The sequence below is a fragment of the Castor canadensis genome, chromosome 15, assembly GCF_047511655.1.
Source record: "Castor canadensis chromosome 15, mCasCan1.hap1v2, whole genome shotgun sequence".
NCBI lineage: Eukaryota > Metazoa > Chordata > Mammalia > Rodentia > Castoridae > Castor > Castor canadensis.
Window position 1 is genome coordinate 61,617,326 of NC_133400.1, and position 288,358 is coordinate 61,905,683.

Below are 288,358 nucleotides of genomic sequence, written 5' to 3' on the forward strand. Positions count from 1 at the left end.
TCAGATTCCTTCATCGCCAACAATGGTGTTTCTCAAATCACCCACCAGAGATCCTCTGCAACTGGCCTGCCTTAGAGGCCTGTGACAACCCTGATTCCTGAGCCTCAACCAGTCTTATCAAACTGCCACCTCCACTGGTCCTAGATAGGTGAACGACCCACATGCACCTCAGCAATTCATGTGTTGGAACTTTCTGCCTCATTGATACCCAGGCCGTTCTCATCTTGGCTCTTGCCTCTTTGACTTCATTTCCTTTCCTGTTTCCTGACTATAGTCCCATCCTTCGGAGTGCTACATGCCTGTATTTTACCATATGTGGCTCACTTCCACGATTTTGCTTATTAGGTCTCTGCGCAGAATATCATCTGGTTCCTGCCCTTCACCCCATCCTCCCTTTGCCCGGTTAACTCCTTTGTCTAAGATTAAGCTCACGTCTCCTCTCTTGCGACAGTACTTATTTTTCTGCCCTTCCATCCCTCTTCTCTCTCACATTTTGTCCTTTGTGTTCAGAGGGTTAGATTTTCTATTAAACATGTGCATGCATATCTCTATTATTGATTGCTTTTACTACCTGGTCTTCTAATTCCTAACCTGTGTACCCATTTGTCCATCTATAATGTGAACACACTGAAGTCAAGGACTATGTGCTTGTTAACTCACTGGCCTCTGTTTCAACACAGGTCAGACATATGGTGGGCATCAGTAAATGTTTCTTCCATAATGATTTTGTTTTTTGGTGGTAGTACTGGGGCTTGAACTCAGGACCTCACACTTGCTAGGCAGGCGCTCTACAACTGAGCTACTTCACGAGCTCTTCCATAAATGAAATAAACACACCTGTTTTACCTACCTTTGTTAATGGCTTCTTGGCTTCAGAAATGAGAAACTATAAAGAGGACAAACAGGCAGAGGCACAGAGTGGATCAGAGAGCAAGGAGAAGGTGGATGTGAGGCTGATAGTTAAGTGTTAAGGGTGAGGAGGAAGGGAAGATACTCATGCAAGGCGAACAGGGTGGTCATGGCATTAGTAGAGGGAGATGATGATTTCCAACCAGAGACAGCAGAAAAGAAGGTAGAGGAGACGTTGGAGCTAAGCGATTTCTGAAATGATTCTGTAGCTGCATGTTTCTAGGGGGTGAGTGTACTTCTGTGTAACACATTACCAAAAACAAAGCTTTAAAACACCCATTTTTAGAGAACTGTTCTGTAGGTCAGAAGTTCAGATGTGGCATGGGTGAGTTCTCTGCCCAGGGTCTCTCACAGGCTAAAGGTGAAGTATCAGTTGGGCTTACTGCCAATCTCACCTGGAGCCCTGGGTCTTCTCTCAAACTCATGTGGCTGGTGACAGAACTCAGGACTGTGCAGTTGTAGGACCGAGGTCGTTGCTTTCTTGTTGTCAGTGGGGCTATCCTCAGCTTTGAGAGGCCACTTGCATTCCTTGCCATATGGCTGCCTCTACTATCCAAGTCAGTCTCCCACACATCAAGTGACTTTCACACTAGGTATTGCTTTCTTCAGGAAAAGCCTGACCTCTTTTAAGGTGTTACCTGATTGGGCTAGGATAATCTACTTAATTGAATCTGCAAAATTCCTTCATAGGGATGGATAGTTAAGTGTTAGGGTAGGTTAGTGTAGCTAGGTTAGCATTTGGCTGAATAGGTGGGAGGTAGTGTATGTGGCAAGGGGATCCTGAGGGTCATCCTGGAATTCTTCCATCATGGTCTAGGACAGGGAGTAGTGAAGGGAGACTGTGAACATTCTGGTTGGGAAGGTGAGTTCAAATTTAGATATGAGGTAAAAAGTTAGAGAAAAATTCTCTATAAAATAATTTGTGTATCAGAACATCTCCTGCCAGCCTACTTTGCAAGGGTTCCCCGCCCCCCTAGGAATATGAAATTATTGATGGAAAAAATAAGTTGCTAAAGGGAATGTATCTTTAGAGAGTATGGGGTGAAAGGAATTATACTTTACGAAAACATTTTGCTCAGTTCAGCTATCTGTAAGACCTAAAGAATATCCTATAACTCATAATGGGTTATAAAATGTGCCTCAAAATTGGGGGGCAGGTTTTTATTCTCTAATTCTTATGAGAACCTGGCCCCAAGTTTTCATTACAGTGGTATTTCTACCTCATGGGAGGAAATGATAGTCTGTTGGAAAAAGGCCTTGTATGTTGGCTTCAACTGAAGAAAAGTTACAAGGTAATTTTCCTTCTTCCTCAAAACCTATCCATAAGTCTAAAACATCAACTCCATAGAGCAGCACTACACAGGCTATCAAATGGTTATGTTTTATCTGGTTAAGTAAATTTCCACGATTGCTCCCACCTGACCACGAATTATTCAGATGCCATGCATCTCAGACAGGAGAGAGGAAACCAGGATAGTTAAACATTTTCTAGATTCATCTTGCAAAGGTGGGGAGACAGGGATGGATAAACTTAAAGGCAGATAATCAGAATGCAATCAACCAGTGCTAATGGATTGAGGTGCTGGGGAGCACCAAGGATGGAATGAGGCTCAAAATCCAGCCAGAGAATGGATCCTGTGACATTTTCATGACAGGATTGGGTTGTTTTGTCTCATTTTACTCTGTAGATATCTGATTCCATTGGAAATGAGGATCTAGAATTCTAAAACCGCTCAGGTTTTTAATTTGTCTTTGAGACCTTTGTCCTTTGAGGGAGGGGGCGAGGACCGGGGGGGGGGGGGGGAGAAATGACCCAAACAATGGAAGCACATATGAATATATGAATTTAAAAAAAGAGAATTTATGTATATTTTAAAACAACTTTGAGGTCAAATTTAAGTACAAGAAACTGCACAATAGTTAAAAGTGTGTAATCTGATCAATTTTGACAAGCAGATATATCTTTGAAGTCATTACCATAATTAAAAAAGCAAACATCGATTCCTATAAAGATTTCTTCATGTTCCTTTCTGCCCACCTCCTCCCATATACCCAATCACTGATCTGCTGTCATTGAAGATTACTTGGAATTTTCTATAAACAGAACTATATAGTGTGTTCTCTTTTCTTGGTTTCTTTCATTCCACATAATGATTCTTAGATTCATCCATATTGTTGCATATTTTATTAGTTTACACCCTTTTAGTGTGGAGTTCTATCCCATTGTACGGTTATGCCATAGTTTTGTTTTTTTTTCCATTTGGGACTATTACAAATGCTAATGTGGACATTTGTGTACAGGACTTTATGTGACCATATTCTTCCATGTCCCTGGTAAATATGGATGCTTAAGAAAATGCAATATCGTTTTCCAAATGTCTTCCCTCCAACAATATATGAGAGTTCTAATTGATTCATATCCTTGCCAAACCTTGGCATGGTCAAGTCCTCTAAATTTTAATCAACCTAATAGCTGTGTAGTGGGGTCTCGTTGTGGCTTCCCTATCGATGAATGAAGTTGAGCATCTTCCTACACGCTAATGAGACATTTGTGTATTTTCTTCTGTGAAGTGTCTGTTCATATATTTTGCCCATTTTTTATTATTTAAGACTTGGAAGGGATTTAAGCAAGAGAGCATCAGAATCAAATTTCTGTTTTAGAAAAATCCACATGTAGGAAATATTAAGGGTGAATCATACCAGGGTGAAACTGCAGAAGAGTCAACTGGAGGACATTAGAATAGGTCCAAGTGGATTAGGTCCAGGAGAGATCAGATAGTGGTGGTGGGTTGAGACAGCACTGAGAGAGAAGTGTCAAGTGCTGGTACCATTTTTTTTTTTTTGCATGTGGTAGTTAATCAAGAGAGAGAAAATCTCATTTTGTTGAGTATGAGAATCTAGAGTTCAAGAAAAATGAAACTACCAAATACCATTGCTATGGTTTGAATATTTGTCTCTTTGGACACCCACGATGAAGTTTAATTGCTTTTGTATAGTACTGGGAAGGGGGTGGGACAATGCACTGGGTAGCGAGCATGGCACTGAGTGTACCACGGTGAGGGAGGGTGCAAACATGCCACATTGAACACTCACACTCCACCAGTGGCACTGCCATTCATGACATGACGTCCCACATGGTGAAAAGCCCTTGGTGAAGTTATGAAAATAATGAAGTATAATCTTCCTTTGATTTATGTAGTAGTGAATTCCTGGAAAATTCAGTGTATATAATAGCCTTGCCAAAATAGTACTCATGTTATTTTTTCCCAAGTTGTTTTAGCCAATGTCTTTTTGTTTTCCTTAGAAAAGTTTATAAAGTGACAAATTTTCCTATGCTCAGTTTCACAGTTTCAGTCATATTTAACAGATCCTGATAGTGTCATTGTTACCTTCTGGATAATCTATCATTTCATTTCTATTTCCTTAATGATCAGAATATATTAAAATTGAAAAAATATTTCTAGCTTTTTGTTATTCATTTCTTTGGACCATAGCCAGAAAGTGTAATCTGAAGTAAATATTTTGGAATGTAATTAGTTTTTCCTTGTGGTCAACTTTAGGATTGTTTTCTGTAAATGTTCCATAGAGCTCTTGAGTAGAAAGTATAATCTCAGTTTTTAGGACAAAACATTCTTCTCATGGTTATGAGTTCAGCCTGAGGAATTACGGTATTCAGACCCTCTACAACCATTTTTCTTCAGTGTGTCTGGGACATGTATTAGGGATTATCACATAAAATGTGGCTTTGCTGATTGTTTCTCAAGTTTTTGCTTTATGCTGTCAATGTTCTTCCTTCTTTTGCCTTTAACCAAAGTCCTTTAACCAAAGGACTTTCTAGCCAGGTATGGTGGTGCACACCTGAAATACTTGGGAAGCAGAGACTGGAAGGCTCAAGGACAGCTCATGCAAAAAGTTAGTGAGAACCCATGTCAATCAGTAAGCTGGGTATGGTGGTATGAGCCTGCAATCACAGCTACATGTAGATAATGGTCTAGGGCTGGCCTGGGCAAAAACACAAAACCCTATCTGAGAAATAACTAAGAGCTTAAAAAATTGAGTGTGTGGTATGAAGCCTTGAGTTCAAAACTAGGATACCGCCAAAAAAAAAGTCCTTTTGATCCAATTAGTGAGTGCCGAGTTCAGTTGTGATTTTATTGTGCTTTCTATTTGCTTCGTATTATTTCTAGTTGTATTACTTGAAATCTTTCTCCTCTGGAAGTATGTGTTGGTTTCATTTCTTGATGTTCAATTAAAAAGTTGCCTCATACTACATGAATTTATGACATTTAAATTTGTTTTAAGGGACACATGTGGTCTTGTGTATGGCTTCTCATTTTATAGATTCTCTTTTTGATTCTTCTTTGTATTTACTTTGAGTTCCACAGGTGATTATTTCCAAACTATTAAGAAATAGTTATTTAATTAATATTTAAATAGATCTGTATTTTTTCCCTCTTTCTTCCATTCTCAGTTATTTTGGTATCTTCTTGACAGCAACATTTTGATGTTACTACTATGTAGTTTTCCTTAACATTTACAGCAATTACATTGTTTTAAACCAATTGTTAAATTTATATCTATACAATTTTTCTGTTTAAGTGGACTCAACAGTCACAATTTATATACTACTAAGTAGCAAATTACCTGGCACAGAACCAAGGCTCAAAAATAGAAATTTTTTAATAGTCTTATAACCCAAATCAGATTAAGCAATTAAATAGGTGTTATTTTGCTCAAAATGGTAGGCTCAGCTGTTTGGTCAGACTTTTAATTTATAAGATATTTTGAGTGACTGATGAAATTAGAACACAATCATGTTTTCTAAATCCCAAACCAACTTTCTGTAAACTGAATTTTGAGGCTAAATTCTTATCCATATTGTACTCAGAAGATTGGCCTTTATCATCCTCTACTTTAGGGTCAGAATTGTATTCTGGCTTCAGAGTCCAAACTTTAAACTGATACATCATACAATCTTTCTGTGAAAACAATTGGCCTGAGGCGAATTGGCTTAACTGTTACAGCAAGGCCAGTATTAATTTTTTTACATAAAACTGAATTGCAGACATGGCAAGATGAAAGGGAATGCACTTCATATCATAGGGAATTTGTCTTACCATGAGAAATAGTACAATACAATAGAACATAATAATACAACAAAACAGAATATTCAAGTGTAAAAAAATTTCCAAACACATATATTGTTTGAAGATACTTTATTAAGATAAAAGGTTTTCCACTGTCTTTATCTATAAATCCTTCCTCTTCCAAAAGAAAATAAATAATAAACTCTGTATCTTTAGGAAGCTTTTAACAACATACTTTTGTAAATCTGAGTTTACATGTTTGACAATTTTAAGTTAGCACAATTTAGATACATTCAATCATTATACAACGCCAGGAATGTCAGCCTTAAAGATATCAAGAGTTTTCATCTTGGTCAATAAAATCATGGTAAGGATTGTACTTCAATTTCACCTTTTTATTTTTAACCAACTGTAATTAGAAGTTGGAATGGGAGCACAGAATTCCCTTCTTGGTCTTGGATTTTAAATATATAGACGTGAGAAATTAACCACTCGTCTTCTCTCAAATACTGGCTGACGCTCCATCTTGGGAGCAGGCTTCTGTAAGTGAGGAGCATAGTGCTTTGGGGGAGACAGGGACAGGGTGAACGAAGTACAGGATCAAGAGCTTTTTTATATAGTTACCAACAAGACCTTGGATTGGCATCTCTTATTAAAATTTACTCACATCTCTTCTTAATCACCAAGAAACATTACTTATAAGGCTATGTACACCACCTGATTTCTCAAATTGCTTTTCATTATTTTAAAAATATTGTTCTGCTCTGGTCTAAAAGGGGAGAAAGGTCTGGACAGTTATATTTTTATAACATCCCCATCACCACCACTACCTAGAATTCAGTTTTTAACTACCTCATACTATCTCTATCCCCCAAATAAAAATTGAGGCAATAATCTGCAAATGAAGACAAAATATCAATGTAGATATTCAGAGTAAAGAATACGGCTGCCTAAATTATTAATTGGATTTCATATATTATTGTACATTTCTAACTTGTGTTGTTTCAGGATGTCTTGCTTTATGGGAAATTTTAGTCAATGTTCAAAGAACAGAATAGTCCACTCAAACTAACTATTAAGACTTGTACTTCTCTTAGACCAGCCATACAACTTTAACATATGGCTTCAGATTTGGTAACCATGCTCCTCACTTTTTTGCTTTGAATTGAATGGCCTGCTATTTAATTAATAACTCACTTGTATTATGTTAGTCTGATTATCTGGCTATTCTGGTATGAATCTGTATCAAGGCCACTGGAGTAGTTAGTATCTGTCTCTCTTTCTAATATGTAATTTGACGTATTTGAAGAAAATCCAGCGATGAATGCTACCAAATGTGTAGTGCACAAAACACATGTGTAGGTCTATATGTGTAAAGGTCAGATATTTACATGGAATGTTGACCTTGATTTATAAAGTACCATTTTAAATTATGATATCTTTACATATAATCAATTTTATGAATTGCCCCATTTGTTAAAAAAATATGCCTTTCAAAATATCTCATAAATATATAAAATTTCACTATATTCTATTTTTCCTTAAAGATGATATTTAAACTTTTTACAAAGCAACAAAAAGTAATTTTTTGGATGAAAGTCACAGATGCAATGATTTTCAATCAGCAGGATCTTAATGCATTCAAGAACAACAGGACATGTTCTCTTATAGAACCTGTGGACATCTGCAGGATTTTGAACTATATCATTAATTCACTTGGTGAAGATTAGTAGTACTGAAAAAAACTGAGCAACACCATCTACATATTTACAACGTAAGAGTCCTTCTCACACTTATTTAACAATGGCAGGATTAGGATGGTGTCTGCCAGTGTTAAGAATCATCGTGACAAAGAATTTAACATCATGTAGGAAGTTTTATAAAACACATTTTAGCACAATTTAAATGTATAGTGATCAACTGCACAAATTGGAAAAATGATCACATTTTCATTAACTGAATTGTTAGCATGTAAAATGTGTTTTAGAATAATAGTCAAATTTTTATGATTTACTGAGTAAACCTAAAACAAACTAAAAACAAAAACTCTTTATGGTGACACCAGAAATGTCTTCTGAGGATTTACAAAGGAATATGTCCTTTGTCATCATTTCTTGCTCTCAGACACTACCATTCTTACTACCACCATTGGGAATGGTTTTTAGTTACATTTATAATAATTTTTTCTTTTCTTTCTTTCTTTTTTTATGGCATTGGGGCATGAACTCAGGGCCTCACGCTTGCTAGGCAAGTGCTTTACCTCTTGAGCCAATCCTCCAGCCCTTATAGTAATTTTTAAAAGCCTATTTTCCAAGCTGGTGTGGCATATGCCTGTAATTTCAGCTACTTGGGAAGCTGAGGCAGAAGAACTGTGAGTTTGAGGCCAGCCTGGATAACATATTGACATCCTCATCTCAAAAAAACAGTCTATTTTCCCTTATAAAATATTTGTTGGGTTACTGATACATATCTACAAGAACGTCTCAAGCTGTAATACGAAGCCCACTTACTTAAGGTAAATTCAGAGTTTTGCTCAGAATATAGTACTGTGCAAATTTTGATTTTTAGATTTTACAGTCATATACTGTATTTTAAATAAGACTGTAAAAAGATATAAACAAAACTGGCATTCAGTTTTTACCAAGATTGTACATTTATGACAGTGATACAGATTTAAAAAACCCTCTACCAAGAAAATGGCAAATGATTCAATCATGCACTCTATAAAAAAGACAATTATGGAAATTTCCCTTAGTTATGAATGTAACCAGCTCACTGGTACCCAATGGGTATCAGTCTCTAATTTGTCAAAAGTTGTTTTTAGCTCGTTAAATGCCACAGTGAGATCATCATTTATTATAATTTTGTCAAAAAGATGACCATATTGACTTTCCATTATCTGTGCAGATTTAATCATTTCTTGAAAGTCTTCTTCCTACAAATAAAATGATTTAAAAAATTGGTCAAGCAGGCAATTATCTCACTTCATATCAATGCAAAACATCCTGCAATGGATTTACCTAAAACTGTCTGTATTCAGCCTCTCACCTCAGCCAGAAATAAAAGTTACCTTCTTTAACCATGACTTTTTCACAAACCCCAACTTCTAATAATTTCTGATTTACTTGTGATTAAACTCCTGAGAAGATTCAAAACCATTCTTAGCTGCATTTCAGGATAATCAGTCACTAACTAATCTTTACATGAATGTGTAAGTATTAAAATACTGAAAAGTACTGTGTACAGGTTGCATTATTTATGCTTGCTCATAGAGAGGCATTTATAACACACATGACATTTTTAAGGTTGGATAGCATTGTAAAAGGATAGTTAACACGTTTTTCCTGTGGCTCACTAAGTGGTTCAAGAGTCCTTCATGGCTATGTTTTTAATGGTAAGTATTTTGGTTGGCTATCAAATTTAAGATTATAAAAGTGATACATGGATGAGTAAGGCAATCCTTTATTACAATTACCAAGAAACCTTTAAATTTATATATATATATATATATATATATATATATATATAATTTATCTGAAATATCTGAAGTAATCATAATATTCTGAAATAATTCCAGAATCTGCATTTCAATGTCACATATGATTTTACAACACAAAATTTAAGTTTAGCATTAATCAAGAGCCTTGACTACCATATGATAGCATCTCCTCAGTATAGATAAATACTGTCAGTATTTTAGAGAAAAGATCAAATACTGGGAAACAAAAACAAGCCTTGGCTGGGCACCAGTAGCTCATGCCTGTAATCCTAGCTACTGAGGAGGAAGAGATCAGGAGGATCGCAGTTTGAAGCCAGCTGGGGCAAATAGTTCACAAGACCATATCTTGAAAAAAACCCATCACAAAGAAGGGCTGGGGGAGTGGCTCTAGGTGTAGGCCCTGAGTTCAAGCCCCAGTACGGAAAAAAAAAAAAACAAAAACAAAACCCCAAAACCAAAAAACAAACAAAAACAAAACAAGACCTGTATTTAGTAACTAAAATGAACAGTTTATAGGTTAATACAGACTAAAGCTAAACTCTTGACATTTAGCATCTTCATTTATTTTTGATGCAAGGGTAGAATACATTATTTTAAGAATGAAAACAAAAACAATTTTACAAAGCTTTGTCAGAGGCCATAATAGCCACAAATATATCTTCATTATGTCTAATAACACACATAGGAAATATAAATACTACTGTTGAATATTGTTCAATATTAGTTCTGTGCCCAAAATGTTTTTTTTTACTGTGATAAATATGATTGCTGATACTAGAAGGCAAATTATTGCAGTTTTATTTAGATCATTAATGATAAATAGTAACTGATTTTGGTATTTTTAAATTTTAAAAATAAGGTTAATTTAGAATGAAAACTAAGTGGCCTAGAAAAACTTATCATGTACACATAAAAAAAAAATAAACCAAAATAATTTCTTTTTCTGCAGTGCTGTGGATGGAACCCAGGGCTTGTGCACCTGCTAGGCAAGTGCTCTACTACTCAGCTGCATCCTTGGTCCTGCAAACTGGTTTTGAGTCAAGTTAATGTGAAGATCCATCCAAAGAAGCATGAAAACAAACTATAGTGCAATCATTAAAAATATATATACCAAAATATACTTCTACCTCTTACAAATCTTTGATCATGACTTCATCTTTAATAGTTTGAGTCTCCACAGCTGCACAGATGCTTTACATAGTGCTCAGGTATTATCATCAAGCATCATCACACTTACTGTAAAGGGTTTGGCTGCCCCTTGGTCATCTCTGCTGGAAATAATTTTTGCATTCTTTCTTGTCTCTCTTAAACGCTCTATTGATGGAGGTTTTATAAATATCACATAGGGCTTAAATTCCAGTGTCCTTAAATGCTTCACTGTCTATAAAGAAGAAAAGAGTTTCCTTGTATTTCTTCTTAGCCATAAATTATTGAATTTTCTGCCTAAAAAGAAACATCCTTAAAATTATCCTGTACTTAAGATCAGTAGGTCTTTCAATATATTATTTTTCAATCAATTCACAGTTACAGGTGATAAATAGCCCTAAAAAAAAGATACAGAATATAACTTATATATTTAAAAATGCTTTGAGATACACCATCATTAATGTTGAACACAAGTGACAAAAACACCATGAGACTGTTTTTTAAATCAAATGCCACAAAGATGCGATGTGGTAAATAACCACCTGTGCTGAGTCTCCTGGCCATCTTGGTAAGCAGGGTTCTTTTCTTTCATTCTGCCCTTCATAGGGCCCTCACAGGTAGCCCCTGCTCTCTATGAATAACTGCTAGCATTCCCTCTTCAAGTGTCTTATTTTATTTACACTTATATACTCTCTGCTTCTTGGGACTCATCTACAGTTTAGGATGAGTGACTGAGCTAAGGGGCGTCTAAGTGTCTATGTCAGAACTTCTCCACTACAAGGTTATGGTATGTGTGGGCATGATAGACTGACAGAGAGGGGTGGTATGGAGGGGAACAGAGGCACAGAGGAGGCACTGGAGTGAAGGTAGATACTAAGAGGGCATTTGGAAGTGACAGACCATCCCACCCCCTGCTGGTGCCTGGCTGGAATCAGTTTCTTGCTGAAACTCACGACTCTCAAGATCCAGATTCTGCCTGCCTAAGAGGTGTGAAGGCTTCTGCAGTGGTTATGACAAATGGAAGCTGAGCACCCAGGGTGCTGCTATTAGTGGAGGGAGAATTTGTGTCCCCTGGAGGACCAGGGCAATACTGTGGATTGGGTATCAGTAGAAGGATAAGTGCTTTGGCAAGCAATTGGATGCTTCATCCACTGGCATTCTCAGCCCAGAACGTTCACTTGAGTTTCCAGGGTGATGTTTCCAGGGTGATGAGTGAAGTCTGCCTGAAAGCTGCTATAGGGAGCTGTACAATTTCTGGTAAATGCCCAGCAGCTCTAGTGAAGTTTTGGGCTTTTAGGACATGTATAGGATCAAAATCAAAGAAAAAGGACTGAGAACCAAAATGTTCACTGATAAATTATAAACACAGTAATACATAACTCAAAACATTATGCATGCAACATTGTAATGCATTTTTAAAATGTGAAATACATACATAAATCTAAGAGTGTCACTGAACCTGAATGCATACAAACAAAAGTTACACATGGATCTGGGTACTTTGGTCACTCCGTTTTTTCTAATACCCTCAGCAAATATGTCTCAAATTGCATTTAAATGAACAGACTTTAGATAAACCTCACACGAAATATGATAGATTACATGGGTCATAAGGTCCTGAACAGCTCACTGTTTTACTTACATGAGGTTGAACGTCCAACAAACAAACCTTGTTTTTAGCTAGGACAGAACGAACTGAATCAATACTTGTGCCATAGTAGTTGTTTTTGTATTCGCCATATTCAATGAACCTGTGGAAAATTAAAGTTGTATCAGAATCATTTGTGAATAAAAAAATACAGGTAGCAAGAAATAATTCATAGGTAAAAAGATATTTTTGCTGAACATGTAATTTTTTTTAATGTGTTTAATAAAATAAACAGGGCCAAGTTCTTCAGCAAATGTCAATTTTGAAAAATCGTCTACATTTTCAATCAGCAACACTTGCTTGTGTTACACTTAAACAGAAAAGTACTTTGGTCCAGCAGAACTCTAATGTTTTCCATCACCCCTTTTTCAGAACTAATGCAATGCAATAAAACAGTGGACAAGCCAAACAATAGAAACTACTGGAATTTCACTGCACACTACAGAGTAACCACGCTCGGCTTCAGAACTATAGGAGCTGGGTGGTGGCTAATGGAACCAGGGCAGTGATTATGTGCTATAAAAACACAATCACTTCACCAAACGTGAGGAAAGTGTTTCGATGTTTCAGTAAAATCCCTCAGTCCTGCATTAAAACACACATTGCTTTTGATATCCTGAAGTACTCATGCTTAAATAAATGGAAAAGCTGGGAGTGGGGCCTCTTAGAGCTAGACAGTAAATGCAAGGTGGTTAACTTTATTTCAGTTTTTTGAAGTGCCAATGTAAGAATGAGATGTGTAGTATGAAAGAGACTGTGGGACCAGGAAAACATTACATTGTTATCCACTATTTTTAAAAATAAAATTCTACCCACGTTACATGTTGAGATTTAATTAGTGGCTGGAAAGAGGTCACATTACAGCACTAACAACCTTCCCAAATGTCACAAAATATTTCCCATGTGTTTAGTTTAAAATAAATGGAGCAGGCTCTAGATTGGTTAAAAAAAAGTGACAACTGGTAACATCTATCAATTACTATCACATTTTTATGGGTTTCAAATATCACTGTGATTAATTCAATTGTATTTCAAATAGTAGGGAACCCTAAGTTATTGAAAACTTGGTATACAGGCACATACTTAAAAACAAGTTATATCAAAATTCTAAAAAATTTCCACATACTTGTTATTTTGTACATCGGTCTCGAATAAATGCTTAGAAATGAAAATATACTCAACACCATCGCTCTCCTGGCTTCTTTTTGCTCTGGTGGTATCTGTGATTTGATTAAAAAAAATGAGTTTAGAAAAAGCCTACATTAGCTGCCTTAAAGAAAATCTTTAAAAGAAACCATCAAGTGTATTTAAAGTCATTTTCTGCACAGGATTTAAAAACCTATAAAAAGCAAATTATCTAATAAAATATAGTAAAGTGTCATAAATTAAGATTTTCCAGATACTAAAACTTAAACGTGGATTAAAAATTCAATTGCAATGTGTGTCTGTGCTAGTATACATTATTTTAAGACTCTTTAATAAGATAATTAAATAAATAAATGTTTTAAAGCTTTCAGGAAAACTTCTTTCTTTTGCAATTAATGTTTTTATTATCTTTGCTTTTTGACCTTCATTCACTGAGTTCTGCTGTCTACCAGGTTATAAGGTAAACTCTGATATTATTTTATTATCTTCCTTACACAGGAGAAACAGTATATCATCAATGTTTGTCCAGGGCCTTTATATGTTGGTCACTACTCCAATGTAATTATCTAAGCAGTATCTTCTTAGAATTACTACTGAACTTGCAACCTTCCAATAATTTTGTCTAATTGTTTTTAGCAGACAATGTATGATTAATTACAAGCAACAAGACACAAGGCTTTCTAGTATTGATATGGCAAGTGTAAACTTGTTATAGCCCACCCTTCTTTCTGATTACAAATAGAATCTCTGGACCCCAAACAATTTTGTAAGCACCTTGAAAATAAATAAAACAGAGAGATTATGGAAGGGAATGAACCTGTATGGACCTTACACATGCTAGAAGCCCTAATACTTTGATGAAAAGAATGGGGGTGGGGAGGAAGCCCTTGCTGGTTGTACAGTGTGGAGGGAATCCAGAAGGGGAGAAAGCAGAGAAGGAAATACTTGAATTCTATGTATGAACCGACCTTAATCTAAGAATAACTCCTGCCCTTATCCATGCAGTTCAGATTCAAACCAGCATAGTCGGATTCATTTAAGAACTGAACTGTGATTAGAATATACAAGTCTCAGTCTAACCCTGGAATAATGGAAGTAGTGTACCCCCCAAATCAATGCAGGAAAGGCTTAGAGAACTGAGCTGAGACTTGAACACAAAGTCTCAGACTAATCCTTCAGTCAGGACAGATCCAAACCAACACAGCAAAGGTAAATGACATAGATCTTAGGGTCTAAATATAACATAGTTGATTACCTGCTAAAATAAATACATACCATTGACATTCTCCACAATTTTATAACAGGACCTGGAATTAATATAAAATAGCATTCACAGTATCTAAAATGTAATCCAAAATTATATAACACAAAAGAATCAAGAAAAGATGATCAATTCTCAAGGGAAAACAGATGGAAACCTGAGTGACCTGGAAATTAAGATGATCACAGACTTTAAAACAACTACTGTAACTGTGCTTCATAAGGATAACACACCCAAACTGACTGGTTACATGAATTCTTAGGAAAGAGACAGAATCCATAAAAGAAGAACTAAGTAGAAATTTTAGAATTGAAAAGATTCAATCACTACATGGGCTCAGTAGCAGAATAAAGATGATAGAGAAAGGAGCCAGTGACCTTGATGACAGGTAATAAAAATTACATAATGTGAACAAAGAGAAAAAGAGACAGAAAAAAATATAAATAGAACTCCAAGGACCTGGATGAAAATGTTGAAATGCCTGGCATATACATAATTGGGGTACCAGAAGGCGAGGAAAAAGAGATTGGGGCAGAAAACATGTATTTGAGGAAATAACCCTAAGCTTCTAAAATTTGGTGGAAGACATAAACTTAAAGCTTTCAGAAGTTAAGCAGATCCCAAGCAGGGAAAATTCAGAAAGAAAAGCCTTAGATATTATAACGGAATTATTAAAAATAAATTAAATAAAAAACCTAAAAATAGCTAGCAAACATATAGTACACATAAGGGAATAATGATGGGGGACATGGCTCAAGTGGTAGGGCACTGGCCTAGAATGCATGAGGTCATGGGTTCAATCTCTATCACTGAGAAAAAACCAAAAAACCAAAACAAACAAAAACCATGATAAACCCAGGGAGGGAAGGGAAGAATAAATGGAGAAGGATTACTCAATGGATATGGACATTCTTCTGGGAGGTGTGATTGTATAACATTGTTAGTGTAATAAATGCTTGGATTTAAAATGGAAAATAAAACATGATAAAGGAATAATGATTTAAATTATCACAGATTTCTTTTCTCCAATCACAGAAACAAGAAATCCATGAAATAATATCTTTTCTGAGAGAAAAGAGCTATCAACCAAAATATCTTTTAAGAATAAAAGTAAAGTAAAGACCTTCTCAGATGAGGAAAAACAGAACATCAGCAGACTGTGCTAAAAAAGAAATAATGTTATTTAGGATGAAGAGAAATGATAAAAAAGAAACTTGTGTCTTCAGGAATGAAGAAAGAACAGATAGTTGAGCAAATATAATAGACTACTTTTATCCTCTTAAATTCATTGCAATATATATATAACTCTTTTAAAGTAAAAGTTACATTGTTTGATAGAGTATTCAATGTATGCAAATATAATATACTCAATGACTACAACACATAGATTAAGGTAGGTGTCAAGGAACTAACATAGTTGCAAAGCTGCTATATTTTATGTAAAATGGCAAAATTAACTCTAGATTGTGAATGGTAGGACATGCATATTGTAATCTTCAGAGCAACTAGTAAAAAATTAATGTAAAGACTCATAAACCAGACAGTCAATAGGTAAAGTGGGATACTAAAACACATTCAGCTAATCCACAAAAGACAAAAAAAGAAAATACAGAAGAAACAAACAGAAAACAAATAGAATTGTTGCTTAAATCCATTGGCATAATTCAATAAATACTTATGATTTATCTGTCCTAATTAAAAGGAAGATATTTATAGAATGTGTTAAAGAGCAAGACTCTAGTATGTCTGCTTACAAGTCTATAAGAAAAATACATCACATAAGAAGACACAGATACACTGAAAGTAAATAGATAGAAAAAGATATACCATGTAAACAGCAAGCACGAGAAGACTGCAAAATAGTTAATGGCCTTGGAAAAAGATCTGGTAGTTTCTTTAAAAAATTTAAAACTATACCCTGGCTATTCTTACTTGCCCAAGAGAAACAAAACATGTGTCCATTGAAAGTTTACACATAAACTTATCTTAATTACTTTATCTTATAGTAGCTAAAAATGGGGATGATAGAGGAACCTCTAAACATCCATTAACTGGTAAACAGACAAACTGTGGTATTTCTCTACCAAGGAATGCTACTAAAGAAATACTGATCCATGAAACAACAAGGGTGAATCTCAAACTCACACTGGCTGGAAAAGAATGAACATAGAGAAAAATAGGTACAACTTGAATAATTCAAAGTAAAGTACTGATGATTCCAAATAAACCACAGGGATAGAATATAGACCAGTAGTTCCCTGGGGTCAGTCATACAGGGAAAAATACAATTTTTTTGAGGAGATGGAAATGTTCATTATATTTACCATGATAATGGTTTCACATGTGTATACAGGTGTTAAAACTGATCTAATTGTACATTTTAAATATGTGCAGTTTATATGTCTCAATTATATTTTAATAATGCTATAAAATGTGAAGTGGGAAAAATAACCTAATACTAAAAGGAATGAATTTTTAAAGCCCAAATAATTTAAATTATATCCCAAATGTTAGTTCCTTTTTATTGAGTTATCAAGTTTAATATGATGCTCAGATTTCCTGAAACAGTGTTTTATACTTGTTCCACTTGTGGATCACGGAGAGGTAGTGATATTCTTTACAGAAAATCACATCCTTTCCAGGAACAGGGTAAAATACTGATAAATTTTCATCTATCATTAAAACTAAGAATAAATTTCACAGCAGAAAAATATTCTGTTGAGCATATAAAATAATACACATCCAAGAATATGAATGTTACTAAAATTAGTATGATGCCCTGTTTTTGAAATAGGGCTAAATTCACTTATTACTTAATCATGCCTATTGTTGATGGTTGGAGGTATTCCTTTGGCAAACAGTAGACTTAGGAAAAAAGTCTTGTTGGAAATCAAAATTGAGAATTTTCTACATTGATATGTTTGTCACGAGCAAAGAAAAGTTTGTCTTTATTCAACTGTAAAAGCAGGACACTTACTAAAAATTTACCCTTCTATAGAAGGGATCATTGTCCTGACACATGAAGTCTCCCTTGAGGGTTAAGATATTTTTAGAACTACATCAACAGGTAATTGAGGGAGATACTTATGATGTTGTTGAACATGTCTGAAAGGTAACATGTCTACTATCAAAGTGTCTGTGTATCATAACCAACCTGTATTAGCCAGGTCTTACGTTATTTCACTGATGAAGAATTTTTAGTGTCTTAATTTTAATCTATAAGTTCAGTAAGGAGGAATCCTGAGCAAGGGAACTGAACTTGCCTAGGAGAAGATTACAAGATGTAACACACTTTATTCTTTTGCAGTATTGGGGATGGAATTTAGGGCCTGTACATGTTAGGTGAATGCTCTACTACTGAGCTACATTCCCCATCCATGGAATATTATGTTTGGAAAACTCAAGTGAGGCATCCTTTAGACAAAGAAGTGTTATAGAATTTTGGTACTCTGAGATCTATGAGAACACAAAATCTGTGATATAGGCCTTTACGAGAAACCATGTGTGTGCATAACTAAGACTGCCCAAGGTCCAGCTATACAGATTTTGGAATCCACTAAATATTTACTACCTATAACAATAACTCTTGTTAACTATTTTTCAGTCATTAAGCCCAAGAATTACATTTACTGGATTTAGCATTCCTGTAAATACAGGAATGTTGTATGACATTTTTTATCATGGACCTCATATTCAGCAGCAGTCCTAGAAGATTATAGTTTAGTGATGTTATAGCCAACCTAGTTTATGTACATTTAAGTGATGAAACTGCCTAACAATGCATTTCATGGGCCATAACATATCATTAAAGGGTGTGCAACTGTGCTTTTTTTAAAAAGTGAAATAATTACAGATTCAGAAGTAGTTTTAAAAATAGTACATGGATGTCCCACGTCACCATCACTCAATTTTCTCTGATAGGACTCATATAACTATTGCACTTTATCAAAAACCAGAAAGTCAACACCAGCAAATTACAATTACCTAAACTACTACTAAGTGTTTCTTTTTAACATTAAATGACACACCGACAGACATATTCACATGTAAGTTATATATCTACCTGATGAATTCTCAGATTGACATGACCATGTAACCAGCACTCTTAAGAGGAAGCAGGGCACTGCCAGCATTCAGGAGTTACTGCTTGAGTTCCTTTCTAGCCAACCTCTTCACAAAGTTTCTAGCAGCACACATTACTGTTGCTTTTACTGTACTCATACAAATGGAGTCATAATGCATGTTCTCTTGTGTGCCTGCCGCCTCTTCTGCACATGCTGTTTGTGGGTTTCATTCATATTGTGAGCAGCTGCAGATCATTCATCCTCACTGCATTCTAGTGTCCATGTGAAGACATACCATAAATTTACTTATCTATTCTACTATTGAAGGGCATTTGGATAGATTTCAGCTTGGGGTTCTTATGAATAAATGTTTCAAAGCATATCTGAGTCTGTCTTTTGCTGAATGTACATACACACTTCTGTTGGGTATAAATCTGGGAGTGGAATTGCTGGGTAATATGGTCATATGTGTTTACGCACACCATATGTGTTGAGTTCATTTTCACTCCCATCACCAATGTGCAAGAGTTCCACTGCTCCACAACTCTCACTCTATCTGTTTTGGTGGATATTTAATATATGTTTCAGAAAGGAGAATTACAGAATTAGATCTCAAACAGAATACTAGCATAATCAAAACAGGAATTTTTCTCTAATATTCCAGAGTCTGCTCAAAGAATTTTACAAAGCAAGACAAAATTTCTCTTAAAATATATTTTTCTTGAATTAACTAAAACAACCTGAATTGATTACTGTGGTTGTATTTTCCAAACATGTCTGACATTATGAATCACTTGGGATGCTTGCTATGAATATACACTCTTGTGGGCATATCTTTCCATCAGAATGTGAGGGGGTTCTTATCAGGCAAGTCTGGAAAACATTGTTATATAGGGATCTTTTAAAAGTAACACATTTAAAACTGAGTCTGAACGGAAAATAACTATTCTGAGGATTTCTTTGAAGAGTGCAAGCCTCAGAACCTTCCTGGATATTGTCAACTTCTACACTAACTTCAGAGGCAAATATTATCTTAATGGCTGGATTAGGTGAGGCCAAAGTGCCTTGTTCTTGGATCTTCAAGAACACCAAAACCATCATAGCAGGTTAATTTGATGGATAACCTTACTGATATTTATTATCTTCAAAAGCAATCAGTTTTTACTGCTCACTGAGCAACAATAAAGAGAGTGCAGTTTGAAGAGATTGCTAGTGTTACACAGGAGAAAGAACAAAAGAAGTGAGGTCATAAAACCTAGCTTCAAATCCAAGTGCAACTACCACCTATGGAACTCTGAGTAAGACAAAGTACCTGTTCTACCTGTTTCCTTCTCTGTGCCCATCTTCTATAGTTGCTAGGGGAGCTTACATAAATTAAGACACTAAGGAAATGAGCAGGCAGTAAGAAATTATTAATTTGTTTTCTTCACTGAAATCTGTTTTTTATACCTTCTAGGTTTCTTCTATAACAGCTCACCTGCCAGCTTACCAATTGTTTTTGCAACTTTTTCTAATTACCTATGTAAGAGAAGTAAATCAAAGGAAAAAACAAAAAGAAGTGGTCTAATTCCACATTTTCCTTTACTTTCATCTCCCTTGGTGGAAACCAGCAGCCCTGTTACTTATGGCTGAAAATGATTATAAACAATAATTTGGAAAAATGTAGTAACAAGAAGTAACTTGAGGTAATAGAAAACTATAATTTTAAAATAAAGTTGAACTCTTCCAAAACTAGAGAACATTGCTAAGAGCAATATACAAATGATTTTTTTAACTGTACTAAAACCACTTGAAAAAGCCAACATTTCAATTTAGCCTTTTAGAGGGCTTTCTTAACATCAACATATTAAGTAGTCAAATGGCATTTATTCTGGAGATTAAAATGTTTCAAGCATTGTATTTCATTTGTAAAAAATGCCTATGAAAACCATTTTTAAAAATAGATCTAATTCTGTGTACTGAAAAGAAGCCTACCATATTTGGTCTATGTGGCCATGAAAAGCCCATTTAACACTATCTGCCAATGACTACACATAAAAGGCAATTAAGACAGGTTCATGTTATAAGAAAGCTCCCTCAACACTTTCTGGTTTGGTCCTTTTAATCATAAAATTGGTGAAAAACTCTGGAATACATTAGCACTTATTTAAGGAAATAGAATAGTGAGACTTAGATAAAAATTTGTAAACAATAAGTTGATGTCATGTGTGAATTAAAAATCATCATGAAAATCTAAAAGTAGGAATCTGCAATTAATAAATATTCTACCAAAAACCTGTGTGATCAGGGTAAATCCCTTAGCCTCTGGTGCTCAGTTTTCTCCTCTGTAAAATGTGAATTGCATCACTGCATAGTACACAGCGTTGATGGGAGGTTTAGAGGGTGAATGCTGAGCACAGAACTCGGCACCATGGTGCTCTGTAAGTGTTTAGAAATCGTTACTGTGTAGTTATAGCAACACAAAACTCACGAGGCACTGTCACTCCATAGTGCTGTGTGTCACTGATCAGCAGCTTCCGCTTCAGTTCATTCAGCCCAACTCCTACAGGACCTGAAAAGCAGCATAACAGAAATTCATTACCAAACAAACACCATCTAACATATCTACAATTGCCATGAATCTGTAAGTCAGACCCAGAACATGGACCCTTCTTGCATTTCAAGTAAAGAGGTTATTGCTAGTTAAGTTGTACATAAGAAAAAGTTACACATAGGACCTTTTGTTACCTTTTTACTTTTAAAGTTTAAATGCCTACGTTTCCCTCAAAAAGGTCAGAAATGCTTTAAATGAAACATACTTAAGGATATCTGAGTATATTGCTAAGCAATGGTATTCACAAGAGCCTAAATACATGAGTACGTATAACACTGGACTCACAGCCCAGACAGTGATCTCTGCAATTTTAACTATTTTTAGGTCTCAATAAGAGAAAATCTTTATATATATAACATAGAGTATAACTATGTTATAGTTGTACTAAGAGTACAACTGACTTTATTTTGAATGCAAAATCACTTATGCATTGTAAATTTACAAATCCATGGTCACATTTATTTTTATGGAGATCTTCTCCTACACTATAAGCAACTGAAAACTCGTATAAACAGCATATGTACTGAACATTTATACTGAGCAAGACATACAGTGAATGCTGTGAATAATAAAAAATGATAAATTCTGCATTCAAAGAAAGTGACTGGCTGAACTAGATAATGAGGCAAATAGGAGTCTGAAATCAAAAGTTGGAAGGGCACAAGCCTCAAAAAGCTAGCATTCCCTTTGCATCTCAAAGCTTCTCACAGCTCTGCCAACTGGGGTCCCTTAAAGGTTGTGTAGTGCAGTGGGAAGAATACAGGCTGCAGGGTCAGCCCACCTGAGCTAGATGCCCACCTGTTCCCTCTATCACTCCCTCTCCTGTGATATTGGACAAGGTGAACCCACTGAGCTTGATCGGATGCCACTGTCATTTTAGGGAGGAATGGATAAGAAATCCTGTACAGTGACTAGCACACAGCCCAGGCACTTAACTGTTCATTCCCTTGCCCACCTATTCTTCTAGGTATCATTGTTTGGGGACAGTTAACTAGTGGGAGGTAAGAGGGAAAAAGAGAGGAGTGGGGTGGGCGCTCTGGGTGGAGGGAAGAATGTGAGTAAAGATGAAGAGGTGGGCATTGGGGACTGTGCCTTCTTCCTCTACTGCAATATCTTGCCCCATAACCCTTGCATAAAAACAGCTGTCTCCCTGGAGGTCATTCACTACCACCTGCCACATTTCCTCACACTGTTCTCAGGTACCTTTTCTCTGGCAAGTTCCCTTTATTCTCCAATGCTCCATGAATCCTATGGATATACTTAAGTGGAGTTCATTGCTAATATAACTTATTAACACATATAAGTTCCCCTCTCCAAACAATATGCTGCTCTAACAATGATATGTGGAAGATAGATACAATGTACTTTGATCATATTCTTCCTCTCCTTGCCCTCTCTTTTTCTCCTCCTACCTCCCACTAGTTGACTGTCCACAAAAGTCAGCCTTTTATGTTCGTGTCTTTTTTTTCTTTAGATATAGATTCTGTGTATGAGAGAAAACATGCAGCTTGTGTCTTTTTTAGTCTGGTTATTTTGCTTAACATAATTATCTCCAGTTTCACCCATTTTCTTGGCAATGACACAATTCCATTCTTCATTATGGCTGAATAATATTCTGTAGCATACATATGCCACATTTTCTTTACCCATTCATCTGTTGATGGCTCCTAGGCTGATTCCATTACTTTGCTATTGTGAATAATGCTACAATAACCATGAGTGGAAACTACTTATAATTAACATTTGGATTTAAAAGATCAAAAGTGATTCTGTACAAGGAAAATGAGAGCCCAAAAGTACAGGGAGACATTAGAATAAACATTTGGATAGAAACCACAGACCCAAGTTTAGTAGACAATGATGAAGAAGGAGGGAAGCGACCTTAATGGAAACAAGATGCCAAGTCAAGACTATCAAAGAGAAGACCATAATACACATGATGGGGTTTGACCTTTAAGAGTGGTGTGAAAACACTACCTAGGGAGATGGGACAGGGCTTCAGTATCACTAAAGGTTCTCTCTTATCTAGAAGCCCTACCACGTTGAGTCATCTTTTCAGTTTCTGAATGTTTACTGCAGCATCTGGAAGTCACATATCAGATCTTTGTTCCACAGAAATGTCAAGTTGACAGTTTTGGCTCCTCAGGCATTTTGACATGAAAAACAAAATGCCCTGAGGAATGTCCATGATGTTCCCTACTGGGCAGTACTGCCCCTGTCAAGAACCACAGCTCTCTGACTTTAACACCCCATTTCTGTCCTCTGGACTGGGCACACCTGGACTCTGCCTTCACTAGGAGCTGTTTCACTCCTAGTATGGAATTGATCTCTGATCCTTTTAGATCTCCCACTTAGCTATTCCTCCCACATCTATGATCATATAGACCTCCATGGCATTGATTACTTTCCTTTTATCCATCTGCTTTTCATATCTTCACTTTTATGGGCCATACTGTCTTCCACTATTTTGCTAACATTTTCAACTCTTTTATGCTTGGTACTTTTATTACATTTGCCAGGAAAACTTCCCACCTAAGGTCACTTGAATGGTACACCCACATCTGAGTATAGGAAGCCACAGAAGCATAGACAGCAGTGTTACCATACATTCATGTCTCCACACGTGACCTAGGAGCTCATATGCTTTAGAAATTATTCGACCTTTCCCTCATCAGTTGTATTTCTGAGATCTCCATGGTGGCAATTTCAATCCTTCATTGTCTGTACTCACCCATGGTCACTTCTCTCTTACATATTACTGCAATTACCTGCCAGAGGCTGCCATTTTAATTCCTTGGTGAGTACCTCCCAGGCTTGAGTATAGACAATGGAAAAAGATTGCCATTACCATTATGGGTATCTCAGAAATACATCTGATAAGGAGAACATGGAATAAATGCTGGAGTGTGTGGATCTCCTGGGTCACATATTGGTTACCCTTCTCAGAAAGGAAGTCCTCAATAAATAGCTGCTGAATGAACAAGTAAAACCTGAAGGTCACCATCACCACCTCCACCACTTTAGAGAAAGAACACAGTACTCAAAGTCTGCAAATGTCTTCCCATTCTAATTTCCCATCAGTTCCCCTCATTCTTCCTCTACTGTGTTCTGAATCAAATGCAAGTTCTTTGACAGGTTCATGTAGATTTCACGCTGTGAGCTATACTTGGAGCTCTAATCTTCATTCTGGCCCTCCTTCCTTTGCCTACACTTCGGCTGCATCCAACTTCTGCTTCCAGAAACACAGCAGTGTTAAGTGTTGTTCATTTGCCTTGATTCTCTAGCAGACTGCGGGGTCTGTGAAAACAGAGATGTTGTCCACATTGCTCACCTACTACTTTCATAGCTGGCAAATTATAGTCACTCATTAGTTAAGCATTCTACCACCAAGTTACATCCCTAGCCCCAAGACTACTTATCTAAATTACACTCAATAAGTATGTTATTATGGAGGTAAAACTGTTTGTTGAATGGACTAAATGAGTGGGAGTTAAGTTTAAAAAGCATCTAGCACACCTATATATGATGGTAAATGCTCAAGGTCACTAAGAAAAGTTGCTGGTGATCACACTTGAACTTGTCTCTCTTTACCTTAAGATTAGGAAAAGCAGAAGGGAGGGTAATGAATCTACTCTAGATAAAATGAATTTAATGAAAAAAAAATCTAGCTCCCTACAAGTCAGACAAAGACTATAATGCACTGGAAAGGGCAGCACTGGGATTCCTTTGTGAATCTATTCACGTCAAGGTCAAACCTGAGGCTGAAGGAAAAAATGAGATCTCCAAAGAAGAGGAAAATGACAAGCATTTACTGATTGTCTACAATCTGCGAGGCACAACACAGGGACTTATGTAGCTTATCTATTGAGAAGGTACAAAAACTATTGAGCAAATTCTAAAACTTAGAACTTAAAACGGGTATATAAAAAATGAGGAAAACAGATGACATTACAATGGAACTCCATTGTATGTACCTTCTACATTTAGATGAAGCAAAGCTACTTATATAAGCTCAAAAGGCAAAAGAATTACTAAAACATAGAGGGTCCTGGCCTTCCATGTGCCTCAATGGCCATAGGACTACAGTGGTGTTAATGGAATATTCTATAAGTTGTCACACCTCTGGAGTGCTTCCCAGAGTGTAGGATACTTTTCTTCGTTGCTAGCATTTTCTTTACATTTTTAAATCTCATCTACTACCTAAGTTAAAAAAAATCCTATGATATCTTCGAACTCTGGAGGAAAAAACTGGATATATCTGAATGAGTGGGAGAAAGTAGGTCATCTCCAGTGCAATAACCTTCCATTTTGACCAGCTTCACTTTGGCCCTATGTAATAACTGTACAATGAGCTTACAAATGAGCTCAGGTCACCGTACACTCATGGAGTATATATTCATTTATGCCAAGAATGGCCAGAGGAAACTATTTTATTTGAAAAAATTTTCCTAGACTAGGCTATTCTAGATCACCATCTTCAGAGGTAAAAGTATCTTGAGACACATATAAAAAAACCTCGAATATTTTTGAAGAATGACATAATTTCAATCATTCTTATTATAAAACTGCCCACTGAGCCTACAAATAGCATTTTCTCTGTGGGATCTTGGATCAATTCTCTCACATCCATGCTGCTGAAAGTTCAACAATTTCTTTTTTACTTTAAAAGATACAACTAAGGGATGGGTATAGTGATCCCAACTACGTGGGAGGTGGAGATAGGAAGATCATGGTTCAAGGCCAGATAGGGCAGAAGTAGTGGACCTGACCATAAAAACAAGTTGAGTGTGGTAGTACATGCCTGCAAGCCCAGCTATTAGGGGGGTGTAGGTGGGAGAATCATGTCAGACGCTGGTCCTGGTGAAAAAGCACAAGACTCTACCTGAAAAATAAACTAAAAGCAAAAGGGACTGTGGCTCAAGTGGCAGAGCATTTGCCTAGCAACAAGCACAAGAGCTTGAGTGTAAACTCCAGAACTGTCAAAAAAGCAAAAAACAACAAAAAACTCAGATCACATTCCATTCCTGTGTCCTTCTATGGCTATCATTACATGTAAAGTTGTCTGTTTTGTATTTAGGTTACAAAATCTGTTTACACAGCAGCTAATTTAGGGATGTAAGCAGAGGCTCATTGAAACATATGCCTGCACAATAATATGGATTCATTTGGGCCTTCAGCATAATGATTTTTATCACAACTGCTAAAATGCATTTATATGCACACAGACAAATACATTACTTTATAGCTTGTTTTTAACTATGTACACTAATGATAAAGCGAGGTCAAGGAGAGAATCTACACAGTACATTTAAGATCAAACAAACTTTGGCATGATGAGGAGAAGGACAAGGGGAGGTCTTTCGCGTGGCAGGTATGTGCTACAGGGTTTACTAATCCTCCATTAATCCCCGAAAGAAAGGTATTCTTATCCTCATTTCACAGATGAGAAAACTGAGACAATGAAAGGTTAGGTAATTTTCTGAAGGTCACACATCTGGGATGGGGCTTAGATGGTATTCAAAAGCATGTCTACCTGACTCAAAAGTATGAATTTTTTCTACACTACCTATGACCTTATCAAAAGAATGTCATAAAACATGAGTTTGCATGTCAATAGCTACACTGGCTATGCTTGAACTGTGACTTCATTGACTCTGGTTCTGTCCTTGTGGAACTGCCACAGGCCACAAGTGTCACAAGTCAGATCTGCTGATCTCAAAACTCTGAGAAGGCTAAAACAAATTTAACTAATAAAGGCTAAACAACATTAATTGTCAACCAGGCCCGGGCAACAGACACTGGGGGCATATCTGTTTATATTCTTTATTCAGAACTAAGGAAAAAAATTAAACACAGTGAGATATGCAAATACAGCCCAAAACACACATTAAAAATGATCTTTGAGTTTATTAATTTGGAATTTGGGTAGTGAACTGAAGTTGATGTGCTTGCTTATTAGCTTTGAAGAGAAAATAAAACTACGGTCAGAGTCAAACCAGAAATATATCTAAGTATCTGCTTTATTTAAAAACACTTCATAAGAATTTACAAAATCCTGTTAGAAAGGAAGAAGAAAGTCATTTGCATTGGTCCTCCTTAGAAGTTTTTAGAAAAACATGTCAATTGGGTAATCAAGATAATTAGGAAAGTATACTATTTTAAATTACTTTGAAATTTAATTAGTGTGTTGTGTGATTTTATGCTGTTGTGTTTTAATGTTTTTAGAGAAAGGAATATAGCTCATTTAAAATGTCAAAAAATTGATGATAACAAGGTTCTTTCTTTCCCTTTCTCCATTTTTTCTGTTAGTGAGATCAGCTCTTGCCACATGGCCCAGGATGGTCTTGAACTTAAGATCCTCCTGCCTCAGTTTCCTAAGTTCTGGAGGTATAGGTACATGCCACCAAAGCTGGCTGAAGATTTCTATTAAAAAAACTTTACATTTAAGAAAATGGCTCTGTTAACTATGTGCAAAGGTTCATTTTTATCTTAAAAAGAAATGTTAAAAAATTCATATGCAAATTCTCAGATTTCAATGCTACGGAAGGATCATTCAGACAAATATGATGACTCTTCCTCAAACGACCGCAAGTCAGCTGACATTACTGTCTCATGACCCATAGAATTAGGAGAGGTTGAGTGTCCTTACTGTTCTGTTTCAGATTGTTAACATTTTATTACACAAATATTTATGATTAAGTGCTTTTCATTTGTTATTTTTATGAAGGGTTTTCAAGATAGGATCTCAAGAACTATTTGCCTGGGCTGGCTTTGAACCCCAATCCTCCTGATCTCTGCCTCCTGAGTAGCTAGGATTATAGGCATGAGCCACCAGTGCCTGGCTTTGTTTTGGAAACAGGGTCTTGCTATGTAGTTCAGGCTGGCCTGGAACTCAAAATCCTCCCGACTCAGCTTCCTGATGGCTGGGGTAAACAGCCATGCACTACAATGCCCAGCTTAAGTGCTTATCATTGGTAGCAAATGTTTACATAGATATTTTTATTATGATGCTAGCATGGTACACTTTAAAAATTAATTCACAGTCGATGCAGTTTTCATCCTGTAAATATGGTCCCCCAAAAGATTTTCTTTCTGAATCTGTAGAAGATATATACAACCAAGAACCCCCAAAACTAAATGAGTATAGATAGCATTGAGGTAATAAAACCAGTGCTTGGAGTAGCACTTTAAAACTGTTGTAGATAAATAGTAAGAAGGCCACAGCATAGTGCTCTTTACCTCTTTAAGGTCATGCCTGTGGCATTGCACATTAGAATTTCAAACATCTACTTATTTATGTGTTAATGAAGACTCTGAATGACTTACTAGAACAATAATAATGTGTTATTATTGTGAAAATAATTTTATTAAAATCAATGAAATATGGTGTGCATGTGACACATACATACATACATATGTATGTATATAAGACACGAGCTGGGAATGTTGGCATACATCTGTAATCTCAACTACTTGGAAAGCAGGAGCAGGAGCATTGTGAGTTTGAGGCTAGCCTGGGTAAAGTTAAGGAGACCCTATCTCAAAACCAAAATACAAACAAAAGGTCTGGGCATGCGGTTCAAGTGGTGGAGCACTTGCCTAGCATGCACAAGGCCCAGGTTCATCACTAATATTGAAAAAAAAAAAGTAAAATAAAATGACACATAATGTCCAAAATCATAATTTTGTTTGTAAGTATCTGGCATATAGTTTAAGTACAGTATTTTTTAAGAATGATGAATATCAAATTGAATTTAGTAATTTAAATGTCAATGATAGTACCTTACACATGAATGGACAGTGGTGCTAGAGATCATAATGTTAATAATCTAGTAGGAAAGTAACTTCAGAAAGAGAGAGACAGATAGGCAGACATTAGCCAAATTAATTTAACACACTGTATATTCATTAGCGCATTAATGAATTCCATCCATATTTGGAAATCCCGTATGCCCAATATTTGGATTTATGTACAATATTAAGTGGAATATCAGAGGGACATTTGCTGCTCTGACCAAATATTACTTGTGTACTCTGTTGATCTTTGAACATCTTGACACACACATAAAATGGCACATTACAAAAAGAGCTACTGACATGGATACAGTTTTTATTATATGTTCACCTCCAGTGTACCTGTGTTGCTCAACATGAAAATTCTTCCACATTTCCCTGCAGACATTTTTATAGTATTGGCCAGACTTGTTAGTCTTACTATCCAGATAAAAATATCAGAAATCCTGGAATCTGCAATAAATATTCTAACTGCTTTCTACCTGAAAAACACACTTACTCAATTTGATGTACTGCAAGATAAATTCAGTGAAATCTCTAGGCATCCTTTGGATCAGACACGTGTTGTAAAGTCTACTGATTATACTGCAGAGCTACTATTTTTTGCTATAGACATAAAACAAAACAATCATGCTATTATATTTGACCCACAATCACACAATGATTACATTAGTGGGTAGCTGGATTTTTGTGTTTTGGAATGACACAAAATCTGTTCATAAAACTAAACTTAAAATTCCTTTGGAATCAAAGTATATAAAAAGTAGATCTACTTAGCAATTCATGACAAGCCCTGATAAGAGTCAGATTTCCTTTCCTATGCTTTCACATGGGAGAAAAATATTATTAATGAAGCATCATTTGTAAAAAGAGAAAACAGCAAAGCAAAGAAAATAAAAAGTGGAAAGCTTGCTGAAGGAGCACCATTTCCTCCAAAGCAGCTCTCTGCCCTAGACTGACTTAAGAACTTGTCTGGCCTTTGCTCAGCTCTTACACAATAACTTCCTTCCTTCTGCATCTGCTCAGAATTCAGCCATTCAGTGGGGTTACCATGATCCTGGCTAAAAGTCCATCATGCTGTGTCCCTAAGGCTCCTTCCCTCAGCCTGTTATCCTGTTACTTTCCTCTAAAATCTTTACCATCCTCTAACAGCTATATGCCTGGCTCTATCATTTATCATGAATTTATTATGACTATATTTTTGGTTTATTCTCTCTCATTGGAATGTAAACAACATGGATTGTTCACTAATAAATCCATGTGCTCAGAAAAATGCCTGGTAGTCTGTACTCCATAAAAATCAGCTCAACGAATAGAACTGTGATTTATGCCCAGGAATTAAGCCTAATTCTAAATATTTAAGATAGACCAAGGGTATAAAAAGACAACTGTGATTCTAATAAAGATCATATTTGCCTCTTCTATATGGATTATAATTTTAAACCCATCACACACTCATAAATTTGATCCTAACTCTTGGTTTTATGGTTATCTATATAAAATCCTCTGGAGCAGACTAATTCCTACAAGTCTTCAATCAAAACTCAACAAAAGCAATGGAAATTCTAGGACACATTAGCATTCAGTCAGTTTTGAGAGCATTCTTTCTTCTCTGCTTTGGAGACTTTGTATTTTGTCATTGCTTTATGGAAAAATAATGACATTTATATAAATGTCTATTTATTCAAACTTCCTCTGCAAAGCAGTCTTCAGGGCAGCATATAAGGTCAGCACAAAGGAGGACAGAATAGTACTTAATGCTTAAATTGCAAATGTGAAATATACAGGAAGATTTATTATTAGTTTCCTCATGCCTCATAACCAGACAGAACAAGTCACAAATTGTCTGAATATCCACAAGATGAGTTCTTCTCTTATTTTGGCTTAAGCCATGAAATGTGTTTTAGTGGTATTTTTAAACATGAAAGCTTTCTTCAGCTCCCTCTCCCTAGCCTGCTACACATTATTTGACTTTATTACTCTACTTTGAAAAAAAGTCAGGTTTCATCAAAGATAAAACTTGTCATGAAGAGAAATGTAGCAAAATGCCTGGCATTTGGCTTAATACTTTTTAAATACTTTTAAATGCAAAAAGGAGTTCAACAGAACTGTCATGGACATATTTAGTGGTTCAGGAATAATACATTCACAAAATGAAAGAAAAATTAAATATTTTTGATCAAAGCTCAAAGTCCTCTGTTGCTATTTTTTTGTTGTTGTTATGGTAACAACTTGGTCTATCCTTTTTCTTGAATGTTAGATCCAAGAATAAAAATTATGTGGTATCATGGAAATAATAGAGAAAATAATACTCTGTATTTCCCCCACCACATTTACCTAACAGTTTCAAGGCCAGTATCGTTACTGCCAATGGCTTTGACAAGCCTGGGTAAAGATGATTAGGCTGGGGGAGGGCCACAATGCTTACAGTGTTTCTATCCTTCTACACACATTGTAGGAGCCAAGGAAATGTTTCCTAAGTATATATATGTTCTCACAATCATGAATAGTAAACAGTTAACTCAGAAGCAATCTAGAATTTGTAAAATGTGTATGACTACTTCTTTCAGATGATAAATTGCTAAGTAAGTGTTCTAAACACTTAGGCTCAAAATCAGCAGGCTCTTAGTCATATTTGAACATTTTATGTTTATCTTACCAGTATTTTTAGATAAAATATGAGGACCTTTTTTTTTTTTGTGGCAGTACTGGGGTTTGAACTCAGGGTCTCACACTTATTTTAGACAGGTGCTCCACCACTTAAGCCACAATGTCAACCCTGGTTTTTTTGTTTGTTTGTTTTATTGTTTTGAGTATTTTCAAGATAGGGTCTTGTGAACTGTTTTTCTGGGCTGGGCTGGCTTTGAACTGCGATTCTCCTAATATCCTCCTCTTAAGTGGCTAGGATTACAGGCACTAGTCACCAGTGCCCGCTTATGAGGACTTCTTTTTTTGAGAATCTTTTATGAAAATCTTACTAGATGCCAGGAATTGGTCTAAGTCTTTGCAAAGATTATTCTGTGTAATCCTCAAAACAAACCTAAAAAGTTCATATTATTTTCATTTTCTAGATGAAACAGCTAAAGGCCCAGAGAGAATATGGATGATGCAGATGTCACAGGAAGTGCAGAACAGAACTGGAGCACTGCCTGAATGGCCCAGTGGCTGGTTTCTTACCTTCTACAGTAACTTGCAGTACCCAAGCATGTGACATGGGGATTTCTCCAGGCAACAAAGTCACAACCTCTGACTCATCAAAGGTGCCATTTATAGAAACAGAAAAGTTTCTATATGTAGCAATGACTACATAGAAGAATGGATAACCGGAAATGCTTCTGGAGGATAGGTACATAAGGTTATCAACAGATTCCACTGGGGAATGTCATTCTGCACAGAAGGCCATAGAGCAACAAGGAATGAAAGGTCAGATGCTAATGTTCAGTAAGTGACACCAGGAACTGAGTTTTCCAAGCCTCAACCTGTACAGGCATTCTGATTTTGGCAGGTTTACAAATCCTTCCTTAAGTTGAAACAGTACTAAGAAGTTTTTGTTAACATGTGAATGACATTTTCCTTTTCTACTCTTAGACACATGATATATTTTATTCCCTTGTGTAGAAATCTATATATAATCTGATATGGCAAAAAGAATAAGATTCATATTCCTTACTAAATGTGCTTAGTTATAATGTAATCATTAGTAACTTAAGGAAAACAGTGTTGTACCAGCAATTGCTCCCAAATGGTGAAATAGAGAGTTAGGGCCAAAAAAGTTTCAAATTAAAGTTATTTTTCCTGTAGGACTTTCATAATAAAGGCTAAAAATCCTAACAAATCTGTTGACCAAAACAGACAAATCAAACCCAAAATGTCACTGACAAATGCTAAACAGTGAATTTGGACAAAACCCAGTTTTTAACCATCATTATAACACAAAGGCAAGAAACTGAAGTGTGATGCCAAGAGGAGGAAGCCAAGATCATTCTCAGGTGGTTCACAATCGCCAACCAGTGCAGGAAGTGGCCACTGAGCCCACAGAGACAGAGTGACACAGTGTTTGCTGCACTCCATTCTGACAAAATGGACATTGTAATCAATGGGGCCAGCACCACCAGTATTTCTGGAAACTTGCTAGTAACATGGACTGTCTCAGAAACCTGGGAACTGCAAGTTCACAAGTTTCCCAGGTGACTGGAGTGCATGTTCAAGCATGAGAAGCCCTGGCCTGGGGTGGGAAGGATTGGAGCTCCTCTCCCTGTGTATTCTCTAAGACTGCCTCTATCTGTGGCTACCAGAAATTTAGAAGAGGCAGTTTCTGCACCCTGATGACAGAATAAATAATTTCACCAATCAAAGAACCTTCCCTGGTGTCTGGGAAAATTACTCCAAGACACATGCAGAAAAAGTGAACAGATTTGAGAGGGAAAGACCATGAAAACCAACCTAGAATACTTCAGTTGGCTGGTGAATTTTAAAGAAAGGGAGAGCAAAACAGTAATTATATGGACAATGAAGGCCATGCCTGGACAGTGTACAGAATGAACTCGAAGGAGAAGAGAGAGGAGAGTCCAGCAAGCTAGCTAAACTGACCTGGGGGTTACGTGGAGATATATGACTCAGGGCAGGATTTAGGTACATGAGGGATGCTTTTGGTAAGTGCCAATCTAAAACTTGCACAAAATGAGAAGGTGGTATTTGTCAGGAAAAAGCAAAGCAAAGAAAAGTAAGATATTTAAATCTACGACAGAAGGTTAGCATGGCCTTGATTTAGTAGATGGGAAGCCATATTCCATGGTGAGATGGGACAGAGGTCTCCAGCTGCTTGGGACTGACTCAGATCCACAGCTTATTGACTGTGGGATACTGGTCAAGTTATTTCTCTCTGTTCTGTAGTTTCTCCACCTGTGAAATGAATATATAAAAGTGTTTGCCATGCAGTCATGATGAGGACTGACACAAAAGTATACATACAACTTTCATCTATTGTTATTGCATGCCACCTGAAAAATAAATGGAAACTTAAAATCTGAGGTGCAACTCTTAGAAAGGAATGAGGAGCAGCAGGGGATGGAGAAACATTACAGTCAGAATTTAGCATCAGAGAAACCTGTGAAGTAGAAAAATGTAGTCAAATGCAAGATTTTGGGTGTTATTGAAGTAATTCAATTAACTATTTACTGAAGGCCCAGAAAGCTCCACAGACCGAGGAAACACGAGTGGGGCCAGGCACACATGCAACATGAGCAGTCACTGGCTGCACCACTGGGCATCTCTAGGAGTATTTAGAGGTCAACCTCCTGTTCTCAGAGGACAGATCCTCTGAGAATCGAGGATCAGAAAATGAAGGCATGTGAGCAAGGGACAGGGAAAGAACAGTTACTAGAAGGGAGTTGATGTCACAGGTTTAAAGAAATAAAAAAACCTTTTAACATCCTGCTCGGAAAGCAAAAACACAGGGAGAAGAAGGAAGGGTCGTGTCTGCTAGAGTGGTGGGGCACCTCTCATATTCAGTTCAAACTCAGGTACCAGAAACCCAGAGACTGAAGGGTAAAGAGGAAATGGGGCAACCAAATTGCATATAATTGAATTAATCAGTTTGCTCAAGCTTTGAGCCAGGAGTTTTAGTTCAATGACTATAGATCTAGACAACCAGCACTGGATGGAGCAGAAGCCAACAAACCTCAGGTCACCGTGATCTCTAGCTGACAATGCAATGTTTGGTGTATAGTTCTGGGAGCACAGTTTTACTTCTAAAGCTGGGATGGTGCTGTGATATGCTTCTGCTCCAAGGAACCTATGAAACTGTGACTAGGAAATGTGGAAGCTAGGGTTCCACTCCCCAGTCCTAAGGAGGCTGGCTCCTGCATAAAATACAGGGTGACAGTCTTTCATGATTATGCCTTGTACACATGTGGCAGCACCCTCAGTTCCCTGGAAGTAAGAGAACACAAGAGATCACAATGTCATGCCGTTGTTGCCTTCTTATTATGGGCTGAGTACAGGCCACAGGATTGGAAGAGACACTGCTGAGACTGGTGCTGACAGGGAGGATGCAGAGTAGAGACCATGGGGTAGACAAGCAGAAGTCTCAAGTAGCTTCAGTGAGGGACCCAAGGATTTGCTCATGCCCACCAGGCTCTGTGTGAGCCTCTCACACAGTCCTGAAGCAGGACTGGAGGCTCTACATAAACACCACACCTATGGAAACATTGCTGGGTGTGGCTTGGGAGGGTTTGGTGCACTGCTAAGAAAGGAAACTTTGAATTTCCTTTGAAGTATGTGAACACATATTTCTAAACAATGCAAACTGTATTCCTATTGGATGAGACTAACGGTCACTTTGGTGCCATCAGATGTGAGAAACAAAATCACCTTCCACGACGACCCCTTCATCTGCTTGAATAGACGTGCTGTAATGGCCTCACAGGTCTTACTTGGGGTCATTTCTTAGCTTTCCATTTACTTTCATCCCCGTAGCTGTCACCATGAGTTTATTAAGGAAGAACTGACAAGCGACATCATAGTCCTTTATTTCAAACCTTGCTAAAATCATAGGGTTTGGTCCTGGCTGGTGATGTACCTCTTACATTTTTAAAGAAACATAGCCAAGTTAGGGTAGAGCAACACAGGTTGTGACTGACTGAGTTCATAATGGTTGGACAAGACAGACTGTAGAATGTGACTCTGAGTCCAAGCAACCCACGTTTGTGGGAACACCCACATGTGCTTATTAACTGATTTAAAGTAGTTTGTGAACTGACTTGCTAGCTTAGTCTATGTCATAAAAAGCGTATACCACAGCTATTGCATCAAAATGAGCTAGAAAAAAAAACTTGCACTGCATTCACAAATACTCATTTCTATTACCCAGGCACCCTTACACATTCCGTGAGCCGCAGCGTGCCTGCTGTCCCCTCTCCAGCAAAGGTAGCCCCAACCTGCCACAGCCATTCTTCAGAGCCAACTTTGGTCTCTGAAGGAGATGAATGTCCAAGTGACTGAAGATGTCATTTTGGAGGCTAAGCAAAGAGAATTCAAGACAAGATGAATTTTGCCTTGAAAGCTTCAACTAAAATGCACTTTGAAGTTAAATCCTTCCTGTTTCACTTATTTCCTCAGACTCATGTACAAAACGAGCACTCACCAACCAAGACAACCAGTCTGTATTTCTCATTGGTCTGTCGCCGGTAGGGGGTCACCTCTTCATATGTGGGCACATCTGCCGTGTCATATTGGTCACTCTTCTTACACTCATACATGGACTTGTTTGTTTTTTTATCTTTTCTGCTAAGGCGGAAACTTCTTCTAAAACCAGCTGCAAATTAAAAAAATACACTTTAGTAATAACTAAAAATGAATCCCCTCCCCAAAACAAAAAAAATTAAAAATCCCTCAAGGTTGGCTAGGGATGTAGCTCAGGGCAGAGTAAGTGCTGAGCACATGCAAGGACCTGGATTCCTTTCCCAGCACCAGAAGAAAATGAGACAAAACTCCCCAAAGTTGGGTTGAATTTTATGCTTTTAGGAAAAGGAAAAATCAAAAACAGTAATTTATAAGAGAATCATCTAACATTTACTTATGTACTTATAATAACAAATTTTATTTGGTTCTAATTCATAGAGCTCTTTTCGGAAATCACTAAATAGGCAACTGTTAAAAAAAAAAAAAGCCAAGTAAAAAATCACAAAGATAATTTATCATGAACTGACTAGTGAACACATTTGTTAAGTAAAAGTTAAAAATACTATAAACACATTTCAAATAAAAATGATAAATTTTGTCAGTCATAAATATTAAAAAAAATTTTTTTGAGACAGAGTCTTGCTATGTAGCTAGCACAGGCTGGCCTTGAACTCCCAATCCTCCTGCCTCAGCCTCCCCAGTGCTGGGATTACAGGTGTGTACCACCATGCCTGGCAATAAATAGTAAAAAAGTATTATATTGTAAGCATAACCAAAAAACATACCAGTAGCACAGATAGCATCTATTGTGAAATAAATAAAAAACAAAACAAAATTAGGGACAGCAGTCTGGAGCACAATAGCTCATGTCTTTAATCCCAGCTACTTGTGAGGTGGAGAATGGGAAGATCTCACTCCAAGGCCAGCCCAGGCAAAAGTTAGCATGACTCCATCTCAACAAAGCAAGTTGGGTATGATGGTGTATGCTTGTAATCCCAGTTACCTGGGAGGCATATGTAAGCCCTGAGGCTAGGTGTGGTGGTGCACTACTGTAATTCCAGCTACTTGGGAGGTGGAGATCTGGAAAACTGCAGTTAGGGGCAGCCTGGGCAAAAAGTTAGTGAGACCCTATCTCAATAAATAAACTGGGTGTGGAGATGAATCCAACTTCATGGGAGGTGATAAGGAGGATTATGGTCCAGACTGGCCCCAGGCGAAAAGAGAGACTCTATCCAAAAAATAACAGAAGCAAAAAGGGCTGGGGGTGTGGCTCAAGTAGTAAAGTATCTGACCAGGAAGCATGAGGTGAAGTTCAAACCCCAGTGAGACACACACACACACACACACACACATTCTTGCACACACAAATACAGAAAACATAGTGTTAAATGTGCCTACACATGAACCAAGCCAATTAAACAAGACTGGGTTGGTTCTGAGCAATTTTTCTTTTCTTTTTTTTCTTTTTTTTTTGGAATAAATGACCAAGTGTCCAATAGAAACTTTATGCTTTCATGCTCTGAAAAATAAAATGAAGAAATAAGTTTACCTCAGCTATGCAATCTTATCTATAGGCCACATAGTATTTTACAATTATGTAAATTTAATAATTTTTTAAACTTTTAGGTACACTTCATGTCTATTCAAGAGACTTCTCCAGTGCACTACCACCATTTTATAGATAGGCCTAAAAGTTCAGGCTGAAGTTCCTTTTCCCAGTCACAGCCGTTACTCCGCTTGCCTGTCATGCTGCGTCATTGTTTTAGTTTTACTTCTTTTCTAGATAAGTGACAATTATTATACAAATCATTCAAGAATTCAGTAAGATGTGCGATCAGTTATGTACCTAAGCAACCTCGATACTCCTTCAAAATCCAGACTTGAAGTGGAGACAAAACATTATCTCTCTCTCTCTCTCTCTATATATATATATGTATATATTCTATATCAGTTCTATAGTACAAATAAAGTGCAAATACACTATAAATGTATAAATACATCCTTTTGGAAAGAATACTGAAGTCGGGCATGGCAGTGCACACACAGCACTGGGAAGGCCACAGGAAAAGTTTCAGGTTACTCTGTTCCTCTTATTTCCTAGGATACAGGGGAGTTTCATGGGAAGCTGGAGAACAGTCCCTTTTTTGTCCCCATCTTCATAACAGGGCACCAGGAGGAGCCCAGATGCTGCGACTCCCCTGCCCTGCTGGTCCTCAGACAAAGGTATTTGTCTAACTTGCTCATCCTGGCCCTGCCCCAACTCTATCACCTGTGATTTCTGGCCCAGATTAGAGTCTAGGACAACTGGACTTCTGAGCCACTCAAAAGGATACATTAGTTATTGTAACTAGAAAAGTTTGGATGCTGGTGGTCCATTGTGTTCTTATTTCAGGTTCCTATGTCTTTTGCCCCCTGAGAGACAATAACAGGATAAGCATGTGGAACCTCAAGTTCCTTCATGAGTTTTCCTTGTATGGAGTGAAGATTTTCCTTAAATCAGCACAAACCTTGAGCACAGGATGGATCTAACTACAAGATAAATGCCCAATTCAAAGCAAATAATGTCCAAAAGTAAAAATCTGAACAATTTCTGATCAGCAAATCACAGCTAAGTCCTGAGTTTCAGAGCAAGTATTTATCTAACAGGTCCTTACAATTCAACTGTAATTTTAAGTTTCATCATAAATAGTAGTGAGAGAGTGTGGGAAAAAGAGAAGGTCAACAGATTTCTAAACTGAGGTAAAGACGTCAAAAGATGGGAACCAAGTTCCAAAGGATGGTTTGGTGATGCTAGCTGTGCAGTTTGATACAAGCACAGAATAGGTGCTTGTTAAGTTCACTAAATTTAATTTAAAAAGGCAGCAATGAAAAACCCTACTACCACACCTTCTTAATGTAAATTTCAACAAGGCAAGCATGGCACATTTGGTATTTTCACAAGAGTTAAAATTCTAAAGGCAGACAAAGGACCAAACATGGCATAAGGTAATGCCATAGAGCTGGAAGTTATCCCTGCCAGGCACGATGTCTCAGGTCACTGTCACTCCTGCAGTCAGACCTACAAGCTTTTCAGTAGCAACAACCAATCTAGTGGAATTCAGAGGAATTATGAAACTTCAGTGCCTTGACCAAAGTACAGGGGCAGAGGCCATCAGACAGCCACAGAGGTCACAGGTTGTTAAGGAGCACAGGTGGGCAGGCCTGGGCCAGCAGTGAGCTCTGCAGCTGAATCTTAGAGACTTTCAGAAGTCTTCTCTAAGGCTCATCTTCTTCAGTTTAGAATGCAGAAAACAGTAACCTCCAAAGTATTACTAAGGACTAAATTATCAAATTAGTACTATAAAGAACTGAAGTGTTAAAGAACAGCAACTGGTCCAGTTCCTGGCAGACAATAAATGCTTCTATGTATTAGCTACAGAGTCGCACTCCAGATGACTGCAGCTTTCTCAAAGCACCCTGCAGGCAAAACCATGCATTCCCTGCATCCTCACAGCACAGATTCTAGCAAGAAAGTGAAAAAAAAACCCAGGGACTCATGAATTAGTTTTAAATTGACTAATATTATAAAAGAGACAAAATATTTAAATTAAAGCCAACTTTCAATACATTAAGCAAGGCTGGGGAGGTGGGTGTGTGGGAGAGTGTTGCTAGCATGTGCAAGGACCTGGGTTCTAACCCCAGCGTTACTTAAAAGTGCCTAAAGTATCTTACCAAGTACTGAGGCATTTTAAAGAAATACAACAGAAAGGTTGAGCATTTTTTAACTATTCTTTTACTTTTTAAAAATTTTCTTTCTAGGAATGCATGCTATTTTTGCTACCATACTTTAACGAGCAGGCTTCTTTTCTGTACATGTATTCATATGCATATATACCTGTATATATAAATACATACAACCTATAAATATACACACACACATGCATACACAAACTTAAGAAGAGTAAGAAAACAAGAAAGGAAAAAACCTAGAACAACCAATAACATGGCAAGAATAAGGGATGCAACAAAAGGTATTTGTAATTATTTTTCAGACAAAAAAAAACCCCAAAACAAAAACCAAGGTTATTTTCCTAGAATCCTCCTTGGGTGGCCAGAGGTGGCAGTACACTTGGCATGCCCTTCCATGTATGGAGCCTATAATTTTCAACCTGAAGGAAAATAATGAGAGACCTGTCAGTGCACCTTGGATTAAAGCTACAATTAGAGCAGACTAAATTCTCTGATCAGAAAATGGATTAATCATTTCTGGCCTTATGGTCTAATTTAGTTCTTTTATTAAAAGAAGTCCAGGCCGGATGCTGGTGGCTCACACCTGTAATCCTAGCTACTCAGGAGGCAGAGATCAGGAGGATGGCAGTTTGAAGCCAGCCTGGGCAAAGAGTTCCTTGAGACCTTATCTCAAAAGAAACCCTTCACAAAAAAGTTGGTGGTGGGTAGGCACTGGTTGAGTGGATCAAGGTGGAGGCCCTGAGTCTACCAGGCTGGAGATGTAGAGTACCTTTCTAGCATGCACTAGGCCCCAAGTTCAATCCGCAGCACAAAAACAAAAACAAAAACACAAAAAGCCATTTTTCTTTGAGTGTGTTAGCAAATATCTGTAATCCCAGCATTTGGAAAGTTGAGATAAGGGGGTCACAGGTTTGAGGCCACCCTGGGCTACAAAGTGAGTCCATGTTTCAAATAAAAGGGGGGCTGAATGGTGTGGGGATGGAAGCCCAGAAAGTGTGAACTTAAATGGAAGTAAACAGAGGGTCTTTTTAGATATCTGTGAATAAATAACAGAGGATCTATTTATTTCAGTTTGTTTTTAGTCATGGCAAGGGCCGCCTTTGAAAAAGGAGGGGAAAAGGCACACTGACAAGGAATTTAAGGTAAGGGAACAGTTTTATATGTTTTTTATACTTCACATTTTTGTAATTTATAATTGGCTCATTATTTTTATGGACAGTGAGTTACCTACAGCTCCCAGAGATTCCTGTTTCTGAACAGCAAGCTTATTTCAACACAACAGGGCTGAGTTCTGAATAGACCTGCAGATGCAAGGCAACCCCTGATCACAAGGAGATATTGCTTTTCTAGTATTTTCCAGGAGATACAATTTATGGCTTGCTAATTTATTATTTAATTGTACAGCTTTACTTAAAGTAAAAAATCTTAACTACCAAGGGGCACCACCAATTAAAGCTGCTTGTTATTTAAAGAGTTCAATAAATATCTCTGTTCATAACTAGACTGATGTCACTGATGACTTCATGAGGACAGATTGCTGGAAGCTAGAGAGACCTTGTCCAAATGCTTCCCAAATCAGTTAATGACAATGTCTATTCTTAAGTTGCCCATTTCACCATTCTTGTGTAAAAGAACTTCTAATTTCTTTAAGTTCTTTTAAGAACTTTAGAAAGTGGAAAACTATCTGCCATTGTTGTTGAAACTGGCAGTACAGTTGGACATTGTCATGTTTACATGTTTCTCATTTCTTCTGTAAACAATTGTTTAATATATATTGATCATGTTTTGATCAGGGTATTCATAAATACATATACACACATATATGTTAATAACATCATGATCCTTTTGTCCTAAGTTTTCAATTTTCCTTTTAACTAATCACAAAGAAGTTTAAAATGGTTGTGTCTTTGAATCTGTAAGCTTTATTTCCTTTTGATTTCTCCCAATATTTTAATGACTTTCCTATCTTTAGGTCTGATAAATATTCACCTATATTTTCTTAATTTTAAAAAATAGGTTGTATGACTTTATACTTAATTTGTTTTATGCCATCTGGAATTACTCAGAGGTAATCATGAGATCAAGCCTGTGAAGTGTAGTATTTTTCCAAATAATTAACCAATGGTCCCAGAAATACTAAATAATCCCTTTACCACTTTAGGATGATAAATATGTACTGAAGTATCAGATTGTTGATTATGTCATAGCAGAAAAGGTGATTCTTGGTGGGAGTTTAGTTCAATCTCTTGTTATAATACCAGTACTCCCAAACAGCTGTAATGGTGGGAACAGTTGATATTTATTGAGAACTTTCTAGGTGACTGGGAGGTTCCATTCAAAGAGTGTTATGTAGTAGCAATGGCACGAGGTAGGTATAAAAATCCAGGTGCCTAAACAGACCTTCTAGTATAATAAAAAGACTGCCAGTGATTTAGTTTAAATATTGTATGATGAAACAAAGTTAAGAAGTTTGGCTAAATGCATAACAGAAAAGATGATGAGCCTCCTGCTACTTTATAAAATAATTTAATAGGAAAAAACTGTTAAAGGGTATCAGTTTACTTTAGTGACTGAAATACATGTGTTTTTTCTACTAGAAGATTTTTTTTAAATATAATTAAATGTTTTTATACGCTTTCATATTGAAGATGATATATAAAATATAAATACATATGTGTATATAAACACACACACACACACACACACACACACACACACATGAGATAGTGTCACTGGGCTCAAGAAGATCCCAATCTCTCAGGGGGCAGAATCTAAGGTGCTTTCACAACATAGGGCTTTAATGGAAGCTTAGCTGTTTTGCAAATATTTTAATGTCAGATTTGATTTTGAATTTTCTCTTAAATAAAAACATTAAACTTGGTCAGTTGTGATATGGTTATTTTCAAAACTATGTCATTACACTGCTTTTGCATAACACATTAGTCAAAATAGTATTCTAATGCTTACATATGTAATTTAAGAACCATTTGTTATTAGAATAAGCTTCAATATTGTAAACAAATATACCTAACTACCTATAATTTCAAATGTCAGTGTCATTTTTAATAGCAAAAAACTTGGGAGCAATCAAAGTATTTATATTTAATATAAATACTTAAATTATGAAACAACTTCTTTAAGAAATGGGGTTTACAACCATTGAAATTAAAAAACTTATGCACCTTAGAAGTGCATTTGACATAATAATAAATGGAAAACTGGATAGGAAAGAAAAATTATATGTAGTACTATGAGTTTTATGTTTCTTTTAATAGAAGTATTGGTATACATACACAAATATAGAAGAAAATAAATTTTTTTTAAATGGCTGTATTAGGTCGGGGGGCTATGGGCAATTATTTTGCTATATTTTCAAACTCTCTATGTTATAAAATTGTACAATTTGAAACAAAAAGAAACACAGAGTTCATAACATATGAACAATAAAGCAAATAAAATTCAATATAGGTACATGTATTTGTGTAGTTATATCAGCATATGACATGAAATGCATTCAGTTTCTCAGAGGCAGATTCTAATCTTCTATATTTTGAAGTGACTATGGTTAAAAAAAAACCCACAAATTTTCTATGTTCATGATAGTTAGGAGTTGCCAATAAATTCAAATATAATGAAAGCAGAGAAAGTAAAAGTAATGGAAAACCTATAAAAAAATCAGAATATATTATAAGAACTAAAGATCAAAAAAGATAGAGAACCAGCAATCTCACCTGTAAAGTGAGAGTGAAAAAGAAAAAAGTCCTTAGTTTTGGAAACTTAAACCTAAGCTAATAAAACTGATGTGAAATCTTTTATTATAAAATCATAAATTGCAACATTTTGGTTCCCACAAATAAGTAACTTTAGTGTAAATTTATAAGGTAAATACGTACAATTTTATGATTTTACCTTTTCATAGAATTATGATTTCTAAGATTGGCATTTCAGTAAAATGCACAATCATTTCGTGAATAAACATATCCATGAACACAAAAGGCCCTCAAACAGAGCGAACACCATGAGCACCAAAGCCTTAGAAACTTTCTGTTAACTCACAGAAAATAAACACTGAACCATTACATTAGCACCTGCAATGCTTCAAATGGGACAGTTTCAATATCTGATTACATTTCTTTTACATCACCAACCTGGTCTAATAACATCAGATCTTAAGCGTTGCTAATGCTCAAATGAGCTTTTAATAGGTTTAGACTTCATAGATGTTTATAGCGTGGGAAAAGAAGTCAGTGAAACTCTCCTGAATCATAGCAGAGCAAATATGGGTCACAGGCACATCAAAATTTAGAGAGTTACAGAAGCATCCACTCTAAACTTTCTACTTTATAAAGGAAGATTTTATTTGATGCAGACACGGTCAAGAAAACTGCTAAATTTCCAAAGGGAGATAAATATAAACATTTAAATTCTTTCTTATCATTTGACATTCACTGAAATGTGGACCTCAAATTTTTAAAATTGGGAGTACTGCCAAAAATTGTATGAACAATATTTTTTGCATCTTAAATATTAGAACAATTTGACCAAGCATATATTTCTGTGGTATCTTAATTAGCAAGAAAAGCAAATTTTGCCATAAAGGAACTTTTAAAGATGAATTAAAAAAAAAGTGCAGATGTTAAAAAACTAAGCAGCTAGAAATTGCTATAAAAAGTTAGGTTCCTGACCACAAAACAGTGACATTTCCATGAAATGAACATTTTGAATATAATGTTAAGGGTATTATCACAATGCAAATCATTCCAGGTATGAAAAACTTTGTAGTAACATGAATTTAGTACAAAATCATTATGGAAATGATACCTCATAATGTGCTAATCAAAATTATCTGAAAGACAATGAAGGGTAACTAAAAACCTCTGGGAGGAGGAGGTTTAACCTGTGAAGAAAACACCAGTACAAACCTGTGAAGTCAATGAGATCGAAGAGCCTAGATTCATCTTACAATGTTAGAAAGGAAATCCCCAAAGAAACATGAACAGTATCATAGTCATATTAATGAGCATTACCTAGGCTAGTTTTGCATTAAGTGGGGGAAAAGACTTCGGGACAGATTAACAGAAAATTCACCTTTGGAATGTTATAGGTTCAAGGCGCTCTACTGAAGAAATGTTCAAATCCATAAATACCCTTGAATCTTTCAGCTTACTCCAATAAAAACAGAATCTGAAAAGAATCTGATAAAACTAACAGAAGATATCAATGTGTAATTTCCAAGGAAAAATTGCTTATATATATATCTTAAAAGGTATTCCTGATGCCCCTGATAGTTTATTTTTAAAGCACAGAAAAGCATTACTATAATAAAAACAGAAAAACTCCACAAGAATTTAATTTTCTGCCAGACAGCTAGTAAAGGAATGAGTTCTTATTTACACTTTCAAAAATATGAGAATATACAGTACACATGTATAAAACTGCATACAAAAGTACAGTTCTGAAGAGGGGGAAAATTGGATTACAATTTTTTTTTTAGGTTTAGTTCATCCATGCAACCTAAAATTCTCTAAGCAGGATGGTTTCTGTCAGAAAAAAAATTTCCAAGTAGTATTCCAGACATGTTGAGATTATACAGAGTCCTATTTTATTCAAGAAAGAACCTATACCACTTTTGAAAGAATGTTTCTAAATATTCTCTTTGTAAAAATTCTGTTTTGAAAAATATTAAGGCAGTATACTTAGACACAGCTGTATTCACCTATTTAACATTCTTTAGCAAATGCTTGGGTACTGGATTAAAGGGGAATTTCTGCTAGATCTATTAAACCAGCAGTGTACCTTGTTGAGAGTCTACAGGGCCTAAACACAGGAGAAGGGAGAGAAGTAAGAAACAGCATTAGGGAAAACACAGAGAAGCAGAGATGCGCAAATAATAACTTTTAAAAGAAATAACAGCCAATGAACAGTTTTGCTTTCATTTAACTTTAGGCTAAACACTTAAGTTAAACAGAAAGAACAGTCTTAGCATCTGTAAGTCCTAAGACTGACCTTGTTTTTAAAGAATGCATGAAGTACTCCAGCAAGGACAGAGTGGAGAAAAACTGATTTTTCAGGAAAACATTTACAAGAAAAAATATGCTAGAACACAGATGCTTGATAAGCAGCGTTTTGTGAGTTGATTAGGGCAAATCTTCTCTAATGAATTAACCAGAGGAAAACATTCTATAATTCTCACCAGTGTTTAAAAAAAAAAGTAATAATTCTTCATATGGATTATTTTGTAGATAAAAGAGAGAAAATTTTTAAAGCCATTCTACTACTAAAAAGCAATTATACTTTGGAAGCCAAAACACACACACACACACCAAAAGTCCATAAACCTTCATACCATCTGCCAAAGCTAAGTAAAATTTTCATGCACTTATAGGAAGATATGAATTAGTCCTAATAATTCATATATACATGTAGGGCATACTATATATATTATACTTATAATATATATACTCTGTATCTATGAATGACAATCTTTGTATTTAGACTGCTCTGAGAGGGATTCAAAGTTAAACCATTTAATTTTCTGCAGTTCATATTTACAGCATACTATTAATTTACCTTTGTGTTATTATAAGATTTTATGCAGACTGCATACAACTTATATTGTCCATTCATGGAGCTTTTACTTTCCGTCCAATAAAATAGGCAAATGTTTTTTATTGATAAATATTCTGACTTGTAAGAAATGAGCTTTGGACACATCAGTAAAAATGATATCACTGTGCATGTCCATGTCAGTGAAGCCTTAGGAAAGATGGTTTCAAGGTACAATTATTATAAAAACTGACATCCATATTTTGGAGTATTGTAACGTTACTTTTTTTTTTTAAGCAGTACTTGGGTTTGAGTTCAGGGCCTTGCACTTGCTAGGAAGGCGCTCTACCACTTAAGCCACGTCCCCACCCATAATGTTACTTCTTTCAAAAGGGTCAACTTAGAACATTTTGATGTGGAATCTGTTTTTCAAAAAATGTAATGTATAATCAGGTTAAGGGCAATTTATATGCTGATTTTGACTTGATTTTTTACATACTTCAAAGAAACTAGAAATAATCAAATGTCTTCACTGAACTGTTGGCTTGATTTAGATCATAGTGGTCATAGCAGGTCCACTGTAGGATTCAAGGAATATTGTACTGGACTGGGGTCATGGCTCAAGTGGGAGAACAGCTGCCTAGCAAGTTTGAGCCACAGAGTACAACCCTAGTAACACACACATACACAGGAACATTGTTCTAAAGATATTCTGCAGGGTAGATCACTTTTCATTTTTACAAGGCATGGAAGTGGGTAACAGGCAAAGGTAAGGTCCTTAAATAAGCCACAGCCTCAGAAATTCTTTGATGTTATTCTTAGAGAAGGTCCCACAAGAACACCAAATTTCTAGGCATTCTGTGTTTCCAGAGCTGCCTTAGGACCAGATAAGCGAGCCTTGTGCCAGGATGGATATGGACCCATCCTGTACACATGGATGTTTTTAACACTAGTGGAACTACAATGTATCTGGGAAAGTGGCAGTGTCCACTGGGGCTGGATGTTTCCCAGAATACTACAGTCCTTTATATGATCTGTGTTAAGTGACTAAAATGTTACAATTCCATTCCATCTTGTTAACCTGTATAGTGGTAATCCTCTCCTCAGAACCCCTTATCTTACACAGTGGAAAAGCCAAAGTCTGCCCCTCCTCACCACAATCATACTGTTTCCTGTCTAAAGTCAATTCCTATCACTCTCCCTCTTATTTTCTCTGCTCAGGCCACACGGGTCCCCTTACTGATGCTCAGGTGCAGACATCCTGTCTCAGGGTCATGGAACATGCTTGTCCCACTATTTGAAAAGCTTATTACCTTCAGGATTTTGCTCAAACATGCCCTTCTTGAAAAACAGAGATAATCAAATCGGGCTATAATAATACAAACATGGAGATGCCACAAAGAAACTCCCTGTGTAGCTATCTTAAACAACCAAAAATGTTATTTTTTTCTTCTTCTTTTCTTATACAAAACAGGAAGGTGGAACAGGTCCTGCCTAGGGGAGTTGTACCAGTGGGAGGGGGCAGCAGGTAGGAAAATGGTGAAGGAGGGTGAATATGGTGCAAATACTGTGTATACATGTATGTAAATAGAAAAATTATATCTGTTGAGTCTATTCCATGCATGGTGGGGGAGGAGAGCACAAAGGAAAATAGTGGAAGGGTGCATTCAAGTACAATATATTTGATATGTTGTAAGAACTTCTGTAAATGTCACAATGTGTCCCCACTCAGCACAACAATAAAAACAAACAAAAAATGCCCTCTCATGGAGAAGCCTCTTCAACTAGCCTATTTAAATCTGAAAGCTCATCATTCCAGTCCTGGAACTTATCTTCTTAGCACTTATTACCAGCATATAATTTGTGATCAAAGGCATTATATAATTTATAATCAAAGTCATTATATAATTTATCTCCCTCCACTCTATTTAGTATCTACCTACCCCCAAATATGGCAGTGCTAGGAAAGAAGCATATTTACTTTGATCTGTTGGTACTCCAGTGTCCAGAATAGTATATAAAACATAACAGGCATTCAACTAGCTTCTTAAAATCCAGGAATAGAATTATAAGAAAGTTATATTCTAGAAGTATCAGAAGCAAGTGCTTATCAGCTCTAAAGTGGTCATCTTTTGAGAGAGGACATGGGATGGGAAGGAAAAGGGTAGCGATCTTGCCCTTGGTTTCCAGGCTTGAAAAAGATTATTTGACCTTTAAAACAATTTATTTAAGACAGCCATATGAAACTGCTGACATTCTGTTGGTTTGTCACCAAGAAAACAGCAATTTTATATGCTTCAACCTAATGCATATAGCCCATTGATAAAAATAAAAAATTTTAAATTTCAGTAATTTTGTGGTGGAAGAATACAAAAGACAATTCAGAAGACAAAAATGAAATAACTCACAAATATAACTTTTTTTTTCTTTTTGCAGTACTGGTGTTTGAACTAAAGGCTTTGAGTCTTTTGCTTGCCAGGTAAGTACTCTACTACTTGAGCCACATCCTCAGCCCTTTTTGCTTTAGTTATTTTTCAAATAATTAAATTTTTTGCCCAGGCCTGCTTCTGACTTCAGTGCTCCGATCTCTGCTTCCCAAGTAGCTGGGATTACACAAATCCAGCAATGTTTAAAAGTCAAATACTTATATTTTGCACTATAACACAGAAAAGAGTAAAACACAACCAAAAGACCAGAAGAAAACATCAGCCACAGAAAAATAGTTAATATTCACAACACAGAAAAGGCTCATTACATTAAAAGGAGGATGATAAAGAACCCAACAGAAAAAAGGATGAAGATATGGTTAGTCAAGGCAAAAAAGTGTATTTACAGGTGTCCGTTAAATGTATACTTTTACCATAAAACAGTTTTGCAATTTTTGTTAGCATGTTGTATATGAGACTTAAAAAAACACTTAAGATCTGTAGTCATTTTGGCTTTTGCGAGAAAATGAAATTCCACAAGACAGTCAGTTTGCTCAATCTATTTATCACAAAGTACCTCTTAAACAAAATAAAATAAAACCAAGAGACTATGACCAAACTTGTTTATTTACTAAAAAACCAACTTCAATTTTGTGGTCATTGGTTGATGTGTTTCCTTAAAGGAAGAAACTTTAGTCAGAAACAGTGTTATTTTTGTATACTATTATGTCACTGTTGAAGGGCACATCTTTTTCAAACAAAGCTTCCCAGTGTATGACCCTTTTGTGGTGATTTCTTGCTGCACAAACATTGAAACAAGTATTTAGATCAGAAAGAAATGGTATCATGATGCAATGTCCTGATGCTTGCTGTGGTTTGGATGTGAACATCCCCCAAAGGCCCATGTGTTCCAAGCTCGTTCACCAGAGTGGCTCTATTGAAAGGCGGTGGAAACCATAAAAGTGAGGTCTACTGGGATAAAATTAAGTCATTTTCTACATGCCCTCAAAGGAATCCTGGTCTCTTCCTCCTTCTTTCATTCTTGGCCATGAGGTGAATGGTTTTGCCACACATAGCCACCATTATGTGCTGCCACAGGTCTCAAAGCAACAGGGCCAATTGATCATGGACTGACCTTTCAATGTTGCAATTCAAAATAAACCCTTTCTCCTCTTATTGCAGGTATTTATTACACTGGTAGAAAGCTTACTAACACAATGCACACGTATTAAGTCACATTGGCCATACTTTCTCCTTCGCCACAGTCAAGTACAGAAAGAGAATTATTGTTTCTAAGACCAGAAGTTGAGTGGAGTGAATTGCTGCACTCTCTAATCATGACTTGCAAACCCAGATAGGTAGAAAAATCTTAAGGTGCATTCTGCCAAAATATGTTTTTACAACATTCAGTCCTTGAAGCAGTATGTTGCCTAATGTGTTTTGGAAATTCTCTGGTTATTTTTACTTCCCATAGCTCGGATTATTGGTACAGTGGCTGGGAGAATGAGAACTGATATCTTGTTTCAAAACTGGAAAGGCAAAGAGCGGTGGCTACTGTGTTACAGAGCTTGTGTCCCTCCCACTAAAGAAGTCAGCTGGAACTCAGTTCTAGCTAATTATTTATGAAGACCTATCAAATCTCCTGTTTTGCCAAAGGAGATAGAAATTGTTATATGAAGTTTCTCAATCTGTAGGCCTAACCTAAATATATTTTATTCTAAACACAGCCTACAGATCATCCTGAGCTCCCAGTTTGATATGAATTATTATATGACTCATGATATTCCCATTCTACCAGAAGGTCCCATTTTCATCTGCAATTCGGTGATGTAAAATGATCTTGTGGAGCACAATGCTGACTGCCTTTTCACATCAGTAATTCTATCAGGGTATCTGCATGATCTACTTCATCAGCTAATGCCAAATTCTTGCATTTAAAGTACTCTTGTAGTCTTTAACTCCATTGGTCTCTTCTTAGCTGTGTTTTGTGCTGCCAATTATTTCCTATTTCAGACATTCAATCCTTTACCATAGGCTCCATCATCTCTGCCTAAAAGATGATCTTAATATATTTTCTCAATAAAACATTCCTATTTTCAACTATAAAAGTTGTCTGGAACTCAATTACTACCTTTCATTGTCTACTTTCTTACTACTTGACACTTTGCAATTTGGCTTCCAGTAAAATTGCTCCTCAGACACTATCAGTGTTCCATGTTGTCAGAGCCAATAGCATTTTATCAGAGCTAATTTTCTGTGCACTCTTAAAGAAATCCATAATGCTGATCACCTCCTTGCTTTTGGACTTTAATTCATATCTACTGATTAAACACTGATTTTTATAATTCCTAAATGCTGAAAGAGAGACAAAGATTAAAAACCCATATTCTGTTCTTTGGATACAGTTTTATGCAAACAGTAATGCTGAGTACAAAAATCACCTGTAAATTACTTAACCTGAGGTATAAGATCTCACAATATTCAGTAACCAAACTTAATTTCAAGCACTATCATCTACATACCACCCAAACTTAAATATACCTTGTACTCTGCAACATTTACTTTTTTTCAAGTCCTTGCACCCACCTTTGCCCCCTGCTGCTAACTAGAGTTCCATGTAGCCTTGGCACCAGCTCTGATGTCCTGTGTTGAGGACTGAGTCTCTGCTTGCCTTGGACTAAAAGAACCATCTCCTTCTCCAAATCCCAGCATTTTATGTGACACTCATCAGAAATGATATTGTGTCAAAAGTATGCACTTCATAGCATACAAGCTCTCAGGCTGCTTCCTCCCACACTGACTCTGATTGGTCAGGAGACTTGTTTGGATCAAGGGACTTTAGGGTGGAAAACACTCACAGACTGGCAATTGCTTTCTCTTGCTGCTGTCTGGAACTCTGAGGCCCCTGTATAAGCAGCTCACTGGAGGTTGAAAGAGCATGTGAAATAGAAACAAGTTCATCCAGCCAAGCAACCCCAAACCAACCAGACCCCAGTCAAGCCACCAGACAGCAAAGAGCTACCAAGCTGACCCAGACCAGAAGAACCACGGAGCTGACCACAGAGTCATGAAAATGAATGTTTGCCATTTTTGGCTGTTAAAGATGCTAGGGATGTAAGGGGAGGTGTTGATCAATATACAGAGTATCTGGCACATTGCATTGTTCTGAAATGAGAAACAATCAATGAAAGCTTATCCTCTTTCTGATCATACAATTCTTAGTATATTTTCCGTACCCCAGAAATGGGGATTTCTGTATTCTGCACAGGGTTTCTGGTTGTTTTATAAAATGAATATCCAGAGGGCAGCATGTTGTAGAAGACAGAAAGCAGGAATTGTGTTTTTACAGATGTGGGTTTGAATCCAGGATGCGTTATTTACTATCTTTCAGTTCTTAGGTGAATACTGTAAATTTTCTGGATCATAACTTGATTTGTGTAAAATAGATATAAAACCACCAACCTCAGAGCATTGGAGACAATATATATTAAATATCAAAAACATAATCTTGCACATTTCTTTAGTAACCAGGAGATATTAGCACCATGAACATAAATAATCTTAAGCAGCTGATCTTTGAAACTGTTTCTACTCTTTTCTATTGGAAGCACAGAACTTGTCAGTATGCCTAAACATGCAAGGGTGAGAAAAGGGTGGAAGTGACTGAAATGTAGATGAAGATAATTTTGATGCTTTTAATGACTTCTATATATCTTTGAGTTTGTTCACAACATCTTGCCATTTCCAAACTAGAATGCTTTTCTTCAATACAGATTATAAATATAAGACTTTCTTATGTTTGAGGCTGTTTAGTCAATGGTTATTTACAGGGTTATAGGAATAACAAATCCCAAGAAAAACATAACCAAGAAGTTACTTAAGGAAAAAAGTTATCCAGAAGGTTTGAATAATTCACTGTTAACCCAGTAATTTAGAAGAGTCCAGATATTGTTAGCTGAGTAAAATTATTTAGCACCATTAGGGTATCTTTTCATCCTGTATCAAAAAACTATGTAATGATTTATAAATCTATAGTGTCTGGTAAGCTTCTTGAATACTAACCTAAGCATACTATGCAGTCCTCTGTGTCCAGCCCATTGAGCCTGTTTAATACAAAGGTCCATGCTATTCCCACTGAATACTAAAGCATGCTAATACAAATATGCTAATTTAAGATAAAATAATGATTTTGACATAAGCAACAGAAAGAACAAAATCTTCTTCCATGACCAATGCTCACCTATATAGGTTCCACTGTTGTTACCAGCATACTCAGCATCCTCTGCATGGAGTGTAAAAGCATACAGAACAAAAGCCAAGAAATAAAGCACAACAGTTAGAAGCCCAGCCACAGACGCAAAAAATAAGTCACTTAAAACAATCACGGGAAGCACAGCATAGAACAGCCCTTACAGTGCCACTCTTAAACATAAAACGTTTTGTTTTATATTTAAGTTTTAATATTTTGAAACATCATGCAGGTTTTTTTTCAACCTTCTTCAGAGGTTCCTAATGCAGTTCCAAGAAAATTATATTAAAAAAATTGCCTGAAATGTTTATGCTTTCACAGTTAGGAGAATGATAGCACTTGATTCCCAAGGTAAATATACTCTTGGAAATCAGGCTCTTTGCTAACATATTTAGTATAACATATATTTTGGCTCACTGGATTAGACAAAAGGTTAAATCAAAATAGATCCTTTCTATTGATAGGGAGTGATTCCATGTTGGTAGGGAATAAAAGGATAATATGTCTATTTTCATTTTTTATTTAAAGAACAGATAAAAACATTTTAAAGCAAATATGCTATTATTTCTAAGAATGAAATGGATACTGGGCTATGCATAACTTGAAACCCTAATGTATGCATTATTTAGTATTTTGGGCCTCTAAATGCACAAAAATATATCCCTACAATAGCATAGGATATGTAAAAATCAAATAGTTGAGAGGGACTAAGGTTGTAGCTCAGTGGTAGAGCACTTGCCTAGTATGCATGAGGCCCTGGGTTCAATTCCAAGCGCCACAAATCTGTTAGAATATATGAACAACAATGCTTTCTTGATTCACCTTTATTTGACACTACTGGCAGAGATACAAGCATATTGTGCTTTTTGAGATTACATTCTATATTTCTTTTACAAGAAGCAAATAAAATAAAAGACTTTCCAAAACAAAGTCCAAATACTATTTTTGGTGCTGAAATGTCATGATGTAAGTTTGGAGGTACAATCAATTCTCTTTCATAAATTGCTTGATATACCTGAGTAAAACCTATACTATGTGTACTAAATTAAATTACTATCCAGGGAAACTTTTGTACATGTACCTTTAATTTCCTCTGAGAAGCACAAAGAAAACAAGAAAGGAAATGGTTAAATGAACAGAAAATGGAATTAAAGTATGAAGAACTTGTATCCAAGAAAAAAAAAATCTACCTACCATACTCAACTGTTTCCTCATCTTAGAAAAGCCAAAGGAAAAAACAAACATTTTAAATATTTCAAAATTATTAGTGAATAAATAGAAATTTAGCCTGCACTGCAGTCTTGGTCTACAAAGAATATATATACTTTAATTAAAAAAAAAGTCTTCATATCACTTATTAAACAATCAAATGGGGAAAAATAATCAGAAAAAAATTTTCACATTTTTAAAGATAATACCTTGAATAAAGGAATTTTATTTATTTTAATAACTTGGTTTTATTTGTAAATTAATCTGTTCAAGATATTGAAAAAATTTCAAAAAGAAGAAAACAATCAAAAGACAAAAAGATTTTAGAAACAACAAATTTTGCCCTTAAGATGTCGAAATCTTCTGTAAATCTGTAAATAATTGACAATGGTAAGTTATTACACATATCAAATGAGTCAGGTAGAACCCTTTATTTTCATTCTGTCTGTATTATTCGAAGAAAAGTATTTAAAAAAGGAATCCTAAACAGTTTTCACATTACTAATAAGGCAACTTAAAAGTGAAGTTTGACTAGGAGACATACCATGAGGGAAGGCTGGAGAAAGTACTGGCAGTATATCAGAAGCAAAACCTAACCTTGAGTCCAAGTAGAACCAGCATGACCTTACAGAGCAAATAGGAGTGATCAGAATAGCTCTCTTTTTGTTTATCTCCCAAAGCTACAAGACGGCAATCAGAGAGAATGCTTCTGAGTAAGTGTATACCCCTGCATGTTTACTTTTCAGAAAGCTGTAGGACTTCTAACTGTGTTGGCTCTACTTGGCCAGTACTAGCAAATGTGACGAGCAAGTCATTGCTCATCAAGCTCATGCTGCAAGTGTATTTGTGCTTATTTCCTAATACCTCTGGAATGTCCAGTGCTTCAAAACAATGATCAGAAAACACAGAATAAACTAAGCGATGTAGGTTAGCCTGCCCAGCTATCTAGGAATGATGGGATTAATGAAAGCAGTGCTTAAGACTGATCACTGTGAAGTCTCACTCTGCTATGAAGGTGGTTTTTAAACATGCTATGTATTTTTGACATGAATAATAGAATAAATTGAATACTGAACACTTGATTAAAGACTCAGAGTTATGGTAACCAGATGATGGAGGCCATGTCACAAAAATAATCAAAACACCAAAAACCAACCCACAATAAAAACAAGCATTAATTCACATTACATATAGTATATGTACATTTCCTATTGTAATAAAAGGTAATGAATATGCTGTATAAATTCACAAAAGACTATTTCGTCTTATAATTCTTAAGAAGAAAGTGAATGATGTTTTTAGCATGGTAAAACTCTGTATGTACATTTAATAGTAAGTTCATGCTTAATGGAAATCCAGATGGAAAATAGGAATAGATTCCCTGAGAAATAGATTTCCTTAGAATTAACAAGTTTTCAAAAAGAGAAAAAACAAACAATTGATCTCAGAAGAGGGCTAGGAAAACTGCATGATTCTTACTATGTGTAAGGCATTGTTCTAGGCACATTAAGTGCATAAAGTTACTTAATTCTCCAGCTATCTATGAGACCAGGACTATTATTCCCATTTTACAGATAGGAAAGCACTTGTTGAGCAGGAAATGGAGGGATGTGGGCCCAGGCAGTCTGGAAAACTGACTGTTTAACCACAACTTCAAATTATCACACCAAAACCATTTTGTGGTAACTCAAGCATTGAGCTAGAAAATACAATCAGGGGAGAAGTCAGGAATATAAGGTTGCTTACCAGGCCTCCTATCTACTCCATTACCTCCCAACATTTCTTCTTCATGCTCTTTCCTCACAGCTTCACCATTCCAACTATGTTTTTCCTGACAGGAGAGGCTGGAGAGGGCCCTCTCTTGCCACCAATGTTATTAGAAGTGCATGCCTACTAGCTTCCAGTTCCAAAGAGGAGGACAGGAAAGTTATAAAACCAGAGGAGAGGCCAAGAAGGACACGAATAGATAAACTTGCTGTCTTCAGAGAACGGACGGGAAAGGCTGTCATGGGAGAATATGGTGAACTCTACACAACTGGGCAGCAGCAGATTCTTCGTTCTGATGGCCGTAACTCGTAAGTGTGGCACATGTGATACTCTCAAGAAGTAGAACAATCAAGTCTACACTGGCGCAGTACTATTAACACAGGCACGGTGAAATCTGATTTCCTAAATCTCTCTTCACACTCCTGCAAGACTCTAAAAGTCTTGAGATAATCCATGACCACACAGAACCCTAGCCACTAATCAATTCTTGCTTCCTTCATGGCACTGGGTCCCCATGACAAATATCTAAGAGGTGATATGGCTTAGAACCCATCAAAAACTAGAAGAATTCACCCTGAGAGTGTTTCAGAAACATCACCATATGGTGGAAATATTATGTATTCATGCATGAAAATGGAAAAGGAGACTTGCTGAAACTATTATAAGAAAGTGGGAAGGGGGAAAAGGAGAAAGATGGGAGTAGTGAATCTAAGATATACTGTAAGCACTTTTGAAAACATCACAATGTACCCCTGTTACAACTAAAATATGCTAACAGAAAATGGAGACTTTTACAAGTCATCATCAGACTTGTAAAGAGAACTGATTATCAAGTAAGCAATAACATCTCAACCACCTAATAATATGACTAGTTAGATATGAAATTTATATCTTAGTTCATCTGCACCTCTTTTCACACAAACTCTGAACTTTAGAATCTTCCAAACACTACCAGTAAGTAGTAGGGTGCCTGTAATTTGAATTTGGAATGTCCCCTCAAGGTCCAGAGTCAACCTATGGGAAATGGTAGAAACTTTAAGAGCAGCCTAGTTGTGGGAGGTTTTCTGGTCATTGGGCATGTGCCCTTGAACATCCTAACCATGACATGAACAGCTTTGTTCCACGGTAAATTCCCCATCATGACATTCTGCCTTATCATGGGCCCAAAAACAAAGAGGACAACAGATCATGTACTGGAGCCTCTATAACTGTGAGCCAAAATAAACCTTTTCTCTGTATAAGGTGATTTATCTCATATGTTTGTGAAAGAAATGGAAAGTTGACTAGGTGAGAGAATACTAATAGGTTATTTTTTAAAACTCCATGTGCATCTGTTCACAACAAAAGTCCACTAATAGTAAGAAAATATCTGACAAAGTTTTAGACATACCAACATAATTTTAACAACATATGCCATCTCCTTGCTTCTGAATTAACTTTATGTGTGAAAATACTAAACAAACACTAATGAAGATACCAGAAAGGAGTGTACTTAACTGGAAAAGCATTATTACAACAACCTGTAGAGTTCTGTCATGCTATCCTTGAATGTGTGGCCTTGTACATATTGGTACCATACACAGTGAATTCGTTGCTTTACTCAATGTCCTTTTTTTAGAGATTGAGATCCTCAATCCACAATGTGCTTTTTTGTTGAATGAACAAGGTTACTCCTTGTTTTAATGGACACTCTCTGTTTGTATTTAAATGCTTTCTTTTTTATCTATATGCTAACAGCCACAATTGGTTAAAACAAATTAAAAAATAAAATATTTTGTTTTTATGGTCTAAGCCTTAAAAATGACAAAAATATGTGCATTCTTGCTTCTCTTATGACAAGAATTTTGTAAGAGCTATTTTGTTACAGAAACTTTCAAATTAATATTATTCAAACTGCTGTCTTAGAAATACCCAGGTATTTATACTTTGATAACTAAAAAAGGAAATTAAGCACTGAAAATAAAATCATACTTGAATATTCTGCTGTAAAATATAATGTGTAAGCAGGAGTCTTTTCTCTATCCTTTCTGAAGGACTTAAATACCAAATTTAAATATAAATTACATGTTTCTGAAGTTAAATTAATATTCATGCAAGCAGGAAAGTAATTTTTAACTTACATATTTATATTTCAATAGAAAAAGAACAAACAATATCTCAAAGAAATTCCTATTTCTTCTTTAAAGGTTAGGATGGTATTACATGCTTTATATATACAACTACTACAAAAATAGTTACTTTCAACACAAGAAATGCAAGTTGCAAAGTTCCTATCATGAAAAACTAGTCCTACATGCTACTTGAGACGCAAGACTTGCTTTTAGCCATTTCCAGAACACTTAAGCTGCCTCTTTTATATAGTAATCCAAGAGCTAGTCATATCAAAGGAAATCTATCAGATATCTAGTCTGTTCTGTGTTACCCACATGAATATATTATATGGGAGCCCTATCAGGTGATGGAGGGAAGGAAAACACATTTCTATTACAAATCTTTTGTTGGATAAGCAGTTTTTTCAAAAAACAGGAGGAGGGAGAAGAGGGGCTGAGTCCCTATGTCAAGTTTCAAAGGTTTAAGAATATTTTCATTATAAAGGTTCTTATATTAGTTTTCAGGAATGTTTAGTTTTAAGAAGCAAGTTAGTTTGTTTGAGAAGTCCGTTTTCTGGATATGTATCAGATATGCCAGATTCTTTTTTTTTTTTTTGGTGGCACTGGGATTTGAACTCAGGGCCTCACACTTGCTAAGGAGGCACTCTGCCACTTAAGCCTCTCCATCAGCCCTTATGCAAGATTCTTAAGGGGAGAGAACAGCAAGCATTAAAGATGGATACCACTTACTTAAGAGTTTTACATTAAGGATGCTACTTTCCAGAGATCATTGTTATCATGACTCCTGAATCCATTTACCTTGGAGCCAGGAACCAGAGCTCTTGCACAAATATAAATGCATAAATGACAAGATTAGAACTCCCCATTCCTTTTTGCCTTCTATGTTGATATTAACTGAACCTTTATAATTTCAGAATCATTGTCCATGAACTTTTCACCATGAAAACACCAGTTATAATGATACACTTATGAATCAAATAAACAGCAAAATCATAGTCAGATAAGCAATCATGCAGTACCAAAAGGTAATTGGCTAATGTGATCATATATTGTTACATGACTAAATTCATACTTCAAATCCAGTGCTTATAGTACCTTCCTAGGTCTCAAATATACTTGCAAAATCTAATGCTGAAAATATTTGCCACTGTATTTTTTCATAACGTTATAAAGACCAACCTGAAAGAATTATTCTGTCAGAAATTTAACATTTAATTTAACATTATAGGCATTGTGATGCAAGCCTGTAATTCTAGTACTCAGAAGGATGAGGCAGAAGTTTCCCTAGTTTGAAGCTAGCCTGGGCTATAAAATGAGACCTTGTCTCCAAAACCAAAACCAAACAAACAAACAAACAAAATTAACCTTAAGTCAGAAACTATTCTAAAACCCTATTTTATGAATTAATATTCAAGGTCATATAACTGATTTTATACCAACTTTCTTCATACTACTATACTATAAATTAGCAAAGGGCACAGTAACATGAACTTCCTACTCAAAAACTCTAAGAGACAAATGTTGAAATTTAAAAAAGTAGTGGGTTAGGAGGCCTTGACAAGCACAGCCATACATAAACAATGTGACCAAATATGTGTTTTTAAATGTCATTAAAAATATTCAGTACCGCCATACTGATTTCTGTATAACTTTGTAATTTCTGAGAAAATATTCATAAAAATTTAAACAGAATTTCAATTCTATGACTTTCCTTTTTTTTTTTTTTTTTGTTTTTTTTTTTTTAAATCTTCTTTCAGTACTGGGGATTGAACCCAGGGCCTCATGCTTACTAGGCAAGTGCTCTGCCGCTTGAGCCATACTCCCAGTCCTCAATTCTATGACAATAAAAGCACTGGTTTTGTACAATTTTCACAGGAATGTACTGTCTCTGAACAAAGCCATATTTACTAGATACTGATGATTTATTTGGATATACTGGCAAGATTTATTTAAAACTAAATAACATCTTTATCTGAGAAGAAATAATATACCTCTCAATGAATCAAAATTAAGTTTAAAAAGAGAGAAAAAGAGAAAAGACAAGAAATAAAGGAAGATAAAACTAGCAAGCCTGCCCTGCCTCCCTTTCATCTTCCCTCCTATCCTCCTTCTCTCTCTCTCTCTCTCTCTCTGTCTCTCTGTCTCTCTGTCTCTCTCTCTGTAGTTACATCCCTAGCCATAATTTCTGTAAGAGCCAGAAAAAGGGAGAAAAAAAATTTAAATGAGGACATTTCAGCAAGAAAAATCCTGGAATATTTTTCAGATTCAAATATTGAAGTATTAACATAAAAAAGAAATTATGCAAACAATGAACAAAAATATGCCATTACAATTAACACCTCTACACACATATACACACACATACACACTCACACACACCCTCTCATGGTCAAACGAACACACAACTACAATGAGACTAGTTGGGGAGAACTATTGAAAATAGTCTATCCCTTCTTTATAATTTTTACAGAAACATATACACAATTGCTAAAAGTTTTAAACAAATAAAAATTCATACTATATTACACTACAAATTTCTAAGTAGCTATGATTCATACAAAGTTGAATATGGATTCAGATTTGAACACAGGCACATTTCGTATTTTTCAGCGACATGTCTTATTGCACAGGTACCAAGTATATTACAATTGTGCAAGTTAATAATCAAACACCCCTCAAAGAGCAAGTCAGGTGGATGTCTCAAAGTTCCTTTCAGATGGAGGAGTTGCCAATGAAGTCTCCATACTTAGAAACAATGCAACATTAAACTTTACCCCTTCTGGTGTCTTAGAATGCCACAGGCATCTTGGTAAGTGCTTTTTCCTTCTGCCCAGACTTAATGTAGCAAGAACAGGCAGGCTTTTGAATCAGTGTTCCACTTAAGTATTTGCTTGCTGTGCGACATATACTTGACTGCAGTTTGGCTCTCTCACTATGTAACTCCTGAGCTATAAGCTTCTACAAACTGACAGAAATAACAGGAGATGTGAAAATGCAACAATACTAAAAACAGATGTTGATGTAAAATTCCAGGACCATTTATTTGTTCATTGTGCTTTTTAATGTATGATTTTTATGCTACAAGAAAAGAATTTCAAAAAACAAAACAAAACAAAAAATCTCTTGAAATACCTAGAACCATGAGACATTTCAGGGAGAAGAAGTAGAAATTTATGAGATGGAGACTTGAGAGGGTGGGAAGGAGAGAAGTAAAGCTGAGAGAAAGGTCAGCTGAAAGAAAAAAGCTCTTAAAAATCCACACTATGTTTTTCAGTAGTTCTACACCACCCTTTTTCTTACTTTCATTTTTCTTCAATTTAGTCTGGTGATAACTCCAACCAGACAGGATAAAGGTCAGTTACTATGATTTATGGCTAAAAAAGTAATTAAGAAGCACAGCTGTTCTTAGGCACAAATGTTTTCGTGCCCAGAAAAGTAGTGAATGTTTTTTGTTCCTTATCTTTCCCAAGAAATGTCTTACCCAACTTCCTGGCTTTAGAGAAAGAAAAAATTTGATTTCTAGGTTACATTTATTAAAAAACTAAATATAGAAATCAAAGAGAGTAGTAGTTACTAGTTATTTTCAAGAGAGTGAGTCCTACTACACTTCAAAGGATTCATAATAATATTCCTACTGTGAATATCTTATATGCTTGGCTCCTGAGAAACGATGATCTAAAAGCTATTGCAAGATAATGTGACCCCTTTGTCTGGGAGCACCTGCTTTAATAGTCAAAAATAAACAACCGGATTCCATTACTCTACATTCTTACGAACAAACTTACATGATTTCCTGTTGGAAACTTTCAGGGGCTGAACTAGTATTTCTGATCGTCTCAGCGCCAATCTCCTGAGGGAAGAAAAGGTCAATATGCCTATTAATTTTCAGGTTCAAGGTTAACACAACACCAAAATATTAAAAATCTTCAGAAAAAACTTGAACATGTGGAGAAAAAGAACACAATGTAATCTGTTCAAATGAAGAAATAAATCCTCTACTTTCAAATTTCTGTAAGTTATCTCCCCTTCTCCAGAAATGACTATTCTTTTTTGTTCCCTCACCTTTCACCCCAACATGGATTCCAATATTAATGTGCTAATTCCATTCACTTCACAACAAAAGCTTAAGATGAGCTGGTACTATCGTGTTGTTTTTGGTCATTTTTCACGCATAGTTAGACAAAACAGAAATCTAAACCCAAGGGATAATGAATTCTAAGGCAGGGTTTTAAAGCTCATTTTATCAGAACCATGCTGGAATGATAATTTTGCAGAGAACAAAAGGTCAGTTGAAGAAAGGCCAGTGATCTGTGCCACTAGCTCACCTTTCCTGGAAGTGCTTTGAGGGAATCAGGCCTGCTCTGGGGTTGGCATCACCTTCATGCTTTGCTTGCCACCACGTTGCATCATCTTGGCTCATAATCTGAAGAATATCTCCCTTCTTGAAGGAAAGCCCAGCTTCCTTACATGGAATTGCCTTATCCTCCTTCGGATCGTAGTCAAAAAGAGCTTTGATAAACATCTGGAAGATTTCATTGAAGAAGAATACATATAAAAAATAAATGTGGAATGACCTACATTCTTGCAACTTAGATTTTAGAAATAATTTTAAAAAATAGAATCTTAAGATATATTTGTGGTGACAAAGTGGATGCATATTAAATCAAATAAGAACATTACTTCTCCCCAATGCACAAAAACATTTTTAAGCAATTTAATTACCTTGCCTTCTTTAGATGGTGTCTCCTCTTTGATGCTGGGAATAATTTTAAATGTAATTGCTCCCTGAGACTGAGCCTAGTATCAGGTGAAAGAAAAAGTCATTAGAAAACTGGGAGCCAAAGCCAAGTAAGGTAAAACAGATAGCAAGCCAAATGCATCTAAGAATTTACAAGCTTACTTGGAAGATGACTACTCTTACAACAAACTGAGAAAACCATTTTCTGTAGAAAATCTGGTAATGTAAGAACACTCTAAAATTTCTCAAATAAGTTAAAAACCATTAACCACTAAATCCACTTTTACTTCCTGTGCACTTTTAAGGTGTCAGTGAATATATTACCATCCATGTCAACTTACTTCAAAATAGAAACACAAAATATGAACAGTGACTTAAATAAAGACATTGTTAAATGACTTGAATAGATAAGGCACAAAGATGAGTCTATTACATAAAAGATCTATACTGTCAGTATTACAGTTGTAAATACAGGATTCATTTAGTGGCAATGCCCATCAGAAAAAACAATAAACAACATTCATGTCTGCTGCATTTTGGTTAGAGAGGAAAATATCAAATATAATAGATTCATTAAAAGATGAAAAAGACTGTTTATTCTAGCAAAAATAAACAACAGCACCCCTCCCCCAATCCTTTGCTGACTATCTCAGCAAGGGCATGTCTCTCTTTGAATATATTTTCAACTTGTCTCTCTCTTTTTAGCATTGATCACAGCCACAATTATTTGTGCAACTATTTCTTAATATGTTACTCCTGCAAATTGTAAGCTCCATAAAAAGCACTAAATACCTGGCACATATTTAAAAGAGATGAAGAGATGAGAGTGGGAGGCAGGAAACGGGAATAGGAAATAGGAAAGTGAGTCAAATGGATAGAGAAGGAAAGAAGTATGCAGGGATGGAAAGGGCAAGAAGAAGAAGCCATCTCTCTGAGGCTCACTATGAGAAGTGAGCTGGAAAACCAGGATTCCATTAAGGGGGGAGAGATGACACCAACATGTGCTGTCTGTCAATCCCCACAGTGTAACTGCTGCCACCAATTTCAATTTACCAGCCTACAGTTTTTGATCACTCAGTTGAGAAATGTCAGAGTCAGCTCTAGCAAGCCATAAAGAATGTAGTTCCAGCTCAACACAGACTAAAATAAAATGGGGTTTTAATTATACAAATAACACAATTTATAAAGAACTAATTTATTTTGAAATGGCAATACTGTTGTTCTTGCTTATCATAAAAGTAATTTACAAATCTTAAGAATTCACCTAATACTAAACTGCATAAAGAGAAAGCAATTTTCCTTGTTATTGTTGTGTGTATGTATCAAGTGGAGGAAAAGCCCTTAGAACAGTGTTATTTATTAAGGCATCAATTAATGTTAGTAAGTATTGCTACTGTTATTAAGTCATTTAGTCTATCACCCATTGTGACTGCTGTCCAGTAATCCATTATATGGATGAATGATTATTTGGACAATCTATCCTTCTTGGTAAGTTTCCAAATATTTATAAAATTTTGCTTATATATTTGCCAAGTTGTTACCTTAGTGTTAATTTCCAAAAATTGAATTTCTTCACTCAAACACATGCACATTTAAAACCTTGATAGCTTCAAATGGCCATGTCAAAAAGTCCTAATAATTTATCCCATTATCAAAAGCTCATAAACAAATCTAGTTCCCCATACCGTGGCCAACTCTAGGCATTAAGAAGCTTTGATTATATTTTAGCTTACAAGTGATATTATTTTGATTTTTGTTAGCATATATTACTTGTACAAAGAGGTTTCATTATAGTGTTTCCATACATGCATATAATGTATTTTGATCATGCTAACTCCTTCTACTATTCTTTCTTATTCACCCTCTCACTGCCCCCTCTTTTTTTATATTTAATGGGTTTCATTATGACATTTTCACGTGTGTATATAATGTATTCAGATCATATTCAACCCCTCATCAACTTTTCCTTTCCCCCTCTTCTCTCTTACTGGTTCCCACCCAAACAGGTTTCTGTTCCATCTGCATCATATTAGTAGATATATATAGAGAGAGATTCCACATGAGAAAAATATCCTATCTGTCTTTCTCAGTCTGGCTTCTTTTGCTTAACATGATGCTCTCCAGTTCCACCCATTTTCCTGCAAATGACATAACTTCATTTTTCTTCATGTCTGAACAATATCCCACTGCATGTATATATATAATATTTTCTTTATTCACTCATTGGTTGATGGGTAGCTAGGCTAATTCCACAGCCTGGCTACTATGAATAGTGCTGCAATAAACACAGGTGTGGAGGTATCTCCATTGTATTCCTTCACATATATGTCCAGGAGTATCATAGCAAGATCATAAGGTAGTTCTATTGTTACTTTTTTGAGGAATCTCAATACTGATTTCATAGTGGGTATACTAATTTGCATTCCCATCAACAGTGGTAAGGTTCCTTTTTCCATTCTGCATCATTTGCTGTTTTCTTTCATTTTGTAGGCGGTCTGTGCATTCTGGAAATTGTTTCCTTTGATGTACATAAGCTTTTAAATTTAATGCGATTCAATTTGTCAATTCTTGCTCATATTTCCTGAATGACTAGAGTCCTCTAATCAGAAAGTTGTTGCCTGTATCTTCGAGTGTTTTCAAAGTCTCAGATATAACATTAAGTTCTTTCATCCATTTTTAATTGATTTTTGTACAGGATGAGAGATAGAAATATAGTCTCAGACTTCTACATGTAAATATCTAGTATTTCTAGCGCATTTGTTGAAGAGGCTGTCTTTTCGCCAACATATGTTTTTGGCACCTTTAATGAAGATCAGATGTCTGTAGCTGTGTGGGTTTATTTCTGGATGTTCTGTTTTACTAAGTTAGTCTATGCATCTGTTTTTTTATGTCAGGTATTGTGTTAACTCTAGCATTGTTCTTTTTGCTTAGGATTGCTTTGGCTATTTGGGATCTTTTGTACTTCTAAATTAATTTTAGTATTATTTTCTCTATTTTTGTAAAGAATGTCAGTGGAATTTAGAGAGGGACTGCTTTGAATTAGAAAGCTTTTAAATACCAAGTAATCCAATATTTTTCAGACACCACATTTTCTATTGCAAATTATACATGAATAATACTGATTTTTGTTTTTCTTCTTGATTTTTATGATCTTAATATATTAAAAAACCAACTATAATGAAAATATTTTCCTATAATATCACTTGTCTTTTAAGCTCATTTATGGCATCTTTTCTTCTACACAGAAACTTTTGACTTCTAGTGGATAAATATGTTATTTTTCTATTTGAAACAGGGTTTAAAAAAAGGCCTTTCCATACCCTGTAATTATAAAAACTGCAGATTATATTTTATTGTATAAATTTTTGTGATCCTTGACCCTTAAATATTTAATTTAATGGGAATTTTATTTTGTGTGTGGTGTAAAATGGGGACTGTTCTTGTTTTCTTAAACAGAATTATCAATTAATCCAATAACATTTATGAAATGGTTCCATCACCTTCCCACTGATTAAAAATGCCCCATCTTTTTTTCCTCTTTGGCACAGAGAAGGAGTTGGCAGAGGCTCACTAATGGGGTATGATGAAGAGTGGGGGCTCACTGTGTAAGTAGGGGGTGACTGGGGAGATGAATGAATGAGACACATGACTCTTTAGGACAGCAATTTCCTTGGACGTTTTGTCACATAGCCTACTATCATGTCCAAGAGATCCTATAAATACCCTCTTTTAAAGTAAAATTTACTTTCTGAACTGATACAAAAAAATACAGAAACTGTACATATTTAGAGGGACCTTACAGTATTTCAATATGTCTACATTGTACAGTATTTAAACCAGGATAAACATGTATCTCCTCAAACATTTATCATTTCTTTATAGTCTCTTCAAATTTCGTCTAGCTTTATGAAATAAGCAGTACATCATTATTCTCTATAGTCACCCTACTATGCAATAGCCCACCAGAACTTCTTATTCCTATCATTCTAAGTAAGCACTGAAGAAGCTCTACCACCCCTCCCTCTCCTCTCCAATGCCACAAAGCTATCTTAAGTGTTTTGAGACACTCAAGTCTCTCTTTCATGCTATTGATTTACATTTTCAGACATAAAAGGTCTGAATCTCCAGTTTGTCCTTACAAATGAACTTAAGAATTAACATTGCTTAGCCTAAAACAACTTCATTCAAGTTTTGGATTTCATAACACACCTAAATTAGTATGATTATATGCCAAGAACTCATAGCCTGCTGTATGGGTCTGTCAAGGAGAAGAGAAAGATAAATGCTATCAACAACAGTGAGTGAGATGCCATCATTAGTACCCACTTTGGACAGGGTGAGTCCTGTCCTCAAACTCTACCTGCATCATCTCATTTAATCCTCAAGACACATTAGTAAGGTAGTTCCTCTCCTTATTTTTATTCTGTGAATGAAAACCACAGGGCACATCTGACTAAAGTATTTCACAGTGAAAAACTGGGACTAGGCCCTGAGCCATGGGAGCCAGAATTTGAATTCTAGACTGCTAAATTCAAATCCTTTACATTTCAAACCAAATCTGAAGAGCTGGAAATACAGTGATTCAATTTTATTTTCTTTGCAATTTTAAAGAAATTTTTAAGTTTATAGCTTACCAAAATCTGTATTATTTCCTCAGGCTTCTTATCCTCCACAGGTATCCCATTCACTTCCCTAAGTTCATCCCCAACGTGAATAAGACCTGAGGAATATAAGTTTGGGAAATCAGCAGTGTAACACACAAAAAGGCACCATTTCCACAATTAAAGCATCGTTATTTTCCTTATCAGACTTAAGGATTGATAAGGAGACCTGGAACCTTCCTAGACTTCAGATTCTGGGCCTGTAACAACTAGTGTTAGCACTAGTGGCTCACGCCTGCAATCCTAGCTACTCAGGAAGCAGAGATCAGTAGGATCGCTGTTTGAAACCAGCCCAAGCAAATAGTTCATGAGACCCTGTCTTGAAAAAACGCATCACAAAAAGAAAACAAGGGGTGGTGGCGTGGGCTCAAGGTGTAGATCCTGAGTTCAAGCCCCAGTACTGCAAAACACAAAACAAAACGAAAAAACAACATAATAATGCTAGCAAAACATAGCAGTATCTTGTCATTGTCAAGAAATGCATATTACTGATACCTTATAAATTTTAGACATGTTAAAAGCTGCATGCCATTGAAACAGGTCTTAAAACTACTTTGGAAGCCATGTACACTGAGAATAAAGAGTAAGATTTATCTTTCATTCCTTTCTATAGGTTTCTGTAGATCAACACAGAGAAAAATACTTTATTACTTGTTTTTCTATATTACATCAAAAGCTTGTTCTCCTTTTAACTATATATTGGAATGGTTGCTCACAAAACCTGGCACAACTTGCCCGACTTACCACTTCTATCTGCAGCTCCTCCTCTCATGATTCGAGCCACAATGATTGCCCCAGTGTGTTCATCCTTTTTAATGGTTGCTCCCTTTCAAAAGAAAAAAAGGCATTTTTGGGCAGATGAGTGCACTGGGTTGTCGAAAAGGGGATGTGGAAATAAGGACATTCATCTGGAAAATGTGAAAAGAACAGCTATGAGGCAGGCAGAACAGACACCATGCCAAATATTTTACAAAAGTACTCATGATGGACAGAAAACTCGGGTTCTGCACAAAAGTTCCTGAAATCTTTAATGACTTCAAGACTGTGGAAATAGTGATGGTTATGTGAATAGGCAAAAGATTATACAATAAATGAGAGCTAAAATCCAGGTGATTTGGTTTCAGTTCAATGATCTTTCTGTTATACTAAGCCACCACAGTAAAAGAACCTGGCAATAGTAATAAAGAAAAAGAAAAAATTAAAACCCAGAAATTAAAATGTACTTGTTGCTAAAGTAAATGAATGGAAGAAGGATATGTTACTACATGATTTTAATGAACTCAGTTGTATTTAGTACAAAACGAACTTATGTTTTCACATAAAATTGGGAAATAATCTCAAGAAGAGTCCAAACATTAGTCACTTACAGATAGGCAAAGGCAAATTAACTGAGTGTTGCTTTGTAAGAATAATAGGCACAAATAGTTATTTTGAAAGCTTTTTCATGACTTTTCTCCAAGAAACTGGTATTGCTAAAAACATGTACTTTAAGTGGTGGCAGAAGTCATCCTAAAGAAGTGGGATTTTTCTAAAGTTTGTTAGTAAGCACACGTATATCATTAAAGAGTAAATAACAGTATTAATCCACTTGTAATAGGAATAATTTATATACAATAGCTATCAGATATGTACCTAATAATGGTAGGGCTAGGCATGATGGTGCACTCTATAATTCCAGCTACTCAAGAGGTAGAGGTAGGAGGATCATGGTTAGAGGCCAACTTGGACAGTTAGTACCAAGTTAGATCCTATCTAAAAAACAAACTAAAAAAGAAAAAAGACTATGAGGTGGCTCAAGTGGTACAGTACTTGTCTGCCTAGGAAGTATGAGGGCCTGAGTTCAATCTCTAGTATTGCAAAAAAAAAAAAAAAAAAAAAAACCCGAAAGGTAAAACTCAAACTCTTAACTAATAAGATGTTTCTGTGGCATTTTTTCTCATCATCTATGCATGTACTCAAGTCGAAGACTTGAATGAGCATTTCTCCATGGTCATAAACTATACCCATCAATTACTGCTATTTTCTGCTTTTATTTAAATAAATAACTTACAGCTGCATGACCGGAGTTATAAAGTTGCTGATATAACTAATCAGTTTGATTATATCAACTTTCATTCCTTAATGTGTCTCAAACTTTCCATGAAAGTATGCCAAATGGCAGAAGAGTCTAGTAATCCAACTTTACTTATCCACTTTATAGATGAGAAATTGAATGCCTAAGATCAGATAACTGCAATGAGGTGGAGTCGGGACTCACCTCAGGCAATCTGACAGATGATCTTAATTATGACTCAGCATTGCTTACATTTTTTTTCCTTGAACTTTTTTGTTTATGAATGCTTTTCATCTATAAGTCCTTTGCAGGAGTATTTCTCTAAGGTACTTTCCCTGCATTTATGTGGAGCTCATATTTCAATGTCAAGTGGGCATTGAAGGGTTCTAAGGCTATGAAGCTACACGGTGGACCTCTTAAAACACTTGTTCTATGGGAACCAAGCTGCCATGTAAGAAATGATGACTACTGCCATGCTGCGAGGAAGCCTAACCTAGTCAAGGAGAGATGCCACAAGGAGAAAAAGAGGCTTCACCAGCGCCCAGCTTTCCAGTTTTCAGTCCAGCATCAGTTGTGTGAATGACAGAGGCCTCTGATGATCCTGGCCTCAGCCACTATCTGACTGTGCACTAAGGGATTCTGAATGGGAGTCTCCCAGCTAAGCCAATCATCCCCCAAAACTTGTGAGAGACAATCATATATTACCATTTTAGCCACAGTATTTGGGGATGGTTTGGAACACAGAATTACAGAACTGGAACATCCATTTCTCTGAGCTATGATGCTGCTGCTTTCCAGTGCAGAGCCCAATGTGCTGTGCTTAATGCTACTCCCCCTGACTTATTCACAGATTCAATGAAATTAACAAATGTGTTGCCAATGAAGTCAATAAATTGAGAATTCACTATGTGCCAGACACTCTTTTAAGGGCTTATAATAAATACACTGGTGAACAGAACAAAAATTTCTGCCTACTCATGGAAGTACAATCTAAGAGGTGAGATGGACAATAAATAAGAAATGAAATAACTAAATGTATTATATACTATGTTAGAAGGTAGTAAGCACTGCAGAGGTAGGGGGGCAGGGCAGAATAAGAGAGGTTAGGCTGCTAGGGCAGGTGGAGAGAAGACAATGTGAAGACACAAGTCTCACTGAGAAGATGTTACTTAAGAAAGTCTGGAAAGAGATGAGGGTATGAGCCAAGGGAAAGAAAATAAGAAACAGCAGGTGCAAAGGTGTTGTGGGGGGGCTTGTGAGTGGGATGCTGAAGGAACAGCAAAGAGTATGGCTGGAGCAAAGTAAAAGAAGAGAAGCGGCAGGAGACAAAAATCAGAAGAAAGCAGGGAACTAGATTGTGCAGTAGTGTAGACCACTGTGAGGAGCTGGGTTTTACTTGAGGAAAAAGGGAGAACACCCAGGGCCATGACACAAACTAGAAGGATCTACTGTGCTCAGAGTGAACAGAGGTGAAGGCTAAAGCAGTGAGATTAATAGGGGGCTACTGCAACAATTCCAAGAAGAGATGATGGTGCCTTGTGACATCAGGTGCTCTGGACACATTACTGGTAGAGCCAGAAGGATTTCCCCATAGACTAGCTATGAGAAGAAAGAGAAGAATTAATGATTGAGTTTGTTGGCTGGGTAACTGCAAGGACAGAACTGTCATCAACTGAAAGGGGGAAGACTATAGGTGGGAAAGATTTAGGGACAAATACAGGCAGTGTATTTTTAACATATGATAGCTAAGATTTCTATCAGGCATCCAAATGGAGATACTGAATAGACACACAGATATGCAAATTTAAAGATCAGGACAAAGGTATGGAAAAGAAATAGTCTAGTACCTAGATTTTTTTTAATGCCATGGGTAGGAAATCACTTGTGGAATGTGTAAAGAACACAAACTTCTAAGGGTTAAAAGCCTACTTATTTTGGTTGTTAATCCTTCTTAGCTTATACTCAGTAACAAACTGGCAACACAATTGTGGATTATTTTATACTCTTCCTTTAATTTCTTTTTATAGTTAAAGGATGTTATAGTGAGCCCAAATAAAACTCTTGAGACATCTGAAGGGCTAGCCAGGAAGTAAGGAATATAAATGTTGCTGATGACTCCTCTAAATGACAGCTCACCAAAAACTACTGCCCCTGGGAAAACTATGACTGATCGAAGCTGTTATTACTAATGAATTACTGGACTCATTCATCATTAGTGTAAGTATTTCTACGACCTTTCCAAGAGGTTGAATTTGTGAAATCAACAAAAAACATTTCTTATTGACAGACAAACAGTATCTTAAGAATTAGTCACTTTATTTGGTGGGCCCTGAGATAGCTTCCCCTACATCCAACAGTGAACACCATCAATTCTGACTTACTATGTATGTTTCCATAAAAAAAAAAAAAAATCAGGAGGTACTTAGGTTGCCATTTCAGAGTTATAACTGTGGATGAAAAGCATGTTTTTATAAGATTAAATAATCAACCAAGAATACAGGGAGGCCTAGTATGTTCATGGATAAGCTTCAAAGACTCAGTAAAATCTCTTTCAACAATATGCAATTTCATTTGTATATTTTTCTGGGTAAGAGAATCCAATGCATTTATCAATATATTTAAGGTACTCTTAATGAAGAGGGTGAAGGAGGGCAAATACAGTGGATATACTTTGTATTTTGTATGAAAATGGAACAATGAAATCTGTTGAAGTTGTTCTAAGAAGGGATGGAAGGGGGATGGGAGGAGAATGATGGAGTGGGTGAATCTAATTTAGATATATTGCAAGCATATATGTAAATGTCACAAAGTACGCCCTCCTGTACAAGTATTATATGCTAATAAGAATGAGAAAATAAAAACTATCAAAAAGAAAATGGTATAAAGATACAATAAAGTGTAGGAAAAAACAGCTGGAAAGACATAAGTTTAGATGCTAGTTTTATCACTCACTATCTGTGATATTTTGAGTAAGCTGCTTCAGTTCTATGAATATCAGTTTTCCAGACTACAAAATAGAAAAAAAGTACACCAACTGTAAGGATTAAATATATGTAAAGTACTTGACATGGTGCTGGTAAATGTTGTATTATCAACCACTATTTGCTTTAAGAACACAAAGGTGTTTTAATTAGGACAAATCAGACACGACACATTTAAAATCAACTGCTAGACTATGTATTTTAATTATTTTTAAGGTAGTTTGATGAAAATACGGATTTCCCCATGTTAGTTTGCTATTGCTGCTGTAACAAATCACCATAAATTCAGTGATTTAAAACAATACCAATTTATAACCTTACAGTCCTGGAGGTCAGAAAGTCAAATGGGTCTTACAGGGCTAAACGCAAGAATACAGAAGGGCTGCAAACCTTCTGAAGACTCGAGAGGAAAATCCAGTCCTTGCTAGCCTTCTGCATTCCTTGGCTCATCACCATATCCATCACTCCAACCTGTACTTCCACAATCACATTTCCTTTTCTGACTCTGACCCTACTGCCTTCCTTGTTTACTTCTCCAAGAGCCCTCTGATTACATGGGGCCAACTGGATAATCCAGAACAACCTCTCCACCTGGAGATCCTTCACTAAATCAGGAAAAGTCCTGCCATATACAGTAACATATTCACAGGTTCTCAGGAGTAGGGCAGGACACCTTTGGTAGCAAGCGGTGTGTCATCCCACCTACCATAGACCCCTGGACATAGTTCAAATAAATTCTGGTGCTAAAAAAAATGGCTACATTTACATTTTGAAATATCAGAGAGCTGAATAACTATCTCTTTATTATTTTAAAATAATAAACTTCAGAATAGTCAAAGCAATTTTTAATTTGCACCATTTACTCTCCAATCAGTCATAGTTGGTGCATGTTACATTTTCTCTTATAAATGTCAATAGGTCATATTTTTGAAATTATTGCAATTAATAACTAACAGAATGCCTGTTATTTTATTTGGCTTCATGTGAAATGTTTTTGTTCTTTTGACATGAATGTTCCATCTACATTAAAAGTCTGAAGACACAGAGGAAGCATATTTTAAAAATAGGAATAAATGGTACACATGCATTCAAGTTGGCCTCACCAGAATATTTATTCATATCTGAACATAAAATGGACAGCAATCTCACCAATGGTTCTCTATTCTTGACCAGACGGATTATTTTTACAGAGTCTTCTTCATCATCAATATCATCAGGCATAGGAGGCAGTACAGGATCATAATTCTTTTGAGCCACAGTATCATGTACAGAAAGCAAAGCCTACAAAATTCAAAAATTGGTAAAACCATTAACCAAATGTGAAACCCCAAACATATCAAAGTATAAGTAAAATCAAAATCATGTTATCACATTTTCACATACTAATGATAATACAGTGACTAATTGAAAAGGTTCCTCTGCAAACTGGGTGGGAAACAGTCCTTCTGAACCATGGGCAGCTTTACACTACTTGAGCCACTCTGCCAGTCCTTTGGGCAGCTTTACTTAGTTGCACCTCCACCTTCCATGCCAGTGGTGTACAAGAAGAATCAATACACAATTCCTCTAATGTTTGTATGCTCTGAGTTACCGCAATAAGGGGGGCAGTTGGGAACAAAGGTGTGGGGGGGTGACAGACACACTTAGGTGGAGAAAATAAGGCTATTGATGATAGCCTGAGAATACAGATATAGTTATGTATTTTTGTATTTTTAAATATTAATATTTTTCTCATACCAGCAGAAAATAGAACTGATCAATGCCATTGATTCTTTTGTTTTCCCACTTTAATTTTTGTGTAATGGGTGTGTGTAAAAGTACTAAAGTATTTATAGATGTGAGTGACATTGATATATTGACATGGAATCTTGCATGTCTTGCATCTTTTAAGATGTTCAACTAACTTGTTCCCAAACCAACACCAGAAGCCAAGAAATCATGTTAAATGTGGTGTATATATATGCAATGGAGTTTTACTCAGCCATAAGGAATAATGACATACGGTTTGAAGGTAAGTGGATGCAATTGGAGGACATAATGTTAAGTGAAGTAAGCCACGATCAGAAACTCAAAGGTCTCATATAGAAGATAGATTCAAAAGATAAGCATATATTCAAAACCAAGCATGATAATACACAAACTCAGATGTAGAACATGATTGTAATAGTAGAGCTATTCTATGGAACTTGGGGAAAGAGGGAAAGGAAAAGAGAATGATAGAGTACCAGTAATACCGTAAAACATAAGATGTGAAGGTAGAGGATATAAGGATGTGTATTGAAAGTTGTTGCAAAATGGGGGGGTGGGAGGAAAAGGGGTAAGGAAGAGTAATGGAAGAGGTTGAATGGACCAAAGTAAAGTATACCCACAGTGGGCATATATTGAGAAATTCCTTTGAACATCAACTTAAATGTTAATAACGAAAGACAGGACTGTAAAACTGGTACAATGTGTGTGTGTGTGGATGGGTATACTAGTGGGAGGGGGGAGGGTAAATGAAAGCGATTAACGTGAGGGTATATGGTTGATGGACTTCATATACCTATATGAAATGGAACAAAGAAACCCTCTTGCAATTGCTTTAAGTGAGGCTGGGAGGAGGTTGAGGGGGAGAGTTGATGGGGGTGATACAACTAATGTACAATACAAGTCTAATCAGAATTGTCACTATGAATCTCCCCCTTGCCCCATATAACAAACATGCCATAATACAAATTTTTTTTTAAAAAAATAAGTCATCTTTTAAACCTCTCCTCTCATCTACACTCTTAACATTCAATCCATATTCTGTTAAGTTTATTTCCAAACAGTTCTAAAATGCACTTCCATTTTCCTCCTCTAAATCAGATTAGCAAACCACACCACCTGCTTTTTTTTTTTTTGACTTCAAATACCTTTTTTTTTTTATTGTTTTATTATTCATATGTGCATTCAAGGCTTGGGTCATTTCTCCCCCCTGCCCCCACCCCCTCACTTACCACCCACTCCGCCCACTCCCTCTCCTCCCACCCCCTCAATACCCAGCAGAAACTATTTTGCCCTTATCTCTAATTTTGTTGAAGAGAGAGTATAAGCAATAATAGGAAGGAACAAGTGTTTTTGCTGGTTGAGATAAGGATAGCTATACAGGGAGTTGACTCACATTAATTTCCTGTGTGTGTGTGTTCATACTTGTTCGCTTATGTATTATCTATATGTATTGTCTATGGTTACTGCCATGCTACAATGTCAGGCTGAGTGACTGGGACAGACACTGTTTACATAACAAGTGGCAGACCCCTAGTGATCTAACTGTACCATTATTTTTTTTCCTGGAGCATTGCAATACCTTTGATATGGTGCAGCTTCATTCATCTTTGGTTCACTTTCAAATCGATGATTCACAGTGTAGACAGAGTAATTATTTGATAACCTGAATCATATAACTGGCCTGCTAATAACCCTTATATGGCTGCCCATAGATCTTGGGATGAAGACTGATCAAACTCTAGCATGTCCTTAGTCTTAGAGACCTTTTCAATCTTTTACCCTTTCTTCTTCATTTGTCTTACATAATTTTTTCTCAAAGAGGCCTAGCCAAATCATCCAATATAAAAGTGGGTCTCCCTGGTGTTTTTGGTACCACTTAATGAATGAACATATTCAGAACAGACACAATTTTTTTTCAAATACTTTTGATCAGAGGCTGATTGAATATGCAGGTATAGAACCCATGCATATGGAAGGAAAAGTTTATACAGAAAAGTTTAAGTCACAATGTACATAGGCTAATAAATTTTCAAAATGACTATGCTGTAACACAAAATGAGCGAGCCCCATAATTCCTTTTCCTAGGCTTTACTTTGTTTATACTTTCAAAGCTGATACTCTTGCATCTATTTGAAAATTACAGAAGTAGAGATCAAGGGTAAATTCATTTTTTCACTGAAACAGTCAGATTCACACATGTGTGACTGATGGCAGTAATGATTTACTTTCATTGTTGCATAGTTTTCCAGTACATGAATATTTCAGCTTCTTTATCCACTCCCATGATGTCTTTGAGGGACATTTAGGTTGTTTTAGTTCTTGACTATTGCAAATAATGCTGCTATAAGTCTTTTGATGCATACTCATAAAAAATTATATGTATATGTATAAATTTTGCCTAAGTATAATTAAGAATGGAATGTCTAGGTCATTATCGTAAGAATATTGGACAGTAGTAAAAAGAGACAATTTTTCAATTATAGCATCATATTCTACTTGCATCATATCCCCAGGTGTTACACTATTAGTTTAAACTTGGTCATTTTGTGTGCACAGTGGTATCTTCTGTGGTTAAAATTCTCAATTTTCTTACAATTCATGAAATTTAAAACCTTTTAAAGCTAAGTGTGGTAGTACACACCTGTAATCCCAGAACTCAGGAGGCAAAGGCAAGAGGATTAGGAGTTTGAGGACAGACTGGGCAACATAGCAAGACCCTGTGTCAAAAAAAACAACAAGAAAGAAAACCATTTTCATTCATTTGGCATTTGTATATATGCTTTCAAAGGTAACTCTGTGAGATTCTTGTAAATTTTCTATTGTACCCATTTCTTTCTTACTGATTTGTAAGAGTTCTTTATAATATACTGAATATAAGTCATTGTCAGTTACATTTGCTACAAACATATTAGCTCATTCTATATAGCCTGTCTTTTCACTTTTATTAACTGTTTTTTAATCAAGTGATCCTAATTTTAACAAGTACAGTTAGTGTATTTTTCTTTTATAGTTTTTTTTTATCCAACAAAAGTTTGTTTCAAGAGGAAAGAATGAATAGCATCAAGACAACATAGCACATATGGGAGATATGGGAATAGGTAGAAAACCCAAAACATGAAAGTGCTGATGTCCCCACTCCAGAGGAACTAATACAGAAACCTTAAAGTGACAGAGGTTAACATGAGAAGGGGATCAGGAACCAGTGTACAGATCAGTTAGAGATGAATCAACTTGGGTTGTAACACATTTGTACATGAAAGCAATGCTAGGAAATCTTTCTGTATATCTATCCTTTACTCAAGTAGCAAAAATGCTTTGTCTTCCTTATTATGTTTATGTCTTCTCTTCAACAAAATTAGAGATAAGGGCAGAACATGTTCTGCCTGGAAGTGAGTGGGGAGAAGAGGGTGGGGGGGAGGAAGTGAGGGGAGGGGAGAGAAATGACCCAAACAATGTATGCACATGTGAATAAATGAATAATAAAATTTTTTTTAAAAGATAACATATTTGAAGAGATAATGGTTGAAACTTTTTGAGAATTAATGAGAAGCAGACTCGGAAGATTCAAGAAGCTCAATTTAAGAAACAGAAAAAATAAATCCATACTTAGATACATCATAGTGAAACTGTAGTATGCCAAAGGCAAAGAGAAGATCTTAAAAATATTCAAAGAGAAAAGGACTCAAAAAAGAAAGACAGCTGACCTCTCGGCAGCAGCAACAGGAACTGGAAACTAGTTAAAATTCTTTTCAAATGTTTTGAAAAAGGTAAGTACTAGTCCCAATTGTCTCCAGCAAAAATATCATTCAAGAATAAGAATGAGGGACAAGATGAAATTACAGGGACCCACTAGAGAAAACTTTTAAAACTGGCTACTGACACATTAGTGTTTGAAGATGATGGATGTCAGTCAAGGAAAGGCAGTGATACTGAGAAAGGAGACAAATGATGGGAGTTCTGTGCAGGACTTAGCTTACATACAGCACAGAGGGCTTGCAGGTTATGCTGGGGGAGAAGGAATCCAGGCAGGACCCTGTGATCTCTTTGAATTAAAAAAAAAAATAGAGCTGGGAAACTGGAGAGATCAAGGAAGTAAAGTTTTCAGGGAAGTCTATGGGACAGGAGAGAGCTGTGCAGACATGATACTCTAGAGAGCTATAGGAGAATCCCCTTGGGTCCTGAGCCAAAGTCCTTACTCATGGTATGTGTAAGAAAAACCTACCAGAGGGATTAATATTCAGAATACACTGGTATATATACATACATACATATATATATATATATATATATATTTAAGAGCAAATCCATATAATCTGATAAAATTAGGAAAATAATCTGAATAGACATTTCTCAAAAGAAGACATACAAATAGCAACCAAGTATATGAGAAATGATAATCATGGGAAAATGCACATCAAAATTGTATCTGGTAGAATGGCTATCATCAAAGATTTTAAAATAATAAATACTAAAGTCTTAACATTGTTGATAGGACTATAAATTATTAATAGCCATTATGGAAAACAGTATAGAGGTTCCTCAAAATTCTAAAAATGGCACTCCTGCAATGCTCCAGCAATTCCTCTAGTGGGTATACATCCAAAGGAAATGAAGTCGTACACCAAAGAACAGATCTCACAGAAGGAGAGAGCAGAAGAACAAATGCCAAAGGCTGGAGGGGAGCTGGTTGATGGAATGAAAATACTGTTGGATAGAAGGATTAAGTTTCAGTGCTCTACAGAATTCATAGGTAGGGTGGCTATAGTAAATTATTGTGTATTTAGAAATCACTAAGGGACATGAGTTTGCCTTCCTAACACAAAGAAATAGTAACATGTTAAGAGGTGACTGACGTGAATTATTCCAATTTGAACACTTCACATTGCACATATATGTATGAAATATTTTACTGTACCCTGTGAATATGTACAGTTATGTGCCAATCAAAAAAAAAACAAAACAAAACACTACCAAGAAGGATGAGAGCAGTGGTTTGTGTGTGTGTGTGTGTGTGTGTGTGTGTGTGTGTGTGTGTTTTCTCCAGGACTGGGATCTGAACTAGGACCTTGCACTTACTAGGCAGGCACTTTACCATTTGAGCCATGCCCAAAGCCCTTTTTTGCTTTAGGCTGTTGTTCAGACAGGGTCTTGTGCTTTTTGTTAGGGCCTGTCTTGGACCTTGATCCTTCCACCTTCACCTCTCACATAGCTGGGATTGCAGGTGTGCACCATCATGCACATTTGTTGAGATTGGGGTTTAACATTTTTGCCAGGGCTGGCCTCGAACCAAGATTCTTCCAATCTCTGCCTCCCAAGTAGCTAGGATTATAGGTGTGCATCATTACATCCAATCTAAAGAGCAGTGGTTTTAATAGAGGATAATTTTAGTCCCTAGGGCCCATTGGTAATGTTCAGAGGCATTTTGGGGTCACAATTCTGTCACAATTTGGGGGATACCACTGCCATCTACTGCACAGAGGTCAGGGATGCTCCTAAATACCTGATAACACACACAACACTCTTTCCCCATCCACCCAGAAAGCAATTATCCAGCCCCAAATGTCAGCAGTTCTGAGCTGAGAAAGTCCTGAGTTTGGGTGAGACATGACTTTCTCCCAGGGCTCATGTGCTGGTGTAGTGGTATTGCGTGGTGGTGGAGCCCTTCAAAGGGTGGGACTGGTGGGAGCTAAGTAGGTCACTAGAGGCATCATCCTTGGAACAGGTTAATCCCAATCCTGAAAAGGGCACTGGCTTGGAGGGAGTGGCTGATGTGGACTGCAGCCCCCCGGCACAGTCAGCCAGTCTGCACATCCGCCCTGTAGGAACTCGGCCAAGGGAACTTTCACCAGAGGCAAAAAACACGGCACTGCCAGTCTTGGATTTTCAGCCTCTGAAATTCTGAGCTAAATAAACCTGTTTTCTTTGTAAGTATTTTGCTACAGCAAGAGAAAACAGACTAACACATCCTGCATTCAGGGAACAATCCTTGAAGCTCACACAAACCAGGAATAGTTCCTACTCTCACCAGTGAGTGGGAACTCCTCATGATTCCTAAGGCATTGAGAAGAGTTGCCAGATGGACACTGCCTCAACAGTGCAAAAATAATCCAAGATTAATGCTATTGTCTCTACTAACAAAGCTTAAAAGCAGGCCTCTGAGGGGTCAAAAATGCTTCCAGTAAATTAACTGTGTGACCAAAAGAATGCTCAAGAATATTATCTACACAAATATAAAAATGCTCAGCATCAACCAGTGGAAAACTCACAATGACTGGTGGTCAATCAAAAAGCACCAGCATGCAAAGCAAGCAGGAAACACTACTCATAAGGAAGAAAACACAATAAAGCAGTAGAACCAAGCCCTTAAATCACGCAATGACAGAACTGGAGAAAAGCAAACCGTGAAATTACACAGATAGTAGACAGGAAATGAAATGTGACCACTATAACCACATTCTAAATGTTCAAAACATATAGAAAAAATACTGAACATGATATATGAAATATATAAAGTCAGGCATGGAGGTGTATACCTGTAATCTCAGCTACTCAGGAGGTAGAGATAGGCAGATAGCAGGTTGAGGTCACCCCAGGCAAAAAATTAGCATGAGACCCTATCTGAAAATGAAAAACAGAAAAAAGAAAAAGGACTGGGGGCTTGGCCAATATAAACTATCCAAGATAAAGTGTGAAGAGAAAAATACTAAAAAATTATGAACAGGACATTAGTGAGCTGTGGGACAACATTAAATGGCCTAATCTACATATAATTGACATCTCTGAGGAAAGGGGAGATGATGAAAATATTTCAAAAAATATCACAGAAAACAGTACAAATTTGATGAAAAATGCAAACCCTAATTTAATGTTCAAGAAATTCAAGTACCCAAACACAAGAAATAAAAAATAAAACCAAGTTACTTCAAACCTGTGGGAAAATCTTTAGATCACTGAAAGAGAAAAAAACCTCCACATTGCATATAAAAGAACAAAGATCAAATATAACAGCATACTTTTCACCAGAAACAAGGTAATTCTCCAGATAATATAGCAACCTTTTCTGTAGGTGTGGTGTTGGGAATTGAACCCAGGACATTGTGCATGCTGGACAAGAGCTCTACCACTAAGCTACATCCCCAGTCCAGGTGACATCTTTGAAATATTTGAAAAAATACTGGGTAGTATTCTAGACCCAGTAAAAATATCATTTAGCAAAGAAGATTGTTTCATGGAAATAAATAGTTTTAAAAGACATGCAGAGAAATAAAGAATTCATCACCAGCAGACGTGCATTGCAAAAAATGTTAAAGGAAGTCTTTTAGACAGCACATGAGAGGTCCTGAAGGGGAATGAAAGCCCCAGAAAGGTCCACTATCTGGATGTTTATGGCAACCAAAGTAAAACAGAGACAGCTAACGAAAGTATTTTAAAACAATGCAATTATCACAACTGCAATATTCTAGGCAATATTAGGAACATCAACTATGTATCTTTCCTCCTTAGTTTTGGATGCATTTCCATGCCTGGATTCAAAAATAATTTTATTGATTTCAAGTTCTTCATTTTAATAGTTTTGCTTTACAAATATTTCTGATTAGCAACATTTTTATTTTGGACAATAAAAAGTCATTTTGTATCTCATTTTCTCATTTTAACTGTGGTGATTTTTTCTTCATTATACATGTTTTCCTTCCAAAAGGCAATACTCAAATGAAAATTGTGTTTCCATATGCCATAACCACTAATCACAACTGATGGGTTTACCTGTAGCTCAGAAGCAAATGCAGGAAATTGAACACTAGGCCTTGTAACTTGTCAGGCTCACAAGCTCTCCCTGACTTAGACACCTTGAAGTCAACTCTACCTTCTAAGAATCTGTCAAGCCCACAGAATTAAGTGTCCACCTCATAAGGATGAGTAACACTGATTCATTCCTCCAGCAGGAAGCTTAACTTTTTCCTTCAATATGCTTTAATGAAGCCTCATCCATCCTGCATGCTCAGGCAGTGAGTAATTTCTGGGAAGTGAATGTTTTGGGAAGCTGAGAAAATTACGACAAATCTTTTCATTTTATTGCCTTTAAAAAATCTACCAGATTTTGCATGACTTCCTGAATTATAATACTACATTCTAGAGATGGTATCACTTCACTATTTTATCAAAATGAGCCCCAGCATCATGACTCATACTGGTTAATTTGTCTTTACTCTAGTAATTGGAGGCCAACAAGTAGTTCTTATTCTTAAGTGACTGTGTTTGCTTCCCCTAGAAACAAAATCTCTGTATAGAGCAACATCCCTCCATCAGTGCTCTTCCATCAATGTCCCTAAATGCCACCAATGTCATGGCTTTTGTCCACTGCATCACTATGACAATCATCTGGCTACTCACTACCTTTCTCCTTTCCTATCACTTATTGTTGCTTTTATACTTCATTGCTCTTCCTAGACTTTAAAAAATTAACACTAAGATCAAATTTGTAGATATTATTGATTAGTAAGAATAATTTATTGTTACATCAAATCACACTGGCTATAATCCTTAAAAGTCTCAGTTCTCAAGGAGGCTATTGTTATAAAACGACAAATCATTTCTTAATTATTAAAGACTTGAGGACATCAAGTTATAGGAGAAAAGTGTCAGTACTCTTCAGCAGCAAAGATTACTAAAGAGGGAAATGAACAGGATCACAACTTCATAATATCATGAGTTAAAGTGCAATGGCCATACAAATGTACTGAATTATCTTATATGAAGAGATATAAAGGATTACAAGCCAACCCTTTAATAGTTTCCATTGACTTTCAATATACTGGAATCCCCTGTGTTGCAAGCACAGTGCTATTACCCAAGACAAAGATAAAAGGAACCATCCCATGCATCAGTAAGAGAGACATACTCGAATTCTTTGGTGAACACAGAACACGCACAAACACACACACACACAAACTTATGAAAAGTCAGGTTTAGTTTCTACATGCAAGTTTTTGAGCTTTGGTTTTCCTAATATTTGAAAGAGTTAATATTAGTACATAATAGGGTTTCATAATTATTAAAGGGACAATGCAAGGAGGTGTTTGGCTAATGCCTTCTCCATAATAAAAACTTAGTTATTATAATTAATTTTGATGATTATCTTTTTTCTGCAACACTCATTTTGGTTGTTTTAATTTTGTATACATACTTGTAAAGGTCATGTGTAAATATAACAAAAATTTTTCCTTTTTTCTTGAGAATGTTTTTAGTTAGTACCTATCAGTTGTACAAAGGGGTTTCCTTAGAGTATTTCCATACATATATATTCTACACTTTGATCAAATTCACCTCTTTATTACTCTTAGCAAAGTATTATTTTTATATAGGTATGTTACATTTATAAAAACTGATCAAACACAAACATCTATAAAAAACTGCACATAAAGTTAACAAACTGTGTAACTACAATCAGTATTGATCAAACTAGAAATTAACAATCGTTTAAATACCAAAAATAAAATCCAAACAACCCAGCAACTTTAAGTAAGTCAAGATATATTTTCTGGGGGAAAATAATGAAATAATCCTAAAGAGGCTGAAAACCAGATTAAATCCATACGTGACTAAAATGAAATTGAAAGATGGTCCCAAATATCCCCCGCTGATGGTACTAGGACCAAATGGCTATATAAAAATGATGTGCTAGTTTTTATGCCATTTATACCATTCCTGCATAAAGAAAACATGAAAATATTTTCAATTTCTTGTCATTTGAGAGACAGGGTCCTATCCCCAAACTCTTGTGATCAAAGGACTCTCCTGCCTCAGCCTCCAAGTAGCTGCGACTACAAGTGTGTACCATTATGCTTAACTTTGGTTTCTTTTTCAAAGGTGTAAAAAGCCAACTGCAAAACCTAACCAGAAAGTATAAAAACACAGCAGCTCAACTTTAGCCTCAGGGTAATTTTTAAAGAATACCTAAATAGTATATTAGCAAATCATGCATACAGCATATAAAAACATATTTATCTAACAGTATAAATGTTTTGCCAGTATAAGCCCACGTACATTATTATTTTGTTGTAATTTTTTTTTTTTTTTGGTGCTGCCAGGGTTTGAACTTAGGACCTCATGCTTGCTAGGCAGATACTTTACCACCTGAGCCACTCCACTAACCCCTATTGTTTTCTTAACAATTGCAAAAATCTTGTATGATTGCCTCAGTAAGTACCAGAAAGCACTGGACAAAACATATTCCTAATTTATAAAAAGAAAAAAGGTGAGAACTTTATGGAGAATTCTATCAGAAAACATCAGCAAGCATCACATTTCACAGAGAACAGAAGTGTCTCCATAGAAGGACAGAAAAACAAAAAGATATCTTTTATCATCATATTTTGAACTTTTTTTCTTTCAGGTAATTATTAAGGCACTAAAGGAAAGAAAGAAACCTACAAATATTACGAGGAAAAGAGAAAATACTCTTGTCAATGATGACACCTTTACTATACAACCACGACATATTTATTTTAAAATGTCGGAAAAATCATACTATACATGGAAAAAATCAATTTATACATATGTATACACACAGAGACATAGGACAGATCTGGTAGGAAACGTCAATATTTACATACAGAACAACATTCGACCTAAACAAGTGAGTAAATGGCCATATTCCTTTATTGAAAAACTCAACTGAATCCCAGTGGGATTTCCGGTAACATGAAAAAAGGATTTGAAATTTTTTTATGGATGAATACATTTACAGACAATGATACGAATTTAGCCTTAGTGGGTTTCATAACATACATAAAGCTATAACAACTAAAACCTTCAGATAACTGGATTAATCAAACAAGGGTTAAAAAGAGGTTCAGATACATAATGAAGATATTTTAAAGCAAGAAATTATCTATTTTTAATAAAGCAAACTTAGAAACATGCCTTATATCATATACCAAATTTTTGTATAGATAAATGATTTCAAATTTTGGGATATGAAATTTTTAAAAAGCCAAATAAAAACATGGAAGGTGATTTTCATAAAGTTTTTATGGGCACAGGAGGTCAGTCCTTTAAGCTAACTCAATACAGAAGTCATAAAGGAAACAAAAGTACATATTCTATGAGCATGAAACATACAACTAAAAGTAAAATAAAAACAAGGAGTAATTTAATGGTTTATTTTATATATATATATACTACTCCAATTCACTAAGAAAAATACAGCCAGGTACAGTGGCTCATGTCCGTAATCCTAACTACTTGGGACGCTGACATGGGGAGGATCATGGTTTGAGGCCAGATCAGGGAAAAAAAATTCACAAGATCTCATCACAACCAATAACTTGGCATGGTGGCAGTTATGTTAGGAAGCAGAGTTAGGAGGATCACAGTCTAGGCCAGCCTGAGCAAAAAGCAAGACCCTGGTCTCAAAAATATCCAGCACAAAAAGGGCTGGTGGACAGTCTCATGTGGCAGAGTGTCTGCCTAGCAAGCATGGTGCCCTGAGTTAAAACACCTGTACCACCAAAAAAGAAAAATACAAATACAAAAATCTCATTGATCACCACGCAATGTTCACATAGTACTTACTGAAAGCTTGTTACATGCCCAGAACATACTACCCCCACCTCATGTAGCTAATTTTCTAGTGGCAATAAACTTGTAAAGCTACAAAGAACAGTAACTGAACAAGACACATGTGATTAACTGAATAGTAATTACAGCTGCAGAGAGAAACAGACCTCTCATGCACTACTGCACTACACACTGAAAGAACGACTTAAGAACTAGTAATAACAAAAAATTTATGTGCTGAAAATTATGCCCAACAAGTTACTGACTTAATAAAAATACACTTTGATCTAACATTCCACAAAAGTCCATAATGTACAAAAGATGTGCAAAATAGTGCTTTTTTAAATAATAGAGAAGAAGAAAGGACAGGTCCACCTCTAAGGATAAATTAAACAGATAATTATGTTGATCAAAAAAGCCCAGAACATATCAAAATGTTAAAATCAACCTGATAGTAGCAAATGCTACAATACCTGTTATATGAAAAATGTACATTTAGATTGACACACAGGAAGTTAATTACAGCCAACTAAGAGCAATCAGCTCTAAATGTATACATTTATATACACAATTTCACAGAAGCAATTAGAGGTCCTTAGCATATCAAAAGATACTCATCTTCTCTAATAAGCAATGAAGACAGAGGATTCTGTTTTTCTCTATTCTTTGATTTAGAAGAACAGTTATAATTAGCTTTTGTTTTTATGAAGTTAGCTTGTAAAGGGTAAAATTAAAGTGAAAGTAACAGACCCTCATATCTAAGGACAATTGTCATAAATCATTTATCTAAAGTATTCCTTCTAACAACATTCATAGATTTTTTTTTTAACAAAAAAAAAAAAAAAACCCTTTTCTCTATGGGTCTATGTGGGAGTGGGACTATGTGTCTATGTCTCTCTGTCTCGGAACTTGTAAGTACTTCTCTATCCTGTGATCATCTAACTGTTTTTGTGCACATATGTATTTTCTTTTTGTGGGCTAGGTATCAAACCCAAGGTGTCACACATGCTAGGCAAGTATTCTTCCACTGAGGTGCAGTCCAGCCCTGCTAATATTTTTATGGTTTTATTTTTTACACTGAAATCCTTAATCTACTTAAAATTCACACGGTGGTTTTGCCAACACTACATGTTGAAGTTATCCCTCAGAACAAGCCATGCCCCCTTCCTTTCTCAAGGCCACAATCATGGTCCTCTAGAATTATTTCCATAGACTCCCAATGGCCTTCCCCATTCAGCTTCCTTTCCTCCCACCCTCCACCACTGCTCTGTATTCTACTTATGGAAGGATCGTGTCCTATCCTTTCAATGGCTTTCCACTGCACTCATGATTAAGTCCATACCTTCTAATATGCTCACTAGTGTGGTCATATCATTCATCACTGAAATAAGGGAGGAGCTGAAAATGAAAGAAAGCTTATTAATAATAATGCTGGAACTACAGATTATGCTGGGAAAGCCCTAACCAAAGATTCAACTGACCAGCTCCAAACTCTACCCCTTCTTCTGACACAGGCTAATGGTCCAGTGATAATGAACTTACTTTGCATTCTCAAACTTTAAAAGTTTTTCCCTTTGTAAGTCTTCACATGCTATCACTTCACCCAAAACATTTGTTCTTCACATTCAACATCCCCTTCTGCATACCTCAAACTCAATCTCTAGGTCTCAACTTATATGCCACTTCCTCTGTAGCTTTCCTTGAATACCTCACCCAAACCAAACTCGGAGTCAGCATCATTTCTGTATGTACCACATCATTTCCAAATGTTCCCTTTACCCAGTATTTCTTCATCAATCTCTTTTCTACAAGTTATACTCACAATAGGGATTAAACAAGTAAGAATGAATGATTGAATGAAGATCTAGCTCGGGTGACATTTGCAAATTACCAAAGAAAAGTTCTAAAACTTTTAAAGAAGATTTGGCAGATATGTGGAATACATGCATTACCTTCCTCTAGTGACCATATATTTGATTGTATATATTGAAGTATGTCTGAAAAAAGTCATATTACTTTGGAGTTGCATCTGGGTCTCTTTTCAGTACTGTGAATTAAGTATTTAAAATAGAACATCAGTCTAAAAACTAAATAATTTATTTTATCCTCTTAAAAGTAAAGGTAATATTCAAATTAATAACCAAGATTACACTGCTTTAAGAAGTACAGTGCCTGTCTAGCAAATGAAGCCCTGAGTTAAAACCCTAGTACCACCAAAGAAAAAGCGTGGGTGAGAGAAAAGCAAATATTTTATAGTTTATTCTCAGGACAATAAAAAGTAACTGATATATTCTGAAATACTCTAAAATTTAAAGGAATTACCTATAGAAGAGACAAAGTGATGGTAGTTAATATAAAAGATTTCAAGGACAGCAAAGTTAAATAAGTCAAAAACAAAAGATAGTCAGAGGTTGCTCACACCTGTAACTTCTGCTACTAACGGAGGTGGAGATAAGAGGATGGTGGTCAGATGCTGGCCTGGCAAAAGTGTGAGAATGTATCTGAAAAACAAACTAAAACAAAAAGGGCCTGAGAGTACAGTTCAACTGGTAGAGTGTTTGCCTAGCAAGTGTGAGACCCTGAGTTCAAAACCCCAAAACTACCAAAAAACTCCCAAAAAATCCCAAACCAAAACAACAATAAAAATTAACAAACAAAAAACCAGGAAGATACTTTCTTCCCAAGACTAGCTAATCATATATTGCCACTGCCAACTGAAGCATCATGCATCTGGAATTTCATCCACTTTCTACACATATTTCTTGAATATACACCTGTCATGCTAACTTCCCACCCATTGTTCTACTATGCTGCTATATAGATATAAAAATAAATCATCCATCTAAGATATTTTCCACATAATAAATTTAACTATTTAATTATTATAATCTCAAATGGATAGTGATAATACCTTATAGGGTATCTCCCTCTACAGCCAAATATCACTTTTCATCTGGTATAATTTTTTATTAGGTATTTCATTTCAAACACTGGTGAGCAGAATAATAAAATATCTTTTGTCTGAAATATTCTCTAATTTCTCATATTCTTGAACCAAGATAATCTCAGAAAGGAATTCCATAAGCTTCTCACAGCACACCTCACACTGCGCTGGTTGACATTAACTTGTTACATGCAGTCTAACACCAGATGAAGAAATCTTCAGAGCCTTATCTAAAAATCTTGTTGGAGCTTCTAATCTTACGGCATACTTGGTCCTTAATATCAAGAAGGAGGTGGGCAGGGGAGAATTGACGTCTGTCCACCAATACTTTACAGGCAATTTCCACTGGAAAACTGCTCTGTTCTACAAAATAGAATGATATTTTGAAACATGAATTGGTAAGAAGGACAGAAAATAGGAGATGGAAAGGGAAAGAAGAACAGAAATACTGAAATAATCTCACAGAAAAATAGATATATTTGTCAAATACACTGAAATGCCATGAACAGGCCAAGTGACGTAAACACAACTAGAAGGCCTTATGTTCTGTACTCTTACGTCACTGAAAAGGAAAATAACCTGAAGCTGCATTATATTTGCCAACTCAAATTCTAATTGAAGTACTGTGTAGTTTATCACATTATAATTTAGAAAATACTCTATAATTTAGAAAAAAATTGCTTTTTCTTAACAGGATTTAGGCTATTAACATACTGTGCACTATTTGAAAGCAAAAGTACTTGAAAACTGATGCTTGTAACAGTTCATCGGATGGCTCTGAAAGTGGTCTTGTAGAAGGTATTTATGACAGGTGTAACTTGTCCTCACCTTCACGTTGGGTTTTGACAGTAGTTTCAACAGCTCTCTGATCTCACTGCTTAATGGCTTGTTCTGAAGCTCTTCAGCCAGCTGCAAGAGAAATTACATCAACATAAGTTTCATTTAGCAGGAACACTATGAAGTGTGGTGTGTCACAACTTAAAATCTATTTTGCTCAAGATTATTACTTTCCAGTGTTATGGGAGAAGTGAACATGGAAGGAACTAGACCAGCAATCAGTGCTCTTCTTTTTAGGCCTATTGTAGATGAGATACAAGCCCTGGCTCGGGGCTAAGTAGAACTGGAGTAATCTTATCATCCAGATCACCTTCTGATTTATTGCAGGGAGGGCATATCCCAGCACTTCATCTGCATGAATGAACGGTCTTTTGCATGCAGACAAAGGACTATTTGTAAAAAGGACTGGATCAAACTTTAACACCATACAAAAAAAGACAAGGAGCTTCTGAATGAGGTGGTGAAATCCGCAGGGTTTCCAAAAACCCACAGTAGCTGTGCTGTTTAGAACTGGGGTAAAAAAGAACTAGAATGGTCTTAATAAGAGTAAATGACCTGAAACTTTTACTATATTTACTTACACAGACTGAGAAGTCTGTTAAATATAAACCAAGTTAATCATAAACCCATAATTGTTAGAAAATTACTCAGGTACCAGAAATGCTGACTGTACTTTATTATAATGATCAAGAATTCCCATTTGCTGCCTCTATCTAAAGAAAAGATTGAAACTTTTAACTGCCTCATGCTCTCCATTAAGAGACTTTGAATGTTCTCACCACAAATAAATGATTCATTACAAAGTGTGTGTGTGTGTGTGTGTGTGTGCATACATAAATTAGAATCATACAGTATCCCACCAATGTATACAATCATTACTCCCAGTAAATAATAAAATAAAAATTAAAAGATATTCCTATTAAAATTTCTATGCAATTTTAGGCTATAGGAAGGGTCACAGAATAGTTATAAGAAGAAAAGCAAGACTCAAACAGGAATAAAGATTAGAATTATGAATTACGCAGTGTATAATTCAAAATATGTAAGTCCATTTTTATTTAAGAACCCTCTTAAATCATTACATGAAAATTCCATTTGCCTCTACTGATCCTACCAAACAGAAAATTAATGGTTTATTTCTCTACTGGAACCAAAGGACTTTTTCTTTAAGAGAAAGTAAAATCAGAGAAAATGGAAAGATTAATTAATTACATTAAAAAATCGCTTTTACTTTTTCAAGGTAACATGTTAACAGAATGTTTAACTTACAAAGACACAAAAGGCTCTTCATATTCTTTATAGTTACCTACTATAAATACATTTAACATTTAAATACATTGTTTTGATGAAATTTTGAAGTTTATCATAATTATTTTTTTCTTTTCTTTTTTATTTATTTATTTTTGGCACTAGAGATCGAACCCAGGACCTCACACATGCTAGGTAAGCAATCTACTACTGAATGAATCTCCTGGTTTACATTCTAATTTTTTTTAAAAACAATATTGTTGTATTATGCTTGGGGGTTAGTTACAATGGTTTTTACATAAATGTTTCACAAAACCCTCAATACTAACCATTTGAAAACTGGGTTTTAAGCCTATTTTAAATGATAACTGCAGCTTACTCATGGAACTGTATTTACACCTTTATTTGCCTTAATTTCAAAGATTTTGGTTCTATAATGAGAAACAAGCTTTCTCATTAAACATGCTTTGAGGAATGCTTGGAATATCTGTAGATAAAAATATAAGGAACATGATTGTAGATAAAGCAAATAGCACACAACTTGGATATTCATTTCATATGCTTTACTTTGTACATTAAAATGTAAAATGCAATCAAAGAAAATCAACTTCTAAAGAGGGCTAATTTTTCTCATATTATGGTATGGCCCTAACATTTTACTAAACCAAATTGCAGTGTGCTTTATGACAATGAAGGAAAAAATTAAAAAGCGACAAATAAATTCCAGGGTATCTTACCACATACTAAGCACATTTCTCACTAGCTGAGTGTCCTTATAGTTTATCCAGGTGTGCTCTCAATTCATCCGAGTCCGAGAGTTAACAGCAGGAATCAGCAAGTCAGTTCCCCTCCCCCAGGCTTAAAATAAAATTATAGCTACAGGAAATTAAGTACTCCATCAATGCCAACTGCTTCTAAAATTTACTTTTTGGTTATGAAGGTAATTTGGAAAGGTCTAATATCCATAAATCATTACTATGCTTCACAATCCATTTTAAAAACAATATTGTCTTTTTATGTATTTCGTATGTCTCATTCCCATCCTAGTACCTGTCATTTTTTAGTACTGTCAGCAATATAACTATCCCATTTGTCTTTATTTCTCCAAAACATTCCCCTTGTCTGTGACTTTCACAGAACACTAATAACCTGACAGCTTCTCCCTCTCCAGTTGGAAGCTTAAATTTCTGTTACGTAGTTACCAAGGCATAACAGGCGGGCAGCTACATGCACAAACTTCAGAACAAGAAAGTGGATGAAAATCAACATAACATCAGTATAAGATGGGCGATGACAGGGCTTTTGGAAACATTTGTAACTTCTGGTTTCTACACAGGGCATTGCACACATCTGTGCAGTAGGACAGCTCAGCCTCGCCAAGCATGCAGCAGACACGTGCACTCAGAAAGGCAAACTTACGTCATCAGCCAAGGCTGCAGCGCCACGGAGAATGGGCAGCGGACTCTGCTTCTCATAGTAGTGGAGTTTTTCATGAATCTGGAAGAAAATGAAAGGAATGTGAGCTTACCTGTTAGCAAACAATCTCAGACATTTCAGTATTTTTATAATTGTGAAGAGAATCAGTTCTCTTGATCAGTCTAAAATGTCTAAAGTCTCATGTTTAAATAAACCTACAGATGATACACACGATTACTACGATCTGGTGTTTATTATGTGGACTCAAATGATAGAAGCATCTCTATCAGAGAGAACCCAAGTAAAAACTAAATCTTTGTTTTTCCTCCTGAATAAACAAGTTAGGTTTCTAAAATCTGTAATTTCTAAAAATATATTGCTTCAATTTCTTCAAGTATCACTGCAGTTTATACTCCCACTAAAGCATAAATTAGGAATAAAGCAAAGCAATAGGCCATCAGCCACATTCTGATGGGTAGATCTGTGGCAGCCGCCCCAAGGGAAGAGGCTGGTGCTCCTCACTTGGGTACAAGTCCAGAAGAGCTTACTAAGTGCTGATCCTCTTACTGTTCATTTTTCTCAAATGCCAACTTCTGCCTCCAACTCAAATTGCCAAGAAACAAAGGGATTTCTCATAACAAGTGACATTTCTCACAACTATTTAGCTTAAATAAAATTGTTTTCTCATATTATGAAATAAGTAAATTATGTTAACAAATAAAAATAATTGGTCTTTCACTTCCCATCATCATGACCCAGGAAACATAAAGGTAAGAATCTATTTTAATCCAATGCAAGACTATCTGAGTTCCTAAAATCTCATAGTTAAGAAGTGAAAGATACTAAGAAGTTAAGAAGTGAAAGACCCTTTGACAAATGCCTAACTATCAATACCAGGTTTAAGCTAGTTAAGCTTTTACAAAGGCGTCTTTAACACTTTATACTTGAAAACTCACTTTAACCCTTGTTTACCATTAAAGAAAACTGTCCCCACTATATATGGAAATCAGCTGTACTCAGAATTTTCTATTCTAATAGGTATCAAATACTATACTCCGTATTCAAAGCTACCCAAACTCTCCTGTAAAATTCTGGAAGACAGATTTTATTTTGATTATCTAGACGCTATTGCTAAAAGAGGATTGATTCTACTCCTTTTTGTTGACCTAGTATGTAACGACAGTAATGATACTACCAGGATGACAGTATCATCTTTACATAATTCCTTGGAACCTTTACACACTTATCTCATCTGAGTAATAAATTCTGTAAATGTAAACTATAAAATGAGTAAGGTTTGATTTAAGAAACTCTGAAAGTATGATTTTAAACAAAACCCAGACATTCCAAAAGCTGAATTAATTTTTTCAATAATTAAGTGGTCACCTCAACATATACAGTGATAGAACACTGAACTTACCCGGTTATAAAACTCATCTATTAAGCAGGAGGCATAGGTAGGAGGACCTTGGTCCTTGCCCAGCATGGGCAACAAACATGATAACCTATCTGATAAAAAACTAAAGCACAAAGTGGCTGGGGCCGAGGATCAAGTGGTGGAGCACTTGATCCTCAAGTGCAAGGCCCTGCTTTATCGCAGTTACTTGTCTAATGTCGGCCCCTTAAGTGTGTAACAGGGTAGTAATACCAGTGACCACAGTCTTTAAAGAGTTTATTATTTTCATTCCTTAGTCCTCATAAGAACATGAGAAGTAGATAACATGATTTCTTTTACAGATAAACAGATACCTAGGAGTTAGATAACTTGCTGCGTTTCCACAAACAGTAAACGTCAGAGACGGGTTTCCAAGATGGAGCCATCTGGCTCCACATCAGAACTCTTTAATCACTACTTTGTTGCCTCTCGAATGACCACCTCACCTGTGAGTGATTATGACCTGGGTTGGCCTTGAACTTGCAATCCTCCTGCCTCCATCTCCCCAATAGCTAGGATTACAGACAAAGGCCACAGTGCCCAGTCTGTACCCAGTTCTTAGAAGAAAGTTCCAGCTACTTTCATTTACATGCCTCCTGAAACATGTTCAATTTAACTAAGGGAATTTGGTACCAATAATCTAATTGTAGTTATACACACATCAGAACTATTTAAAATAAAACTCCAGTAATCAAAGTTAGTAGCTAATTACAATGCAATCTTTTGTTCTAAATCTCTCAATGACGTGCAGAGGTATTTAAACTGAAAAAAGCCCACCACCCTTTTCAGAATTATAGCATATTAAATAAACCAAAACAGTAATACTCTTCTTGGTTTCTAAGTACAAAAAAAATACTGAAAATAACTCCTTAAATCTCTACTATACTAGTAGAACAAAATCTAGAATGAGCACTTGCAGGTGTACACACACCCTAACTTCTTTCTTTTTTTTTTTTTTTTTACTATTGTTGTGCTAGGTAGGGGTACTCTGGAGAATTTACAAAGGTTCTTACAATGTATCAAATATTTGGTACTTGCAATCACCCCCTCCACTGCTCTCTTTCATCCCCATTCCCCAATTCCTGGAACAGTTTCAGCAGGTATCATTTTTGCATTTACATACATGTGTATATATTATTTTCACCCTATTCATCCTCCTACCCCTTTCCCTGCCACCTCCCCTGCTCCACGCCCCCTACCAAACACCCCCAACCCCCATCTTCCCTGCCTCTGGGCAGAACATGCTCCAGCTCTCTGTTCTCTGATTTTTGTAGAAGAAAAAGCATAAAATAAGAAAAACATGGGATTTTTGCTAGTTTGAGATAAAGATAGCTATAGAGGGAGATTCTTGTGCTATTTCCATGCATGTATGTATTACAACCCATATTGGTTCATCTCTATCAGTCCTCTTCACTACTCCCTACTCCCCCTTCCCATAGTGGCCTCAGCCAGTTTAAGATTACTATATTCGTTTCTATACAGTGAGCACATTAACTACATTCAAGTTTTTGGTTTCCTTTCCTTGTCTTATTCTGTGTGTGCATAGTCTCCCCTTAGTGTGACCCACGTCCAGGAATATAGCTGCATTTGTTTTAGGTCTATAATTCACACATGAGAGGGAACACGTGATTTTGGGCCTTCTGAGCCTAACTTCACTTAAGGTGATGTTCTCCAGTTCTATCCATTTACCTGCAAATCACAAAATTTCATTTTTCTTTGTGGCTGAGTAAAATTACATTGTGTACAAATACCACATTTTCTTAATCAATTTGTCAGTAATAGGTCCTCGTGGCTGTTTCCATCATTTAGCTGTTGTAAATAGTGCTGCAGTAACCATGGGTGTGCAGGTGCCTTTGTATAACCTGACTCACATTCCTTTGGGAATGTGGTATTGCTGGATCATATGGCAGATCTACTGTTAATTTTTTAAGGAGTCTCCATATTGTTTTCCATAGTGGTTGTACTAGCTTATATTACCAAGAGCAGTGTACAAGAGTTCCTTTTTCTCTGAATCCTTGCCAACATTTGTTGTTGCTGGTGTTCTTGATGAGGTGGAATCTTAAGAGTGGTTTTGATTTGCACTTCCTTTATGGCCAGGAATGGTGAGCATTTATTCATGGTTTATTTTTTATAGCAATTTGGACTTCTTTAAAAAGTTCTGTTTAGTTCATTTCTTTATTGGGTCATTGATTTTTTGGGGGGAGTTTAGTTTTTGAGCTCCCTGTATATTCTGGTTATCAGTCCCTTGTCTGATATATAGCTAGCAAAAATTTTTCTCCTTACTCTGTGGGTGGCCTCTTTAATTTAGAGACCACTTCTTTTGTTGTGCAGAAGCTTTTTAATTTCATGTAGTCCCATTTGTCGATCCTTTCTCTTAGTTGCTGAGACACTTGAGTTCTACTGAGGAAGTCCTTGCTTATGCCCAGTCCCTGCTCTTTCCTGTACTATCTTTCTGCTTTTTTTGTTTTTGTTTTGTTGTTTGTTTTTTGAGACAGGGTCCCCTTATGTAGCCCAGGCTGGCCTCAAATTTGTGATCTTCTTGCCTCAGTCTCCTGAGTGCTGAGATTACAGGCTATTTATTAAGATAGTCCAGCTATTTTATTTAAGAAGTGGATGCGGGGGGTGGGGGAATTTTGATTATTGAAAAAAAACACCTATGGGCCACAATCACAACCAAGAAGAACTGGAAATTACACAGTATGTCATGTAGGAATTTAAAAATATAACAGTAATGGTTGGACCCACTTTTTAAAAAATAATTTGATCTTTCTCCAAAAAGAAAAAAATTGGCAGTCAAGAGAAAATGAGGACCATAAAGAGTAAAGGAAATTTAACCCCTCTCCTCCAAAGAAAAGAACAAAATAATAGGGCAGAGGCAGCAGTACAGTGCAAATTGGAAACATTCCCCTTTCTAATTTGATGACCTTAATCTTGAGGCCTGGTTAAAAGCCCAGTACCACCAAAAAAAGGGGTGGGGGAAGAGCACCAGAAGTTTCCATGTTTATTTTTAGTTTAGTCACAGTACACTGTTCTTAACAAACAAATGGAGAGGGCAGTGCTGGGATCCAACCCAGGGCTTTGAAGATGCTAGGCAAGAAATCTGGCAAGCAGTCTATCATAGAGCTACATGTCCAACTCACCTTTAACAAGCTCTGAAACGTAGGTCTGGGGTTGTGATTCAGTGGTAGAGACCTTGCTAGCATGTGCAAGACCTTGGGTTCCATTCCCAGTACACACACAAATCCAATGTTTTAATTGTTAATGTTCCATTTATCAAACACCTTAAACACTTAGAAATAAAGAAAATAAGCTGAGTATGGTGACATATGCCTGTAACCCCCTCTTCTTGGGAGAGTAAGGCAGGAGGATTAATAGTTTGAGGCCAGCCTAAGAAACATAGCAAGATTCCAGTTCAAAACAAAATTTTAACTAAAAATAGAATAAAATAATAAGGAAAATATAATAGCTGCATACCCAGTATTAAGCTCAAACAGATACTAACTAGATATCTGAGCTTCAGATAGCTTATGAAATACACCCCAAGAGAGATGGTTAACGACCCACTTTTTCATCCCTTCCTTCTCTCTCTTTTCCAAGAGAAACAATTATGCTAAAACTACTGGATATATGTCATATACATTTTGATATTTTAAGCATATATCTTTAATAAATATATGATGTTATTTGTTATTTTGGGGTACATTAATGGCACTGTTTCCTTTCAATATTATATTAATATACCTAGGTTGGTAAATACAGATTGCTCTGATTCATTCATATTAATTAAGTGTTCATTAGTTGGTAATCATATTAACAGGGTATACATATCCATTCTTTGACTGAAGACAGTATAGTTGTTCTATTCTTCTGCAAATGAACATTGTTTTACAAGACTCCTACACTGGGACAGGTGCCTACAGGTGTTCAAGTGTTTCCTATTTCCCCACACTCTTGCCAACACTTAGGTTTTCAGACCTTCTGCCCGTCAGATGCCTATACAATGATTTTAATTAACATCTTCTCAGTCTATGACTTGTCCTTTCATAATAGTTTGTGAGATGGGAGCAGATATCTGTTCTCCATCCTCAATTGTATGCTTTCATGGTAGGAGAATTGCACCTGGATATGGCCACCCAGTCAAAGCCTACATTTCCGGTAATAGATATCCTTTTTTCCTTCTTCTTTTCTTTCTGTAGCTTGGTTAAAATATGTGACTGATTGTCTGGCATGCAAGGTTTGGTGTAAGTTCTAAGGCTAACTTTTAAAGGCTAAGTCTGATAGAGGTTATTACAAGGTTATTAGGAGGTAGCAAGGGTGCCACATGGAAAGAACGTGGGTCTCCAAATTTCCTTCTGGAGGAGTCGGAGCTGGCATATTCCCCAAAGGTTACTGAGTAGGTACATATTGTATACATGTATTGAAATATCACATGGTATGAATATGGATAATTATCACATGTTAATAACAGATGTTTAAGGACAAGGAAATCTTAACCTGATTTGGTCATTACACATTGTGTGTGTGTGTGTGTATGTATATATATATATATACATACACACACACACACATATACACATGTACACACATATATACATATATAGTTATGACACTATAACCCATAAGTTTGTATAGCTACAATAGAAATACATTTAAAAAAAACTTCTATTTACCTAAACTATTACATTCTTTGGAGCATTGTCAATTATTTATTTTATCTTAAATAATACAGTGGCCCTGGGCAAGCAGAAGTTATTTTATTTTTTATTAGCGTATTACTGTTGTATTGGGGTTACACTGTGACATTTACAAACATTCTTACAATATATGATACCTGAATTCACTCCTCCATCAATTCTCCTTTATCCCCCCACCCCCCTATTCCTGGAATAGTTTCAACAGGTCTCATTTTTCCATTTTCTTACATGTATACATAATATTTCCACTACATTTAGCCTCCTTCACCCTTTCCCCACATCCTCTCCCTTCCCACTGGTACCAACTTCCAGATAGGACCTGCTACTATCTTCCTGTTCTCTGTTTTTGAAAAGACATTTTGGTTTGTTTAAGATAGCTATATGAGGAGTTTCACTGTGACATTTCCATGTATATATGTATCATAACATGAATTGGTTCATTCCATCTATTTGTCTCCTTTCAAACTTGATCAGCATCTTATGGTGATTTCAACAGCTTTAAAAATTCTATATTCTTTCTTAAACAGAAAATAAATCAACAATATTCACCTTCTTAACTTCCTTCTTTTACCCTCTGTCTTCCGTTAGTGACCTCCTCTTAGCATAAACTGTTTTTCACAATATTGCTTGTATTTGTATTGTATCTATCCCCACATATGAGAGAAAACATGCAGTCTTCTCTTTCTGAATCTGGCTTACTTCATTTAACAGATGTCCTCCAATTGCCTCCATTTACCTTCAAGCCACATGGTAATTAATAGAAGTTGTTACTTAATGTAGTCAAATATATTTAGCATTTTCCTTATGGTTGCACATTTGTTTCTAAGAAAATGTTCTTTATCCTAATGTCAGAAAGAGATTCTCCTGTGACTTCATAACTTGGGATCCATGAGTCTATGGATTTGAAAAGCCTGCTGTGGAGGAAAACACTGTACCTGCTCAGGATGCAGAGTTCAGCACTGTGTGTAGATATTCAATTCATTTTTCCATAATGCTGCCCAACTTCTGAAACAGCCATGCTACACCTCGAACTGTCACTCGAACACTTCAAATGAGCAAATTCACTTTTACCTTGCTTTTAGGACATCATTTACTTTTGGGGAGGCAGAATTTCACAAAATTAAGAACAGGGAAAGAGTGAATCACAGAATGTGATTTTCCACATCAACTGAGCTGTGTATACAGCATGTGAGAATTTAAACTTTTTGAAATTTATTATGAGTTTTAAAAATTTTATTTTTTTATCACACTTGGTCAAAACCACATGCAATAAATCTGTTAATAAGCTGGGCTTACTGTATTATAGTTTTACTTTGCATACAAGCTTTCAACTTGGACCCGTTTTTGTGTGTGTGTGTGTGTTTGTGTGTGTGGTATTGGTTTGAACTCAGAGCGTTGCTCTTGCTAGGTAGGTGCCCCATCACTTGAGCCATTCTGCCAGACTGAGTTTTAACATTATTTCAACTCCCACATAAATAAGCAAGGTGAAATGTACCTTTAGTACCAACTACTTGGGAGCCTCAGGCATGAGGACTGCTTCAGCCTAGGTGTTCAAGGCCAGCTTGGACAACATAATGAAATAAAACAAATTTTAAAACTACAAACAAAGCTGGTATAATGGTACACAGCTGTAATCCTAGCATTCAGGAGGCAGAGACAGAAGATTCACATGTTCAAGCGCAGCTTGGGCTACATAGTAAAAGCCTGTCTCATCACCCACTCCTACCCCTAACTCTCCTGCGGGGGGGGGGGGGGGGAGTAAAACTCCCATGTACAAATGGCTGTCTGGGCTCTCTGTGCTGACCCATCTCTCACTAAGCCAACACCATTAGTATTTTTGTATATTCACTCTGGATATCTGATAAGGCAAAGCTTGTTAGGCCTTTATTCTCCAACATGTCAGAAATGGGTTTTAGGATCAGCCTGCCAGATACCTATATTCCATGCAAAACCAAGTTGGGGTGTCCTAGTCTCATTACCTCTCTACATTCTGGGAATTGTCTTCAAATCGATGTTCTAGTTCACATTTTTCTCTTAAACTGTGTCTAATCTCTGAGGAACTTATCCACAGAAAGACTTTTTTTCTTTTTAATGATTACAGTTTTTTATTCCTGAGGTTCAAACATGGCTCTGTTTTGAACATTTCTGTTCCCTATTTCCAGTACAGTTTTTGCCTTCAAATGATCAAGGGTTTCTTTTATGTCTTATATCATTTTTAGCATGCTTGTTAATAAAGGAATAAGACTGCTCTATTACAATAAAGTGTTTAGGCTTTGACCTTGTTGCTTGCTCTGCCTGTTGTGGCAGAAGGCAAACTGGTTTTTCCAAATGTTTTGTAATTTGGGGTTGTAAGTATATCCTCTACTGAACTTCCTATAAGGAGGTCTTGGATAATGATAAATCCTTTCAAAAATATTCTTTATTTACTTCTGAGGGTTGACTGTGAGAACTCCCCAGCCACTTTTCTACTTTCACAGTATAGAACTCTTGGACTTGTGGATAAAAACCTCAAATCCCAAGCTAAGAGCCAAACAGTAAATGAACACAAACTGTTAAAGCAGACTTTCTTTTGTTACTACCTAATCCAAGGAAGAGACAGACCTGCTTCTTTGACATTTCCCTAACAGGGACAGTGCTTCTCATCTTCCCCTCCACTAACTGAGTAGCCACAGGAAGTAGCCATTCTATGCATGTCTTAGTACCAACGCTCCATCTTTACCAGCCCACGTTTCAAAACAGTGCTCACTCCCTCCTGGTCTTAAACAGCTTCCAGAACAGAATTTAGTTTACCCTTTATTTCTAAAACGAGGAGATTTCCTTTACTTTCTTTTAAGCTTTGCAAAGCATTTAAAAGAATGTTTGCAAATACTAAGAAGTTGCACACTAACTACTGCTGTTTTGATAATAGCTATAGGGAAGCCATGGTACAGAATCCATGGTACAGAATCCATTTACTTTCAAAAATTTCTGACATGGCAGAAAACCTTTTTTAGTTAATAAATAAAAAATCATTAATAATCTAAAAATTTTTTTAAATGAAGGAATGTTTGCAATTATCCAGTTTCTAGGTGCTTACTGTAGAAACTAAAAGGTTAGGTTGCTTATTTAACATCAATTAATAAATAAACTTTGGTGGGTATTTCTATCTAACCTTATGCATTTTTTTTTTACAGTGCCTATATGGAACCCAGGGCTTTGAACATGTTAGGCAAGTGTTCTACCACTGAACTATACCTCCAGCACGATACATTTTTTTAATGCCTTTTCTCCCATTGCATTTTCCTTAAGCTGAGAATAATATCTCATCTAACTTGGAATTACTTTTTCAAGTTATAAGAGAGATCCACATAGTGCTTTTGTCCTTAGGACTTCTGAATTACATAGTTTGTGAATGCAGTCGTGTTCATAAGCATAGTCAAAAAGCAAAGGAATGAGGCTGTACCTTCTCAAGTATACAGCCAGAAGTAAACAATAATAATAGTAAAACCTTTCTATGACAGTCCCTGGAGCCACTTGTAAATTGCTTCAATTGAGGCCAGAGTGTCTGCAACATCTCAATGCAGATGTGAATAACATAAGGAAATGGCTGCAAAGTACTGTGAAATATCAGCACCAAAAACAGTTCTTAGGCTTAAGTGAAATTATTAAAAAGCACAGGGTGCTGGTGGCTCACTCATGCAATCCTAGCTACTTGGGAGGTTAAGATTGAGAGGATCAGAGTTCAAAGTCACCCCCTCCTCAAAAAAGTCCTCAAGACCCCATCTCAATGGAGTTTAAAAAAAAGTGAGTATAGTGGTGCACCTGTCATCCCAACTATGGTGGGAAGCTTAAAATAGGAGGATCACAATCCAGGCTGGCCTTGGCCAAGAGTGAGACCCTATCTCCAAAATAACCAGAGGCTGGAGATGTGGCTCAAGTGGTAAAACACTCACCTAGCAAATGTGAAGCCCTGAGTTAAGCCCCCTGTACTGCAAATAAAATAAATTACTAAAAAGCAATAAATAGGTCAATCAATTTCTTCAGGTTGTTTGAAAATGTAGTGTTTTGTTGGAAATCTCTTCTCAGAACATTTCCACAGATCAGATTCCCTCAGCACCAGTATAATATTCTAGAGAAGGTAGCCAAAGCATACCTTGGAATGCTTTATTGACTCAACAATAACAATACAAAAACTGAAACAGAATTATCCAATCCAGAAATATTTCACCTCTTTCATACACATACGCTTTATGGGACACTAACCAAACTGGCCACTTTTAAAAATCTTTATTTCAACAATCACTAAAGAACTGGGAACTGTTAAATTTTATATCAGGGTGATGGTGAATGATATTACAAATGGTGTCATAGAACTTGGAAAGGTTTCAATATATAAATAGAGAATGATTATATGCTTGTTTGTAGTTTACATATTAACAAACATACAATGCAATTATAGCTTTAAAATCACGTTGTTTAGCAACAAAAGATGAAATGAACTGCCTTGACCAGAGGCAATTTGTATATTTAGGTCCTTCAGGCTAGGAGAGTTCGTGGGTGGCTTTCAGCTAGTCCATGATTTCCTAGAAATTGTGCAATTTGTTTGCATGTATTTTCCTAAGAAAGTATTCCAAAATGCAGATGGATGATGCATGCTAAAAGGCTTGGAATTTATCCAGTAAAACAATAACAAAACCATTAAAGGAGATGTATAACTTGGTTTGTGCAAACTCCATTTTCCTTGCACAGACTGGAGGAGAGGGAGGAGGTAGGTAAGAGTGGAAACAGGGACACAGTTGACAAGACATTTCCCTAGTGGTCAGAAGTGCCAAAGGAACTTGTCTCTGCTCAGTGGTTCCTTTCGAGGTTCCTCACCCTTCATTTCTTTTTTCCAGAAGCCTCCATCTTCTCTCAGTAGCCATCATGGCTGCCTTTATCCCGGAGCTGCCATGAAATAAACGGGACTCTTCTTGGATGCCCCAAGATCAGCACATAGGCCCCCTGCATTTTAGGGATTTTCTACTAGTCACAAGGGGAAAGGCAAAGGACAAAGGACAAGAAACATGAAGAATTTTAAATATTTTTCTGTAATTTACTGATGGCTGTCAAATACAGCTGAGTTTAAATCCCTGTTCTACCCCTTACTTGCCTTTAGGCAACCTATTCCTAAAACTTAATTTCCTTGTATATATATCAGGATAATAAAGTACTTCCCATAGATTTATTGGGAGAATTAAATAAGGTAACCATTAGAAGAGTTTCTTGCTACCCCTGGAAAACAGAAAACAACCAATAAATGGTAGTTGATGTCCCAATTCCCCTTCCACGCCCACACTGGTATTCCACATAAGTAACATACTAGAAAGACCTAAAGATAAAAATCAAATCAGAGTTGGGAAAAAAGCAAGATGGTGACCAGAGGGAGGAAGCAGAAAGCGTGCTGCCTAAAATAAAATCTTGGAGAGACGCTGGAGATACACCTTACAGGAAAAACCACCAAGAAGAGCCAAACTCTGACTCCTCCACACCCCCAGCCTGCACATAGCATCCCCACTCCACATTAAACAGAGAAACCAGGAGGGTTCCGGTGCCGCTAGACGCCAGCTTCTACTGGCTTGAGAGACGCAGACCACCAGGTGAGCTAAGCGGCACATGGTACTCCCACAGACAACACTGGGCCAGATAGCATAGCCCCCTGGACAGACTGACCCCCACCTAGGGAAAAAAAGAGAAAAAAACCTGAATAATAAGCAACAACAACAAAAGACACATAGCAAAGAGGGCAGGGCACCCTGAGTGCCAAGAGGAGAGGAGGGGGAATCCCTCACAGAACTGTAAATAAACAAGACTGCCGGAGAAGGCAGGAGTGGCCGCACTACCCAGCAACCAGAAGCGGGAAAGCTTTCAAAAGTGGCGGAGTGAGGAAAACTCTACTGGACAGGGGGGAAGGGACACTCCCCATGTGAACTGTAAATAAACAAGCCGGCCAGAGAAGGCGGGAGTGGAGGGACCCACCCAGAAACCAGGAGTAGGAAAGCTTGTAAAAGTGCCGGTGTGAGGAAAACTCCACTGGAGAGGGGGAAAGGGACACTCCTCAAGTGAACTGTAAAAAAACAAGCTGCCAGAGAGGGCAGGTGTAGCGCCACCTCCCCCAGTGTGCTTTGAAAGGGGAAAGCTTGTAACAGTGGCGGTCCCGCCCAGGAGAACTCTAAATAAACAACGCCTGGGGGGCTAGGTGAGTGTTAAGCTCACTGCTGAGATCTAGAATCAATAAAGCCTCCAGCAATAGCTGATTGACAGCAGCAGGCAGGTGACCCACAGCCTAAGATAGACATTCACAGAACTGTCTCCACACCCCTTTTTTTTCCCTCTTCCTTTGATGAGACAACAACTGAACTATACCTGCATGCTGAAAGACTTACTGAAACTGTATTGCATTTGAACTTGGGAAACTTTGTTGTGCTTTGTTTTTTTTTCTCCTTTGATGAGACAAGGACAGAAATACTTCTGAGACACCATCTCCAGGACTGGAGGCTGAGGGACTAACACCAAAATTATAAAGACTGAAACTTTATTGCATTTGAACTTGGGGATTTTTTTTTTATCTGCTCTCTGTTTCTCTAATGCCTATTTACCTTACTGTTGATTACTACACTCTCTCTCCCTGTTTATTTCTTTGACACTGGTTTCCTTTGTTTGGTTTGTTTTTTTATTTGTTTGTTTTATAGTTTTTCCCTTTTCTTTACCTTCTTTGCTTTCCCTCTCCTCTCACCCTGTCATTCTAAATATCACCATTGTTACTATTACAAGCTAGAGAATACTTAATTACACACAGTACAGGGACAGTAACAACACCAAGGGCAATGATGGGAAGACGGAAAAAACAGGGAAACCAGTTTCCCTCCAGCAAAAAATTAGTACAGGAACCAGAGGGAAATGAAGAAAACAGATATTCAGATCCAGACTCCAACAAAAAAAGATAAACTATTCCAAAGAACCCACTGAAGCCAACAAGAACAATCTGAAAGAAGAAATCCTGCAAGTAATCAATGAGAATTTTATAGAGATGATACTGGATATATCAAACAAAATGTACAGGAAACACTCAAGAAATTCCAAGACAACAAAAATAGAGAATTTGAGAAAGCACAAGAACAAATAAAAGAAACCACAGAAGCACTGTGCAAGCACAAAAGTGAAACAAAGAACACGATTAATAGAGATAAATGAACTCAGGACAAAAATAGACAACATAAAAGAGGAAAAAACTCAGGAAAACCTCAGAAAATACACAACATAAAAGAGAAAGAAACTCAGGAAACCTCAGAAAAAAAACAAAACAGAATTGCAAAGCAAAATGGAAGGCCAATCCAGCAGAATATAAAAAGCAGAAGACAGAATCTCAGAACTCAAAGATATTATGGTAATTAAAGGAAAAACCAAAGAACTATTAGTTAAACAACTCAACACTTGTGAAATGAATATTCAAGAACTCACTGACTCCATCAAAAGACCAAATCTGAGAATCATGGGCATTGAAGTAGGAGAAGAGGTGCAAGCAAAGGGAATGAGTAATATATTCAACAAAATACAGAAAATTTCCCAAATCTAGGGAAATCTATGCCCATACAGAGGCAAGAGGCCTCCAGAACACCAAACAGTCCAGACCAAAATGGAACTACCCCACAGCATATTATCATTAAAACAAAAAGTACAGAGACTCGAGAAAGAACACTGAAGGCTGTAAGAGAGAAAAAACAAGTAACATACAAAGGTAAACCCATTAAAATCAAAGCAGACTTCTCAACAGAAACATTAAAAGCAAGAAGAGCTTGGGATGAGATCTTCCGGGCACTGAATGAAAACAACTTCAACCCTGGGATACTCTACCCAGCAAAACTATCATTCAAAATAGATGGAGCAATAAGGTCTTCCATGACAAGCAGAAACTAAAACAATATATGACCACAAAGTCACCACTACAAAAATTTCTTCAAGAGATTCTGCACATAGAAAGTGAAACTCAACATAACCATGAAAGGACAGGCAGCATCAAACTACAGGAAAAGAAAAAGCAAAAAAGTAGAGAGTAACATCGATTTAGCTACACACAATCAAACCCTCAAACAACTAAGACAACTAACTAAAAGGAATCACCACATACCTATCAGTACTAACACTTAATGTTAATGGACTTAATTTCCACATCAAAAGGCACCGTTTGACGAACTGGATTAAAAAGGAAGATCCAACAATTTGTTGCTTACAGGAGACCCATCCCACTGACAGAAATAAGCATAGGCTTAGGATGAAAGGCTGGAAGAAGATTTACCAAGCCAGTGACCACCGAAAACAGGCAAGAGTAGCAATACTTATCTCGAACAAAGTAGACTTCAAACATACAATGATCAAATGAGATAAAGATGGACATTCCACACTAATAAAAGGGGAAATAGACCAAAAGGAAATAATAATTATCAACCTATATGCACCAAATGTCAACCACCCAATTTCATCAAACATACCCTGAAAGTCCTAAAAGCATATATTAACTCCAACACAGTGGTTGTGGGAGACTTTAACACCCCATTATCATCAATAGATAGGTCATCCAAACAAAAAATCAATAAAGAAACTGAAGATTTAAAATATACCATAGACCAAATGGACTTACTTGATGTCTACAGAACATTTCATCCAACTTCTACACAATATACATTCTTTTCAGCACTGACAGAACCTTCTCCAAAATAGATCATATCCTAGGGCACAAAGCAAGCCTCAGCAAATATAACAAAACAGAAATTATACCATGCATACTATCTGATCAAAATGCAATAAAACTAGAACTCAACAACAAAAGGACAAAAAACATGCAAACAGCTGGACATTGAATAACTCGTTCCTTAATGAACAATGGGTCATTGATGAAATAAAAGAGGGAATTTAAAAGTTCCTGGAAGTCAATGAACATGAAAACAGAACCTACCGGAACCTATGGGACACAGCTAAGGCAGTCCTGAGCAGAAAGTTTATAGCCATGAGTGCATATGTTAAAAAGACTGAAAGATCCCAAATCAATGACCTAATGACACATCTCATACTCAAAGAAAAACAAGAACAAGCAAATCCCAAAACAAATAAATAGGAGACAAATAATAAAAATAAGAGCTGAAATCAACAAAATAGAAACCAAAAAACCATACAAAGAATTAATGAAACAAAAAGTTGGTTCTTTGAAAAAATAAACAAGATCAACAGACCCCTGGAGAGAAAAAACCCAAAATAGTAGAATCAGGAATGCAAAAAGGGAGAAAACAACAAACACAATGGAAGTCCAGGAAATCATCAGAGACTACTTTGAGAACCTATATTCTAATAAATTTGAAAATCTTAAAGAAATGGACAGAGTTCTACATACATATGGTCATCCAAAACTGGATCATTCAGGTGAGGATATTAATCACCTGAATAGATCTATAACACAAAATGAAATTGAAGCAGCAATCAAGTGTCTCCCCAAAAAGAAAAGTCCAGGACCTGATGGATTCTCTGCTGAATTCTATCAGACTTTTAAAGAATTAAAACCATCCTTCCTTAAACTGTTCCACGAAATAGAAAGGGAAGGAAAACTTCCTAACACATTTTATGGAGCCAGTATTACACTTATCCCAAAACCAGGAAAAGACACTTCCAAAAAGGAGAACTATAGGCCAATCTCCTTAATGAACATTGATGCAAAAATCCTCAACAAAATAATGGCAAACCGAATTCAACAACACATCAAAAAGATTTTTCACCATGACCAAGTAGGCTTCATCCCAGGGATGCAGGGGTGGTTCAACATACGAAAATCAATAAATGTAATAAACCACATTAACAGAAGCAAAGACAAAAACCACTTGATCATCTCAATAGATGCAGAAAAAGCCTTTGATAAGATCCAACATCATTTCATGATAAAAGCTCTAAGAAAACTAGGGATAGAAGGAAAGTACCTCGACATTATAAAAGCTATATATGACAAACCTACAGCCAGCATTATACTTAATGGAGAAAAACAGAAACCATTCTCTGTAAAATCAGGACCCAGACAAGGATGCCCGCTATCTCCACTCCTATTCAACATAGTACTGGAATTCCTAGCCAGAGCAATTAGGCAAGAAGAAGGAATAAAAGGAATACAAATAGGTAAAGAAACTGTCAAAATATCCCTATTTGCAGACAATATGATCCTATACCTTAAAGACCCAAAAACTACTCAGAAGCTCCTAGATACCATCAATAGCTATAGCAAGGTAGCAGGATATAAAATCAACATAGAAAAATCATTACCATGTCTATACACTAATAATGAACAAACTGAAAAAGAATATATGAAAATAATTCCACTTACAGTAGCCTCAAAAAAAATCAAATACCTAGTTGGAAACCTAACAAAGGATGTCAACGACCTCTACAAGGAAAACTGTACACTTCTGAAGAAAGAGATTGAGGAAGACTATAGAAAGTGGAGAGATCTCCCATGCTCATGGATTGGTAGAATCAACATAGTAAAAATGTCTACACTCCCAAAAGTAGTCTACATGTTTAATTCAATTCCCATCAAAATCCAATGACATTCATTAAAGAGATTGGAAAATCTACCTTTAAATTTATATGGAAACACAGAGGCCATGAATAGACAAGGCAATACTCAGTCAAAAAAACAATGCTGAAGGTATCAGGATACCTGACTTCAAACTATATTACAAAGCAATAACAGTAAAAACAGCATGGTACTGGCACAAAAACAGACATGAAGACCAGTGGAACAGAATAGAGGACCCAGATATGAAGCCACACAACCATAACCAACTTGTCTTTGACAAAGGCGCTAAAAATATATGATGGAGAAAAAGCAGTCTCTTCAACAAAAACTGTTGGGAAAACTGGTTAGCTGTCTGCAAAAAACTAAACTAGTTCTATGTATATCACCCTATACCAATATTAACTCAAAATGGATCAAGGATCTTAATATCAGACCCCAAACTCTAAAGTTGGTACAGGAAAGAGTAGGAAATACTCTGGAATTAGTAGGTATAGGTAAGAACTTTCTCAGTGGAACCCCAGCAGCTCAGCAACTAAGAGATAGCATAGATAAATGGGACTTTTAAAACTAAAAAGCTTCTGCTCAAAAAAAGAAATGGTCTCTAAACTGAAGAGAACACCCACAGAGTGGGAGAAAATATTTGTCAGCTACACATCAGACAAAGGACTGATAACCAGAATATATAGGGAACTTAAAAAACTAAATTCTCCCAAAACTAATGAACCAATAAAGAAATGGGCAAGTAAACTAAACAGAACTTTCTCAAAAGAAGAAATTCAAATGGCCAAAAAACACATGAAAAAATGCTCACCATCTCTAGCAATAAAGGAAATGCAAATTAAAACCACACTAAGATTCCACCTCACCCCTGTTAGAATAGCCATCATCAGCAACACCACCAACAACAGGTGTTGGCGAGGATGTGGGGAAAAAGGAACCCTCTTACACTGTTGGTGGGAATGTAAACTAGTACAACCACTCTGGAAGAAAATTGGGAGGCTACTTAAAAAGCTAGACATCGATCTACCATTTGATCCAGCAATACCACTCTTGGGGATATACCCAAAAGACTGTGACACAGGTTACTCCAGAGGCACCTGCACACCCATGTTTATTGTGGCACTATTCACAATAGCCAAGTTATGGAAACAGCCAAGATGCCCCACTACTGACAATTGGATCAAGAAAATGTGGTATCTATACACAATGGTATGCAGCCATGAAGAAGAATGAAATGTTATCATTTGTTGGAAAATGATGGAATTGGAGAACATCATTCTGAGTGAAGTTAGCCTGACCCAAAAGACCAAAAATCGTATGTTCTCCCTCATATGTGGACATTAGATCAAGGGCAAACACAACAAGGGGATTAGACTTTGATCTCATGATAAAAGCGAGCGCACACAAGGAAGATATGAGGATAGGTAAGACACCTAAAAAATTTGCTAGCATTTGTTGCCCTCAATGCAGAGAAACTGAAGCAGATACCTTAAAAGCAACTGAGGCCAATAGGAAAAGGGGACCAGGAACTAGAGAAAAGGTTAGATCAAGAAGAATTAACCTAGAAGGTAACACACAGGCACAGGAAATTAATGTGAGTCAACTCCCTGTATAGCTATCCTTATCTCAACTAGACAAAACCCTTGTTCCTTTCTATTATTGCTTATACTCTCTCTTCAACAAAATTAGAGATAAGGGCAAAATAGTTTCTCCCAGGTATCGAGGGGGTGGGGGCAGGGGGCAGAAATGACCCAAGCATTGTATGCATATATGAATAATAAAAAAATAAATTAAGAAAAAATCTAGACATTGATCTACCATATAATCCAGCACACAGGTTACTCCAGATGCACACGCATGTTTATTGTAGCACTATTCACAATAGCCAAGGTATAGAAACAGTCAAGATGCCCGACTACTGACGGATGGATTAAGAAAATGTGGTATTTATACACAATGGAATTTTATGCAGCCATGAAGAAGAATGAAATGTTATCATTCACAGGTAAATGGATGCAATTGGAGAAAATGATTCTGAGTGAGGTTAGCCTGGCCCAAAAGACCAAAAATCATATGTTCTCCCTCATATGTGGACATCAGATCAAGGGCAAACAGAACAAGGGGATTGGACTTTGATCACATGATAAAAGCAAGAGCACATAAGGGAGGTATGAAGATAGGTAAGACACCCAAAAACCTAGATAGCATTTGTTGCCCTCAATGCAGAGAAAATAATGCAGATACTTTAAAGCAACAAAGGCATAGGAGAAGGGAACCAGGAACTAGAGAAAAGGTTAGTTTGAGAAGAATCAATTTAGAATGTAACACATATGTACAGGAAAGCAATGCAAGTCAACTCCCTGCTATCACTTTGCATATTACAACTCCCTGTGGGAGTCTGGAATTGCCCACAATTTCAAATTCTGTTGAAAACTGATGAGGAAACACATAATTTTGGGATGAGCTAGCATCTGGTTAGTTAATGTGGATTGCATTTCAATGTGACTATATAGAAAATGAGTATGGGACAGCAACCAACCTTCATTCACAATGGAAATGCCCAGCAATTATAAATTAGCTATCACTTCCTTACATAAGCCTTTCAAGGGCTTGCCACTACACTGGAGATTAACAGTAGGTTTGCCAATGCACTTAAGAAATTCAGCCTAGTCCTGGGGTCCAACATAGACACAGAATCTGCAAGACTCTATCTCAAGTCACAGTAGCCCATGTCCTCACCACAGAGGCCTATACTAGGTCCTCAAGTCTACAGGGTCCCTTCTCCCTCAAAGTCTTCTCTCTGTCTACAATGCTCCTGAGTCTCATGGTATAGGGAAGTGTGCGTAAATTCATCTCCGAGACAAAGCCCAAATATCACTTACATCATTCCTACCCAATCAAAGTAATTTCTTTCAAAATTATTAGTTCTGGTATCTCCCTATTCTTTTTTGCTTATCACCCCTATAAGACTTTGTATTTATCTCTTTATACCTATTCCCACAGGCAATGAAATTCACAGCTGAGGGACAATGACCACTATGTCCTTAGCTGATACTCCAGTGCATAACATAAAAAGGATGACCATAGGTTATTATTAGTCAGTGATGAATGAATAGAAAATCCTATGACACTGAGCAGCTGCTAGTACTTTGGTGTTTGCACCTCAGAGAACAGTGCAATTTCTTTCTTCTTGCCCCTAAACCGATGACGAGTACACAAAGCTGAAGGAAAAGAATAAAATCATACATTCTATGGAAAACTTTGAGCAACTGGGAAAATACACTTCTTTGAAGCTTAAGAGATGGTTGAAATGTAACTATCAATTATCTTCATCATCTTATCTATCACTTTCCAGTATGTATGTATGTGTCCCAGTAAGTAGGTATGTTTGTGTGTGTATATGTTTATGACTAAAGAAGGAAAACTGTCATTGAAATAGGAAAAAAGAAAATTAGGAGATAAGAATGCATGACCTACAGCCTACAAAGGGGCATGGCAATGAGGTAAGTCTCAAAGAGGATCCCTCATGGAGAATCAGAGTCCAGATAGAAGACAGGAAATCAGTTCCTCTACTGCCTGATTTGCCTTTAGTGGTTATCGCATCAAGAGGAGAAGAGAAAGGAGGAGAAATGGCAGAATAAAGATAGGGAACATTAAAGCAAGACTATTTCTTGGCCTAACAATGATTCAGGAGGTTCCTTCAGGTCACATGGGTCCCACAGAAGGCAGCTGGGCTTGAACCATTTTCCTAATGATCCACCCAACTGCACTGTAAAGTCATGTTGGCTTATGCAGAGGGAAGAAATTCTACCCTACCATTTCCCCTTTGTTCCTTCTCCCAGCCCCAACACACCGGAAGAGTGGGGTTGCTCTCAGTGTCAACCATCTCCTGAGGAGTGTTGAGAGGTGCACGATGAAAGAACTCACTTCGTCTCACTTCCACCTCATGTCCCCTACCCCTGGCTGCCAGAACAGAAGGAGAAAGGTAACAATTAAGTTATATGCAGACAAAGGAAGTAATAAACCGGTCTTCTAATAACTGTGAACATCTTAGAAGCTATAGACTTTGTCAGAAATTTTGTTAAGAGACAGAAAATTTTGTTTCAGTGTAACACATCTTGGTGAAGTGATTAGAGAAAATTAAAATTCACTCTTATTTGTTGAGTTACTCAATTTACTGACAAGAACATTACAGAACAACAGTTCTTAAACTTTTTTACTCTCATATCCCCTTTGGTCTCTTAAAATTCAGTGAAAACCCAGAATTCTTATGTGCTTTTCATCTATAAAAAGAGCTATAGTATTAAAATTAAAACCAAGAAAAAAAATCTGAATTTATTAATCTATTTAAAAGCATGATAAAATATCATACTTTTGAAAAATATATTCTCCAAAATTAAAAAATAAATTTTACTTATTTTAACATAAAATTTAAAAAATTCCAGAAGAAAATAAAAATTTCATAGGAGTTGCAGTTTTACAAATTGAAAAATATCTTTCTTTTCTTGCTAAATATCTCTTCTTTGCCAAAGAAACAAACAAACAAAACCCAGCTGAATTCTGCCATCTGCTTCTATATTCAACTTGGCGTATGTTGAGTTGGCTGAAGTACATGGACAAAATCAGGCCTCACAGAGACTTGTAGGTAAAAGGAGAAATATTTCAGAAACCTTTTTAGTTTGTTGCAGGTATTCACTTACAGCGCAGCAGAGCTGTATAGGCAGTAATTTCTCAGCAGTGAGATGCACTATGGACTCTGTAGCAGTATCAACAAGCCTTCCACACTGCATACTGCATGGTCAGTGCTCACTGCATTCTACATGACTCTTGCACAAGCATGATGTTCATGCATTAGTCATCCAGAAACAACTGATTCACTGAATACTATAGACTTTTAAAATTTTATGATACAACAACCGCAACATAATCACATTTGTTAATACCACCACGAAAAAGCCATTATGTACTGGGTAGGTGGCAACCTCATGGAGCACCAGATGTCAGCCTTTCTCATAATTGTAATATTTGCTTGGACTCTCAAATTTTATCATTGACCACAACCTGGCTTGCTATTATCTGCAATCACTTGAAAAAAAAAATGTCCTCTAAATACTACTCAATCAGAATACATGATACATCAGAAACCTAGTTTCCAAAGGTATCCCATGAAGAAAGCAGGACGTGTAGCTAACAAGTCACACAAATCCACAACTGCTTCTCCCCAGGATAACCAGAAAGTCAATTTGCAGTGCAGTGTTCTCTGATTACTTTCCCTGTCTTCTATATCAAAAAGACTTGATAATAAATAGATATGTACTCAACAGCGAAGATTAAATGCAGCTAACAATTTCTACTGCTTCTTCAACACATTATTTAAAACTGGTTCCTGTTCTTTAGTGTGAGCGCATGGGAGTAAGAACACCCTGACCCAATAACAAGTACCATTTGAAGTCCTGGCCTTGATTTGTATGATGGCAACCACAGCGTGTAATCCATGGCTGCTTTTTTTAACCATAGATGCAAATGTCAATCCAGTGAAAGAAGCAATAGCATCAAAATATTGCCATGAAATTAGTTTTGATCCCATAGACCCCAGAAACAGTCTCAGGGACTCTCAGGGATCCACAAATCACACCTTGAGAACCACCATGATACACAACCTCTGAATATATGAATGTGACAGGCATGAATGTCAGGAAAGGAAATCTAACATTTCTTTGTGGCTATACAACTCATAAGACATTACATGCCTCTCAGTCTCTCAGGAGTATTGATCCTTTTTTTTTTTTTTAAATCTGATACATTTTCTTTAGAACCTGCTATTTTTACCTGAAGCCACAGGTCGGGACTTGTGCTGTACATCACTCTCAGAACCAGGTTGTTCTGAGGTTGGAAAAGTGGTGACAGAAGCCTTAAGGAAAAAGACTGTGCACTCACACTTAAGGAAAAAGACTAGTTCACTCACACAAACACAGAACAGGTTTTAGGCTTTCAAGAAACCCCTTTACCCAATCCCTAATGTCTCATTATTCATGTCTTTTTCAAAGTTCTGCCTCCAATGCCTTGCTTGAACTGTGAAGACATTTACACTTACACAATTTATGACACTGACCTAGACTGAGTGCCTCTGGCATCAGCCCAGCACTGCTATTATCATCTTTTATTTATTGCACCACATCAAAACTGTCCTCTCTTTCAACATATTGATGTAAGTTTTCAATGGTGTATTTTAACTTTCATATATACTTTATGTTTGAAACGGCTGCTCAATTTTTTTGCTTTGTATAACAACACAAAATGTCATTTGCTTGCACTGTTCCCATCATAGCTGGGATATTTTAATGCACTCATATACTGAGTGTACCTCAAAAAAGGAATGGCACTCTCCTCCACCACTCTAGGTTTTATAAAAACCACAGTTACCATTCTTCTCTTATTCCTAGCAGAGTTACCTAAAATGTTTACCTTCCTATGAAAAACATTTTTCACAGTGAATTCATTTTAACATGAAATCAAAGCCACTATTATACATGAAGTTTTGCAGACATAAAAAAATTGAATACACTTTTTAGTCAGAAAGAAACAAAGCCTGAAATACCTTTGTGCATGAGAAGATCTTGTACCAAAACAAATTTTCCTTCTACCTGCCATTCTATATCTATACATCCTAAGTGTTCTAAAGTGTAAGTTAAGAATACATGCAATTTATTTGTAATAAAAAATGAAACCTCAATTGTACAAGAAAATTATTTTCCAACTTTTTATTCTATTAAGTCCTTAAAATAATATGGGTGCATGTTAAAATTTGATTCACAGAAATGAAACTGTGAAATTATTAAGTCTTTCTACAATCTCATGGTTCACACCAAAAAGGCACATCAAATTTGATTATTTTCAAATGGCAGAAGGCTAACACGGTGCTGTTGATACAGTTTTTGGCACCAGAATCCAAGTTACAATTCACAAAGCAACTCTATCAAGCTTTGGGATTTAATCTATCAAATTCTATGACTGAAATCAAGCTGAGATTTCTTCCCAGATCAATTAAAACAGAGCATTGTTTAATACTAAGACCTTTCTGAAACAAGTTTTGGTCCCAGGAATGTAACAACAGCTCTGAATAAGAACAGTTTTTACATTACATGTGGAAATATCAACAACTCACCAAAGGAGGGAAGCCTTACCTTAAAAGCATAGGTGAAGGTCTACTTTTCAAATGGTAAGTTAAACCCACAATGTATCACCTTTCCAACTCAGAATCCCACTGAAATAACTAAATAAGATGTATGTTTTTGTAAACGTGCAGTAATAAGCAAGAAAAACGCCACTCAGAGATCAAAAAATACTGGCACGATTCTTGAAACTACAAAGATAAGATGGTAGAAGAAGCCTAGCTGAATCATCATATTCTATACTATGTGCTTAGATGGTGGATAAGCATAGCCATCAGACATGACAAAAATCCCAAGTGCAGAGAAGCAGAGATTCAGAGAGTGGAGGAAAGATGTCAATTCACTGTTCTGCAATAATCCACTAAAAGTTTTGCCCAGATGGCTCTTAAATACCTTCCAAAGAGCATCCATCCCAGGAGTTAATCACACCCTCAGGTCATCTACCCCACATTGGCTCCACCCAGTGTTTCTATTCTAATGAACTGAAATAGACATGAGTGATAGGATATCCTTTCTGTGATGAGATTAGGAAAGACTAGCTTCTACCTTGCTGGCATGTGTAGAATTCCCCCTTTGGCCTTCCATTCTCTCTGTCAGACCTCTGCTATTATCCTTAACAAATCTTTCCTATGACCTTCCTGCTTCCCTGTTAAAAGGGTCTTGTGACTACACAGAACTCACCTGGACATTCCAACAAAATCTCCCAATCTCAAGATCCTAAATTTAATCACATCTGCAAATCCCTTCTTGTCAAGTGGGACACCATATTCACAGCTTCCATGGACAACATATAGACATCTTTAGGGTCAAGGAAAGGCATTATCCTGTCAACTACACTCAACTTCCAATCCTCTGATTGGCCCTCTCTTCCCTATCTGAACATGTCCCCTACCATCCTCCACACACACAAAGACACACTACACACACTATGGCCACATGGGATTTTCTGTATTTTAGATCTACCAAAGTCTCTCCCAACTGAAGCACATGTGCTTGCTGTTTTTCCTGTCTCAAACCTCTCTGTCCAAATCTTTAAGAATGACTGCTTACCATTAGTTCTCCACTAAGATGTTACCTCTTCAGAGAGGTATTCTGTGATCCTGAATTACTGTTTTTCACATCACCCTCTTCTGTGACAAATGAGGGCCATAGTTTATCATGTTCATGCCATATGCCCAGGGTCTAAAATAGTGCAAGAGACTTAGTGTGTACTCAAATATTTGCCAAATAAATCAAACGGGATTAAAAAGAATACTTGGAGTTTGCACACAGTAGGAGAAGGAAGCGTCTAGGAAGAGTACAATGTTTCCATGAGAACTGGAGGAATGATGTTGCTATTTGTTGAAATACAAAATCTGAAGGAGAAAGATCAAGCTTGAGGGGCTTTAGTTTTAGACACATTCACTGTAAGCTCCTATGAGATATCCAAGTGAAGAAGTAGAGTAGGTCATAAATTATAAAGGTCTGGCTTTCAAAATAAAGATCAAAACTGAAGCTAGAGATGTGAAAAGTGAGGAATGCAAACAGTAACAAAATGAATAAAAGTGAATGCCATCACCCAGCAAACAAGTACTGTATGCAGGGTCTGAGGATAACCCAGTGGATGGTGAATATTAAAGGCTAGATAGAGAAAGAGTGAGATAGGCAGAAAAGGGACAGGGTAGACCAAAGACCTAGAATTCTAAGACTATTTTAAAGATATTTATAAAGTGACAAAATGAAAGCTTTCCAGAACTGAACTAGTACCTTCTCGCATACAGCTGGCTAATCACTCCTAGACTTTACTTGGTGGGAATTGCTTGCAAATTAAGTAGGGTGCTATGCCAGAGTGCTCCAGACAAAGGTAGGTAAAGAAGGCAGAGAGACACCTAGCAAGTACAGGCATCTATTAAAAATAGGTGCAGGGGAAGAAGGGAGTGACAGAGTGACAAATGACTGAGCACAAGAATGGCATTCTCAAATGCCTATCTGCTAATTCTACTTCTTCCCACTAATGTCTATGGCTCTGAATGAACACAGATATCTCATTATTCCTAGCTACAAAGGCTAAGAAGATAGGCCAGGAATAATAGTGAGGCATAAGTTTGTCTGGGGACCTGGCTCAGGTGATGGAACACGTGCCTAACAAGTGCAAGAACCTGAGATCAAACCCCAGGACCACAGAAGGGGGCAGCATATGATAGCTGAGTAGTGGTCCCCCAAAGATGTCTACAACCAACTTCCCCCCAAATCTGTGAACATGCTATGGTAAAGGCGCTTTGCAAATGTCCTTTAAAATAAAGGGATTTATTTCAAAATAAAGATATTAAGATAAGAAAATTGTCCTGGATTATTCGGGTGAGCCCAATGTAACTACAAGGTACAAATAAGAGGATCCTTGATACAGGAATATTAGACAGAGGAAGCTATGTGACCATGAAGCAGAGGAGAGAAAAACAATGCAACACAGGGCCTAAGCCAAGGACTAAGGACCTGGGAGAGCCTCTAGGAACTAGGGAAGGCCACAGTTTCCCTACAGGGTCTAGAAGGAACAAGTCCTGTTGACACCTCCATCTGAGTCCAGTGAGACTTCTTACTTCTATAGCGCAAAGAGAACAAATGTGTTTTCTTTTAACCACTAAGCTTAAAGCAATTTTCCAGTAGGAAAATGATAACAGATCACCCAGTAAAGCAGCTTAGGAACTCTGCGAGTGGAGCAGGCTGCAGTACTTGCCTCAAATAATTACTTGGTACAGATAACAAACAACACCCTAGGTTTTAAAAACTCCTCCTGTCCCCACCACCCACCTTACTGAACAACTAGAACCAGAGAACTGACCACTTCTGCTAGGCTATTTGCTCTGGGATGTCACCACCCACCATGTTGGAGGAAAGCTGGACAAAAATCAACCCCTCTGCTTATTAAACTAGATCCTCCTACTAAAAAATCAGGAATCACCAAATAAATTAGGAAAAAATCAAAGGAAGCTGAAAAAGAAAGAAAAGTAATTGCAAGAAATATTTCCCAGTGGATTACATTTACAGAGCCTCATTCTGTATTACATGGAGCAGATGCTTTGACCTCAAATATTTTAAAGGCAGCTATTATCAGCTCATCACATCAAACACTATAAATTATCACTATGACATCTCTAAGACATCATGCTGACTCCTGCCAGACCAATCAGAATGAAAGCCAAACTTGGGATTTAGTTTCCCATATTATGTTCTAGGCAAACCAACAAATTAGATTTAAATCCTAATGAAACTTAACTACAAAACAGCCTTAATAACACTATACAATGCAGTTTTATATTTTTATTATCTTACTAATTCTTAAATTTTGTGAATCTAGGTGTTTAAATGAGCTGTTAGCTCACAGTAGTGATTTTCTACAGAAGATACACCAAATTGGGATATAATACATATAAACATGGAAGTGCCATAAGGAAACTCCCTGTGTAGCTATCTCAAACAACCAAAAATGTTATTTTTTTCCCTTCTTCTTTTCTTATACAAAACAGGAGGGCAAAACAGGTCCTGCCTGGCGGTGGGGCGGGGGGGTTGGTACCAGTGGGAGGAGGTGGGGAAATGGTGAAAGAGGGTGAATATGGTGCAAATACTCTGTACACACATATGTAAATGGAAAAGTGGTATCTGTTGAAACTATTCCAGCAATGTGGGGTGGGGAGGATCGGGGAGAATGGTGGAGGGGCAAATTCAAGTATCATACATTTGACATATTGTAAGAACATTTGTAAATGCCATAATGTAACTCCACCCAGCACAAAATAAAATAAAGACATTTTCTATGTGTGTCTAAGTGGCCCTACATGTTTCTGATGTTTTTACCCATTTACTTTATTTATTTTTTCTTTTTATTGTCGTACTGGAGGTACATTTTGACATTTACAAAAGTTCTTATGATATATCATAGTTGAATTAACCCCCTCCACTATTCTCCTTTAACCTCCCTTCACTCCTGGAATAGTTTCACCATGATTAATTTTTCCATTTACATACCCAAATATGTAATATTTCCACCACAGTTACTCTCCCACACCCTTTCCTTATATCATCCCCTGTCCTACTAACACCAACCTGAAAGACAGGACCTGTTCTGCCTTCTTGGTTCTCTGTTTTTAACCAAAAAAGACATTTTTGTGTGTTTAAGACAGCTATACAGGATGTTTCATTGTGACATTTCCATGTGCATATGTATTATAACCCAAATTAATTCAAGCCCTCTATTTTTCTCCTTTCTACCTCAGTATCCTTCTTATGGTGATTTCAACAGGTTTAAAAATTCTATATTCATTCTTGTATAGGAAGTACATCAACCATATTCTCCTTCTTAACTTCTGTCTTTTACCCTCATTCTCTGGTTAGTGACAGTCCCTGAGCATGACCTGCTTTCCTTGTATTTGCTTTGGCTCTATAATTCACATGGGAGAAAACAAGCTGCCTTTGGTGATCTGAACCTGGCCAACCTTAAGATGATGTTCTCCAGTTTCATCCACTTACCTGCAAACAACAAAATTTTGGTCTTTTTGGCTGAATAAAATTCCATTGTACATAAATGCTACATTTTCAGTTAATGTGGAAAAACTGAAACCATTTCCTTTAAGATTAGGAATGAAACATGGGTGTCCACTCTCCCCACTCCTATTCAACATAGTCTTGGAACTCCTAGCAAAGCAGTAAGACAGGAAGAAGAAATAAAAGAAATACAAATAGGTAAAGAAGAAGTCAAACTATTCCTATTCCCAGATGACATGATTTTATACATAAAAGACCCGAACAACTCCACCAAAAAACTCCTAGACACTATAAACACCTTCAGCAAAGTAGCAGAATACAAAATCAATTATAAAAATCTGCTGCTTATATCACCACCAACAGGTGTTGGCGAGGATATGGGGAAAAAGGAAACCTCTTACACTGTTGGTGGGAATGTAAACTAGTACAACCACTCTGGAAGAAAATTGGGAGGCTACTTAAAAAGCTAGACATTGATCTACCATTTGATCCAGCAATACCACTCTTGGGGATATACCCAAAAGACTGTGACACAGGTTACTCCAGAGGCACCTGCACACCCATGTTTATTGCGGCACTATTCACAATAGCCAAGTTATGGAAACAGCCAAGATGCCCCAGCACTGACGAATGGATTAAGAAAATGTGGTATCTATACACAATGGAATTTTATGCAGCCATGAAGAAGAACAAAATGTTATCATTCGCTGGTAAATGGATGGAATTGGAGAACATCATTCTGAGTGAGGTTAGCCTGGCCCAAAAGACCAAAAATCGTATGTTCTCCCTCATATGTGGACATTAGATCAAGGGCAAACACAACAATGGGATTGGATTTTGAGCACATGATGAAAGCGAGAGCACACAAGGGAGGGGTGAGGATAGGTAAGACACCTAAAAAATTAGCTAGCATTTGTTGCCCTTAACGCAGAGAAACTAAAGCAGATACCTTAAAAGCAACTGAGGCCAACAGGAAAAGGGGACCAGGAACTAGAGAAAAGGTGAGATCAAAAAGAATTAACCTAGAAGGTAACACCCACGCATAAGAAATCAATGTGAGGCAATGCCCTGTATAGCTATCCTTATCTCAACCAGCAAAAACCCTTGTTCCTTCCTATTATGGCTTATACTCTCTCTACAACAAAATTAGAGATAAGGGCAAAATAGTTTCTGCTGGGTATTGAGGGGGTAGGGGGGAGAGGGTGGGGGCGGAGTGGGTGGTAAGGGAGGGGGTGGGGGCAGGGGGGTGAAATGACCCAAGCCTTGTATGCACATATGAATAATAAAATAAATCTGTTGCTTTTCAATATACCAACAATGGAACAGACTGAGAAAGAATATAGGAAAACAATTCAATTTATAATAACCTCAAAAAACCTCAAACACCTAGGGACAAACTTAACAAAGGATGTGAATGACATCTACAAGGAAAACCACAAACCACTGAACAAAGAAATCAAAGACTATAGAAGGTGGAAAGATCTCCCATGCTCATGGATTGGCAGAATCAATATAGTAATAATGGCTGTACTACTAAAAGTAATCTATGTGTTCAATGCAATTCGTATCAAAATCCCAATGACATTCATCACAGAGATGGAAAAATCAAAGCTCATCAAAACACAGCAAATAGCCAAGGCAATGCTGAGCAAAAACAGCAAAGCTGGAGGTATCACAAAATCCAACCTCAAAGTATACTATAGAGCTGTAGAAATAAAAACAGCACGGTACTGGGGGAGAAAAAAAAACAGATATGAAGACCAGTTGAATAGAACAGAAGACCTGGATATGAATCCACGCAGCTACAGCCACCTAAGTTTTGACAAAGGTGCCAAAAAAAAAAAAAAAAAAAAAAAAAACACAGTGGAGAAAAGACAGTCTCTTCAATAAATGTTGCTGGAGGAAAACTGGATATAACTAGATCCATGTTTGTCACCCTGTACAAATATCAACTCGAAGTGGATTAAGGACCTCAATATTGACCTGAAGCCTGGAGGCTAATGCAAGAAAAATAGAGAATACACTGGAAGAATAGGCATAGGCAAGGACCTTCCTCTGTAGTACTCAAGGGGTTCAGCAACTAAGAGAAAGGATCAACAAATGGGACTATATGAAATTAAAAAGCTTCTGCACAACAAAAGAAGTAGTTTCTAAATGGAAGAGGCTACCCAAAGAATGGGAGAAAACTTTGCCAACTATACATCAGACAGGTCACTGACAGCCAGAATATACAAGGAGCTCAAAAAACTAAACTCCCCAAAAATCAATGACCCAATGAAGAAATGGGCAAATGAACTGAACAGAGACTTTTCAAAGGAAGAAGTCCAAATGGCTAAAAACAACAACAAAATGCTCAGCATCGTTGGCCATGAAGGAAATGCAAATCAAAACCACTCTAAGATTCTATCTCACTCCTGTTAGAATAGCTACCATCAAGACCCCCATGAACAACAAATGTTGGTAAGGAAGCGGGAAAAAGGAACATCCATACTCTGCTGGTGGTAATGTAAGCTAAAATAACCACTATGGGAAACAATAAGGAGGCTCCTTAAAAAAAACTAAAAGTAGATCTGCCTTAAGAACCAGCAATCCCACTCCTAGGAATACACCCACAGGAATGTGAGTCAGCTTAAAACAAAGGCACCTGCACACCCATGTTTACTGCAGCTAAACTATGGAAACAGCCAAGATGCTCCACTACTGATGAATGGATTAAGAAAATGTGGTATTTATACATAGTGTAATTTTACTCAGCCATAAAGAAGAATGAAGTTTTGTCATTCACAAATAGATGGCTTGAACTGGAGAACATCATCTTAAGCGAAGTTAGCCAGGCTCCGAAGGCCAAAGATGCATGTTCTCCCTCATGTGCATTTTACAGACCTAAAACAAATGCAGCGATATTATGGAACTCACTAAGGGGAGGTCATGCAAGGGAGGGATTGGGCAAGGGAAGGAAACTAAAAAATTGAATACAGTTGATGTGCTCTTTGCATAGGAATGAATATAGGAGGAGTGAAGAGGAATAGAGATATATCAATTGGGGTTTTAATACATATATTCATGGAAACAACAAGGAATCTCCCTGTGTAGCTATCTTTATCTCAAACTAGCAAAAAATGTCATGTTTTTCTTTTTATTTTTTATCTTCTACAAAATTGGAGAACAGAAGGGCAAAATAGGTTCTGCTGGTGGGAGGGACATTGGTATCAGTGTGGGGGGGAGGTGGTGCAGGTGGGGGGGAGGTGGTGCAGAAACGGTGGAGGATGAATGTTGCAAAAAATGTGTACACATGTATGTAAATGCAAAACCAACCTGTGAAGCTATTTCAGGAATTGGGGAAGAGGGGATAAAAGAGAGCAGTAGAGGGGGGAATTTTAAGTATGATATATTTGATGCATTGTAAGAACCTTTGTAAATGACACAATGTACCTCCACTTAGCACAACAATAAAGGAAAAATAAGTAAATAATAAAAATAAATAAATAAATAAATAAATAAATGCCATCTTAATCATTCATCAGCAGTGGGACAGCCTGGCTGCTTCCATAGCTTAACTACCATGAATAGTGCTTCAAAAAACATGGACATGCAGGTGTCTGTTTTGTACCTCACTTACATTCCTTGAGGAATATCTCTAGGAGTGGTATTAATGATCATATGACAGTTCTAGTTTTAGTTTTTTGAGGTGCCTCCATACTGTGTCCCATACTGGGTGTACTAATTTACATTCCCATCAATAGTATATGAGGATTCCTTTTATCCCACATCCTAGCCAACATTCGTTGTTGTGCATGTTCTTGATGATAGTCATTCTAAAAGGAGTGAGGTGGAATCTTAATGTGGTTTTAATCTGCATTTGTTTTTTGGCCTGAAATGTTGAGCATTTCTTCGTGTTTTTTGACCATTTGACTTCTTCCTCTGAAAAAGTTCTGCTCAGTTCATTTGCCCATTTCTTCATTGGGTCACTGATTTTTGAGGAGTTTAGTTTTTTGAGCTCCCTGTACATTCTGGTTATTAATCCCTTGTCAGATATATAGCTGGCAAAGATTTTCTCCATTCTGTGGGCTGCCTCTTCGATTTGATGACCATTTCTTATGGTATACAAAAGTTTTTTAGTTTCATGCAGTCTCATTTGTCAATTCTTTCTCTTAGTTGTTGAGCCATTTGAGTTCTATTTAGGAAGTTGTTGCCTATGGCTATTAGTTCCAGTGTATCCCCTGCTCTTTCCTGTACTAGCTTCAAGCTTCAGGTCTTATATTAAGGTCCTTAATCAACTTTGAGTTGACACTTGTAAAGGGTGAAAGACATGAACCTAGGTTCAGTTTTCTGCAGGCAGATACCCAATTTTCCCAGCAACATTTGTTGAAGAGGCTGTCTTTTCTCCATTGTACGCTGTGGGTGCCTTTGTCAAAAATCAGGCAGGCATAGCTGCAGGTATTCATATCCAGGTCTCCTAGTCTGTTCTACTGGTCTTCATGTCTTTTTTTGTGGTCAGTACCATTGCTGTGGCTCTGAAGTATACTGTGAAGGCTGGTATTGTGAAACCTCCAAGTGTTGCCCTTTTTGCTCAGAACTGCTTTGGCTATTTGTGGCTTTGTGCTTCCAAATGAACTTAAGGGTTGATTTTTCAATCTCTCCAGTGAACATCATTGGAATTATGATGGGGAATGTATTGATCATGTAGTTTGATTTTGGTAATGTAGCCATTTTCATGATATTGATTCTGCCAATTCATGAGCATGGGAGAACTTTCTATCTTCTACAATCTTTATTTCCTCAGCGGTTTATGGTTTTCATTGTAGACATCTTTCACTTTCTTAATTAAGTTTATTCCAAGGCATTTTTTGAGGCTATTTTAAATGGAATTGTTTCCCTATATTCTTCCTCAATCTGTTCATTGTTGGTATGTAGAAAGGCTACTTATTTTTGTAAATTGATTTTGTATTTTGCTACTTTGCTGAAGGTGTTTACAGAATCTAGGAGTTTTTTTGGGTCTTTTAGGTATAAGATCATGTTATCTGCAAACAGGGACAGTCTGACTTCTTCCTTTCCTTTTTGAATTCTTTTTATTTATTTTTCCTGTTTTATTGCTCTGGCTAGGATTTCCAAGACCATATTTAATAAGAGTGGAGAAAGTGGACACCCTTGTCTCATTCCTGACTTTAGAGGAAATGGTTTCAGTTTTTCCCCATTTGGTATGATGTTGGCTGTGGCTTATCATATAGCCTTTATTATGTTGAGATACAATTCTTCTATTCCTAACTTCATTAGAGCTTTTATAATGAAAGGATACTGAATTTTTTGAAGGTTTTTTTTCTGTATTCATTGAGATGATCATGTGGCTTTGTCTTTGCTTCTGTTAATATGCCGTATATATTTAATGATTTGCATATATTGAACCATCTCTACATCCCTGGGATGAAACCAACTTAATCATGGTGCATGATGTTTTTGATATATTGTTTGATATGCTCTCAGTACTTTATTGAGGATTTTTCATTATAGAGATTGGACTATAATTCTCTTTGTTGCTGTTGTTGTGTCCTTGCCCAGTTTTAAGATGAGTGTAATTCTGGCTCATAGAATGATTTTGGTAGCGTTCCTTCCCTTTCTATTTCATAGAAAAGTTTGAGGAGTGTTGGTTTTAGTTCTTCTTTAAAGGTCTGGTAGAATTCAATGAAGAATCCATCTGATCTTGGACTTTTTTTGAGAAGACTCTTTATTGCTGTTTCGATTTCATTGCTTGTTATCTCAAAATTTCCTGTGCATTAATTTTTAGTATTTTCTACTACATTTATAGCTAGATAACTCACAATTTCTACTACTATTATAAATAGAGGTAAAAAAAAAACATTTTAAGGTTGCCCTTCTGGTGGTTGCTGGGATCTAAACACAAATGACTTTGTACAGTGACATGCAGCCACCTACCCAGTGCTGAGCTAGATTACAAATGATTTGTTTATCTGAGGGTTCTAAAACATAGTTACTTTGCCTACTAACTCTAAAATATGCTATGTTTTTACAAGTCTGGTCTCAAGCCTAAACTTTTAAGAATATACTGCCACATAAAATGATTTATGTCCAAGGAGATGGATATGCATATTACCTGATTTGGTCATTACATATTATGAACTTGTATCAAATTATTATACTGTATCCCATTAATATGCACAAATATTATGTATCAATAAAAAATTAAAAATAGTCAGCGGGGTGCTATGGGATTACACCTGTAATCCCAGCTGCTCAGAAGGCAAGTAGGAATTTTGAGAAGTCAAATTTCCTACTGTATTTACTTGCTCGTTCCCAGTCATTTCTATCTGCAGCTCCTCTCTGTGACAACATCCTTAATACTTTTATTCACTTCCTCCCTTTTAGTTTCTTACTCAGGTAACAGGATCTATTCTCTCATGTAATAAAATGTATATATAATTACCTATACTCTCTGAGTTAAGAAACATTTGATTTGTACAACTTCAGCATTCCACGTGGTTCAAAAAGGTAAATTACAAAAACTGTGAACATGCTGCATATATACAAAAATACCAACTAAGAAGTGTCTACCAGTTGTTAAGTAATGCACTCTATCAGCATATAGGACACAGAAGGGAGCGTAATCCTCCCATCTATGCCCGGTTTATTTTTATTTGTTGAGATGATGTGTTGTTAACTTTTTTTTGCCCAGACTGGCCTTGAACCACAATCTTTCTGATATTTGCCTTCTGAGCAGCTGGGATTACAGGTGTAAGCCACAGCACCCAACTGACTATTTTTAATTTTTATTGAGACATAAAAGTTGTACATATTAAAGGGATACAGTACAATAATTTGATACAAGTTCATAATATGTAATGACCAAATCAAGTAATATGCATATCCAACTCCTTGGACATAAATCATTTTATGTGGCAGTATATTCTTAAAAGTATAGGCTTGAGACCAGACTTGTAAAAGCATAGCATATTTTAGATTTAGTAGGCAAAGTAACTATGTTGTAGAATCCTCAGAGAAACAAATCATTTGTAACCTAGCCACATCTTCTGTGTAAATCTGGATTAGATTATCAAATGCTTGCACTGCACTTCTATAGCTGTATTAATTCTTTTACAACCTCTGCTATATAACAGATTTTGTAGGTTTGTTACATTTTTCCTTTCTGGTTTGTCATACTGTTATGTCAAATTCCAAAGACAGGGTCTTGTGGGAAAGGGGAGAGTGGCTGGTCTCTCAGTGTCCCATAGTTATTCAAAAACCAAGCACCTTTCCATTTAAGTGACTCCCTTCCATCCTAGATTGTGAGTTGTTCCCTTGGTGCACTCAATAATTTTGCCAAAGCAGCAGTCACCCCCATCCCAGTGGCACAAAAGCATGTGCTAGGGTCTTTGCGAATGGCACACACAATGTACTTTCATTGGCCTACAGAGAAGATGATGTCAAAGACCCTGGCAACATGTTTTCACGAAGTGGCAAGATACCAAATCACATTGTGTTATGAATTTGAAGAGTATATCTTAACCAAAATGCAAGTTAGGACCTCAACATAGTATGGATTTTAAAAACTTAGTGGAAATAAATATATCACTAGGTAGAATTGGCAAGTTAGAAACAGGTACAGCTGGAATTGTACCTAGAAAAAAATTTTTAAGTTAGGCAAGATTAAATCCTATTTAGGCCTCCCCACAGCTGAGTCATAAAGGAAGGTTAAATAGCTCCATGAGGCTTATGCAGAAGTCTTATTTCGCTCTAGACATTTGCCCTGCCCTAGAAGTACATGTACATTTCCACTTCTGCCACAGCAGCTCCATGGAGGCAACAAAATTTTACTAGACTAACTCAGTCTATTTGAGTATAACAAATATTTACCAATGAGTGGCAACAGAAAACTGATTTTTCTAGCTAAAATGAAATAACAGTTTTCATCAAGTTCCAAAGAAGAAATATGAATCTGACAACATTAAGGAACTTAATATTCAAAAAATACTTTCTGAGCTATAAAAATTACACCAATTATACTACTAACTATTGCTCATATATCTAATTACACCTATTTGCCAAAAAGTGAGTCAGACTGGCAATACATTAGTCTTATTTTCTACAGTTAATCACTGCCAACTTTAATATTTTATTCAAATAGTTGTTTTAGTAAATGAATGAATATGGCATTTTCTAATTAATATTAATTAAAATAATGTTTATTGTGGCCCATATGGATCAACTTCTTTAATTTTCTCAGCAATCCTATGAATATTATGATTTCCACACCATGGATTGTCTATATATTACAAATCTGGTTGAGATGAAATACAATTTTTGAATTTAAAAAAATTAAAATATAAACCAAGAAAGGGCAAGATGGTGGCATCTACCCAAAAGGGGAAGTCCAGCACACAGGAGAGAAATAGCTAAAAGGAAAACTACAGTGTGCAGGCAGGAATGCTGAAGGCATAGGGAGAGAGTGTTCAGATTCAATAGGTGAGCAGCCATGAAAAGATGAAAATAACTCCTGGGGAAAGAGAGAGGGACACACATTATTATATGAACTAGATTGAAAGATTACACACAGATAGATAGATGGATGGGGAGACAGGTAGACAGGTAAGCTAGAATAAGGATTGTAATGGAAGAAATAAAACTGCATTGTTAATAAGCAAGAATCTATAGAAAAAATAATAAAAGTTCTAAGTGCATTCAGCAAATTGCAGGGTACAAGACACTATACGGCAACAATATAATGTATTTCTACGTATCAGTAACAAACAATTAGAATAAAATTTAAATACCTAGAAAAAACTAATGAAAGCTATGCAACTTCTATAAAAGAAATGATAAAGTATTTCTGACACAAATTAAAAAACCTAAGTAAACTAAAAGCTCTTAGTTGTGTGTTATAAGATTCAATATTGTAAACATATCTATTGTAACTGAATTGAACTTTGAATCAAATGCAGTAACAATGACACCAACAGATTTTTATATAAGCAAGACACTGGCACTGACATACGGTCAGAATAACAGAAAGAATGGATTGTCCAGAAACAGACCCACGTGAACATAAAGACACAAGAAGCTGGTATTCTGAGGCTGTGAGAAAGGAACGCCTTCCTTAAATGACAGGGCCTCAAGTGAATATTCATGTAGAAAAAATCTTTGATCATTACCTCATACTATAAGCAAAACATCAACTCAAGGTAGACTGTCAATCTACATGTTAAACGTAAAACAACAAAGCTTTTAAATTTAATATAAGAAAATATCTTCATGATCCTGAGGCATACAAAGTTTTCCTAAACAAAAGTTCTAACCACAGAAAAAAGGTTAATAAACTGCAGTGTTACAACTGAGAATGTCTTTTCACACAGTGGCTAGGGGTACAACTCTACAGCACTTACCTAGCATGCACAGAGCCCTGGATTTGAACCCCAGTGAAGAAGGAAAAAGAAGTGGAAGAGGATGAAGTAAAGGAGGAAGAGAGAAGAGAAGGAGAAGGAGCAGCTGGGGAGGGCGGGTATGATCCACTAATCCAGTACTAAAAGGTACTTGTAAAGAATTCCTATAAATCAGTAAGAAAAAAGACAAAAGAAAATTGGGCAGAAGACTTGAACAAGGAATTGGTCAATAAACATATGAAAAAGAGTCAACTTTATTCGTCACCTGAGGTTCCAAATTTAAAACTAATTAAATGCCATTATTACTCCCAATGGTGGGCTCAAAAACAAACCCAACTATCCCAAGGACTAGCAAGAATGTGTGTGGAATGGCAACAGTTGTCATACACTGCTGATGGCAAAACAAACTAGAACAAACACCCTAGTACAGAAATACCATTCTTACATATTTCATAATATTCTTTATAGAAATATATATACAAATAGCAGAATGAAAACCCTATTTCTACACAATTCCATTCCTTAGTATATGTTCAAAAGATATTCACATATATATAAAACAAAAGACCTGCATGGAAATGATTAGAGCATTGTCCACAACAGTAAAAAATCAGAATGTAGGGCTGGAGATGTAGCTCAGGCGTAGAGTGCTTGCCTAGCATATACAAAGCCCTGGTTTGATTCCCAGAACCCATAGAAATAAATAAGTAGTCAGTAATCAGAAAGTCAAGATATCTAATAATATGTGAAGAAATATACTTACAGAACAGAATACTCTTCAACAACAAAAATGAATTAATCATACAAACACAATCTGAGTAAGATAGACACACACACAAGCCAAAAAATACTGTATGGGTCCATTCATAAACTCTTAAGAACAGCAAAATACCCATATGGTTTAAAGTTAAAATAGTGATTTACCCTTAGAAAGCACAGCTGGAAGTAAGGCAGCAACTGAGGTGTGATATGATGGGGGTTTAGAGTTCTAGGAAATTAAAAAAATAACCATGAAATAAATGTATGCAAACGTATGTGATTAGAAGGACACAATGACTACCTGGGTAAATATACGCAACAGTTTGATACTGAGATATATTCATTCAAGATTTGAAAATACAAAGAAAAATATCCTCTGTCCACTCAGGCAAAAATACTTATGAAGGAATGAAAGTTATACTGGCATCAGAGTTGCACAGCAACATTTTATGCCAGAAGTTGAAGAAGTAATAACTTAAAAGATTTTTTTTAATTTTATTTTATCATTTTTACATTGTCTTACATATGTAAACATTATTTTTAAAAAGGAAAATTTAATTTTGCACCAACTGTCCCTCAAATGTTAACGTAAAGACCACAGAAAAACTTGTAAGAGGTCAGGGAAAATTGTTTTCATGGGCCCTACCCATGACAAAGCTACTAGAGAATGACCTTCCAAAACAAGAAGATTCCAGACTGGTAGTCACCAACCACTGCATTTAACTAAAGCCATATGCTAAGGCTAAGAGTAAATCGTAGACTGTAGCTAACCTGGATCTGGCAATGTAGATCTAACACAACCACCAAAATTAGGAAGAGAAAGGAGGGAATCTATGGAAAAGAAACTCACTGATTACCTTACAGTTATCAACTGGAAGTTTAAAAAAAGGCTTTAAATTAGAAGTTGGGAAGAGCGGTGTAAAAGAATTTCTATTTGTCACTGTTAGAATCAATACACAGTATGTAAAAACCAGAAAGCCTCAACTGTAGAAATCTATCTTAAAACAAACAGGACAGGAAACATGTAAAAATAAGCCAGAGAAACCTTGTCAGATCACAAAACAAAAATCCAAACAAAGCCTAAAGAACTGTTAAAAACAAAACTAAACTAAAACCTACACAAAAGCCAATTTGAAGGGGCTCCCATTGGCCAAAGATTAAGTAATCTGAGCATAAAACAAAACAAAACAAAACAAATGTTGTGAATTGAACCTTATCAAATATACAAAAATCCTTGTGTTCAGAATGATCCTAAAACTATTGCTGAAATTGACTTTAGAGGGCACGCACATGACTTTTTGAGAACTAAAAAGCTGCAGGAAAGATCAAACATTTATATTATGGCTTCTACATGAACCCTATTTTAAGAATTGATGAGGAAAATTATTCTATCCAACTATAAAGAAAATGATTGAAACATGGCATAAGTAGCTGGTAGGTTATAATAATGTAATTATTGTAAAATAATGGCTACAAAGTTTAGAGATGAGTAACAGATAGTTATCTCTATCATCAGTTGCAATTAAATATTTTTAAATTAAATATAATAGAAATGGGGCAATGAGAAAACTGGAGCATTTGACAAATTTCTAGAAAAAAGGAGGTTGCAGCATAGAACTAGAACAAATTAAGAGAGTACGCAGAAAAGAGCCATTTGTCCCAGAGAACACTCTCATGCTCAAGGATCAGGGATGGTGGGTATGAGGGCAGAGATGGTGATAGTAAGAGGAGCTTCTTCCCTTTGGCCCACTCTAGAATGTCAAGGAGCCAGTCACCTAAATCCCAGGAAGCAATATTTTGTGCCAGTCTTCTTTGATGAAAAAAACTGAAAACCTATGGAGGAAAAGGGAGCTCAAAATACTAAACTCCCAAAAATCAATGACCCAATGAATAAATGGGCAAATGAACTGAACAGAACTTTTTCAGAGGAAGAAGTCCAAATGGCCAAAAAACACACAAAGAAATGCTCACCATCCCTGGCCATAAAGGAAATACAAATGAAAGTCATGTTAATATTCCACCTCACTCCTTTTAGAATGGCAGTCATCAAGAACACAACAAATGTTGGCAAGGATGTGGAAAAAGGAACCTTCATACACTGCTGGTGGGAATGTAAATTAGTATAACCACTATGGGAAACAGTATGGAGGCTCCTCAAAAAACTAAAAAAAACCTGCTTTATGATCCAGCAATAACACTCCAAGGGATATACGTGAAGGAATGAAAGTCAAGATTTAATAGAGACACTTGCAAACCTATGTTTGTTTATTGCAGCACTGTTTACAATATCCAAGCTATGGAAACAACCCTGATGTCCTACAACTGATGAATGGATTAAGAAAATGTGATAGATAGATAGATAGATAGATAGATAGATAGATAGATAGATAGATAGATATGCAATGAAGTCTTATTCAGCCATAAGGAAAAATGAAACCATGTGGTCTGAAGGTAAATGGATGCAATTGGAGGACATCTGTTAAGTGAAGCAAGCCATGTTCAGAAAGACAAAGGTTGCAAGTTTTCTCTCATATGTGGGTGATAGACACATCACAAATACAAGCAATATTATGAAAAACAGTTTACAACTAAGGGGAAGTCAGTAACAGGAGCGGGAGAGTAAAAGAAGAAAGTTAAGAAGGTGAATGTGGTTGATGTACTTTGTATACAAGAATGAATACAAAATTTTTAAACCTGCTGAAATCACCATAAGAAGGAGACTAAGGTAGAAAGGAGAAATATAGAGGGCTTGAACCAATTAGGGTTAAAATACATATATTCATGGAAATGTCACAATGAAACTCCTTGTATAGCTATCTTAAACAAACAAAAATGCCTTTTTTCAAAAATGGAGAACAGGAAAGTAAAACAGGTCCTGTTTGGGAGTTGGTATCAGTGGAAGAAGGGAGGATATAAGTAAAAGGTGTAGGAGGGTGAATGTAGTGGAAGTATCATGTACTCTTGCATGTAAACAGAAAAATGAGACATTCCCCAGGAATGTGGGGAGAAGAGATAAAGAAGAATGAATGATGGAGGGGTTGAATTCAGCTATGATACATTGTAAGAACTTTTGTAAATGTCAGATGACATGATAATATGATAATGTTAATAATATGATAATTTTTTAAAGAAAAAAATAAAGCTAGTTTCTCAAATTTGACACTACAGACATCTTAGGCTGGGTTCTTTGTTTAGGAGGCTGTCCTATGCCTAACTGCATCCCTGGCCTCTACCTGCTAGATGTCAGAAGTATCCCTTTCCTCAAATTATGACAATCGAAATGTCTCCAGATACTACCCAATATGAGAGATGAGGATGGGGGGTTGCCCAGAATTACCCCCTCCCCCGGAAAGAGAGTCCATCAATTGCCAGGCTGTGCCCAGGCATAGAACTTCCAATCTACTTTTTAATCACTATTAAATGCAGGCATAAGACCAAGAGTCAGTAGACATTTCAAGAAAGCCTCCATCAGGAGAAACACCAACTAGACAAACAGAAAACAAAGACTGTGAACAAAATGAAGAGAATTCAAAACAAAACCAAATCCATTCTGCTAAGTATCCATCAATAAGCAGAAATAGCATGCTGTAGAAATCACAAAACTTCAGTCATGTCACTTGGTTCAATGTCAGCTCCACTAACTGGCTGGAAAACCAGTCAAATAGTGCCTCGGCTCTTCTCCTCTTTATGATAGAGGTAAAGTCCATTGTCTTGGGTTTGCTGGAAGATCACTTGGGGTTGCTGGAAGGTCACTTAGAACTTTGAAAAACATATGGAACATAGTAACTGATGAATAAATGAGGAGGTTTTGGTTTTTATTTATCTTCAAAAAGATTGTATAGCGCATCCACAGAAAAAGACTAGGATGTTATAAAAAGGGAACAGATAACTCTCCCAAAGTTAATACAATTAAAGTTTGACAGTAAAAATTTTAAAATTTAAACAGAAAGAAAGTATAGGTAGAAAAGGTCTTTTAGAAAGTAAAAGCAGTTAAAGCAACTGAGGCCAATAGGAAAAGGGGAACAGGTACTAGAGAAAAGGTGAGATCAAAAAGAATTAACCTAGAAGGTAACACCCACGCACAGGAAATCAATGTGAGTCAATGCCCTGTATAGCTATCCTTATCTCAACCAGCAAAAACCCTTGTTCCTTCCTATTATTGCTTATACTCTCTCTACAACAAAATTAGAAATAAGGGCAAAATAGTTTCTGCTGGGTATTGAGGGGGGAGAGGGAGGGGGCAGAGTGGGTGGTAAGGGAGGGGGTGGGGGCAGGGGGGAGAAATGAACCAAGCCTTGTATGCACATATGAATAATAAAAGAAAAATGAAAAAAAGAAGAAAGTAAAAGCAGAAGAAAAAATTAGACAACTAATCCAGAAAGACAAAAAAAAAAAAGAGCTAATGGGTAGAAATGATCAAAGAAATAAGAGCTGAACAATGCAAGTTAGATCCTATCATTCCAATGATGGGGTGCAGATGAAGAATTCCTCAGCCCCACAGTAACACAACTGTGAAATTCCTCCTCCATCTCAACCTTCAGATACCATTTAACTAGCTGATTGCTCAACTTTTCTGCAAAACTTCCCAGAATCTGAGCAAACACCTTCTTTTCCATCCATTTTATGCTTTAAGCACCACAACCCTGCCCATCCTTGGTTGTAAATTTTTACTTATTCAAGTGATTGAGTTTGATTCCAAGAGTCACAGAGCTAAAGACCACCAAACCTGTTCTTTATCACTGTACCTCTATCACCTAACACAACATACAATAAGCAATGGAAATATAATACATTATTAATAACAAATACCTCTACCACAAAGTTCCACAGCTCTTTACATGCCATAAGGAAAATTCGCAAGGTTTTCATGATGCTTTGGCTTGTATTTGCCTCTTTTATTTTTAACCCATCAGTAGCAACTGACAAGTGCTTTGACAAAGGTCTCAGATTTCCCAAAGGAATGAGCACCATCTAGTGGATGTACATAAGATTCAAATGCACCTTAGACTAAATTTACTAGGCACACAATAGTAAGCAATGCAGTATTTACTCATATTAAAAGACAAAGATGCACATCAACTTTATTGAGTACTGAAAGTCAAACTTTTATAATCTGTATAACTTTTATACCAATTTAAAGAAATGAATTAACTAGTAAAATTTATTTTTAAAGTTTCTGGTCAACCCTATTTAATTTAGTTTTCAACTGAACTAAGCACAAAAACGAAAATGAGAAAAAAAGTAATTAGAGATGTTATGTGTTCTAAGTACAAAAGAGAATCAAATTACAATTAAAACACTATTTGCAAATGAAAAAACACAGTTTGATATATTAGAGGCCACTTTTCTTTTTAATTAGAAAGCTTCTTTATCAGAAGAGGTATTTGTGTGTGTGTTATATTTTGATAGGAAAAGTCCTTGCTTGCTAAGTAACTATAACCATGTGGAATTTGTTAACAAGGAGGGAGTGTAGGAATAACGTAGATATATCTCTCTTAAGATAGAGAACAAGATGAAAGAAGGCATAATCCAGGATGGCTCGACACACTCTTGTGTATAAAGTAAAACAGTGACACAATCCATAATTTCACCCTTTCTCTAGCCTTGCCACAGTGATTAGGAGGGAGATGTTTGTCTATCGAGGAAGAAAATGTAAGTGATTAAATTTTGACAAGAAAATGAGGATTAACTATTTGTAGTGCAACTGTCAGATTCCATAGCAACCCTTCAAAACAACTAGCCATCTGGAATGCTAACAATTACATTTACTTTACCTTTTACTACATTATTAACCAAGCTATCCCTGAAAAATCATATAATTGAAGATACATGTTAGAAGTAAGCAGGTTAACTGTGATAATAATCAATTCCTAAATATTAGTGGCTTATAACAATGAAGTTTTATGTTTCACTGATACTCTGTGCCCACTGTATGTCCCTGGGGAACCCTGTTTCAAATCGTCATGTGCTCAGACCCAGACGGAGAGGCTACCACCTTCAGGAACACTACCAGTCAGCAATGGAGGAGTGAGGGAGGGAGATGAGGCAAACAGTACACTGGCACCTTTGCCCAGCAGTGACATGCTTCACTTCCAACCACATGTTAATTACTTTTCACATTATGTGGCCATAACTAAAGTCAAAGAGCAGGAAAGCTCAATTTCACACATACCTGTGAACCAATCCAATTCAATTCTTTCCTTTGATAGTATGTTATTTCTAAACCATGATCACCAAAGAATACTCCAAATTCTTGCTACCTTTATTGATAATATATTAATAATACGATATATTGATAAAGCATTAATAATAACTTTTATTTTAAACCAATTGGTCATAAGATGATACAATTTATGCCACTGCTAGAATTGACTGAAAAATCAAACTAGGTTGATCAACTATCTATGAACAGCCACAAGACTTTAAACAAATGCAGTGAGTTGTGAGCATCTATTACTGTACCCTACAGCAGCTACTCAAGTTTTGGTGAAAGGAATGCAAAAACAAAAGAAACAAACAAAATCCCATATGGCAAGATAAAGACTGGAACAGAAGGTTTTCCTGTCTCCCTCAATCAAGCAATCTCTCTTGAATCCCCTGCTAGACTTTGAAGCAGTGTGGGATACACAGGGATAGATTAGACACACTGATCATGCCCAAAAAGAATTTAACTTAATGAACAACTATACTCATAAGTATACCAGGCGCTAAAAATACATTATATAGATGCTTACAGCTAAATGGGAACATGAGATCAGTGCAAACAGACCCCTCTAGAGCCAGCAAATAAAAATAAACCAGAGCTCAGACTTGGCCAGGGGCTACATACACCTCAGTTTTGAAACATGCTCGCTCACTAAGACCCACTAAGCTAAGAATTTTGTTTTGGATAGAGGGTCTATAAAGATGCTTTTGCTTCTGTCTTTATGACAGGGAGGAGACTTTCTATGCAGACGTATGTTTCAACACTTATGATAAATTATCAGAAAGACTGGAGCAAGCACAAACCCAAAAATAGTTACAATGTCTATGAACAAAGACCCAGATCAGAATACACAAAGTAATTCCTACTAATCAACTAGGAAAAGGCAAATAATCAAAGGGGGAAAATAGGCAAATGATACGAAATGAAAACTGGCATGGCCCATAAACATACTTTCAACCTCAACATTCAAGTAAATCTAAACTAAAAGTAGAAGACAGTATTTCAAACCAATCCTGTTGACAAAAATTACAGTCTAATAGTTCCAAGTGTTGACATGGATGTAAGGAAATTTGAACTCAGACTGTAATACACACAAGCACTTCAGAGAGCAATTTGGCAATATTCAATAAAGTATGAGACACACACCTCCAGGGCCCGGCAATTCCATTCCTCAATGTGAAACTTAGAGAAGTGATTCAAGGTGTGTACAAAGTGAATCCACACAAAAGTGATCTACTGCTAATGGTGACCCAGAAATAAAGGTGGTGACCGGACCCTGGGGCTCTTTTGCCCCCAGGACAATTCTCAATGTAAACATCCATTAAGAGGAAAATAGATAATTTATGATCTAGTGCCTAGTGCAAGCACCTTGCCAAGTACAGCCATATAGAGGAATGAATTAGAGCTATGTGCATCACCGTAAGTAAAGCTAATCGACAGATAAGCAACCAAAGGAGGTTGCAGAAAAATAAATGTGTTAAGAATGATTCTACTTATAAGAGGTTTTAAAGCACACAAAATAATATCCCATTCTGCTTGTGATACAAACTCAAGCAAGAAGTTACCTCTGGCTAGTGAAAGAAAGGAATGGAAATAAGGAGGAATGTTCAGTCTTCAACTCGCTATAAGATACTATAATGTTTTTCCCTTAAGCTGTGTGGTGAATATATGGCTCTTCAATATAGTGTTATCATTTTTAATGTCCAAAATATTCCATTACATTTTTAAATTTTTATTTAATTTATTTTTGGCAGCACTTGGGGTTTGAACTTAGGGTTTTACTTTTCTAGGCAGACACTCATACCACTTAAGCCACTCAACCAGTCCTTTTACTGTGATAGGTTTTTTTGAGATAGAGTTTCCCAAATAATTTGCCTGGGGCTGGCTTCAAACGACAACCCTCCCGATCTCTACCTACGGAGTAGCTAGGATTACAGGCATGAGCCATTGGTGCCTGGCCCATAACATTTTTAAAGTAAAGGACATTTAGCCAATTTAAGAACATTTTCCTAAGAACTTCTAATCATAGACTGTATTAATTTTTGCTATAATTTTAAACAGAAAAAAAAACAAAAAGGCATAAGCAAAAATTTATTAAGGCAAGAAAATACCATTTCGAAAATAAAGCAATATAGCCACAGGGATATTGAATAGAATGGTGTACGCCCTGGCATATAGCACTGAACAGAAAGAAAAAACAATGGGGATGAAAAGAATAATAACCAGCCCTCATCATCACAATGTCTTACTATGCACCAGACACTAGTTAGAAGCACATTTCATATACTAATTCATTCAATCCTCATAGCAAGCATCCTACTATAAATTCCTATTGTATATATAAGAAAAACAAGGTACTATGAAGTTAAATGGTAAGATAATGTTAGTATTTTCTTATCCTTGGCACAGCCAGAACCTGAGTCCAAGCAACATGGCATAACAGGGTCACCTCTGAACTATGATTAGAGGTGCCTCTTTGAGAGGGTAGAGCTTGGATATCTGTACACACACACACACACACACACACACACACACACACACACACACACCCCAAAGGATGGGGAGAACTGTCTGTAATAGGCAATGCAAGGAATGAAGATGAAATAATCAGGAGTTAGAGAAGAAAAGAAAGAAGAAAAAAAATGTAGAGGGAGCAATGGGTCCCAACTTGATATGAGTGAATCATGAAACCTGCCACGAAGTATAAGATTCTCTCTGGAAATCACCTTTTCCTCCTTCTGCCACATACTGGACTCACTCTTTCCTTCATTTCAGGTTTACTAACCAAGGCCAAACTTCAGAGAAAGTCATCCAGTTCTTTGGCCCAGATCAAACAGAGTTTGCACATGAAGTTTACTTCTCATTCTCATTTGGTTCAGGGTTCTAGAACTGCAAATACACAGACCATAAAGCCAGTCATTCCGCTCTGGTTCTGGTGCAACTAGTTAGTAAAGCCATTTAGCAATACCTAAGGAAGTTGGAGATGCACATTTCTGTGGCCTGGCAACTGTACTGCTGTATATAATATCTACAGACACTGTGTATTTTTCTATTGAAATTCCTATTCTCTTGAATTAGGGAGCAACAGGAATTGCCTGGACAGAGGAAGAAGGAAAGTGTTGCAGACTTCCTGACTCCCAGCATTCCAATGCATGAGCTGCTTCTAGGGCAGCTCTATCTTTAGGTAAGGAACTGTTTTTGTCTTACTGGTAGAGTTCCTTTATTAAATAACTTAATACAAATATAAGAGGGTTGCTCTGAAGCTAAGCTTATAAGAATAATCCGTTAAATGCACAGTAACTCCTTAAAGGCAGTGTTCCATTAAAACATATGCAGACCAGGCAGACCCATCATGTATACAAAAACCTGTCTCCTATGCACTCATCTCTACTCCCAAGCCAGTATCTGAAAAGGACTACATATGGCTCTGTTTTGAGTGCATGAATTACGAAGGCAACAATTTACTCAGGGTCATGGGAATTCTTATCTTCAGTAGACTGTACATGTATTTGTGCCCGAAAAAAAGTGTTAAGAAATGCCTTTTTCTGGCTTCTCCAACAGAGCTGGCTAGACAATTACCTGTGATTGGCCAAGGAGTGTAACCAGCTGTTGAGAGACAACTCTCCACTCTGTTAGACCAGATGGCCATGGATCATTCACAATGTCTGGCTATCTTTTGCTTTTTCCTCCCACCCAAGGCAAACGATATTTCAGAGACAAGTAACAGAATCTTCCCAATGGGTTTACTCTCTCCCTTCTCCCCTCCCCCAACAGCAGTCCTAAACCTGCAAGTATCTTATAAAATAGTCTTTTGGCCTTGAATCTGATTCACTGCTATGTAAATACTTACCAGTATAAAACCACAACTGGATGGTTTTCATTGCTTCTAGTTTTAAAAAGAGGAACTTAACATAACTGAATAAAAAGACCTTGTAAAACCACTGTTCAATAAAACTATCTCTCCCTTTTATTTTGGCAATGCTGGGATTTGAACTCAGGACCTCACGCTTTCTAGGCAGTGCTCCTCAACTTGAGCCACACAACCAGTACTTTTTGCTCTGGTTATTTTAGAAATAGGGTCTTTTTCCCAGGCCAGCCTAGACAGAGATCTTCCTATTTTTGTACTTCCTGCTGTCACTGGAATGACAGGCTCCCACCACCACACCCAGTTTTTTGGTTTTTGTTTTTTCCATTGAGGTGGGGGTCTTACAAACTTTTTTGCTCATGCTAGCCTGGAATTGCAATCCTCCCAATCTCAGCCTACTGTGTAGCCTGATATAACAGGCATGTACCATCATACCCAGCTCTTGGTTGAGATACAGTTTTTCAAACTTTTTGCTAGTGCTGGCCTCATACCATGATCCTCCCAATGATAGCCTCCAAAGTGGCAAGGATTACAGGCATAAGCCACTAAAACCTGCTCCCCCCCATCTTTTTTAATAGCTTGATTGTATCAATTATCCTGGAAACAACTAGTTTCTAAGAAAATCTCTTGGTACTAATTATCAAGAAAATCTGAGTTGTTGAAAGAAAGATAAAAAAAATGGAAAGATTAAGCATTACTCTTCAAACTGGGTTTTCATTTTCTGAAGTATCCAGGTTAAAGATAATCAGAGTACATTCTTTTGTCTTTTTCTTTCTTCTTCTTTTGTTTTAAAGAGACAGGCTCATTACATGGTCCAGACTGGCCTCAAACTTACTGCGTACCCAAGGCTAGCTTCAAACACTTGATTCTCCCACCTCTGCCTCCCAAGTGCTAGAAATGCAGACATGTCACTCACCATGCCCAGCTAAAAGTATATTCTTATTCATTGGTTTCTCTATGAACATCTACCCATGATTTATTTAGATTCAGGACTAAGAAAATTTTTACCTTTAGAATTAACCTAAATGCATAAGCACTAAAAGCTTTATAAATTTGTATTAATAGGGAAATTCAAAACAAATTCCTATCAATTTATCACCCTTATTTTTTCTTCTACTAGTCAAATAATATCCCCACAACTTGATGTGTTTCATGAAAAGCAGAATTTCAGGAAACGTTTAAGAGAAGAAACTGGATATTTTGTATTACAAAAATAATTATTATATTAAGGAGCTATATATCTTTTAAATTATAGATAAATAAAACTAGGAGTGTATTTTACCTCGAAGTGTTCATCTTTTCTAAGGTAAAAGGGTGAGCAACTAGATTATATAGTATTTCCAAATGTCACCTGAACTTGGTAATAAGTACTATTATGGTTTATAGCAGAATAATAACTAAACTAAAAAAAAGTCTCTATTTATAGGGAGAATATAGATTAATCTTAACACGATCAAGATTCCTTCTATGGAAAAATATGGAGGCCTCCTTCACATTTAAGTAAATAATGTTCATCTCAGTTAATCTGCAAAGTCTTCAACCTCAGAAATACATCTGTTAAAAGCTATTAACACAAAGGGAAAAGATAAATCCACATAATAGAAGGAAATATTTACTGATCACAACTGATAGGGAAATTATGTTCAGGATGCATTAAACTCTTACAAATCAGAAAGTAAAAGAAAAATAGCCAAATTAAAAAGTGGGCAAAGAGAGATTTCTGGTTTCAGCTCCAACAAGTAAAGAGCTTGAAAGTCATCACTCAGTTCTCACAATAACAAGTTCAAGTATCTCTGGCACTATAGCAAATTTTTGATACAGCCCAGCTCAAGTCATATTAACATAAAAACACCAAAAACATAATTACCTCAATTCCTATTACTCAATACATCATGTCTAGCTTTAAAAAAAAAAAATAGAGGTCATGATAATGGCAACAAAAACAGTCTTGAAGAGATGAAGCAAGCATCAGAATCAGACTCAGAAATGACAAATTTTGGAACTATGAGACAGGGAATTTAAGGTAAATGTGATTAATATGCTAACTCCTCTAATGGAAAAAGTGCACAACATGCAAGAGCAGATGGGTAATGTAAATAGAGAGATGGAAACTCTGATAGAGAAGCAAAGTGAAACACTAAAAATCAGAAACCTGAAGACGCCTATAATGTGCTCATCAGTGGAATGAACTAAGCCAACAAAGATGGAAGATATGCTTCCCAAATTGAAATGCAAACAGAAGGATGAATGAAAACAAGTGGAGGGGAGACAAAATATCCAAGAACTGTGAGAGAATTCACAGTAGAAGAGAAAAAAGATAAGAAATATTTGAAATAATGAAGTCTGAGAATTACCTGAAATTAATGACAAATATCAAGCCAGAAATCCAAGAAGCTCGAAAAAAAAAAAACACCAAGAAGCAGAACAAATTAAAAACAAAAAACCTCTGACATCTGACATATCACATTAAAACTGCAGAAGACTAAAAACAAAGTTTTGAAAAAAACACCTTACTTCTTGCAGACACTGATATGAATAACACCAGATTTTTCATCAGAAATTATGCAATCAAGAAGGAAATGGAGTGAAACATTTTACATGCTGAAAGATAAAAGCCACCACTCTGGAATTTTGATATCTAGTGAAATTACATATCAAAAGTGAAGGATAAGTAAGAACTTTTCAGACACACAACTCAAGGAATCTGCACCAGTAGATCTGTCTTCTAAGAAGCAATAAAAGAAGTTCTGCAGGAGAAAAATATGTTATAGATCAGACACCCAAATCTATGTAAAGAATGGAAGAATGTTGGAGAATAGAAAAACAAAGATAAAACAACCCTTTTTATTTTTCTTATTCTAATTTGATCTAACTACTTATTCATATTGATCTTAGAAACAATAAGGATAAGGGAAAGGCATGAGAGCAATGCAGTAAGGGGAAGGAAAACAAAGAACTTGCACTACCTGTGGAAGGGTACAATATTATTTGAAAGTGGAGCAAGATTAGTTGTAAATGAAATGCTGCTAACTGTACAGAAAAAAAAGAATTAAGTGTAACTGAAGTGCTAAGAGATATGAGTAAATAGAATCATGTAAACTGTTCAACTAAAAGTGTGACCATGACTCCAAAAGTACAATCCATGAAAGAAAAAGAAATTGAGAAGTAGGACCTTATTAAAATTAGAAACTTATGCTCTATGAAAGATACCCTTAAGAGAAAAAAACAAGCCACAAGGACTGTGGATGTAGTTCAGTGGTTGAGTGTTTGCCTAGCATTCATGAGGCTCTGGGTTTGATCCCCAGTATTGTGAAAATAAATAAATAAATAAATAAAAAACAAGTCATAGTCTGAGATAAAATATTTGCAAACATGTATCTGATACAAGACATATCTAAAAAAAAAGAAGGAAACTGTTAAAACTTAATAATAAGGGAGAAATAAGTAGATTTTTAAAATAAGCAGGCTAGGTACAGTGGCTCACACTTATAATCCCAGCTACTTGGGATATGAATACCAGCAGGATCAGAGTTTGAGGCCAGCCCAGACAAAATGTTTGCAAGAACCCAGCACAATCAATAAAAGCTGGAAGACACTATTCGAAAAATAACTAAAGCAAAAAGAGCTGGAGCAGCGGCTCAAGGGCACTTGCCTAGCAATTGTGAGGCCCTAAGTTCAAACCCCAATACCTCACAAAATAAATGAATGAATGAATGAAAAAGAAAAAGAGAGAAAGAGTGAGGGAGGGAGGGAGGGAGGAAGAAATCAGAATAAGGACCTCAACAAAAAAGATATACAGATGACAAAGATCCTTAACACCACATTTTAAGTGAAGAGTGATATGCCACCTATTAACTGAATGATACGGGGAAAGCTGACCAAACCAAGTGTTGATGAGGATATGGAGCAAGAATTCTCATTTACTTTTAGTGGATACCTGTCACGATGATGTATAAGAACCAAAAGAACTATATGAAACAAAAAGCCCTCCTGCCAACTGGAGACTTGAGTTAATAACAGTGTTTCAAGACAGGTTCATAAGTTGATACATGCATTATGCTAATGCAGGAAGCTAATAAAATAAAGAGAAATTGGTGGAGGCAAAATTATGAAATCTATGCCATCTGCTTGATTTTTCTGAAGACTAAAATCAGTCCAAACAGAAATTTCTTAACTAAAAGGAATCCAAAAGCAGGGGGAAGATCAAAGAGGATAAACAAACAGCCAAAGAACATGGAAGGATGGGGAATATCATTTAGTTATCTGGAAAACACAAATCAAAGCAACAAGGCATCACTTAATATGCACTAGGACAACTAGAATCAGAGTATCAGATAAAACCAAATGTTGGTCAGAAGTGCAAGTGGAAATATAAAATGGTGCAGCCACTTTGGAAAAGTATCTGGCAGGTCTTCAAAATGTTAAACCTAGAGTTACTATTTGACCAAGCAATTCCACTCTCAAGATATACACCCAGAGACCTGTAATATATGTCTACATAAAAACTTGCACAAAAGTGTTCTTTGCACCATTATGCATAAGGGTCAAGAGGGGGAAACCACCCAGCGAATGAAAGGATAAACAAAACGTGTGTATCCACAGCCACAAAAAGGAATTAAGTACAGATATATGCTAAATGTTGATAAACCTTTGATGATATCAAACCAAGTAACAAAAGACAACAACCAAAAAAAAAAATTATGATTTCATTTACATGGAATGTCCAGAGTAGGAAAACACACAGGCACAGCAAGTACATTAATGGTTGCTTAAGACTAGGATGGCAGAGAGGATGCAGTGATTGGGGGATGACTCCTAGAGGTACAGGATTTCTTTTCTGAGGTGCTAAAAATGTCCCATAATTGACTACAGTGATAATATTCACAAAACCTTGTGAATATTTTAAATGAATGAATTGTACAGTATGTGAATTTTGTCTCAATAAATGTTACCAAAAAATGTTACCATCTAAATCTTGATTGCTCTCAAATAGAGTTGCTAGGTACCCCTACAAAGTTCATATTTACACTAAAATCTTATTTACCATGTATCTGAAATGTCAACTTAAAATACATGATGTCCTTATTTTATCTGGAAACCCTACTCCCATGTCAATCACCCCCAACCTAGAATATAATTATTCTCAGCTCTAGATGCATGAATTCAATGATAGGTTGCTCTATTTGATTATGCTCAAAATATCAAACATAAACATATCTAAAATCACCTCTCAATTCCTCTAAGGAATTGGTCAAAATATCTAAGAACTGGCACGGTACTTCAGAGCTGCTAGAGATCTCCTGGGGACATCTGGAGTCCTTTTCCAACACCCAGTGGCCTAGCATTGTGGTTGGATCACATGGCAGGAAGTGTTTCAGTGCTAAGAAACAGCACATATGCTAGTATGAAAATCTGATCCTCTCTCTCAACACTTTGCACCATCATTTTTGACCTGGAAATCTCATACTACATCCAGTTTCTACAGTTATACCAATTCACTTCTAAAAGAAAAATCTGTTGTCTTCACTCCCTGCTTTAAGCTTTTCAGTGCAATGGCTCCTACCATCTTAGTTTTGCATGAATGGATTTCTGCATGTCTTTCTTGCCACACTTTGCTGTTTACACTCTTCCTTAACACCAGCCAAAAGAGCCCCATTCTAAAGGTATATTGCCTACTCTTACTTCCAGGCATGGATGTGTTACTCCTTCTAACTAACTTCCCACTATTCCCATAAATGTTTGCCTGAGCAACTCCTACCAAATTCAACTAACTAAAGATACCACATCTCCAGGAGCCCCTCTCTGAAGTCAGTGTTGTGTTACACACCTTACACTTCCGAAAAGCTCTCCACAGGCTCTACCACAGTATGTTGTAACTGTTTATCCCTCATTTATAAGCCTTCCAGGAGATTGGAGACTCAACAAGGAAAGGGACTATGCTTTCCATGTTGGGCAGTCTAGCCCTGATGGCCACACAGTGACTAGCATAAAACAAGTACTCAACAAATACAGTATGAGTAAAGCTAAAACCATGTAACTCAATGACAGAGAGGTATAGTTGAATATTCATTATTTTGTAAAGACTAAACTGCAGAAATATAGTAATTCAATCATGTGAGGAAATTTTTCTTTTAAAATATTAATTTGTGCTTGCTAAAATACTTTAAAATCTATAAAAGGATAAAATTCAGATACTTTTTTTTTTCCTTCAGCCCCACATTCTTAAAAGGGTAGAGAAAAACATAAGCAACCATTGAAAAGGTGGTAACAATTTGATGTTCTCATCCTAGAAATACAATACAACTGTGAGTTAAGAACAGAAATTTCTTGAGGAAACACAACTACAACCTAATTGAAAGAAATCTAATATTTAGATCAGGCATGGTGGAACACATCTGAATTCCTAGCTACTCAGGAGGCAGAGATCAGGAAGATTGTGGTTTGAGGCCAGCCCAGGCAAATAGTTCTGCAAACCCCATTTGATTCAATAAAAGCTAGGCATGGTTGTACACGCGCCTGTGATCCCAGCTGCATGGAAAGCATAAATAGAAGGATCAAGATCCAGACCAGCCTGTGCCTAAACAGAAGATCCTATTCAAAACATACATAAAAGCAAGAAGGGCTGGGAGCATGCCTCAAGTAGTAGAGCACCTGCCTTGCCAAGTGCAAGGCATAAAATTTAAAGTAAGTAAAGAGATGTCAGTAGGAAAGACACAAGAATAGAAGATAAATCCACAAATGAGGTTAGGGCATAAAATAATGCTTCTAGATCCCTGTGTATTCGCAAAAGGAAATATGGCTGCAAGCCAGGCGCCAGTGGCTCTCGCCTGTAATCCTAGCGACTCAGGAGGCAGAGATCAGGAGGATCATGGTTCAAAGCCAGCCCAGGCAAATAGTTCTGCAAGACCATATCTCAAAAAACCGTTCACCAAAAAAGGACTGGAGGAGTGGCTCAAGGTGAAGGCCCTGAGTTCAAGCTCCAGTACCGCCAAAAAAAAAACAAAAAAAGAAAGAAAATGTGGCTGCACATTCTCTGGGGTTTGATCATACTCATTGGATGTACTGAAGGAAAGTATCCTTGTTGTACCACCTCCATATGCATTCCCATTCTTCTACATGGTATTTCCGAGGTCTTTTCTCAGTACCATCTTCCTTCTGATACCAAATGAAATCTCATGCTCACCGTTTTTATTATTCAACTTTCCTACTTAATTTTTTTTCTTTTAAAAATATCCTCAGCTGACACCTTGTAGGATTATCCTATCTTTTTCCACTGACAAACTGTCTCCCAGGGTGGCAAGCTATACCTGCTACACAGACTGTAATGCCTAAACTGCCTCTTCCCTTAAACATAATTTTACATTAAATCCCAAGGTTATATGCATTTAAAACCATGTGGTGATTTACAATCACCTTTTTTTTTAAAACAAGACTGAAAATTTTGTGCTAGGATAAAAATCAAATTTTGTGTTCACTAGTTCTAAATCACATACTAACATCTTTAACTTCAGGCAAAAGAGTATAAAGCCAAAGCACATTTTGATTCACTCTCAAACAAATCTTTTTGTGCTCTCCCAAGATTTATGTACAAAAGCTGAAGATTCTATCCTCCAACTTAAATAGAGGCACTTGGAATACAGTTCAGTGGTTTGTTCCAGCTGTTTAAAGCTATGATCCCAAGAGTTTACCTCCTGGAGGCATTTTAGACTTTATGTATTTAAAACTAATAGAACAGGTCAGTCAGAGGACACACTTCAGTCTGTATCTGATCAAAGTCAGGGGTAGGGAAAAGTATTAAGAAATAAGGTAAGTACCAGCAGTACAAAATAAAACTCGTATTAGAAATACATTTTGTAGTAATTACTGAAAATTATTTGGAGCAGCGCATGTTAACTGTGCTATCTAAATACTAGCAACATCAACTTACTAGCTTCACCGTTTTTAGGAAACCAGATATTAATACCTTGCAGGATGCTTCTTACCCACTTGTTACTGACTTATGCTTTGGAAAGCAGCCTATGCTTAACACTCAGTAGCCAGTGTAACTAATTTGTTTTATACATTACTTTTGTATACTTTTAATAGAAATGGAAACCATCTCTGTAATTCTGTTTTGGTCTTTTGCATGCTATGATAATCAGTTTTTTCTTCAATACTTAATAATGCCTACTTAAATTTGCTTAACTGATAAAACTATCAAAGAACTTAGATCTCCAGTATTTTATCTGAAACTCACAACATGGCCAACAGACATTCTAACATTCCTTGCACGTAAGGAAACCGTATTTTTGTTTTAAAATCAACATACATTCATTATTTGGGAGAATATTTAATGATTAAGGGATAATGATGCCATTTTGAATACTTTCATTTATTTTATCAAATGACCAAATCAATAAGTAAATCCACGGCTATTCAACTTCCTTCTATTCAACACAGAGTATTTTTATGATTACCTCATCTAGTCATCAACTTCATCAATTCCATCCCAAGACTGTTTGTAACGAACCTCAAGATTTCAACAAAATGGTTAAGATTATTTAGAGCACAATGATACCTTGGGCCATTACATTATTACGAAAAATAAATAAATGAACAAATGAATTCTAGTCTTTAAATGTCTTGCCAGTGAAATGCCACATACTGACTTTCACTTCATGAGAACTGCTACTCTTCAAAACACACGAATTTGGGTAAGTTGGACAATAAGAAACAACTAGAATTCTGTTCTGTAAAGCAACTGCAACTCTGAAGTGGCTCATTTTCAAATACATCAATTAAAAGCCTCCTATCATGACAGCCTACCATGACAAATTTAGCTAAATTAAGAATGGGTCCAGGTTTCATGCAGACATAGGTTTTAGCCTCCTACAGACTCCAGTCAGACTCTAAATTTCTTCCAGCTTGAGTTAAATGAGAGAAAATGTAATTCATATTTCCAGAAGCAAAAGTGGCATATTTTCCAGTAAGTTCCTTGTTCTCATTTTACTATTTTAAGAGTTGTGATCACCCCCAGTGTTTCTGTAAGACAAGATCTGGTTGCTGGTGGCTGATCATTTTCATGGCATGATGCTTTACTAAAACTGTCTCCAAAAACTGTTTTTACTCATATTTAGCTCCAGTGTATTTATCTACAAAATACCATTTCAGTGGCGTTGGGCCAATAAAAGAAACAGCTTACTAGAATTTCAGTTGACTTTGTTAAAGGAAATTATTTTAAATTAATGTGGCTACTGAACTGCTGCCATTTTTGACCTCAGAAAATATATTCCTTCTAATTTGTGCTGTGAACATTGATTTATTTAGGTTAGACTCCAGCTCATGAATGTTGACCATAAAGGACTCTAAACCTTCCTGCTACTATTTCATATTCTTTTTCTAAACAAGGGCAACCACATGCTTGCTGCATTAGTATGCACCGCCAGATCACCACCATTAAGTGAAATCATCTATGTATTTTTGGTAGGATCTTTAACAACTTCCACGTCCATCAGTGAAATGGAACAAGGGTATTTTGTTTTCAGAGAGTAACAATTTGATCTCGGTTTACTAGATGGTGCTCAAAATATTTTTCCATATGTTTTTTTGCAAAGAGAATCTGACATCAGCATGGTTTACCTTTACTAGTGAATGCAGGCTTTTTTCACCAAACATATCCCAGAGGAAGGTCAGGTCTTCCTGGCTATCCACATGTGGTTGCAGCTGGGCTGGCAGAGCAGCCAACAGCTCATACAGACCTATAAAATGAAAATAAAACACAAAGCATAATCTCAGAGTGATCTCATTAATTTCGCTTAAGGTGTGTGTTAAGTGACGGCTGGAACATGTCATTTTTACTGGGTTTGTATTCTGGGCCATCAGGCAAAACACTTCTCCAAAGCAGCAGAGGAAGTGTTTTGATTTTCAGATTCCAAAGAAGTATGTATTAACAGACTAGTTTTTACCTTGCACGGTTGTCAACATTCTGCAGTCATCCAAGTTTACATAACCCAAGACAGAAAATGTGTATAGGCTTTCAAAAAACGAAGAAAACGCATACATTCCTTTCCTTAATCGTTATTACATTTCCCTCCGTGTTAGCCAGAGTGAAATGAGTCATGAATAGGAAAAACTTCCTTAGAAGAACAGAAAATTGATAGAGTGGTCCAATAAAAAAAGGTTTTGTAGTTTTCCAAACAGTTCCTAATCAAATATAGCTTCAAAACTATTTGTATTATCTAACATCTAAAATAAAGCTCTGCCAAGTCAGATAAAATAAATTATACATAGTGTTTCATTACTGAAGTCAACCTTTAAAAACAAAAAGGCATGTAGACTTTAGCTTAAATCTGGAGTATGTAAAGTTGATCTGATTCCTCAGAAAGAGTTAAAACGTCAGATACAGGTTGCTTGAGGCGCTCGTCACATAAGAACCTAGGGGCAGACAGTAGCGCAGTGTTCCACAGTAGCGTGCAACAGAGACCATCCATCTCCATCACAGGCAGTCACACTCCTGTCCAAGAAATGTTGCAACAGTGCTTGCCCGAGACTCTTTAGGGAGGTGACCTGGCAGAAGTCAGTATCAACTCAGCACATGTTTCATTTTCCAGCGGGATTACATGAGGTAAAAAGGACAAGATTCCTTTTATTTCTGTCTGGTGTCTACAAAAACACCAAGACCTCCTTGGACTGACAACACGCAGGACTGTTGTTATTTCTGGTCTGAATAAGTGCTGTTGTTTGTCATAGGGACAGGTTTACAAGACATTTAACTAGCAAAGAATAGTGAATTATTTCTGCTTATTAGTATATCCACTGTCTTCTTAAAGCATGATCCTAAACTGCTAATTAGTGACGATTCACAACTGAATGCATCAGATACCACTTTCAAAGTTACATATAAATTTCACTACATTGGAACATTCCTGGGGCTGTATTTAGCCAAAAATTAAACAACTCTTTGGGAAGGAAAAGGTTCCCAATTGCATTCTTAAATATTCTTAGCACTTTACATTTATTCCCTTAAAAATGTGACTTTCTGCTTAAACCAGTTCTTACTTACAAGAGGCATCTCAACCTATCTATATGCTTCTATCTACAAACACACACACACACACACACACTCACACTCACTCACTCACACATATTTGACATTTGCCAATATCAGTGTTAAAGTCAGAGGCTCAAAATGTAAAATTATGTAAAAAAAGACAGTGGAATCTCATTAATTTGCTATTGATTTTAGGAGTTTTTAAAACAATTACCTGTTCTTTGGTAACATAACTTATAATCTAATTAAGGATACTACTCATGTAAAATGAAAACTGGTGAATTCTAATCAAAACTAAATTCTTAGTTCTGCATTGGTATAAATGAATACTGCAGACTGGGTAATTTATGAACAATAGAAGTTTACTTGGCTCATGGTTCTGAAGGGTGGGAAGTCTAATATCAAGATACTGGTATGCCAGGCATGGTGGTACATACCTGTAATTCCAGCACTAGGGAGGCTGAGGCAAGAGGATTGCTAGTTCAAAGGCAGCCTAGGCTACATAGTGAGATACTCAGTCTCAAAAAAAAAAAAAACAACAAAATAAGCATCCCACCATAAGGGGCGTGACAAAGCAAAGTGAGCAAGAGGGGACTCCATGCGTTTTTATAACAAGCCCACTCCCACAGGAACAAGGTTCATCTACTCATGAGTGAAGGCCTTTGTGTCCTAATCAACTCTTAAGAGGCCCCACCTCCCCATGCAGCTGTACTGGGGAATAAGTTTCCAACACACAAATTTTGGGGGACACACTCAAACCACAGCAAGTTGTATCAATGACAATTTCCTAGCTGTGATACTTGACATAGTTGTTCAAGGTGTTACCATTAGAGGAAACAGCGTGAGAGTACTTGAGGTCTCTCTGTAACATTTCTTACACATACAAATTCAGAATGATCTCAGAATAAAAAGTTAACACACACACACACACACACACACACACACACAAAACAAAGAAATTGTGATCAAATGGTGGTTGAAAGAATTCAATGGAACAATGAAGAACTGAGCCCAACAGCTGGCACACAGTAGGCATTTGATATAAAATAAAATTCTCCTTTCCTTAATACATCTTCTTTAGAATGAAAATGCCATTTCAATTCAATGGTTCAAAACAGCTTAACCACACATTCCAACTAGATACAATACCACACATGGAAAGAAAATCGCCCTAGTCTTTTACATATGGAAAGTGTTAACTTTACCCAAGTACTGCTTACATTTTGTGGAATATGACATCTTATGCTTACAGTCTTAAAAAATAATTTCTTCTGTTAGCAAAAGCTCATAAACCTGAGTTTTCTGGCTTTTACTAGCTTTATGCAATCCTAATTTATATGCCACCCCAGTCTGGCAGTCTAGTGACAACAGCAGTCCTTCCCTTCAGCTACCACATCTGGTAACCATGACCAAAGCCAGAAGAGATTAGACAGTGCCAACCAGAAATTAAAGACATGGTGAAAGAGCTAACAGGCCCAAGGTGTGCACAGTCTTACTGTAGGAAATACAGTTACTTGCACTCCAGGAAAGGATACAGGGCTAAAAGCCATCTTGTCTATTGAGGGGTCTGTATTCTGACATGTGTCTGAAAATATTCCTATATTCATGTCCTAGCATTCTAATAATGAAGTATAGTAGCAAATACAAATGACTTTGGTGGTAGAAATTCAGAGGGCAAGCAATGAGAGTTTGCATAGCAAGGAATATCTTAAAATTTTTTACCTAAATCTTCCTGGTTCCTGAGCAAACTGGGATAATGAAATTTACCCTACACTGTGCAGTCATTTGAACTCACAAATGCTTCATTCCAATAAACATTTTTAGCAGCTATGAATCAAGTACCATTCAAGGTTCTAAAGAGCAAATCAGGCCTGGTTTCTGCCCTCAGGCAGTTACAATGCAGAACACAAGCACAGATGGATCTACTAATAAGCATAGGACAGGTCAGAGATGCTGGGCAAGAACAAAGGAAGGAGTCAATTCCTGCAAAGGAGAAAGAAGACATTGGGAAAGTCTTCAAGAAGTACACTTGAGTTATGACATTGTTATGGTTTGAATGTGTACCCCACAAAGGGGTGTGTTTCAAACTTAATCCCCAGTGCAACAGAGTGGGGAAATAGAGAGTAAGAAGAGGTGATTAGACCCTCATGTAGGGGTTAATCCTTTTATCATGGAAATGAGTTCATTATGAAAATCAAGTTCAGTCTGTTTGTCTTCCCCCCAGAACTCTAGGACCCATGATCCCTCTCATGTCATGGATGAGAGTAAAATGGTTCTTGCCACAGGCAGCCTCCTCAGTGCTTCCCATCCTCCAAAGCCTTGAGGCAACAAATTTCTGTTCATTATGAACCTCCCAGTCTTCCTTATCCAAGGGGTGTAGGGGAAGGGGTACATTACAGGACCTCTGGTAGAAGTTGAAATCACATATAATACCAAGCCCTGTGTATATACTATGTTGTTTCCTACACATGCTCTTGTGCTTTGAGACCATTATTAAGGAAAATAAAGATTACTTGAATACAAGCACTGTAATCCCATGATACGATCTGATAAGTGAGGCTGACTAAGTTATTAATGGGCAGGTAGTACACACAGTGTGGGCATGCTGGACAAAGAATGAGTCACACCCCAAGAGAGATGCTGCAAGATTTCATCACTCTGTTCAAGTGATGGTGCACAATTTAAAACTTACAAATTGTTTCTGGGATTTTCCAGTCAATATTTTTTACATAATTCACCACAGACAATGGAAACTTCATAAAGCCAAATTATGGGAAACTACTGTATTTTGTTTAGCAGCACAAACTGTACTAAAACAGTCTTGGAAAAGTACATTCCTAAGAATCCATGCTGAGGATTTTTTTGTTTTTTTGTTTCGTTTTTGCAGTAGGACTCAGGATTTTAGGACTTACAAAGCAGGCATTCTCTCACTTGAACCAGGCCTCCAGTCCATTTTGCTCTGGTTTTGGAGATGAAGTCTCTTGAACTATTGACCTGGGCTAGCCCTGAACCACGATCCTTCCTATCTCAGCCTCCCAACTAGCTAGGATTACAGGTATGAGCACCAGCACCCAGCTAACTGAGTTCTTACATTCAGAGCACTATGTAGTCACTGGAAAGACAACTGAGTACAAAAAATACCATTCTCTCTGCCTCCAAAGTTCTTAGAATTTTTGATGACATAGAACAAATACATAGATATGTTGAAACATAAAACAATCCTAAGTATAAGGATCTCCTATCTGCCCAAGAAAGCATCAGAAATATTTTTCTAAGTAAATAAATATATAATTAGGTTACCAATAAATGTATCTAATTATTAATTTTTAAATTATGTCCTATAATTTAAAGTCTAATTATTTTTGGTGGTGCTGATAAAATACTGATGTCTGTTCACAACATTTAAATTATAATTTCATTACATGTACATTCAATTCCTGGGGCTTACCTCATTTATACATTTCCTGTAACCATTTTAACTAACTCTTCACAATTATTTCCTCATCACTGCTGTCACTTTTAGAATGAGAATGTATCATTTCACTTTCAGGTAATTTGTCTGAGATACAACATTCTTTGGCTACCAAGGAGTTGCTATCACTAGGACTCTGCATATAGCTGATTGGTTTTTCATTTGTCATATTGCTGTGTGTTTTTTTTTAATCTCTACAACACAATCACTTAGCTATATTTTAAATATCTTTAACCTTTGCAAACATGAGGTCCTAACTTTTCTCCAAGCACTGGAAAGCCAGAGACATTATGAGTGCATAATACTGTGACAGGGTTGGGAGGCAAGCATCACCCTTCCAATGCACAGGCACATTTAGCCTAGGAAGCCAAATCCAACATGCCTATGAGACTCACTCTGTCCATGGCCATGCTGCTAAAACTCAATGCAGGTAAGAAGTGCCCACACATGCTGTTAGCAATTCCATGATAGAAGCAAAAAGAAGCAAATGAAAAGCCCAGAAACAAGGAAGAGAAGCCTCATCCTTCTGCAGTGGCCCGCCCACGCCCTCTACCGACAAAGCTCAACATCACACCAATCACACCAGCAGCTAAGGAGAGAAAGAGAGTGAGAGAGACAGAGAGAATGAGTGAAAGAGTGTTTTCTTTTGGGTAGGGGTATCCTGGTTGTTTTTGTATGGTTTTCAGTTGTTTGGCAGTGGGATGCTATGAAGAATATTTAACTAATGACTAGTCAAGCGAGCTATTTTACTAATATGCAATTGAAAGGGAAATACTATTGAGTAAAGGCTTATATTTCTAATGCTTGCCTATTTTAACAGTATATGAAGCTTGGACCCAATAGCTCAGTTGGAAAACATTAATTAAGCCAAAGTTCTAAGTTCAATAAATGACAAATGAACATTCTTGTGGTAGATGATATATGTGTCAACTTGACTGGGCTAAGGGATGCCCAGATAGCTAATTAAACATGGTTTCTGGGTGTATCTGTGGCAGTGCTTCTGGAAGGAATTCACATTTGAATCAGTTGACTGAGGAAAGAAGATCCACCCCCACAATATGATAAGGTATCATCACCCAATCCATGGAGGGAGGGTGAATTTCCTCAGTCTGACCTAGGACACCTCTATTCTCCTTCCCTCATCTGAGACACAGTAGTTTCTGTTTCTCAAATCTTCAGACCCCAGAACTTACACGGCAGCCCCTAGGCCTCCAATCCTAGCCCCAGTTCTCAAGCATTAAGATTTAGACTGGGAGTTATACTGCTGGCTCTCAAGCCTTTAGCCTCTGAAAGAATTACACCACTGGCTTTTCTGGTTCTCCAGCTTACACACAGAATCATGAGGCTTCTTAGCTTCTATAACCAAGTGTCAATTCCCATAATATATCTCCTCTTATAAACACACCCACAGGTACAAATGCATGCGTATACATATGTAAAGAGACTGATACACAAATCTTCTATTGGTTATCTGGAGAATCTTTACTAAGTCTTTCCTACCCACAGAGCATTCACTTCTCTTCAACCCCTTCACAAATGTATGGTACATATAAAGAGGGAAAAAATCATGGTCTTCCAATATGTAAATAAAACTAAAGGTTTAGGAGTGTAGCTCAGTGGTCAAGTGCTTGCCTAGCATGAATGAGACCCTGGGTTAAATTTTCAGCACTGCAAAAAAATGTAACAGTGATGATTCTTAAACGTAGAAAAATAACACGCAGTACGAAGTGATCAAAAAATTTTAGGGACTAAGGAAGGTGTTTATAATAATGGGAACTAACTGTAGAGAGACATAAAGATGTTTTAAGATTTTCAAATAGGTTACTGCCTCTGCCTCTTTGGGAACTAAATATTGTAACCCCCTTTACAAAAGGAATTTTAAATGGCAAATTCTGGCTGTATGAAATCATGAAAAGTAATATACTAATGAGAATTCTTTCATTGCAGTATAAAATAGCTCACTCTGAGCCAATTCATTAACCCATCTCCTCAGTTGACCATGATTTTAAAATTTAACTACGTTGATTTACTTATTTGATTGCATTTAAATGTGCTACAGCTAGCATCCAAATATCCATGTGTTAAATTAACTGTCACTTTGTCTTAAAAATAAAAACTATATGCCTTGAGGTCACTGAATTATGTGAATACTTAACTATGCTGTGGCTGTCTTCATTATAGCCATGTACACTAAAGGATAAAGACATCTGTCACAATCCTCAAAGAGAAAACACTACATGCATGATCCCCTTCCCCCAAAAGAAGACTTTTGGGTCAAATATCTTCTTGAAGATTTCTGAGCTCTGGGCAGCACAAATAACAAAGGGTCAGGAGTAGTATATGACACACATTTTAAATGCTTTGATGTTTGCAACTTCAACAAACTGCCTTGCAATTTTTGTTTGTAATATTTATTTGTAATATTTAGGCAAGAATAGTACTGCTGAGCTAATGTCATTCTTACCAATAATGTTATGATCTTTATGTAAGTTATATGTAAATAATAGACAGGTTATTTGACCAAGGATTAGAGAAGACAGACAACATTGACCTCACCCACAGGGAAATGTAACCGTGTTGAACAAACAATTCAACCAAAGTTATAACACATCAACCAGAAGACAACTACAAATTGGCATCATTTATGTTGGTAAGATCTGGTGACCTTCAAGATTACTCAACCACTGGAATATGTCACAGCACTTTTAACTTGGTGGGAGAGGAAGTCTCATCCTCATAGGCAGTCCCATCAATTTTTACCTTACCTAATAAAACTAGTCATTAAAACTACACCTGCTTCTACCCTCCCCATTTAATCTACCCTGCCTACCACCAACTGATAAAGCTTCCTAAAATAACACTTAGCAATAATTATTACCAGGAGCAGTCCCTAGTAGTATTAGTCATATGTAACACAGAGCTATGGCATATATGAAAGAACTTTACGTGTTATCGAATTTAGAGCTATTACTTTCTCCATATTATAGGAAGAACCATATTTAGCCTAATAAATGTCTAAAATACCAAACAAGTTTACAAAAAGGCTGCAAAAATTATCTGCAACAAGTAAGGGTTAGAGACCAAGTGCAATAAGAGCTTGATAAACCATAGAAAAATGCATGATGAAACATGACTAGGCAAAGGTTTGAAATAGATGGCCCAGCTCAAAACATACAATGGAGAAAAGACAGTATCTTCAACAAATGTTGCTGGGAAAACTGGATATCTGCATGCAGAAAATGAAACTAAATCCATGTTTCTCACCCAACTCAAACCAACTCAAAGTGGATCAAGGACCTTAATATAGGGCCTGAAACTTTAAACTCCTACAAGAATTAGTAGGAAATACACTGAACATATAGATATAGTCAATGACTTCCTAAGTAGAACTCCAATGGCTCAGCAAATAAGAGAAAAAAATGAACAAATGGGACTGCATCAAACTAAAAAGTTTCGGCACAGCAAAAGAAACAGTCACTACAGTTAAAAGGCTGCTGACAGAATGGGAGAAAATCTTTGCCAGCTATTCATCTGATAAGGGACTAATATACAGAATCTACAGGGAGCTTAAAAAACTCAACCTCCAAAGAATCAACAACCCAATGAAGACATGGGCACATGAACTGAATAGGAATAAGTACAAAAGGCCAATAAATACATGAAGTATTCAATTTCCCTGGCTATAAAAGAATTGCAAATCAAAACTACACTAAGATTTCATCTCATCCCAGTTAGAATGGCTATCTTCAAGAACACAAACAACAAATGTTGGCAAGGATGAGGCAAAACAGGAACCTTTATACACTGTTAATGGGAATGTAAATTAGTATGGAGGCTCCTCAAAAAACTAAAAATAGAACTACCATGTGATCCAGCAATATCACTCCTGGGCATATACACAAAGGAATATAAGTCACAATATACAATACACCAATGTTCATCGAACCACTATTCATAATAGCCAAGCTATGGAAACAACCCAGATGCCCTACAACTGATGAATGGATTAAGAAAATGTGGTATACATATATATGATGGAGTGTTATTCAGCCATAAGGAAGAATAACAACATGTGGTTTGAAGGTAAATCAATGCAATTGGAGGACATCATGTTAAGTGAAGTCAAACTCAGATATGTGGAAGATAGATCCAAAAGATAAGCATATACACAAAAACAAATATAATCATATACAAACTGATATGCAGAACACGTTTGTAATAGTAGAACTATTCTATGAAACTTGGAGGAGGAAGGAAAAACAGTATCAAAATACATTACATCTGTGCAGGTAGAGGATAAACTGATATGTATTGAATGGTAAAGACAGGAAGAGATGTACTAGAGAGAATATACACAAACAATTGTTAGAAGAAGTTCTGGTGTAAAAGAAACTTGATATGTATAAGTGAATATGGGCAAGAACTATTTTAAAGATAAACAACACTTTTCTGTGCTCATAGTAATGAGAAATCATGAGGTACAGGAGGAGGAATTTACTGGAGCTCTGTCCTTCAGTAGACCAGAAGGCCTGGGGTCCAAGGCACAGGTGGAGAGAAGGCTATATCCAGGACTGTGGGCAGCTGGCCTGTGGTTCCAGGGAGGAAGGCAGCATATAAGGGAGCAAATGTGGCAGAGGAAACATGGAAATTCTCTGTTTGTTCCAGCATTTTCAGCGAACTAGAAAAAATGGTTATTTGCTGACAGGGAAGCCAAGGAAGAATGGTTTATAAGATTTAAAAAGTTGAACTGAGTCATCCAGAAGGGAAGCATGAGTGAACCAGAAAATTATAAATTGATATACACTACTAGCAATATGATAATTTAAAGCTTGCATCACCCTAATCTAGAAATTCACCTTTATTCACTCATTCATTATAGATCTAGTAGCCAAGAGGGCCACCTACAGGATCTATATCCATCTGTTACCCATGTTTAATCTGGGAAGAGAAACTAAAAAGGTCAGGAGACAACTGCTTTCATTATTACTGCACATATTTCTGTACTCCTTGAGGTTTTTGTTTGTTGGTGTGTTTTTGTGGTACTGGAGTTTGAACTCTAGTTATTTTTCAAACAGGATCTTGTATTTCTGTCCAGGGTTGGCCTCAAACTATGATTTTCCTATCTATGGCCTCCCACACAGCTGGGGTGATAGGCATACACTACCATGTCCAGCTTATTGACTTTAGTGGGGCCTCACTAATACTTCACCAGGGTTGGCCTAGAACCAGGATTTTCCCAATCTCCACCTCCCAAGTAGTTGGGATTGCAGGAGTGAGCCATTGTGCATGGCCACTCCTTTAGTTTTTATAAAACAGATGTTACATTATACTTTTAAAAGTTGCACTTCTGAGTAATAATCTGATGTAAGCTTTGTTCCAGCAGTTTAGCTCACAAGTTCCTCTCAGATTCTGTTTTATTCATAGTGGATTGCTACTTGCTGAGCCCTGAGTGTAACTGTATCCATGCAGCCTGACACCAATTCCCCAGATCATTAGTTTCCCCATGACCGCTACTGCTCTCATGTTCCCTCCTTCAGGGTGCCTGTGATTATCTGAAAGGCAAAACAAGCATGGTAACACACTTACCTGAAAGTTCCATTAACAGGTTTAACAAGCTACACTCAACATTTCAAGGGGTGTACCTAAGCCACATTTCAAAATTCCTCCTGATCCCATCTGGGCCTCATGACATTTATGGGAGTGTGTCAGGCACTGTGTGCCAAGCACTGTGAAGGGCTGGGGTACAATGATAAGAGAAGGGAGAGAGAATAACTCAGCCCCCACTGTAGTATGGAGCCAGACATTAGTAACCATAACAAATGTAGTTCTAAAGTCTGAAAGGCACTAGAAAGTGGCTGTGGCACCAGAAAAATGTAACAGTGGGAGGTGAACAATTTGAGGGGCAACTTACCCTAAGAGCATGACAGTAGTGCTGAGATCTGAGGGAAGTATAGACCTAAACTAGGGAATGCTGAGGTAGGGAGTAGAAAACTTTGTAGAAACTGAGCCTCACTTACAGAGACCCTCAGGTAAGATGCTTAGACTCTACGGCCTAATGACTTAAACACAAATTCCAACTCTGCAAGTGGGCAAATCAGGTAATGCCTCTAAGCATCCATTTTTAAATCTGTAACATAGGAATGGTAGTACTGCTATGGTTTGAGTTTGTCCCCCAAAGATTCATATGCTGGAAGCTTGGTCCCAAGCATGTTGATGGTGGGAGGTTCCAGCACCCCTCACTAGAGGCAGGGTAATTAAGCGCCGAGGGCACAGCCTCAGAAAGGGTTAACAGAGTTCCTGAGAGCCCAGTTAGTTCCCGGAAAAACAGGTTGTTATTTAAAAAGCAAGCCCAGCCCCTGGATCTCTCCAGCTTCCTTTCTCAGCATATGATAGCTCCCTCTTGCAAGCACTCCAACCCTACACCATCCATCGCATGATGTCCAAAAGGTCCTCACGAAGACCACGCAGATGCTGACACCATGATCCTACACCTCCAGGTCTGTGAGCTAAATAAACTGTTCCTCAATAAATACCTAGATTTGGGTATTTGTAAATAGAAAATAAAGTCCTAACTAACCATAGATGGCTGTTACAAGGAATAAATGAATTATATTAACACTTCACTTTGCTGAACAACCAGTGGAAGCATCTTTTAAATAAAAATAAATTCCAAATAAATGCTAAACATGTGAGTATGCTTAAGCATTAAGGAGAACCTTTACAAAATAAGTTTATCTAGCTGAATACATTATGAAAAGAAAAGGTATTCACAATAGGCAATAAAGACAGGTAATGACAGACCCCATGAATTGCATGAAGCAAAGACATGAGACATAGAGAGTATGGTCACACACCTCTGACCCAATCAGTGCAGACAGTTACATGGTAAAGGGCAAGAGAAAACAAAAATGCCAAAATGATCTTTCTTCAAACAGCTTAACAACTTTCAAGATAAAAGCAGTGCAACAATTATTTGCAAGAAACATCAATAAGTTTGGCAATACCAAAATTATGTATTGAGGATTGGGTATGGTGATCACATCTGTAATCCCAGCTACCAGGAAGGCAGAGAAGATGATCATGGTCTGAGGCCAGCTCTGGCAAAGCACAATATTCTATCTGGAAAAAAATTTAAAAAAGAAGAAGCAAATAGGTATTGGGGTGTGGCTCAAGTGGTAGAGCACAATTACAAGGCCCTGAGTTCAATCTCTAGTTCCACAATGTGTGTGCGTGTGTGTGTGTGTGTGTGTGTGTGTGTGTGTTTTGTTGACTATGTACCAGCCACAGTAACTTATGTAAAACAGGTGCCAATGTACAGTTATCATTCAATATCAGAACCCAAACTGAGGTTATAGGAAACCAATCATTTGTCATCAACACTAAGCACACTAAAATGATTGTCACTTCATCTTACAGAATTCTTCAAATAATATGGAAAAGTAATATTAATCCCTTCACAGATAATTATAAATAACTTTCACTTCCCTCTAGACCACCACTGCTGGACATAACAAACACACAGGAGACAAGCAGCTACCGCACAGAAGTATTGTCTTCCTGACAGTTACTGAGAATGGACCTGAGTAATGACAAATGTTCATTTGGATTATTTAGTCCTTCTAGGTCACTACACCCCCAGCTCATGTTGTTATAGTGGAAAACAATCAGATATATGATTGATACTTTGTATGGAGAAGCACTGCTACCCTCATTCTTTTGGTCAAACTAATACTTGGAAAATCCTGGTCACATTCTGAGATGGTGACAAGAACAGCAATATAATTCATCTCAAGGAGAATTCTTTTACTAGCTCTTGCTTGGAGACTTTTAACAGTAATTCTCTCAACAATTTTTCCAAGAGTTTTTGGTATAACTGATACTTTCATCTTCCACTTCAAAGGCTGTATTAGGTGCACACAAAGAGTTCCTGGGATTTGAACTTTAACAAGACCATCCTCACACAAGGTTACAACAAACTCAGCAGTCAGAAAAACTGCAAAAATCAAGAACTTGCACCAAAATAGTCACAGAAAAGTTCTACCATTTGGTAGGAAGCACTTAGCCTATTCATTTCTATTGTAAAAATTATCTTCTGACCCATAAGAAGGGGGTCAGGGAGAAGTACTGGGAGAAAAAGAAGTCAAAAGACATATTGAAGCTGGACTTGGTGGCTCATGCCTGAAATCCTAGCTACTTGGGAGGCTGAGATTGGAAGGACCATGGTTCTAGGGCAGCCTGGACAAAAAAAGTGTGTGAAACCCCATCTTGATGGGAAAAAAGCTGGGCATAGTAGTACATGCTTGTCATCCTAGCTATTGCAGGAAGCTTAAAATAGGAGGATTGCTGTCCAGGCTGGCCTAGGCAAAGAGCAAGACCCTATCTGCAAAATAACCAAAGCAAAAGGAGCTGGAGGCATGGCTTATGTAGTAACCTGCCTAGCATGTGAGAAGGCCTGAGTCCAAATCCCAGTACAGAGAAGAATAAAATCATAAGGCTTTGTAAAGAGGAAAATTACCTATCATGCTTATCAGAAAAAAGGAGCTACCTTTTCATTAAAATGACTACAAAGACTGGACAAATCACCTGGACCACATCAAAAGCAAAAAATAAGAGCCCCCAACTTACCCAAATATTAGTGGTTCAGAAAGCATAAAGAGAATTAGGCAGAAAAGCATGTGAAGTATAACCACACTACACTGAAGAGGATTCATATCTACTTATGTAGACATGAAGCCTAAATGAAAAATAACAAGGTGTTATGCAATTTAAAGTTACTGTAGGGCCTGATGAAAATGACCAGGAGACAGCCATTGAAAGTAATTAACTTCACAACAGGGAGGAGACCACAAGAGACCAAGGAGAAGTGGCAACGGTTTAAGTGAGACAGTGTGATGAAAAGGCAGGGATGCTGGGAAGATGACTGGAGTCGGGGAATGTTTGGTTATAGCTGGGGGAGGAGTAGAATATGAAAACATGATTCAGTGGTAATGAATCTTCAGATTAAAGGATCAACATGACACCAAGACTGTATACTTGAATAACAAGCTTTACTGGGCTGATGGAAATTAAGTGAGACAGACATGTACAGAATATTAAACAGAGGAAGAAGAGAACCTCGTTTTAAGTAAATAAATAATTGAATTCTAAACATATCTTAGGTATTCACGGAACATGAAGACAATAGTAAAACGTAGTATGAAACTTTCTAATTGGAGAATCAGCTAGGCAATGCTACCTGGCAGCATACAATCACAACCTTCCATAACAATTGTGTCACCCAGCACAAGGAATGACAACAAAAACAAAAATAAGGCCCAGATCCTGGAGAGCCTAAGCCAAGTAAAACTTTACTTAAACAAAGGAAAAGTTGTAAAAGAAAAAGCAGGTAACTTGTATCAATGTATACTTTATTTAATCTCAAATACTGATTTCAAAATGCTTTAAAAAATAAACAAAATAAAAGTAATAGAGAACAGAGAATGTAACACATTCCTTCCCTCCACCTCCACAGCACTTTTAAAAGAAAGAAATCTATGCCATAGTCAGCATATAAGTGTTAAGCTACATACTGTTGGTATTCTGAAAATTCAAGGAAAAAGATTACCAAGTATAGAGCAAAGATTCATATATGTGAACTATAAAAAAACCTTGCTTAGAATAATTCATTTTCTATTGCTGTTTCACTATATTTGGTATAATGTAAGTTAGGGCTATTACCTAAGGCAATGAATTCAATGTTAAAATGTACCATTGTTAATTCTCAAAATAATGACATATCTAAAACATGAAAACATTGAAAAATACAGAAGCACAAGTGAGGAAATATTTCCAGTTCCAGAAAACTGCTTCTGTAAAAATTCAATATTCTATACAAGACAGTCGTAGTTCCTAGGAGAGTAAGTGGCTCAGAATTTGATGAAAGTGTTCCCGCAGCGAACAATTCACTCTTCTTGCAGATTCCAGATGCTCAACATTCCTGACATCAGAACGGAAAAATTTACTGGTAGTCTAGAGAAATTTAATATCACCATTCTTGTCATGTCCCTCATAGCTTCATTATTAGAACAAGTCTGGAGAAGCCATAACTCTATGTTAAATGATAAAAAGATGGCCTCTGTGTTCAATCATATTTTATATTACAAGCAACCAAAATATTTAGAAATCACATAGGAAAAGACTTAAGAAACAGAAGCAATTATGCATTTTTTTCTTAGTTTTGATACTTGCATTCTCTACAGTATAGACAGGCAACAGACCAAAACGTTTTACTATAACATAGGGCTAATAAACACTAAAGAACATGTATCGATGCCCAGAACAACACTATTAAATTTTATGATATTAATAAAATGAGATACACCAAGCTTTAAATTTTCCACTTTGTTAAAGGTAAAATAATCAGCACTATTTAGTGCCATTCATAACAGGCCTCAATTTTTCTCATTTAAAGTATGTTTTATTTCCAAAAGTACATATACTACTAAAATACTTTAACTCAACAAAAATAATTCTCTTTCTTACACTATCCCTCAAATCCCAGTAAGTTAGTAAAAACCTTGACAATAAATATACAAAACAACTTCATTATAATAGAAGTTTATTTAATAACTGTGGTAGGTAATCTATACAGTTACCTTAAAGTCCATAAAATCAAGGGTGAGTTAAGAGAAGGCAAGTGTATACACTTGTGTGTAACTTCCATCTTGAGAAACTATTTCTAAGCTTTACATAGGTGCCAGTTTATAATTACCTTCATGTTAGTAGCCTGAAGCTTTGCAGAGAGTGTTTTCCACTACCAATATGATTGATTCATAAGTAATTTGTTTCTATTTAGCAGTAAGCAACCAAAAGATAAAGGCATAGTAAAATGATAATTACTCCGAATACTCTTACATATTATGGCCCATACCTGTCCTTTAGAAAAAGTGATTTTATTTATATGACATTAAACCAGTTATAAGGCTGACTAGGATTCCGTAGTTGGCTATAAAAGCTAAAACACTATTTGCTTTAATATTTGACACTTAATAGTCTGAGAGGCCTTCTTTCCATTTATTTTGATATTTGTTGCATATTTAAATTTTAGAACAACATGTAGTTTGACCAAATAGAATGTAAATCTGAATTGTGCTTCACACTGCAGGGTAACCATCTAAATCAAACCTCTTAGCATGCTACTGTAGCTACCTTTCAGTGTAGTAAGTGGTAAGTGACAGACAGAGCAATAGATACTACCTTAATCAGGAAGGTAAGCGATGGTAAGAGAAAGTGTAGAAAAGCAAAAAGCAGCCTCTTGGTTGTACAGAATGATGTAGTACAAAGGGAGGCAGGCGTTTACCCTAAGATGGTTGTAATTAACAAGAGATAAAGAATGGGTATGCAGTACCTAATTTGTGCCTCCCTGTCTTGCAATGGAATGAACACTTTAAAACTATCCAGAACGTGGCTGACCCTTAACAAAAAGAAGCTGCTGTAAATATCTTTATCACATCCTCTCAGAGGCTTGTTGATCAGCATTAAAGTAAAAGAAAAGCTCCTAGCTGAGCTCAAGGGACACAGAATCTTCAATGGCTAGTTCTCTTCAAGCATTCTTCTCCAGTCTCCTTCATGATATTCCCAGAACAACAAGTTATACAACAGTGCAAGAGCTGAACTCCTTTAAAAAATGTTATTCAAAAGATGTATAAACCCATTTTTAATGGGGAAAAGATAATGTAAGTTACAAATTTCTCAACTAATAACCAAGGCGCTTCCACACGTGGGTTTTAATGAGTAATCAAAACTACAAAATACTTTATTTTAGTTACAAGTAAGAAATTGGTGCTTTACACTTGATAACCACCACACTAACTGATTCTCAACTTTTCAACCTACACACAAGCATTCTCTAAACGGATGAAAAGATCAAAAGAGTGGCCTGGAAAACCTACTGAAGTGAAATAGAATAACCAGAAACAGACCAAATATACATAAAGGAGTGAATATAAAATAAGGGTGGCATACAAAATCAGTTAAGTAGTGAGGAATTATTCTACCAAGAGCAGTGATCTTAAGGATTACCATTTCAATAAAAGTAAAACCAAATAATGTAGATGTCTACAAAATGAAGCCAACCTCTAATTATCTCATTACATCCAAATCACGTCATGAAAATTCAGTCAGAAAGTCATTTTCTAGAGTAAAACTCCTCTCCAGACATTTACAACAGTGATCTTTCCAAAATTCCTAACTTGCCAAGATAAAATGTATAGAATTTATATATTCTATCCATTATCTTAAAATATGTCCACTGAAGGTCAAAAGTCTAGAAGATCCAAAGTTCACTCTATCAGAAAGAGAAGCTTAATATTTAAAGTGAGGATTGACATTATTTTAGAACTTTTTAATCTTTTTTTCTTTGATGCTGAGGATTGAACTCAGGGCCTCACACATGCTACACACACTCTACCACTGAGCTACACCCCAGCTAGATATTTTTTAATTTTTATCAAGATTTTCAATAGCTCTGCAAAAGCTGTTTAGTCACATCTTAACTGAACAAAATCATCTAAGTTTGATCTCCATTTTTTAGTGTCCCTGAAGTTCTCTTTAAAGGGAAAAACAATTATATCTTTTGAATGACAGATATAAATCCAGTAAAAATGTTGATATCACCAAAGAGAAAAGAATACTTTAATATTGAATAATTCTACACCAACAGGAATCTGAAATCTACCAAGACAACCCTTAATATGTTTAGTCACTTAAACCAAACAACAAATTCCTAAAACTGACCCCAAGGGTTATACTAAGATTAAAAGAAAGGAAAAGAAAAATGAATTTTGTGGCAGTAAAGCCTGTAACAATACAAAACCAAGTGATTTCACTAATTTTAGTCAGTATCTTATATGCCTAAACATATACTGGAAAACAGGCTATAAAAATAATCTCCCAGTAGAATTATTTTTATTTATATCATAAGACCACCATACATCTTTAAATTTAATTTAGTTGGTACTCTCTTAATTTAAATGACATTTATTATTGCATTTTCTCCTAAGAAAGACACTGCCAGGGAAGCAAGACTTTACAAATTGCTCCCTGGGCTCCAGGCCTCTGAGGAAACAGTGCATGAAAGCAGATTATTGTTGTTTCTTTAGGTATGGGCTGCTGCCCACTGCTCCCTAAGGCTGTCCAAACAAGGATGAGAGGGTGATCTGGCTGACTAGGTGGCTGCACCCCTCCTCACTCGCAGATCCATGAACTTTAGGATGCATGATAAGCGTCTCCACTAGAAATGGAGATCAAGCCTAAAAGTACCATACGCAGGCTACTTCCATCATGGATTTACCGCTGTCAAAGAAAAAAATCAGTAAGATTTTGTTCACCTATTGTCGAATTTGTCAGAAGTACAGAAAGGTGGATGGACATGACCAGTACATGATATATGCATATATGGAAATACCACAGAGAATCCCACTAATGTATAAAAATTAATGTATTAAAATTATAATAAAAAACCTGGGGTTAACAATAAAAAATTTTGCAACAAGAATATGATTTCAGGAGAAATTTAGTCCCCTTGTTGCTACATAGGTTTTATAAAGATGTAAAGATGATCTGCTGTAATGTCTGTCATCCAATTGGTCACCAGGGTTAACTCAGCTCACTTGGCTAACTAGGTAGGTGTACCTTCTCCCCTCAGGCTCCATGCACACTGGTACTCAAAGCTGTGTGTCAAAGAGGACAATCTTCCTAGGGAAGAAGACACTGGTTCTTTGGTCAAGGGTGTAGGAAACATTGCACTCCACGCAAAAGTGTCAAACCAACTGTCAAGGTCAAAAAGCGCTGTAGAGTTGAGTCTTATCAGCACTCTTCTAGTAACTTCCATTCGCATTTGCTTGTTGGCACTTGAGTTCACAATATGTACACAATTACAATTATATAGGTTCACATATCCTATTGACTAAAATAGATCAAAGAATTAGTTCTGAAAAGCATCAAAACAGTACTTTAAAGTAGTAATGTAAACACAGTGCTTCCCAAATGCCAATTCACACAACGCTCTTAGTTCACAGAGACCAGCTAAACAAGCAGCTACATGCCTGGCAATCTCACTTTGCTACAGAAGGAAACTATGAAAATTTATAAATATGATCAAGTCAAATCAGCACAGTATACTTCTCTCTAGGAACTAGTAGAAGAAAAAAAACACTAATTAAGACCTAAAAACTACAGTGAAACAAGTACATTATCAAAAGGAAAAGATGATCATGTGAGGAAGAGGTCTTTTTATAATGAAAACAGCAACAGTATTTTCAGGACATGGCAGAACAAATGAGATTTATTCTTCTTAGTGGCAATCTCAGTGACATACATCCAGTATCTTCAAAAACTTGAATTTATCACTTAAGGATAAAAGCATCATGATTTTGATGTTAGAAATAAAGTTAATAGGGATTTTATTTCCTAACCAGACTGATCTTTGGTGCAAACAACTTGAATGTTGGCTAGATATTTTTAAAACACCTAAACCAAAATTCTTATAAAGAACATATATCACTAAAATTAAAAACTTAATACTGGCAAAGCAAAGGAGATAAGATATAGCTCAAAAGAGAATAAATGAGGATGCTGTTAACACTGTTGAAGTGCCAGCAAAGGATTCAGAACACTACATAAACCTAATTGATAAAGCAGCAGCAGGGTTGAGAGCATTGACTACAGTTTTGGAAGAAGTTCTGCCTGGGATGAAACGCTGTCAGACCTTTATCACATGCTTAGGGAATTCATGAAGGGAGTCAGCTGATGCAACAAACCTCATCTTGCCTTCTTTCAGGCAGTTGCCACAGGCATCCTGACCTTCAGCAACTATCACCCCATCAGGCATCAGCCATCAACATGGAGCAAGACCTCCACCTACAAAAACCTTAGGACTCTCTCAAGGCTCAGATGACCGCCAGCATTTTTATCAATAAAATATTTTTTGATTAGGGCATGTACATTGTTTACAAAACATAATGCTATTTGAGAAACGAGTGAATGGTGTAAACATTACTTTCATATGCACTGGGAAGCAAAACTTCATGTGACTCACTTTATTGCCCTATTCGCCTTAATGCAGTGGTCTGGAAGCAAACTGCAATACCTCTGATGTCTGCCTAATCAGAATATTTGAATGTCTCAATCAACAAGCTTGATCTAATAGATACATATAGGAATATACCTTCTGTTAAAAACATATGCAATACTTAACCAAAACTGACCACATATCACATCTTAAGATAAGTCTAAAGAAATTTCCAAGGACTAAAAAATACAAATTCAGCTTTCTGACCACAAAGCAATTAAGATAAAAATCAATAACAAAAATGCAAATGAAAAAAATCCTTATTTGGATATTTTTAAGTAGCCATTTACAAAGTAATTCTAAAATAAAACAAAAATTTAATTATACTAGAAAATATTTTTAAATTATGGAATGAAATAAAAGTGAGGGATAAACAGTCTTAAATGAACATCAGGGAAAAAGGAAGATTAAACATTTATGAACAAATATTTCAAAGAATTAGAAAAAGACTGGTCAAAGTTAATGAAATAAAAACAAGCATGCAATAGAGAAAATTAATATAGCCAAAATTTTATACCTAAAAAGGCTAACAGAATCGACAAAACTCAGACAAAATTAAGCAGAAAGGAAGAAAGTACAAAAATATCAGTATTGAGACCAAAAAATCAATATAGAAACTTGTAGTTTCATAAAATAGCAACATTAAGATCAATTTTATTTCTTAACAAATTTGAAAAATTTTGATAAAATGGACTGAATATTAGAAAAATATAAGTCACTAAAACTGACCCAAGGAGAAACAGAAAGCCGGGATAGTCTTAAGACCTTCAAAGTAAATAAATTACTTATGAAAATCTTATCAAAAAGAAAATTCACATCCCCATGAGGCCAAATAGGTAATTCCACCCACTCACACAGAAGTTAATTTCTATCTTTCACAAACTTTTCCATATTATTCAAGTAAGGAAGACTCCTCCCACTACTACTAGCATGACTTCATGAAAATGTGATAAAGAATGCAGTGCATGCCTGGAAATCCCAGCACTGGTGAGGCTGAAGGAGTAGTATCAAGAGCTCAAGGCCAGCACAGGCTACATAGTGACACCCTGTCTCAACAGAAAAATTAAAAAATGAGAAAGTACAATTTTAGCCTAAACTTACTCATGAACACAGATACTGAAATTCTAAACAAAATATAAGCCAACCAAATCCAGCAGTATACAAAAAGGATAATAAATTATGACCAAACTGCTCATCCTTAAAAAGCAAGTTTGTTTAGTGTTCACAACTCAAATTTAATTGGTATAAAGCAACCACATGCCCACTGAGATGGATAAATAAAAAGCACTTGACAATATCAAAGGCTAATCATTAAAATAGATTTTTTGCAAACTAGGAATAAAAGGAAACTTTAATCTAACAGAGGATATATAGGATGGCTTTCAGTTTGGGGCTTAGAAGAGGGCAAGGTGAAAATTTCTTCAATTGATTCAAATCTTGATTCATTCTGTATGAACTACCTCCACCATGTCACCCAAGTTTGACCCCACAAGATCAAAGTCATATACCTGAGGTGCACTGCTGGATAAACTGTCGCACATCTGCCATGGTCCCCAAGATCAGTATCTTGGTCTGTCTCCAAAAAAAAAAAGGCAGATGATACTATGGCAGCAACCAGTGCCTGAAGAATCTGAGGACTACAGTGAAACTGCACACTCACAGCACATAGGCCAGCCTGTGGTGGCACTTTCTTCCTTTGCCTGGACCATCAAAGCGCTCAAGGAATCACCAAGACACAGGAAGAAACAGAAAAACTTTGAACACAGGGGAAATGGCTCTCTTGATGACACTGTCAACACTGCTGGTATGTGATACTGATCTTTATACAGAGAACTCGAAGTTATTTGAAGAGAACCTGGGGACTACCCAGTGTATAGCTGAAGTCATCAATAGATGACTACCAATCTCATGACATTGTAGATGAAATCAACAACAGTGCAGTAGAATGCTCAAATAGTAAGAAAGTACTAGGGAAAAGAAATGGTCATCTGAAAAAAAAAAAAAGGAAAAGGATGGAGTACAAAAACTACAGTGAACATCCTGACAAAGAAATGTTGAAATAATCCCTTTGGTGAGATCTGGAACTAAAAATAAGGGCTCACACTCTTACACTGTAATATAGATTCCAGATGCTGGCATTGACAGCGAAGGGGAAAGGTCAGTCTTCATAAGTCATGGTGGATCAAATAGATAATTGTGTGGGAAAAATTAATTTGGATCCTACCTTGCACATTACACAAACATCAATTCTAAGCCAGGTATAGTGACACATGCCTAGAATCTCAGGTACTCTGGAGGTAGAAATAAGAGAACTCCAACTCTGAAGCTAGTCCAGAAGTTAGAGACCCTATGTCAAACACACACACAAAAAAAATGGGCAGGGGGAATAGCTTAAGTGGTAGAGTACTTGCCTAACAAGCATGAGGCTGTGTGTTAAATCCCTAGTATTCCAGTACCACACACACACACACACACACACACACACACACACACACAATCAATTCTGAAGTATCAAAGCCAATATATACAAAAGAAAAGGGAATAACTTCATGATTACATGACAGATAAAACATTTGATGGACAAAACAAAATATATAAATCACTAATCCTAAAGGAAAATTGTGCCCAACTACATTGAAATTAATCACTCTGGACATGGAAGTGGGGATGACAGCACAAAGAGTGAAAAGACAAGCCACAAAAGAACACAAAATGGATGGTGGTATTTGGGGAATCTAATTAAAGATGAGTTGCCATTGAAAATAAATTTAATTTGGGTTTAGTGGGAATGTAATTATGCAGTAGGCTTAGTCATAGTTCCTTAGTGCTATATATGTTTAACTGTTAGCCAACCAGTGGAAAGATTTTGAGAATTACTACAGCGACCCACTGAGCTGACAAGGTTGGCTTCATAAACAGGATGCAGGCTCAAAACATGCATCATTACATGAATATGTTCTGCAGCCTCTAGAAACAGCAGTTTGAAGTGTACCAAGCCAGGAGCTAGTTGGTAAAATTTCTACCAATTGCTCGTGTTGTAAAAGTATAATGCTGAGCAATCAATTCTCATTAGATCTAGTCAAAATGGAAATGCTGTTCTGTCAGGAATGTATTAAATATTACAGCACTGATCACTTTACTTTTTATTAGGTACCATACAAAGTAAAATTTATCAGAATTTTTGTGGAAAATTAAATGCAGTTTGCATCCAAATGATCAATAGTAACAAAAAAATTGGTGAGTAATGTTAAGAAGAGTTAGATTACTATTCTTTTCTTTTAAATAAAAAAACTGCATTTGAGGAGGCAATCAAAAGAACAGACAGATACTGGGCACAGAGGTTCACGCCTGTAATCCTAGCAGTCAGAGGCTGAGGCAGGAGAATTGTGAGTTCAAGGTGAGTCTGAGCTACACATTAAGACTCTGTCTCAAAAAAACAGAAAGAGTAGACAGCCAAAAACTAAGAAGAACAAAGTATTATAGAGGTGTCTTAGGCAGTTAATTGAAAGGACAGTGCTTCCGTCCCCTTCAATTTAAAAATACTTACTCTATGTATCCACTTTTTAATATTCATAATTCGTTACAACTTTTCTTGAAGTAATTGTAAATGGTCAGTCTACAAAAATAAATGGTGGACTTTCATTTATAAAGTTCATCAAAAAGAAAACTGTCACACTGTTTAGGAATGGTCAGACAAGTTATAACTGTGCAATATGTGTGGCTGAAGTAGGTATCGTCTCTCCTCCCTGTCCATCTCTGAGGAGGACTGACGGAGCAATGACAGAGCAGGGATTGCTTTCCAGGTATTTGATTTTTTAACCTAGGTGGTAGTCACATAGACGTTCGTGTTATAAGCACTTTTAAAACTGTACTTATAAAAGTTTTACATAATTTCTCTCTCTACATATATTATATGTCACATTATATGTCTGTACAATCACACTTAATGAAATTATGAAACTAAAACTAACATAAGGTATTATGCAGGAAAGGAATGATTCCATTAGATTATAAAATAAATTTGGCACTATTACAGGAATAAAGTAATAAGCTCACGTCTCTAAAGTTGTTTCCCATGAGTTAACAACTCTGACACTGCTTCAGATGTACCTAGGCTTAAACAACAAGTAAAGGGATGCTGGAGCACCATCCTTCACTCTGCAGAAGGAATTTACAGATAAGCAAGGGAAGTCACTAGATGACCCATCTGACAATGGGTTACAGTTGCAGACATCAGTAAGAATTTACATTAGCATAATATAGCCACATCTGACTGCACACAGAAATGTTCACATATCCACATGGGTGTTTATGCATGAGTTAATATATACTTTTCTCTGTTTTGTCCACAGGGAGGGACTAAAATATTACTCAAGTAGCAAAAAGCATTCCAACTCCCCAGACCTTTGTTTCTTATCCCACTCTCCAAAGAAAGAAATCCAGTTCCTTAGGGAAGCAGATAATGCTAGGACTAGGGTGGTACTAAGCCAGGTGATCCACATACCCTTTGATGTCAAAAGTAAGGAAGTGCTAGACACAAACAAGTACAAACTGATGTAGGGTTTATCACAGGAGCCAAAGGAAAGAGCTCCAAGGCCCAACCCTGGAACAATCTGAACAACAAAATAGTGTTGGATTATGACCCAAAGTAAAAAATAAACATTCAAGTCAGCAATTATATGAATAAATGATTGAATCAATTAATAAATGGAGAAGAAGAGACAAAAACTCCTAAGTAATTTATATAGATACCTCACTCTATAGGAGGAAGAACAGAACACAGAACCCTGCTAAGCTGCACGGAGAGAATTCCTTTCAAAGCTATAATATGGCAAGAGTAGGAAAGAGTAAATTTACAGTGGGGGAAACTTACAAACAGTACTTTAGCCAGCTGAGCAACGTCAACACCAGTAGTCATTAATTAAATCGATAGTGTGTCTTTAGTAACATTTAATGACAATGGGACTTTGCCTCTTTGTTCTTACTCCCCAAAATATGTAATGCCAGTATTTTCATGAAAGAACTTCAAACAAATTCAAATAAAGGGCAAAGTTATAATATGCTTGAGCAGTACTTCTCAAAACTGTTGAGGTCATCAAACTTAAGGAAAATCTGAAAAATCATCACAGTCATGTAGCCTAACAAGACACAACAACTGAATGTAATGTGGTAGCCTCAAAGAGATTCTATAACAAAAACAAAAACAAAAAAAAACTGGGGAAAAAACCAAGGAAATCTAAATCAAATATAGATGTTAGTTAATATAATGCATCAATATTGCCTCACCAACTGAAACAAGTTTACCATAGTAATATAAGATATTAATAACAGAGGAAACTAGGTGTGAGGTATATTGGAACTTTATGCTGTTATTGTAATTTCTCTGTAATTCTAAATTTTCTACAAAAATTATTCAATTAAAATTTTTTGAGCCAGGTGTAATGGTACACACATATAATTCCAGCAATTGGGAGGCAAAAGAAGAAGGATCACAAGTTTAAGGCGAGTCCTGTTTCAAAAAACAAAAAAAATTTAAGATCAAATCAACAGATCATTACAGCCAAGAAAGAGAACAAAGAACATATGCGATACTGGCATATGATTTATGTGGAAAGAATGAATATCAAATAAATGCTTATGGAATACTAACAATTCATATAGGAAAAAATTGCATTAGATTAGATTGGTGCCTCACTCCACATACAAATTGGAATTGGAATAAAATTCCAAATGTGTAAGAACAAATCTTTAAAAATCATTAGAAGAAAAAAATCTTAAGAGAGTATCGATATGGTCTTGGGATTGGAAAGGTCTGCTTAAGCAGAAGATACCAAAACCAACAAACAAAGATTGACTTGATTATACAGAAGTTTTCAACTCGTTAAAAGAAATGATATTTTTCAAGAGGGAAAAAAGGACAAATGGCTGACTAGACAAAATGGTGCTCAACCTATAAGGCCCAAAGAATTAACATATAAAATATAAATGAAAAATTCTACAAATAAATTAGAATAGGGTAAACCAATACTTAATACTTAAATACTTAATAAATACTTAATACTTAATAAATACTTAATACTTAATAATACTTAACCAATACTTAATACTTAATAAATACTTAATAGATACTTAATAAATAAAATTAAATACTTAATCCTAAAATACTTAAGCAAGGAGCAGAACCAGGACCGCATTAATACTGGAAGGTATGGAACACTACATTGTGACACTATGGGAAACTATGCACAAGTTCAGCAGAATGAGTAGATATGCAGATGCATACAGGGATAGGTATGAGCATACAGGGATGAGCAGATAGGTAGAGAGATAGATTAGATAGGTAGGTAGATGGTTAAACATGTATAACAGACACATACACTTTCAAATACACCATGGGAATACCTCATGAGAAAGTTACAGAACAATCCACAGCATATAATAAAATTTGTGACTTAAAAAAACTCAAATAGGTATTTGTTGTTTTGTTTGTTTTTGGATATTTGATGCTGCTGATCAAACCTGGGGCCTCACGTATGCTAAGCATGTGCTCTTCCACAGAGCTGGACTCCAGACTAAGCATTTATGCACAGAAAACTTTTGAAGGATACCTACCAAACTGAGAAAGTGAGGCTGGAATAAAGGGGACTGTTTCACGTTGTTCTGGTGTGATTTTTTTTTTTTTTTCCTTTAGGGAAACAAGCAGAAATAGGAAAAGGGAGGAGGGCTGAAAGTTTTATGGTGAAAGCATTTTCTCAAATGAGTACTGTGAACATTAGGCTGCTGTTAGTCAGGTACCCTTCACCATTGCGTGGGCCTCTGACCATCAGTGGCCCTCTAACTTTATTCTCCTGGTGTCCTGACAATCGGGCATCAACGATATTGCTAAGCAGCACTGCTTATGGTAAAAATGACTTTGGACTGGTCAACAATCTAGACAAGGCGGACCTAGGAAGGGACAATAAACATCTGCATGAACACTATATTTTGGGGCTTCCTGGGTGTACTGACCTTGGAACCAACATGTGTTCTGTGCGTTACGCAAATCTTGCTGAGACAAAAAGTAAAAAAAATATCCTGACATAGGGTACCAACAGGTCAGCACTTTAACTCTGCACTAAGCTCTTTGTGATTCTATATAGCTAATGCTATTTTTCATGACTGACACCTAAACTGCTGTACAAATTAAAAACACTCCATTTTCATTATTCTTTGAGTTATATATAAGCAACAATATTTTGCTTATATTTTGCATTCAATTAAACTGATACATTTTGGTGAGTAATAGATATAAGAATTATTATACAACTGTAGCAAAATCTATGACTCACATAAATTTTAGCTATAAGTTTTCAAACAACAATGGAAAGTTAAATCATTCATTTTTATGCAGTAGAAAACAATGTGGGTCTACAAAAAGAAAACATCTTTTCCAAAGGAGTTGGTTTCCAAGTTAGTATCTTGAGAAAGAAAAAGAATTATATAATTTAGCAATCAAAAGTTATTCCTCACGAAAACTAATCTTTAGTGTAAATCTCAAGTGTAAAAAAATCACTCTTGATCAAGATGAGATAAAACTTCCTAAATTTATGGATATACTAGAATGGTATCTACAAATGATGCAAATGGAAATACCAAGGTAACTACAACACAAAATTAGGTTTGTGATTAAATGGTTTTTGAAAATATGGCGCCGGTGATTGGAATGATCCAGGCTGAAGACAGCAATTTCAGTTACTTAGAGAATGGGATCAGTGAGACTAAATTCAGTATGACCAGCAAGAAACAGATGGCATTCTTTTTAATTATACAATGTCACCACTTCTTTTCAGGTATCTTAAAAATGCATAGCACAGCCCCCAGCATCAACTCAATCTTGTTTTTCTTCTTCTTGGTACTAGGAATTGAACCCAGTGTGTCATGAATGCTAAGCATGCATTCTACCACCCGGCTGTACCCACCCCACCCTGACTCCCAACCCCCACCCCACCCCCGTCTTCCCTACTTGCCTAACAGCTCTTGGAGGCTTCAGGAATTGACACTTTTAAACAGAGCTGTCTGAGGAGCCCCAGGAGAACCTCAAAGGGATATCCACCACCCCACCACACCCTACAAATCAGGTCAGAAAGGAGAGACTTTACTGTTACACAGGATGTGTGTGTGTTTTCTCTTTCTTAGAAATATTTATACTATATATCTCTAAACCTTACAACTAATAATGAGATGAAATACAGTTTTTTCTTTTAGTTTTAATTGAATCTCTTAATGAAACAGATCAAACTCAAGATAGATTTTACATCTGTTGAGACGGGAAAAGAAAATAAAAGAATGGAATAGAAGGATGTTTTCTTCCTTAAAGCAAAAAGTCCGAAGCAAGGATGGCAAAACGTTAATGTCGGTTATTAAATCTCAGTGAAGCACAAATGGGTAGGTAGAATTTGCTATATGTTTAGGGTATCTAACTTTTACAAATTAAATGAATGGTATTATTCAAAAAGCAAGACAATATGGCACCCATTATCAGTACCTGGAGAAAGCAGTCAGTGGATGCCCTCCACCGACAACTTTATCCAGCAAGGGTGTAACTAAGGTGATTTTATGCTACTCATGCTGGTCACTGAGAAACAAGCATGACCTCTTTATATTTATAGTGCTGCACCCCACTGTGAACAAGAAGGCTGAAGTGAGAGAGGGAAGACAACTGCCCCCTTAGGTTCACATACCTGTATCACCAGCAGATCCCGTGGACAGGGCCGGCATTGTGCAGGCTGTGAGTGAGGAGCTGCCCTCCACTCTCTCTCCACAGAAAGCCACAGGGAACTCAGTTCAGCGGCCTGAAGCCTTGCTGTAGACCAAGATGTGTCAAAGGAGTCCTTTCTAGAAAGAAAAGAAACACTTATATGTATACATATACATACATACATATATATATATATATGAGTATCACTAAATTGCAATATTCTGTAACTAATTCAAAAGTTTTATTCCAACACACTACCCAAGTGATCACAGTTCTGCAGAATTTCTTCTACAGATTATATACAGATATTCAGGGGGAGAGTGTGTGATTTTGATGTGCCATTTCTAATTGAAAACACGAACGCTCCTCATACACGTATCAAGGCTTCCTTAAAGATTCTTACATTTGGTGTAGGGGCTGCTGATCGGACACATGGAGAACTTTAAGAAGCTTCTGTAAATCAATATCATTCTAAAATTCCTTCTCTCTGTTATCATAATTCTAGCTACATTTCCAAATGTGGAAGAGAGACCAGATGAATTGCCAGCCAACTATAACTGTATTTTTAAAGAGTTCATTCTAATATGACAATTGTAAAGTTCTCTAACTGAAAACTACAAGTAACTTTAAAAAAGAATTTTTACTAAAATTGAAGCAAGACATCAGTATAGATCGGCGGAAGTGTTAGTAATCTAAACTAAACCAAATGGTACAACCTAATAAGCAAGTGCTTTTAGAACTAAGTTTTTACGTATCTTGGAAAATAGTGAGTTTTTTTTTAATAACTATCCTAACTAATGTTTCTCCTAAAATAAGAAGTAAAGAAAGTATAATAGCTAAGTGCCTAGACTCAAGTTTCGTTTAATCTCTAACCTTGCTAGTTCTGTGATTTTGGACAAGTTATTTAATCTTATTAAGCCTTAATTTCCTTATATGCAAATAAACATAACTTATAACTGTTTGATAATTAAACATGTTAAGACATATACCATACACTGTCTTGCATACAGTAAGCAAACAATAAAAGCTGGCTATAAAATTTTTTTATTTGGGTAATACAATTACAAAATTAAAACATAAAAGAAAGTAGAAATATTAAAATTTACATTGGCCTAACACCTAAAAGGAGGCCATGTGGTTTAAATTTGGATCATTTGCTATCTAATAATGGAAAATACAGTGCATTTACATTTTTGTAAAAATCAGAACTACACAATGTTTTAAGTTCATTTGTAATGCATTTTAACCAATTCTTCATGCAGCAAATCCAGTCACTTAAAAGCATATTTTAACAGCTATTAATGGCAACGAGAAAAATAGATACTGTCAATACTGGAAAACTGGTTTCACATCAATTTCTAAAGCCTTTAAATTGTTGACTTATATTATAAAATAAAGAAAAATGAGCCTGCCAAATTTTCTTTGAAAAAAATCCAACTGTAAACTTCCATTAAAGCCTTCTAAATTAGGTTTTTAATTGTCAAAGCAAAAGTATAAAAACTTCACCATCAAATAGACTTTCTTGGACTGGACTATCTGCTGTGACTCTTGAAGTCTGCTTTATATTGTAACAATGGTCGACACAGTTAAAACATTCATATAAATCCATACAAAAAAGAGTGCCAATTTAAAATATGAGGGTCATTATTTTAAATACCAGGTGACAATATAAATTACTAAGCTAAAAATTAAAAATGAGAGAAAGACAAAGTCAGGTTTTGTCAGCGTCCAGCTCAGACACTGCTTTCCCCAATAATTTTAAAAGGAAACTGCTTCGGTTTCATGATTATTCTAATCAGGATTAAGAGTCAACTCTATCAAGTAATGGAAGAAATAAAGTAAGTCATACACAAAGAAAGTCCAGAAAAAAAAAATTCAGTTAATAGAATTTTGGTTTGCTGACAGAAAAAAATGAAAACCAGTTAAAATTTGCAAAGCATATGCACAAACATGTCTACCACTGAAATACAGACTCCGTACTAGCTATATCAGTGTAAGCTACCACTTTCTTTATAGCTTAAAGAATTTACAAAGTTTCACTTTTATAAACTTTTATATACATCATGAGTCAATTTATGCTTATAGCTAACAAAATTAAAACTTGATAACAACTTGGTACATTCTTGTTCCTTTTAATACTAAAGAAAATCTTACATTCCACATTGAAACATCCTTCTGAGCTATTACTGCCACATACGAAAGGACTTAGCATTTCACATTTTTTAATTTCATAATGAACACTCAAGGTTAAATTTGTTCAAAGCTGTATATTTACTATAGTGTAAATATCTTTTAGTATATATGCTACAAAGTACTCAAAACATATACACACATACAAATTTCTTTTTTACATATACGAATTTTTTTTAATGGTTTTATCGAATCCTAACCAGTAAAATACTTAACATTTTGTGGAGTGAAGTAGCGTTTCTGGGTCTGACTTTCAAATTGAGTTGAATTTTTGTGTAATAATGTTATTTTCTTTGGCTAAATTTATTGAACATGCTTTGAAATTTGTCAGAACCCAGCCGTAATTATTACTGACTGTTGTATGGAATCAATTTACTACAACACAAAAATACCAGCTGTTACAGTATGTCCTGAGAGGGATTACTAGATATTCTTAAATTGAAGTTCAATCCATCTTTCCATAAAAAAAAGAGAAAAACCCAAATGCCGGGAACATAAGAGCAGTATCAAATGCACCTGAAGCATTTACAATACCCAATAGAACTATTACAACCTTCCTTTAAAAAGGCTTATTTTTGAAATTTCATTATTCCAGTTGTACGTTGCTTCTATATATCACACTGTATCAGGTTCTTCTGGCACCAATCACGTGGAAACAGTGAAATATGTGCAGTTTCTGAGCTTAGGATGTTCATTTTCTACCCGCCCTGGCTAAGACCTCAACGCTCCCATGGCACTGATGACATCTAGTGGTCAACCCCAGAACTGCAGGTGTTTAAAGCAGGACGATTTCTAAGTCCAGCGCAAAGCAAAAACTGACTTAAATCCACCTAGTGACAAAGTCATCCGGAAAAAAAAAGTTACTAATGTGCAAACACACACAAGTAATATAGATAAGCAAGAAATCAAACCACTTCCAAGCAAGAACTTTCTGGCTGGTGGCGTGGCTCAAGCAGTAGAGCGCATGCCTGGAATGTGCAAGGCCCGGAGTAAAAGAAAAGAATATGCAAACTTTCAATTAACTGTCACCACAAACTATTTAAAGCTTATATTAACAGTCAGTCACTTCAGGAAACCATAACAATACTCAGTAATCCGAATGTAGATTACTTCATCAGATACAAGTACTCAAAAACAAATATGAAATAGAATAAATTTTCCAAATATAAATCTAATATCACCAATTTTTTAAGCTCAATTTAAAAGGTTCTCTAGTTATATTAGCTAATACAAGCAGACTGCTATCTGTTAGCCTTGTTTGAATCTTCATAACATAAGAGATGGCTGAACACCCTAAGTCTACTAAGTAAACTTGTGCTCAGCACGTGATACGACCCCACTTTTCGCCTGCCTAGAATGCTCAGGATCCTGGATTCACTCTGCAACACCGAAAGAGAAAAGGAAGAGAAAAAACCGTGTCTATACCTTTTACCCTGATAGTTCTCGAAGTGTGGTCCACAGACCCTTAGTGGTCTCTAAGGCCTTTTTAGAGGGGTCCTTGAGGTAGAATTATTTTCAGAAAAATCCTGAGATGCTATTTGTCTTTTGTACTGTCAACATTTGCATCAATGCTAGGTAAGACCACCAGCATCTTAGCATGAATCAAGACAGCAGCACCAAATTGAAGTCATTCCTTACTGTATTTTGCATGGCCCAGTGCGGGAAGAGGGGAGAGGGAGGAGGTTCACGTTAGAATATCCTGAATGAAACAGTAAAAATTAATAATAGACTACTTTGAAATACTGGGACTCTGAGCCTCACGCTTTCTAGAAGGGCATTCTACCACTTGAGCCTCCCACCCTCCGGCCCTTTTTAGCTTTAGTTATTTTTTGGATAGGGTCTCATATTTTTGCCTGGAACTGGCCTCAAGCTTCAGCTATGCCTCCATAGCTGGGATTACAGAGACACACACCAAGCCCAACTTTGCCTGGGCTGTCATCAAAGCATAGTCCTCCTGATCTCAGCATGTCGAGTAGCTGGGATTACAGGCATGGGTCACCACACCTGCCCTGATATATTTTCTGATTATACATTGAAGCTCACCTTTAAGAAACTGCCACATGTCATGTTTTGATGTTAACAACAAAGAATATCCACAATTAACTAAATGAGCTGTGAAAATGCTCCCAAAGTTCTATGTGAGGTCAAATCTCTTATCTTTCAACCAAACATATAACAAATCAAAAGCAGATAGAAATATGAGAAAATAAGTGTTTCCTATTGAGCCAAGAATTAAATATACTTGCAACTCACCAATGTGTTCGTTTTGAAGAAAAAGGTTTTTTAATAAAAAATAAAAATGGTATTTGTGTAAAGAAGCACATTAAAAATTGCTTAAAGGGGGAAGAAGGATAAGAAAGAGTAATAAGGTAAATTTGATCAAGGTATTCATGTATGGAAAAATTGCAATGAAACCCCTTTTTATAATTAATATACACTAATGAAAAAGAGAAAAAAATTAAAGTAAATATAAAAATGTTACTTGTGCTAATAGTCAATGTTATTTTTTAATTGATTGCAACAGTTTAATCTCCCATTTTAATTTCCAGTGTTAAATATTAATCAGTATAATCCACACAATCAAAACTCTTTATAAAGTTTTTAGTAAAGAGTGTAAAAGATCTGGTGACCACAAGTGTGGAGAACTGCTATTCTAGGCCAAGGCCTAAAAAACATTTTCACATCAGGATCCATTTCCAGCCCAGGGAGGTCAGGCGTGCTGAGCACTCTTCTGCATCCTTATCCTTACACCTTTCTCACTAGCAACTTACAGATCTGAAAGTAGCATGCTTCCTAGCTATATTTTATTGGTTAATATATAAATAGTCAAAGAAAGTGAAATGTTTTTCTATTTTTATGGTATAAAATTGTATGCAAAATAATAAATATGGAACTTTGAAAGACAGTTTTTAATCATAAAATTACATTTCAATTTTGGCTACTCTAAGAACATGAGACTCTCACTACAGTTGCTCCTGGACTTATTATGGTATTATATCCTGATAAACCCATGGTAATCCGAGAAAACGTGAAGAGAATATGCGAAGCCAAAAGTGCATGAATACCCCTAGCCCATCAAACACTTCAGCCTGGCAAAGCCTCTGCTCAGCCATGACCACAGGGCCAATGAGAGTCCCAGCTCACCACCCCCACCAAGTGAGGATTGTGCCACTTACCACTAATCCAGGAAAACATCCAAATTTAAACACTGAAGGATAGATTCTACTCCATGTGAATCACCTTCACACCATCATAAAGTTAAAAAATCACAAATGGAGCCCTCGTACATCAGGAATGTCTACATACATAGGAAATTTCAAAACATGACTACAACTGGTCAAGTGCAATTGTAAGAAAACACGCTTCATACAATCAAAATCAAAACTCCCAGCTTTCAAAAACAAAGGAACACTGCAAAGAATTTTAAAGCCCCACAAATTCCCAACTCAGCAGGATCTGATCATTATGTACTATGAAACAACCTACCTCTCTTCCTCAAATGGAAAGAAGAGGAGAGGACAGAAGAGTTCACTGAAAGTGTCCCATACTCTTCAGGGACTGAAGAGAAGGCAGGGGAAGGACACTCCACTTTACAGTGCTCAGGGAAAGGAGGCTTTCATGGGGAATTTGCCAGAAGCCCTGGTACTCTGCAGGAAGAGGCATTAGCCAGGAGTATCTGGCAGGGCTGTTACACTCACTCAGCTCACTTGCACCCTCACCATGCACCCAGACTCTGCAAGCACAGGTGTAACAAATAATTTTGCGCTTGCAGACAATGACCTCATTCCAGACTGTCCAACCATCCCTGACAACCAGAGCACCATGACCGCAAATGTGCACCACGCCCTGTTTCTCCTCTTTCTCCTCAGGCCACAGAAGTAGCTTCTGCCGTGCAGTGCAAACCCACCACCTCTGCACCTCATGCTTCTCTGCTGGTGATCTTTGTCGTTACACTTACTTCCTACCACCTGCTACTAAAACGTCTTCAAGGAAACACCACCAACCAACAGTGACCTGATGTTTGTTCCCAAGCTCTTTCCTCTCACTGCTGGTGGCAGAGAAAAATGATAGTAACCACACCATCCTTTCCCTAATTCTCAGGTGCAGATCCACCTCAGCATTCTCCTGGCATTCCTTTACCTTCTGCTACTGGAGAAAGCAACACTGTAATAATTTTTAATAATTAAGGTACATCTTACACGTTTTGTTCACCAGATTTCCTTGAGGGTGGAGCCTACATCATACAATACTAAGCACTGCAAAATGATCCTGCTATGGTTTGGATGTGTTTTAAGCATGCTCCCCGAGTGTTCATGTGCTAGAAGACTGGTCCTCAGTGCGGCGATGTGAAAGAGAGCAGTTCCAGAGGTGGGACTCAGGGGGACAGGTAATTAGGTCATGAGGAATAGCATCCTTGGAAGAGATTTCTGGTGGCTTTTTTTTCCCTAATTTTTAATTTTGGCTTTTATCTTTTGAGATAGAACATTGAGTGTCCTTTGCTATGAAGACCAGGTAAGTCTCAAACACATGACCTCCCAGCCTCAGTCCCCTGAGTGCTGGGATTACAGGTGGGCACCACAATCCTGCTCTGATGGTCTTCCGTAGTGAGTTACTTCCCAGGAGACAGGTGTTATAGGGCCAGGCCTTCAATGTGCTTGGTGTCTTCTGCATGCAGTTGTTTTCCTTCCCACTTCCTCACCATATTCTGATGCAGTCAAGGGCCCCTCACCAGAGGCTGCACAAATGGAGCTGCCTGATCTTGGACTTTCTACCTCCAACACTGTGAGCTAAATGAACCTCTATACTTTATAAAGTACCAAACCTTGGATATTTTGTTATAGCAACACAAAAGGACTCATACAAGCCTTATTTAGAAAAATAGCAGTATGTGACTAACTCCTACCTTCCAAAACCTCTCTTTCCCTTCCCAATGAGAGCACCTCATTATTTTACTTATGGAAAGGCAGTGAAGCCTGGAAATGAAAGCAGAGATTCTAAAATAAGTCAGACCCAGGATCATATCCAAGTTCTGCCTCACTGACTGCATGACCTTGGCTAAGCTACTGAATGGAATAAGATTAAATGGAATGACAAAAGTCCAATGGGTAACCATCATGTGACAGCTTCTATTAAGGCTCATCAATCCCATTTTCATCACTCTCTGTTTCTCACTTTCTCTAACCTAGTTCTACAAGTTCTACTGTGACATGAATCCATACTTTGGTAGGAAGCAGCTCTTATTTTAAAAAGTGGGTTTATCACTTACTGCAGGAACAACTTATGAGACAGGAGACATCAGGAACCACATAAAAATAACTTAAAATACATGTAACAATCATGTTAGTGATAGTGATCACTGAGTACAATTTTCTAGACATTAGGTTTAAACTTGCCATGTACTGTTCCATATAATCCTCAGAATAATCCTATTTTTAAAATGTTGGTACATATTTTATGGATAAGGACACTGAATTTTAAGCAACCTGGCCTAAGCCCACAGCTCAAAGGCATTCCATTGTCAGCAATACAAATATGGTGCTCATCACACCTCGTAATGCTGCATCTAACTGCCATGTACTTCTCAACCAGTCTTCTTAGGTATCAGATGGAGAACATCTTTGTGATGGCAAAAAGAAACACACATCTGTGGGGATGCCACCCTGAACATGCCCAATCTCATTTGATCTCAAAAGCTAAGTGGGGTTGGGCCTGCTTAGTACTTGGATGGGAGAAACACACAAAATGGTCAAATATTAGCTTTTTATTTCCCTCAGCCTTTCCCTTAATATCCTTGCTTTAGTTTATCCTGTTCATCTGCAAATAAGGAAACTGTCCACTTCATACCCTGCTAGCTGCTCCTCGAGTACCTTGTATTATGCCTTCTCTGATAGAGCCAAAATGTCAAGTAGTTTCAGCAATCAGCACTCTCAGCTTTCCGTCCTTTGATGCTAAAACTGTACACATACAAACTCACAATAGCCAAAGATTAGAGGCAAAATAAATATCTATTACAGATGAACAGATGAGCAAAATGTAGCATATACATAAAATGGAATATGATTTCGTCTGTAAGAAGAAGAAATAACCCAGTCACCAAAAGACCAATACTGTATGGTTCCACTTACATGAGGTCAAAATCCAAAGGAGTCAAAATCATAGAATGTGGAATGGTGGCTACCAGAGGTTGTGGGAGGAGGAAATGGGCTGCTGTTTGATGGGTATAGAGTGTTAGCTTTTCAAATGAGAAAGTTCTGCAGATCTATTGCATAACAATGTGAATACACTTAACACTACCGAGCTATATACATGTTATATGATTTTTGCTATATCTTCTTTTAAAAATTAGTACAACACTTTGAAGACAACTAAGAAATAACTACAAACTAATAGTAGCCACAACAGTTGCCCAATAATTTGAGTAGCTCTCAAAGATAGGAAAGCTTAATTCTAACAATAAGTAAACTAATGCAATACACACAAGCCAGCCATTACCACACAGGATGCATAGCAGTTCTGAAACACACATAAATCACTCTGTATTTAAAATAACAAACACTGTCAGAGGGGAGAGATTGGTAAAAGGTGATCATACTATAAATTTGGGGTATAATAAAGGATTTCAACCATCATTACCAATTACAAATAACAAGACAATCAATATGCCAAAGTATAAAATGTAGAAAACTTCATTGTATTCAGGTATTTTGGAATTTTTTCTAAGTGTCGTTAACAAGAGTGCTACTCAACAATATTTCTGTGATTTCTCCCTTGTAAGCACAGGGAAGAATTGCACGTCACTGTCCCATTGCTTTTGGTTGCAGTCTCTATGAACAATAGGTTTGTTACTTTCAGGGAGATTCATTTAAGAACCAATATGGGATCCACCTCTGCCTCTTTCCAAACTGTCTAATAGTCCAGATAATGGCCCCTCTATCAGCCAAAGTCCTTGACATGGAGAAGAACATTTCACTAACAGGTGACAGACATATAACAAGACTAAGAAATAACACTTGTCATTGGGGTTGACTGCTATCCAGGCACACACAAGTTAACTGATCACTGCTCACTGGCAAAAATTAATACTATGGTTTTTAAATAAAACTCATCTACTCTAAATATTTACATTATTAATTCTCAGAGACTAGTTACTATTGTGTAATTCAACACAGTAGTTCCAAAAATGTAGCCTATTAGGAACATCTGGAAATTAATAAACATGAATTTATGTGTTTACTAATTTAGCCCCATAAATGATGCAAACTATCTAGTTTTCTATTTCCTATGTCCTATGTCAGAGCTATCAAAAATTAAGCCTTCCAAAAGTTGATTATTACTTATAAAACACCACGACAAAATGTGAAAGTAATTGCATTTTCACATTAAGAACAGCATTAAAGAGTTAAATGTAATTGTGTTGATGTATATTTACATATGATTTTGAAGTTATCAAAATCAGACAGTGGCAAAAAGAAAACACATAATCCAAAAGCATTGCTCATTTATAATACAAACCTCTTTACATCAGCTCTGGTCTGTCCTCTCACTCAGAGGAAAGCCTCACTGCCCGGTGTATGAGCAGATCTCTGTGTTCCTATCTTTTAACACACTCGTCTACCTTAATGATTTCCAAAGCTGAGAACAAACTGAGATAAGCCTTCAGATGACTCAAAACCCTAACATTACACAGTGGAGAAAACCTGAATGCTAAACTGGATGAAATCTATTTGGTACTGGCCATTTATTATTAAAATAGGGGAGACTCTCATACTTGAAGTCCATTATATCTAAGCAAAGCCTTAAGAGTACTGCACTGTTCACACATATTTTACACTCATTTTCTTCAATAAACTCAATATTTAACCTTCATTCATAATAGTTGCTGCAATCTATTGACTCTATTTCATAACTTTTTGATTTGCACACCATAGCTCTAAACAAGAGTATTTTAGTTTCCAGGGTGAAACAAATGAATAGTAAAGGGAAAAAAGTTAACATTTCCAAAGTCCCATGAGAAGACAGAACAAAATTAAGTTGCTATGGAAAGTAACATGCCAGTCACTGTCCAAAAACCATGAAAATGTTTATACAAAACAACATTTCACAGAACCATGCAGAACTGTATATCTGGTTAGCAGATACACGGTCTTACGCTAACACCTTCTGTAATGACATAATTTGGTAGAAACCTCATTTTATGATTAGTTTAATGTCAAAAAATCTGAGGGTTAGGAAAGCAATTCGACTAAAAATCATAAAGTGGGGCATGCTAGAACAGAAAAACATTGAAAGCCCATATGGAAGCCAGCTGTAAGTCACTTGCTATCCGTGCATTCTTGAAAGTTGCCACACAAGAACTGGGAGATGATGCGAACTCTGAGCTGGTGTCAGCACACATGAACACCACGAGAGGGGTTCAGGTTGTAGGTGGAAATGTCTCAGGGGGTCTCCCTGGCCACCTTGTCTAAAATCTACACAAACACACACACACACACACACACACACACGCACACACACACACCCACACACACCCTAACCCCACTGTTTCTTCACAGTGCCCATCACCTTCTGATAAGCTACATTACTTATCTCATCTACTGTCTGGCTATCCAACCAGGATACAAACCAATAGAAGGCAGGAACTTTGTCTGCATTACTCACTGCTGCATTCCTGGGGTCTCAGAGAGGTCTCAATACATTGACAGGTGGCTCTGTAACTAACTAGTTGAATGGATGGAAAAAGGAATGAGTGAAATTACTGAAATTGCTGCAAACTTTAACTATGATAACACTGTGTATTTTACGTGGCTAGCACAAGCATTTTCATTTATTTCATGTCTCTGTTCATCCCCTTCCTAGTTCCTGTTCAAGGGAACAAGACTGCTAATCTCATTTTTCATAACCAAAAACTATGGCAGGAAAATTCTCTTCACTAAAGATATAGAAAGGGCAGCATCTGGGCCACTATCCTTTGGCATCTCATGGTCCCATCTCCTGTAGTAAGTGTCCCACACTAGCTCCAATCGGCTCACCTGCTGCTCACTCTTGCCACCACACTGTGCTCACGCATCTGCTTTCCACACAAACTTCCACTTATCTGGACTCTGTCATGAGTAAAGGGCCTGGTCCTTCTCTTCTTCCATGGAGAAGTCTACATGGGCAGTCTTAGTAACAGCAATGTCCTCTTCAACTTTTGTGCATATTTTTGGACATTGTTTTCTAATCAAAACATTTCTAAACTCTTTTAAAGTTTTGGCTTAATTTTTGGTTTGGTTTGGTTTGTCGTTGCTCCCTCCTTACACTGGCGGGGGGGATGAAATCCAGGACTAGGGCTCTCACTTCCTAGGCAGCACTTTACCACTTGAGCACACCTCCAGCCCTCTTTGCTTTGGTTATTGTGCCTCAGCAGTCATGGACAGTGATCACCCAACATTCACCTCCAAAGTAGATGGGATTACAGGCTGGAGACAGTGTGCCCAGCCTTCATTTAAAATTTAATAGTATTTGCTTACATCCATTTCCCAAAAGCCTCAAAAGAACAAGGAAGGGAAACATTACATAACCATAAATTAGTAATAGTAAGAAATAGTAAATAAGAATATATGGTTCTTTTATTGGCCTAACAGAACCCATCATCTATACCTCCACATCCAACTTTTCTGATTTTATCCACCAAACAATCTCTTCCCCCATGTCCTTATGTACAGAGAAGCTTGTTAAAGTTCTTTGAAATGTAGTGACATCTGCAATTAACTGAAAAATACTTCAGCAGAGAAAGACAGCACAAGCACACATAAGCAAAATATTACAAACTGGTGGATCTAAGTTAGGCATATGGATATTCGTTATACCAGTTTTCTTTTACTTTTGTCTTAACATTTTATATGCTAAAAGGTTTTTTTTAAAAAAATTAAAATTTCCTGTCTGCCAGTGTCTGTCTCAACCTCAGAGTTATGCATCTTATCTCTCAAGAGCTGTAAAAGAACAAAGTTACCAAGGATGGACCACCTGTCTCCAGCCTATACTGCAAACTGCTACAGCACTGTCTCTCTAAGACAGCTGCGTGACCACTGGACTGCTCCACAGAGAATTAGCTGAAGGCTCAACAACACTTTCAGAATAAAGTTTATATTCCTTAAAATGGCACATGCCCTCTGAACATTCTGGTTTCTTTTTTGCAAAAATCGCACTGACAACTCCTTCGAATATCCTACCTTCCTGAATGTGCTGGGCTATTCCATCTCTCAGTGTCTGCTCACTCGAGTTCCTCTGCCCATTTCAAATGGGCTTAGCTGCATATATAAATACCTAGGGATGAGCAGTCTGAGCAAAAGAGGGCACCCCAACAGGACAGAGCAAAGCAAAGACTAAGCATAAATGTGTAGTCTCTTTTTCAAATCTGGTATTACTATTCAGCAATTCCTTTCAAAATCAGCAGAGGGCGCCCTGTTTTTATTTATAAAAAGGAAAATGAAAGTCACCTCAACAAAAGCAAATGAGTTTCAGGTGAAGTCTTAAAAGTTCTACAATGTATACTTCCAATAAATAAGGAATCCAAAAATAAAAAAAAAATCCAATGTAGACTAAATTTGAACATCTTTTATTAAAAAAAGATACCATTTAATAACATATCAAAATTCTAAATGTGATTACACCCTCTGAACCAATCATTTAACCTAAAAGGAATTTATCCTAAGAAATAATCAAATAAGTATGCAAGAATGAGTCAATCCGTTTACACTAAACTATAACAAAAGAACATTCCAATTTTATTTTTTTTTAAATTCAACAATGTATTTAATATAATAGCAGTAATATGACCCAAATTGATAAAATAGCAAGCATAAGTTGTATCATACTCATAACAGAAATCTGATATAACCTAGTAGTCTTTTTTTTTTCAAAGTAAATGCCATACATTTATTGTAGTACTTGTGTATTTTTCAACCATTTAACAAGTGTAAAACTGCTATTGTATCTGTTAGGCTCCTATCATTTTTAAATATTAAGAGACAAATTTTCTAAGTGCTGTGTCCATAAACTCATGAAGCCCGTGGTTTTTTGTTTTGTTTTGTTTTGTTTGAGTGTCTGTGTGGTATATCTTTTTCTTTCTCCTTTTTTTTCCATTCATTTATTCACATGTGCATACATTGTTTGGGTCATTTCTCCCCCTACCCCTTCTCACTTCCAGGCAGAACCTGTTCTGCCCTTATCTCTAATTTTGTTGAAAACAAGACATAGCATAATAAGAAAGATAAAGTGTTTTTGCTAGTTAAGGATAGCTATACAGAGAGATTTCTAGCATCACTTCCATGTACAAATGTGTTACAACCCAAGTTGATTCATCTCTAACTGATCTTTACACTGGTTCTTGATCCCCTTCTCGTGTTGACCTCTGTTGCTTTAAGGTTTCTATATTAGTTCCTCTGGAGTGGGGATGTCAAATGCTTTCATGTTTTGGGTTTTCTATCTATCCCCATACCTCCCTTATGTGCTCTCCCCTTGTCATGTGATCCAAGTCCAACAACATTGCTGTATTTGCCCTAGATCTGAAGTCCTCACATGAGGGAGAACATACTTTTGGTCTTCTGAGCCTGGCTAACCTCTCTCAGAATGATGTTCTCCAGTTCCATCCATTTACTTGCAAATGATAAGATTTCATTCTTCTTCATGGCTGAGTAAAATTCCATTGTGTATAGAAACCACATTTTCTTGATCCATTCATCAGTAGTGGGGCATCTTGGCTGTTTCCATAACTTGGCTATTATGAATAGTGCTGCAATAAACATGGGAGTGCAGGTGCCTTTGGAGTAACCTGTGTCACATTCCTTTGGGTATATCCCCAGGAATGGGATTGCTGGATCATATGGCAGATCTATATTTAGATTTTTAAGAAGCCGCCAAATTTTTTTCCAGAGTGGCTGCAATATCTTGCATTCCCACCAGCAGTATATGAGGGTTCCTTTTTCCCCACATCCTTGCCAATACCTGTTGTTGGTGTTTTTGATGATGGCTATTCTAACAAGGTTGAGGTAGAATCTTAGTGTGGATTTGATTTGCATTTCCTTTATGGTTAGAGATGGTGAGCATTTTTTGGCCATTTGAATTTCTTCTTTTGAGAAAGTTCTGTTTAGTTCAGTTGCCCATTTCTTTATTGATTCATTGATTTTGGAATTGTTTAGTTTCTTAAGTTCCCTGTATATTCTGGTTATCAGTCCTTTGTCTGATATAGAGCTGGCAAATATTTTCTCCCACTCTGTGGGTGGTCTCTTCATTTTAGAGTCCATTTCTTTTGTTGTGCAGAAGCTCTTTAATTTTATGAAGTCCCATTTGTCCATTCTTTCTCTTAGTTGCTGAGCTGCTGGGGTTCTATTGAGGAAGTCCTTGCCTATACCTATTACTTCGAGAGTGTTTCCTGCTCCTTCCTGTACTAACTTTAAAGTTTTGGGTCTGATATTAAGGTCTTTGATCTATTTTGAGTTCATACTCGTACCAGGTGATAAATCTAGTTTCAGTTTCTTGCAGACGGATAACCACTTTTCCCAGCAATATTTGTTGAAGACGCTGTCTTTTCTCCATCATATATTTTTGGTAACTTTGTCAAAAATGAGGCTGGTATAGTTGTGTGGATTCTTATCGGGGTCCTCTATTCTGTTCCACTGGTCTTCAGAGCATTCCAATTTTAACACAGTATTTTGATTATAGAGAGTTACTACTTCATTCACATCACCGACTCCAGTGCTCAGATATTCTGGCTTCAATATACCTGCACCAACATGTGAGGCCCCTATTAGTAGCCACCTCTTTCTTCAAATTTGGGCAATTTGTTTTACTTTTAGCCTTCTCTGTATTTTCCTATGCTGTTTTTAGGTTTGGCTTCACAGTATCAGAAAAAAAGGGCTGGTAATTAGGTAACCACATTTCAGACATCACACCATTCTGTGACTTAACTTATGTACTGTTTATAGATACAAAGCAAACATTAAACTCTTGTGGGTGTGCATAATACTAGGACAGGGGTGTAACAAGAATTATCAAATAATAAACATACCTACATTTTATTATCTTAAATCAATCCCACTTTTACAGTGTTGAACCTGAGAGTCCAAACTTTACTCTGCAATTGCTTTCACTAACATTAGAGTGTTCAGAAGCAAGGCATTCCTCTGTGTAAACTATAACCATTTCTTCTTTCTCTGAAAGCTAACAGAGATGGCACTGAATCAGAACAGAAACACCAGGGTACACAGGAGGTGATTCATCTTTCTGTGAGGTATAAAAAATTCAGCGGCTACTCAAGCCAGTTTGTAATATATGAAGCTGACATGGGCTCTCATGCACACAGTCTCCCATCAAAGCCCCATTTCTAGACAATCCATGACCAGTAGCTCTTTGTTCAATACATAAGAAAGGAAAAAAATAAGCCAATATCTAATATCAAATAGAGGTACTAAAAGGCAATGAGATAAAAAAAAAATTTCCCTCAATTTGGCTAAGTCAACTCTTGCTAATGGAAACCAGACTCTCAGGACTGCTTCAAATTTGAACCTATTTAAGTAATATCTATCATAAACAAACAATCTCTAAAAATAAAAGCTTCCATTTCTGACAGACATGTTGGGCAAAATACCCCACTCACAGCATGGCTGTACATTTGTCAGGGATTTCCTAGAAAGGATCTCTTCTAATATGCATTTCTGACAATACTGGGGTTTGAACTCAGGGCATGACACTTGCCAGGCAGGGGCTGTACCACTGGAACCATGACCCTAGTCCTTTTTGCTTTAGTAATTTTTTTGAATAGGGTCTCACATTTATGTCTAGCCTGGATCATGACAATCTCAGCCGAGATGACAAGCAAGCAACATCATACCCAGCTTTTATTAGTTGAAATGGGGTCTCGTAAACTTTTTGGCTGGGCTAACCTTGAATCTCGATACTCCCAACCCCCATCTCTGAGTAGTTGGGATTACAGATGTGAGCCACCGGGCCAGGATTCAAATGCACTTCTTTAAAGATCAGAATGGCCTTTTATTTTGATAAGCTGGCAAGAGAAAAGTTACTGATATGCCAAGTAGAGTTGTCATCCAAAAATGGTCTGGAATGATAAGATCACAATTATAGTTTAAACACTGCTGGAAATGCTCATGTAATTGACCAGATAAAGGCACTGGAGAAAATGAACCTGTGTGAAATGAGGACTCTGACTTCTCAGCAGCATAAGAAAGAGAGCCATACTAAGAGTTGGATTAATCGGAAAGATGGAAATAATAAACCTGTGCTCTCACTACATCAACATCAAAGGCATCTGCAAATATCATGAAGAAACATTTACTAATACTTCTCCTTGTCACCTGATAGGCCTATATTGAGATTCACAATGGAAAAATCATGCTCAAGTCAAGAAATGTTTCTCCTTGGCCCTCTAGACATCATTTCCCTATTATTAAAAAGAGATACTTTTGTTTTATCCACTCCTACATGAATTATCTTTAATTGCACTATAATCTCACTAGATTAGCAAAATTTGACAACGTCTACATCATTCAGAACATTTCTAAAACTAATTAATTTCATCAATTAGCCAAGATTTCTAAGAAAAAAAAATCACAGCCTCTTAAATTCTGAAAATCATTCTGGGTCTACAAGTGACTTGTGGATTATGGGCTGCATTTCTTTGCCCTAATCCCTAGAGTAAATTGCTGTGAAAAAGAAAAAGCAAAGAAAAGAGACTAATAAAATAAAAGCCTACCATTCACAAATCTGTGGCACTTTTGAGTGAGAGAGATTGCCTAAAATCACCAGCCTCTGGCTATGAAATATGATTTTGTAACGATATGGCAAATGCAATCAATAAAAACAGAGCTGAGGGGCTGGAGGTGTGGGTCAAATGGTAAGGAACCTGCTTTGCAAGCATGAAAAGCCACAAATTCAAGCCCCAGTTCCATCAAAAAATAAAGTGAAATAAATAAAACAGAACTAAGTCATCCTCAGTCAATAAATTAATCTTATCTTTATTAATAGCAAGGATTCTAGGATTTACAAAACTTAAAATAATAAATAAAAAGAGAAACAAGGTATAATTACTTAAAACTACCCGAAAGGACTTTGCTAAGTGCAAATAAAAAGTAGTATGCAAATAATCACACAACAGATTTATCTCAAAGTGAAAACGGGTGGATTATATTTAACTGAGCAGTTGTGCTCTCTACACTCTAGAAAGATCTCACAATTCCAAGCATAGGAGTGGCTAGAGTGGAAAAACAAGGTGAAACTTGCCATCTTACTCATCTATGGACTGGCTAGAAATCAAGTTGGCCTGCCCAGACACGCACACAACCTAATGACCTGAGGGAGGACTGTTGAATTTATGCAATAAGGACAAAATTAAAGTTAGGGGAAAACCACTGAGGTCTCCCATGCCATCGCTATGTAAACCATTATATAATTGCAAGGAAGAATTCCAGTAGGAAGCTGCAAATAAGAAACATGAATTTATCCAGTTTTTTCTAATCATCCATACAGGTATTATAAAATGCAAATTACTAAATGTTTAACATTTGGACCCTTCTGATTTGTAAGTCTGTGGTACTAGAGTTTGAACTCAGGGCTTGGCACTTGCTAGGCAGTGCTCTACCTGGTTATTTTGGGGATAGTGTCTCACAAATTGCCCAAGTTGACCTGGACCACGATCCTAATTTAAACTTCCCTCTGTTGCTGGGATGACAGATGTGCACCACCATCCCTAGCTTTTTTCCATTGAGATGGGGTCTCACAAACTTTTTTTGTCTAGGCTCACCTGGAACCACATCCTCCATCTCAGCCTCCCAAGTAGCTAAATTACAGGCATGAGTCACTGGTGCCTGACTTGTTATCTAAGTTTTTTGGCTCATTATATAGTTCAAAGGTACTTTGAAAAAAAAATGTACCAAAAAAAGATAGGAACTCACGTTCACAATTTTATTACTGAAATACTTTCTTGTTAAGTCTAACAAGCTAACAAAATTCCAATCACAGAGCTCAACACAACAGTCATCCAGTTATAGGAGTGTGCTCATATATGTGGGCCAAACAACCATAAATGTTTCAGGTAGCCATCAGCACTACCCTAAAATGTTTCTAGAGGAGCAGAGGAACAGGTAAGAAATACAGCATCCAAGCATAAGCATTTCACTTCTTTTAGAGCCAGTGAGTTCAAACCCCAGTACTGCCAAAAAGTAATTAATTGATTAATTAAAATAAAATGCCCATCAATCAGACAATGCTTTAAAGCAGCAAAGGAATGAAAAGTGGAATGTGGAAGACGGTTGGGACATAAAATGGGACTATGTTTTCAGGCTCTATTCTTTGTACTTTTTTTGTGATGCTAGGGTGTGAACCTGGGATCTTGTGCTCTACCTCTGAATTATATTCCCCAGCCCTTGGTTTTATTGAGATAGATCTCCCTATGTAGCTCAGGCTGACCTTTAAGTCATAATCCTTCTGCCCCAGTTTCTCAGGTGCTGGGCCAGGTGCACCCTACATACCTGGCTTCTTCATACATTTTTTATTTCCCAATGAGTATTTATTCAAGTTTCATATAACTAAAAGCAGAGAAAAATCATACATAACTTTTAAAATCAAATGGCAGCTAAGGCCCACATTCCATCACAGTCTTAAGGTCTATTTCTATCACTCTACTTATACTATTGATAGTTAATAACTACTTAATAACTATATTGATAGTTATATTCCTCCTCCATTATACAATAAATCATTCAGAACATAGATAGGTAATAATTACAGTTGCTCCTTAAATGTTTGCTGAGTGAGTAATTAGTAATCCAAATCCACATTTAGCATAAGCCTATGCAGGTAACCACACTTGGCTAGTCTTGATTGAGCAAAGTCAGCCTAACCAGAGGAAGTGGCTCTCAAGAGCCATATAAATTTCAAAACGTGCCACAGTCCCTTACAGGGGATGTCTGGGTTACCTAGATCAAATGACTCCCTCACAAGATTACCCACAGTGTCACAATGAATATTTCAAATCTTGGTAGAATGTTGGTATTTACACAGTGTTCTTCTGAGCACCTGTCTTCAAGGATTCTAGAGGATGCTAGCAGCAAACCTTAGTTGCTAATTTGTGTGCATTCATCTGAAAAGAAATTTCTTGTGATGTAGTCATCCTAGATAAGAGCTACTTCTATGTAATCTTACTTACCATTGAATACTTTTTAGAAGTAAAACATTTTAAATTTTTCCTCTTTCCTCTGGTCCCTAACACAATTTCCAAAGTTCCTTGGCAGGCTCGAAAATTAAGCAATTCTGAATTCCATAATGCATTTGGATTTCAATAACTAATTGTGTGACCTTATAACTAGTTTTGTAACTTGACCTGACTTATAACTGAACTTGCAAAAGAATTCTGATGCTTTTTTTTTTCTTGGCAGTACTAGGGCTTCAACACAGGGCCTCACACTCTACTTAAGCCACTCTGATAGCTCTGTTTTGCATTGGGTATTTTTATTATAATTATTATTATAAATTTTTTGCATTGGGTATTTTTATTATTATTATTATAAATTTTTATTAGAATATGTTCATTATACAGGGGGGGATTCGTAGGGACAATTCCGATTAGACTTATAGTGTACATTATTTACAAGGCCATCATCTCTCCCCTTCCTTAAAGCAATGCAAGAGGTTATTTAGTTCTGTTTCATATACCATTTGAAGTCCATCAACCATATACCATCACCTTAATCTCCTCCCTTCCCTCTTCCCTCTCCCACAAGTACCCCCACTCTGCACACACTGTGCCTACTTTTCAGTCCTGGTTTTCATTATTAATATTTAAGTTGATGTCCAAAGGGGTGTCTCAATGTATGCCCACTGTGGGTTGCTTTACTTTGGTCTGTTCAATCCCTTCAATTACTTTCCCTTACCCCTTTACCACCTTCACCCCATTTTTCAACAGTTTTCAATACATACCCTTATATCCTCTACCTTTTACACCTTATGGTATGCAGTATTACTGATGCTCTATCATTCTCTTTTCCTTTCTCTCTTTCCCCAAGGAATAGTTCCACTGTTACAAACATGTTCTACATTTGAGTTTGTATATGATCGTTCTTGTCTTTGTATATATGTTTATCTTTGGATTTTCCATGTATGAGAGAAAACATGCGGTCTTTCTCTTTCTGAGCCTGGCTTAGTTCACTTAACATGATGTTTTCATCCAGTTACCTTCAAACGACATATCATTATTACTTATGGCTGAGTAAAACTCCACTGTGTATACATAGCACATTTTCTAGATCCATTCATCAGCTGTAGGGCACCTGGGTTGTTTTCAAAGCTTGGCTATTGTGAATAGTGCTGCAATAAACATTGGTGTACAGGTGTCTCTACCGTATTCTGTCTTATGTTCTTTTGGGTAGATGCCCAGGAGTGGTATCACTGGATCACATGGCAGTTCTATCTCTTAGCTTTAGTTTTTCGAGGAATCTCCTTATTGCTTTCCACAGTGGTTGTACTAACTTGCATTCCCACCAGCAGTGTATATGGGTTCCTTTTTCACCACATCCTCACACAGGGTTGTTATTACCCTTGACTATAGCCATTTTAACTGGGGTGAGATGAAATCGAAATGTTGTTTTGTTTGCATCTCTTCTATAACCACGGAAGTTGAACACTTCTTCATGTATTTATTGGCTATTTTGCCTCTTTCTTTGAGAAATCCCTGTTTAATTCATGTGCCCATTTCTTCATTGGGGTGTTGATTCTTTGGGGGCTGAGTTTTTCAAGTTCCCTGTAGATTCTGGATATTAGTCCCTTACCAGGTAAGTAGCTGGCAAAGATTTTCTCCCATACTGTGGGCTGTCTCTTGAGTCTGGTGACTGTTTTCTTTGCTGTGCAGAAGCTCTTTAGTTTGATACAGTCCCATTATTCATTGTTTCTCTTAGATGCTGAGCCCTTTGAGTTCTGTTCAGGAAGTCGTTCCCTATACCTAGCTCTTCCAGTGTATTTTCTACTGCTTCTTGGAGTTGTTTCAGGGTTTCAGGCCTTATATCAATGTCTTTGATCCACTTTGAGATGATTTTGGTACAGGGTGAACGACAGGGATCAAGTTTCAGTCTTCTACATGTGGATATCCAGTTTTCCTAGCAGCATTTGTTGAAGAGGCAGTCTTTTCTCCATTGTGTGTTTTGGGGTATTTTCGAGATAGGGTCTCACAAACTATTTGACCAGGCTGGCCTCAAATCTCTACATCCTGACTAGCTACATAGGGGTGAGCCACCAGTGCCCAGCTAGAATCCTAATTCTTATTTTGCCCTTATAGACCTTTTAAAAATTAAAAACCTTATGCAGCATAAGATCGACATTGTATTTTAAGATACCAGAATGGTCTCCAGGATACCTTACTTCATATAATAACATTCCATGTAAATTATCCATTTCCATTGAAAGAGAGAAGAATTATCAAGATACCCAAGTTCAGATATGAAGTCATCTTTTATTATAGTAATTTATGACAAACTTATTTTTAGGTTTCTATGTTTCTTTTTAAGTCTATTGCTTTCAAGTTTTAATGTAAAAGCTTCTCATTATAGTAAGAAAGTAAATATCTTCAATTTAAATCACTTAAAATATGAGGTACTCCAAGGGACATTATGAACTTACTGTTTCTGAGTATAAATTTTACAAAATATTTTTAGGTTACCATCATTCTGAGAATGTTTAAAATAATTCCTTGAAAAAAATAGGTTACACAGTAAGCAAAACAGGAAGAGAGAAAATGTTAATTTCATCTAATGTAATAAAGTTCTAGAAAAGTGGTGGCTTATAAAATTATGTCAATATGTAAGCAAGAGTAACTGGGAAAATTACTTTTCTACAGCTTTAATATTAATGGTCCCTTAATTAAACTTAATTAGGTTCAATTATTTGCTTTTAGAAATATGTATTTTCTCCTTAATAAAAAAATCATTATAAAATTCCATCAAAATCAGACTTTGGCTAATTGTTAACTTTAAAAAATCAAACACAGTGAGGCACCAGCAGCTCATGCATATAATCCTGGCTACTCAGAAGGCAGCGATCAGGAGGATCACAGTTCAAAGCCAACCCAGGCAAATAGTTCACAAAACCCTATCTCGAAAAAACCCATCATAAAAAAAGGGCTGGTGGAGTGGCTCAAGGTGAAGGCACTGAGTGCAAACCCCAGTACTGAAAAAAAAAAAAAAGTTAAACACACTTAAATTTAACAATTAAGAAAATTGACAGGATTGATTTATATTCAATTTAACAAATAGGACTAGGTGACTATGACAATGATGATGATGTAGGACAAGAAAAGGAATAACTTAATATTTGGAAATTTTTTTAAATCTGTTTAAAAGCTCTCAAAGCAGTACCTGAATGGTCTGGATCATGGAAAAAAAGGGAACAGCTGGAAACACAGTCAACATTCTACACTGCCTCCCCACCACATTCCCTAATTTTCAAGCATGAGATGGGGAAGCTGAAAAGGTAGGAACAAGACAACTGTTAGAAGGAAGAGGAACTGGGTGGGAGGTATACCCATGTAATCCCAGCACTGAGGAGACTGAGGCTATAGAGTGAGAACCTATCTCAAAACAAAATAAAAAGGACTGCGATATAGCTTAGTGGTAGAGTACTTGCCTAGCATGAGGCCCTGGGTTCAATCCCCAGCACCAGGGGGAAGAAAAAAGAACATGAAGAAGGCAAAGGTTTGGGGCCCAGTTGTCCACACTGCTTTTCTCAGTGTGTTCACAGGTTCACTAGAAAAGCAAAACAAACTACAGAGCAGAGACATCAAACAGGAGGTAACTGCTAAGGGACAGAGAAACTGAACAGAGATATGGGTTGACTAGTGAGATGCTGGGAAGACCAAAATTGGAGTTCAAGGCCCAACAAAGTAGAGGAATACTGGTATATCTCACCAGATTCCAAGTGGGACCCCTGAAGAATGACACACAGTTGAGACATCTAAACACTCCACCACTGGGGAAAGGAATATTCAAAACAAGATAGACTTTATGAGGACTGAAATACAGGCTCAATCAGATCAATACCTCAGGGGACTTAGTGTCTGTTACTATTTTAATAAGTTATCAGAAGGTAAAGAAATCCTATGGAGGAAGATATCAACTGAGTAGCTATACTTTTTTTAATATATAATGTCCAATCATTGATTAAAAAATACTAGACATCAAAGATATAACCAATTAAACAGACAATAGAAACAAATTCAAAGGTAATGCAGGTATTAGAATCATCAGATACAGACATTATTAATGACAGTTTACATTAATGAAAATTTAAGATATGAAGGAGAATTTCACCAGTAACTCTAACGTTGCCCTAACAAATCAAATGAACAGGAAAGGTCAACACCACTGGGTTTTGGAGTCAAACATACCTAGATTTAAATCCAAGTTCTGTCACTCACCTTTCCTCCTTATTAGAGATAATAACGTGTGCCTCATAGTGTTACTGTGACCACTAAAAGCCTTTCACAGTATTGGACAGACAATAATATCAATAAACACTAAGTCATGAATGATGGTCAATAAATGTTACAACCAGAATTACCCTGTCCTGGAACCCTTGCACTATTCTGGTGCCAGAGCAGAATCATACACTGCTATCAACACCTAAAAACAGGATGGAGTGAAAAAAAGCACGTCTACTTTTGTTTTGTTATATTTTTAGTAAGCTGCGATATATTATAGGACTATTCACACATTCCAGAAAAAGCATTTTAAAAATAGCAAAAGGTATTTACTAATTCATACTCTTTGACTTCTCTTTCCCAAAAGACCAGAGGTAGCAAATAAAAATGTAAATAAACAAGAAGCCAGGCTTCTGTTTGTTGATGGGAGGTATGTTTTTGTTTTGAGAAAATAGCAGACGAATTGGGTGGGGGGGAAGGTTAATACCAAAGTTTCTTGTTATGTGATAACACTTGCAATGCACAACAAAAACATACACTTCTGCAGAATTTGACAACATTGGTATTTTTATTAGCATACATTAGTTGTACATGGGATTCCATTGTGATGCTTATAATGTATCTCAATTAGGTTCACCCACTCTTTCATTCTCCGTCTCCTCCCCTCCTCTTCCCTTTTTGGAAATATTTCTGCAGGTTTCATTGTTTTATTTGCACACATGAGTACAAAGTACATCCACCATATTCACCCTCCTTCACCCTATCCCTTTATCTTCCCATGGTACTCTCCCCTGAGACAGGCCGGACCTGTTTTCCTTCCTGTCCTATATTTTTTAAGTGTACGTTGCTTGTTCAAGGAGGGTTTGCATGGTATTTCACACACATAGATATTGCACTTTAATCAGATTAACCCCCTCTATTACTTGCTCTTTCTCTATTGCCCTGCACCCTTGTTCTCAACAGTTCTCATTTCATTTTACCATCTTCACACATAGCCATTATTATTTGGCCCACAGCTCTCTAGGGCATATTGTATCTCCACTTTACCATCCCAGAGTCACCTAAGAAGAAAGGGACAGACCCAAGTCTAGATCCCACTCTTCTCCCACCCCATTACACATGCATAGCCTTTCCAAGTACAGACAAAGTTATACAACCAAGAAAACAAAAGGTTTTCTTAAAGGAAGACTTTTACTCCCCCCAAATATTGTAAGTCTGTAACTTACAAACAACTCTGGTTGTTTTCTACTTCAATGAGGACCAATTAAGTATTTGGCTTTACTCTCAATAGTTTTGCTGAATGGTTAACTGCATGTATCCCAAGAGCATCTGCTGAGCAGCTACCAGTCCCTAGGCTAGAATCTTGGATTTAGAGGATCTAATCCCTGCTCTGAGGAGAGCACTGGAGTGAGAGCTGCCTGCACACTGATAAGATGGAACAGGAGGCTGTGAAAACACCAAGCTACTGCTGTACTACACAGGGACTATGTTCAACACAGCTATACAACTCCTAGGCAGACAATGAGAAAACTTAGGTCTCAGCCTTTCCTGTGAAACTGCTTCTCTAATACCTTACCCCAGGCATATATTTAAAAACATGTCCATCAACACATTACACAGAAACAGCTATGTATTAATAATCTAAGTCAGTAACTCCCCAACTTTCAATCATTCATATATTCCCCCACAATTTTTACATTATGCATAAACTACTTTTTATACTTAATATTTTTCCTAAATCAAGGGTGTGTCTTTCAACCTAAACACTTCTGTTAGGCCCTACTGAAACAAATAAAGTGAAGTCATGCATTTGAAGAGCTGATTATGTTTTCTAATGCACATGAGAATAAAGGTATAATGCTTAAAATAAAAACTGTTCATTAGAATGCTGGCATGTTCATACTCAGGACACAATGACATTAAAAATATATATTAGCACCTGTTTATAAATTCTGTATTTGTAAATACAGTAAATGTTTATGACATTATGGTCACTGTCTGTCACTGTTAATTAATATATACTTAATTACTTAACAGGGACTTAATTATTTCCAGTGAAAGACTATTCCATTCCAATCTTCCTTACTCTTTATAAATGAACACACTATCCTATCTAGTTATTAGTTAATTATCTGAAGCAGTTAAACAAAATTTCCTTATGCCTATAGATGATTCTTCAATCATCTGCCAAGACGGAGAAATTACAAACATAAAACATACCAGGTATCATATTTAACTTTATTCTATCCACATAGTACCTTTCTTCTGATACAATTTTAAATGAAAATAAAGAGGCTAGTTTCTATAATACACTTCAACTCCTTGAGATACTATCATACACCCAATTCCTTACAGGAGGAATTTAAGTGATTTTTGCAAGCACAGGTACCTATAAAATTACACTACAAATTATTCTTTAATTAGCTTAATTCCTTTCCAAAGCAAATTAAGTTCTCTTAAGCCAATCCAGCAAGTCAGCCAAATAGATCATCCTCAATTCATTCAGTTATTTTTAAGTTTTCAATAAAGAAAAACTGCTCTTATCCACTTTGTCTCACTAGTTCCTTATTCCATATTGACCATTTTAATTTGTGAGGTGGTGGATGTTTATTTGCAAAAGCAGACCTTACAAAGGTGAGAAAACAAAAGAATTAGCCAGGAACATTTTCCTTACTAGCAGAGAGAGCAATGACTTTGAGCCACCATTTTCAGAAGACCGCCCAAGTCACCAGCTGGGGTTGGAATGCTACTGTATTTATCACACATCATCACAGTGGCTTTGCACTCTACCAGCCAATGCTTTTTATAATGAAACAGGTGGCAGACCAGATCCCGAGAAGTCACTGAAGTTCCACAAGGATTTATAGTGCTTGTTCCCGCCACTATATTCTGAAAATGGCCATAACAGGAACATCACTGAAAAGTCATAATGTCGGCAGCACACTATAGATCCTCTAACCTCAAAGAGACCTCCTCAGCAGCACAGCATTCTCCATCAGATGACCCTTGAGTAGACGAATGCTGGGTATCAGAAACACTCCAATGGCAAGAATGGCGAGCACCCTGCAGCTTGTTCTGTCAAACTTCTGGGCAGATGACACTCTGAAAAACTAGCTACTCTGTCCTGAGAGAGAAAAAGCCTAGATCATCTTACTTTCTAAGTGTCCTGTAAAATCTTTGACTGGACTAGTAAATTCTGGTGAAATTAGCAGCATAGTTTAAAAATAACACAATGCAGTACACAGGTGCTGACTGCCACAGGTCCTAAATCAAGCATTTTTTAAAGCTGTCATTCATGTTTCAGATGATTAAATTTCATAAATAAGATAGGTTGAGCATCCCTAAAACAAAAATCTAAAACCAAAAATGCTCCAAAGTCCCAAAGTTTTTCAGTACCAGCATGGCACAAGTGGAAAATTCCACTCCATGAAACTTTGTTTCATACACAAAATTATTAAAAATTTCATATAAAATTAATTTTAGGCTATATGTATAAGGTATGTATGAAACATAAATGAATTTTGTATATAGATTTAGGTTCCTTCCCCAAGATATCTCATGAATATGCAAATATTCCAAAGTCTGAAAACTCTGAAAATCAAACAGTTGTGGTCCCATTTTGGATAAGGGTATTCAACCTGTACTCAAGTGGAAATGGCTTTGACCCTTTGGGAGACAAAGCTTTTTTAATCTGATAGAAACTGCAGACCTTCTATATCCTTCAGAAGCCTGTGAAGTCTGTTCATGTACCACACTGAAGAGCTCTCTTTTTAAATTAGTACATATTAATTTTATAGCATAAGGAGTTTCATTGCAATATTTCTATACTTTGATCATATTCACCCCTCTTTCCTGTTCCTCTTCCTCTGGACCTCTTTTTTTAAAACCTCTTGAAAAGCTTTTTACATGGGTTTCATTGTGACCTTTTCACAGGTGCATATAAATATATGGACCACTTCAGTAATGTGCATGTCATCCTTGCACAGGGCCCATGCTAATCTTCTCTGTATCATTCCAATTTTAGTATATTTGCTGCAGAAGCAAGCACTCCACTCTAGACCTCTTGCCATAGTGTCTTGAAAAGGTTAATAGAAGCTAAAGAACTTGAGATCATCATGATAAGAAAGAAAACCAGTTCCACAAACACACATATCACGTTTTCTCTCCTTTGTGGGAGTCTACAGCGGGGGAGATCCTGAAATTTAAGGAAGATTATGATGGAGAGGGAAGAAGGGAAAAGGGTGAAGGAGAAAGGAAGATGAGAAACAGTGAGAGATGGGGTGAATATGATCAAAGTACATCATATGCATGTATGGAAATGTCACGATGAAAACCTTTACTATGTACAACTTACTAAATATCAATTAAAAAAACAGTATGTCAGCTTTATAGGGTGTCTAAGTACCTGAACCCTGATGCGATTATAAAATATCTTAAAGGTAATAAAAAATTTTCTGGCAGTGGTATATTCAAATTGCTTTCCATCCACATATATTAAATGAAATGGCTGCTACCAGCTGGCAGCAGATGTTCTTGAGAATGAGAATTTTGTGATCTGGTGGGGCAAGGAAGGCAGGATAACAAGGTACTAAAGCTGTGTTTCCACAGGTCCCTAAATAAATATTCAAAATACAGCAATTGTTCACATCAAATAAAGGTGGATGGGTGTTATGGAAGAGATAAAGCCCCTAAAGTGTCCATCCTCCTCTGTTCCACCACTGTCAGGTTGATCTAAAAGTTCTATAGAGCTACATTTTTCTACCAATGTTGATTAAGATGAAAAATTAAAGTGAGTAAAGAGCCACCTGCACAAAACTGCCTAAAACCAACACAAAAATAAGAACAGCTATCCCTTGGTATCCATAGGGGATTGGTTCCAGGACCCCAGGGATACCAAAAATCCACAAGTTCCTTATATAAAATGCCATAGGATTTGCATAGAACCTACAAACATCCTCTTGGATATGCTAAATCATTTCTATTTACTTAGAATACCCAATACAATGTTAAGTGCTATATAAACAGTTGTTATTCTGTATTGTTCAGGGACAAATGACAAAAAGTAAAAGGTCTGCATTATGTTCAGTCCAGATGCAATTATTTCTTCCAAATAACTGTCAACTGACATTTGGTTGAATCCATGGAAGCAGAACCCATGGATACAGAGGTCCACATACAATGCAGGAAGGAGACCAATGCTTAGCCCTGAAATCACCAATCCCAAGGATGGGGTGACAGTGAACAGTAAACCCCGCAGCACAAAGAAGTGGAGCACCTGGTGTCTGCCTTGATCCATGAGGAATCAGGGTAGAGACATGCAAAGCAAACACCAGCGCTGGCTGGGGCGGGGGAGTGGAGGGGGGAGTTAATAAAATGTACTTAAAATTTTTATTTGATAGTTTCTAAGTGCTAGCAAATTAAAGTATATTCTGACTGAAGAGACCAAGCATTCATCTACACTACCTCCCAACAGCTTAAGCAAACACATGGAAGTGAGAAGCACAGAACTTAGTAAGGAAACAGTTTACTACAGCTGGGATAAAATACAAGGTAAACGTTGCAATGAGTAAGAGTAAGAGTAGACAAGAATGAACTCAAATGCCAGCCTAAGCCGTTTATGGGGACAGGGACAGGGAAAAGGATCTTCAGAAAGGTAGCTTTGAAAATTAATTTATCAGCACCATCATAGAAGGCAAGAAAGACAGAATTCAGGAAGAGGGCATAATCTTCACTGTCACATCCTGTTGACATTAAGAAAAACCAAATTACTGGTTAGAAGGAATCCTCGCCACATTTTTATGTAAGGTGGGCAGGTAGGTCAATAGCAGGACTAGGTAAAGGAGTAGCACAGTAAGTAGTCAGAGAGGGAGAAACTTACCATATCATGCACTGTAGGTAAGTGCTAAGGAAACAGACATCCTGTAGGCTACCCACACCCCATCAAGGAAATTATGGTAAAAAGAGAACAAGAGGTAGCTCTGTATTCCCAGCAGAGGCATTGTTTGATTATTGTTTGCCCCTATTTTTAGGACAGGTAGACCTGAGCCAATAGATGAAAAATGCAAAAAAAAAAAAAGAAACTAGGTAAAATGAGAAAGAATGCACAATTACAAAATGCCTTTTATAGCTTAAAAATTTTAATTCCACTTTGAATCTCTTTCCAATGGACAGTTTCTCAAGGTAAAATCCCTACAAAATATTCAATGCTAACAATGTGCCTGTTTCATTGTTTAAATATCAAGAAATGCATTATCAAGTATATAGTTTAAGTTTATCAAGTCAATTAAAAAATTTTAACACAAGACGTATATTTTTCTTATTTGTTTTTTGTTTGTTTGCTGTCTTGTAGGGTTTTTGTTTTGGCAGTACTAGGGTTAGAATTCAGTGCCTTGAGCTTGCCAGTAGGTGCTCTACCATCACATACTCGGCCCTTTTTTTCTTCAGTTATTTTTTAAACAGGGTCTCACTTTCATGTCCTGGCCAGCCTGGACCATGATCCAGGAACAAGATGCTCCTAATTATGCTTCCCATGTAGCTGGGATGACGGGTGTGTTCCACCATGCCCAGCTTTTTATTGGTTGAGACAAAATCTCAACAACCTTCTACCCACATTGTCCAAAAACCACAATCCTCCCCATCTCCATCTCTTGCACAGCTAAGATTACATGCATGAGACACTGTGCCCAGCTAACCACATGGATTTTTTTTTTTTTTTAGTGAAATGTAATAAGCAGAGTAAGAGTAAGGGAAAAGAATCAGATTTTGATTATCCAGACCAGAGTTTGAATAATATTTTTGGTAACAATGTAACTGTATCCTTGCTTGAATACTTGCTCAGTAATCTACAAATTCCCTCATCTGAGGCTCTTCACAAGAGTCTTCTCAATTTACAGATTCAACAGCTCCCCCAAGTCAACAAAGAAAAAGGTAGGGCAGGCATCTGAACTTGAGTCTGACTCTAAAGACAGATGCTTCTACTTCCTCAAATTGTAGTATGAAGCTCTGTGGTCTCCCATTACTCTCTGTAATAACTTCTTTAAAGTTTTGCCATGACAATGTGAAAAAAAAGTAATACATGGACAATAACTAATGCAGAGAAGGCCCTCATTAAAAGCTTGTTTCTGCATCTCCTTCTTCTATTTCATCTTTGAAATCACGTTCTTACAACTTTGGCTTTTCCACTCTATGGTACTGCTTCTTCCCTGTCTGAAAGATACTATGTGAATATTCTAGCAGCACTATGACCCTGTATTGTAATTGCTGGCTTACTTGTCTGTTTCCCAACAATCAGTAGCTCTTCAGGAACCAACACATTTGCTTGCCATCAGCTTTTTGTCCCTATTTTCAGTGTATCTGGAATAAGATTCTGGAATAAGAAACGGGTCTTCAAAGTCTGAATACTTTAAATATAAAAATCAGTAAGTGGGACTTCAAAGTACATGAAATCACAGTTGTAATTCAAACTTTGATTCATACACTACAGTGTATGACTGAAGCATTCTAAAAGCCCAGGAAACTATGAAAGAGACTTGCAGGGAAGTTAGAGAACATGGAGTGTAGTCATGGTTTCATTGATCCTTATAGTAATGTCGGCATGGCCCTGCCACCCCCATACTCCTCTAAGCCTCAGCTTTACTTATGTGCAAAGCTTAGCAGATGGTCCAGATGATTCCCCAAATCCATTTGTGTTGGCAGGCACCACTAGACTCTGAGCGAGTCAATTCAGTTAAAAGGATGACAGGGTACAAGATAAAGACATGTTTGAGCTAGTCCATGAAGAATATGAGAACTTCAATAAGCAAAAGGATGAAATTAAGGCAAATCACATCTCTATTTAGCAAAAAGTCATAGTAGTCCTCTTCTAATGTGAAACACATCCATGTGGTTATAATCACAACACATAAGAACCCAATAATTCAGAGGCTGTAAATGTTTTTTAAAAACACATAACTTTAAGTTGTTTTAAAAAACAGAGAGGAAAAAAAAACACTATGGATAACTGTATCTTCCTTCTAAGGTTATCCTGAAGGGAGGCATGTGTCTGTCTATTTACTTCTACCTACAGAACTGCTCAATGAGAACACCCTCCAGCCTATTTTTCTTAAATGTCCAGTAGGAGATGAGAGTAAAATGTTTATTAGAAAAAGATATATAAAAAATATCAATGACCATGAGTTTAAAAATGTCCTTCAAGAACCTGCTGAATGGGAGTTTATCAGATTCTGCCAGCTGTACACTTGGCTGCCTTAGCTGAGGAGTATGAGGAAAGACAACACTCCTTTGAAATAATGTGTTGCTTTTCCTCTACTGCCAAAAATGACATCAGGATCACTTCCTGGGGCTTCCACAGCCATCTGTTTTTTGGACATTTTTAGCACAATACTGTAGGTGGTGGTATCAGCTGAACTAGAAATGTAGCAATTAAAGGCAAAACTGTTTGACTTTGTTATGACCTGCAACTGGTATGCTTTAATTTTTTTGAAAGAATTATATTGGGCTAGGATTATGGCTCAGTGGTAGAGCACCTGCTTAGCAGTGTCAGGCCCTGGGTTCCATCCCTTAACACTGCAGAGGGAAAAACTGTATTAACTGAAATAGTTCATGCTCATAATTGAAAAAGACACAAAAGGGCTTATATAACCTATGCCAAAGGTATTTAGGAAAGATCTGTAATATGCCTTTCTGTCTTTGTAGATGGGCAGCCTATCTTTTTGGAAGGAACAAGGAAATAAACTTGCAGGAAATTTCTATTAAAAACACTAGTAGTCACAGGTTCTGAACCCCTTTGCTTTGCTTGAAAATGAAAAATATTAGGTGATGAGGCCAAAGGATCAGTAATACCATTAACAGGGATTTCTGGACAGTGGGCATAACAACACCCACTAATGTCACGCCAACTAATGAGTCAGTAAAAGTCTGTTGGTATGCCAATAAAACATGATATAAAGAGACTGTTCTCTTGGCTAATCTGGCTTCATCCAGGAGTATATTTTAAAGTATCTAGTCTAAGGTAAGATGTATATATGCTTTACATACTCCTCCCTAAATATTGTGTCTTTTCAACAAGACTTTGATAAACATTAAAGTTTCTACATTGATACAGACCCATCTGCCTTGACAAGAAGTGCAAGGGCAGAATCAAGATTCTTCTATAAAAGCTGAGGCTCTTACAAGGACACAAACATGAGTAAAAAGGTAGCTCACTGTGCATCTGAGGAAGCTGAAAGAGGCAAGGTCAAGAATTTTCAATTCTGTAAAAATTAAGCAGAATAAAGGATGATCAAGACTTCAATGCTATAGTCCACATAGCCTGACCATAAGCATCTAAGCAAGAAAAATGTCAGAGATAATGATATAGTTTGGATATTAAGTTACATGAAAAGGCCCATGTGACAGTAGCTCAGTCCCCCAGTCTGTTATTACCGGAAGGAGGTGAAAACTTTGAGAGGTGGGGCAGAATCAAGATTCTTCCGTAAAAGCTGAGGCTCTTACAAGGACACAAACATGAGTAAAAAGGTAGCTCACTATGCATCTGAGGAAGCTGAAAGAGGCAAGGTCAAGAATTTTCAATTCTGTAAAAATTAAGCAGAATAAAGGATGATCAAGACTTTAATGCTATAGTCCACATAGCCTGACCATAAGCATCTAAGCAAGAAAAATGCCAGAGGCAATGATATAGTTTGGATATTAAGTTACATGAAAAGGCCCATGTGACAGTAGCTCGGTCCCCCAGTTATTACCGGAAGGAGGTGAAAACTTTAAGAGGTGGGGCCTAGTGTGAGAACTTCCCCTCAATAGAGGCATGCCTTCAAAAAGAATTGTGGGACTCTGCTCTCTTCCTGTTTCCCTCTTTTTACTTCTCAGCCATGAGGAGAGTGACTTTGCTGGCCCATACACTCCCCACCAGGATATGCTGTCTAGATTCAGGCCCCAAAACAACAAAGCCAACTAACCATGGACTAAAACCTCCAAAACTATGAACCAAAATCAACTTTTTAATAAGCTGATTATCTCAGATATTTGTGATAGCAATAGAAATCTGACCAGCAGGTAGAACTAGCCACACACCTTCAGCTAAACTAAAATGTACCTCTAGGTCCAAGACTTAGATTATTACTACCAAGGACAACTATTTGTAAAATATACTTTAAAATGGGCTATTTACACAGTGTACCCAATTCATGAAAAGTCATCAAGCTATACACTCAAGTATGCAATTTCCTGTATGCATTTTACTTTCAAATTTTTTATTTATATCTGCACATATATTTATATTTATATAAAAAAATGAGCCCAAGTAAGGGCACGTATTGATAGATCCTCAAATAATGAAGAGGTAATATATTTATGAAATTGTTACAACCACTTAAAGGCTAGAAATAGCCTTTAAGTTTATTATTACAGAAAATAATTTAGTTCCAGTAGCAACTGCTAACAAAAATCAAGATGCAGCTAAATGACTCCTTCAAAACTACATTTCACCTTTTCATTAACTAGGTTTTCACGAAGATTTGTTTAGATTTTAATTTTATATACAATCTTACTCTTAAAAACAGGGAAAGAGATTTCAAAAAAAAGAAAATCAAAAAGAGTCGAGGATGCAGATCAGTGGTAGAGCATGTGCTTGGCATGTGCTCAGGTTCAATCTCACCACCAAAAAATATATACATAAGTACTTTAAAAATTAAAAAGAAAAAATGGGAAAGGGAAGCATATATAGATGCTGATGCCTGGAGATGTCAGAATGCTTCTTTTTTTTTTTTTTAAGTTAATACACTTACTATTAAGTCTTACTCATTTGTTGCTGCTTCTATAAGAAATAATGATGTTATTATAAACCAAGTAGAACAACCCAAAATGTTATTTTATACTGTAAACAAAATTAGCTGATATTAATAGTTCAAAGGGAATCTGGACTAGTCAAAAGAAGACTACAGTCACTGTGCCCTGAATTAACCAGGAGATCTTTTCCATGTCTTCCAGTATAATTACAAAAGAATTCTGGGCTGGAGGTATAGTTCAATGGCAGAGTGCTTGCCTAACAAGCAAGAGACCCTGGGTTCCACCACCAGCACTGCAAAAATAAAAGCAATTACAACAGAATTCTACCTAGAAAAAGATCACAGTCTAAGATTACAAGCATTCAAATCAACATGTTATGTCAAAGAGTGACCTCTTCCTTCATTGGTGCAGTTATGCAGTACCTGAAGACCAACCTAAGCAATTACTCAGATCCTCTCCTGTGGAAGAGGAGAACCTAAATGCAGTAAGAGAGCTCTGCCCACCTTCCATCTACTTCATTCCCCACACCTACCTTCATGCTTAAAAGATAAGCATTTGGAGAGGAGAAAAGGAAGAGTTTCAAAGTTTTTTGTCTATTTTAAGGCAAATAACATCAAAGGGCAAACGCAGGGTGAGGGTTGTAGCTCAATGGTAGAGCAATTGCTAAACATGAGGCAGGAAGCGCTGGGTTCCATTCCTAGAACTAAATAAGTAAATAAACAATGCAACCAGTGAAGTTCCTCTTCTTTGTGGAACACAATTATTCTCTACATTAACAATGTGAACTCCTGCATTTGCTAGACCTCACAGATTCTATTCTATCCCTAAGAAAATAACCAGAGCTACTTGTATCTCAGAAAGTTCATTAAAATGTATTACATTTATAATTAGTAAGTCTCCCCTAAACTCTGCCCTATATTCTTCAAAAGTATTTCACACAACACTAACACTATGCAAACAACATAAACATGTTTTCTAAAAATTACCTGTTTTCTAATGGCCTTCTAATAAATTAGATTCTTTGGCTCCCAGAGCCAACCAAACCTATAAAACAATTTATAGGAAAATGATATCCATTACCCAATGTTTACACAGCGCCTCCATTACCCATACTAAAGTGCAGCAGGGCTTCAATTACAGACCATGTAGGATTCTCCTTCCCACTTCCTGCTACCAAGAGGCAAAGAAAAATAAATGCCTGGGAAAATAAATGACCTTCAATGGCATCCCCTAATTTTCTACATGCCATCAAGTTCTGCATCATAAATAATCAGGAACCATAGTTACCATGATTATTTGCCTGTCTAGTCATATTTCATTCTACTTCAGATCAATTTTTATTTAGTTTGTCCTTAGAGTCTAAGGTTCCAAGAGGGAAACTACACAGTACCCATCTTTGTATCCCCGCAGTGCCTTTCAAATAATAGAAACTCAATGAATCTTGGTGAAATCATCCAGCAAAAATGTTTGCAGTAAGAACAGATGTAAGAGAGACATTACAGAATCAAAAAACATCGGTCGAATACCCTATAATCCCAGCACTCAGGAGGATCACAAGTTCCAGTCCAGCCTGGGCTATAAAGCCGGGGCTTATCTCAAAACAGCAGTACTGATAACAAATTTGGCTATGTCTGTCACCTTTACACTGATATCTCCAGTATTCTGTCTATACCCCCAGTGCTACCAAATAGCCAAGTGTCACCTCCACTTCATGTGCCAGTTACCCTCTGTGAATGGCATGACCACATACCCAGATGCCCATTGTCAATGACCTTACAGTTACTGTTGAGTCCTATCTCCCTTGCTTTTCACATACAGTCAATCATGATGTCCAGCCATCTTCCTATACTTCCTAAACAAATCCTCCCTACATCTGCACTGCCACCAACATCCCAGTCCAAGCCACTGTTGTCTACCACCTGAGCAACTTCCTAACCCATCTCACTATGGATCTGCTATTATCTGCCTCCAACCTCCTGGTTACAGGACAATTTTAAAGAGAAATCTTTAAGTTACAAATTGTGTGTACACATATGTATAAGTGTGTGTACAAGTACAAATCTTGTCTATTTTATGCATCAGTTTACTTCTTGGAGTACCTTCCACATAGAAGATCCACATGAGTAATTATGAATACTCAGTCCTGTGTTATATATACCTGACCAAGAAGACTATCACATCCTTTTTATCCCAAGCATGGGCATTATCAAGTAGCAAGCTTCAGTGAGGTATTAGTGAATACTTAGCAGTGGTTAGGCTACAAGGCAATCCAAAGTAGAGGGCCGGCCAAGAAAGGACTGGAAACTGAGATGTGGAAAGAGCTTCTACATATAAAGCAGAAAGCTAACAAGATGGTGCTACATAAAACAAGCAAAAGAATGTATCACTGTAAATTAGTGCTGAAAAAAAAAAAAAAAACCAGCAAAGGGGGGGATTCTGCGTTGGATTACTGAAGGATGGGTGGAACAGAAACAAAAGACCCTGCAGGAGGTCTGGGAGTTTAGCTCAGTGGTAGAAGTCATGCTAAGTCTGTGCAAGGCCCTGGATTCAATCTCCAGCAGCACAAAGATAAAAACAAAAACTTACAAAACAGACACTGCAAGTAAAAAACTATGGAAGCATATTTACAGGAGCATATACAATGCATGCACAGGTTTGATTTGACAGGAAAGGAAAGAAAGACTAAAGAGACTGATGTGATTACACAACAGGTTTATGTTTTTAAAAGGCTAAAGCTGGAAATAGTTTGAGACCAGCACAATACGGAGAACAATGAAATCTGGGTAAAGAGATTAAGTCTTGATACAATTAGGAATAACAGCCCTAACTCCACTGTGCTAGCTACAGTATTAGAAGTATATTCTCTGATTCAAAGCCAAAATACTAGTATTACTACCTCAGATTAGCTTTGCAGAAACTGAATCTTCAATGTCATTTAGCTATTAAGCAGTAGAACTGGAGTTTGAATGTAGCAACTCTGGAGCCCTTACAAGTCCAAAGGAAGAAATCCTCTGAGGAATATGTGATACAAGTAATGGTTTCAGGTTTTGATTTGGTTTGGTTTGGTTTGGTTTTTGTTTTGGAGACAGGGTCTCACTATGTAGTTCAGGCTGGTCTCAAACTCATGATCCTCCTGCCTCCATCTTCCAACTGTTTGCAAATGCTTCCATGTGTCACCATGCCTGGGGTACAAGTTATGTTTTAAAAATTTGTGTTACAATACATATATGTATGGAAATGTCTGTGTAGCTATCTTAAACAAACAAGAATGTCATTTTTTTTTATTTTACAAAATTGGAGAATAGGAGGGCTGAACGGTTCCTGTCTGGAGGGAGGGTTGACACTACTGAGAGAACAAAGGAGATGAGGAAAGGGTGTGAGAAGGTGAATATAGTGCAAGTACTGTGCACACATGTATGTAAATGAAAAAAATGATATCTGTTGAAACTATTCCAGGAATAAGGGGTGGTAGGATAAAGGAAAATGATGCAAGGGATGAATTCAAGTATGATATATTTGATATAAATAAATAAATAAAACTTAATTACATGGAAGCCTAGTATGGCAGCACAAAGCTGTAACTCCAACACTCAGGAGGCTGAGGCATGAGGATCTCAAGTTCCAGGCCTGCCTGAGTAGTTACATAGTGAGACCCTGTCTCAAAAACAAACAAAAAAAAACCCTTAATACCAGATGACATGGTAAACCATAGGCTGCACGCACCAGTATAATTAGATTGGGATAGTGGCAATGACTTAGAACTGATTAATGCAAAAGAGGATATTAACAGAAAAAGCACATCTCAAAGTAAAAAAGAATAACCAGGATTCAAAGATGAGTCCACAGTTCCTAATCTCAGCCATGAAAAGAATGGCAGTCCCCCAAACAGAAATTAGGTAAGTGGACATGTTTTTTTCCATTTTGGATCTTTTGAGTGAGGTGAAGATGAAATACCCAAGTGAAAATGTCCAACAGGCAGCTGGTGCAAGGAGAAAAAGCTTGGTCAGAAGAACAGGGCTAGACTCTTACTCATTTACATTTGTATGTATTTCTTAAACCAAAAAGGGGATGTTGTTTTAAAAAAAAAAAAATGGCCCCAGTAACAGAACTTCTGTGTATGTTAGTCAGATAACGAACTCCGCACCTACTCAAGTCCCTTGCAGACTAACCCACACTTATTACAGTATATTTGCAGCTTGTTTTAGAGCACAAACTATTAAGACTGTCTACTAAAATGCATATGGAAAGTTCAGTCAAACATCAGTCTTCCAGCTTCTTGGCAGCATCAGTTTTTAAATTTCTAATTAATTTCAGCCATACACACAAGTAAGGGTTTTCATTAAAAGGTTAAGAAAATGATATACTTATATTAATAGCTGCATATATAAAGAAAGCTACTGCAGACAATTAGAAGAACTAGAATTGAAAATGTCATGTGGTCTTTATATCAATATGGCTAGATATTCTAGTCAAAATGAAAAAGCAAGCAAAATGCACTGTCATTTATGCTAATGAACACTTAATACTATACATGTCCTAAAACCAAGGAAACATGGGGAGATGATATGAAATGGTACAAACCCCTAATTAGACAGGAGGAGGAAATTTAATTTTTGACATGTTGTGCAACAGGGTGACTACAGCTAACTACCAAGAATATACATTTCAGTGCCACTTAAGGGTGATGTCAAATGTTGAGAGATGGGTGAGTTGGTTGGCTTCATCATTCCACATTGAATTAAAAAATCACTTTGCACTCCATAACAGGTGCAACTGTAATTTGTTTAACATATAATAAATTGACTAAATATCCACATAGAGTAAGAGAACATCTAGAAAAGCATTTAGAAGAAGATGAAAAGAAATACAACTAATATATAACATTAGCAACTGCTTCTCCTGAGAGAGGAAACAGAGCTAGGAAGGGAAAAAGGTAGATTTCAACTTTATCTGTGAAGTTTTGTTCTGTCACTAAATAAAAATCTAAAACAAATGAACCAATGTTAATTAATGTTAACATTTGTTATGATGCTTATATTGTCATTCAGTACTTCTGAAATTTTAACAAAAAAATGTTTTAAAGGGACCCAATTTTTTTGCATAATGAAAATATCATATGCACATCTAACATATCCTGCCTGAATATCTCCAAGGGGAACAGGGTGAGGCTCCTTTCTTCTCAAGCAGCCAATTTCTATTTTGGACTCCTAACATAGTTCTTGAAATAGAATAGTGTCATTAGCAGAGCTAAATTCTGGTTTGCTCTCCAGAAGTTAACCTACAGGTTGGCCCTTAATGACAGACAAGTTCTCCACTGGCAACATCTAGGGAAGGTCAGCTGCCTCAGTATCTCCTGAGGAAGCTAAGAGGAAGATTAGAGAAGCAGGATGCTACTAAAGAGGATTCCTGAGCATAAACCCACTGTCTTCCCTCTCAACCCCAATCATGCCCCATGCCCACTCAAGTCCTTCAAAAGTCAGCCACCTAAAGAAACTTGTACTAGACAGTGGCTCCCTTTCCTTTCAAGGGACAAACTTCTCAGCTTTCTGGGTAGGTGTCTGCTCACTTCTGAAATGCCAGCATGTGATCTTTAAGAAATCCACACAGTCATTCAATAACCATTTATACCAGACAGACACCAGGGGTTAAAGAACAAGGGCAAACTCCCTTCCTTCAAAGACACCTCTATAAATTTTTCCTCTTCTCAATTTCTTACTTATAAGACATTCCCATCAACAGATCCAAAAACTTCAAGTCTACACTGTGGCCAAATGATCCCTAAAAATTATTCATACTGTTACAAGATGTGAGATGAGGCAATTGAACAAGGCAACAGCTTAGGTGGTCTTTTCACTTCTTTCTTTTTTTTCACAGTCTCACTTTGTAGCCCAGGCTGACCTCCTCCCTTCTACCTGCTGAGTGCCAGAATTACAGATTCTGAGTGCCAGAATTACAGAACAGAGGTGTGGCACCACCACACCTGGCTTGAGTCTGTGCTTTTCTCATGTACCCAGCCAACACCAGGTATCACCAGTACAACAGGAGATTAAAGAGAACAAAGAGGAAATACACTTGTTCATCTTGTATTCTACTTCTTACTAGATAATCAGTTCATCAACTGCTAAAACCCCTACACCTAAGAAGACAGAAACAAATAAAAAGGAAACATTACTGTACACCTGCTCTAAATTCAGGAACAATAAGATGTAAAATAGTAATAGAGTGAGGTTATATAGTTCAAGATCAAGGAACAGAATTTCTATTAACAGGGATGGGGCATAAAGGAGACCGATGTGATTCTTGGCACTCTTGACTAGATTAAAAGCAGAAGAGACTAATGAAACTTCTCAGGATCCATAACTCCTAAAGGCAGGCCATACCCTGTCTAGGAGAAGAGCACAACCACTAATGCATGGTCATCTCAGGCCTGGGAAAACACATGTAACCTGGAAGGTCACATGTAAACTCCAAGCAAGGGCAAAATGGTCCCGAGAGACAAATATGTACATGCATAGTGGAGCCATCAGGGAAAGAAACTGTGCAACTTGAAACATGATTCTGTGCCTGACTACAGTGGAGGACATGTAAAAAAGTAGTAATGGAAATAAACCATTTCAGTATCTGAGGATGAAAAGCTTTAGAAGTCAAAGGGCAATTTAGACTCAGCATGGTAGATCCAAAGAATCAGACTGTGTGCAAAAGGGAAGCTGACTTCTGGACTGATTCCCAGAGGGAAGCAGAAACATGAAGGGCAGCTAGCAGCCACTGTGCAATCTAGGCAAGAGGTCAGTTACATGGTCTCAGGTGGTGGTGGCAGCAATACAGAAAGAAGAATGACAAGAAGAGATGCTGGGAAAAGTAACACATGATGAGGTCTGGTTAGGAAAAAATCAGCTTTTTAGGACACTGAACACCAATACTGTTAATCAGTAACACACAGCAACTATCACTTACTGAGCCTTGATTTGTGCCAGGTACTATATTAAGTGCCTCATCTGTGTTAATTTGATTTAACTATATTACCAAGCCTGTTTCAAATAAGAAAACTGAGGTGTAAAGATAATACTAGATGGTATAGTTTGGATTTGGAATGTTCCCCAAAGGTTCATGTGTTAAAGACTTGGTCCTCAGCTTGACATTCCCAACAGCTGCTGGAAACTTCAAGAGGTGGGTCTAGTGGGAGGTCATCAGGGGTTCCCTTGAGGTGGAGAGTAGGGTCCCACCCCTTCCTCTGGCTCTTTTTGATTCTCACCATCAGGTCAACAGTTTGCTCTGACACCTGTTCCCACCATGATGTCCTGCCTCACCAAAGGCTGAAAAGCAACAGAGCTAATGGATCCTGACTAGGACCTCTAAAACTATGAGTCAAAATAAAGCTTTTCTCCTTATAAGTTGATTTTCTCAGGTACTTGTTACAGTAATGGAAAACTTACTATCACAGTTACCTAAGTCTTTAACACTAGCAATGAACAGGGGTGGAATTAGAACCCCCAAATGACTCATTTTACAGTCCACACTCTTCCTCATCAGGAGATATAGCTTTCATGTTTTCAGTTGGGTGACCAAACCAGTGGACATTCATTAAATAAAGAAGAGAGTTATGGAAACAGACCTTCCAAGACATGAGAGGACTTTACCTAGAGCACAGTCATTATTAAAATGACTCTTCACAAGGAGGCTTTTGGCCTGGAGGAAGCTAAGTTTTATTCAAAAGGAAGTGGGAACTACTGTGGTGAATAGCAGGCCTTCAGAGAGAGTTCTCATGATTTCTAGTGGAACTGTGATGTCATTCCTGGCCTTTTCAGAGGCAGCTGCATGCCTCACTGGGAAACAAGTAACACAGAGGGGCACACCACAGTATGCTTTGGCAGCCAATGTGGCCACCAGCCTTCAGGGCCTTCTGTGTCCTTGGGGTTATATAGGGACCCGAGTCTAATCTACAGTGTATCTAGGAATGTCTCATCTACCAATTTATACACTGCCTAAATATGCCATGTTTTGGAGGAGAGGACAGCTCAGATCAAACATACTACCTCTGAGACATTTTGCTACAGCAAATCAGGACTCAGGTGCATTCACTGAACTGCAGATCAATGAAGCCCCAGACAGTGTAGAATATTCTCCAAGGGAAATACCAACTGTAACCAAACCAACAGGAAAAAGGCATAATTTGGAGGAGGAGGAGGGTTGAATAAATGGGTTAAGGATTAAAGACACTGCCACAATCAAGACACAGGAACATGAAGAAAAGCTAGTCATAGAAACTAAGGAGAAACTAAGAAGCAGCTGAGCTCCTCACAACTAGTCATCAAATCTGTTTGTAACAGAAACTGCCCAAGTCTCTCTATTAGCCACCCTCTGCCTTGCTCCTCACTTCAACCCCTCATCATTGTCTATCTGTGCTATGCCAGTGACCCCCTTCCAGTCCATCCCTACTATACCAACAGTGAATTATCTGTAGACTGTGTCTCAAATTGAGGTATAACATGTGGTTCACAGGGAGACATAAAAATGACACCTCTTTCCACACAATGGAAAGTGGTTTTTAATCTATTAGATCAAACATAAAATTTCAGAATAATTTCATGCTTGCATTAAGCTACTTGTTGTTGTGCCCAAGTCTTCTGGGCAAATTCTGTCACTAAGTTCTAAACTGTGTGGAAAAATTTTAAAGCACTGGCCAACGTAGGCAAAATGTGTATTTGTCTAGATGGAGGTAAGGATGCTAAGAAGAAAAGATTAAAAATGAATAAAAGAGAGAGAAATTCTAACATGAATCAAGGAGTTCTCACACACTGATCTCTCATGCCCTGGAGAACATGTAACCTAGGTTTGAATTCTGGCTTGATCGCTACCTAGTTAGTTATATGACTCAAGGGCATAACAATTAATTCCTTCATGACTCTGTTTTACCATGTATAAAATGAAAAGGTCAATACTCAAAGAGAAGCTGTGAGAATTATGAATAAATATCCAGAGAGAGATTGCTTACACAAGCTGGCATATAGCAAGGGATCAATAAATGACAGCTATTTCCTATGAACTCCAAGCTTGTCCCACACTGTTAAACAAACTCTATAGCTTTTGCTGAGTCCAAACTTATCAGATGGTAAAATGTCTCTTGATAAGCAATCTTGCCATTTCATTCATCATCTGTCCTTAGACATAATTTAAGCTCCCTATGCAAAAATAAGAGTACATTTAATTACCCAGTTTTAGATCCACCCGGAAATTAGAAGTACCCAGAACAACAGAGTGCAAGTCAGTCACTGTAGTTCATTTATGAAGTAGTGTAAGACACTAAAGAGCTTAACAGAATCTGGTAGTTACTCAGGACCCACATGGATGGTTAAATAAGCTCTATGCTGAGGAATGGAAATGCACAAGAGGACAGGAAAAACTAGTGTCGCCAAGACTCCTCCCAGTGCTGATAAGGTGCAGCAGTCAAAGGTACACAAAAACTCTTTCCTTGTCTAGGCAGGAAGTATTGTGTATTCAGCAATCACTGAAATTAGAAGGAGGAATTCAAGTGGGGAGGAGCAGCCGAAAACAGGTCTAACCTGCAGCAGAAGGACCTGTTTCAAGACCCAGTCAACCTTAACAGGAAAGCAGAGTGAAAGTGTGTAGCTGAGCTTCCCTTTTCTCTCACCCTGATTCCCTCAGAAGTGCTCAACAGCTCCCTGGCTTGCTCTTTCAAGTATTCCCCTTCACCCATGTGGTCCCCCCTTTTTCCAAAGAAAACTTTCATTTTCAGCCATCCATTTCTTAACAGTATAAATTTTAGAGGGGAAACACTGAAACAAATGTAACTTTTGCTTCTTTATCATTCTACCCACGAAATACCACTCAATTTATATAAGAAAAATAAAGGTCAAATTTTCACCACTTTATCATACTTATGGTATAAGTATAAGCTTAGATACCTTCAAATCTGACAATATAATGTAGAATAAACAAAAGGATAATTACATGCAATTTCTAACATTCTAAAGACAAGAAAAAACTTGTTTTAATTTTTTTAATTCCAAGTCCTTTAACAGCACCACAATGTTTCCACCATTATTTTTTATGAATTCATTTCCAATGAATTAAGCTACTTTAAGAATATAACAAAACGACTTTCTATCCATAGTGTTGGGGCTTTAAAAAACAATGCCTTCTGGTGTGGCATTCTGGCATGTGGACCACTTTGAATTAAAGAGAATTACAAGACCTTAGAAACTACTCCAGAATCACGTCTCTCTACCCTTCCCTTGTTCCTTTCCCAAGTGCTATGTAGGGTTCCCTTTGAAGTTTCCCATCTGACCAACAAAGGAAATGGGATGGTCCTGACCCTCCTCCCTGAAACTTCATTAGCCAGGGATGATGAAACTCCTATCACAGGAGGAGGACTGAGCAAAGTCAACACACCCAAACTCCAACACAAGTGCCCATTTGACTCCTGGAGAGAATCCTTTACAAACTACTGTCCATTGTTTGGGTCCACTTAACTCCAAGGAAACATTTGCTATCCTTCAACATGGTCCATATCCCTCTTCTTTCTTTCTACCCTATGAAGAAAGTATTTAAGTCTATACCACCTCTCCCTTCTTTGGGTTTCATATTTTGGATGGCTCCTTCATTTATGCACTTTAATAAATTTGCACACCTTTTCTCTGCTGGTCATCTATCTATTGTTCGTTAATTTCAGCAAACCTAGGGAGGTGAAACTTTCCCTGCACCTCTACAACAGTTAGCTTTAAATGACCTCTAAAAATCAGTACATTTTAGCCTGGTGTTGCAAAGAAAAAACAAAGAAATAAGGCCAACCATGGTGACTCATCTCTGAAATCCCAGGTCACTTAGGAATCTGAGATTGAGAGGATTTCGGTTCAAAAGTTAGTGAGATTCTACCTCAATAAATAAGCAAAACATCGTATGCATGACTGCAATTCCAACTACATGGGAGGCATAGGTAGGATTGTGGTCTAGCCCCTATCTGAAAAATAACTAAAGCAAACACAGCTGGAGGCCTGGCTGAAGTAGTAGAGTGAAAGCAAAACACAAGGCCCTGACTCAAACACCAGCACCATCAAAGAAAGAAGCAGCAGAGGTGGCTCATACCTATAATTCTAGCTACTTGAAAGGCAGAAATCAGGAGGACCACTGTCCAAAGCCAGCCTGGGCAAATAGCTCTTGAGAGTCTATCTCAAAAATACCCAACAGGAAACAGAGCTGACAGAGTGGTTCAATTGTTAAAGCACCTGACTAGCAAGTGTGAGGCCCTGAATTCAAACCCCAGGACTGACAAAAAAAAAGGAGAAGAAAAAAAAAGAAACAAATTTAATTTGTTCATTCTGAACAGACCCATCCTACAATTTAAAAGACCAACTCATAATGTTGAAACCTGCCTTTTCTCTACTAAATATATATAAGAGACAATGGGCAAAGTTTCTCTTCATAAAACTATCCTAATAAATAAAGGAATGTGAAATTAAAACAGCACCACATTACATACACCTAACAATATAAAGGATGCAGGCAATGATTACTGATGTTCACGAACACCACAGAAAGACAACATCAACTGACCCAGTTATAATCATGCTCACCAGTGGGGCAATTTTGTCAACAAACAGAAACTAAATCAAATCGAGATCCAATTACAACTTACAGAAAACAGAGGAACAGAAGCCTTCATTAAACACAGGGAGGAACCAGTTGTCATGCTTCTTAACTTGATGATGATGCTACAAACCAAATACTCCTTCATAAAAAAATAGCTTTACAAGTTCTCGCTGTGATTTTATCTTCATCTGACCAGATAAAGAAAGTAGATTAAGTATTGGCATGTTTAATGATGTACTTATTGTAATAAGACAGCAAAATTAATGACTTCATATAGGTCAGGAGTTGCTGTGATATTAAACATCCTTTCACTTGAGAAAATCCTGCACAGCAGACCAAAAAACATAGCTGGCCCTATTTCTGACAAGTCAGCTCTAGGAGGAAGTGAGAGAAGGTAGGCACAGTTCAGTGATGTTGGAGGAGACAGGTAAGTAGAATGGCCCTGTGTGTACTGACCAAAGATGCTACAAGCCTGCTGTTGTCAACATGGTCCATGACATTTTGTGGGTCCTCAAGAATCTGTCAGGACATCCATCACATCTAAACCTTTTTTATAAATATGCTGAGGCTGGGGTGTAGCTTAGTGGTAGCACCTAGCATGCCCAAGGCCCTGGGTTCAATCCCCAGCACCAAAAAGAAATTAATAAATAAATAAAAACACACACACACAAAAGCAAACACAGTTGGAGGCTTTACTCAAGTAGCAGAACGCAAGCACGAGTTCAACCCCAGTACCACCACCACCAACAAAAAAGAAGGGGAGGAACAGAAGAACATGTTAAGCCAGTATTTTCCAAATCACCCAGGGGTAAAAAGATTCAAAATCAGGGAAGACTAATGGATTTAAATGTGAGAGTGAGAAAACAGATTCATATATATCCTCAGATTCCAAACTGCCCTTAAACTTAAAGAAACAATCACCTGCAGAGATTTGGTGTAACTCAGAGGTACAGCACTTGCCTGCTGTGCACAAGGCCCGGGGTTCAATTCCTAGCAATGCAAAAAAATAGAAAAAAAAAGAAATGTAAAACAATGGTACTCGTCACACTAAATTCTCTTGGTAAAATTATTTTTCATAAAGAAGAGTTATTTATGTTAATGTACAATGGGATTATTTAAGATTAATTAATATACACTACATTTTCTGTTTAAATTTCTAATATGGTAAATATTGGTAGACATAATTCATACTTAAAAAATCAAACATCTTTAGGTCCTTAATAATTTCCAAGAGTATAAAGTGGCTCTTAAAGGAAAAGTTTGAAAACTGTGGCTCCAAGGAAATGGAGCCAAGGCCAAGGCTGTGCTTGTTCAGATTAGCTTTCAGACATGACCTTATTTTTTGATTTGCCCTTTGAACCAAACACTAAAAGTTGAGCCCAATGATGGCAGACCAAGAGCTCTACATTCCATCTATTGCCAGCCACAACTGTTCTGAGAAGGCCTTCTGATAATATTCTATATAGGCCACGAGTGGGAGGAGACTTGGGGTGAGGCAGCAACTATCCTTCTTAGTTCAAATCAGATCAGTTCACACTAGTGAACTAAGGAAGCCAGAGACAAACTAGTGGATTAAAGAAGCTAGAAAAAGAATGTGGGAAACAGTTTCCTATAGCTAACTTGGGAAACAGCCAAAAGGATTACGCAAAGCAAAAACAGTCTTTATCCTTTTATACCAGGCTGATAAATTCTTTAGGACCAGATTTATAAAAAAACAAAAAAAAAGTCACTATTTAAAACCTCAAGAGCTAAAGTCAGGATGGTAATCTCAATCCTCAATGATTTTTTTTTCTGTGTTTAATGAGATGTGTGACCTGGAGTTCACAACCATGAGTACAGGACCATAGGTGGGTAAAGTACTGTGGAGACACTGCCTTTTGATGACAGTGAAAGGCAAGCTACTGCAAGATTCAGAGCAGATGAACGACATGACTGAACTACAGATACCTGTGATGCTGTGTAGAGAAAAGGTTTCAGAGGAAATGACAAAGCAGGAAAGGTATTACTATAAACCAGGCCACAGATAATCGTTTATTGCCTCCTAGTAAGACAAAACCATTTATTTTAATGCTACTTTTGACAGATATGATACATAAAAGGCTGTTATTATTCTCCCAGGGAGCAATAACAAAACTCTGCCTTGTATTAATGGTGCCACTTCACAGATTATACAGTTTTTTTCTCTTTTACTTTTTAATAAGGAATACTTAGGCATCTACTAAAGTGGAGAGGATAGTAAAATACAATGAGCCTCTTATGTACCTATTACTATCTTCAGCTCATGGCTAATCTTAAATCCCCTATTTCCCACCCCAGATTATTATGAAGTTTACTGTTCTCTTATTATTTAAAAAAATGGCTACGTTATTATACAACTATAGAAAAAAGAGACAAACATCTATGCCCATTACTGTTATGTGAACTGTTTTTATGTGAACCTGGATACTTAATAGTATGCAGACAATTTAGAGCATTTTACATAAATATAAATGTATTTTTATTACTAAAGTATAACCATCCTATCATTTACTAATCTTTTGCACACTTTATATTAGCAAGAATATAAAGAATAAATGCCTATGCTTCATTTTAAGTATTAAAATACTTCAATGAACAACTAACATACATGTTTTGTATATCTAATAACACACGTAGTAAATGCTATACATACACTAATATAGGAAAAAAACAGGTTCCCAGGTATGCACAACATAGCAACTGATGTAAGACATAACATATATAAGACCAGGAAAAGCAGCTTCTTGAATGACCTGGCAAGAAACATTAACTAGGAACTCAGAAGAACTTTCATGAAAATAATCAAACCTATGTCATTTCAGTTGGGAATTCTTGCCAAAAGTACAACATATGGTATTTGAGAAAAATATGAAAGGTGTATTAGCATTTATTCTGGGCTAGTAGCACATACCTATAATCACAGCACTCAAAAGGATGAGGCAGGAGGACTGTAAGGCTAGCCTGGACGGCACAGTGAAACCCTATCTCAAAAACCCAAAGCAAGGGGGAATAAGAGAGAATGATGGAGGGGGTGAATTCAACTGTGATATAGTGTAAGAACTTCTGTAAATGTCACATTGTATCCCAAGTACAACAATAATAAAAAAGGAAAAGAAAAAAATAATTAAGAACTTTGAAATGACGTATTAACAAATCAACTTCACAGGGAATTTATGCTTCAAAACTGCGAAACAGCTGCAAAATTAAGTTGCATCTACTGAGAACATCCTAAGTGCTGAGTTCAAAACTGAAGAAAGCATGTCTTCATGTATCTGATAACCTAAGAGAAGACATAAGCATAATACTGAAGAATGTTATTGACACTTTCCTAGAGAAAAGGAACAGGAGGTGCTCACCGCTCTAAATCTCTCTCTCTCTCTTTCTCTCTCTCTCTCTATATGCACACACACACACACACACACACACACACACACACACACACAGAGTAATAAAAATAACAAGCAATCCAAATGTGGAACAGAACAGGAACAGAGAAGTTGGTCAGAATAATGCAGAGAACCTAAAAATAGGTAGGTAGATGGGGTGGGGTGTGAGGAGTGTGTTACTTGATATTATGACAGAGGTTCCATCACAGCACTAAGTTATTTAGTAAATGAAACAGAGAAAAATTAGCTCACCATAAGAATGAAAAAAATATACAAACATATCTTTGTTAACTAAGAATGGAGAAATATTTCCTAAGCAAGACAGAAAAATTAAAAATTCTGTTCAATATGGGACTTCAAAAGAAAACTTAACAGGTAAAATGATATTTTTTCAGTGGTAGAAACTGAAACCCAAAGAAAGGATATTTACAACATCTAAAATCCAACAAGATTTAACATCTAGAATATGGAAAAGAAAAAAAAAAAAAAGCTTCTATCAACTAGGGCAGAAAAGCAGGAAAAGGATAGGAACACCTAATTGGAAAAGAGGCAAAGAATGTATAAATGTCCAAATCATAAAAGGGGAAACCCACATGGCTAATAGGCATATGACAGGTTACTCAGCTATGTTAGTAATTAGAAAAATACAAATAAGAATAATAATATCACTCTGTGGTCTGCCTTGTTTCATCTGCTGCATCAGACTAGAAAATTTTTTAATTCAGGGAATATCAAGTGCCAGCAAGAATGCAGGAAACAATGCTGGCCAGAGGGGAAACCAGGATGGCCATCTGGAGAATGATCTGGCAGGATTCAGTGAAACTATGCACTGTGGGAAAGAGGGTCCTATGAGGACAATGGAGAAGTGACTGGGGATAGGGGAAGACACAGCAAAAGAGACTGCATGAGCCAATAATCACATTGTGCCAGGAACTCAGCATTAACTCAAGTCTGAGCACCTACCATGGGGAAGGAAGGAAGGAAGGAAAGAGGGATGTCCATAGCATACATTCCTTCGATGAACCAGTAGCTATTAAATCCTTACATACTGTGCCCCATCTGGGGTCCCAGTACCAAAGATCAGATCCTTGGCCTCATGAAGTTTACAACCTGGTAAACAATAAAAAGTAAACAAAATTAAGAGCATGATGACTACTACAAAGGAAATTTTAAAAAGTGATATGACGGAGAGTAATGGAGAGAGAGGTTCGACTTTTCAGAGAATCCTCAAAGAGTGGGGGCTTCTCAGAGATCTGCAGAAGAAAATTTATCAGACATTCAGCAAACTGAGGGAAGAGATCTCTAAGAACTGCATTCAAGGTCATTGAACACAATGTCACCATAGTACCACAGGTGACTTTGAAAGATGACTTTTAGGTACTTCCTGTAATTTAATTCCCAAAAGCAACCTTTCAAACCCTGGTACAAAAAGTGTGGACCACAAGGATTGCTGAGAGAGTCCAACATACTGTGACCAAAGAATTCAACCTTGGAAGAAAGGAGAGACAGCACCAATATAAATATTCTGTGTATATAAAAAAATGTTTTCTACAGTGACTTAGGAATAATGAAAGACAGGACAGTAAAACAGGTACAATGTGGTGGGGTACTTGTGGGAGGGGAAGGGTAAATGAAGGAGATGAAGGTGAGGGAATAAGATTGAAGCAGAACAATGAAATCTCTTGCAATTACTTCAAGTGGGGTGGGGAGGGAGTTCAGGGGAAAGATTGTGGGAGCAATCTAACCAGTGTACAATGTGAGCCTATTGAGAATTATCACAATGAATCCCCTCTATATCCTAATATATATCCTAATTTTTTATGAATATCCTAATTTTTAAAAAATGCTTCTGCTGTCTGGAAAACTACTAGGATCTACAAATATTCCTTCATTGGTTAAATAGCAATTAAGTATTTGTATACTGCTGTTCCAGCACAATGTCAAGAAATTAGAATATAAAGTTTTCTGTCCCTAAGTTTCTTCCTTCCATTTTATAAGATTTAGGAGTCTACTTATTTCATACATTAACTGATTTTTATGATTGAAAGTTGACATTTATTACACGTGTGCACCCTGATAAAGCACCATTCTATAAGTTCATTTGATACTAACAACAACATAATACTATATTATTTCCACTTTGGAGATGAAAAACAGAGGTTAACAAACTTGCCTGAAGTCAAAAAACTAATAAGCAGGGCAGAATTCAAATCAACATCATTCAAACTTCAAAGTCTGTGTTAACAACAACACTTATATCCCCACATGATCTACTCAATGATTTTCCAAGTATGGGCCCTGGACCAGCAGGACCACCACTAGTTTAGAACTTACTAGAAGGGCAAGCAGCTCAGACCCACTGAATCAGACGTGGGAAAGAGGGCAGCCAACCAAGGTTTAACAAGCTCTCCAGGTGAGGTGGGGTCATGCCAAAGTTTAGAACCTCTGGTCTAAGTTTTTCATGTTAAGCTTAATGTCAAAAGTGAAATGATTACCATTTTGAAAAATGCACAATGTAGAAGGTTTTTTACCCCATTTTAAATGACAATAAATCAAAATAATGTTCATGCATTTCCTCACTACTTACAGCACAGCAACTTCTCCTCTAACCTGAGAAAATGCCTACTCCTACTCTGTACTGCAATTATACCACATGCAAAAAGTATAATCCAAGCCCACTAAATAAATAAATAAATGTTTAAAAAGTACAGATGATCCTCAGTGCCCAAAGGTTCCACATCTAGGATTCAATCAACTGTGGATCAAAAATATCAGGGAGAGGAGATGGTGTGCAATGACTGTGCAGTAAACAAAATATAGGCATTTTTTTCTTGCTATTCCCTAAACAATACAACTATTTATATAATATTTACACTGTAGTGTACCAGTACAAAATATGATGTAAATAAAGCACAGAGAGAATGTGCTCCTTGGTTACATGCAAAAACTCTGCCATTTTATATGGGGCGCTTGAGCATACATCCGTAGATTTCAGTATCTAGGGTGGGTCTTGGAACCAAATCCCAGAGAATACACAGAGAGACTGTATACTCTGTAAGCCTTACTAGGAACTGAGCTAAATTCAAATATTCTCACTAATTCTTTGGAGGGTAAATCACAAACCATAGTAGTAAGAAAAAAGTTTTTGAATACGGGCAGTAGAAGCTTGATAAATCTTGGGCTACAACTCCAATTGCATAATCCTTCTTATCTTGGGCTCAATTCCAAATTTTTACATCACTTCAACAAAGCTCCAATTACCAAAAAAAAGAAGTTACAACCCTCAGAAATATTTGATTCTTAAGACTCAAATTGCTTTAAATACACATCTAAAGGAACTGTCTTTTCAGAGCGTTTTTAAATCACAAGTAAAAAGCTAATCAGCACCTAATTTATTCATTAGACATTATTACAGAATGTGTTACAGGGAAAGGTTCTGATTGATCCCTGCCCCTGCTACACCTTCACAACATCCTACCTGTCCCTTCTCTTTCCAAAGCTATGTCAAACCTGAGCCTTTTTTCCCAACTCAAGTTCTCAATTTGAGCAGTACATGTGTATGTGGATTCATGTTTGCCTATTACTAATTAGGCCTTTAAAAAAAGGAAGAAATAGTATGAGAAGTAAGTATATTCAAGCATCTACTATAATTCCAGAACCTATCATAAGCCAAATAACTCTTGGAAACTATTCAACTGCATACTCAACTTATTAATCTTATAAGGTTTAGAACTCTATTTATTTCTAAAGTTGAAAACACAAACCTGAAGACTAAAGAATGTATAGCCAGTCAGGACCACAAGAGTGCTAAAAACCAGACTTAAAATACTCAAGGACTTGATTAAGGTCATTCAAAGGTGAAGAGCTCCTGGAAGTCAATCCAGGGCAGCTTTCACTCTGGCTGGTCACTTACAACCACCCACACACCTTCTGATGCTCACAAGCATCCAAGGGCTGGCAGCACTGCCAAAAGCCACTACCTAAAAAGGTGTACTCCATTTATTTCCTGCCTCTCAAATGACCATCAACCCCCCTGAAAAGTGGTCCCCAGAAACAAATTCATTGCTCTCCTCTCCACCCACACTTCCATGAAACTAAAACACATGCCATCCCCCTAGAAACTTCCTCATTTAAATTCCTATCTTGAATTGTAAAAGCCAGTGTTTTCTTCAAAGTAGCTCCCAAAATGCAATCATCCCAGGTAGTCCTTATTCTCCACAAACATTGTCATTTCTGGACCTAAAATGGGTATTTCTTTTATTAAAGCAACACCTATGTTATAGCATCTCTCTTCTGTAACAACCTGGACAAGCAATCCATCAATAACAAGCCAGACTACTAAGGACTATCGTAAGAAGAAGAATATTCCCTTCTCTCTCTTAAGTAAAGCAAGCTAATCTCACAACAGTCACCTGTAAGAAAGATCTGTTAATGAAAGTTCAGGAGAAAAATCTTACATGCTTGGAAGAAAGATTTTTTACTTAAATATCTGTTCTCAGTAGGTAGCAAATGATCTTGCTACACATGCCACTTTACCACTTCTTTTAAAGACTCAGTAATTTAAACAAGCAAGTAACAATACGGTCAAATAGCTCACTCCCAGGTTATATAAGGTTTAGACAAAAGAAGCCATTAAAAAAAATTAAAGTTTACATAAATAAGGACCAATAAATGTACATTCTCATCTGGGTTCCTGACCACAAGGAACACTAGAAAGCTTTAGAGTAGAGGTGATTGATGAAATTACTAACAATTTCCTTCTTGTTAAACCACCTTGTCATTCCAAATAATCTCATTTAATAAAACTCACTTAAGTCATTCACTGCTATGATGGACACAGTTGTAGTACACTTGTATCTTTGTCAGTGGGGTGTTTGATAAAAATAGTAATAATGTGTCTAAAATCTCTAGCAAGCAGCACTTGGTGCACCTTCTAATAGAAGTTGTACGTTTTTTAAATAATGTTTTTTAAAAAGAAAGAAAACATGCAAAAACCTGTAAAGCACAGCAGAAGACCACTCAGGTAAGAATACAAGTAAACAATTAACGGAGAGCCAAACTCTCTTTCCAACACTGCAGTAGGGTTGGGTTGATCAGAAGAAAGACTTGTTCTCTTTATAAATCAACATATGATACAAGCTTTGTTATGGAAATTTTAGCATGAGTGCTAGGAATTTTCAACTGACAGGAGAATAAAAGTTAAGAAAAGGCACTAAAGCATAAAGAAAGAAATGCAGGGGTAGGCTGAGGGAACTTGTGTAAGGGATGCCTTGCATGTTGCACAAGTTATGTCAAAATGTACCTGTAACATGCCTCAAATGTATTAGCCACAAAACAAGGGATTACTTCATGATACAGAACAGTATCATTCAGTAGTGCATAAGACATTTCCATGTTCTCCATAAGAAATATCTTCAAACAAAACCTAACAATTCTCTGGAGTTATCTAAGCCTTCACATCTTCAAGGTCACCCCCAAGTGTTCCTCTGGACCTGCTCCACACTGACCCCTAAACTCCCTTGCTGGAGTTATTCTAATTAAGAAAATGCTGCATTTGCCCTTCTATAGAGTTATAGTAAAGATTTCCTCAAAGTCTTAAGTCTTGACCAAAATTCACCACACTGTTTTCCTTACACACATTCACTATTTCAACTCACAAACAGCACTGAAATCCACTGCTAAACTAGGTGTGCAACCATAAAAGTTCAAATTTGGAAAGACCCCCCCCCCTGCCAATTTAAGAAAGATTCTCACATAGCACCACCAAGTTTGGGGGTTTTTTGTTTTTGTTGTTTTCCCCTATGTGGAAAATAAGCTTTCTGGTGAAATTCAAACTACCTTAGCAATTCAGGAGGAAAAAAGAAACCTAAGACACAATATTTCTTTACTTCAAAATAATCATCTCTGTCTCCTGTACTGTGCTAATCAGTATGCAGAAGCTTCCTTGATGGTGGGAACCTAATCCAGATCTCAGATGAAATCCAGGTATAAGTGACTGGGGTATGATTCGTTTCATCTCTAGAGCTTTCTTTCAGGTGGTGTCCCTGTAAAATGGGCATGCTGTGCACAACCTCCCTCAAGTTTCTCCATTAACAAACCTAAATGGAAATCCTGTCTTGTAGAACTGAGTGGATCTGGACAGGGAGAAAAGCCATCACTGTGCCATTACTGCTAAAACTTGGTGACTTTCATCAATGCACATGAGAATAAATGCTATATTGAGGAGGGCAAAGAAATTCAGTCATGGACTGCATTTCCTAGGGCTTCTCTGCTAAGGATGACTGGCATGAGTACCATCCCCAAAGCTTCAAGTCCAGAGGTTGCTTTCACAGAGGCTTTTTATTTCAATGCTGCTGGTAAAAATCACAAACAACAAAAAATAAATTTAAATCACAATTTTACTTCCCACCATGAAAGTGACAGCAAGGTCCCACCCCCACAGTCCTTCCAAACCTGCACAGGCATTCAAGAACCTTCCTCTTCATTCCTCTCTCACCCTTCCTGCCCCCACTTCAGCCCAGACAAAGGTGAGTCACACTGCTGGGTCTGCTTGTCACTTAGGGCCTCCAACCAAGTTCAAGTTGAGGGCTACTTCGAATTTTAAAAACTAAGTAAGTGACAAATAAATAACGTCAACTTGTAATTCTCACTGCCAGGCTCCAGGCTCCAGGCTCCAGAAAAAATGTTAATTAACCGACCCAAGTAAGAACGCCTTTTTGCTTAAGGGAAAAAATCAGTTTACCGCGGCTTAGCAGCAGGTCCCTCTCCCTCGGGAGCCTGACTAACACTCGGCAGTTTTCCCTCCACCTGCACGTCGCTCGCCTCGCGGTCCCCAGAGCTGCGCGGGGTCCCCAAGGGGACCCGCAGCCGCCCCCGCAATCCCTTCCCCTCCACCGCCAGCCCCCTGCCCCCGCCCGCGCGACCCCGCCCCCCACCTCCCCGCAAGGTGCGGCCCCGGTGCCCCCACGGGCTCCCGGGCGGAGCCGCCTCGAGGTCGGAGGGAGGCTCCGGGGATCACGGCCTCGGCCCGGTCGCCAGCGGCGGGAGCAACGAGGGCAAAGCAGACCTCACCGCTCCACCGAGCCGAGGGCTCGGATGGGCGCTGCAATCCCCGGCGCCCCATTACCTGCTCTGGGCAGCCGTGGTCCGCAGGAGGTGCGCAAGCTCTGGCCCCTGCAGCCCGGGACCTGGAGACAAGGAAGCAGAGACCACCTCCACTGCAAAGAACAATCAGGAGCCAGCGGCTAAGTTCCGCCGCGGCGGGCGCTGAATGGAGGAGCCCAGAGGGAGCCCAGCGCCCACATCCAGCCCAGCGAGTAACCCACTGGGCCCTCTCCCTCGGAAGGGCGGGGACACGGGCGGAGGGGCGGGGAAGCACCGCCCACTAGGCGGGGACGCTGCAGATACTTTGTAAGAGGCCCCCGCTGATAGGCTGCCAAAGGAATAGGCGTTTCAGAGCTGAGGTCGGTTCTTCAGCAGAACTGCGTCATTGGTCGGTAAGGGAAAACAAAGCCGATCCCTGATTGGTGACTGCACGGTAGCTCCTCCTCCCACCCGCAATCATCGAAAGCTCCGCCCCTACCCGCTTGTTCTCTTGTCCTTGGTGCCTGTCTGCCAGGTGGGTGAGGAGCTGAGTGTTTGGGGAGCAAAGAGTATTGCTAAAGAGAACCCCAGATACACGCGTACCATTTGCGGGGTACAGCTTTCCTACATCCCCGTAATTCCATTTCCCTGTGAACTTGCTGAATAACATACGATCTTTAACATCTTATGGGTTTAGAGAGGTCTGGGGATGTGTGAAAAACGCTGCCTAAGATTCAGAAGGCTATTGTTATACACGAACAAAAGGTGTAAAACGTCTTCACCTTGGGTGAGATCATAGGTGACTTACTGCCTTTCTGTGGTCCACATTGAGCACTTACTGCTTTCCTATTTAGGAAAGCGAAGCATTTTTTTAAAAATAGAAAAATTAGTAAGGTGCAGAAAAAGGTAAATACAAACTTTGAGATGTACAGGAGACCAAGTCTTCCACAATAAGAACACTAAACATCTGGGGTCCATCAAAAAATATGAACTGGCAGCACCCCTTTCTTCAGCTCTCTTAAAGCACTTCACACTTGACTGACGAGCCCCACAATCTTCCTGAGTAACTACCACTTATGCACCATATAATGTTGATAGTACTTCATGGAAACAGAATTATTATAGGAAAACTCCCGAACAGGAAGAATTTAGAGTGACATGATGTGACAGAGATGGTGAACGTTAAAGTGAGGAAGGTGGAAGGGTTGAGATAGGGACCAATAACCCACAGTGAGAGCAACAAAACCCTCAACTTCAACCATCTGACCCATTTTAAAAGCGGATGATGCCCTATAGAATTATGACAATAAAACCCCTTTGTGCAATTAATATAGGATATATTTGAAAAAGAAAAAAATATCTTAGAAAAGAGGATGGAGCAAATCTCAATCAGGAACCACTCTAGAACAATTCTAACTGCCTCACCGTCCTGTTTGTTGTTCTTATCATCGCCATGAGTTTCTAAAATGAGACTACTTGAAATTAAGCAATTTCACTGGGTGTAGTGGTGCTCATCTGTAATCCTAGCACTGGGGAGGCAGAAGCAGGAGGATCAGGAGTTGGAAACCAGCCTGGGCCACATAGCAAAACTCGGTATCAAAAACAAAAAAAAAAGAAAAGAAATGAAGCATTTCCTCCAACAACTTCATGAATTGTATAATAGTGAAAAAATGGAGATTGACAAAAATCAGACTTAAGGAAGGAAAGGAATGTTAAACATAAGCTTGAAAAGAAGTAAGGACAAAAAAGTTGATTCAAAGAAAAAGAACAAATCCTTTTTCTCTCTTATTTCCTGAGAAAAGGGTAAAGTTCTTCGGAGGGCAGAGTAACCTCATTATGTAATAAAGAGTTTTTATAGAACTTTTGTAATAAGTGGGATCCTAAACAATGGTCTGAAGATATGTGTCCTGTGGTAAGGACTCTGAGAAAGTAATTTAGTATTGAGATATAATTATTCTTATTATGTAAGAAAAAAGAGGAACTTAGCGTTCCCTAGCATGACCAAATGGAGAACACTCTCCACTCTCCAAGTCTTTCTTACAATAATGATGAAACCACTAAATTTTTACTTCAGAATTAAGAAATGTAATATCTCTAACATTACTCTTTTGTTCATTTGTTCATCAAATGAGTAAATTGACATGCAGTCAATATTAATCATCTAATAATAAAGACTCAAAGTATAGCCATGAACAAGTCAGACTTAAAGCTGCATTTATCAGTGGAAGACAGATTGTAAGCCAGTAAACATAAATTCACAGATTGGAATAAGGGGGGGAAAAAGAAAAAAAAGTAGCCGGGAGAATAAGGGAGATACTTTATTTTGATAAGTGAGAAAGAAATACTTTAAGGAAAAATGTTCTAAGATCCACGTTGCCACCTAAGTAAGAGAACAGCAGCTTTGCAAAGCTCTGGGACCGAAACAACAGCTAGGGCATTGGCCCTGAGTAAAGAAGAGAAGCCATGTGTTCCAGGAATGGAGAGGAGGAACAGAGATGTGTATAGGCTGGCCTTTAAAGGGAGTAGCACCAGACTATGATAATTAGTTTGTGCTTTATTACAATCATTTCTTTTTTTTTAATTTCTTTTATTCATATGTGCATACAATGTTTGGGTCATTTCTACCCCTTTCCCCTGCTCCCTCCCGTCTCCCCCCCTCCACCCCCTTGCTACCAGGCAGAAACTATTTTGTCCTTATCTCTAATTTTGTTGAAGAGAGAGTATAAGCAATAATAGGAAGGAACAAGGGTTTTTGCTAGTTGAGATAAGGATAGCTATACAGGGAGTTGACTCTCATTGAGTTCCTGTGCATGTGTGTTACCTTCTAGGTTAATTCTTTTTGATGTAACCTTTTCTCTAGCTCCTGGTACTCTTCTCCTATCAGCCTCTGTCGCTTTAAAGTATCTGCATTAGTTTCTCTGCATTGAGGGCAACAATTGCTATCTAGTTTTTTGGGTGTCTTACCTATCCTCATACCTCCCTTTATTACAAGCATTTCTAACAAGGGTAACATGAAGTACTTTTATGTTGGAGTAAAAGCACTGTTTTTTTCTGTTTTATTTTGTTTTTTGTCATTAATCAGTCCCATCAGGCATAGATTGATGAAGAAGCTACTATTTGCCAGGCTCATGTCTGGGGATATAACAATGAAAAGGACACAGACACTGATGAATCTAGAAGCAAATTATTACCATACAGATGATGGAGAATTACAGGTTTCGTGAGCACACAATCTTGAATGAGCCCAGAAAATCATCCTGAAAGAAATGAGGAATAAGCTGAAGAATGAGTAGAATTCATCCCAGTGAACAGGGACAGTGTCCCAGGCCTAGAGAACAATACAGCAGCATTGGTCACCTAACAAGGAGAAAGAAACATAATGCAAAGCTATAGTGGCTATTACATAAAAAGTAGTGGTGCACACCTATGGTCCCAGCTATTTGGCTGAGGCTGGAGAATCCTTGAGCCCAGGTACTCAAGGCCAGTCTAGGCAACATGGCAAAATCCTGACTCAAAAATAAATAAATGAATAAACAAACATAAAAAGATTAACGTTCCCTACATCACAGGCTTGCATGTGGATCCAGAATATTGAAACAAATATCCAACTAGTAATAATACTGAATGCATAGGAGCTGAGCAAATTATGAGAAGAGAAAGGCCAATTGTTTCATATCATCATTTTCTCATCCTTCAACAAAAGTCCTGGAAAAGAAGATTCCCACCTTTACCCATGACATTCCTTTTAGGATAGTAATGGTTAACAGTATTCCTCCTGCCTAAGCAGATTAAAGCTATTGAAGTAATGATCTTTTCAACTATTTCCACTGTCTCCTTCTACTTCTTAGCATGGTTTTCTTTTTCTTTATCAGCTGAACTTCCAACACTAGCAGATACCTATATAGGAGGAGGGCTAGCTTCCCAAGGGAAAGTCAGAAAGAGAAAATGATGCAAATTAAAAAGTGTCAAAGTTTCTCAGTACACACAGCTGACAGTGAGGTATGATCAAAAAATACAGCAACAGATCCTCCCCACCCCGCATTTATAATGCAAGGAGAAACTCGGAGAGTCCATGTTCATGCATGACAGGTACTGTTGCCAGGAGGGCTGTCCTCTGAGTTTGGCCAATGACTGACTAAAGCTTGTACCTCTCCTCTCGGGTGTTTTCAGACATTCTTAGAGACCTGCACTTCAAACATCTGACTGTACCTCTTAGGATCTGGGCAGTGCAATGTTCTCTGGCTGTCACTTCCCCTTTAGTCTGGTTCCCTGCAGGCCACTTTGTACATATCCTGTTGGGGGCCAGAGTTGGGGGTAAGGGGTTGGGAATGTTCCTTACCCTCTCCATGTGTTCTTCTTGGGAGAATTTAAACATCTCCAGCTCAGCTTTCCTTAATGAATGGCTCTCATGTGGTCCTCAGGAAACAGTCATGCATGGACAGTAGGGCAACAGATGCTCAGGGCATTCTCTCTCCCCCACCTCACTCCACCCATAGATAAGGTAAGGTCATTGTTAGACACTCCAAATAGCAGAGTGAAGGAATAAAGTTGCTCTCATGATCCTAATGAGGCCTCCTTTAGTGAGATTAAGGACAAAATCTTAACAGAGTGATTATGAGACTCAGCATTGCTTTCTTCAAAGAAAATTCCTTCACTGATCCTTTCCTAAAAGATGACTCCCTCATCTTTTATGATCCTATTTGGAGTGAAGGGTTTATAAGAGTACCAAGACCTTGACTAAACTTTCTTCAAAGATTTGTTTCTTGCTCTGGCACCTTACTTTAGACTTTCACATCTATTCTTTCTTGCTACCTCAATCAAATCTTCACCTGTGTCTTGTCATATTAATATTAATCTGTAAAAACTGCAGTAATTGATACCATGGACACAGAACTAAGAAAACTTGCTCTCTTAGCACTGTAAGACATGGTGCTATCTGAGCACCAGTGGGAATGGAGCCCCAGTCTTGCCTGTGGGTCTCTTGACAAAGAAAAGCAGCTGTGATTTCCAGCCCAAGCAGACTTCTTTGGTTCAGGATTTGGAAACACAGCAGTCCTCATTTATCTTTGTTTTTCTTTGTTGTTGTTTGGTTTGCTTGTTTTGTTTTGTTTGAGACAGGTTTTCATTGTGTAGTCCAGGCTGACCTCAAACTCACAAGCCTCCCAAGTGCTGGGATTATTGATGTACCACCATGCCTGGTTACATTTACCCTGACTTTATAATTTCCAAGGAAACAGGAGTCTGAATGTGTCTTTCAGGCCAGACCTCTTGATAATGAAAATATTACTAAGTGTTAGTAAAACTACTAACACAGCATGGCTCTGCTTGGAGTCTACGACAAGCTTGTTCCCTTCTAATTTCGTCTTGCTCCACCCTTTACCTAAACCCTACAATAGCTCTGTCTCTCCCTTTGTTTGGTGAGCCCCCTGTAGATCCCCTGTAAACTTTCCCTTGTTATAAATTCATCAGCCTAACCAAGTCAAGTCAAGTCTCTGATGGGGCTGTTGGGCTTTATTATTTATGGCCAGTCTTCCCATCACAGGTTACCTCCCTCACATTCCCAGGTTCCATCTGGGCTGCATCTCCTGCTACTGCATCCAGTCACACAAACTCATCACTATCAACCTACAGTCACCAGAGCCATCCAGAATTCAGCAATTACAGTCGTGGAACATGTAAAACACAAACATACATATGCAGGAATACTTCAAGTTTGCAACAAAAGAAGAAACTTCAAGTAATTGCCTTTTACTATTAACTTACAAGGGTATTAAAATTACCTAAGGGCCTTTTCCAAATTACATAAGGGATGAAATATTGATGCAATCTTTCCTTCTATTCTCTTCCCAAATACATGTTCTTGGTTCTATGCATCATAGCAGGGATCCTGTTAATGAGAGGCAACTACTGCCTGGTATATATATGGGAGGAGATTAGAACCTCTACTTTTCATTTTTTATCATTCTACTGATATGATAGACCCCTTAGCAAAATTCTAAATTTGGGGAATATTTTCTTCTCTAAGCTAAAAATATAGGCTTGATCTTTTGCTTATAAATAGAGAAACTGGGCCACTATGGGAAGGAGACAAGGAAATAGTGAAGAGGTCTGGTAGAGATGAACAATATGGGTTGTAATACACACGTGCATGGAAACAACACAAGGAATCCCTCAGTATAGCTATCTTTATCTCAAACTAGCAAAAATGCTATGTTTTTGTTATTATCTTTTATGTGTTCTCTTCAACAAAATTGGAGAACAAGAGGACAGAACAGGTTCTGAAAGCAGGGAGCTGGGGGAGGTGGCCCAAATAATATATACAAATGTAAGTAAATGTAAAAACAATAAAATAAAAACATTTTTAAAGTAAATAAATAGAGAAATTGTCTCAATGATGGCAGGGGCCTTGTCTGACTTAGTCATTGTGATATCCCCAGTCGCATCACTACAACTCAAAGAATGGAAAATGACCAATGAACATTTGCTGAACTCATTCATTTGGAACTTGCTTTAAAATGGGAAATTTTAGACTGGATGTGATGGTACACATCTGTAATCCCAGTACTTGGGAAGCTGAGGCAATAGAATCATGAGTTTGAGTGCAGCTTGGGCTGCTTAGAAAGACCCTGTTTCAAAAACAAAACAAATAAAATGGGAGAGTTTTGATACACTACTGTACCTTAACAAGAAGTATCTGTCTGAACTGTTTGCAGACACCGGGGGGTGGGGGGTGCATTTTATTCACTGTCTATGGGGTAACTTCAAGATCACTTTCTTGTACAATTTGTAATTGACTCCCTCTTGTAGGACTTCTGTGTATAAACTGAGAGACATCTAGCAACCCTGAGGGGTAGATGTGAGGAAAGATTGCAGGGTATGTGAAATGTCTGAAGTTTGATTACTGATGACCCTGTGAATTCCTCTGTACAAACATCTGTGTGGGCCCATATGAGAAGTTACTGTATGTGTCTAGTAAAATATGCCAAGAACTTGTAGGATGATAAAACCCATTAAAGATGATAATTGTTTAATGCTGGTGTGCTAAGCTGAGGAACACCACACAGTTTATGATTTTATTCTTTCTAGCTTCCAGATGAAATATCTCATTGAAATGTTCATATAATCCATATATATGTATGCATGTGTACATACATAACATTGAGGTGTTATGTATGTGTGTATGCATGCCTATATATCTACATATTTATACATATATGTATGCATGTATGTTTATTCATAAATATACCTCCTTCCTCCCACTTGCAATGTCTAGAGTCCTACACATTTGAAGCAGTTTTGAGTAGTTTTAAAAACACTCTTCATATCCTTAGTGTTTGAGGTTTGGATCAGAAAATAATTTGCAAAATTACCTTTATCTTTTTATAAAAATCAAAAATCCCTTTGTCATGTTTACCAGTTGAGATCATTTATACATTATACCAAAGCATCAGTCTCATCATTTGTCAGCTGTATTCATTATGTAAGAAAAATCACCTCCACTTTATAACACATATGATTAGAGCAAGCACTCTACATGCAGAAAGAAGGAACTTGATAGAAAAGTTAAGACAAATTAAGTCAGTAGTGAGATAAGTGATGAGGAGTTTATATTTAATTAAGCTCAGTCATCTTTATACCTACTACATTGAGTCCCCAAGGGAACTTCACAAGCAAAGTTACTCTTGTGCTAATTCTGTTACCCCGGCAACAACTCTATGCCATCATTAATTAATTTGTGCTGACCTAGAAAGCAGAATCTTCCTCATCTTGCCTCTTGAAAACTGAATAACTCCTGTTCTACTTCGAGGATTGGGAATAGAGTGAGAAGGTGCCATATCAAAACCGCCATGAAAGCTACAGGGCAGGGGCAGGCCACAAGAGGATGTTTCTGGAGCTCAGGATGCACTTCCAGCAAAGATACCACTTTATAAAATGGGACTCCTGCTAAATCACTTCTATGTTCTTAGCTCATAGCTTTCTCTTATGGCCTTCATCAAAACAAAACAAAACAAAAATCCCCTTCCCTGGTTATATGAGCAGGAAACAAAGGAGCTTACTAGTTAAGTGTCTGATAAACATGAGTTCAAGTTCCAAGATTTCTTTTAAAAAAATGACATCATGAACCAAAAAGATGTATACAGTCATACTCAAATTAAAACAAATTTAAGAATGCAAGAAATACATTGTGCAGCTAATGAATTGACTAGAGTTCAATGTCCCCACAAAAAATGATTTATGACATTCATAATTTAAGGTTCTCATTATATTCTGTAAGCAACCAGACAATAACTTTTTAAACTAAGAACACCTGTGCTGTTTAGAATGCCAAATAATTTACTTTCTTCACTATTAGATTTATCCAAGTTTCCACAATGTTATGTATTGATACTTCATCTTGCTTAAATCATTAATGACTGTCATTTACTCAACACATATTTATTGAATACCTGCGCTGAGTCAGGTGTTTTCATAGGTACTCAATTAAAGGAAAAGAAAACACACTTTTTAAAAAACTCAGCATATAGCAAATTATTTCTAGATATGTCTATACTCACTTAGCACTTAAAAACAAACATTTTCAAGGCAAAATTCACAGCCTGTACAAATTCTGATTTGAGCATTTGCAACTGTTGCCAGTGTGGCACTTGCCCAAGTCACTGTTCATGTCCTGTATAATAGAAATAAGGGTATACAAGTAAATGAGCTCTGGAATCTAGCAGAAGGCAAAGGGACACAAGGCAAGTGGCTCACAGACAGGATTAGTGGCATCACTTACTTGGAGCAGGCTTGATGAAAGAGGTTTTATTGCATCCATGCATGTTCATTCAAAGCAGAGAATCTAGAATGAAGTCTAAGTGATTTTGGATAAAATTAAAAACCGTCAAAGAGTCTCCCAAGGAGAGGCTTGCACAGTGAAGTCTAAGCCTGAAAGACAACTCCAGTTTAGACACTAAAGCTAGTGGCGTGATCTTAGATATCTCAAATACTTTTCTAAGGCTGGCTCCTTATTAATAATATGTGCACTGATTTCTCTAAGCAAGAAGTCACCAACTGGAATTACGTTGGGTGAGCACAAAGTTTATAGAAATTTGGATTAGTTGCCATCATTTCACAATCAGAAGTTTTACATGTAAAAGGTCATCTTACCAGTTTCTACTTTTAAAAAAAGGAAGATGTGGAATACTGAGGTTCCCATGTGGCAGCATTTGCCAGGAGCACAAATGTGGGCCCTTCAGAACCCATGTGTGCTTCACAGTCTGTCATGGCACACACATCAACCCTACTGTACACGTGAATACTATAGGTACTTGAATTTGCATCTCATGAACTGAATCTTTTTGTTGTTATTATTTTGGGTGAGACTTGGGTTTGAACTCAGGGCTTCATGTTTGCAAAGTTGGCACTCTACTGATTGAACCATACCTCCAGTCCATTTGCTCTGGGGTTTTTAAGCTATTTGCCTGGGCTGTTCTGTAACCATGATTCTCCTGATCTCAGTCTCACAAGGGTTATAGGTGTGAGCCATGGGCACCCAGTTAATATTTTTAGAACTTTTTTTTGTGGTACTGGCACTTTAACTCAGGGCCTTGTGCTTGTTAGGTAGGTACTCTACCACTTGAGCCATTCCCCCAGCCACTGAATCATTTTTTAAGAGCTTGTTGTCTCTGCTGCAAGATATAGGTGCTATTTCAACTTAATATAAATTCATATGTATACTAATGTATGTTAATATAATATGTAACTATAATATATATTTATATTTAATTTAAACATTTACTTTATACATTTATATTAATTTTATGTATATACATATATTTCAGGCAGAAGAGGCAAATCTTCTATGCAAAAGATTTCCAAATACTCTTTGCAAGTACCCTCAAAGAGGTGGAATATATCTGTCCCTTAAGTGTGGGCTAGACATAATTATCCACTTCTGAGAGTATAATATGGAAAGGGAGAGTAACTTTTAGTGGACAAACCTCACTAATGCTACTATGGCTAGGTGATCAAGGCCTGCATCAACAGTGATGACAATGTCTTCCTCCTTAAACCCATAATTCCAGTCTAAGCATGAGAAAAGCATCAAATAAATCCTAACGATGGACCATTCTATAAAATACCTGACCAATACTCCTAAAAATTTTAAGTTTATCTAAAATAAGGAAAGTCTGGGACCATGGTAGCCAAGATGAGTCTAAGGAGACAGAAGAAGTAAATGTAAAGTATGGCTGAGATCTTGGAACAGAAAAAGGCCATCATGTCAAATGTGAGGAAATCTGAGTAATATGTGGACTTTAATTAGTGACAATGCACTATATATTGGTTTATTTATTATAAACCTTACTAATATAAGTAGCTGCAGGTCAGTATATGGGATCCTAATACACTAGCTTGTCAATGTTTCTATAAATCTAAAACTATTCTTAAAAATTTCAAGAATATATGTGTGTAGCTATAATATAGGAAGGACACTGAAGCATCTCAAGAAATCAGTGGAAGATTTGGACACTCAAGAATGGAGTAGACAAAGTCAGGTAGGCAACAATATCTTCCCTCTTCCACTCTGCCTTTAATGTCATCCATTTTCATCCTCTCCCAAGCTTTGCATCTTTTCGTTCCACATTTCAAAGTCCTCAAAGAGAAAAACTCATTGCTTCCTCCCATGGAAGAGTCAAAGCCTACACAGGGTTCTGTGATAAAATTATAGAGGAGCTGGAGGTGTGGCTCAAATGGTAGAGCCCCTGCCTAGCAAGCAAAAAGGCCCTGAGTTCAAAAATACCTTCAAAATTTTTTTGGCTGGGCCTGGTGGCTCATGCCTGTAATCCTAGCTACTCAAGAGATAGCAAGTGCAAGGCCCTGAGTTCAACCCTCAGCACAGAAAAAAAAATTAAAGAACATGGCACCTGTAACCAAGGCTGTGTTGGGTGACAGTTTTCATAAATAGGTGAAGAGTTGTGAGCCCAAAAGTCTCCATTCAGCTCTGAAATGCTGAGATGGCGAAGTAAGAAAAGAGGCTTAATTTATTATTTCAATCACCTAAAAACTAAGGTTGGAGTCCTAAACAAAGGATCATCCTTGGCATTACAGCTGCCATTTAGCAGTGCTGGGAAAGCTTCTGTGACGCTTGGGAAATTTTACAACTTTTTTTGAAATAGACTTAAACAAAATTGTTTTCTATGAAGATTGGTTTAGCTCCCAAGTACTCATGCCAGCTTTCTGAACTTATAACCATAATTCCTTCATTTTTCTTATTAAAGAGAAAGTCTAAAGAACTCACCATCCAGAAACCATGGAAGTTTTGCCACATTGATTCAGGCAGAGATGAAGTCAGATGCAGACACATGGGGCAGTTGATAATTTAAGGATACCACTATTTCTGGTCTCTTCTAGCCAGGGCAGTTGGCACCATGGCACAAATTAGGAAAATACACCCTTCCTCAAGAGGCTTCATTTCTGCATTTGGAAAGTCTACTATGTTGCCTTGATTAGAACAAGACACCTCACTGACCTCTGCCAGGAATTTGTCATAAATGAGCAATGCCTGTGCATACAAGCTGTACAAAATCTGCTGGTGCTCTGAGTGCCACTGCCTATCACACACAGGGGCATCTATTCAAGTCTTGGCAACAGGCCTCACTACATATAATTCTGTCAACAGAGTGGGCATTGCAATGATCATGGGTGATCATTATTTTGTTTACCTTGGATTGAAATAAAGAATCCAATTCCCGGACTGATCCAATAATGGCAATTTCCTCAACCATAACATAGGGGATAATAACATCCATCATGAAGGAATGTTATAATCATCAAGTGAGATTACACATCCTAGCATTGAGCACAGTACCTGACATAAAGATGCCTCCATTGGTGCTTGGTGCTTGCTTCTTCCTTCCCTCCTTAACATAATGTGATTCAGGAGACAATGTCAGGGTTTTCTGTTGAAAAGCTAGAGAATTCTTCTTCTTTTTTTTTAATTTGAGGATACTGAACTCAAGACCTCACACTTGCAAGGCAAGTGTCTACCACACCTCCAGCCCTTTTGACTTTAGTTATTTTTCAGATAGAATCTCAAGTATTTCCCCAAGCTGCCCTTGGATTGCAATCTTCCTACCTGCTGTCTCCTGCATAGCTGGGATGACAGGCACATACCACCACTGCTCAGCTTGTTTGTTGAGATGGGGTCTGACTAACTTTTTGCTGAGGCTGGCTTTGAACCTCCATCCTCCTGATTTCTGCCTCTCAAATAGGTGGGATTTCGGGGTGCCCCACTGTGCCTAGCCTTAAGAGGATTATTGTTGTGAAAGAACTTATAGATATTTAACCTTGTGTTTCTGTGTGCAAGAAATTCAAAAGGTTTTTATTTGTCTTGCCTCAGTGAAGTCAAATCCAAATATCATACAGCCTTTAGGGACAGGGTGTATCTTCTCCTTACAAATTATATTGTAAAAAAAACACTTTGAATTCTATTTATTAAAGAACCGATTTCTAAATAGAATATGATGACGTTTTAGAAATCTATGTCAAAGACTTTCTCTTACTTTGGAAAATATTTGCTTGTATAATCTACCTAGATTGAAACTTGTGCCTTAAGTCAACTATGTTATGAGCTAGCTTGGCTACAGTGAAATAAATTCAGGATATAAATTCAGGGGAGATATTTAAATGTTGAAAATTGAAAATGCCATTTATAAAAGTATACATTTTATCCTTCCAAATTATTTTTCTGGTGCTCTCTGTTGCCTTAGGTAAGGAAGCTGCTCTGTTTAAGGTACCATGGGAGACCCTCTACTTACACCTTTCAGCACACACAGGATGTCTCAGAGTAAAGGAGTTGTTGATGTTATAAGAGAAGAAACCTGAGAGATCAATATGAACCAAAGGAAGGGAAACTAGTTGAGGGAGAGACATTTTGTAGGCTGTGGATGTGCCCCTAAAGGGGAGCATCTCTTCTGGGGTTTGTCATGCATAAAATCTTTGATGCAGCAATAAACCACACATTTGGAGGTAAATGAGAATACCAGCTGGAACAAAAGATTTCTGTTGGGAAGGGGTGAACAACCACAGAATGATCTAGAATGCCAGGCTGAGAAATTGGGACCCAATCATAAAACCAATAGGAGTTGCTGAAGAATTTTTTTTTTAGCTCGAGAGGAAAATGTGATCTTAAGAAATTTTATTTGGTAGGAGTGTTGGAAATATAGGCCCCAAAAGTGACCACGTGGAAAGGAGTGATCTGGCCAAGAGATTCTTTATTGCTGGGTGGGAGAGGGAGAGAGCCAAGAGAGCTGAGGGGGGGGGGGGCAGGGGCTTAAATACCCCTCAGTGAGACTCAGCATGATCCGATTGGTTAGGATCTTATGGGTCATGCTGATTGGAGGTTGGGGCAGAAGGAAGATTCAAGCTAGACTTGAGGCAGGACCGTGACCCTGGGAAGCCGAAGCTTAAGGGTAGAGTAAGAACTGAAACCTATTGGTGCCATTATTGCCAACATTCCTTCCTTTTTTGTTTGTTAAGGAAGGGGGGGCATTGTGTTTGCTCTGGCTTCTTCAAGCTGGCAAGGGGCAGCGTAGGGGAAGGGAGGGTTAGTTGGCAAACAATGTTGGGGTGCTGAGCCTCACGATGGCATACACCCAGGCTCCGAAAATGAAGATTTCCTCTTCCCTGAAGTTGATGAAAGTCCCTTGTAGCCATAGGTTGTAAAGAGTCTAGAGCCAATCCTCCGACCTCCGCATGGTGGGTTTCAGCCAACTATCCTTGTGTTTTGGAGAGGTTGGTATCCCTGGAGGTACAAGTGGTTAAATTTTTGATTAGCAAGAGCAGACATGCAGTATGATACAAGGGTGGAAGCTTAAGAATAGGAGAGCAAGAACATAGGCCTTAGGACGGGCATTGGCCAGGAGAACCACTGTGAAATGTTGTTCCCTAGACAATTTCAAGAGTCCTCCAACTACAGAAAGAGAAATGGGTGACCATACATTATCTAAGACCCAAATAGGAGTATTACGAGGAGCATAAAAATGTGTCTGCTCAGGGACTACATACCTAGGAATCTAAATTCTGCAAAATCCTATAACTGCCAGGAAAGCTGTAAGCTGTCTTATGGTATGGGGGTTGGGAAACGGAAGATTGGGTTGATGCATTTATGACTCAGGGAGTGAGTCTGTCCCTTTAAGGCCACACCTAGGTAGGTAACCTGTGGAAGGCAGGGGCTGTCAGGATTTAAATGTAACACTCTTGGATAAAAGAGAGCTTTAGCTCGTTATTTTATATAAATTGACACTTTTAACCTTTTAAATGTTTGTACCATATTAGATAAAGTATAACAAAACACTGTTAGAAGGTGGTCATTTAAGACACATAAGCAAATATGTAAATGAACTCTGACTTAGTAGTACTTAAAGCTTGACAAGATCAGCAGAAAACACAAATAATTTCTTTGATAAAATCTTTCTCTGTAATGGTTTTTTGTAGATGTTACTCAGCGCAGAACAATATTAAGATAACCTTGTTATTTAATAGACATACAGGATTTGATTTTAGTTTGACATGACCCTAAAAATCTTTTAGGCAACTCTTAGATTATATTCAACTTTAGCTTTATCACACACTGAAGCTTTATTATACGCTTTTCAAACATACTCAGACCTTCATACAACATACTAAACACTTTGATGGTTTGTCCTTATCCTTCCTATTTGAAACAATCTTTAGGACAAACCCTTCTTTCCAAAATCCCTTCTCATCCAAAAAACCATTCCTTTTTCCTTTAACTTCCCCAAAAATACATTTATTACCTATCTATATCCTTTCCACTTGTTTACTTTGTAACTTGTATTTTAAATTTAACTTTTATTTTTAAATTTATTGTAGGGAATGGAGCAACTAATTAGTAGCCCATACTGTTTTAAGGAATAGGCATAAGGCCTCAAAGTTCCTCAGGCTTGAGGGGATATTGTTTTAGGTGTGGAAACTGTGAGGGATTTTTTGAGTTTTATTTGAATAGGGAGGGCTGTCCTGGCTCACCCTACACTCATCTCATCAGTCCACACTGTGGAATCTCTTTGTTCCTGAAGGAGGGGCAGCAGAGATAGCTGCCTGAGGGGAGGAGAATTTGAGCTTTTAATTGAGATAGTAAATCCCATCCCAGCAGGGACACTGGAGTTTTAGGTACTATGAGGAAAGAGTGACAGAAGAGGAGGTCTCCCCAAGAGCAGGCCAGAGGCCAGGTAAACTAGCGCTCTAGGGGCTGGCCAGATTTGCCCTGAATGATAACTTTTGTCATTGGACCAGTGGCCAGGAGAAAAAGGTAAAACAGAGAAATGGGCTCCACTGTCTAGGAGGAAAATGACCTTTTGTTTTTCTGCCATTATGGCTCCTCAACATTGATGCCAAGAAGTGGAGTGTGGACAGGAGGCTGAGACCCATCAATCTATAGGAGGTGGCACCTCGCCTTCCATCTGGTGACAGGGGCACTTAGACCTCCAGTGGTTACCCTTGCAGAGGGCAGGGTCCCAGTTGGGGACGGGGCTGTCTCCCGGGCTGTCCCCCCTTAAGCATTCTCTGCAGAAGTGCCCCTCCTGTCCACCACGGTAGCAAGTTCAGGATACAGGCCCCAGTCAGATGGGGCCCTCTCTGAGAGCAGCAATGAGGCCATGGTGTCTCTTATCTTTTTCTCTCCTGTTAGTAAGGTCCCGGACATACAGATGTAGCCATAAATACAGACATGGCTAGCTGTATTACTTGCTTCAGTGACTTTTCCCTTCAGCCACAGTCTGAGTTTTTTACAAATATCTGAGGCTGACTGTTAGAAATTTATCTTTGAGGAGAACCTCTCTCACCTGTGACTCTGAGTCCACCATGGTATGCTTTCTGATAGGTTGTTGCTGAAAAGTAAAGTTGTTATTTTACATTGACACCTGACACTCTGGAGAGCAAGTCTCTGAACTGTTCTGGGCCTCAGTTTCTTCACTTGAAGAATGAGGGATCTGGTCTAAGTTAAACTACGTTTTTCTACTATGAGATGGCTGAAGTGACATTGATGTCACTTATCTTCTTTACCATTTTTTTTTTTTTTTTAGTAATGCTGGGGAATTGAACCCAGGGCTTTGCACATGCTGGGCAGACATTCTCCCATTGAGCTACTTCCTCAGCCCCAAATATTATTATTATTATTTTTACTTTGGCTGTACTGGGCTTGAACTCAGGACTTTCTGCTTGTAAAGCAGCACTCTACTGCCTGAGCCATATAATCATTTCCAACCTGAGTGGCCTGAGCCCGAACCCATTGCTTTTCTAATGAGAGAAATTTGTATAGGGGACCTCAGTTTACTTTTTTACTTTTATAGAAAAGGTCTAATTGGAGTATGGTATTGTAATTTAAGGAACCCTGTGAAGGCCACTTGTCTTGGTCACCCAAGGCATACTGAGGCCAACCTCAGTACAAAGCTTCCAACATCTAACAGCCAGAAGACTGGAAGGTGCAGCTCCCATCTAGAAAGAACAATATGTTAGGATCCTGTCTTTTAGCTAAAAGCAGGCAGCCTCTTTAATAAAATGCTACCTTTTTAACAAAGAAATCATTTGTAAAGTTAGAGAAGGGCTTCCAGAGGGCATTTTAGGCCAAAAACAGTGCCATATGGGACAACTAGTGTTAATATTTAGAGGGAAAAATTTATGCTGAGGCCAAACGTATAGAAAATTCTAAATGAGAAATTTAGAGACCACAGTAATGTCTATTTTGTTATTTCTGGAAGTATAACCTTGAGCTAACAATTGGCTTACAAGGGCTGGGTCGGATGCCCTGAGGTGTGAGGTGGGGCTAGGAGCAGGACTTGTGCAAGGCCACTCCCTCCACACACACCTGGGACAAATGACCCTGACTGCCTAGGCCTGTTCCTGCAGCCTGTCGCCCTTCCCCACTTCCTGTGTACTCTGTGTGCATTTATTCTAGGGGAAGTGGCGGCAGGCTGCAGCCATCGCCACGTGTGGCTGGTGACCCAGGATATATTGGGTCCTCTCTATGGATTTTCTTAGCTATGGCAGGCGTTTTTGCTGTGTCCAGAAGCCAGCATCCTGTGCACAGGTGAGCCTGTTTGCTTTCCCTCCTCCCCTTGTGGGGGTGGAGTTAGAGCATAAGCATGGCAGCTGCAGGTTTTTGTAAGCGGTTTGGTAAAGCACCTGACTTAAAGTTACTTTAGACTGAGAGGCCTGGCAAACTAGTTGGAATAGCTTAAGTCATAAGGTACCATGCTACAGGTTTTTCATGGGAGTCAGGGTCTCAGTAAGCCCAGGGAGGGGAAGGCAGACAGAGAAAAAGGACATGTGGTGAGACCATGGAGGAGGCAGAAAAGGTGAGCTGACATCTTAGGTAAGGGAGGGGAAGGCAGAGCCTGGAGGCATGACACACACTTAAGGGATTAGCCATCACCTGTGCCTCCAGGTTGCTCCCATTGATTAGTACTGGCAGGCTTTCAGCAAAACAAAACCTCCACTCTCCAGTCACTGAATAAAGCATGAGCTCTCCCAAAGCTGGAACCGCCTTGAGGTCAGAATTGGCAAGGAGTGGCTTGCTTAACTCCACTACAGGGAAAGTTTTTCAGGAAGATAGGAGGACACAGGTATGGTAAGCAGTGCAAGAAGTCTGTTTACATGGGGAAGGAGGAGGTTTGGAGAGGAATTGGCTGATTTAGAATCTGCGCAGGGAAACAAAGTACAGAGGGAGGATTTGAAGTCAGAGAGCTGGATTTAGACGGGGGTATGAAAAGGCTTGGACATAATGGAATCTCTCCCCATTGTCCCAATTGCTCACAGTAGTTATATGTCCCGTAAAAGGTTGGGATTTAAAGACCTGAAAAGGGGCCAGTGATTTTGGTTGTCTAAAGGATAAGTGGGCCAGATTTGAGTGCAAAAGTGTATTAAATTTTTTGGTTTTATGTCTGGGGTCAACCCCAAGGTGTCTAAATTATTGAGGAGGCATCTCAATGGGGAGTCAGATGACAAAGAGGAGGTGGCCCCCATAGTGGGAGCCAGTTGGAAGGATATATGGAGTCACAGGGTGTCTCCTTGTGGCTCGAATATCCTGAGAATGGTACAAGATGCACGAGAAACAGTTGTCACTGCATTCAAGCGGCTTGTAGGGCCCCTGGGGCCCGGAGGCTGTGGGTCACCCGGCACCAGGCTTTGCAGATGGGCAGTCTCTGAGACCGACGACAAAAATAGACCCAAGCCAGAGGGAAGGGAACCCCTGTCTACCATCTGAGTCACACAGGTATCCGAAATGGGGGGGGGTGTTGAAACCCCAGAGTCACCGAAGGGAGAGACCACAAAGGGAGCCCAATAAGGGTATGTGGACTCACCAAAGAATGTCTGGTGTTGGATGCAAGCAGGGCGATCTGGAGGATGAGTCCTGGCCAGTCATGTCCTCAGGATGGTTGTGGGGTGAGTTGGAATGGGGGTCCCACCAGGATTAGTGGGGAGCCCCCATCTGAGTCATGGCACCAAATGTTGGAAATATAGGCCCCAAAAGTGACCACGTGGAGAGAAGTGATCTGGCCAAGAGATTCGTTATTGCAGGGTGGGAGAGGGAGAGAGCCAAGAGAGACAAGAAAGAGAGAGAGAAGGGGGGCAGGGGCTTAAATACCCCTCAGTGAAACTCAGCATGATCTGATTGGTTAGGATATTACGGTTCATCTGATTGGAGGTTGGGGCAGAAGGAGGATTCAAGCTAGACTTGAGGCAGGACCGTGACCCTGGGAAATGGAAGCTTAAGGGTGCAGTAAGAACTGAAACCTATCGGTGCCATTATTGCCAACAAGGAGGAAAAAGCTGTTTAAAAGTAAAATAATTGAAATCATTTTTTAGTTTTATTTTTTGCAATGAAAATGAAACAGAAAACCCTTATAATAAGCTTTCTTAAGAAAGAAAAGCTAAAAAGCTATTGGTGAAAACTATTGCATCATCAATTACTTGCCAAGAATAAAAATGCAGCCATATTGAAATCATTGCACATTCTCTCACATCCATTTTTTTCTTCATGACTTTAATCATTCAAGGTAGGTCCTAAATATTTGTCTCACAATCATTGATATTAAGTCATATGTTTTCACTAATTAAAACTAAGTATTTAATTTTTAGATCAAGCCATATATTCCCCCGCTACCAATTTTAAAAACCTAGTGGCTTTTTTTTTGGGGGGATAGGGTTTTTTTTGTAGGTGGCCCCTGACAAAACTCATCTTCTGAATGGTAATAATGATGAAGGTCAGGAGCTGTTCCCTGAGCTAACCATGGTGGAGGAAGCGCTCAGGCTCAGCGCCCATTCTCACACATCATGCTTAAAGAAGCTTCCTCTCCACGGGGGAGCCCCGCAGCTCCCCACTCCTAGAGCTCCAGGCCAGGACCACACTTGAATTTGTAAGGTTTGAAAACTTCATGGTAGAAACCAGGAAGGAAAATATAACATTTTAAATATATAAGCAGCTTTCTATCCTGCAAAAATCAGAGAATAGGAAATAGCTTTGGGGCAGTCTATTCTGGATAATAAGAGACAGGTAAATTATAGATATAAAAATAGACACAAAATAAGGAAAGGTTATTTTTCATTATTGCTTCAAGTGTCTAAATTGCTCCATATTAAATAAAAATAATAGCAGACATCCATTTAGTATCCTTTTTGGGAGGAGGAGGAGGACTGGGGTTTGAACTCAGGGCTTCACACTTGCAAAGCAGTTGCTCTACCACTTGAACCAGACCTTCAGTCCATTTTGCTGTAGTTATTTTGGAGATGGGGTCTCATGACCTATTTGCCTTGGCTGGCCTGGAACTGCAATCCTCCTTATCTCAGCTTCCCAAGAGCTAAGATTATAGGAGAGAGTCACCAGTGTCCAGTTTCTATTAAGTGTCTTGAATTATTTTAAGCAGTCCTCACATAAACATCACAGGATATGTGTTATTCCACTTTACAGATGAGAAGTCTGAGGCCAGGACAATTACATTAAATGTCCAAGCAATTGACAGAGCCAGCAGTCACACCCTCATGTCAAACCTTATGTCAAAGTCAAAACCCTTAATTTTTACCACTCCGATCTTTCAGATAAGATTTCTTTTCCAGTTTTCTTCTTCTCTTTTCTCCCCTTCCATTTCCTTCTACCTTTTTTTTTTTTTTTGGATTTATGAGACAGGGTCTTGCTATGTAGCCTAGACTGGCCTCAATTAATGATCCTCCTATGTCAGCCTTCCCAGTACTGGAATTACAGACCTGCATACGTCACACTGCAAAGTTATCCTTGTAGAAATTTTTTTTAAAGAATTTTTAAGACTGAACTACAACTATAAGCCATTACTTATTTTTATAGGTACGTGTGTGTGTGTGTTTAATTGTACATATACTCACAGAAGATAAAAGTCTGCTTTTCTGAGAAGCTTGGACAGACACTTGAAGAATTTTGTGCCACTTCAGGACCATATGACAAAACAAATCACAGAACCAGGTAGAGGCCAGTCTTCCATCTTATGTTAGGAACTCTGCACTCCAGACTTGCAGTCAGATGTTGGTAAGGTCAAGGAGAAATAGGAGAGGAGAGAAAGTATCAATATGGTGGAGATTATATTGACTGAAGCAGATAGGATATTACTACATATATAAAAGCTGATTCCTATCCTGAGGATGCAAAACTAAAAGAAACTTTTGCTCAGAGACTTACAAGTCATTAAATTGTTTTCTGTTTCTCCAAACAACAACTGCTCATGACATTAGATGAGGAGGCATGGTAAGAAGGTTTGCACAACAAAGCTTTGAAAAACCTCTTTCCCCATCTGTAAAGCACCTTTCCCATAAACACAGTTGCCAGTCTTCTGCTTCCATTTCTCCACTAAGCAGTCCCACCCAAAACTAGGCTTTCATTTCTCCAAATACAAGCCCTGAGCTTGGGAAGGATTTCTGCTTTAAAAATTATTAAACAAGCCAAGTAAGGTGGCATAAGTCTATAATCCCAGCACTCATCAGGCTGAGGCAGGAAAATCACAACACTGTCTCAAAAAAAATTATGAAATGACCGGGAGACAACAAATGCATCTGAGCTTCTAATCCTGAAGCCAACTGGGCCTGATTTGATGACTTGGTGCCCTATGACTGAGATCATCACATTCCACTTCTGTGGACCCTGGTGTCCTCATTAAACAGATATTTACTAAATATCTACTATGTGCCATGCATGTTTTAGGTTCTGGGATGCACAATGAACAAAACAGAAAAAACTCCCTGCCTTAATAACCATATGTACGCATTTACTGGGATAATAATAGCTGCACTTACCTCTCAGGTTATGATGAGTAAATGAGATAATAATAGTGGTTATGGTCTGAATCTTTGTGCTGTTTTCAAACTCAATGTTGAAGTCCGAACCCTTAAGATGATAGTTTTAGGACATAGGCCTTTTGGGAGGTGACTAGGTCATGAGGGCCAAACCCTCATGAATAGGAATAGAGCCCTTATAAAAAAAAGAGGCCCAAGAGAGTGGCTGTATGATGACCCAGCAAAAAGGTACCAATATCAACAGGAAACCAGCCCTTTCCAGATAATAAATCTGGCAGAACCTTGAATTCCAAGCTTTCAGACTGTGAAAAATAGATTTCTGTTGTTTGTAAGCTACCTAGTTTAAGGTATTTTCTTAGGCAATAGTGAGCACCTTGTGTACCAGAAATGATTGTAACTACTTGGCACATGTTTTGATTTAAGGGCTCTTTATTTTCCTCTATGCTATTGTCTCTTCTGGCAATCCAGCAGAGCCGCTCAACCTCTTCTCAGAATAAGGATTTTAAATGCATAAAACAGAATACATGAAATAACAAGGAAAACAAAATATATTGAAGCAGTGGCCAAAATAATAAAAATAATACAATGATAAGGATGCTTCTTTTAGAATGTAATGCACACACACATACACACTGGCATGCATACACGAAGTAGAGTATTATTCAGCCACAAAGAGAAATGAAATTATGTCATTTGCAGGGAAATTGGTGGAACTAGAGATCATCCTGTTAAGCAAAATAAACCAGCTCAGAAAGACAAATAGTACATGCTTTCTTTCATATGCAGAATTTAGATTTAAGTAATAAAAAAAAGACATGGAATTATAAAGGGGATTAGTTGGGGGAAAGGAAGGAGACCAGTGGGGAGGGGCAAGAGAGGGTGATGGGGGTGAATGTGATCAAAGTACATTTTGTAAATGTATGAAAATGTCATAATGTAACCATTATTTTGTAAATTAACATATGCTAATGAAATTTTTTTTAAATATGCTTTTTCTTTCTTTTTTTTTTGCTTTTTTGAGGCAGAGTCTAGCAATGTAGCCCTGACTGACCTCAAACTCTCAATCCTCCTGTCTCAACCTCCCAAGTGCTGGGGTTACAGGAATGCCCAGCTAAAACATGCTTTTTTTTTTTTAAAAAGCACATTAAATAAAACCTAGTGACAGGTTTAACAATACCTTAAACATGAAAAACTGATGAACTTAGATTGAATTTTTCCCATTCAAGTTCACAGCACTCCAGTGGTTTGTAGACCACAGAGTTAACCTAATTCCCACTTACTCCCTAGGAGGCTGACATTATTATTACCCCCTGTATACACATGAGAACAACCAGACACAGTGATTCTCACTTAAAGTAATAGGCAATGGGGATGAAATCCAAACCAGAGCCTATTCCTATCCACTGCATGGCATACGGCATATGGCTTACACAGACCTTACCTCATGGTCAGGGCCCAGAACACTAGCAGGTATTGAAAGTCATAAGCAGTGCAAGCAATCTAGGGAATAAGGGTGGCTTCTACTAAATCTGGAGCATCCTTAATAGAAAAATCTGCCATAGTGATGAAGTTCGCTGTAAAGTCCATTCTTCTGGCTCTCTGAGGTGATGCAAACTCACAGCTTTCTGTGTGTGGTTACCGTTCTGTAAGTGAACACTGAAGACTGTTGGTCTTTAGTGATAATGTGAAGAAATGTTTCTTAGTCTGTGAAAGTCTCTTATTTTTATTTCTATAATCCCATATTAATCATTGGGATTTTTCTTCCCTTCCCGTAAACACCGCCAACAAAAACCCCTTAAGACATAAATCAGCAGGGCAGAATTTAAAAGGCCACTGTGCATCTACCATAGCAAGGCTGCTCAAAATGAATGCAGTTGCTTTTCCTCCTTGTTATCACTTGCAAACATGAGTGGTCAGAGCTGTGCGTATACTTCAGGTCCTTCAGGCACTCTATAAATACTAATTGAATTGAAAGGTGTTGATAAGTGAAGAAACTTACACTGCTCCAAAGGAAGACAGTCAATGCTTCAGGCTCAAAGTCAAAAGGAAGAGACAAAGGAGTTCAGCTCATTGGAAAAGCCTTCCTGTCAGCGCCAGGTGACAGCCAACATGAAGGAGAGTCCTGGCTGAGATTAGTAGAGTTTAACCACATTGTATTCCTTCCCTCGGCCAGCCGTGTAAACGCATTTTTAAAACTTGCCTGCCCACAACATAGTTTTACTGCGACAAGGCACCCAGTTCCTTAATGTTGGCCTGACACTCTGCTCCCTACTGTAGCAAAGCAGAAAAGTGGCAGGAGGTGTCATGCCACACCGTCAGGGTGGCCAAAAGGTTTGTGAGCCCTGTGGTTTAACTGCTGGGCTGACATTCTGTTAGATCCCTAAAAGGAGAAAAGGCTTCAACATTAGATGCAAAAGAGAGTTAAGTGCTAGTGACCAGTAAGTTCAGAATTTAACCACAAGGATCAACAGTAGCTGCTGTGGCAGCAATATGGTGAGGTCAGAGATGCCTGGAGACTCTGGACACATTCCTCCCCAGGTCACCAGCCTTTACTTGGGAAAAAGGCCCATGTGACCAGCTGCACTGAAAAATACCAATGTGAATCTTTGCAAGGAAACCAGATGGCTCTAAGCCGGGAGCAAAAATAGCTCATCATACAGCCCAGATTGGGCAGAGGCTTAGGGCCTCTCAGGTTTTGATTTGAACTTGCCAAAGAAGTAAAAAATGTTTTAACTAAACTGTGGGGAGCTGCTTCGAAAAGAGAGATTTAAAATACATATATGTTTCACCTTCTACCTGGTTTATTTCAAATTCATTTGATTGTCGTCAAAGAATGAAAAAGATTTGGAGTTAGAAAGAAAGTAATTGTCTTTCTTCTGTTTTGACCATTATAAGAAATCCAGCAGACTAGTACTGTCTTCATCTAGGTAAAGAATTTCTTCAGGTTGGAGATATAAATCAGTGGTAGAGAGCTTGCCTAGCATCCACAAAAGTCCCTGGGTTCAATTCCAGGCATGCAAGAAAAATAACTTTTTTTCCATATATGAACTAATAAAAAGATTCAGATAAGAAGAGAAAAGAAAACCTGTGGCATTTTATTTTTTTACTTAATGACTTTTAAAGATCTAAATTTACAGATTTATCTAAGTTCTGATCGATTCATTTAATTACTTATTTTACAGAAGTTGTTTAATCTATCTCCCATTGTTCCAGTGAAGATTCTATTTTTACCAACGAGGGTGAATCATGATCTGGCTATTTAAGGACACATTTAGAACATAAATTTTCAAGTCAAGAACCAAGTGAAATTTTGCTGCCCAAACCAGAGCCTTGAAGCTGAGCACACTACCAGTCATTGTGTTCTGACATTCTGTTCGTGTACATGTCCTGATTGTATTACACAGAACAGAGATGACTGGAAGAGTTCCATGGGCAAAAAATATCTTGGATAATAACTCCATATAAGATAACAGAAAATAAATGGAATTTAACTGGGGTTTCTTCAGTCCTGACTTGGTAAACAAGAAAATTCCTTTGTTTCTTTCAGTTGTTGAAATCGATGCAAGCCTCTATCTACAGCCAATCAGCAAAGAAGTTTTTGTCTTCATGGAGAGTGTTTTTCTGTCCTGAGAACCATGAATGCATCTCTTATTTGGCTCCAACTTCGAATTCTTCATTAATATAATAGAGTCTTGATGTCTGGCTAATAAAAATCTCAGTGTTGTTGGATTTAATTCTGAACTTTTAGGGAAAAAAACTAAGTAAAATGGAATCTAATTAAAACCAACTTTTACCTCCATGCAAAGGTTCTGTGTTTAAATTCGCATATTAAAAACATAAAATAACTTCTTTAATGTCTGTTTTTGAATTCTTTGAACTTGAACATTACCCAAGAAACTGTCTTTATCAGTAGGGCAGTTTTAAACCTGGCAAGGAGGTGGGGCTGGAGGTGTAGCTCAATGGTAGCGCAGCCTACATGCTGGGTTTCATCCCCAGTACCATGAAAAAAAATATGGCAAGACAAAGGCAAAAATGAGACCTTACAAGCCCTGCCAAGAATAATTCCTCCTAGAGCTTACACTTATAAGTGATAAGAATGCTTAGTTTTTTTCTATGGGTGTCAGGAGCTTGCTCACTGTTCAGCGAGAAGAAAATTGGACACATCTCCAGATTTTTTCTTAACTAGAAAACACTTTTTAAAAATTAAAAGTTGATTTCCCCATGACCCACACCAAGAGAATGGTTAAAATGAAGTTTGTGACCACAGGCTTCAGCAAACCCTGCGGAGGCCACTTCAACGCCTCTTTGTATGTGCACAGGAAGAACGGGTGGTCCCTGATCTCCAAGGAACTACTACAGAGGTACAGAATCCATTTGTTCCCTGCCAATCTGCAGGACAAAGTGGTCCAGATGGTTGGAAGATACCACAAAGGTCAGCACACCAACCAGGGTGTCCATGTGTGTAGAAAGAACTATGTCATCCATACTGAGCAGGAGCACTTGAGGCCAAAGGCACAGTCGTTCATGCAGGCATTCATCCAGCAAGGTGATTAACATCAGGGAACTGATAAACATCAAGAAAAACATTCTTGAATGCAAAGCCAAATTTTAACAGTTGGAAAAAAAAGAACGGCAAATATGAGGAAGAACTTACTGAGATAATGCAGAAATGGATGTAACTGGTTATGCAACCACACTTAACTGTAGATTGCTAGCTTAGAGTGTGCTTCTTTGGAGCTTTTTGAGATGTTTCTGGAATGTCTCTCTGCACTCATTTTGTTATTGATGTGTTGTTCTGTAAATCTACTTTTGCTATTTTTATTCACAATTTTATAAATAAAAATTGGAAATATTTCCGAATTAAAATAACAACGTATCAGTTTTCATTCTAAACCTATGAACTTGTTTTTGATCTCACTTTTCTCCCTAAGAAAGAAGGATTTATGTGCTTTCTTCTACACTGGAAAGCTTTTATAGCAATATTACCAAATATATTGACCCAGGTTTTCTTCTAATACCTTGTAGTTACAGTGTAAACTTTACATTTTCTATGCAGCTGGAGTATATTTTGGTATAAAGAATAAAGTACAAATCCAGTTTGTTTAATGACTTTCCATTTGCCCAAATGCCATGTGGTACTGATTGGAAATACTTTTATTATGTACTAAATTTTTATACATACTGGCCTCCTCATTCTGTTCCATTGCTATGTCTATTTCTTCTTATTATCCCACTGTTTTCATCATTATAGCCTTTATGTTATTACACTGTTTTAGCCATTGTAGTCAATTGTGATACACCTTATATTTATTATACTACATGTTAAATGTATTATGAAGGTACTGCTTTTTTCCTAAAGACTTTTTCAACATCTTTTTTTTTGGTGATATTAGTGTTTGAACTCAGGGACTCATGCTTGTTAGGCAGGTGCTCTACCACCTGAGCCATACCCTACAGCCCCTTTTTATTTGCTTTTTTTAAAGCTACTTTTTGGGTCTGATCTCACATTTTTGCTCAGAGTCTGCCTCAGACCTCTACTGGCCTTCCACATAGTGAGAATGACAGGGATGTATTGCCATGCCCAGTTTATTTACTGAGATGGGTACTCCCTAGCTTTTTGTCCAGGGCTAGCCTATCTTCTTCATCTCTGCCTCCTCAGTATGTGGGATTACAGGTGTGAGCCACACCACCTGGATGCCTTTCAACCTCTTAATAGTCAATAGACTAATATATCATATCTTCTTGCTTATTTCTTTTCCAATTGATTGAGACAGATTTTTATTTATTGATCAATTTAGATAGTATAAGTATTTCAAAACACTGCTTGCTCTAAAGCAATTTTTTTTTCATTCATTGAGTACTGACTTAACAATTCCCAAGGATTTTTTGGGTTTTGGTTTGTTGTTGTGACTGACTAGATACTGTCTCTCTTGCTTGATATTTTCCTTTTATATTTCGTTTAGGAAATGATTGATTCATACATGTTACCTTAAAAACCAACCATCTTACTCATTCTTTTAATATTTCTTTCTTTTTTTGTGGTGCTAGATTGAACTCAGGGCCTATACCTTGAGCCACTCCACCAACCCTTTTTTGTGATGGCTTTTTTTGAGATACGGTCTTGAGAACTATTTGCCTGGGCTAACTTCGAACTGTGATCCTCCTGATATCTGGTTTTATTGTGTGTTATCTCTTTTGCACAGTGAAAAGAGTGACATTCCCCCTTTTCTTGCTACTTTGAGGTGATGTGAGTGTAATGAGGTGATGAAGTGACAAAGTGTTAATGACTTAATATGTACATATAGCAATGATCACACACACCTGCCAATGTTCACCAATAAGACCTCTTTTCACTGAGCTTTAGTGTTCATAATAGCAGAATAGCTTATATTATAAAACTTTTTTTGTAATAATTGTAATTCTAAACTAGTTTTAAAAAATTATTTGAAGACCCTGAAAAGTGACAGAAACTATGTGAAAGCTTCACCTTTACAGCTTTTGCTCTGAGGGCACTCTGGTCCCTGCAGTGTAGGGTAGCTAGAACTCAAGAAGAAAACCCTCATCTTACTGGATTGAGGCTCAGAGGCTGAAATATGGGGATGCTTGAGTGGCTAGAATGGAGAGAACCACAGAGGAGGGAGCTCCAAAATCTGAATATAAGTTCATCTTAAACTCTCTGCTGACTTTTAAATTGTACAAACATTGGGCAGATTTCAGGGAGCCTAGTAGAAATCAACAGCTGAAAGGCTGAAAGAGAAAAGCATAGAGACATTCCAACTCTTGCCCACCACAGCACAAACAAAATTTAGAAGTTTGAAATATGTAAGTTAGAGGAATTTGGTAAGTACCTCAGAATTTCCTTTGAAACCCTAGAAAGACCTTGCCTTACAAGTAAAGATTATGCCCCAGGACTAAGGGAAAACATTAGGAGTAAAGGGAAAAACAAAATAGACCTTCCCCAAATCTATGTAAAATGAAGCTTCGATAGGTTAGAGTTAATCAGCCATAATTTAATAACTGCTAGGACAAAATCAACACTCTTCAAAGACTGTAAAAAAATCCAAAGTAGTTATCAGTCACAATGTTCTGTAGAGCAATAAATATTACTGTAAATATAAAGAAATAAGGAAATGCAACCCATAGTTATGAGAAAAACCAGTCAGTAGAAACACATTCTATCTTGGCCAAGATGTTAGAATTAGCAGATATGAGCATTACGGCAGCTGTTGTAAATATGTTCAAGAGATTCAAGGGAAAGATGGTCATAATTGGTGAGCAAATAGGAGAAAGAAGAGAAATTAAAACTACATTAAACAATGGTCAGATGGATATTCTAGAGCTGACAAGTACACTGTTTAAAAAATTTTAAATCCTTGAATGGATTGAACAGCAGATTGGAGAGAAAAAAAGAGATCTGTGAATTTGAAGACAAATCAATAGAAAGTATCTAATGTGGGGGAAAGAACCAAAGAGAAAATATCTGAAGAACAAAAAAGAAAGAAAAAGAGAGGCTCGGGCAAAGACTTATGACAGTCAAGGAAAAATATACAGCCAGATACTTTTTAAGAACAACATTCGAACACAGGATTTGGTAAATTCAGTTTCTAGAATTCCCAGCTGGCAATCTCTCTCTCATGGTTCCAGTCAGCATCTAAACACCTTCCTTTCTGGATGAAACTTATCTCACCACTTCCTTCCAGGCTTAGGATGATAGTTTTATCTTTGTTGATTTGGATGAAGCTATCATAAATGAAGGGGAAAATGTCCTGGAAACAAATTTTTTCCAAAGTGGCTTCCTGATTTTATCAATGAAACTGTCCTACTTCCCCAATAACATAAGGCACTTCATAAAAAAATTGGTGAATGAAATAGAAAATTTCATGGAAATTGGGAGTGCTACTGAGAAAGTGGTCCAATGTCAACCATTGATTCAAGTTATCTAGGACACAAAGCCAGTCAGAGGGTAATGAACTGAGAAAAAAAAAAGACAAAGGTTTAGAAAGTGGAAATTTCAAAACAGACGTAGTTGAAATAAGAAAATAAAGAACCTGAGGGGAAAAGGCCTTGCTCAAAGAATACAAGACTTGAGAGACAATACTATTCCAGGGGATGAAAGGATACAAGGCTTTGCCTAGCCGGTCCCAGTGCCTTCAAATGAGAATAGCAGATCCATGCAGACACAGTAGGGGAGTACTGTGTTAATAAGATTTCCATCACTATGACAAAATACCTGAGATGAGCAACTTAAAAGGAAGAAGTGTTATTTTGGCTCCTGGTTTTACAGGTTTCAGACCATGGTTTCCTAGCCTTCTTGCTTTGAGTCCGAGGTGATGATAAGCTGCTCATCTCATAGCCACCCTAAAGCAGAGAGAGAGAGAGGAGCCAGGATCCCAATATCTCCTTCAAGGACACAACCCCCAATGACCTAATTACTTCCACTGGTCCTCATCTATTAAAGGTTCCACCATCTCCCAACAGCTCCATGGACTCCGGACAAAGCCTTCACACCTGGTACTCTGGAAAACACTTTTAAACCATAGCAAACACATGAATTTTCTGCACTCATTAGCCCTTTACCTTTTCCAAAATTGAACTCTTGGTTCCCTTTCCCAAAGCTTTTCCTCCCTGATCCTAGCAAATGTTACCTCAATCTGCCTAGTCATGTCATATCAGAAATCTAGGAGTCATCTTTGCTTCTTCCTTATCTTCACATTCTGCCTTTCAGGGACTATTGATTCTTCTCCCTCTACCACCTTCACCCTACTTCAGGATGTCATCATCTCTTTCCTGAACAGTTCAAATGGCTACTTGTTTGACCTTTCTGCTTTCTACTCTTGCCCAGTGTTGTGCTTGAAAATAAAGTATTCTTCCAAACACTTATGTTGCTCATGTGTTGAAGGCTTTGTCCCCCAGAGGAGACTGGATCATGACAGTGCTAACACAACCAATAGATTAGTCCACTGATGGACTCATAACCCCACGGCACTACTGGGAGGTGCTGGAAAGCGGCAGGTGGGCCCAGTTGGAGGAAGGAGTCACAAGAGATGTGCACTGGAAAGATATATTTTGTCCCTAGCTCCTTCCTGTCTCTCCCCAACTGTCATGAGATGACAATTTTACTCCACCATGCTCTTCTGCCATGGTATTCTGCCTTACCACATCCATAAACAATTGGAGCCAGATTACCATAGACTGGAACCTCTGAAACTATGAGTCAAAATAAATCTTTTCAAGAAATTCAAATGGCCAAAAAACACATGAAAAAATGCTCACCGTCTCTAGCAATAAAGGAAATGCAAATTAAAACCACACTAAGATTCCACCTCACCCCTGTTAGAATAGCCATCATCAGCAACACCACCACCAACAGGTGTTGGCGAGGATGTGGGGAAAAAGGAACCCTCTTACACTGTTGGTGGGAATGTAGACTAGTACAACCACTCTGGAAAAAAATTTGGAGGCTACTTAAAAAGCTGGACATCGATCTACCATTTGATCCAGCAATACCACTCTTGGGGATATACCCAAAAGACTGTGACACAGGTTACTCCAGAGGCACCTGCACACCCATGTTTATTGCGGCACTATTCACAATAGCCAAGTTATGGAAACAGCCAAGATGCCCCACTACTGACGAATGGATCAAGAAAATGTGGTATCTATACACAATGGAATTTTATGCAGCCATGAAGAAGAATGAAATGTTATCATTCACTGGTAAATGGATGGAATTGGAGAACATCATTCTGAGTGAGGTTAGCCTGGCCCAAAAGACCAAAAATCATATGTTCTCCCTCATATGTGGACATTAGATCAAGGGCAAACACATCAAGGGGATTGGACTATGAGCACATGATAAAAGCAAGAGCACACAAGGGAGGGGTGAGGATAGGTAAGACACCTAAAAAATTAGCTAGCATTTGTTGCCCTCAACGCAGAGAAACTAAAGCAGATACCTTAAAAGCAACTGAGGCCAATAGGAAAAGGGGACCAGGAACTAGAGAAAAGGTTAGATCAAGAAGAATTAACCTAGAAGCTAACACACATGCACAGGAAATTAATGTGAGTCAACTCCCTGTATAGCTATCCTTTCTCAACTAGCAAAAACCTTTGTTCCTTCCTATTATTGCTTATACTCTCTTTTCAACAAAATTGGAGATAAGGGCAAAATAGTTTTTGCCAGTTATCAAAGGGGTGGGGGGGAGAGGGATGGGGCGGAGTGGGTGGTAAGGGAGGGGTGGGGGCAGGGGAGAGAAATGACCCAAGCATTGTATGCACATATGAATAATAAAAAAAAAATCTTTTCTCCCATTAAATTGTTTCTCTCAGGTTTTTGTCACAATGATGAGAAACTAACACATCTATTTTCCACTTTTCTCTATGCACCAACCACAGTGACCATTTAAGAATATAAATCAGATCTCCCTTACTTCCTTGCTTAACTCAATAGCTTCCACCACACTTAATGCAAACTCCATGCTTTAGTGTACAATCAGAACTGTGTTTGTTTCTCATATTCCACCTACACCAGAATTAATATGGCAAGCTCTTTCCCTTCTACCTAAGGCCTTCACAGAAGATGCTCTTTCTTTTTAGTCAGAGATAGGGGGATCATGATTTAAAGCAAGCCCATGCAAAAGTCAGTGAGATATTATCTCAAAAATAAACTGGGCATGGTGGTACACACCGATAATCCCAGTTCTTCAGGAGGTAGAAGTAGGAGGATCATGGTACAAGGCCAGCTATGCCAAAATCATAAGACTCTATCTGAAAAATAAACTACAAGCAAAAGGACTGGGGTCATGATTCAAGTGGTTTAGCACTTGCCTCACATGTGAGAGGTCCCGAGTTCAATCCCCAGTACTGCCATCCCCCTACTCCCCACCGAGTGTTCTCTCTTCTTGGGGAGAACTTCCCTGGCTTCTTCAAATGATTAACTTCCTCTCTTCCAGGTTAAGACCTTTAAATGATGCTTTCTCAGAAATGCTTTTCCTTACCTCCCTTTGAAGTGGATAGTCTGCTATTCTTTAATACCACATAGTATTCATTTTGCTGCACTTAGCAATTTGAAGTTATGTATGCTTTGTTTATTTGCTGATGGCTCCACTAGGCTGAGAATTCAGTGAGGGCACAGTCATATCTTCGTGGCTTACCACTGTTTACCTAACTCAGTATGTAGCATACAAGTAGGTGCTCAGCAAGTACTTGACAAATGGATGGACAGAAGGGAACTGCTCAGAATTCATTTAGGCCTTCTCCCACTTTCCACCTCAGAACCTCCTAATGGAGTGGGCCCTGCAGTCAGTTCATTTCCTCCTTTTCCTCCTCATGCTAACATCACTGAGGGGAGGAGACTCAAGCAGGTTTAGCCATAACAGTAAGTTCCTAATGTGAAATGTTGGGGAGGACCTTAGAAACTACTTGAAATAACTTTAAGTAAAAAATTATAATATGAATTATAAGGCAAAAAACTACATGCTCAATATCATAGTATAATATTTAACTCCAATACTTGCTCTGGTCAGCCTGCAACGTGAATTATGAGGTAAGCTAAAGATGATATCCAAAAAAGTAATTTTTTAGTGTGTTGGGTTTTTTTTCCTTTTTTTTTTCCGGTGCTGGGGACCGAACTCAGGTCCTTGTACTTGCCAGGCAAGTGCTCTTCCACTGAGCTAATCCCCAACCCCTGTTTTTTCCTTTTTAAAAATATTATCTTTACATAGAAAATTAGAGCAATTTTTATTTCTAAATTTCATCTTTTGGTATTGCTGAGGTCACAAAGCATTACTTCCAAGTTTTAGACATTAAATGACATGTTGTACCCCATCTTGTATAAGGGAATATGCTACTGACTCTCAGTCAATTGAACAGGCATTTGATTTGTTTATTCAGCTGCGGTATGGGTGTGGGTTACTCCATTAATCCTCTCCTTGAATTCCCTTCCCAACCACCAGAAGACATCGAGGAGTTTTCATTCTTACAGAAATTAAGAAATTTCCAAATTTTTTTTCGTTAGCACTGTGCTCTAATCAAGTTAGGTAATATTTGAGACCCATGCATGGTTGGCTATGTGTGGGTGAGATGAAGAAATTGCAAGTAGCTTATCTTAGGCACAGTCTCTATTTTCCATTCATTTCACTAACTATATTTCATTCTTACTCTATTTAAGTGATTGATGACATAAATTAAAGTGAAAGAATATCATTTAGAATTTCTTGAAGCAGGGGAGTTTTTGAAGTTACTGTTTTATAATTGGCAACTTTTACATATTTTATAGTTTACATAGTAATTTAGAATATGAACAGCATAAGCCTGCTAGGAATTATTAGATGTAGCTAGAAAGCCTTATGACATTATTCTGTATACGTGTGTATGTATGAAAAATTGACATTTTCAAGCACTTAAATCGCAGCATGTAATTTACAACATGTGACTATATTTACCAAGGAGGAAACCGAGGCAGAGAGAAGTTAAGTAGCACGTCAAAGTCCAGCAGCTGATACAAACAGCCACAATTTGACCCCATTTGTGTCTGGCAACAAAGTGCATGCTTATTTTACATTGAGAATTCTACATAATTTGACCCAATGTCTTAGAATTCCAGTATTCTGGAATGTACTGTTCTAATTTCTGAGTTCTGTAATTATATGACCCTGTTTAGCACATGTCATAAATTTTCAGCTTAAATAAATCAGTCAGACATAACAGGAAAAGTTGCATGCAGTTCTCTGTGATGTTCCATTATGCAACATTATATATTTGTGAAACTAGAATAACACAGGAAATAATTTAACCAAAGTCGGGTAGAAATTTGGCAGTGCAAATAATTTTAATCTCATTTCTTACAATGTCATTTTTTCCAAAGAGTTTTGAAGAAACAGTTTCCATTTGACAAAAGACACATGTGGACACATTTTTTTTTCAGGGAGCATGTGTAAAATAGCTGCAATTAATTTTTAAGTCTATCTAGAAACAAGGAAAAGCAGAAGTTGCCCCCCAAACATCTAAACTCAGATGTGCATATAAAATGTGAACTGAGAGAAACTTTGTGCACCCTGTTGGAGGACCATGAGGCAGAGAGTGCTGAAGAGCTGAGGGGAGGCCATTTGGAGATGAGAGGAAAGAGCACATGAAAGAAGAATAATTCTTAAAACCAAGCTTTAGAACAACTGAAGAAGAATTAGAGTGTTTCATTTCAAGATATTAAACATAAGAATAATTTCACTGAGGTAAAAGAAAAGTGGACACACAGAGAACAGTAACCACCATCCTCACCTCCACCTCTTCACCACACAACTAAATCCAGGATGAAGTGATGGCACTGGTGTCTGATTGATGCTGCTCTTTGAAGTGCCCACCTCAATGTTTACTTCAGTGTTCTTTCCCATCATCCTCAGTTTTTATATTCAGGTCTATGTACTTGACCTTTATTTGTTCTGCTAGAAATGATTTGGTGTGGTGCATTCATAGATGTACAGATTTACAAGGGTTGAAATATTTCAAATTCTAATATTAACATTTTCTCTTTATGTTTAGCTATTTCTCTCTTAATGAATACAAATGTTTTATTTAAGTGGTTGGATTATTGCTTAAGAAGAGAGATTGAGTGCATGCATTCTCTCTCTCTCTCTTTTCCAAAATAGTTAAATTCATTTTAAAAGAGACAGAAACTCATTAAGGAAAAAAAAATTTGAAAAAATGGCCAAAACACCCTACAGAAATAACACTACATCCAGATCTGGTAAAATGCTTTGAAGACTCATTCAGCTGTTCAATAAGTGTTTATTGAATTCTCTTTATGTTTTAGGTGCTAGTTTTACATCAATAAGCAAAAAGAATTTCCTGCCTGCAGAAAGCCTTCATTCTATTGCAGTGCTATAGAAATAAAGCCTCCTACTTCACTGTACAATTTGAACTAAATCCTTATACCAAAACCAGACAAGGGGGTCAGGCATGATGGTGTACAGCTGTAATTCTAGTATTGGGGAGGCTGAGGCAAGAGAATTGTGATTTCAAAGCCAGTCGTGGCTGCCTAGCAAGATCCTGTCTCAAAAGCAAATATAAAAAACAAAATGAAATGTACAAGGATAATCATGAAAGAAGAATGAAGGAAGAAATAGAAGGTAAGGGATGGATAGAGAAAAGAAAAAATATGTGTAATGGAATAATGAACTTAAAAGTCTTACATTACTAGAAAATCAAATTCCATAGTAAATAATATATTATAATTAGGGTGTTTTATCCAGTAATGGAGAGTCAACATTGTAAAATGAATTAATAAAATTATAAGACAATTACATTATCATCAAAATTAAAAAATTTAAGAGCTTATAAATGCCAAAAGATTAATAATGAAAGACAGAACTGTAAAATAGGTACAGTATGTGTTGTGTGGGGGGTTACTTGCGAGAGGGGGAGGGTGAATGGAGGAGATGAAGGTGAGGGTGATGAAGGATATGGGTGATGGGCTTCATATGCATGTATGAAATAGAATGATGAAACCTCTTGTAATTGCTTTAAGTGGGGCAGGGAGGGGGTTGTACGGGGGAGATGGTGGGGATGATCTATCCAGTACAATGTAAGCCTATTCAGAATTGTGGCAATGAATCCTCCTTGTAAAACAAATATATCTTAATAAAAATGGAAAAAAATGTTAAAAGAGGAATTTATCAAATTCAACATCTTACTCAAGTTGCAAGCAACTTTTAAGTTAAAATTTTAGTGGCTTATAGTAGATTATTTATTTTGCCTGCCTAGTATTCTTTTATTCTTCTGTTAGGTATTTATGGACCCAACAAGAAGTAGACTTCATTTGGGGGTTCCCAATGAATAATGGCTTTCAGTACTCATACTTTTGTGCATTCTTTTCTTATTTACTTCAAACTTGGCTATACTACTAATTTGATTAGCTATCATCACAGAGGCTTAATAAGCACATACACATTGGTAATTGTTCCCTCTTGGAACCTAGGTTGGCAGCATTAAGGAAGTCCAAGAAGCTATATGGAGAAGCACACATGCAAGAAGGATGAGAGTCCCCTCTGACAGGCTCATTCAAGGCCCATTTGAAGACCAGCTGTTAGCCACATGAGTGAAGCTATTATGGACCTTTTAACTATCTATCCTATCTCTCCAGCCAACACCACTTGATTGACCACCCTTCATTGATCCACAGATCATGGGATATAATACATCATTGTTTTAAATCACAAAATTAGATGGCAGTTCAATGTATGGCAATGGATAACTGAAACACTCACAACCTAAATATTGTCAGGACAGTAGTTTGAGTTGTCACTGGCATCCTGAACAATTAAAAGAAGGGTTAATAAATATCTACTATAGTGGACACCAGCTACTAAGTAATTTCAGTATCAAAGCCATATGATTTTTATTCAGTTACTCTGCCATCACAGCACAAAAAGAAGGTTAAAAACAGAAATAAATCGTGTGGTGTTTGCTAATAAAACTTTACTAAAACAGGCAGCTGGTTGGATTTGGCCAATGGACTACAGTTCCTAATCCTTCAATTACAGCATCACATTCTTTGGCCATAGGGTTTGGCTCATGAGAAGACAAATGAAGAGAAAATTACGGCTATCTACTGCACTGGTCAATGGAGGAGGGAAGTCTGGAGATGCTGCCAGCCATTGCTAACATGAATAGTTCAGTGCCTAAGATTGGGCTAAAACTGAGGGATACACAGCCAGGCGTTGAAAGATGTATATGTATGTGTGTATATATATATATAACACTTTTAATAGCTACATACATATACATCTATATCCTAGTGGCCACATTTTGACCCCTGGATAGAGGTGAGCCTGAAGATATATCTACCTTCGGAACTTCCTATTACTAGAGCATAGATAGATAGATAGATGATAGATAGATATAGATGTATGTTTACTTAAGCCTATTTAAATGTAGTTACCTATCATTTGTAGCCAAATGGGTCATTTATTTCATTGTTCCTTCCTTCTTTCACTCAATAAACATTGAGTTCTCCAACATATGAAGCACTGTTACAGGAGCTGGAAACAAGCTTATGTGCAGGGCTAATGAGTCCTCTACTATTACCGCCCTTATATGTCAGTGGAAAAGGTCAGGCAATAAATGTTAAGTAAATAAATACTTAACTTCAGATACTGTGAGTGCTATGAAGAAAATGAAGCACTCTGAGATAGATGGCTATCTGGAGAAGGTAGTTAGAGGAAACTTCACTAAGGAGAGGCCAGGATTATAAGAAGCCAGAACTTGAAACATCTGTAGGATAAGTGCTCCATGCAGGGAAACCAGCAAGTGTACAGTCTGGAGGCAGGAAGTGGATAGTGTGTTAGAGGAACAGTAGGAAGTCCACTGTAGACAAGGTATTATGAATAAGGCAGAGGGTCATGCAAGTTGAGATTCAAGAGATCAACAGGGCACTCAGCAGGGCATTAAGGAATTTGCAATTTTTTCCATAAGCATCACAAGAGGCTATTAGAGGATTATTTTTTGCATAAGGAAATGAAATGAACTTCATATGTATAATTTCTGTGGTGGTTGTGGAAGGAGGAAGAATGAAAATGGAGATAATTCAAAGGCTACTGTAGAAATTCAGAAGGGTTTGAACCATGATGGGAAGTGACATTTATGGTGGGCAGTGGTTGGATTTAGGACATATTTTAAAGGGAGATGAGAAATACCTAGTGATGGATGGTGTTGTGGGAGTAAGAGAAAGAGAGAAACCCACAAGAAGTTCTAATTTGTGGTATAAGCAACTAATCCTGTCATTCACTGAGAAAAGAATGATTATAAAAGGAGTGATTTTAATGGAGAGGCTAAGAACTGACAGCATGATTTTGACTTTGTTAAGATTGAGATATTTATAAGATAGCCAAGTGCATGTAGAAATAAGCATTTGAATATTCAAGATAGGTGTTCAGGAAAGTTATAAATGTGAGACTCCTCAGCAAAGAAATTGTGTTCAAAACCTTGGCAGTAGAAAAAGAAAAAAGGCTGAGGACAGAGCTCCGGGCATGCCAAAATCTTCCACATATAGAGACCAAAGTGAATAAAAGATTGTGCCCAAAGAGCTAGGTGCTGTTGACTCATGCCTGTAATCTTAGCTACTTGGAAGGCTGATATTGGGAGGATGGCAGTTCCAGACCAGCCCAGGCAAAAAAGTTCGTGAGACCCCACCTCAACAGAAAAATCTGGATGTAGTGTTGGATGACTATCCTTCTAGTGACAGCAGGAAGCTTCAAATAGGAGGATCAAGGTACAGGCTGGCCTGAGCAAAAAGCAAGACCCTATCTCAAAAATAATCAGAACAAAAAGGGCTGGAGGCATGGCTCAGGTGGTAGAGAGCCTGCTTAGCAAGTAGAAAGCCCTGAGTTCAAATTGTAGTACTGCCCCCAAAAAGAAAGAAAAGAAAACTAAAATCTAAAAAGGAGTGACCAATGAGGGTGGGATTAAGAACAGAGATGTCAAGAAGAGAAAGTAGAGATAGGCAAGTGTACAACTGCTGAGTTGGGGGCTGTGGTATTGGGCATACCACAATGAAGGTGTTAGAAATGGTTTCAGTAGTACAGAGATGAGGGTGACAATAGCAGGTGAGGAACTAGAAAAACTCAGTGTAAACAAGTTTTTCAAGTAGCTATTAAAAGTGTTTTGTTTCAGTGTGGGATTGTGCCAGATGTTGCAATGACTCTGGAATCCATATGGTCATAAAGTTTTGGAAAGAAAATTGAGAATTGTAGAGAGTGGAAGAATTTTTTTAAATAGGAAATTTGCTATGAACAAGATGCAGAAGTTTCCTATTTTTATGTAGGAAAGAATTTGAATGAAATTTCAGATCTCTAACTAGTATCTTCCAGGAACCCAGAACAAATGTCGTTCTTAACAATAAAATACAAACATTAAAATAAGGATCAAATAAGAATGTGAAATAGCACTGCCGTTATTCCACATTGTGCTTTCATGTTAGTCAACAAAGTAGATGCCAAAAATAAAGAAATGTAATATTTGCAAGGAAGACAGACTTCCATTATTAATATGCTGGTGTGATGATATATGCTAAATATCCAGTTCATTATGGGTTGTTCCCAACATGAACATTGGTCGGTGTTTTTTGTTTTTCATTATGAATGAGGTAAAAGTGAAACAATTTGCTCAAATTTTACTTGTTGGTCAATGATATCAGCAACTTCTTGGTTATATTGAAAAACAGTTTTATGATACTACAAGATGGCTTCCTCAATTTTTGTGCGATTTACAATGGAATGACTATAGATATTGCACACTTTTAATTTTCATCTCCACTAGTAAATATGTTCTCCACTACTTGGTTAAGTCTAGGCATGTAACAAAACAATACATCAAAACCTAATTTGTAGTATTTGCTGATTGCATAGTGTAAATGCTCTCAAGCTAATGAAGTAATGTCACTGAATGTAGAATTGAAAGAGGTACACGGTACCACATTGGTGTAAAGAATTTCCAAGCAGGTGGCTGCAGGTGGTTTGTGGCTGTAATCCTAGTTACTTGGGAGGCTGAAATCCAGAGGATTGTAGTTCTAATCCAGCCTAAGGAAAAGTTTGCAGACCCCATCTCAACCAATGACAGTGTGTCTGTCATCCCAGCTATGGTGAGAGGGGTAAAATAGAAGAATCAAGGTCCAGGACAGTATAAGCAAAAAAAAAAAAAAAAAAAATCAGAGCAAAAAAGGCTGGAGGCATGGCTTAAGTGGTAGAGCACCTGCCTAACAAGCACAAAGCCCTAAGTTCAAACTCCAGTATCACCAAAAAGCAAAAAAAGAATTTCTAACATATAGAAATCTTAGAAATAAATAACCTCAAGATCTTATTCATTACTATTATTATTATTAATTTGGCAGTACTAGGGTTTGAACTCAGGACCTTGTGCTTGCTAGGCAAGTGCTCTACCACTTGAGCCACACCTGTAGCCCCTCGAGACCACAAAATGTAGCAAAATGATAAGGAACTGGTGAGTTTTAAGTATTTATTGCATTTATTTTTATATGATGTATTTAATTGTCAATTTGTATAATTCAGTTTTGAATAATGGCTTCTGTAATGGTTAACAACCACTTCACAAAATTCTTGAAAACCTTACAATCAGCTCTCCTGAGCTCTAGCACATCATATAATTGTGTATCTAGAAAATCAATTGAAAAACTAAGAATCAAAAGAATATTCACTTAAGTGTTTGGATACAAACACAACATAACTTCTGGGCGGTAAAGTGCTTTCCTGGCACATGTAAGTACCTGGGTTTGATCTCTAGCGACACACACACACACACACACACACACACACACACACACAGCAGCAGCAGCAGCAGCAGCAGCAGCAACATCAACAAAAATGAGCCAAACTGTACAATGTAAAGAACATAAACTCATATTAGCAACAAGAACAACAACAGAATTAAGAACAAATATAATAGATAATGGCCAAGGCACTTTTTAGAAGTGTGTACAAACTAATTGATTTGCATTTTAAAAGATGTGAATAAATGAAGAGATATGGTGTGTTCCTACACAGAAGTACTTAGTGTTGTAAAAGTATAAGTTCTTCCCCCAAAGTAAATCAATATGAACTTCAATCAAAATCCTAACAGAAGGTCTATGCATGGTGGCACACACCTGTAATCCCAGATTCTCAGATACAGATACAGGAGGATCACATTCTAAGGACAGCCCAGGCAAAAGAGTGAGCCGGTGTCTGAAAAACAGGCTAAAAAAAGCAAAAGCAGTAGGTGCATGGCTCAAGTGATAGAGTACCTGCCTAGCAATCAGGAAGCCCTGAATTCAGTCTCCAATACTGCCAAAAAATTAACAGGATTTCATTTGGACAGTGGTAAGCTAATTCTGAAGGTCATTAGAAGAGAACATGCCCATGAATGATTTTTTTGAATAGTTTGCTAAAGACATAGAAACATTCTATAAAGTGTTGGTAAATAAAATGATGAGCTTCAGATGCAGGAATAATGAAATATGTGCATGGCACAGATATAGCATTGAAAATGGTATTTGTTACAGAAATGTTGTAGTACACGAGGAAGGAAGCAATTCATATCAGCAAGGAAAGGAGGGAGTGCTCAGAAAATGATGTTAGAAGAGTTGGTTTTCACTTAAAAAACTACACAACCATCACTGATTGGAACTATATCCAGCTACCCATGTCTGATTTGTTATTTTCTCCACTTATCTACTTCATAATTTAATACAACGTTTTAAAACTTCCCGTTTCACACCAAACAAAAAATTAATTCCATATGCCTAAAAAAGGTAAACATGAAAGAAACAAATGACTTTAAGAGAGCACATGTGGTAACTTTTATGATTTGGCATGGTGAAAGATTTCCTTAGTGAGATACAAAACCCAGAAGCAACAAAGGAAGATAATGGACAGATTCCTAAAACATTACAACTTTTGTATGGCAAGAGAATCCATAATTTAAAGTAAAAACAGGAAAAGAAAGACTAAGATAAAAAGAGAGAGAGAAAAAAAGAAAGACTGAAATAAGATCACCATAAAAGGATATATATTAATAATATACCAATAACTTCTATTAGTCAATAAGAAAAAGATGATAAACCCAATTACAAGGAAAACTTATGCTATCTCTGCCCAACAGAAATATCAAGTAGCCTTGTATGTATTTCTAAATTTTTCTACAACCACATTGAAATGATTTAAAACATATCTTATTATTAAAACATGTAATCAATATAAAAAATAAAAATGAGATTTTTATATCTTCTTTAGGTTGTTTGAAATTTAATTGTATCTTATACTAAAAGTACAACTCAATTCAGATTGGCCACATTTCAAGGGTTCCACAGCTACACTTGGCTAGTGGCTATCATATTGGGCAGACCAAGCCTAAGCAAATCACAAGACAATTGTGAATGATCAATAGACTAAAATATTTCCTCATTACTATTAAAGAAATGCAAATGAAAGAAACAGTGAGATACCACATTTCAACTACGAGGTTGACAAATACTGAAAGAATAAAACATTTAAAACTGTCCTTAGGTACAAAGATGTTTACTGTAGAATTGTAATAACAAAAAGTAAAAGATGGAAAGAAAGGAAAAAAGAGGGGAAGGGAAAGAAACAGCTCAAATAGGAAATTGAGTTACACAAGTTAGGGTTTGCTCATGCAATTGAAACCATGCAAGAGTTTAAATGCATTATTTGAACTATGGATATGGACATGGAATACTATCAGAAAGAGACCAATTTGGAGCACATTTTATGTAATATGATTAACATAACACAAACCATTTTTCATGCATACTTGTATATACCCATGTTTCTAAATGCATTGAAAATTGTCTGAAAGGCTATAAAATCAAAGTATTAACAGAACTTCCCTTTGGGAAATGGAGGGGTGGAGAAGCTTGTTGACCATGGGGTGTGGGAGCTTTCATTTTACAGTGCATAAACTTTGCACCAAGAGCACATGGAATTTGAAGTTGGAAGAAGCCATCTTTTTATTTTTATTGAATGAATAACTTGTTTATTTCTGAATAAGTCATATTGTCAATCTAAGTTCATTTATCTCATATACAATTGTTCATTTCTTCTTTCATGACTAGCATAATTCTTTACAATGTATTTGACAAAAGATACGGCTTTGGTGGTCTCTGGCAAGGGGCCCCCTGGATGTACAGCTTGGCATCACGGAAAAAGTACAACATACAATCACAATAGATATTAAACAATGTAAGCATGAAAAGTAAATTTTACAGGAAGAAAAAACACCTTTATTTGGATGCATATGCTAATAGTGAATCTTTTTTTTCCAGGGGAGAGCATGAATGCAGTCCCCCACTACCACAAATTATGCAGTCAAGTTTCCCACATTTGGGGAAATTGAAGGGGTCAGCACATCCGGAGTGCAATGGATAAACCTCACCCTGGGAGAATCACCTTTGTGATCATGGTATCACCCCTGCTGGGTAAGTATAACAGTGAACCTTGAAATGAAAGGAAAAATAGAAAAACTAAATTAGATCTAATCTGCTATTATGATTGATCTTTTTTACATTTATCTAGTGAGTAAATGAAAAAGTTAACATTTTTTACTGCACAGGTTGTTGAAAAACTGTTAAGACTATGAAGGACCTGTACAGAAATCTTATTGACAGAACATATATATCAAAAAGGAAAATAATAGCTGGGTCCTGGTGGCTCACACCTATATTCCTAGCTAATCAGAGACAGAAAGCAGGAGAATTGAGATCAAAGCCAGCCAGGGCAAATAGTTCATGAGACCCTAATAACCAACACAAAAAGGGCTGTCAGAGTTGCTCAAGTTACAGAATGCTTGCCTAGCAAGTGTGAGGTCCTCAGTTCAGATCCTAGTATGACCACAAAGGAATAAAAACAGTGCCTTGCTTGTGGGTTCTGGTAGCTCATGAAGAGCAAACACCAAGAGTCCTCATGGCATCTTGGGCCCCAGAGTATGGGAGCTTCTTACGGGGAGGCTCAGGATTGTTACAGCTGAGAAGTCATCTTCTGAAATATAAGAGGCTCAGTAAGCCATAAGTGACATCCACATTCCATGTAGCTATCCATGGAAAGTTGCTAAGATCATCAGAGAGGGATAGTTTAGAACATGCATTTTTACAATTGTTGCAAATATTATGAGAATCAATAGCTTTTAATGATCACGTTGATCTAAGTAGCTCAGCATTAATGTTGTTTCCCTCCATCGAAATTGTCTATGTCATTCTACAATCTTTTTCCTAATAGTATACGGAGGAACTGAGAGAATATTGGGGTAAACAAGATGGGGGGACTGACGGGAGAATTCATCTTACTTTATGCATCATTTTAATCTTCAGAGATATAAATGGCTGGTTTTCCTAGCAGAGTGGTGTCAATGTTCTCATTTTTCAACTATCTTCATTGTTAATAAAAGGTGATTTAGTTGGCATGTGCATTTTACGCTTCACCCTTTCCCGTGACTTTGAGCCTGGAATAAAGACAGGTTATCTCCAAATTGTGGAGATATTGAAAGCTAAGGATAGTATTGAAATCCCCAAAATATTAGCAGACAACCTGGTATTAAAGCAAAGCTATGTTTATCAGAACACACTGTAGGAAGACAGAGCAGCCCCTTGACAGGTCTTGGCAATGTTCCAGAAGGGGAGTGTCAGGAGAGAATATTTATAGGATTGTGAGTTTCAACTCAAGTGGATTAGGTGGATCTTTCAGGCAGAGAATTGATTGGAACCAGGCCAAGTCCATGACATATGAGTCTAGGACAAGTGCATGCAGCAAGATGGTCTTGAGGTGAGTCTTGATAGTTAAACTTCTGTTTAATGTGAGCTGTCTGCCTGTGTGAACAGACCTACCTCTGCTAGATTGATGTGCAGAAATGTCCTAAAGCCTGACCCTGATGGCTCACATCTGTAATCCTAGCGACATGGGAGGTTGAGATCAGGAGGACCAAGGTTCCAGGTCAGCCTAGGAGAAAAAAAATTCAGGAACCCCATCTTCAAAGCTGGGTCATGGTAGCAGGCACCTGTCATTTCAGTGAAGGTGGGAAGCTTAAAACAGAAAGATTGCAGTAACCAGAGCAAAGAGAGTTAAAGGCATGGCTCAAGTGGTAGAACACCTGCTTTGCAAGCACGAAGCCCTGATTTCAAACCCCAGTACCAACATAAAAATGTCCTGACACAACAGTTGAGTTACTTATCTGTTACAATCTTTTTCTTGTTTGAAGTTTTCCAGTAACCAACACTTAAGTCATGCTGAATTGGATATTTCCACAATCAAGTCTTTGATCTTAGATTCATTCTCTCTCTCTCTCTCTCCTCTCTATTCTCTCCCTTCCCATCCCCTCCTCTCCTATCCTCTTCTCTCTCTCTCATTAGTGGTTGACCCAAGTAGTCTTGGTTCTTAGTTCTAATGTTAATGTGAGTAGTTGCAGTCCTAGTAGTGAATGAGAGACTAGAGGGAATCTCTGGTCCTTAACAACTCAATAAGCTCTGAGTTTCCCCTCCTAGATTTTCTGTTAATTGTGAAATAAGGTTTGTTTTATCCTATGTAATGATTTTATTGTCATAGGCATTAAACTTTGATTCCTAAACAGTATCCCTGGAGAAGCAAGGGTTATCACACATTAAGAAGCCCCAAACTCTTTAAGGATTTTTTGAAAGAGAAGTGAAACCAGGCCAAAGTAGAAAGAGACTTTAAACCATGCTAAGGAGTCTGCATTATTTCCAGGGCCAATGGTCACTTTGGAATTAGTCAAAAAAAAAAAAAAACCCAAAACAATTGACATGATCAGATTTATTCTTTTGAAAGTCCTAGTGCCATTTTGGAAAGAGATCAGATTATGAGAAACACCAATGGAAGATGTCGCAATGAAGTAAAGTAAGTGTTAAGGATTTCCCCCACGGTGTGGCTGTGAGGAGCCATTCATTCATTCCTTCATGCCATATTTATTAAATGTCTATTTCTTGCCAGGCACTGTGCCGGGCACTGGAGATTCAATAATAAACAGCCGAAATGTCCCTGTGGCTTTATACATGTTGAGATGCTACACTATGCTAAATGCTTTTTTTTTTGGTCTCTATCACTCTTCACACTGAGTGTGTGTTTTAATCATCTCTTTTTACATGGAAAAGCCTGAGGACATGAAGACATGGATGAGTTGGAGAGATATTAAGGAGGTTGACTAATTTGATTTCTTCTAGTATGTTGCTCTATGATCATAGAGGGTTTACGCTCTCTCTTCCCACTTGCTACATAATATCTGATGGTTAATCTGCTAGCCTCGTCTGGAAGATTCTTTTGGTAAATGGACACTTTTTTGTCAGTTTCTGTCTCTCTGTGGGTCTGCTGGATTCATCCTCTTTTATGATCTTATTCCTCTTACTTGCATTAAACCTCCCTTCCCCATTCCACAATTCCAATCCTGCCACCACCCATAAGGACAGTGATTCTAATTACTCACTCCTGCTGAATTCCTTAACCAAGTTCCCCAACAAGACATCCACTCCTTCTAATTACCCAGTTCTTCTTTTCTTATGTAGCCAGTCCCAATCATGGTGGTCATTATGCTGTGAGACTCCCTCCCAGAGAAATTCTTTCTATTATCATCCCCTTAGGCAGAGACCTTCCTTTGGCATTCATTTATGAACAGAAGAACACATCTAATGTAAGATACAAAAGAAAATGAAATGTATTGTTTGGCTTTTGGCCTCTCACACACGACTTTCCCTGGTGGAGGTTGTCATACTTTGGTTACACTTTTCTCCTTCTTTTTCCTTTTCCTTTCCTTTCTCCCTCCCTTCTCTTCCCTTCTCTTCTCTTCTCTTCTCTTCTCTTCTCTTCTCTTCTCTTCTCTTCTCTTCTCTTCTCTTCTCTTCTCTTCTCTTCTCTTCTCTTCTCTTCTCTTCTCTTCTCTTCTTTCTCTTCTCTTCTCTTTTCTGTCTTTCTTTCATTCTTTCTCTCTCTCTCTTTCTTTTTCTGTCTCTTTCTCTTTCTTTCTTATACTAGGGTTTGAACTCAGGGCACCACATTGGCTAGGCAAACATTTTGCCTGGACCACTTTCAGACTGAAATCCTCCTATCTATGCTTCCTGAGTATCTGGGATGTCTGGCAAGCACTAATACACCGCCTTACTCTTTAAGAAAAGGTCTTGCTAACTTTTTGTCTCATACCACAGTCCTCCTATCTCTGCATCCCAAGGATTACAGGCCAATGCACCAAACCTATCCTTTCCATCTAGGGGTGGTCATACTTACTGCCTCCATTTGCCTGGCTCACTCTTCCTACAGATTGGAACATGTTAGCCTCCTTCTTGTTAATTATCTTTCAGCTTAAATGTTAACTTCTCAGGGAGACCTTTCCTGACCACTTAATCCAAAATAATCTTCAATCTCTATCACATCCTCTGCCCTGACCCCCATTGCTTTAGATCATTGCATACATCATTGCCTGGTATTTCCTTGCTCATTTGTCTGTTCATTGCCTTGATTAGAATGTAAATGGCATGACCAGTCACCTAGCAAGTACATGTGAAATGAATGAGTGGGCGGTCCTGCTTCTGAACCAGGCTAGAGAGCTTTCCCTAATGCGCAGCTCCTCAGACAAGAGTACATTTTAACTGCAGGTGTTCCTTGACTTAAGAAGGGAATATAACCTGATACCTTTAAACACACTTCTGTTTTCATAATGAAGTAAGACATTTGTAAATTCAAGAATAAAAATAGAGGCAGGAGGATCACAAGTGAGAGGCCAGCCTAGGCTACATGGCAAGACCCTATCCCAAAAGAAACAACTTATTGTCAACAAAATGCAAGGTAAATTTAGTGCAAGAAATACTTTTTCAATGAAGGTGCAGGAATAATTGCATGGCCATAGGCAAAAAAAAAAATGGACTTTGAGTTACAACTTGTGTCATGTTTCTTCAAAATGGATCATAAAACTGAGCACCAATGGTTCATGCCTGTGACTCTAGCTACTGAGAAGGTAGAGGTTGAAAGGATCATGGTTCAAAGCCAATGCTGGGTAAAAAGTTCTCAGGATCCTATCTCAACCAATAACTGGGCTCAGAGATACATGCCTACCATCCCAGTTACTCAGAAGGCTGAGGTCAGTCCAGGCAAAAAGTTCACGCCTAAGAAAGGTACCACATCTGTCATCCCAGCCTTGGTGGGAGGCATAAAAATAGGATGATTGTGGTCCAGGCCAGCCTGGCAAAAAAGAAAAAAAAAATACAGAGCCAGAGGGGCTGGAGGCATAGCTCAAGTTGTAGAGCACCTGCCTAGCAAGCAAGAAGCTCTATCAAAAAAGGTATCTTAGCTGGTTGCCCATGACTCACACCTATAACCTTTTCTACTTAGGAGGCTGAGATCAGGAGGACACAGTTTGAGGTCAGCCCAGGTATGAGAACCCATCTCCAAAATAATCAGAGCAAAAAGGACTGGAGGAATGGCTCAAGAAGTAGAGTCCCTTCTTTGCAAGCATGAAGCCCTGAGTTCAAACCCAAGTCCTACAACCCACATGCAAAAGAATCTAAACTTAAACATAAAACATAAATGTATAGAATTTCTAAAAGGAAACTTCCAGGAGAAAATCTTTGTGACCAACATTTTGGCAAAGATTTCTTAAAAGAAAAAAATTGATAAATTGGACTTAATATAAATTAAGGTCTTTTGCATTTTGAGAATGACAATGAAAAGACAAACCACAAACTATGAGAAAATATTTCCAAATCGCATACCTGATAAACATCTTATATCTAGGGGAGTAGCTCAGGTGGTAGAAAACTTGAACAGCAAGGGCAAGTCCCTGAGTCCAAACCCTAGTCCTGCTGAAACAAACAAACAAACAAACCAACAAACAAGCCATACAGAAAAAGAAGCACATGAAAAGATGAGCAATGTCTTGAGTCACTAGTAAAATGCAAATTAAAACCACAATATAATACTACTACGCAGAGAATGGCTAGTCATTTGGACCATGCCAATGTCAAAGAGGATGTAAACAAGTTGTACCACAAGTTGCTGTAAGAATGTGAAATGGTGCAACTACTTTGGAAAGCATGGTGCACGAGTGTTTATATGCTTCATTCCTATAAGCCCCAAACCAGAAATGACCCCAATGTCCAAACACATGAGTAAATTAATAAATTTTGATACTCTGTAGTCAGGCATTTAAAAAGAATGGATTATTGATATACACAGCAGTTATACTGAGAGAAAGAAGCCAGAAAAAACAGTACACACTGTGAATTCCACTTATGTAATTCTAGGAAATGAAAAAGGTACATCCATGCTCACCTGTGGGTGGGGAGTGAGTGGACAGGGGCAGAGGCTGGGGAGGGATTGTGAAAACATGAAAGGAATGTTTTGAGAGGGATTAATATATTTGTTGTCTTAATATAATGATGGATTCAAGGGCGTATACTTACGTGAAAAGACACAAAATTATACACTTCAAAAAGTCTAGTTTATTTTATGTCATTTATACTTCAATTAAGCTGTTAAAAAAAGAAAAGTCAGGGTTGGGGTATAGCTGCGGTAGAGCCTTTCATGCCCAAGTTCTCCCCCCAAAAAAAAGAAAAAAAAAAAAAGCAAAGAATCAAAAGCCAGAACACTTTTTAAAAATTGTGTTATTTAATATATCTGGAAAAGGAGTGTCTGTTGACTTGTAGATTTGTAATTCATATAAGATTATTTAGTGAGGTTTGCATATCAATAATTTATTTGGCTTTACCTAATTATTTTGTTCATATATAGTAAAGAGTTAAATCTTTAATCAACATAGAAATTAATTTGGGTTGAGCACTGGTGGTTCATGCCTATAATCCTAGATATTCAGGAGGCAAAGAACAGGAGGAGGATTGTGGTTTGAAGATAGCCCCAGGCAAATAGTTGGAGAAACCCTATCTTGAAAATACCCAACACAGGGGTTTCTCAACATGTCCCAACTGTATCCAGAAACCCCTTTGAACATTGACTTTGGAATGAAAAATGAAAGACAGGACTGTAAAATAGGTACAATGTGGGGGGCATACTTGTGGGAGGGGGAGGGTGATGAAGGAGATAAATGGGAGTGTGATGGTGGAGATAAAGGTGAGGGAATATTGTTGATGGTCTTCATACACATACACATGAAATAGAACAATGAAATCATTTGCAATTTCTTTTCAGTGGGGTGGGGAAAGGGTTGCTAGGGGTGGGTGGGAGTGATCTAACCAATGTACAATGTAAGGCTATTTGGAATTTTCACAATGAATCCTCCCTATACAATGAATATATCTTAATAAAAATGAAAAAAAAAAAGAAAGAAAATAGCCACCACAAAAACGGGCTGGCAGGGGTTGGCAGAGTTACTCAGGTGGCAGAACAGCTGTCTAGCAAGTGTGAGGCCCTGAGTTCAAGCCCAGTCCCACCAAAAATAATAAAAAAGAATTTGGTGCTGAAATGCTACTTTATGTTTTTGCCTGTATTCTTTTTCTCGCTTGTATTGCTGAATTTCTAGAATGTTACTGGAACCTAGTTGCTTTATTCTGTGCATTCATTCAAAATTTATGAAGAGCAGTTATATACCAATACTTAATATCCTGGGAATATAAAGATGATTGTGTTCAACCACAATTCTAAGGATTTATTGTCAGCCATACATTGAGTAAACTCCACTACCTTATTTAGGTCATTTCCTAGTAAGGTGCCACAATATGTTGTGCTATTTTTGTGCATTTCTTAGTCTAGAGACATTCCTAAGAAGAGGAGGAATGTATCAGAATCTCTTCTGCAGGTGAAAGAATAGTTATGAAAAGAAGTCCTCACCAGGTCCAAAAGAGTGCTGACGGCTTCCAGGGACTCAGAGGTGGCCTTTGTGGTTGCACCAAACCCACACTAATAGGGGCCCAGACTAGGCCACCTGAGTGAAGTGGAAGAGTGGTAGCCCCATCTGGGCAGTGGTGTGGAAGGTTGTAGATGAGACATGGGCCAAGGGCCACTCAGAGTGCTGTGGAAAGATGACGGAATTTTACATTCAGGACCGTGGATTTTTACAAGCCAAATAGCAACTGCCTCATAATCTTTTCTCCCTCTCTTCTTCTTCTTTTTTTGTGGTACTGAGGTTTGAACTCAGTGCTTCAAGATTGCTAGGCAGGCATTCTACTGTTTGAGCCACTCCACCAGCCTCCTTCCTTCCTTCCTTCCTTCCTTTTTCTTTCTTTCTTTCTTTCTTTCTTTCTTTCTTTCTTTCTTTCTTTCTTTCTTTCTTTCTTTCTTTCTTTCTTTCTTTCTTTCTTTCTTTCTTTCTTTCTTTCTTTCTTTCCTTCCTTCCTTCCCTTCTTCCTTTCTCTCTCTCCTCCCTTCATTTCTTTCTTTCTCTCTTTTCTTTTTTTTCCTTCCTTCCTTCCTTCTTTCCTTCCTTCCTTCCTTTTCTTCTTTCCTTCTTTCTTTCACCAGTTAGAGATGAAACCCAGAGCCTCACAAATGCTAGACAAGTTCTCTATCACTGAATTATACCTCCAACTCCCTAAAATTCTCATAATTTTCTTTTATATTTCTTCTAGCTATTTACTCACTGACCCCAGATATAACCCTAGAATTGGAGAGACCAGAAAAAGGAGTTGGGCCTCTGGAAATTTGTGCCTTGCCACTAGTGGCTCATAAGTTACAGCAAACACTTGCTGGAAACCCTCTTGTGATATAAGCAGCAGGGGCAAATGCTAATTTCAAAAGTGAGTGCCAGATGGATGAAAACATGTCCTTTCACCATGGTCCCTGAGGCTTTTCTTTCCTGGCAGTCACCATCTATCTGTTTTCACAGGGGTTAACCTTTAAAGCCATCTTTCAGTCAAATATCATTTTCCTTTAGTTTACAGGAAAAGGAGGAAGACAAAACTCCACCCATCCTTTTCTGAGCTGATTATTTTTCATTTGGAATTAATGAGCTTCCCACAATGAGGCCAAGTTGCTTTGTACCTTGATGAAATCCTAGTTTTGCTTCACATATGGCTATTCAAACCATTGTGGATTTTAGCCACTTAGGGTCAAAGATTTTGTATGTCTGGAAAGAAGGATACTACTGCTTTGCTGAGATAAAAGTTAGACTCTATTTTCTCTTCCAATGTATCTGCCTATCCTGAACAAAGAAACTTACAATGAACTTTGTAATATTAACTCAAGAGTATCACAATATGAATCTGTATTTTAAATATCTTCAGGAACCAGCCAGTATTTTAGAATGTGCACTGTGATTGTTAAGGAAAAGAGTGGTGACTCTGGAAAAGGTGTCTATCACTATCCTATTCTGCAAAGGACACATTTCACAGAAAAAGCCATGCTGCTCTGTGACATTATTATCAAGGAGCACATGCTGAGTGAAGCCTCAGACCACATGGGCCTGCACATATGGTCATCATGAAAGACTCTTAGCTTATTAGCAGGAACTGACAGGTTGAGCCTCAAGGGGAAAAATTCATCTCTAGATCTCCTACCATATGGGGATCCTTAA

General features: G+C 37.2%; 1 protein-coding gene and 2 non-coding genes across 6 annotated transcripts; all 3 read right to left on the minus strand.

Annotated features, from left to right (window-relative positions):
• Nucleotides 1-6,110: 6,110 nt before the first annotated feature.
• On the minus strand, nucleotides 6,111-236,212 carry Mpp7 (MAGUK p55 scaffold protein 7). Of its 4 annotated transcripts, XM_074056318.1 has the most exons (18): nucleotides 236,073-236,131; nucleotides 226,464-226,532; nucleotides 179,490-179,643; nucleotides 150,778-150,896; nucleotides 92,556-92,633; nucleotides 89,880-89,960; nucleotides 73,949-74,080; nucleotides 68,510-68,591; nucleotides 67,739-67,824; nucleotides 63,089-63,163; nucleotides 62,692-62,888; nucleotides 62,152-62,216; nucleotides 36,292-36,462; nucleotides 21,231-21,311; nucleotides 13,416-13,509; nucleotides 12,284-12,392; nucleotides 10,733-10,876; nucleotides 6,111-8,931 (listed from the first exon to the last, which is right to left on the minus strand). In XM_074056318.1, the coding sequence occupies exons 3-18, from the start codon at nucleotides 179,524-179,526 to the stop codon at nucleotides 8,752-8,754; spliced, it is 1,731 nt and encodes a 576-aa protein (XP_073912419.1). In that variant the 5' UTR covers nucleotides 179,527-179,643; nucleotides 226,464-226,532; nucleotides 236,073-236,131; the 3' UTR covers nucleotides 6,111-8,751. The 4 variants fall into 4 exon arrangements, with proteins under 4 accessions (XP_073912419.1, XP_020038871.1, XP_073912420.1 ...); XM_020183282.2 differs by lacking the exon at nucleotides 226,464-226,532 and having other exon boundaries at nucleotides 236,073-236,212; XM_074056319.1 differs by lacking the exon at nucleotides 226,464-226,532 and having other exon boundaries at nucleotides 179,490-179,639; nucleotides 236,073-236,211.
• LOC141417629 (U6 spliceosomal RNA) lies at nucleotides 207,095-207,197 on the minus strand. Its single transcript, XR_012442281.1, has one exon. It is a non-coding gene; the product is annotated as a U6 spliceosomal RNA (small nuclear RNA).
• A 42,955-nt stretch (nucleotides 236,213-279,167) lies between the features above and the next one.
• LOC141417786 (U1 spliceosomal RNA) lies at nucleotides 279,168-279,331 on the minus strand. Its single transcript, XR_012442413.1, has one exon. It is a non-coding gene; the product is annotated as a U1 spliceosomal RNA (small nuclear RNA).
• Between the last annotated feature and the right edge of the window lie 9,027 nt (nucleotides 279,332-288,358).

Excerpts from the sequence above, each read along its gene's own strand:
- Mpp7 (XM_020183282.2), bottom strand. The coding sequence starts at position 179,526 with ATGCCGGCCCTGTCCACGGGATCTGCTGGTGATACAG. Across the intron at positions 63,164-67,738 it reads AGGAAATAATACAGATTTTG|GCTCAGTCTCAGGGAGCAAT; the intron begins GTAAGCTATAAA and ends ACCTGATACTAG. Across the intron at positions 8,932-10,732 it reads GGGCAGCCAAACCCTTTACA|GAAGAAGACTTTCAAGAAAT; the intron begins GTAAGTGTGATG and ends TTTTATTTGTAG.